The sequence below is a fragment of the Cyanistes caeruleus genome, chromosome 11 (genome assembly GCF_971803275.1).
Source record: "Cyanistes caeruleus chromosome 11, bCyaCae1.hap1.1, whole genome shotgun sequence".
NCBI classification, from domain to species: domain Eukaryota; kingdom Metazoa; phylum Chordata; class Aves; order Passeriformes; family Paridae; genus Cyanistes; species Cyanistes caeruleus.
The window spans coordinates 5,124,134-5,367,926 of NC_141711.1; the positions used below are offsets into that span (position 1 = coordinate 5,124,134).

Consider the following 243,793-nt stretch of genomic DNA (forward strand, 5'->3'; position numbering starts at 1 on the left):
TTCCAAAACAGGGGCCATTGCTAACCAGGTTTGTCACCAATTTCCTCAGCCCTTTGAACAGAGAGAACTGAAAGATGTTTTCATTGTTGATGGTGTAGCACTTGACAGCCAAACAGGGATGCACTAATCCACGTGGGCAGATGCAACCTTTTCCCCAGAGACCTTGCAAAACTACCCTCATCTGTGCCAGAGATCAAGAGTGTTGATGAGTTTCTCAAATTAATTCCTAGTTTAGACTTAGTTTTATTTTCTGGTCTGACGTAAAGATTTTGAAATTTCCTTTCTCCTCTTTTTTTTGACTGTGGTTACCCTCAGGAGCTACCCAGCACAACTCTAGGGCTCGACAGTGTTTTCTTACTTAAAATTCCCTTCCTGAACACCATTAAGGTGTGAGATTGATCCTTTCAGTGTTCATGGAGAGTTCAAATAAATATCTTTTCAGTTCTTCTCTACACATGGGGGTAGAGAAGAACTGAAAAGATATTTATTTAAGGACCCAGGCCAGTACTGAGGAATTTGATTCAGCTACAATGTCCAGCTGGATGTGAGGTAAAGTACACCAGTGAGTATATCTTGCTTTCCAGACCAGCTGTGAAGAACCACAGTGATGGGATTTCCTATAGGTAACTATTGCTGTACAACCTCCCCAACAGGTAACAGCATACCTTAAGGATTTTTGAATTGAATTTTGAAAATTAAAAGGTCATAAGACTGGAAATAATTATAGTACCCCCCCCCCCCCCAAAAAAAAAGGACTTGCTTCCATAACAAAATGGCCATTGAAATGTGCAGAGTCCTTCAATTTAGTGCTGAAGTTGTGTTAAATCTTACATTTAAAGATTTCCTGAGTTTCTTCTAATTTCCAAGAAAACTGGAGATGAAACAGCCACTATAAATCCTGTAAGCCCAAAAGTGCCAGGTGTACACCAGCAAGTAGTTTATCAGCTTCTGTTTATCTGGGTTTTCTTAAACCTTGTCAGATACAATGATGATCAGCCCTGATTTCAAACCAAACAGGTCAATAGAGGCTTCAGTCTCTGATCCAGATGCCAGATGAGCTGTCCACGAAGCATCCATTAGGACACAGACCTCAGGTGTAGGAAAACACAACAAACAATTACAGAGACTTCCTGAAATAAAAGAATTTAAACCATGATCACCTGCTTGCTCAGAAATAGCTGATGAAATTGGTGATATGATTTCTTGTGATGGCCTGCCTGTTTTGTGTCAGGAAGATGCACCTTTGTAATGTCTCTACAGGTGTTTTTAAGCCTGCAGCACTGAGGGAGAACTGTTTTAGCAAGAGTGTTGTGCCACCCTTGTCCAGGGAAGGAGTGAAATGCTGATGCCTGAGAGGTGCTGGCCAGGATGCCATGTGTGCACAGAAAGGAAGAATTTCTGTGGAGGAAATCTGCATCTGGTGCTCCTGGGCAGTGCAGAAGGTAAGGGGTGGTCCTCAAGGGTAATTGTAATATGTGCTGTGGGCTCAGGAGGTTTGGAGCAGCAGTGGGATAAGATAATTCTGTAGTCTGAAGCCACATTTGTCTGTTGAGTCATCTATTATGTTGTTAAAATGTGATAATTGGAATCCACACATTACCAAGCAAAAAGACAATAATTAAAGCCAAGGCACAAAAGGGAGTTAATGCTTCAAAATTATTTTGTGCAGAGTTATTTGATAAAGTAAGTCTTTCTGTTTCCTTATGAAAACCCCTGCTCTACAATGAATCTTTCTAACTCTCTGGAAAATAATCTAATTATAGTTAACACTATTATGTTCTTTAATGCTTTGAATGGAGCTGTGAGTAATATTGTGCTTACTCCAAAGCAAATATCTGCATGCTTCAGTCTGACATTTCATATTGATAGAAACAAAGACATTTTGTTAAAAACAATGGACAAGGGAAATAATTAATTTTAGTTTTAATAGATAATATAAGAGGGAAAAGCATCATCATGTTCTCAACAACAGCAGAAATATGCTTTATCAGCCAGTCTTCTAAAAATATATTTAATTATAACATTGTATTCTTCTTCTCTAGGAGAAAGCAGGTGAAACCTAACTTTCTCTTTCCTGAAATCTTCCCATATACTTTCCCAAACAAATGAGTATCTTAAGACTCAGGCATTGTGATCACTTGAAAGCTTATAACAGCACTGGAAAAAGAAAGATTAAATATGAAAGAATGGTATAAAGTCTGAAAATGTGCATTTAAATCTTCTAGTTCAATCTCAAACAGACAAGCCTCATCTTTATTTTTCTTTTTTGTTTAGTAAAGCCCCAACTGGAAGCCAATGAAATTGGAAATGTATTGACTTTGTTTCATTTCTGGTATAATTAGTCACCTATTGTTGAATACTGACGTTAGATGAACAATAATCACCCTCAGCCTCTCTACAGAAACGGAAATGCAATTGGAATTTGCTGCTGTCTTTGAAACGGGTTTTGTTGAACCAAATTTGTTTTCACAGCAACCCTGGGAGGTTAAGTAACCTGATGTAAGGGTAACCCATGTTCACGCAGGCATGGCTGCACAGAGAAATTTCTGGTAATCTGAGTCACAAACCCAACCATTTTTGCTGGTTATGGAATGAGAAATATCTCAGGAAGCTGGGCTAGGGATGCTCAAGGAGCTGCTGGTGTGGGAAACTCTTAACAATCCCTTTTTCCCTGTGGGACACCATGGAGATGGTATCAGGGGGAGGAACAAAGCTCTGCACTGAGGCATCCTGTGCAGTCCCTGCTGCTGCACAACCCCACCCAGGCAGCCTCGTGCGCGGCTCACTCGTGGTGAACCCATGGTGGACGAGCTCTTCCTGGGCCATGCTGCTAGCACAGACCTTATTTTGACTTGCAATCCTGTCCACTGTGCCCTGTCTGACCATTTGTACCAGGAGGATCTGCAAAAGGGCTTTTGGAGGTGTTTGCCCAGGGGCTGGGCCCACGTGCTGTGAAATGTGCAAAGGAGTCAAACCTGACTTTGCTGAAACAGTGTTGGAGTGGGAGCCTGCCTGTCCGCCCTCTGACTAGGGGACTGACACATTATATCTCCCTCTGTGAAACCAAATATTTTTTCTGTCAAAATACCTGTAATGCAATCCATTCTCACTCTTTCCTCGGTGTAGAAGCAAAAGCTTCTATGATTTTAATCAGCGCCGGATTTTGTGCTGCTGTTAGTATTAGAAATCCAAGAGCATACAAAGCTGTACTCCAAAGACAACTGGAGCTATTCTTTTTTAAGGTCAGAACAAATGTAATAATGCCAACAGCTCACAGTGCTCTTCATTAGGCTGTGTAACTTCCCAACACATCAATCACTCAGTGGAGGGTGTTTGCTTACTTTCTTTAACAGGATGAGTGTATTTTTAAATTGGTAACCTAGTTTAATTCTCCTTTATGAGACAGATGTGTCTGACCCTGTTGCTGTGGGAACTCAGTGATGCAGGACACAGAGGCAGAGTAGGGATTTCCCTACTCCTGAGAGGTAAAGCCAGACAGGTACCCAGAGCATTCCATCCCTTCCATCACGTGGCTCAGCACTGGGTGGATGATAATTGAATATGTGGAATTTGCACTTGAAAATGCCTTCTCCTGTGTGTGCAGGTCAGCTGTATACCGAGCCTCAGCTGTACCCCAGGAGCTCCCGAAACTTTGGAAAGAAGGTTTTGATCTGTTGCAAACCCTGATTTGGTATGGCATTTACCTCTGGGCTGGGTAAAACCTCTGAGGAAGTTAGCAGAAAGTCACTCAAACTGGTGACATGGAGATGCCAGTGAGGATGAGCACTGGGTGTTGCTGCTCCAGGCTCTGTCTCCTGAGTGTTCTCTGGTTGGATGCCTTCTCTGGCCCCAAACAGCTGCTCCTGCAGCTCTCCCTGTCTCCTGGCTGAGAGCAGGGGACACTCTTGCTTCCCAGAGACTGCCCAACTTCCAGGTTCCTTGGCATGCAGCACTTTGGATTGCATGTGCTTTAGTATTATTTAATCAGAAATTCGGGCTCAGGGGCTCCTTTTGGGTTTGTTTGCCCTTGTTTTCTAAATATTACTAGAGAGCTCCTGGGAGCTGCTGTGGACAGCCACACTGATATCTCTGGGCTTTGGTGTGGTCCTGGTGCTTACTGAGGCTCGCTGCTCACTCTTTCCTTAATTGAAGGTCAGGATGAGGATGAGGCTTGGCTCACACTCCTTGTGAGACCTCACACATGCAGAGAGCTGTGCTTGATGGGAAAGCAAAAAGAGCAGGATCTTTCCTGAGTCTTGGCTTTTTTCCCCAACCCCTCCTTGGGAAGCAGGGAAGATGTAAAGGTACTCTATGAGCAGCAGGAGGGGAGACCTTGCTGCTTCCCAGTGTAGGGATTATGTATTAATACATCAGGCTTCAATGGCTTCTGGTTACACAAAAACACACAGAGAGCAGCAGAGGGACTGGGAAAAACATCGAGTCTCAAAAGCTCTGTGATCCTCTGGCAGCACAGGCACACATCCCTGCTTCCATGTGTGGAAGACTCAGAGAGGCAGACTCAGGGACAAGGAGGAAGAAGAGAGGAAACCAAACCCCTCAGCTCCAAGTCATGGCAACCAGAGCCACCAGCACTGGTGCTGCAATCCAAGCAGCATCCCTTCCTGCTGGATCCATATAAGAGGACAGGCAGGAGCAATGCAAGGGGAAACATCTGGAGAATACAGTGGGTTCAAGGCACAGCTGCCCCACCAGTGTGTGTGGTTAAGCAGACAAAGCACTGCTGGTGCTGGACAGTGTCCCTGAGAGGCAGCACCGTGACTGGAAGGGTTCTAGCCTGCTCTGTAACCACAGCAGATGTGTGAGGTCTCAGTAGATGTGTTACACTGAATTAGTGTGCATGAAGTCAGGCTACAGTGTCTTATTTTGGTTTGAGTTGGTCACATTGGAAGACAGACAAATTACTGCAGGGCTGCTCCCAACCCCTTCCTGCCCCAGCCTGTAGTGACACAGACACAGGACCTTGCTCCTGGCCTTGTTGAGCCTCTTGAGATCCACATGGGCCCACTCCTTGAGCTCATCCAGGTCCCTCTGGATGGCACCCCACCCCTCAGGCGTGTCACCCACAGCACCCAGCTGGGAGTCACGCACAGACTGGCAGAGCTGATAACAAAAGGAGATGTGTGTTGTGCAGACCTGCTCTGCAGAGCTCTGTTTAATGCACCACCACCCGTGGGTGTGTGGGTGGGCTCTGAACTGCTCCCATACCACATCTATTGTCTGACAAGTGTGGCAGCGCCTCTGGAGCAGCTGGGCAAGCAAAGAGAAGAGCAATTTTCTGAATAGCTTGTTCTGAGAGGATGAGGACTACAATACAGCACAAGCACTCCATCTGCCTGAAGTGCAGACCTACTGCTGCCGGTGGATTAGCCCTAATGCCCTCGGAACGCTTAATTCAAATAAGCAACCTTGTTTCTGCCTGTATACCTGGAAACATCTCTTTGTGGTAGAAATCTCTTTTTGTGGAGATTCAGCTTGTGAGTGCCAGGAGGTACTTGGCACTAAGTGCCTCATGCATTTGTATCCCTGCATAATCCACGCATTGCCTGAAGATGGTCTTTAGCTGTAAGATTCAGATCCCCATCTTAAAACACTTTGCTATCTTGACATTCTCAGTTCCAGAAGTTTAGGTTTATCTGCTCAGTGTTTCTCCACCGTGGGAATTTGGTTTGGGACTAGCTGTTAATAAATTAAATAGCACTTTTTATTTTTTTTTTTTTTTTTGGTAATTCTTTTGCAACAAAGGCCCATCAGGGACTATGGAGATAATCAGCTTGAAGAAAATCCTGAGAAATCTGTCTACACCTCTCCAAATAGGTCACCCACCAGGCAACATCCCTGAAAATTGAATGGGGTGCCTCTGAGATAGCCTCCAGATTATTTATGGTGTTATAATTCAATTAAGTGGTGACAGGGGATCAGTGAGGGTGGCTGTGAGATCCTCATGTGCTAGATATTTTTGGACCCTACAGAGGAAGAAATGAGAGTATTTAGGATTGAGTAATTACAGTGGTTAGAATTTAACAGGGAATTTTTACTGCAGTCTGTGGACATTAGTCTGATGGGTTACTTCATATGCAGGCATAGGAACAAAAGCACTTGTCAAACAGGTAGCTGGGATGCTGCCTATAGATCAGAAAATGATCTATGGGAAAAGAGAGTGGATATGCTTGGACAATGTTTTATGACCTTCCCTAAATTATGGAGATAGATGCTCTAAAATGGGACTCTGCCTTACAGGCAGGAGAATTTTAGGTCAGTAAAGCAGAAAAAGGTTATGGGTTAAAGCCTGACAGATTTCTTTTTGCAAGATACTGAGAGCAGATCTTCCTTGAGTCATTTAAAGGAAATGGGGAAAAATTGTGTAGCTGAGAGAGTAACAAGGTGCTTTAGTGTAAGGCACTGAAATGCTGGCAAGACACTTTTGTTGGGAGAGAGCATGAACTGTCAGGGTCAGAATAGTCCCACTGGAGGTGCAGATGAATCTTGACTGAGCTGAGAAAACAAGCAGAATGTTGCCTCAGTTCAGCTAAAACAGAAAAATAGTGAAACACTTGTAAAATTGGATCTCTTACACTTTGGCCAAGTTGAAGACACCTCTTTCAGAGGTCTTACAGGTCTTTCAAATCTTCATCCCAGTGCAAGCCACCTTAGAGTTATAATAAATAATCCTAATTTTCTTAAATCATGAGGTTTCACTACTGAGGGCTTTTTAACTGGTTTGTGAGAACTCTGCCTGCCTTTCCTCATAAGCAGTCAAAAAGCTATGGCTCTGTAGAATGCTAGAGTCTTATCCTCACCTTCACCAAGTGAGCAGAAAGTGTTTCCATTTGTTAAATCTGCTTGATTTAACAAATCTCTGAGGTGAGAGGGATGGCATGGATGGCCCCTCTGTGTTGGGCTGCAGTGGGATTTCTGTATGTGGCTGTAGGGGATATTGATGACACCACTGAGTGCTCTAGAATTGAATTGTGATTTGTCAAACTCTCAAGTCCCACACAAGAGTGGCTGTGTGCCTTCAGTCAGAATTATGTCTGAGCAGACACAACTTCCCTGTGCTGTTTGGGATGCCCTGCTCCATGCTCAGCAGCCCAGGGTGTGCTGCTCCTCTGACAAGTGATTCTGTTTGCCTTCCCTGCAAAGGTACTGCCATCATCTCTTTCCCATTTAAATTCAAGGGTAATGCTTTGATCAGTTGAATGCAATCATGGAGGTGAGGGATGGCTTACTGTCCTGCCAGGACTCTGCAGCCATAGTATCTGTTATTCTGTGTGAGAAACCCACATTTCTAAGCCCCATTTCTAAGCCATCATTAGTGACCAGAAAATTTAATATATATCTTGGAAAGCTGTGAGCAGACACCTTTTGGATTGGAAAGTGGTAAATGCTAAATTGGCATTTGGAGCCCTGCACTAAGATGTAGCTGATTTGGGTTCAGTTCCTGCCTCTTCCTCAGGTGTCCTGCAGCCAGGGCAGGATCCAGAACCAGGATGAAACCCCCAAGGATGAGACTGCAGAATTATTTGAGACACTTCATTGTGGTGTTCACTGAGGTACAATGCAGTTGTGAAGCACACTGGTTTCCAAGGCAGGTTGCAGGAAAGGGGTGGGGAAGATCTCTCATGGATAATTCAATGGGTAATTCAATGGTAATTGATGGGTAATTCAAAATCTGATTTTGAATTATCATGAGCAGAAAAGAAAAAAAACAACAAATGTATACCTGGACCCAAATCTCCTAATATCCAATAGCATATCTGGATTTCTCCAGTGGTGATAACTTCTGTATCAAAATAAGGAACTAGAAGAATAACAGGTTCCTGGTACAAACCAGGAAATTTTTCTTGTTTAATGCTCCCTGTGGCAGGGGCATATAGCTCTGCCATGCTTCACACACCAAGAGAAGTCACTCCTGCTTCTCATTTCCTCCTGTCTCTGGTCACTATTAATCATTAGGCAATTACATTCTTTAAGATAAATCACCACAAGTTTCTCTTCTGTAAACAGAGAAACAGCTTTTCTCTGTAAAGATTGATTTAGTTGCCCTGCAATTTCCTGTTTAATTAAACAGGATCAGTCTGACAAATGCAGGTTTTTAAGCACTTTGTTTCTGTCTTTTTTCTTCCTTCTTCCAGGAATATACAAAGGATGGAATTATTTTTCATGGCACTGAGAGGGCAGCTAGGTTAATACCAGTCACTTTGCCCTTGGGCAGGGATTATTATCAGCTATGCAAGATAATCTCTTGCTGGAAACTCCAAGAGTGATTCTCCACCATCCTTCATGGCCTTCAGCTGATATCAAGTGAGTGCCAGCCCTTCCTGGGGCAGCAGATGTCTTCTGTCCAGATGTGGGGCATCTTTGCTCTCCTCTCCTCAGCCACACTGAGCCCTGCTCAAAGGAGTGGAAGATTTGTTCATCCATATCACAAACCTGCATGCTGGGTAGGTAAAGACCAGGTGCTGAAGTGCTTTCTTGAGGGAAATCAAAGCCAAGTCCTCAGATGGATTTTGGGCTAGTAACATAGAAATAATATATCCCTAGAGACAGCAACAAATGGAAGGGTTGGGCTGGGAGCTTGTGGATTTGAGGGAAGAAGTTTGAGGAACACCTGGATGTGGGTAACCAAATGTGAGAGTGGGAGATTCAGCTGCTCCTGTCCTCCAAAATCAGGACTATGGCTACCTTGTGAATGAGGCTGAATTTTAAAGGGAATTTATTTGCACACAGGACAATGAGGTGCTGGCACCTCCCAGTGTGGGAGCTCTGGGAACGGATGGACAGGTCCAGAAAAGGACCAGCCAAATTGATGATCCTCATGGGGACAATGGGGAGAGTGGGAGGAAGAGGCTAGGGTGATGCAACCAAAGCCTTGGGTGCCATTCCCTGTGGGATCTGCACGGGGCTGGAAGAGCAGTGGCAGCCGTGCCACGCTGTGCTGAGTGGCAGATGTGCCCTCCTGCATCCACTTGTCTGAGCTGAAAACACTCATCTAGGTGATGTTTTACAGCCTGGGAAAACAGGAGACAGGCACATTTTTATTGGCTTTCAGATAAATGTTCCCTGCCATTGGAGCCATCTGCAGGTTTAGTCCTGACACTCCTTTCATTCATGCCTCTGTTTATATGATTTCTTGAGAAATACAAAGAATTGTTTTTCCCCTTTCAACCTCTGCCTTTGCAGCCACCTGGGAATATCACTGATCACCCAATGAACAATTAACACTCAGCCTTGCCATACTCTCAGTACCATTATTGCACCAAAAAGGCAAAGGTGTCATGCTCCTGCTGCTTCCTCCTGAGATGGTAACAAGAGCAGGGATGTTTTCTTAAGGACTCCCTTTGGGGATTTCAAATGATACTCCTTAGCTGTTGTGACATGGGCTAACCCTAACTTTTGTTGAAAACTGCTTGTCTTTTGTTGTTAGCTCTCTTCTAGAGTAAATAGTTGGAAATGTCCTACTGGTTCATCTTAATGTCAGGTTTCACATTTGGGGCTGTGGTTAGAAGCTGTGCCAGAGTAAGTCCTGACAGGTGTAAGTCTTGATATAGAATAAAGGGTGTTTTGATGCTTTTAGGAGAAAGGAGGAGTAAAATTTCTTTCAGAGTTGGAGGCTGTGCTCTCCCAGTTGTCTTTTACCCTTTTGTGATGCAAAAACAAAAGCCAAAACGTGTGTGAAGGTCCTGCAAAGACTCATGTGGGATGGGAACAAAGCAGGAATGATAGACTGGCACATCTGTGGCATCACTTCCAGCAGCAGTTCTGATCAAAAAAACCATAGCCCCACCAGCCTGTAGTGCCCTCTCCTTGCTTCCTGCAGGGAACTTAGCCCTGCCAACATATGAGCAGTCCAGCTCTGTGTCACACAAACAGTGGCAGCAGGTCAGGGCTGTCCTGGCACGGAGCTGGTGAGAAGGTGCAGTCACATCCTCTCCTGGCACAGGGGGTGTGTGGGACCCCTGAGCACAGAGCAGTGCTAACAAAAGTGACTCCCGTGCTCCCAAGGGCTCAAGCTCTGTCCATGAATGCAGAAGTGAAGAGGTGACACGGCAGGAGCTCTTGGGCTGGGTGGGAATTCTGCAGGCTGTGGAGAGCTGGCCTCCAACGTCGCTGCAGCTGGAGCTCAATGGGAGTGACACCCGTCTCTTTGAGGGTTTCCTTGCTGCTCACCCTGCTGAAACATCCTCTCCCTCAGGCTAAGTGGTTCATGGCTCTTGGCTTATTGCTATTACAAGACATTTATGTTTCGTGGCAGATGGTCTACTGCACAACTTGTTGTTTTACTTTTTTTATTTAACCAAGGTAGACCAGCAGGCAGCGGTTCAGTCTCAGGCAGTTCTGGGTTGAGATATCAGTTTTATCCCACATTTCTTTAAAGCAAATGAAAGAAGAATAAAAAATAAGGTTGGGAGAGAAATATTTTCACAGTCACAAGATTTGTCAGTGTTATAGTATATTTGGCACTTATTTTGTGATGGCCAAAGTAGGATGTCCCAAGCACCTTTAGAAAACTGTTAAGGTACAAAATAATGAGTGAACAGTACAAAGGTTTGTGACAATGCATGAAAATGCACTGGCTTTAAGCTAAGCTGAATGGAATTTGACCTTGGCACAAATGATGGTGCTTCTCCACCTCCTTTCTGACCTGTGCCTTCTCAGATTTAATTTACAATGCATTTCCACATACAGAGGAAAAGTGCTACAACTTTATCTGTCCATGGAGTCCCAGTAGTCTCAGCTCACCAGATGTTCCTTACTCATTTAAACAGCGCATTGAGCTTTGCTTAGTGTGATAATTTTGAAATGCAATGAGTATGGGGACACATAATGAGGAGTTAGAGGTAGTGGCTGTAAGGGCAAAAAGTTTCAAGGAAAAGATCAATTGCCTTGTGTCCAGCTGCATTACCATAACTGTGGGTATTAATTGCTGTGCAAACACCTACAGGTCGCTCTGAGCATAAATTATGTCTTGATTTCTTTTCTTAAGGCCAGAAACTTGATCAATAACCTTCATTTAAAAACAGGACCTCACTGCAAGCGAAGTCTTTAACTCAAAACCTTGTGATTACCAGGTTGGGTTTGCTGCAGCAGGGATTGTCCCTGGCTCTGGGGTGAGGAGGAGTGTAAAGGACATTTGTTTCAGCCATGCCTTCCTACAGCCAGGAGCTGAAGTGTTTTTCCAGGGACTGAGTCCTTTTGCAGCACTGCCTCCAGGAGCTTTGTCAGGGGCTCTCTCACTCAGTCCTTTTCCCACTGAGGGGGTGGAGGTCCCACAGACCCTGGCAGTGAGAAAGCAGAGGGAGAATATTCACAGTTACCCTGCAGAGACTTCACTGTGAGGTTCCACTCCAAGTCCATGCAATAAAATGGAGAGAGATATTTATGTCTAGGACAACAGACTGTGTGACAGGACCCTCCAAAGGACTTGGAGATATTAAGGGACACCAAGGGTACAGCAACCATGGCTGCTGAGGGTGATTCTTACAAGTGGAATGAGCCTCGTGTCACTGCCAGGTGTGTGCCTTCCCTGAGCAAGCTTCACCTTGGATGATGGATGGCAAGGTAAGTGTATAGCCAGCCCCTGGCCAGACTTCTTGAAAAAGAAAAACTCAGTGAAAAAAAAAAAAAAAAATTAATTTTCACCCAGTACAGATTAAAAAAAAAAGAAATAAAAAGAAAAAAAAATCAGCATTTTCACCAGCTGAAAGGCAAACCAAGAGTTCATGTTTCCTAAGGAAGTTGAAATCTAAGAATCCACATAGTTACATGAATATTTTCCCCTTAAGGAATATTGGGGTTTTGTTTTTTAGAGCTTAAAATAATTTCACCTCCCCTCCAATATCTTGCTGAAATAGTAAAAAGTTCTCAATCTCACTCAAGCTGGAAATAAATTATTTTTGCCCTATATTTACAGCAAGGTCAATTTTTTCTCCCTGGATTTCTTGCATATAATTCATTTGAATGGGGTGGCTTCTATGTCATCTTTAATCTTCTAAATGTATCTTAAGTCCAAATTACAAATCCTAGAAATGAGTGACCCATAATGAATTCTTAACCACAACTTTATGGCAGAACAAATATACTTCTCAAATATGCAAACTGTTAAATGTTTTCTTATCATACTAAAAGTGTGAATTAAATTATAATACGATGAAAAAGTAGCAGTTTGCAGTAATTCCAAATGTGGCAAATCTTCAGTAGCGCATAAAATTATTCAGTGAACTGTGGAAAACATCAGAGCAATTCTAGCCTTAAAGCTTTTCTTCCAACAACCAAAAAGTGCCAAAAACAAGCAAGCATAGCTAAGCATTTCATCTTGGAAGCAGCTTATTGAATTAATAAGACAAGTCAATTAATGTAATGCTCTGTTGCTTCAGGATAAAACATGAAAAGGAAAAATATGGAGCTGTTTACTGTAGTGAGATCAAGCAACCATGAAGTCTGTAAAGTTAAAGTTGTTCATTTCTCTAAAACCTAAGGAAATGATCAGAGCCATTGTATAGACTCACTTTAGACGTGAGTCTTGAGTGAGATGTGGATTTTCTGCTGCCCAGACAGGGGTTTAATACCAATTTGCTCTGGCAAGGAGTCTGGTTTGTCTCTCTAGTGCACAAACTAGAAACTGAATTGGTGATATCATTCACACTGGGTAAACACTGGCACAGCCTGCCAGGGAATTGGTGGAATCACCAGCCCTGGAAGTGCTCAGAAAGGTGTGGGTGTGACACTCAGGGACAAGGTTTAGTGGTGGATCTGGCAGTGTTGGGTTAATGGTTGGACTTGGTGATCCTGGAGGCCTTTTCCTACCCTAATGTGATTCTCTGTAGGTTATGTTTGATGGGCTGCCCTGTGCCTGAGGGTGTTTCAGTGCTAACTGCTGAGGAAAGTTACCTCAGGGGTGTGCAGGGTGCTTTCAACAGGTTACATTTAACCTCTGCATTGTAGAGCAGTGAAGAAAATCAAGGGCTGCAAGTAGAAACTCTCTGTATTTCAGCAGAGCAGCCTGTGTTTAAATCATGGCAAGGTCCTGATAAATTGAAAGTTAAGGTTGGTAATCTTTGCTTTCAGGTCAGTTCCTCAATTTTCATTTAACTTAATGCTAGGCTTGTATGTGCTCAGAAATCCTGATTCCAGGTGTCTGTGAAAAAGTGTCTGAGAAGGATGGAGTCAATTAATGGTGAACAGCTGGTTTTCTTGTGTAATAGACCTTATCTTCCCAGAAATCCTCATTATGCAAACTTTGGGTTTGATTTGAAAAAAATTATAATAATCCTGATCAAGAACTTTACCAGTTGTGAAATCCCATTTTTTCAAATCTTCTTCCCAAATTACCACCTTTGATTGCAAGGGACTAATTAGATCAGTTTAAACAGGGCTGCTGGGGTTGAGGAGGACTACAGAAATGCCTGGCTGTTAGCAGGGATCAGTGCCTCATTATTCAGCACAAGATGACTTTCATGTCTGACAGCAAATTGGGAAGAACCACTTCCTCATGTCTATTCTGGTAAAACTCTGCTGGGTGTGAAGGGCAGCAGGTGAAAGGGAGAAGCAACACACTGACCAGGCCTACTCTCATTTCTGTGAGGTTGGTTTTTTGGGGCTCCTTTTCAATTGTCAAGGCTTCAAATGGTAGAGCTACAGAAAGTGATAAAAGGTGGAGCTGCTGTAGTCTCCAAGAAGATATTAAAGGAAGATCATGAGGACTAGAAATCAATGACAACTCAGTGTTAAATCTGTTTTAGTTTTGGGGCTAAACCATTCTAGCAGCTTTAGGCTGCTCTTCCTAATTTTGCCACCAGGTCTTCAACAGCACAGTAAGAAAGCTTTTCACTCTTATTTTCCTTTGCAGCTTTTTTCCAAGGTAGAAAAAGGGATGCATTGTGGTCCCACTGTAAGTATTTTTGTAGATTGCTGCTAGATGCACAGTGAGATGATATTGTTGAGAAAAGCCATTCACTTTTCAAAACCAAAGTGACACTTCTGAGAGCTTCTGAGGGACAACTTCAACTCTAGGATCTCACAGATCACGTGCAACGAGAAGCCAAAAAAGTCAAAATTAAATTAATATTGAGGGGAAAAATATTTTTAAGTCAGCAGTGGGGCTGCAAAGCAGCATTATGAACCAGCAAATACTGTGGGTCAAATGCAGTGATGAGAGAAACTGAGATACCTGCAGAAAGCAGGTATTGACCCTTACTATCCAGTCTTTTGGGGTGAATTCAGAAACTTCAGCCCAGAAAATCTTCCTAGGCAGCAGGTACAATGTGTGTGGGTAACTCTCTCCTGCTCTGATCCTGTCCCAGTTGTTCTCCCTGCCTTGCTGGCCACTGGTGAAGTTTTTGCCATGTTCTCCTTCAGTGCCTAAAGGATAAAGACTGACAAAAATATGAAACAATCTAACATGAGTTTTAATTTGTCTAATATATGAATACCTGGATCATTTCAGAGCAGGCTGTTTCAATTTTTTGTTGCCCAAGGCTGGTGTTGACTGTAACAAGGCGCTGTTGGAAAGAGCATTGTGAGGTGGAAGTCACAGATTAGACGGATACAACATCTGTAGGGGAAAATGGTAGGATTAGGCCCACTGTTTTGAAAACTGCATTCAGTTCTGCTCAAATCAGAGAAATAGACACAGGTTACAAGAGCTAGGGCTGTAAACAAATCAAAGTAGTCTGATGATAGTAAAAAGAAAAATTGATATAAAAAAAAGTGTTTCAGTTATGGGAGTAGATTTGAAAACTGTTTATAATCCAACAACGAAGCAAATGATGAGATGAGTTTTGCTGAATAAAACCAACAGGCTCTTATCCCCTGTCTTGTTTTGTGTGCCAAATAAAAGAATAGGCTTTTGTGTAAGCAGAATATAATTTTTTCCACCTCAGACAAAGACAGAGTGGAGATGAGCTGAAAGGGAGATAGGCTACAATAACATCTAGAAATCAGGTGCTGAGAGAGTATAAAAGCTGAGAACGTGATAGTCTTATAATAATCACATCTCAGCACAGATGAGCAGAAAATATCACTTCAGGCTTGTGTCTTACAGCTTTGGGTGCCAGAATTTCCCTGTCCTTGTGTTTATGAGCCTTCCCTCTCTCCTGTTCCAGAGGAAGAGAAAGCTGTTCTAGGACATACCAACAACTGCAATGATTTGTTTTGCTTTGTTTTCCATCCAGTCACTGTTCTCTTTTGAGACCGTAAGTTTTTGGGAGTCAAAGAAGAAAATGAAGCCAGATGAGTGAAGTGCTCATGGAAGCTGCCTCTGGCAGGTGCACATCCAGACTGTGAGACTTCTCCACTGCACTGGCTGTTGCTGCTTAGCTGATGTGACTGTGAGAGTCTGGTGGCCAAACAGAATGGGGAGATACAGCCAAGCTGCTGAGGAAAAACACTGCAGCCTGGTTGTTCCTCTTGAGCAGCTTCAAACACATATGCCACCAAACTCTGCTCAAAGAGCAGGTAATTCAGCTGAGGTGGAAATGCCTTCCTCAGCAGGAAAGCTTTATTTGGACTGTTGTGCTGTGTTGTGAAGACATAAGTGCTGCTATCACACATACTCATCAGTCACCAGACTAGACTAAGAACAGGGAAAGCTGATGGAATACAAATCTGCTTTCTGTGGATCCAGGGCTAAATGATAAACTTGCCCATGGCAGAATTAAAGAGGAGCTGTAGAGTGCCTGGGGGTGGCACTGCAAGGCAGTGACGTCTTTGTGACAGGTCTCCTTCCCTGCTTACGTTCATTACTAAGATTTGAGTGGGTCTCAATGTGACCTATCAGTTCCTATTCGAGAAGTAAAGCTGGTGGAAGATTTGCCTAAGGGCTTGACATCAAGAGCCAAGTGCATTTTTCATTAAAAGACATTTTTAGCTGATCTTCAGCATTAATTCAGTACTGAGGTTCTTCAGGTTGCAGAATGCTTGAAAGGCTGTTTAATTTCAAAAATACTTTCAGGGAGTATTCTCAAGCAGGGAAGGACACAGATACCATTGTCTTTAGCCTGTAACATTTCCTGTTGCTCTGCTCTATTATCAGTGTCTGTGAGACACCAGGAGGGCTTTAGGGACTTGGGGTCAGATCTTTAAAAACTGGACTGTTCTACATGGGTCCACTAGTCTAGATAGCAGAGTCTTTCAGAGAGAAAATGTAATTGAAAGAGCACCAGGGGAAAAAAAAACTCAGAAAAAAAGCACTGGAACAGACTTCCCAGAGAAGTGGTGGAATCTCTATCCCTGGAAGTGTTCAAAAACCACGCAGATGTGATGCTCAGAGACACGGTTTAGTGCTGGAGTTGACAGTGCTGGGTTAATGACTGGACCTGATGATCTTAGAGGTCTTTTCCAATCTAAATTATTCCCTGTCTGTGCTTGGATCCCACACTGCATTTCACAGCAGCTTGGCTAGTTCTTTGCTTTTTATTTCAAGTCCAAAACAAGCCTGATCAAATCAATAGTGATAAATTTTCCTCCTGCAGAGGCTTAAGCTGATGGCAAGCCCCCAATAGCTGGTGTGCTGAGTTCTCAGGTCTGGTCAAGGCAGAGGAGACCTTTGGAAAAGCAACAAACAGAGCAGTTCAGGGAAGGTGAGGAGCTGACACTTAACTCCTCTGCTGCAAATCAAGGAGCAGCAGCACCTGCTTTGTACCCAGGACACACCTGAGGGGGACCCTGTGGCCCTGAGCTGGGGATTGCTGCTCTGGGCAGTGAAATACAGGCAGCTGCTGGCACAGATTGGCATCTCACCTTCCAAAGGACACAGGAAAAAGGAAAAGAGAGAAGATCACATAAATCACTGTTGTTGTGGGGGACAGCTCCCTGAAAAGGGTCTCTTCTTTAGTCTGTGGGGCAGCAGTGGTGATAAAAGGCTAATAGAGATGGATGAATGCAATTGAGTGGTGTGAAAGAGAGGGGATGAGATGAAATGAAAGTGAAATGAAACAGGAAATGAAGAGGAATGGCAGGTGGGAGGGAGAAATTACATATTCCCCTGAGCAATATTTTAGGTTATGGGTAGTTTGCTACATGTTTAGGTGGGCCTCTAACCCTCATTTCTAACTGAATTAAGGACAGTAATCTGATAAATAAAACAGATGAGAGCTAATGGTAAACTAATAGGTTAGTGGTAATCTAAGAGGTTAGTTACCTGATGCTCAAAGATGCATTTTGTTTCTCATCAGACAAATTTGATCATCTTGCTTCAGGGTGGGAAAATAAAAATAATCCAGCCATGAGTATTGGATGAAAGGGTGCCACATTCAGGTGTGTTATGTAGGAAAGATCTCTGCACATTTCTGAACTGCACACAGGAATTAGAGGTATGCATCAAACAGCAATAAAAGGTTTAGCAAAGATCTGCCAAATGCACCCACATAGGACTATTTGTCAAAAATATATTTTTTTCCCCATGACTTAATTGCTCTGCATAGTATCCTCTCCCATGGCAGTTGTGCTCACACTTTCAGGTGAGACCAAGTTATTTATGCTCATCATTGGCTAGTTCACCATTTTTCTGGTGGAAGACAATGTGAGCTTTCTCTCCTTGAAGTCAGCTTTTATATGAAAATCATTCTCTCAGATGGATGTCTCTAAAAAATCCCAACCTCCAAAAAACCATCTGTTGGTCATTCTTTTCATCCTGCCAGGGTTAAGCATGGCCATTTTCTATCTCTGCTCTCATCTCTGAAAGGCCCAGAGCAGCTTCTACCGTGGAATCATGGAACCAGACTAAGGCAGGACAGTGTCCCTGTGGGAGCAAAAGATGTTGGAGTAGAGCTGGTGGTGATCTTCCAAGCATCAGTGGTTTGAAAATCCCAGCTGAAGGGATATCCAGGTCAGTTTGTGCTTGCACATGATTGTCCACACTTGACTGTAGGGCCCCTAATTCTGCTCTCTGTGACTCAAGCTCAAAGCCAGGGTCTGCTCTCAGTGAAATTTCACTGATGTGAATCACAGATGAACCTTCCTCAGCGATGACCTGAAATCCAGGAGCCCTCAGTCCTACTGCTGGGTCTGCTGAAGGTTTTAGCATCACCTTGGGCAGGTCTCAGGTCTTATGAGTTTCAGTTTCCTGCCTGGAAAGCAGAGGATTCAGTTTCTTTCCTCAGAGCAGCATGGCTTTATAAAGTACAAATATTTGTGAAGTTAAGTGCTTTGACTGTGTGAGCCTCTGAGAGAAGAAACCATAAATATGTGTCAGGCCTATGATCTGAATTCAAACCAGTGAACTAGAAAAAGTGTTGACAGCCTGAAACCAACTGCCCTGTACACACATCTCCTTCTGTCTACCTGAAGGATTATTTGTGGAATGTGTTTCTATTTTTCTCTGACAAAAAAATAGAATACCAAGCAAAGAAGCATGACCCATTTCTTTGTCAGGCAAGCTCTAAACCCTGCTTACTGGGATGTGACTGAGCTATTGATAAAAAAGCAGCTCATTTTAGGCCACAATATTCATCCTGCCCTTGAAGAAGAAACAAAGCCTGCCACATTCAGATGAAATGGATGTGCTTTCTGAGCCAAAGTACGTTTATCTCCTCCACAAGTTCTCCATGATCTGTAATTACATTTGGACCAGCCAGTGAAACAGGTAAGTGGCAAATGAGGAGAGTTAGGAATGTAACTAATCATTTTATAATAGGAAAACATCCAAGCAGTACAGCACTGACAGTACCTGCAAACTCTGCTAATAGTCAATCAATAGGTCTGATAAGAGCATCACTCGTCATAAACTGCTTCACCTTCAGCAATTTTTCACGGTCCTTTCTCTGTAGTGTGAGTTCACATCGTGCTCTTCCTGATGTTGCCATAGGAGCCGACTCCCTTCATGGTTTGGTTTTTTTTTTATATAGCATATAGTATATTCAAAACAATATCAAGTCATACCACACTGAGCTTTTTATTACCAGAGATTTTTGGACAGAAGCACATAATCTAAATTTTCTGAATTAATAGGCAGATGGTAGCTACTTTTTTTTTTTTTTTTTTGGTATTTTTTTTCCAACTTGTACATTTTAGATTTACAGAACTTGATTTCACACATCTGAAGAAACACTGACATAAATCTAAATTTATCTTTGATGCATTTACAAATATTCTTTTTCTTCTTCTTTTTTTTTTTTTTTTCATTTCCTAAAGTGTCTCTGTCTAGACTTCTGCCAAAAAGCAGGAACTTTCATTTTCTCCTCTGTTAACATAAATACCTTTTAACATTATGCAGAGAATGGCATAACTTGTCGCTTTCCCATGAGGACATGAAGACCATTCACTCCACCACTGAAACACATCTGCTTTCCATGGGCCAGGGTAAGTAACTCTGACATATTCCTGCTACACACTGTGCTCGTGTGAATATCCCTGAAATGCAGAATATTTGTGACTCTAGGCTTGTTGAATTCCTTTTCATTATTGTTTTCAATTTAGTTCCCTGAAACAATGAAGGTTAGTTGCATTCGACTCTTAATTGGACTTCACGTTCTATTAGTCATTATTTTTGCAAAGGCCTTAATTCCCCTCTAAAACATTTTAATTAAAACAGCAATTTCTCGGTGCCTCACTTCTCGAGCAGATTTTTTGCAGCAACTTCAAAGAGACGCAGATGTTTACTGAATTTGGTGGGGTGGTATTTGAGGCTGCCTACTGGCAAAGAAAAAATTCATAAACATCTCAATGAAACTTTCCTGTGGTAATGACAACATTTCCTTCTGATAATTTAGCAAGTCTAATATTTCCCAACCTCGACAGGCCTGTTTCATGGGCACAGCACAAGCAGCGTTATCTACTCAGAATGAGCCACAGCTGCTCTGCTGTGGGGTAAAAACCTCCCAGTGGTGATACCTTGGGCTTTGGCAAAGGGTACAAGAGGCCACACATTTGTTTGTGGGGCTCCTCTAACAGAATATCAGTAGACTGGGAATAAAGAAACCAAAGTTCAATTTCTGCTGGATTTTCCACAGCTCCCCAGGGTGATTGTGGGAGGCCATTTAGCTTCGTGTGCCTCAGTTCCAGCTGGTAAAAGGCTGATAACTGCTGATAACTGATGGCTTGGAATGGACTTACCTGCTGGTCTATCTCCTAGTGCACCAAGGGGTGCTTGAGGGGGTCTTGGGCTTTATAAAGTGCTGTTTGAATAAAATTCAGGAATGCTAGGGGATTATTTTGGAGGAGTTTCTCTTTACTAGTGGCAGCAGAGCCTGGAGCTGATCTTAGAATCCATTTGGGGGTAACTGGGCAGGCAGTGCTCCCCTCTGAACTGAGATGATGGTACTGGGGACACATGGCCATGGCAGACTACATCTAAAATATAGAGTAGGGTCCAGGTATCTTCTGTGGTTTGGGCAGGTGTCTGTCCCCAGAAAAGACTGGGCCTGTCCAGCTGAGCCACCAGGGAGGGTGGTCTCCTTGTGCAAGGATCACCATCTCTCATGAGTGATGGTGAGGCTCAGGCTCCTTTCTGTGACAGAACCAGAATTCCTAATGCTGGAAATGACCTGTAAAACCATCAAGTCCAACTGTTAACCTCACACTGCCATCTTTACCACTAAACCATGTCCCCAAGTGCCACATTGAGACCTTTTCTTGAACATTCCAGGGATAGTGACAGTACCACTTTCTGGGTAGTCTGTTTCTTCCCTGGGTACTCTTCTCTCATATTTTTGAAGGGAGATAATAGAAGTACCTGGAAACAGCTTATCCATTCCCACTGCGAGCACTGGGAAAAGACCAGCAAGGAAAGCCAGCATGGAAAATGGCGTGACACGTCATGTAGCTGCTTTAATCTACACTGTAATTACAGTGACAATTTCTGCCTCTTGAAGCATCAGGATTGAAGTGGTTACCCTGAAGGAGAAAGAAACTTAGTGGGAGAATTTTAACCAAATCTATGATGGGAACTGCAGCACTTCCTCTGCATTGGATTAAAAGTGATCAGCATGGCCAAAGGCATCCTGTGAGAGACAGGTAAGCAGCCTGAAAGGAAATTTGAAATATTAAAGGAATGAAGCTGGACTGGACAGAACTAGTTTTACAGTTCCCTATTCCTCTTTGATTTGGTAGCATTAGGCAGACTGAAGGGTAGATTATACCCTTTGCAGACTTATGCGTGACAGCAAGATACTTTTCCACACCAATAAACCCCCTGAAATTAATTGGACCTCTCACAAAAGTGCCTGGGAATGTGAACTAGGCTTGCACATTTCAGCCCTCAGATTTAATCTTTCTTCAGCAATGCCAGGGCCAGACTGCCTGGTGAACAGCTAGAGCTCAGCCAGAAATGGGAGTTCAGAGTGCTCTCAGTGACTGGGTCAAGGTCTCTGTGGACACATCCTTGCTGAGGAGCATCTCAGCTCAGCTGAATTCACCATAGCAAGAAACAGATCGCAAATGAACCAAAGGAAACTATTCTGAAGCGAAAGCAGGGATCAGCCACAAGTTTGTGCTCACCACAAACTGTTGTGCATTTGCTGTGAGGTGGAATTGCTTATGTGTATGCTTTTAGCTGGTGGCAAATGCTCTCAATGAGAATTAGCCTGGCCTGCAAAGAGGGAAACTTAATTTTAGGTAGTTCTGTGATAAGAGCACACAGCTAGGTGTCCACAGAGGCATGCTTAAGCTGAGGTGCCTGTGTACCAACTGCAAATGGGCTCCTGAAAAACCAAACCATATGAAAAATTCCCCTCACGTGCTGGTCTGGAAAGAAATAGCTTTGTTGTTGTTTCAAAGAATTAGTGAGCCAACAACTCAAAGCTTTGGGGGTGGTTACTGGGTTTTTACTGGAGTCTCTATGAGCTATACAAAGTCTGAAGACATTGTACGTACAGTACATCTTTTAATAAGAAGGGAGCTCACAGTCTACCAAACTCTGCCAAATAAACTTTTAATACATACTGTACTTCACTCAGTAGTTGTCCATCTCTTCTTCATGGAATATCTAACAGCTCTAAAAATATTTTCTTGGAGGAGGATAGAATTATCATTGTTATATATCAATCAAGTATGGTTAATGAAGCAAAGCCAGCATGCTAGTATTGCACAAGGGGAAAAGCCTCCAGAACACAAAGTGGAACAACAAATGCCCTCAAAATTCTGCCGAAGGGAACAGGAAGCTCTGGATGCTGCACCGGTAGGATTCGTGTAGCTCTTAGGCGTCCTTGTACCACAGCAGGTTTGCTTTGCCTCTTCACTGCCACATTTCTCTCTCAAACAGGTAGGGAACTTCCAGACCATTGCAAAAAAGGAAAAAAAAAATAAAAAAAATACAGCAGCTGCAGCAAAGTGTGGTACTATTCAATTTCTTGAAGAGTGAGGCTTTTATTTCAAAATATCATATATTAATATATATATATTTCTATATATATATATACTTTAACTGGTATAAAGTAAATTGTAGATCCAAACTTATACTGTTGCTTGTACTTCATAATCTCAGAAACTTTACCAAAGGAACCACTTTCTTCATTTTTTATTTTCAGTTGTCAAAAATCAGGGCCATTATTTTCACCGAATCCTTTCTCTCATACAGTAAAGCCACTGTTGTTTTCTGGTAAACAGTCAAAGTGCAAATAAGAAATCCATTTGGCTTGTAAATGCTGAGATGGTTTTAAACTTTCAATACTTTGTCCTCATAAATCAGCAGGGCTTTCACTGTCTCCATGCAGACGTGGGCACTCTGTTAAGTCCTTGGGTGGATCTGCAGTGAGAAAATGGGAAAGAGTTATGCATAATATGTTATTTTTAAAATACAGTCTTTTGGAAAAGAAAGACCCAGGCTCTGTGGGATGGAGCTGATTGATATAGCTCAGTTTAAATGCAATACTAGAAGGGTGTGTGTCTTTTAGTGCAGCAGGGGTGTAAAAATATGCAAGAGACATATCCTGAGCAAGATCCTACCTCTGCCTTGGGAGATACTGGATGTGCATTAACCACCTGGGCTGGTGGTGCTGGACATCACAGAATCACAGAATCTCTTGGTTTGGCAGAGACACCTTCCACTACCCCAGGCTGTTCTGAGCTCCTTCCAGCTCATCCCTTCTAGGGATGGAGCAGCCACAGCTTCTCTGGGCACCCTCTGCCAGGGCCTCACCACCCTCACAGGGAAGAATTCCTTCCTAATATCCAATCTAAACCTGCTGTGTCTGTCAGTCTGAAGCTGTTCTCCCTTGTGCTGTGCCACAATGCCCTTGTAAAGAGTCTCCCCCCACCTTCCTTGTAGGAGCCCTTCGAGTAAGAAGGACATGCCAGGACAGCTTTGGGTCTGGGGCTGTGCTCACCCCAGCCTTCTGCCCTCCCCTCCCCAGAGTGACTCCAGTGACTTCTGCTGGACAAGGCAGGCAGGAGCACCCACCTTTCAGGTCTGGAACCCCACCAGCTACTGACTGGCCATAGCAGCTACTCCATCTACTCACCAGATTTGTGTGAGATAACACACCCTGCAACAGACCAAAACCCATCCCTCTTTGTGACTACCACCAAAATTGATCTGAGTGCTGCACTAATGCTGCAAGAGGAAACATCAGGAGCTTTTTTAGGATGCTGAAATAAAAACAACTGACTGACAGCAAAAATAGTGCTCTCAAGGAAATGCTTTTGTTTTACTTTTGTTTCTTCCCTGTACTGGTACAACCTGATGAATGCCACGAGGGGTTCAGGCCTTTGCCAGGCTCCTGGGTCAGCAATGAAACTCACATTGACTTGAATATGATCAGGCTTGGCCATTAAATCAGGGCTACAGGTTATGATCTAAGCACGAGGTGATTAAATGCAGCAGTAAATATTAGAGCAAGAGAGATTGACATGAGATCCGGTTCAAATTGAATGAAACCGAATCCCACCAGTTAAAACTCAAACAAATGGTTTAATCCAGATTAAACCAGTCAAAAGCAGTCCAAACCAGATTAAGCTGGTCAAAACAGGATAAATGTGATAAAATCAGTTTAAACCACTTCAAACCAAATCAAACCTAACAGAACAAGTTCAAACTGGCTCAAACTAGTCAGAACCAGTTCAGATGGGGCAGAACTGGTTCATACTGGTTCAAACTGGTTCAACTTGATCAAACCTGGCTGTAACACAAGGCCCAGGCTCAGGAACTGGAGAGGGGCTTTGAGCTGAGCTCCTCTGCCCATTCCTAGCTGATCAACACATTAATTTCCATGCTCCAGAATATCAGCAGCATCCAGCCCGAGATGCTGCTCCTCTATTTCAACACAGCTGTAGTGCTGGAAGTGGTGATGTGACCTCCAGCAGGTCCTACCACAGCTCCAAGGGCCCCACATTTTTAAGGAAAACATTAAAAGTTCTTAAATAAATTATTAAAAAAAAAAGTGACAAGGGATTAAAGAAGCATTGAAACTGCTCCAAAAATTAAATGACAAAATTATTTCATTCCTGTGTTTGTGACCTGCGTGACCATCAATAGAAAACTAATCAATTTAAGGAAGCTGTAAGCTTTATAACTTTGGCTTTAAAAACCTAATTAGAGAGTTATGCTAAAGGGCAAAACACAGAAATAAATGCATGAAAAGGAAGGAATGAAGAATGTGCTGGCAAAGACTTCACTGAGTCTGTTGTCCACCTCCTTCTGACACTAATCAGTATTAATCACATCTGAGAGTCAACCATGAAGTTATGTACTACCCTAGAAAATTATTTATACTGTGTATATCCATATATCTATGTATTTATATATATTTATATATATATATGCATGTATGTATTTATGTATGTACATATGTACACATGCTTATATGTGATTTACTGTGGGCCTGGGAGAATGTACTAATGGGTATCTTAATCCTGAGAATCATAAATGTGAAGGTTTTCCTTGTCAGGACAGCAGCTGCCTAATGTAAATGTACTTAGTGTGAGGAAAAGCTTTCATTAAAACAGTTTAAAGTTTACAGCCTATGGAGACTTTCTGTAGCTTTCTGCCTAATCACCACAGAGAGAGCTGGGATGTTGACTGATTTGTTGTGTTTCTTCTGCTTTCTTAACTTTCTTAACTACTCAAATTGGACACACATGGCCTGGGACTGTGGTCAGGGCAGATTACATTGTAATCTCATTCTCTGCTGCTCTCTGAAATGGCAAAACAAAGGGAAAAAAAAACCAAAATAACAACCTGTTTCAAGATCTGATTGCTTCCATATTTTTACATTTATGTTGCTAGACTTGACACAGTGCTACGGATTCGAGCAAAGTTTCAGGGACTAAGAATTAGAATTTTTCCTTAGAAAATGCAAGAGACAGTTGCTGAGTGCATCATGTCATGTTGCCTTTGTCAATTGGGTTCTGTAATGATATTTTAAAGCAACAAAGCAAAATTCTACTGGAAGCAGCACCATAAGGTACTCCCCTCACAAGCTAATTAAAATAACTCCTGTGGGTAAATGAAGAAATATTTTTTCAGTTATGAGCACTCATTCTGCAAGTATTTAATTCAAATGAAATACAATAATGCATACTGAATAGATTGGACCATACATCTGCATATTAATGAAGCTGCTAAATTTCTAGCAATCACTTCTATCGCCTAAAACTAGTTTATATGATGAGAACTGGGGGAGTTAAGAGAAGGACAGCTTCACTGAAGAAAGAAAATGCAATTCCTCAATTATATAACCTGAAGACAGACTGCAGAAGGGCTGAATTATTGTATAAGATACTTCATGTTTCTTCTTAGCTCTTCTACATCACTTTCTTCTATTTTAACTCCCCACTTTCCTCACTGGAAAAGACATATAGCGAGTTTGTGGTCTGGGAGTTTTTAATTTCACTGTAAGGCACATTCAGTAACAAACAGCCTTCCAGTGGTGCTGCAGTGGGAAGAGATCAGCTGTGGGCACACAGAGATTTGCAGCAGAAAGAAACTGAGTCAAGGAATCCCAGTTCCCTCCATCCTTCCTCCTTTTCTCTGGGAGGTGACAAAGAGATCACTTGGATCTTGTTTTTGGGGGCCACTTACTGCTTCCTACAAAGAAAACCTCCTAAGTCAGTAGGTCTCCTGATAATTTAATGTGTTGGCAGAAGGCTCTGCTCCAGAAATGAGGGTTGCAGTACAAATCATTCATCCTGGAGTAGGTCCTATGGAGGGAAAGAAAAGGATTCAGGTGGCATGGAGATCAATTAGGGTAAATTCTCCTCCTTCAACAGAAGGCCTAGAAGATATAGAAAATGACTGGAGTTAGGATTGAAGAGAAAGGAAGAAGTCAGGAAATCACAACACTGTGCTGCGTACTCCTGTGAATTAGCAGCTGGGCATGTATGTAGAATTTTTTATCAAACAGGGAAAAAAAATCTTGAAAATTTGCTCTTTTTCATTTAGCAGGTTTCAAAAGCCATTTTCCAGTTCACAGAAAATGAAAATTTATATATTTATAAAAGCATTTTGAGTTGACAACCATGTAATTTTCTTGGAAAAAAAAAATCAATTATGGTATGAAAATGAGTTAATTAAAATTGTTGAATACAGGTAGAAGTGACAGTTTTAAGACAATGGTTGTGAAACAGTTGCACAACACAAAAGAAAAGCTAGAATCTACTTCTGAAAAACACTTTTATTCCCAAGGTAATCTCATCGTGGGAGTTTAGGCAGCTCATTCACACCCTCTCTTTGCAGTGCTCTGCCTTTTCCTGGCATGGTGTGGTGAAAGCTGTCGTCACCTGTTGGCCTGTGCTACCTGAACCTGCAGCATCTCAAGAGTTTGTCACTAATGAGTTCGTGGGGCTGGAGCTGCTCTGGAGTGAGACCTGCAGTGCAAACATGGAGCTGAGTCCTCTGCTACAAAGCAGAGCTTTTAGAGTACAGCTGCTAATCCAGATGTGGCCTGGAACCACCAAGGAATGGATGCAGGACCCAGAAATTCCCTCGAGCTAATATTCTCCCTTTAGCCACCAGGAAGGGACTCAGTGATGTGCATTAAGGGTATTTTGAGTAACAATGTCTGTAAGAAGGTGACCTGGCAATTCAGCAGCTCCAGCCTGCTGGTTGGAGCCTGGACCCAGCTGACCAGCCTGATCTGTGTGAATTTTCACCAAATTATGGCCAGAAGCACTGGGTGATCATGACAGTGGTCTTTAAGACTTTTACAGCAGGCATGATGATGGAAAAGACATGGGTGAGCAGTCATTAGTGATTCCCTCTCCTGTTAAGACCTTCTGGGTGCAGACAGAAAGAAAACTTACTCTGGTGGTCTTGATTTTATTGCCAGTCGCACACATCCATCCAGAATTATCCGGCAATGTCTTACATTCCTCTCCTTCTAGGCAGGGCTCCATCTCACACCACCATTTCCCAATCACTATAGAAGCTAAAAGAGAAAAGACAATGTTCACAACTATGTTACAATGACCAAATCTAATTAAATAATATCTCAAGGGTCTAACACTGCAGATAAAAGGCAGAGTGTCCCTTCAACCGGAGTTTAGTGATAAGGATTTCGTATTTAATTACTTGTTTGGCATCCTTTATTGCCTAAGACAGTGCACTGCTTGCCACAGCCTCCTCACACAGGAGATATTTCATTTTCCCATGCTGTGGCTGCAGGGAATGCTGTGATGGCAGCAGTTCTGCTGCAGACCAAAGGACTGTCCAGCCCAACAGCCCCTGCCCCTGAGTGCCAATCTCATCTTCATGGATGTGTACAAGAACAAGTCTGAGGAGATTTTCCTCAGAATATTCTCCATGTCTTCAGGACTTCTGGTTCAGTGTACTCCACATAAAACTATGTCTGCTTTGCTTTCAGGACTTACAGGTGGATTTTTTTTACCACAAATCTGTCCAGAATTATTTGAACCCATGGAGACTTTTAGCTTTCCCAATACGGCATCACAGGGAGCACCACAACTAGAAACAGAGGGTAAGGTGACAATGAACAGCAGCAGAAGCTGTTTGTTGAAACACAGTTATGAATTTTATAGGAACCATATTATCTCTAAAAGTAACTTTTAATTTCCAAATATTTAACATTGTAAATAACGGCAGTGTTTGGATCCAGTTGTTTGACTTTAATTGGCACATGTGTTTACAACCTTGAATGTACCTTAATGAAGTTTCTTGCCTGGGAATTGGTATCTTATTATATCCTTAACTGTATCTTAATGACATTTTTTGTCTGGGGATTTTGATAAACTTTAGCTAACCTTGCAACTGTGACGAGTTGGCTCATGAGTGGCTCTTTCTCTGGCAAGAATTAATTTCATGGTTGCACTCAGGAAGCCTGTCAAAGCTTTCTGCACAGTCACTCAAAGAGAGATGCTTAACCCATTTATATCATCCCTCATGGTTGCTTCAAGCCCACAAAATACCTTTGAAGCAGCTGCCTACCTAATACATATATATTAATATATATACACACCAGCTGACTGCCATTCAGCTCTGGAAAATGCCCTGTTGTGCATGCATTGATTTAAGGGCATTACAGAGCTTATAATTAAATTCTTGAATAAAAAATTGGATAGAATAGTTCAGTTTGAGGTGCCTTACAATGATCATAGAGCTCTCAGTGTTGTCTTTCCTGTTTTTTCCCACAGCTTGTGTCTGATTTTTATTATAAAATGTATCATTTCTCTATAAATACAAGACACAAAAAGAGCCCTTTACACCTGTGCTGGCAAGGCAGTTTAATGATGCTATTCACACACCTTTTTCAGAAGGGAATCATTAATGCTGCTAACAGCAGAGAAAAAAGATCTCTCTTTGCAATGCATGAAAAGGCGTGAGGGCTGAATCCGTGCTCTAATAATAGATTGTGCAGTGAGCAAACTGAAAAACCATATCCTGCTAAATACTGGCCTTCACAGCAATCATCAGAGCAGAGCATCCTCAGGATGCGTGAGAAGAATCCCGTGACACGGAATCAAAAGTGGTGATCATCATTATTTACTGGGAGCAGCGCTGCAACATTAAATAACCGCGGAGAAGGATCCTGCCGTGCCAGGTACTAAAACCCACAAACCTGAACGCCCTGGCCTGGGGAGCTGACGGTGTAAAACAGAGAGATGAGGTGAGTACAGACTGACAGGCAGCGTGGAGGAGCAGTGCTGCTCACAGAAATACAAATGATCTCACTGCTTCTTAATGCTGTTAAATACAGCCCAAATATTCAGATCTTGGCCTTGAAAAATAATCAAATGCAAAGTCAGGGCTGAACCTTAATGGCAACTGACTCATGTAGTGGTGTCTAGTACACCACTTTTAGTATATATAATATGTTTTAGTATATACATATATATTTTTATTGATTTATGATTCCAGTGCAATCACACCCAAGTGTCCATCAGTGAGCATCCTCACCTGGGCTGAAGATCAGGCTCCTTCTATAATTGGAGAAAGTAATGGGGGAAATTTGCAGATGAAAAGCTCCTCTTTGTCTCTAATATGTAATCAGGCAAAATCCTTTGTAAGTCTGAAGCACTACAAAGCTCACTGTGGTCTAGTCCTCAGGTGCATACCATGGCAGGGACATCCAAAACCCAAAGAAAATTACTTTCTTTGAATCTTGTGTTTATAGGTTTTCTCTTCTATTAAAAGCCTTTTAATCTTTAGGACCAGTTGTCTTTCTTGGGAACTGCTGATCCTTTGAGTTCTACTTGATTTCAAAGTTTTACACCTCCAGCTCTGTTCAAAGAGGAAGGAAAAGGCTTTAAAATGAATCACAGTTTGCAGCACCTGAGATTGGGCCCACCTGTGGGAGGAGAGGAGAAACCTTCCCCAGGGAAATGATGCAGCTTCTCTGTGTTTAGGTTCTGTCACTTTGAGATGAGCTGAAGCAGTTGGGTGGGAGAGGGAATTGCCCAAATTAAGATGCTCCCCTCAGTGTGGTTTTTATTCAAGACCTCCCAGATCCCGATGAACCTGAGTCTCAGTGACCCAAACCACTCATCCTGGGTGAGAATTAGAGATTCCTGTTAATCACCAGGCAGCACAGGCTGTGAGTGCTCACATCATGCTGAATTAGACACCTGGAGCATTCTGGAGTGCGTCTCATCGTGCTTTTCTCACTGCCTGGGGAGTACATGAAGAACAAGGGTTTCTTCATGCAAGGGTGAATGGACTGAGACAGATCCCTCTGCCATGGGGAAAGGAAAAGGACATGGAACAGAAGAGCTTTGACTACTCCTGCTTTGCTTAAGTTTGGTTTCAGTGCTTTATTTTTGTCTTTTTTCCCCCATCACCTTCTAGGTTAAATAAGGGATTGTTTATATCTGAACTATTTTCAAGAAAATGCCTCTTTTATAAGAATATTTTACTCCTAACATATCACCAATGGAGATGGGGAAAAAAATAACTTTCTTCAATAAATTCTCGAGGTTTCTTTTTCATCCCAATTGACACTTTCTAAAAATCTTTGTTTGCAAAGCCATAGAATAATTTTGATGAAAATATTTAACTTTTGATGTATTTAGTCTGCATGGATTAACACACACAAAAAGCATTTGGTTGAAATGGCATTTGCAAATCATGGGCTCCAGACAAACTACAAATAAGAAATCTGAAGATCAGATAGAATACAGGGAAAAAGTAATAGAATAGCTTATATTTTCTCATGTTTACACAATTCTATTGCATTTTAAAATACATTTGTTCCCAAACATAATGCCCAAAGCCTTAGGGGACTGCAGGGAGCTGCCAGTTTAGCTTGGATTCAGTGGGATTCAGCCTTCAAAGTTCATGAGACCCTTTGGAGGCTGCACAAAGGTAGTGACCATGCTTTGATTTGCTCTTGTGCATCATCTGGAGCACAAAGTTGTGATGCATGAGGACAGCTGGCTGGGGAAAAGCTTTCCCCTTGAATTTCAGTGTCAAAGTATTCTATTAAGGGGAAGTAGAAATGCACTGAACACCTTCATACATCTACACCTAAAAGATCAAATCATCACACAAACACTAATTGTTCAATCATCTTCTTCGAGTACAACAAAGTTTGGAAAAAATACACAATCCATTTGATTAAAGCTTCCTGTTGAAACTCCTGAATTTATTATATTTCACATTTCTCAGTCTTCAAGTTCTTGCATTAAACTGAAGGTAGTCAGTTCCTGAAAGCCATTTTACAGGTGATTAACAGGACATGGACAGAGGAAATGTGCACACACAGCCCAGACACTCACAGAAAATTGCTTCTGTCATTTTTGCTACTCCTGCCTGTAGAGAAAATGCAAATTTTTTGGTTTTGTTTTGCAGATAAAATCCTCCTTAACTTTTCTGCATTTGCATTTAGGAAACTGCTTTAACAATATGACAGTCTATATGGCAATAAGTATAAAGACATTATATTTAACAATGTAACAATGAGACCATCCTCACAAAGTAATAGATAACTTTAATTCATGTTTATGGAAACTTGAAATATGAAAACAGAGCAAAGTATCATCATGCATTTTTCAACAGTTTAGAAGGAACAAGCTATGTATTAAAATGTTCCAAGATGCTTCTGCTGTTGCCATTATAAAGCCACAGCAGCTCTCTTTCTGCCTGTGATAAAGTGCACACATTTTGTTTATATAGAAATAGAATACAACGGAATGGAGATATTAGATTGTGGTTCCTCCAGATCATAGGTATTGTGTTACTGCAAGGAATAAGAAGCTCATTTTCAAAACCAGTATGACACTCATGGCAGGAAGGGAAAGTTTTCCCTGTAAGTACAGAGCATTCCGTTTTAATCGTGTTTCTACCAGCCAAGATTGATATAAATAAAATTTAAATAGAGAACACATTTCACAGATGTCAGAAGTGAAAAAGACTTTGTCAGCTTAATGAAAAGATATCAATTTTCTTCTCTTTATTCAATATATTGTGAGTCATTTTCTAAATGGATTAGATTAAAGGAAAGTTCAAACTCCCTATGAGAGATTCTTGTGCTGATGGAGATTTTGGCAATAGCAACAGCACAGAGGTGGGTAAAATCTTTCAAGCAGTTTGTAATTTTTTTTATTTTTTTTTTTTTAAAAAAAAAAAGATATAAACTAGAATGGGAAAAACTGTAACCCTGTGTTCACCTATACAACAAAATCTCAGAGAATTGAATGAGACATGCAGTTTCTCTTAGTTTATTGGGATGTCATGGGGAGCAGAATGAGTTACAGGGGTGGGAACACACTTTCTGGGAGGATGAGAAAACTGGACTGAAAGGAAGTGTCATCTGAAGGGTTATGTATTTCATAATCAGACAGAGATAGCAGCCACTCTGGGAGCTGTAGAGGAGCAATCTGATGAGTTAAAGAATACAAATCCAAAACAAAAGATTTCAGGTTGAATATTGCTATCTGGGAGAAATGCAGGATGTTTCCTACAGGGAGTCCAAACTATCAAACTCTGCTTTAATTCAATCTTACTCAATTTTAGAAGTATCAGTCTAATGCTCCTGCAGTGCAATGCTTCACAGACTTTGATAACAGACCTCTCATAGCTCTGGGAAATGGACATTTCTCCCATTAAAAATACAAGCACAGTGCAATCAGTCTGGCAAGTGGTGTCTCATACATCTAATTGCCTCAAATTCAGTCTTGCTGAGTTAATTTAATATTTTTTAATTGTAGTAAACATTAAAAAGACATCAGCAAACTAAACTTTTTTTTTTAACACTCTGATCTTTGTGATATTCTCCAGGGTTTTTTTTTTTTTTAATGTCTTATTAATTCACTGACCAAATTAAAAGAATTGAAGATTTAATTTTTTTTTTCCATTCAGAATTCCTGATTCTCCATTACAAAATATTCAGCAGCTAGAGTAAGGTATTTTTAAGACTGTGTTACATGTCTGAACAACACTGTGGGCTGCACCATTAAATAGGAAAAGGCAGATTAGATGCAAAGAATCCATGTACAATTTCCTTTTAAGATCCACATAAACCAGCAAAAAAGGGTGCTAATTCAACAGCATGGGAAGAGTCACTAGTGAAAAAACACTTACATTGCCATTTCCTAGCAGCCAACATACTGTTAGGTAAATTAGGAAAAATGACATAAACACATTTTGTGCTTCCCTCCTAACAATGTGACCAATAGAGGTGGTGGTGGCCTGGGAAGCAGAAATTCTCAATGCTTGTTTAATCCCAGCTCTGCTTCTCACTTTCTCTGTTACTACAGGTAAATCATCTCCTTGGTATACCAGCTTGCCATTTGCAATTTTATTTACTTAGAGGATGAGTTATTCTTGCTGTATTTCCTTGTATGTTTCTCTCTGTCTCTTCTGCCCTGCTGAACTTTAACACTGAATTACAGGAGGTTGGGACTGACATTTTTTTTTCTCCAGTTGTACAGCCTGAAGAATGGGTTTCTCAGGCACTATGAAAATAAATTATAACATTAAAATGATGTGAAGTGCTGCCAGAAGGCCCTTAAGCGCACTCCTACCTTTGAGCTGGATGGAGATGGTCCATTAAAGAACAGATTTCCCACAAAAAAAAAAGCTTAGATTTTGCCAAGGAATTTCTGTCCCTCAATGCAGACTGGGAGACATCAAGTGCTGCAGCTTTGTCATTTTTCCATGTCCCTTTCTTTGCACCTCTGGAAACAGCTGCTCCTTAGGGATGTGGCTGAAGTAGGAGCAGGATTCCTCATGAGTGAATGTCACTGGCAGCGACAGAACCCAGGTGTGTGAGCACCTCTAAGGCATGCCCAGATGTTCAGAGGTAAAGCACAAGGATTTGTCAGGTCTGCTGGTTTTTGGCACACAGGTAAAGCACCCAGAGCTCAAGGAGAGCTGTAGAATTTGCACAGCCATTTTCTGAGTCGGGAAGATCGCAGCAGCAATGACCAGGAAAAGAAATTAAAATGTTTCTTAGCCCCTCACAGTTCAACTTGTGAGATCTTTTCAAAGTCTGGGTTTTTAGGAAATACGAAAATGAAGCCAGCAAGAAGCTGTCAGGCTGGGAGGCCTCTTGTGGCACTCCTTCAGGAGATGCCAGTGGCTCCCAATTGTGCTGGCAGCTGGCTCTCAACCCTGTTCTCATTTGATAATCCTGCACTCAAAAAGCGTGGCAGTTTTTTTTGAGCTGTAATTATTCCACATTGCACTGAACTCAGACATGACTAAAGCCTGACACTTTTTCTCTGAAAGTCATGGATCACAGCTGATATTCTAACAGAGCCCTCAGCGCATTATCTATCAGGAAACTCGATTTCTGCAAAGGAAAGGCAGAGCAAGCCTCGACAAAACAGATTTTTGCAGATATCTGTGGCAGAGAGAAAGGACATGAAATGATAAAATAAATCATGTATGATAAACTTGTCTCCCCAAAAGTGCACAGTGTATTCCATGACCTTCCAGAGTGCTAGAACACAGTCTTATATTTTTTCTTGGAATTTCCTGAACTCTTGCACAGCAACAGATATCCAAAGCAAGCATCAAGCTGCCAACTTTATTTATAGTTTTATGTGTGTGGGTTTATTGGTGGCTGACATAACCTCTCTGCAAAGAGAGTGGGGAATTTGAGAGCAACCTGCTGGCACTAATGAGGGCTAATGAGGCTGATGAGGACATGAAATCCAACATTCAGGGAGCTGATGTGAATGCAGGTGACTGAGGATGCCCTCCCAACCTGTCTGGGCTTCTTTTGAAGGTTAGGGAAACCCATTGCTGCTATTTATTACTGAAGTTTGGAACTGAATCCACCCTTCCCTGCAGAACAAGGCTGAGAGGAGGCTGCTAAAATATTTGTGCAATGAAGCAATGTGATTTACAGCCTCTTTGAATGGCTTCAGATAACCCAGTGAGAGCTTAATCTTATTGTTATATATTTAATGAAATGCAACATATTTGGAAAGACAATAGGAAACTACTTATAAATATTCACAGGCATGTTTCAGACCAGAGTTGAGGACTGGTGTTTCATCAAAGAATTGTATCTTCATGCAATAATAATTTAATAATAAAGTAAATTAATGAGTTAAAATGCAGAGGGAGATGTGCCAGGCTGTGAGATGAAGAGATGAAGATTAGGGGTTTGTGGGTGGCCTTGCAATGTTACTCCTCCAATGGCTGCTGGGACCCTAAATCATATATATATATATGTATGTATGTGTGTGTGTGTATATATATATATATATATAAACCAACTATCTGTGTTTAGCGTGTGATCCAACAGTTACTGGAGAAACAGGGAAAAAAACCCAAAACCTCAGTTTTTACAGACTTTAGACCAAATCTGGTGTCTATAAAAGCTGCCATTTGCTCAAACATGAGCTCCTGTGCTGCTGGTGTTGGGTTTGGGGATGTGGAAGGGAAAAGCTGTGAAATGGGCTCGGAAGGGTGAAAGTCTATCATGAAATTTTGACTGAATGAGGTGCCAGAATCACAGCCTAGCAGCAAAGCACTATGAAAGAACACTGGAAATGAATAAATTATATAACTGTAATGCATTTATAAGGCATAACAAAGCATGCATAATATATTAGAGGGTTATCAGTTATGAAATTAAAATCTGGTGTACCACTTGGGTAAAAATTGTGTAGTGTTTCTCTCATTACCAGAAAAAACTCTTGTTAACAGAGAAGATTCCTTCAAATAAATATACATAGAAAATTCTTGCATTGAATCTACAGAAATAAATGATATAATGTGGTTATGTGTCATTAGTCAATGAAAAACACCTTTTTTTTTTTTTTAATTTGTGTATGCTTTTCCAGTGACAAATGGTTTTTGCTTTGGCTTTCTTTTTGAAGTGCAAGCTATTATACTTTCCCTCTCTTCCTCTGCGAAAAATACTAAGTTCTCTGTCCTTTACAGACCTGTGGCTGGAACTCCAAACTGAGAAAATATTGAAATATGTGGCTGAGATTCCAAGTGTCTCTGCAAGAGTAGGGGCGATCAGATGGGTACCTGCTGCTGGAGAAAGCAAGAGAGGGCAGGAAAGGTGGCAAAAGAACTGAAAACATGAAAGAACCTGAGCAGTAAAAGGGTGAAAGAGAGCAGGTTTAAGTTAGATATTGAGAAGAAATGCTTCCCTGTGAAGGTGGGGAGGCCCTGGCACAGAGAAGCTGTGGTTGTTCCATCCCTGGAAGTGTCCAAGGCCAGGTTGGACAGGACTTGGAGAAGCCTGGGAGAGTGGGAGGTGTCCCTGCCCATGGCAGAGGGTGGGACTGGATGGGCTTTAAGGTCACTTCCAACCCAAACCATTCTGGGATTCAATGATTCTATATTTCTCCTAAAAGCTGGATGTTAAGGAGTTTTTGGGAAAAGAGACTGCTAAGAGGTGTGAAATACATGAAGCCATCTGCTATTCTCTCCTTAAAAAGGATGGCAAAAGGATAATAATCAGACCTGGAAGATTCCTGCAGCAAAATCCCAGGGAAGGGTGGGAGCTTTTGCTGCTGTCTGTACCCACCAGATCATTTCAGTCCAGCTACAGAAACTTGTTCATTCAGACCTCCACCAACCCAAACCCACCCTGCACGGGGTCAGGGGCACTGTGCTCTCATTGCAGGGACAATTCCATGTGAAAGGAAAACAAAGGGAGGTTTTATTGTTCTAATTATGGCACTCTGAACTTGCAGGTGGTGCTTGCTGCTTTCTGCACAGTGGTACCAAAAGGCAGAGCCTGCACATTTCTTGAGGAGCTGGTTTAGTTAACTCGCAGTTATCTCTGCTGGGAAAAGACAAAAAGGTCCAAATTCTCTTCCATGAACTGGGAACTGCTGTGGCATAAATAACACACCTTTAGAGCACTCATATCTCCACAGTCCAGGAGAGCACATTTCAAAATCTGTGTGGAAGAAGCTGTTTTCAAAGGTCAAGTTAAATAATCCAACTGGCACTACACAAGGTAATTACTGATTTATTAAAAGTGTTGTATTCATTCAGCTATCTTTGTTCTGTGATGTAAGACAAGTCTAATTTTGTTTCAAAGATTAAAGGAACATTTGTTTTTTGTAAACAAATCCCTAGCTGCTATTACAAATTACATCATGCATAATCTTGACATGATAGATTGGGAGATATTTCAGTGCAACAATACCAGTGCAATTGGAACAAGAACTGCGAGACTGAACAAAAATTGATGAATTGAGCACACCATATTTTGTATTTCATATCATAGCTTAATTACTGCTTCAATATGCATGGAATAAGAGAAGTAACTCAATTATAAAAGCTTATCAGCAAGACTTACAAACAGTGAAATTCATGTGTGGATATTAAACTGACCTTAACTGACAAGCTTTCTTTTGAAATTATGTTTTCCTTCAGTGCTCATAATGCTTATTTACTCTGAGACCTTTTACAGAGCTGAGAAGTCTTTTAATGGGCACTTGAAATTTCATGGCCACGCTGCTATTGGCACAGCTCATGTCTTTTTGCCTCTGTTCAATTTAACTCTGAGTTGTACCATTTTAAAAGATCAAAATTCTACGATTCACAGTGATGTTTTTCCTCCTTTTTTTTTCTGCCTTGGAAGAGGCCCTGGGTTTAATTTCTTCTAGGTAACTCTTTGCTAGTAATAATTTATACAATGACCTTACCCTGTTGTCCTTGGAGTGAATAATCCTGAATTTATACAAAGATCATTATTTCCATTGTAATGCACAAGATGCGCTCTTGAAAAAATAAGAAGGTGGAAGGAGCTGAGAGCCTCAGACTCCAGGTACTCCAGGAATCTCGTGGCCACTCTGCTCAGGTGATTCTCAGCTCTGTTCTCATCACTACAAAAGGGACTTTGTTTTCCACAAACATCTGTCCTTGTTCTACTTGATCTCATTACTGCTCATACAAAATGAATGTACGTGGAGCCTGAGCGTGCCCAGCACAAGCTCTTTACAATTATGAGCATGAATTAGTGGAAAAGGTTTTGCAGAATGAGTTCAGCTCTGCCAGTTGCAAAATGTATGCAAACAGGAGCCCTGAAAAGACAAATAGCTAAACAAAGACATTGGGAATTGCTCTAGTTACCAGAAAATCAAACAGAAAGCTTTAGATGGAATTTTGTGATTTTATATATTTTTTTTTATTTTTACAATACTCCCTCCATCATTTTAAAGCACTTAAGAACAGAAAAAAAGGTTGAAATAGGTGGATTTTCTTTCTAGATATTAATCTTCAAAAATACTTGCTAAAATAGGAAAATAATTACCTAGTGAGCCCACTAATTCTGGGCATTATGTTGCAGTCCTTAGACTTCATATTTCTGATTTTCTGCTTTAATAGTGATCACCAATAGAAGAGAAGGTGGATGAACAAGAGAAGCAGGTCGATGGGAAAGCGCTGGGAAAGCTGTAAAGAGTGGCTGTGTGCAGCTGATCTGAGCTGTCATTGCTCAGAGAGCTGAGCCCATCTCTGCAAGTGCCCTGCTTTCATCCCATCACTTGGGTCACACTGAGGCTTCACAGCAGGACCACTCCTGCTCCATCCTGCATGACCACAAACTGACTTCACCAAATTGTCGTGGGATCCATGTGTCCACCTCACGAGGCTCCTTGAACACAGGACAATTAAGAAAGAAGCACAGGGTGAAGGGGTTCCTCTCCTGATATCTTTTTCTATTTAAGCAATTTAATTATCCATTACCCAAATTCTGCAGAACCCCTTCTGTCCTGACTGGCACCTGCCATTTATAATGTGCAATGCACAGAGAATGGGACCCAAAAGGTGGGAATGTCCACAAAGGGACTCTTACCCACCAACACTGCAAAACTGAGGGCTCTAATAGGAAGCTCTCTTCCATCCAGAAGAGAATTTCCAGAGAAGTTTATCCAGAGAAGTTTTTGCTATTCTAGCGCTGCCATTTTTTATATAGTTCTGTTTTTTCCATTTAATTTCATATAAGAAATCCCCTAGCACTGCTCAGGCTGATCTGCCATGGACTCTCAGGGTTGATATTCTTTCCAGCACCACTTACAGTATCTGACTTCTCATTCGATCAATCGACCTGTGTGAGTGATTTCTCCTTTCATTTGCTTCAGGCCTCTCCTCAGCACCAATCCTTTCCCTTTATTCAGTAATTCAGTCCCCACTCTTGTGATCCCAAAGCTGAGGCTGCAAACTGGTGGCTCCCCCATAAGACACGGAGCACAGCCAAAGGAATGGTCCCACTCTTGACTGTGTCACATTTAGCACAAACACTCTAAGATACAAATGTTCTTTGACCTTTAGGTGCTGATTTTTATGTTTTTTGCTGTTACTTAGACAAATTTCTCCTGTCCCAGACCTTGTGATGACAGGCAGCTGAAAAGGCTTTCTCACAGAAGGCAATAATCAGAGTTCTTTAATTTAGCTTTCAACGAAGGTGGGATATAATAATTTATTATGAGCGCCTTTTGCATGGGCTTCCTCAAATATTTATAAATTCATTTAAATAATTAATACAGGAGTTTTAATAAACTGTTTATATTCACAAAAGGAATGTAATTTGCAGAAAGGACAGTTCAGGTGCTAGGAAACATGGGTAGACCACATGAATTAAAAATAATGGCTTGCATCAAAAGTTTATATGACCTTTTTACAAATTGTCTAAGGTTGTGTTCCTGGGGTGAAAAAATGCTTCTATTGATCTGGATAAGCTGTGCACTACACAGGATATTTCAGGGAGGGAAAAAGAACAACTTTCTATTAACTTGGGGATTGTCAAGATCAAAGTTATCCAAAGAAATAAAATATATTAAATATGTCAGCATAAGTCTCCTTTTCTCCCCTTTCATATTTTTTTTTTTGAGAAGTTGTTGTTACACACTATTTTCAGGAAAGAGAAATAAGTTTTTTATCCATTGGAACATGTTTGCATTTATTACAACAGCAGTCCATTATTTAATCAAGCATAAGCTATCTAAAACCCGCCCATGATCATCCTAATAAGGATAATAACAATAAAATCCTATTAACAAAAGCAATTAATTCACAGGAATGCAGCCAGTTAGAGCTTTCCCAGCCTTCCTGGTCATCACTGATTTCCTCTCTCCACCTCTGGAGCTGAGTTGAGCACACAGCTCTTGTAGGATGTCAGATTCCAGTCCCTGAGTGTTGAAGGGGAGAAACTCTCTCTCCATCTGTTTTCTCCCTAGATCCTGTTCCATTGGGATGTGGGTGTTTATCTCGTGCTGAGCTGAAGAGTCCCTGAGCTGAGCAGGTATCCTGGCATGGCAGGGCTGTAAGGCTGCAGGGAAAAACTTCCCTCTGCCTTCTCCTCCTGAGAAATCAGCCTGGACCTGACACTTGACTTCTGCCCCAAGACCTTACAGCACCACCAAAATAGAAAAAAGGGATTATTACATTCCATCCTTTAGCTGATAAGTAATTGATATTGCTGGCCCAAGGCAGGTCTCTCAATATGTGTGTGGGAAAGGCTGTCTTTCATCCTGGTATAATTTATCCTCTTCAAGGTCACCTCTAAACTTTGCATGAAGCACCTGAGCACAAGTAGCTGGACTCAGCTCCATGAGCTCCTCCTGTGCTGGCTCTCCCTCATTCCAGCTGCCATCCCGCTGAGATGCCAACTCCTTCCACTGCTCCAGGCAGCACCAACTCAAAGTCATATGAACACAAACTTTTCACACAGAAATAGGAGGAGGACTTTTCCCCCCTCACCTCATTTATGTAAGCACTAAAACCACCCCACACCATCACATTTAGAAAGGCAATCACAGCTATTTCAAATACCAAACAAACCCAAGCTTATCTTGTAACTTCTTCTGCTATCTTAAAACTCAGGGGTGCTATGTTCTGCAAACACCTCCTCTTTGCATAAAGCACCAGCAATCTCCAGCACCAACCCCGGGGAGAGCACTGGCAACTAAACCAAGGCAGGTAGCAGGGAAGGAGAGCAAAGTATGCAAATTTCACTGGGCACACTATAATTACTAATTCATAGCAGAACTGATCACAGTATTTCACGCTTATCCCATGTAATTCAGTCACAGCAGTATTCATTTTACTATTAATTTTAATAGAATAATTACCTTTATAAAGAAGAAAGAAACTACTGTTAGAGGGTCAGATCCTCAGGTGGGGAAGATATGGTGATTTATGCTAGCTTGATGAATTTTGTAATCTTCCTTTTCCCTTCCTTTGAAAGGAATTCAGTAATTGACTAGTTGCCAGACTTACTGAGATAATCTATGCTAAATGAAGCAAAATAAGAAGAAATGGGGAAGCAAAGAGGTGCAAACACTTAATGGTAAAATTTACATATCTGCATTTGAATGTTTATGCCTGCCTGGCAGACACACACACACAGACACACACGTGCCTAAACAGCCAGTTCATTCCCAAAGCTGTCTGGCAGCAGAAACAGTTCCCATAGTGACACACACTGCTGAATTCATAATGCTCTGTGTCCAGATTCTGCTCTGCAAAATGGCAAAGAGGTTGGGATTCCAAGAACATCCTGTTTCAATATTAGCAGACAGAAGGGTTTAGAGTATGAGCTGTATTAATGACCTACAAAATAAGGAGCTGGCAGCTATATTATTATCTCAAAAACCCAGAGAGATATGCCAATCACTTAAAATTTTTGCTCTTGGTCACCAGAAAGTTTTGATAGGAAAACTTCACAACCTGCAGCTGCCACAGCTCATGTATTTTTGAGAATAAGTTTAGACCTCAACCCCCTGCCACTTGCTGCCCTCACAGCAATTCTATCTTTTCTCCTGTTTTTCCTGACATTTTTGTTTCCTTGTCCTTTTTCTTCCTTCTCCTGGCTCATAGGAGCAGATCTGCCTTTTGTCTGGAATGGTGTGTCAGAGAGGAGGCAGAAGAACTTAGAACTTGCCACCAGGAGCTGCTGGGCAGCTTCTTCATCTGCCTCTGGCCATTAAACATCTTCAGCTGCTGTAATTTACACACTTCAAGGTGCTGCATTATATTATAATGAATTGCTTTGTGAATTACTACTGAGATTAATTGAATTTATGGCTCCATCCTGGAGTATGTGCCCTCTTGTTGTGATTAAGATAAAGCATTGCTTGAAACAGAAGTTAAAATGCATGTCAATTTTGGCAGTCACCAGTGCTGTCATTGAAGGTTTTTACCTCCAAAAAAAATAAGAAAGGATTTCAAGATAATTGTTTCCTTTCTCTCTGCTAGGGCTTTAAATTCGAGTATTTTATTTCAGGGTTCTGTTAAAATGGAAACTACTGCAGCATTGTATGCAAAGAGAAACCAATCTCAGAGGGGGGAAAAAAGAAGAACCAAATATAGATTAAAAAGCTGCCTCTCCAAAGGTTTTGAAATATGAGAAGCCTGGCTCTGCATGTAAGATTAATGACAGCTACGTGTGTGATGAATAGTTCAGCTCAAATCAGGGGAAAGTTTTACCCTAAGTATCTGCTGCTCCAAATGTTTGAGCCCTGATATCAACCAGCCCTGCAGCAGGAGCACTCCCTGTCCTGATTGTCCTGCTCTGCACAGACAAGTGAACAACAGAGGAAAATAATACCTATGCTTATAATCAACCCACATCACTTCATGACAAAAACATAATTTCTCTCCCTGGATATCTCTTTTTCATTATTTTTACACGTGGTAATGTATCAGCTTTGTTGGCTCCTTATTAAGAAATGCATATACGGCACCGGTGGCAGAAGCTTTGCTCACATCGTGGCTCGTGAATGGAGCTATTCTTGTACTTTAAATTGTAACTATTTTTCTAAAGAATGGACAAAATGAATATTCAGTTACTATGCATTCAGGGCCTCAATTTGTGGCTGGGGAGCATTCAAGGCTGCAATTCTGTGTTAGGAGCTCATGGGGAAACCTTCCAGCTCTTCCCTTCTTGCAGGGAGCAGCAGCCCTGGCCAGGGAAATGCAGAAGGGCTTCTGCAAGGAATACTCTTTAGTGGCTGATGTGCTTCAAGATTTTGTATTGTCATATAAATGAATAATTCAAACACTATCAGATTTTTTTTCTATTAAAAAGCAGTGAGAAATAGTCAAATTAGGACAGCTTTTGACCTCCAAAGGTTTCTGCAGTAATGGGGAGGCTCATGCTGCAGCCAAGTTGGTGTCTCACCACACCAGAGCAGTTTCCTGTGCCTTTTCAACACTTCTACTGCAAGGATCTCAAAGCAATTTTCAGGCCCTACCTTGACATTGTAAAATCCTGCCAGGAGAGAAAGCATATTCTTGTCTTTGGATCACTGTGGATTGTACAAGCTGCTCTGCAGAACATGGGGAAAAATGGCAAAAAAATCCCTGATCCTTCAGTGAAAATATTGGATTGCATTTGTGTTCTCTGCCAGAGTAAGAAGCAGAGGAAATCCTTTCCATTTTCTGTGGGCAGTGGAATAGAAAGGAGCTCATGAGTTCCTTAAGAATGGCTGTAAGATTTTATCTCTCTAAATAAGAATAATACTAAAAAAAAAAATCTGACCCCAGAGAAATCTCTTACTGTACACATGTAGATTTCTTATTGCTGTTTGGCAGGAAATTTTTTCAAAAGCTAACAAGTTATGTTAGTTTTTACACTCATTGTATTTGGTCTTAATTTCAAATAGATTAAATATGATTAAATTAATTGTATAGGCAGTGCTTTTTGTTTTAAATTGTAAATTTTAATTTAGAAAACCACTGAGGACAAGTAGTTTAGGTGCCCAAACATAAAATTTAGGTAACTCACTGGAAACCCTCTGTCTTTGAAGGTGAGTTCTAGAATAGCATTTTGCACTAAGGGGACAGAGGGAAGAGCAGGCTGTGTCTGCAGCTTCAGCAGTGCAGCAGAGGTGTGTTTGTGCTCTTCAGCAGCCTGCAGCACCCACCAAAACATCACTCAGCATGATGCCAAATGGCTCCCCTGAGATGTAGACCTGAAAAAACTTCACAGCATGGGAAAGAAAACCATCTAGACAAGGCTGTGAAGTGGATTACACACCAACATATATCTATATCTACGTATCTAATTCTGTGTTTTCTTTTTTTCCAGGGCCCTGAAAGAGATGGGCAGCAGGGACACACCTTTGCAGCATCTTCCCCCCACGCAGAGATGCTGGGAGATATCACAATGAAGCCAAATCCCAGCAGCATTTCAGCAAGAGCCTGCTAAACTCTGGTGAAGCAAAAGGGAGTCAGATCAGCACAAAGACAATAGAAATGTCTATTTAATATCCCTAAAGGGTTGCCTGGGACTGGTCTCTCAGCAGAGCACATTACATTTGTGCATTACACATGTATGCACATTACAGTGCATTACATTTGTGCTCTGCAAGGGGACAGTAACAAATGGAACTATCAGAAAGGGCCACGGACACCTCCTCTGTCATTTTGAAGAAAACTGGATTTGTAAGGAGTCAGCCACACAGTATGCAAAGGAGGGTCTAAATGTACTGAGGTAAGATTGAAGGGTTGACATTTAAATTGCAAGGCTGACATTTTTATGCGTTTTTGCATGCATGCTCTCATGGCTATGTGGGTAGATGGAGGGTAGGAATGAGGAGGTGATGCCATCACCTCCTGATGATGGCTTGCAAAGGCAAAAAGAGAAATTGTTATGGCAGTGCAGAACATATCTTTATAAAATGCACTTGCTTGTCATACAGGACAAAGATGTAGAAATCTCCTTGTTTGGCTGAAACTCTTGGGAAATATGTGCAAATCCATGGCAAGGTTTCACACATATTTCCAGTGATGCCATATAAAGTCCTTTCCACTGTCAGCCTGTTACACAGTTTTCTGCAGCCATCATTTGTTAGTTCTGCTGGCCATGAAACTAATGGCAAAGCTTCTTCCAGAAACTGAAGCTTCCCTTCAGCTCCCCTTCAGCAGAGTCCAAAGGTCTTACACCTGCCAGTACCAATCTTCTGAGAAACTCCAAAGTGCCACCAAAACACTCTTTAGACTGAATGACCAAACAGAGCTGAAAACAGAGTTTATGCATAGAGACAATGCACCCAGTTTGAACAGTTATGCAAAGAAAATAATATTGCCTGAAACTCCCAAAACTACTTCACAAAACCTCTGAAGAGCTGTATCTTTTTGGCAGGCTACTTTTTTCTTTCTTTTGGATTTTCAGGCTTTGCTGTGGTTGTGTGGAGGTTTTGGATCACAACTAGAGTTACTGCCTGGTATAATTTCTTAGTACTGCAAACAGCATGTACAAAAAATCCCACCTTCCAAAGTGTCTTGTCTGACTATTTCTCAGGAAAGCAAGAGGTGAGCAGTGGATAACTTTCTGAGGATAAAAATGGTGCAAATACACTTCTGGATTTAAGGATCAGAAGAAAACCTCACAGCTTCAATCCTGATCCTTTTACAAACACAACAGAGAACAGACGGAGCAGCAACAATTGCAGTGCCCAGCCTAACCATGATGTGAATTGTATAATACCACAGGCAAACTTCTGCCAAGGATAAGCTATAAAACCTCCAGCACTCGTAGAAAAACAAAAACTCACTGCCTTGATTCAACTAGAAGGTGATGACTGCAAATATGCGTTACAAATGTGCATGACAAATAAGGGCAGAATTGAACTTAAAATCCACCAGCATTTCATAACCCAGGACATCTTCCCAATGAGAAATGCAATCTGTTATCTCACTAATTTTGATCCTGTCTTTTTCCATCTTCTTTGTTTTAGTGGTGAGTAGATTTGATTGGGAATTAATTTGCTCCATTTAATCCTAATTCATGTGTGTCTCTGAGACTTCCTACCTTGTCTGCCTGTCCTGCTGTGGGTACCTAAAATGCAATAATCTATGGTTCACAAAGTTTGTATGATGATAGCAAGTCAGAGAAGGAGCTTCAACTGCACCAAACTATCCCTGTGATCAACCTTAACATAAATGTTGTCTTATTATGCACCTCTCTTCTCCAGCAGGGCAGAGTTGTTTCTGCAGAGATTTCCATGGCTTCCTGTAGAGATTTTCCAGCCTAACACATGTGTTAGCTTTCATCTGTACCAGCAGATCATGGAAGAAGAAACCCAGATAATGTGTTAGTCTGGAAGCAATGCATGAGGGATACCACAGACAGATTAATCTGGCGCCTCAAAGACAGCATAATTCATTTGGACGAAAAGGGGATTCTCCTCAGTGAGACAGAGAAAAATCTCCTTTTATCTTTTTCTTGGCACAAGAGTGAAACACGAGGAGAAGCTCTTCATGGGAAATGGGAATGCCATTCCAGCTGCTGACACCCTCCTGGGCAGGGACACTCAATTAGCCCCATGTCCAATTTCCTGTCTTGCCATCTCCAAGGGCACTTGGGCTTTGTGGTTCAGTCCCCTAAACACACGAGAGGCAACCATCACCTCTTCTGTCTCTTCCCAGTATAAAGGCCAGTGAAACAGCCAAAACAGGGGAATTTCAGCCTCTCTGGGGAGCTGGGACTGTGAACCTTCCACAATTCCTGCTGGTCTGTAACATGGACAAACAAGTCTTCCCACTGCAAAGGGAAGTCCAGGCCAACAATGGTCACAGGACATCCCTGCAGGTGGCACAGTTTCAGCACTGTCAAACTCTGCCCTCCAGCCTTCTCCTGGAAAATATATTATTGTAAGCACAGGTAATTTCTTGTAACTGTCAAGAGGCTTTATTTTTGCCTTCTCTACTGTGATGAATTCCCTGTTAACCAGAATAATGTGACAAGGAGTAATTGTCAAAGAGGTAAATTCATACACAGCTCTTTTGATGATTTGGCAGTTTTTGAATTTGCACAGGCAGCAAGCAACGTTTTCTTTTTAATATATAGGACTTGAATAAAAACAAATGTGCTCCCAGTAAAATACCCATTATACACATTTTATAATGGTAAGAGTTGTGGACAGATGTAGGTCAAGATACCAGAGCAAGGATCAGTCATTGTCACTCTATTTTGAGGTGGGTAACTTGCCACTCCCTGAAGATACTTGGTTTTCAGAGCAAGTATAGATCAACTCTCTTAGAAAATGAGACTTCTGTGAAGGTCTGTTCATTTGGTGCATCATTATGCTCCACTTCATAAAACCTCAAGTAGACTCTTCTCAACTCTAACTGCTATTTCTGCTGTGAAGATGAGCAAAAGCGGCTATACTCATTTCTCATCAGGAACCTGAATCAACACTCCTGGAAAACTCCCATTAGCTTGAATGTGAATTGCCTCATGCCAATATAAAGTTATAAATATGGAGCAGCACCACTGGCACAGAACTGACACAGTTGTAAAATACTGAGGTATTATTACCTTGGCCTGTTTTATTCTGCGTGCTGCTTCAGTAATAGGGTTTCTGAGGCCCACCAAAATTTGCAGTAATTCCCCAATTTGCATCAGATGTCTGTCCTCCATTCAATGGCTGTTTAATGTCCCTGTAATTCCACAGGGCAGTGACATTGGGCACACGGCTTTGGCATGGGGCCACCTGAAACATGGTGTACCCTCTGCAGCATTTTATTAGCAAAAGACCAGGTAATGGAAAGAGTGCTCAAAGAGGTGTAAAAATAATAATAGCACTGAGATATTGATTTATAAGGGGCTGGGTTTAGATTACAGCAGGATAAGCAATACTGAAATTCAAAGCAAGTTAAAAAGGGTATCTAAAATATTACTGTAGAGGGAAATGTGAGACAGAGGGAGTAACAAACTGAGGATGGAGAGAACAAAATGTGTCATCAGCACAGGGAGTCCAGAAAGAAAGTGCAACACTTCAGCTTGACACCAGCCTTTGGCAAAGGCAATTGCTTTCTTTGGTGTTTTTCAGGCAGGAAAATAAGAGGAAAGAGCAACCTGCCCAAAAAAGCTGAGAAAAGAACCAAGAAGAAAAGCCAAGGCTATGGTTTCATTTCCACTGGCTGTAGCACAGCATTTCCCTGGAAAAGGAAATTGAGAACCCTCCCCTGGAAGCACTCAGGGCGTGCACGGCTGGAGATGGGAAGAGAGACCAGAGAGACCCTCCAGGGAAACAGAGACCAAAGGGGCAGCTAAGCAAACACAGACTGTGTCACTAAATCACCTTTCTTTCTTGGAGGGATGAAGATTAATCAAGACAGAACTCAAAGTGAGTCTTTGATAAAATGTTTAAGTGGCCACACTCAAACTACAAATTATTTGCATCAACTAGAAGATGAAACATTAGTTTTCCATTATGCTGCAGGAAACAGCAGCTTGCTAAATAACTCTTTTAACTTTCCTCTGGCACCTATTGATTATATCCAATAGAAATTAAGAGTAGAAGGCAATTAAGTTCAAAATTTAATGGTGTTCTGCTGCTGTTAATTTACTGCCTGACCTGATCAATACATTACACTGGATAACAATCTATTCCAGCGAGGTTTGGTTTCTCCAATGTCCTTTCCACTAAAATTACAGTAATGACAAACAACTAAATTTTCAGCAAATAATACTCAACCCCCCCAAAAAAAGCATAAAAAATAATTAAAAATTGGATTATTCACTGTAGTGGTGAGAACAACAGCTTAAAACTAAATTGACTTTTATAGCACAGAGCTTGAACTTTGTCAAAATATTAGATAAGCTACAACCTCAGCCAGCAGAACCCTCTGGAAATTGAAATCTCAAGCAAGTTTTAAACATCTCACATACACAGCAGTACAAAAAACACCCCCTTAATCTAGAAAGCAAAATTGAAGTGGGAAATTAAAGATCAATGGTAGTGAAAGCAGCAATATTGTGCTGTTGTTGTTCTTTTTCCTACATAATAGTTTAGGTCTCCAGGTGAATACACACAGCACAGACTTTATGTATAACCAGCTCCATCAAAATCTACAACCACAGAGTTAATTTGCATTAGGTTGCAGGTTTTTTTGGTCCTTCCTCCAAAATCTTGTAAGCACTTTTTAAATAACTAAGCTCTTTCCTAAAGGAAACAAGGACATGGTGACATTTCTCACCTCCTTCTATTCCCAGAGGTGGCATGTGCTGGGTGCCTCAGTGCCACACAAACCTTGCGTGGTCCTGGAAACCACAGAGATGCTCCTGCAATCCTGTCCTGCAGGCTGAATCCCTGGGGAGGACAATCCAGGAGGCCAGCATGGATGTCCAGTGGTGGAGCATTTCTCTGGAGAGGCATCTCCTAGCAGAGAATCCCCGTGGGACTGACTCTCCTGGCTGTGTCTGAGTGCTCACACTCTTGCCTGTACAACTGGCTGAATTGCATCACTTGTTTTTGGCCACAATTCAACGTGTCAGCATAAAGTCAAAACAAAATATGATGAAGTTTTCTGGAAATATCCTCTTTGCTGATCAGCTGTATCCCTACTGGCATTTACTGTGTAGCCAGTACACCATTAATCACTATGGAACATTTTCATTTATTTTGACACCAAAGAGAAATTGGAAGGAAGGGTATTTTTAGATGGGAATGAAAAGCAGACTGTAGGAATATCTGCTTTCACCTTAGAACTTCCCCAAACTGACTGTCAGCCACCACCCTGTGGAACTTCCCCCCATGATATGTTCTTATCCTTCACAGGTACAGTAACACTGATCTGAACCTCGCACGTCTTTAATCTATTTCTTGTACATTCTTTCAGGTTTCAAAAACAAGGAAAAAAAAATCCAAATATCTGAGGTTATTTACTGCATCCAGTATTACCTACACAGCAAGTCTGCTGACACTCTGCCGTGTGGCTTCTCTTCACTCCTGTCTTGCCCACAGCCCAATTTTTCTTCTCACTACGTGAAGCCTGTGCTCCTGCCCTTGCTGGATGTCTGCCTTGTTTTGCAGCATAAAATAGCAGATTGTATTTTTTTGCTACATTTCAGTGTGCAAATACAGCCCCCTTGGTCTCTGCAAAACTCCTGGGAAGAACATCTCAGCATTTGTGACGTTTTCTTAGTGAAAAAAACCCCAAACCAAAATAATACGGTAATAATTCCAGGCACCTGTCATTTTTAGCTGAAAAATTATATAGGAAGCAGCAGCATCTACATTCTTTGACATATTGTAGCATGCCATGAAGTGAGCAAATACAAGGGTAGACATAACCAAAATATGTTGTACAAGCAGGACACTACACCAACACGGCTGATTTGTATTCTACAGAAAGCTGCGTGGAGCAAGACCTAATATTTCAGGAGAAGCTGGCAGAACAAGTGCACGATCCATACCCTGAGCACAGGGATACTGCAGTAAGCCTTGCCCATAATTCTGCCCAAAACCTGTGGACTCAGCAGAGCCAGGAAGGGCTCTGGCTGGCCCTTCTGCTGCTTCTGATCTGCCAGCACCGCTGATGTCCCTGGCTACACATTTCCTCTGGGTTTCTCACTACCAGACACTCAGGAAGGGAAAGCAAGAAAGTAAGAACACCAGAAGAAAAATGTAGCAAAATAATACCAATACTTGCTAAAATGGCACAGGTTCCCAGCAAAAGCACAGAGCTGCACTCAGAGTGGTGGTGAGGATGCAGGTCATTAAGATGCAGGTGATCCTTACAGGGTTTCTCTCTCTACTAATGATGCTATATTGAAATTGAAAGAGCACATTTATCACTTTGCATTTTTAGCAGCATTTAGTAATAGAGACCAGTGCGTTATATTTGCTTCTTATCTCATACTATGCAAAGCAGAGCCTAGCAAATGCTTCACAGTTAGCAATTTATTTGATTTAGGACTGTATTTTGTGTCCATGAACAATCTGCTACTTGAATGTGGTGATTACACTTTGGTTATTTTAGAACTATTTGGTGAAAAAAAGAAGTGAAACAGGGGACAGTTTGCTCTCCAGCTACTGCAGTAACATTTCAGTCATGCACCAATGTGTTTATTAGCTGGGTTGAAACCCTCCATTCTAAACCAGCAAATTTATTCCTGGAACTCTGCTTCCTCACAGGTCACCACTGGTAAGGATTAGACCTGAGACCTGGAGGTTGTTTATAGAAATTAATTTATATGCCTGTTTCTATTAGTTTAATAGTAGCCCAATAATAAATTCTTCTAACCCTATTTTTCTTTTAGAATGCCAGACTATTTTTCTTCACAAACATAGACAGGAAAGGAAAAAAAACCATAAAAACCCAACAAATTAAAAAAACCCTGAAAAAAACCTAACTAATTAAAGGATGTTAAATCAGCAGGGCAAAGTTCCTCACAAGGTTTAATATATAAAAGTACTCACAGACAATTTTTTTTCTATACCAAATATGCTGATTTGAACAGTTAGCCTGCAATATGTTTGGCATTTCTGCCCCAGACTTCAACATTGAGTCAGAGCAGCATTTTCACTCCGCCTCTACTGACCCTTATGGGCTTCCCTTCCCTCTGATGACCAGGAAAAGCCACGCTCAGTGCAGGTTCCTGCGAGCAGGGAAGGGCAGCCTGGCAATTCCTCCAGGCTCTGCTCAGCCCAAAGGTGCCAGAACAGCTGCAGGAGCAGGGCTGGGCTCGTGCCCCAGCAGAGCCACTCGTTTTGGGAGCCAGTGCAGAGCAGGGGGAAGCTGCCAACACTAACTTCCTAAAGGTTAATACTTACAACTACGTTTTGGCTGATATTTCCAAAGCTGCCTACAGGGAATGGATGCCCAGTGCCCATTAATTTTAATAGGAGCTGGGCAGGCACAGTCCTTATGAGGACAGGACTATTTCAGCCTGTTACTGGTGGTGACATGAGGTTTGATATTGCAGGAGCCTGATTACCTGCTGGGAGCACTGAAGCTAATGCAGCTCCTATATTTTGGCTTGAAAATTGAATATGCAAAATGCATGAAGAGTGTGGCTATGCTTACCATAAATAATGAGTTTAAAATGAAAGTGGTTCAGATGGAAAGGGTCTAACCTAAAGCTAGCTACAAATTAGTGCTCCTGATGGTTTCAGAAATACACTGACAGGATTCAGCACACACTTGCAGGAGGTTTCACTGAAGACCTGTGAATAAGGGCTGTTACCCTTACTCTGAGAGCTTAAGCTTCTAACCTGGTTTGTCAATTTATTCCTTCTATTAGGAAGTTGTATCAGCTTTCAAAAGGTGCCATGAAACAGCAAAACACAGGCCTGGGTGATCTGCAATTAATTTTGAATTTCAGAAATTTCAAAACCTCCCCTATTAATTCTATTCATCCAACCTGGCTCCACAAAATGCATTTAGACCATGTCTATTGTAATCACAGATCATTTCTGATCACAGTTTCCATCTGGCCATGTGTTAATGAGCAACTCAGCTGGGAAACCTGTAAACTCAAATGGATACACTTTGCTAGAATCCCCACTTGTGGGCACCAGGGGTCATTGGTAGAGTGCAAGGCAGGCAGCAAAACTATAATTTACTTAATTTGTGTTTGCAAATGCTGTGGGGTCTTTTTCTGCAATGAACACACAGAATTTACAAGGGCTGTTTCAGAGGAGTACTGGAAAAGGATTCTACAGTGCTGCCTCATTATTGCTCATCCAGGGAAGTCCAGGACTGCCTTCTCTGACAAACAGAATAGATTAAAAATATCTAAGTCAATATTTACAATGGAGAATTAATTGGTTCCACTGCTAAAGCTGATTTATCAGCAGGTTATTGCAAATAAATGAATTAAAAAAAAGATACCAGTGTTGGTCAACCAAACAATAAAAAATGATTGTATCAAATAAAGCCAAACTGTAACTAAAGACTTCAAGAGGGCTTTTTTTTTTTGGGCCTCTAACATAAAAATGAATTTTATGAGTCTGCTGTACAGCATTTTGTCTTGGCTTTTATGTCTGTGATCCACCCATTGCTCACCAGTATGCTGCAGTGTTATTTGATCAAATAATACCAATTACTTTGCATTCTGTGGGTGAGACAAAAGACACTGGAAGTCTTCAAAACCAGCTGTCATCCCTGGTGGGAAGCTGTTGCCAACCCCCTTAGAGACAGTAGTACTCTTCTAATTTCCAAGCAACATTTAATGGGGAGTTTATATCAATTAAACCCCCACTGTTTTCTTAGCTCTTCTCCATCCCTGGTCTGACAGCAGATTCCTGCTCATCCATCCTTTGCTCTGCTGCCCTGCAACTCTTCTCTCTCAACAGAGGCTGCCTGCTCTCCTGAGCAGCCAAAGCCTCTCTCCACACCTGGCCCCATGAGTTAATTCACCCCATTTTTTGGGGCAGAGTGGCTGGAATTGCACATCCATCCCAGGAAAGGAGCAGTCCTGATGTTGGAGGGAAGAACTTCACTTCTCCAGCTCTGCCACAAACACCTCACCTGCTCCCTGCCTGACATTCAGATCAACCAAATTCATCAGACAAACAAGGGAATTGAATAGCACCAGTGCAATGCTGAGGCTGGGCCTCTCTTTCTGAGCTGAATCCCAGAGGAAACACAACCTGTCCAAAACTACACCGATTTTCTCCTCTGCTGCTCTGGCCCTGTGCTCTGTGGTGTAAAACACTGGTCACTGTCCTGTCCCCCATCCTGCTCAGAGCAAAGGGTTCCTGTGTCCTTGGGTAATCAGTGTGATACAGGTGTGCACTGCACTTCTGAGCTTCAGGTTTGATCTATAACAGGGATTACAGGTGCTCTTGTTTTTAAAAGTGTTCATCCGGTTGGCAATTTTCAAGAGGAGGAAAGGAAACTTCTAAAGGAAATGGGTTTCATTTGTTATTTGCATAACTATATTACACACAACCATATTTGATGGTATTTTGTGGAGGGGTCTAGAGAAAAAGGAGAGGGCATTTTGTAATAAGAAAACCAATAGAGAGAGATGTTTTCTACTCTCATTTGAGCTAATGGGAGATTTGCCTTTGTCCTCAGTTAAGACAGTGTCATTTGCTTCTCCATTTCATTTCTGAGTGATGGTTTGTGCTGATGTTTCACCTTGCTGTTCCTGAGTTCTGGGCACATTTGTAAGATAAAAAAAAAATGTACTGACCATGCACACGCTTCTTGAAAACTCTGCTGTATGGATCCTGCCTAGGAATTGTAATCACAAGGAAACGATTACACAAATGCATATATTAAAAGCAATCCATCTGCCTGCAGAACAGTTTTTATGTACTAATGACATAGGGCAGAATGCTTAAACTGTGGAGCACAGCTCCTTCCCCCACCACTGTCTTTTGCATGATGGTTTCAAAAGGGAGAGGAAGCACTTTTTAAATAATATTAAAATTTGCCATCCTCCATCTTGCTTAACCTTGAGCAGTTATTGTGACAAACTGAATGGCCCATGAAAACAGCTCCCAAAGTGAAATAATACTTTCTTTGATATACAGGATTAGTAAACTGCTTTTCAACACCTACATATGGAGACCTGGTCCAAATTCTGAAGGCTGTTTACATGTTCAGCAGCCCTAAACTTACAATGATTCTGCAATATTAATGCATAAAAATCTCCCAAAGCAACACTACAAATTGCTGAGCGGCTTGGGTCCTACAGTGACTTGGTTATATCCTGAGAGGAGGAACTGTAAATGTGTCTGTGATCAATTGTATGGATAATTGATCCTCTGAAATCAATTAAACACTTGTTGACTTGCCTGTTTCCAGTTGCAGTTGCCAGATTAATTCCCATAGTTCAACACAACAGACACTCAGTGCTAAATTAGTGACTCCTATTTGAACTCTCTTCATCAGTAAAAGGATAAACGATGTGTTTGTTTCCTTCAAAGATTTGGTCACTGCCTCTTTAAAATTTCAGTGTGTAATACCTTCAGGTTCTCTTTTATTAATTCAAAGAGAGTTCACTGTGGAGGAGCATTTTTCATTCTTACTTAATCATCCACTTTTGTGTTCAAGCCCTAATCCTACAAACAACATTCAAGCCTTGTGAACTAGCTCCATGTTTATAGATGGAAGGTAGCTTTGAAAGAAAAGGAAAAAAAGACTTCCTGCTCTGCAATACTCCAATCATGTATTTTTTACAGTGTATTGGAGACACCTGTAGGCACACAGCATTTCACATGCACCAAAACCACAGCATCTGATGCAGAAAAGATGTGTGGCATGAGTTTATGCAGAATTAGCCACTTCCTAATCTGGTTTTCCCTGGGATGAGCTATCTTCAGAATTCCTGGCAGGATTTGGTGTGAGAGGATAGAGCACAGATGCTAATGTGACCCTAATGTTTCCCTAAGCTCCCCTTGGCCATGGATTAGCTGGACACTGGTCCCACACATTCCCTGAGGACTGTGAGCAAGGATTAATCGCCAGTCACCATCCTGTTCATTTTCCTAACTCTACAAACCGTGCCCTCATTTGGCACAAGCTAGCAAGTCTCTCAGGGTGTCAGGAGCCAGTTTACACCAGCTGAAAATCTGGGTGGTGTCAACAACTGCTTGCTGAGAGTGTTCTGCATGCTGCACTCGGGCTGTGCTTGTGTGCTCTGCCACACAAGGAAAAGATGAACCCAGAGCTTGTTTAAAGGCAGGGTGTAAAGGTTTAACCCTCTTGCTCCTAAGATAGCACACGACCTCCATCAGCTGGATCACCTCTCCACGCTGATGCAGTAAATGGCAGCAAACCTCTTTCTCCTGATGCCATGCAGGGCAGATACACACTAGGCTGGACCTTCCTGATGTTTGAAAATCTCTCCCACAGCATTTCTGGGTGAAGGGCTGCTGAAGCCTTCCTTAGCATTGCTGTAGCTCTTTTTGCCCCTAGATCTATCATCTGTGTGTTTGCACATGGGTCACAGGGGCTGAGTCTGCTGTTCTGGGCTCACCACAGCAGATCTGTGTCTGCAGAGCAGTGAAACCCCTTGTCCTGGATTTCTCTGGGCTTTCCAGGCAGTCTGACCAGTCCTTAACCTGAACCCATGCTCCTGCCTGTGGCTTCATCCCTGCAAGGGAATTTTCTCTAGGCTCTCTTTTCCCTTCCAGCTCATGTTTCTTTTTCCCTCTGTGCCTGGCACACTGGCGTGGCCAGCTGCCCTCCCTGCCTCCAAGCCCTCTTCCCAGGCTCTTTCCAGTGCTGTGATTAACACTTAATGCTACCTATCAGAGGAGAAATCTCCTACTGTTTTTCCATTTAGCCTCTAGCAGGTTTATTGCAAGTATTTGAGTGAAAGGTTACTTTCCTCTGTACGGAGGTGAAGTAATTATATGTTCCTGTGTGTCTTCACACTGCTCCAGAGCCATGCCATTCCTTATTTCACTGTAGGGATGCTGTTTGTGCACCTTGGTTGGCTGTGAGGGCTCTGCTCCCTCTGTGTCAGCACTGAAATCTGCCAGCTGGAGCCTGGAAAAGCGACCACCCCTCACACAGATGGAGACAGTGCCATGACTTTTTTTTACCCCTCTTAAGTAGAATAAGAAAATGGTTTTCCTGCAGAAACTGGGATTTAAGCGAGCTCTCTGCACTTCATCAGGGGTGGATTAGTCAGCTGTTCTATGAGCTTGATATTAAAAAGGGCGGTTGCTTTGCTGTGCAGGAAACCACAATGTCACTGGGAAAAAGAAAGAAATATAAAACATAGGTGGGGAGACAAATTCTAGCCATGATGGAGAGGTACTTGTACAGACCCACAGTTAGACACTCGTTAGCTGCACCATCCTCACAGCAGAAAGGCAGGAACAGGCATTTCCCTGTCCCCAGGGCCTGGGGATGTTTGCATGCAGCAGGAATGGCACAGCCCTCGCTGGGAGATGGGGAGCACCTGCCTGGGAAGCCCTCTCTGCAGACTGGCTCAGGTGAGCTGCAGGTTTGCTCCTGCAATGTCCTGCCTGTGTGTACCTGAATCACAGAAAAAAACACATCTCTGTGTGTGTGAGCAGCTCTGGGTGCTGCAAGGCACCTCCCGTGGCAGGGTGGCTCTGCAGGGTGTGCACAGAAATACAAACACACACACACACATATATATATATATATATATATATATATATATATATATATGTGTGTGTGTGTGTGTGCATAGATACAGATCCATATGCCCACACAGAGATTTGTTTGCACATCCACCTGCTCAGGGAGAAGCACAGCCTCTCTGCTCTCCCCAGGCTGCTCACTGATGCTCTGGGTTCAGGAGAAGCTGTGCTCTGACATGAAATCTCAGCCAGCACTGGCAGGGTGAGGCACACGCTTCCCCTCTGCTCCCTTCAGCCTCTGCCCTGCAATGGGAAGGAAAACTGGTAATGGGAGCTTCTGTGCCTGGGTAAATGAATTAATTACTCTGCATGGCCACTGCCAGCTTTGCTTTTGCTGCCTCTGAAGTCAGCACCTCTCAGGATCTGGCTGTGATTTCAGGGTGGCTGCAAGGGCGTTTCAAGAAGACGTGATCTGGACAAAACAGAAGCCTAAAATATTTCAGTCAAGTTAGACTTCTCTCCCTCTTTTAGTTTTTTACTAGCACATGTGATATTTGGTGACTTTTTCTGAGCTTACTAAATGGATGTCAATAGGGAGGAGAGGCATTTTTTCCTCCTTACAAATGAAGTCATCTGAATTCACCAAATAAAAATAAATATGAGCTTACTGCTTGGTTCCAGTGGTGCTGCAGAAGGACAGGGCTATAGATTTTCCCAGGAGTGTGGAATAATTCACCAAGGCTGCTCGTTATTCATATAGACAGCGAATTAATAATATGGGACCCTGAGATCTCTTCTTATCTAGGCCGAAGCACAGCTAGAGGGATGAGAAGCTGACTCCTTGGATTTCAAAAAGCATTTTTCCCCCTTTCTTCAAGAAATAAGAATTGATTGAAAGTATTTTCACAGTGGGAAAAAAAAAAAGGGCTTTCTGGTGATACCACCTAAAGTACACATTAGATAAATAGAAGACTATTGGCTTTGTGACTGTGAACTGTTTTCACTTGATGTAAGTGCTGATAGATACAGGATTATCTCTAACAAAGCATTTACTAAGGACCTGACCCAAAGTCAATAGGAGTCTTTCATTTGACTCTACAAGGCTTGAATCCTGCTTTCACTCCAGGGAGAGCCAGGAAGGGTCTGTGCATCCCATGCCCAGCCCTCAGCTGGTGCAAGCTGGGGTGGCACCAGTGCTGTGGGAGGATGCTGAGGACCAGCACCAGTTCCTTCTGACCTGAAGGAACACTCCTGAATTATGGATGCTTGCTCCACAGCCAGTATCTTACCCATAATTTAAAAATAAAAATAAATGAACTGATGTCAACAGTGTGGCTGCACTTACTGTCTGCCTGAGGAGTGTCAGATCTGATGGGACCTTGTGGTTTGTGGGTCCTGGGTGAGGGAAAAGATCATCAAATGGAATGTGAACTGTGAATGTCCTCCCTCTGCTCCAGCTATTGCACGTGGCAAAATAAGGATGAGCAGCACCCATCACTCAGTAGCATGACTGGAGAGGTGTGAGCTGCTGGCCCAGAGAGGCATTAAAAGTGTTCCCACTGGTCAGTGAGACTCATGTTTGGTTTGGTAGTGCTGCCCTGAAGAAGTGTGATGTAAATTCACAGGACCACATGGTGGCTAGTGATCCTCAGACTAATAGAAATCTGAAGTATTTACATGTATGCTAATATATCATACGTTTTGGAATGATCTGGAACTTCAGGTGATCCGAAATCAATCTGTGAAAAACAAAAATATTGGCTTGATTTGATTTTTCTGTATCAGTGAATGATTTCCCTTTCCCACGATGCATGACTGGTATAAAACAGAACAAGACCAAACCACGGAGACTAAACCACTAATCCTGCTGCCTGAGAGTTAATGCTTCAAATCCTGTGCTGCAGAAAACATGGAATGGGATCACCTCACGTGTCTGCAGAAGCCTTTCTTACAGGTACAGTTTAGAGGGAGAGATACTGCTAAGCATTTTACTAGCACCTTCCTTTTTCTTTATTGGTTTTCACCAGTGTTAAACCCACCTCATTTCCTATAAGCACTGGCACTACACACAACCTGCAGGAAAGTCCCTTTGTGGCTGATTTCAAAAGTCAGTGCAGGTGCTTTTCTGTTGTTCCATGTTCTGTGGTCCAACAAATTTCACAGATAATTATACAAGAAATATGAGGTTGCCTGTGAAAGAGTTTAAAATAGCCTGGAAGAAGATTGAAGGGAAGGGAACAGGAAAATGAAACATTAAAACAAAAATGTGTGTCTGAGAGCATTGAATGTAACATAGTAAACTCCAGTATAGATGAACAAATTATATATTATTCACAAGCCTTGAAGAACACACAGACATAACCACTACTGACTCTCCAGGATGGTTCAATACCATTTTAAAGGATATGGGTCAAAACACAATATTCCCAGTATAAAAGTGACAGTATTAAAATTTTAAGTATCTTTTTTTTATAGTAATGATGTGACAAAGGAATAAAACCTCACCCCACAGGAGAAATTGCTGCACCAGTGACAGCAATTTCTGCTGAGGCACCTGAGGGCCTTCATGAGCCCACTGGAAATGCTGGACTTTGCTTTCCCCAGAAAAAGGGATCCTGTAACACATAATGAAGTGAATCCACCTGGGACTTGCTCTGGAGAGGTATCTGGGCAAAAGAAGAAATTAATAATATCCATGGCAGAAAGCTGAGCAGCCTGATGCCCGTGGTATATGCTGTAGCCAAGTGGCAGGCAAGATAAATTGTAGAGAGGGAAAGGGAACATTTCAAACCATCCTTCAAACAAAAAGGACCTTGAAGTAGCGAAGGGAATCATGAAAGTAAATGTGCAGCAGAAAAGGCAAAGAAACAGAAACTGGTGTCTGTGTTTCATGGCAAGGTTTGGCTTTTGCTTTGCTCCCACTGCTGCTACTGCATAATTCACTGGTGAGGGAGGCAGCTTTTAGGACTGAATGAGCCACAAGGAATCATTTGTGACTTTTGAGGCTGCCACAGCCTGGCCTTACTATACTTTATTAAGATGAAACCCCAAAGAAAAGGTTTGCTGGACTTGGCAGGAAGTGATACTTGGGAATACACATCAGCTTCATGCCCTTCATAGTACAAACAACCTCAGCCTGAATTTCAGCCCGTGCAGGAGGAGGACTGCCTGCCAAGCCCTGAGTACTGGGATGGTCAGATCTCAACAAAAGGGACCAAAGCACCATTCATCACCCCTGATACTTATTTCATGTTAAGATGACTCCTACATATAATTGTATTCTCTGAAAGAGAAAACAAAGCCAGCTCTCCCCAGCCCAGTTGTGTCCCAGAGCAATCACTGGTAGGAGTGAAAGGCAATACAATCTCTCCTCTGCAACTCGGCATCAAACTGGCAAAGCAGCAGCCTTGAGGTGCTGTTTTCTGATGAAATTGGACTGGGAAACACCAAAAGCTTGATCCCAATACCACTAAGTCACAGTTTGGCAGGGCAATACTCCGGTTCAGCCTGTTTTATGCACACTAGTACATAGGCATGGGGTGGAGCTGGCTCGAGGTGATAACCAACAGGCAAACTGCTCACAGGGGTCTCCCAGTCCTTGTCACCTCTCAGAGGTGATGTCTCTGTTTGGGTGTGAGTATATTGCTGCACTTCAACACCTCTGGATATTTAATTAGGACCCAAGCAAGATTTCTTAATGACACATTATGGCTTGAAATTATATATATTAACACACCCTAAATAAAACCTAGTGTGAGATTAACTGGTCTTAATCCTTTCAATATGGTGGATAAAGAAAGTAAAAAGTTGCAGGTGACCTTTTGAAATGTTCTCATATACAAAATAAACAGCAAATCCCAAATCTTTTTGTGAGTTAAAGCACTGACATCAATGGGTCTCCATTGGGAAGCTTTGGGAGTTTGTCTTAACCAGAACCACCAAATTGGAAAAAGTTCTGACTTAAACCAGGTCAGTATGTCAAAAGTCACAAAGCAAAGTCTGGGATAAAACAAAGGCCAAAGCAAATGTCCCTTGGATTAATTTTTACCAGCAGCATATTGGGCTTTTGAACCGTTCTCCAGCCATCTACAAAAGCAGCTATGGGCTGACTACAACAACTAAACTTGAAAGGGGAAGACATTCCTTTGTAGTTCACGTCTGCTGGCTTTGAAGCCACAGCGAGTCTTACCAGCGACTTCAATGCCTTACACTTTCATATTAGCCATTGTTTTATCCTAACTCCTTTCAAAATTCCAGACAATAACATTTCTCTTTATTGTAATCCTGACAGAGCAATTAGGCTCCAGTCCACACCTGCACCCGACTTTTTTCTTAGCACAGCACTCTTTGAGCTTCTCTTCTCTGAACAGAGTTATGAGAGCTGAATTAATGGTGTCTCTGCTCTATCTGCTGCCTCTGTGTTTCATGACCTGATGAAGAACATGAAATTCTTCAAGGCTTGTACAGCTGATCTCTGGTTACAGCCAGCTGTATTTTTCACCTACCGTTTTATGAGTGCTTAGCAGAAAAAGAAAAGCTTCTTTTTATCAGGGTAATTAAGCAATAACAGAATTACAGGATGTGGACTAAAGTAATCACTCACAGGTGCATTCAATAGCCTGGTTTTAATCATGAGTTCAGAAGCTGAATTGTATTCCCAGTGTAACAAGCTATGAAACACTGCTTCATAATTTAAAAATTTGAGTGCCTTTTTAAAATAATATTTCCTTTTGTATCTTTAATATATAAATCAGATATCCACATGCCAGAAATACCTGCTGAGAAAACATGAGGTTCTGATTCCTCTAAGGCAGTCACTCTCTCAATTTTTTGGTGTCAAATCTGCAAGAATGATCTTTATCTGCACAATTCTCCATTCCACAACACCTGCCAATATTCCTGTCTAACTACAACACCTGCCTGAGCTACACTGGACCACTCCCTGTTCCTTTCTAATCCCTTGGCAGCCTGGGATTGAGGAAAGGTACCCAGAAGAGAACATTTTTCCCAATATTTGCTTGTAAAGCTCCCCACTCTTGCTCAGGGTGAAGCTGAGTGCCAAACACAGACCAGAAGAGGAAACTTTGGGTGTTTCCAAAACTGGCAGAGACACCTTCACCCATGGGATTCCACCATGGAGAGAATGAGGAGAGCCCAGCACAGAGCCTACAGTGCCAAAACCAACCCGTGGCTCTCTGAAGCACCTGTGGGTTGGTACAAACAACCTTCACCAGAAAAAGCAGCGAGGGATTTTTACAAGATACTCCATTCCACAAAGCTGCTGCACTGAGGGATTCTGCAGCACAGAGCAGCTTCTTTGGGAAGGGTAACTAATGGGATTAGTACCACTTACTTCCCATCTTCTTATGTGATTTATATTTTGCTAAGAACTTCCCAGCCATGAGGGAAGCTGTGTGGTTTCACCTTGCAAGGCTGGCAGGGGAGCCCCAGAGAGGAAAACACCCTGTGGAGCTAAACCTGATATGAAGCCCAGACACAAATAACATGGTGCTTTTTCTTCAGGAAAAAAACAAAACAAAAAACCCCAAATCCCTGTGACAAGTAACAGCAGCAGTGATTTCAAAAGGCAAAGATTTCTTATCCAGCTTTCTGTAATGTTCGTTTCAGGACCAGAATACAAGATTCATTTATTTATGTTGCCACGGACTCTCCAAATGACTAATTAAATCAAAATGAATGGCAGTTGTCCTTTGAAATATTTATGAATCAAAACTAACGTGGCACCACAGGGGCTCCGTGAAGTGACTCAAGGGATAATTTTGTCCAGCTATTTATCAATAATAAATCATTTATACTCATCAAAGCATCCATACTGGGCAATATTCTCACAGTTTGCAGGTAAACCTTAACATAACCCACATGCACAGAATTATGCACTAAAGTGGCAAGAAAGAGATTTAAATATATACTTATTTTTATGGATGTTTCTATTTTTTTTTTTGTTAAATAAAGAACACAACACAATTCCTACACAAAATCTGTAGACTTACAGCTTTCTACTGGTACACAAACAGAAACATATACACAGGAGGAGCTACTTGCCATCAACACAGGAAGGTCTGTTTCTTGTAGTCCCAGCCACTTTCCCAGGTAGACAGGAGCATTTTACTGTTTGTGATCTTTCCTCAATTCGATTCTTATTACAGCATCTGTGTGCTGCTATAACTTCACACGTTCCTCCTTCTGGCAAAAAAAAAAAAAAAAAAAAAAAAAGAAGAAAAGAAAAGAAAAAGAAAAAAGAGAATATTGACACTCTGATTAGGAAGAGCAGCAGTGGCTAATCAAAGCACCCTGGCGTGCTCCTGTCTGTGCCTCTGCCCAGCTTCTCTACAGGTGGGATTACAGTTTTATTTCTAAATAAATTTTTTTTGGGTGTGCTCCCAAATAAGCCAGGTACTGCTATACTAGAATTTTTAATAGACAATATAGATAAGTGTCCCTTGCCTTTCTTATAGTAGAAGTTTCTATGACATCCACATAAATTTTGACCTAAAAATAATGTTGTCGGTATCTGGGCCCGAAGAAACGTAGCTAAAATACTACAGAAAATGTGCAACTACTGTTGGCAGGTTTTATGCTTGTAATATGACAGGCCTCTTCCCCAAACATTTTCTCATACAAGGACAGAGCCTAAGAGAATCCATCCAGAAATAAGATTTTTCTCCAAATATTTGATTCTGTGCTAGTTCTCAGCCCTCAGGGAATGACAATGAGTCTCTCCAGGTTACAGGGTGGCCCAACAGCACCTCCCTTTGCTCCCCCTCTCACTAAATTGGCAGTTTTAAGGCAGGAAACATTCCCATTGTGTGTGAGATCACCAGGTTTAATTAGTCTTCTCCCTGATTGTTCTTTATGACCATTTGCAATATTTTATTAGACGGGGAGCACAGAGGAGAGCTCAGCAGATACTCTGTGCCTTTGGGCTGGTGAATGCTTGGTGCTTGTGCCATATGCTGAGCACAGAAATGCAGTGCCAGGTGTGCCATTCCCCTTCACCCCAGCTCTGCCGTGCAAGGAGACACCACCACAGTGGGCTAATGCCCTGCCCAGGTCATTTCTGCACTCCTCAGACTGCATTTAGCTCGTAATCACTGAGTGTTTAATGGTGTCAGGCTGTTCCCCACAGATATTTGGCTGCTTTCTGAAATTGCGGCATAAATTTGGCAGGGTTTGTTTCAGCTTAGTACAAAACCCCATGTGCTGCCCACTAAAGGGCAGGATGTGCAAGATATTCTAGAAGATCTTCATTTCTTCATGCCATTAAGAACTGCTAAGTGCACAGTGCTTTTACTACAGCATAAACCACATTACTCATATCTTTGGCTTTCATTCTTTTAGAGAGAATATTGACAGCTTTTGACACTGTGTGCTACGTGGCCAGGTAGGAGGATAAGTGTGCAGATGCTGATCCACCTCTGGCTGTGAACAAGGAGTTTTGGTAGAGGTTTGGGAGTCATCCCCTACCAGGAGTGAGTCCTGGTACCTGTGGTTTCTACAAATGTGGCATTTTTAGTGAAGCACTGGGCAGGGAGGGTTCTGCCTGGTCTGATGTTGCTCATATGATGGTGTCACAAGGTGGAGTTTGCAAGCATGAGATTAATTCAGTAGTAAATATTGAAGTCATCTGGAGAGATGTGCTGCTGCACCTCTTAGTTATTAGGTGCATTTGGGCTGCTGACACAAGCTTTTTGAAAGCCAAAAGGTGTCAAAAAAGAGAGATCCCAACAATTCAGAGAGCCACCCTCTAACAAACAGGCTGTGAAGTGTCTCTGAGGAGTAAGAGGAATTGTGATAATCATCTCAACCCCAAATGCTTGTATTTTCTATGAAGTAATCCTTCACACAAACTCCCTGTTCCCCTATCCAAATCATATTGAAAGCAATGAAAAGATTCTCATTGGTTTAATCCATCTTATGGTCATGCCCTAGGAGAAGAGAGATTTGTGATTTTATTGATTGGAACTTCAACAATAAAGATAATGTACACAGTAATAAGCATTTCTAATTTTAGACTACATAGACTGTGTGGTAAATATCTGTGAATAACCTAAATGCTTAATTTTCTCTATAAATTTGCCGTATGAGAACAAAGAACCACATGACCACATCTTGCTTATTTGGTTATTTATTCAGAATAATGGGTTGTGGTGGAAGAGCTTTATAACACCTTTAATTGTTATGTGGAAGCTCAAGTTGCTGGAGCAGTAAAGAATTTAGCTCAAAGTGTGTAGTTGTTTAGGAGGGGAAAAACATAATGAAGCTATAAAAGCAGTGAAAAACTGCTAGACAGTTAAACACATTAACTGGAAGTTTTATCTATATAGACTATAAAAATATGCAAATATTAATAATTACAATAATACAAAGACCCCTTCCAGTGCTGACAGAGAAGAAAAAAATCCACTTCACATGGAGAAAATTCTTCATGTTATACAGCCTGTTTTCCTGAAAAATCTGCTAAGTGGGCTCAGATATTTCCATTAGAGGATGTTTAGCCTATGGATTCTCACTGAGTAGCATTACAAGCAATGTATTCTGCTGGTATGAATTTTACCAGCCATGCATGTACACAGGAGACTTTTACAAAGATGAATACAAAATGGGAATAGAGACAAATATAAATGGACACAGTGAGAATAGGAAAAAAAACCTCATTGAAAGAGCATGCTCTTTACTACATCATTCACAGAAACATATATACCAGAAATATACTGAGGGTGGGAGGTTCTATTTAAATCTACTTCAGCTGCATAAATGAGGAAATTAATTGTGTGGGGAGAGGAACAAGAATCCATCTTCAGTTTCCACTGAAAACCACTCATCGTATTCAGACAGATAGGAGAAATAACTTTGTACTCTGTGATTTTTATTTTTTATATACATCTTTCTTCTTTTGGGGCAGGGGGCTGGAGAGCACCAAGAAATGCTCTCATTCAATATCTGATGACTTTCCTGAGTAATTTTTTTTTTTCTCAATGATTCTGGATTATAGGAAGACCTGGCAAAGTTATTAAATGGTTGGGAGTCCTGAAATACAAAGTGAATTATTGACCCGATAGACTGTGAGTGCAGCAAAAGTTTGAATCCTTGTCATAAACCCCACAAATGTCTCTGTTTTTGGATGTTTATGGTCTCTTGAGCTACAGTAGCTTCTGGCTTTGATTCCATGATAATAGCCTCATCCAACTCATTCAAGTCAATAGGGGATTTGCCATTGAATTTAAAAGGAGAGGAAAGGAGCCTAAAAATCCTCGAAGTAAGTGTCTTCTGAATGTAATGTTGACAGTTACATTTCATGAAGTGGCTGTTTTATCCACCTGGCATTTTTTCCCTTTTAATAATTCCCTTCTGACTCAAGAAAATCAGATTAGGAATGGAATTGCAACTTGCAGATCAGGAAGAGCATTGATCTTCCTTCAAGAATGTTCAGAGATTAATGAAAATGTCCTGTCTTGACTTATATCTTCTTCACACCAAACATTAGCAGGACTTGATAGTGAGAACAGCTGATCCTTTCTGAGCACTCAGTTCACAGGAGATCCTCAGCTTTGCACAAAGGAAATGTGGCCAAAGCAAGAGGGACAGAACTGCCTGCCAGGAGGATTCTGGACTCTTGAAGATGGCATCTGTGTCATTGCAACTCTGCTCATATTTCCTAGCCTTCCAGAAATCCTTTATCTGCACAGATTTAAAATAGAAAACTGTAGAAATAATAGATCATTCTTCCTGTAAAACAGGGACAGCTGTTTGTTACTCCTGCAAATGCTTTAGTTCTAATTGGAGGACACTAAACTCCTGAAATAATGCTCATTTTTGTCTCTCTTATAAAGCCACCTTGAGTTTACACACCACAGAGTGAAATATTTTATCATAAGCATGAGTCTGTTGTGGGAGGCTGTGATTTAAAATAGCTAATCACCTATAAGGTCTGAGTGCATGCCTGGCAGAAGCCAAAAAGCCATCTTCTAGTCATCTCTGTTTTTTATACCTCTAGCTAGGAGGTAATAATAAAAGCATATTTTGCACTTCAAAATTATAACTTACCTCTGCATTCCAGCCAAGCCTGAACTTATCAGTAAACAAACATAAAAAAGGCAAACAGCACTACTGATTTGTGTTATACATTGTGGAAGTCATTAACTATGACTCAGGTAGCAAAACTTATATGTTCTCTCTTTGACAGTGATGACAATTTAATAGTATTTGACTCTGCTGAGTTACATGGAGCGTCCTGCAGCAATGAGAGAGGTTGTTTATCAAAATGATAAACATGTTTTCATTTCCTCCTTGGCTGCATGTATGTGATCAGAAGTCTAAGGCCATCAAGAATTCACTTACTCTGGCCACCAGACAGACATTAAGCTATTCAGGACCATCTGTGCTTGAAATGAGTTCTACTTAATGGACCTTCCTAGGGCAGGTCAATCATAATGAATGCATGTGTGCATGAATGCATGAGCAGAGCAGAGCTTTGGTGAGACTTCTTGGGCTGTTTGGCGCTGGCACAGACGGCTGACAGATAAGATGTGCCTTTCTTCTCGGGGTCATACACCCAGCCATTTTAGAATTCAGATCCTCTGTTGCATTTGCTTCTAGCTCATTGCAAATGCACCTCACAGCCTAATCCAGATGAAGGTTGTTGTAAGAACCTGTTTGCGCTACTTGCAAAAAAAAATAGTGGTGCCCAAACCACATCATGGGCTTTCCTGGCCAAATTCTGCTTCTGTTACACCACTGGTAATTCACTATGGGAATACAAGCAAAAGAAATAGTATGGACCAATTTTATCAACATTTCCAAAGAGTTCATTAGGTCTATAGCTGGTTTGTGATATCTCTATTTATTTATACAGCTTCAAGTAGCCAGTCTAAGTGCCAGTGCTATCCCCCTGCTAAGGTCACAGACCCATATGTTATTCTGAAAATGCTTGAGCGTATGCAGATGCTACTGCTACACCTAGGAGAACAGAGAAAATTTATAAGAGAATTTAAGTTATAGAGACTCCAAGCAAATGTTTAACAATGTGACAGCAAAAATTCTTCAGACACTTCTCGACTTGCTGAAAAAGTGTTCACAGAAACTAATGGATAAAAGAACTTGCACCCTTGCCACCCCATGTCTTTATAAAACATCCAAGAGAAAGGAAAAACAGCCCTGTGACAGCCATTTTATTTCACATTTACTATAAAGAATTCAGGTTTGGGGGCTGCAGTTTAAAGAGTTTTCAGTTTGAATAAGCTTTGGAAACTTCCCAGGTGTAATTAATACATTCATAAGCTTTAATCAAAATGTTTATGCCAGCTAATGTGCCAGAACTACAGACTACACAGCACACAGGGGAAAATACTATACTTTACTTTAAGAAATAATAAACCACTACTATGGAACTTACCAAGCAACATTTTTGCTTCTGACAGGAATATGTAACAGATGGAAAAAAAAAAAAAGTCTCATGCTACACCACAAGCCACTTCACAAGTGAACAAATAAAAGATTTCTCATAGCCTCAGTGCAATTACACTCCAATTTTTCTTTTGCATATAATCCAGTGACATTGTGTGTCTATTCCAGAAGGAAAAGAATCAAGCTTACAGGATGCATTTTCAGAGCAATCAGAGAGGGCTTAGGGTTTTCACTCATTTTCAAGGTTAGGGTTAACTGCCATCAATGAAGTCACAAAACAGCTGAACTTGGCTCATAAACCTGATGTAACACAAAGGCACCATCAAAAAATTGACCTAAGTATAACCCATCAGCATTACTCCTTATTTATTTTCCATTATGATAACTGATACAAATAAACTGATCAGCTATTCTTTATATGTGGAATTCCCGTTACCATGGGAATTTGGAATGCTCCACACATGATCTGCAAGTCCCCTGATATATAGTGGATTTTTTTTTTTTTTTAGCCCAGTGAATCAGAATAGACTGCAGTGGTCTGTTTCCTAAATTTCTATTTATATTTTCATTAATAGTCAGTGTTTTGTTGTTCATTATTCAAGATTTGTGTTATTATTTTCATTTTGGGAAGACTCTATGCAACAGCAGCAACATTAGTGACTCCCACTGTGGGTCATTAAGTTTTGGTTGGGATATTATTTCTTTGACTGCTGTTGCTCTGAAAGGGTTCTGGAGGCACAGGGTACCCCCTTAAAGAAACTGCTGCTCCTCTACCAAAGCCCAGAACAAGAGAACCATGGCTAGTGAAATTTGTTTTCCCTTGGAAATGCACCTTGTGCTAAACTTTAAAACCCCACTGAGGTTTTTCTGATGTCCAGGTCACTTTAAAGAGCACTCCTGGAGGTCCCAGCTCTGAGAGCCCAACAGGTTGAGCCCCAGCTCCTGTGTCACAGCACATTTGAGTAAGAGAGATAATGAGATTGTCTTGCTTTGTGCTGGCCCTTGGTCAGAGTCTGGAGAAGAGTTGCTGGATGAGGCAGGTCAGTTACCTGTGAAAATTCATTTCACACTCAGCCAAAGTTCTGATAGATTCTGGAGTGAGAATTCCTGGGCTAAGAGGATTCTAATGTGCATTCTCACAGGCATCTCTGGTTATTTACCTTAGAAACTCTTAAGTTTCTAAGACTAATCTTGACTAAAAAGGCCATTTTTATGAAATCAAACTTTTCTGCAAAAATGAATAACAAAAGAACTTCTAGAGGAAACCTATATCTTTAAAGTATTTTGTTCAGCAGAATGTTAATATTTCAATTTAATATTAACTTCTTTTTTTCCATTTGCATTGTATTTCCCATTCAGTATAACAGGAGAAGCAGGGATCTGCAAAGCTCTAATTAGCACAAGGATTTGTAGTCTTTTACAGTTTTCTACTAATGCTATCTTCCATCAGCCACAGGAGGCTTTTTATCTGAGAGATTTACAGATTCTTATACTTACACCCAGAATATAATAGACTCTGATCCTCACAAACTGGAAAAATTAAAAATATGTGTTTTCTGTAAAGGAGAAATGGTATGGATTCTACTCTTGAATTCACAAGGAAAACCCAGAGCACACCAGCATGTGAACCGTGCTCAGATCTTGGGCTGGCTTATGGATTTCCATATCAAACCAATATACACACCAGAGAATAGGTTTTTCTACTAAAGAGCCTTGCAAATTGATCTCCTGAGAAATTTTCACAGGACCTTATTCTTATGCATATTAAAAAAAATAAAAAAATAATAAAAAATCTCTTACAGATGAATCAAGGGGAAAATGGTCTCCAGAACAACAAGGCAGCCTTCCAGCAGCTCCTGCCTCTGGCACAGTGCAGCTCCAAAGGCAGAGGAATAACCAGCAAGGCTGAGGAGGGAGAGGGGGCGACAGGGCAAGGGTGGCTGGAGAGGAATGCTGATGAGGAATCTGCTCCCAGCACTTATTTAAGCAAGGTTATGAGTCGTTTTAATTAGGATTTTGCATGCTTGTGTGCAATATACCCCCCAAATGACAGAATCTATTAAAAAATCCCACCTCTTGTGGGTGGAGCTGTCCCTTTCCAGGGCCATGCCCCCTCCCCACAGGACTGATGGCTTTTTTGTCACAGGGAATATGGCAAGGGAATTGTGATGGGGACTATCAGCACTCTTGTTCTGATGAACTACAAGACCCAGACATGTAACTCATGAGGCAGGCAAGAATCCAATGTTCTCTTAGTGGGGATCCTCCGTCTTTTAATGAGATTTTTTTTACTTCAAAGGGAGGCCAACTTACAGCAACTTTGAGAAATGGAGGTTAGAAATTAGAAGTCTTGGTGGGATTTACAGCTCTGGAATGCCATTAAGAGATGTGTGTGAAGAGGCAGGACTTAATTCAGAAAGAGAAGAATGTTACTTTTGAGAAATAACTGAAGTTCCATATCAAAAAGTAATAAGCATTATGACTCTAAATTTCACTGACTTTCAGTGAGATATGACACTCCTAGAGGTCTATATCACTTGTAAATAGGATGTCTTGGTCTAAATGATGTATGCCAGGAAGGCTGAGCATAAAATCTTGTAAGTACCTTTAAAAAAAATCATGCTCTTAGTCACTTGGGTGGTTTGGAAAATTTAATATTTGATATGTCAGGGAGGATAAAAAAAAACTGAGTTTGGACAAAATAGATGTAATATGCCTGCATTGACTGCACTCCTCCTATAACTTAAACTGCAGGCTGCAGTATAAACTAGAGATTAAAAAGACCTGCTGTGCTATTCTGATCATTGCTTTGCAGCTGCACAATTCTCACCCAGAACAAATTTTCTAGGTATCAAAGCTGTGGAGAAATGTACATTTCTGCTGCTTAACAGAAAGGAACATTTGCAGTATTGACATCTCTAGTTCCTTGCCAGAGAACAGTGAAAATCCAAAGTGGAATTAGGCCTGAAAATACTCTCACAATAAAATTTGAGTGAACCATGGAATATTGTTCTTGGAACCTCAAAACGTTGTTCTGAATGCTGCCAGCAAAAGTGTCCAAAGAATCAGTGTTAAGTTTCAGGAAAAACACACAATGAAAGAAAGACGGGACTTCTCTCTTTTTGGATGGAATAATTAAGTTTATAAGAAATAAGTGATTCAGTCACAGCTCCTGATGAGAAATGAATATAAAAATGTGCATGAGGAGAGGTTACTAAGAAAGGATTTAGAAATTATTCTATGTCAACTATGCAAGCACAGCTTGGTCCTGACAGAGTCTCACTTATGCCCAACAGGCTTTCCCCCAAGCACCAGATCTCTAAAAGTGCTTAATACATTTATTGAATACCTTCATTTCCAGACTACTCCAAACTGGAAAACCATATTAATTTTCCCTCCAGCCTTAAAAGAGACTCAAAATTTCTTACTATGCTCATGATGTAGCTTTTGCATTTTTCATATGGTACATGAAAATGTCACACTTTCAGGATTTTTAAAAAATATTTATAAAATAATCCACTGATTACAAGGCAACTCCACAAAAGCCAACTTTCAAATCCAGGCTCTGAGTCATCACTAAATGATTCAGGGATCTTAAATTCTCGTGGAAAAGCAAAACAATGTTGCTCTATACAGTTCATCATTTGATATGATGGTTGCAGATAAAGTCATCCCCAGATAATTTTATCCACTAAGGTGATTAGCCTATGGAGAGCCTATCATGTGTTTACTGAGCACAGTAGCACAGTTTATGGTAATGCTCTTGTCATGCTTTATAAATGTGTGAGGTGCTTTTATGAAGTAGTTAGATAAGGAGTGGTGAAAGTAATGTGATCCATAAAGAATGCACAGTGATGGAGAGCTGGGATTGCAGAGATACCACAGACAGACTGATGGAGAGAATTATAACCAGTGCAGAGGCTGCATTAATCTTCCAACGAATGGCAATAAATAAAATAACAGGAAGGAAGGATTCTAAACAAATTTGGCCACTGTGTAAAACTGAGATGTCAGGGTGGGATCAAAGTGGAGATGTTTTTAATGGGATCTCTTACAGATGAGTTAACTTGCTATATGTCAATAACATTTTCATGGATGGGGTTGACCACGTCCTACAAAATCCATGAGAAGGAAAACAAAGACTGCAAGTTACAGCACGTGCAAGCAAAAGTCAGTGTAAGGTGTGATGAGCAGCAGCAGTAAATCCTGTCCTCTGCAGCAGCTGAGCAATGCCAAGCAATCACTTCCCAGGCACTTTTCAGTGGACAAGTGTGCCCATTATCCCACCCCATATATTTCTAGAATTATTCATACTGTGACCGCCAGCAGCTGGTCCTGTGTTTGAGCAGAAAACGATTCCTGTGCCAGGAACTGGCTGCACAATGGTGCAGAAGGACAGAGGGTGGGACCAAAGGCTCAGAAGCAATCAGTTGTTTTTGCATGGAAAGCATTTTACATTGCATTCATTATCCATAGCAGAAGAACCTGGTAGTCTCCAGCCTAAGGAATTTATAGCACATTCATTTCTGAACCTTATTTAGCGTCAAGCACAGTCAAGCACTTCAGTAAATGTTAGGGACTGGGTATGTGAGCAGCAATATTTTAACTTTCAGGCTGCTATACCTCAGTTATGAATTAACAAGTCAAGGAATTCTCTCTCAAAAGAATCTATTTTAACTTTAAGGCTTACGCTACTGTGATTATGAATTAGCAAGTTAAAAAATCCCCCTCAAAATGATCTATTCCCTCCAGACATGATTGAGCTGTTTTACTTCTGGTCAGGACCAAACCATGGCTGAGGAAGAGGGGGAAGCAGAGGATGAAGTGAGACTCAGACCATATTGTTCTCAAAATTTACTCATCAGTGCAGCCACTTCTGTGGGAAGCCTCAGTGGGAGGGTGGTTGCCTCCTCCTCACTGAAATTTTAAGTAAGGGGACAGTGGCAATATTTAATTTCATTATAACTTTTGGCACCTCTTATTTTCTTCTTTTGCTTTTGTTCTGGTGACATTCATCTCAAACAAAGTAAGTCTGACTGATTTTCTTTTTTCCATATTACTTTAATCACTTACCAAACCTCTCTTCTCCTACATTTTTCCACAGTCACTATCCTGAGCTGCTTTTTTTTTTTCTTTTTGCATGAATTTCCATGTTTTGATGTCTTTCTCCTCCCTATTTCTGTTGATGAGCAATATTTTATTTCCTGACACCTTGATTTGCTCTGTCTTTCCGCACCAGCTCTCTGCATACAATTGTAACCCTGATTTATTCTGGTTCCCCAATCTCTCTCTCTCCCCCTTTACCTTTTTTTCCCAACTGCATTGAATGTTTCTCTCTCTGACAATTTCTTTCTCTTCTCTCTGTAATTCTCCTGATGAACAACACAATGCAGTACTGCCTCCTAATAATTGATCACCTGGCTGCTGTTCAGATTTGTGCTGCTCCTTTGAATACATGTGCAATTCAGTTCACTCTGTTCCTTTATAATGTGAATAAAAAGGGCTGCATACTTGAGCAGAAATACAGGAAGTCTAGTGAGCAAATAATTTCCTATTTTGAAAGCAACATGTGACACATTACAACATTGGCTTAAAATTCATATTAATTTTTTTCTTTATTAGTTAAACAGTAGCTGGGGAGCTCTGCAGTTAGCAGAACCTAAGAGGCTGGACAGAAAATATTTCTTTTTCTCTTCTCTGTTTATTGTTGGTGATGATCAGTATTCATCCAAACGCTATCTAAGAGAATTTGGAATCTGATTTTTCAATTAAGAGTTGTTTTTTTATACAGATTTCTTTAAAAACTAAAATATTTTTAACGAAAAATATTGACATTTCACTGGCCAATGTCAAAAAATTTCAATTCAAGATAAAATCCCTGTCTCAGTGTGTGTTGTAATTCACATAACTACTTTTAACAAATGATTCCCAGTTTCCTATATAGTACTACAGCCAATAAACTACACCATGCTCACATCATCACCAGAAAGGGGAAAGTAAGAAATTATTTAAGCTACGTCTCTTATGGTCACAAAGAAACCATTTTACATTAAAATAAAAATAAATTCAGCTTTTGTTCCAAAATAATCCAAGTGATCTAATCCAGGGAAATTATGCAAAAATAAAAAAGATACATGCACGTGTTCTGTGCATGTCCTGCAGCTTGCTGAGGAGAAGCAGCGTCTCTGATGTGCTGCAGATTCTGTGCTAATTCCAGCACTGCCTCCAAAGGGTCCTTCCCTCGCCTCTTAGACTTGTCCTGATTCATGTCCAGCTTAGTCTCTTTTGTCCACCTGGACAAACCCCATTTCACTCAGACCCCAAGGTTTTGCTTCAGAGAGCTCAGGTTTAAGTGCCATCCCACAGGGTTCATGAGGATCCAGCTCCAGGTGAGCCCCACCAGAGAAACGACCCCGATGCTCTGATCCCTGCCTGCATTTCCAGCCTTAAAAGATTCGGATAATGTTGGCTATAAACTGGGCTCTCATTAGAAATAAAAAAAAATTGAGAAAAGCCTGTAAACTAGAAGTAGGACAGCTCTACTAACTCTCCTTAATGGTGTGCTGGGAATTAGAAGCAGAAGAGGTCATCTTGCCCAATTCTTTCCCAGTGTCAAAAATGTTTCCCTCCACGCACTCACGAGCATCTTGCTCAGTTTATTTTCACATTATTTAAGCAATTGGACTTCTGCTGGTGCAACAGGGGATCCTTTGAAGATGCCATTCTGGTGTTTAATGGGATCCACCATTGGGCTGAACAGAAAAGGAATGTTCTGTTTTCTTTTGCTCAGTTTTTCTCATTAACACTAATTGTGATGCTATGACCAACTGAACACAACTATTCCCTGTTCCACATTTACAGATGTCAGATATGTTTCAGATGGTCATCACATCCCCCATCATCATTATCACCACTTAGACAAGCTGTGCATTTGCTGCTTCTCTTCATCTTTCTTCATGAGCCTGTCCCCATCAACTTACTGATGTCCACATCTCTTCTCAGCATCATTGACTTCACTGATGTTTTTAAAATTCCACTATATAACAATTTCATTATTATTAAAAGTGATAGAAATTCTGTGCTGTAAATTGGATGAGTATTATTATCTCCATTTAAGAGAGAAAATCTGCCCTATTTTCCCAATCCAGCATTTGTCTGTACTCAGCTCTTCAGTATTATTAACTAAAACATAGACAACCAGCACAACTTAATATAGTTTTGAGAATATTTGATCACCAGTGTATAAGCTACCAGATACATTGGTATTTATTACTGCCTGGGCACGTCAGCACTGTGGAGATGGTCAAGGAATAAAAAACAGGGTGTAGAAATAGAGACAGATGCTCTGTAATAGAAAATCCAGCCAACAGTCTGAGATGGAAGAGGAATGCCATATCTAATTGAAACGGTGCTCTGTGTTTCCCAGCAGTGTTCTCAACAAGGAAAGACACTAATACCTCCTGCTTTTGGAGAAAATGCCATCACTTTCCCATTTTTTCCATCCCCACTGTAGTAGCTGGCAATTTTCAGCATTAATGCCTGAATACTTCTTTTCCCCAGGTATATTATTTCATTTTTCTAGCTACAATCACATAATTTCCTGGGCCTTCAGATTTTTCTGATCCTTTTTATTATGAACCTTGAACTTAGTGACATGTGTTGTAACACATATTTTACTATCACTAGTAAATTGGCAGAGGCCCTGTTTCCTGTGAGCCACAGCCTGGATAAAGCCATCCCCAAATATTTCTTTTAAAACCTGAATGATGATTTTTTTGCTAGGCAGAAAACTAAACTAGCACTTGCAATAGCCATGGCCCTAAATGGAGTAAAAGGAACAGATTTTCAAGCCCAACCTACCAACTTACCCAGCACTGCAAATGTGGGTTTCCCTCTTGTTCCAGTGGGAGCCTTCTCCTATCAAACTGCACACTAACAAAGAAGGAGTTTAACCCTGCAGCCGGGAAAACTACTGACTTTCCACTGAACAAACAAAAATGTAATATCAGCAATACCTTTAAGGCAGCCTTGGTTGACAAACAGGTGCTCCCTCTGTAAGACAGTTTTCTTATTGATCTGTGCTAACATCTTGCAGAAGTGAACAATCTCATTGCCATGTCAAAGGCTAACCATCTGTGAACAAGTAATGCAGCCAGAAAATCCTTGTTGCTACAATAATAGCTTTAGGACGTGGGTTTGGTTTCAATCACCACAAAAAAGAAACCTTCAGGAAATGTCACAGATTTTTTTTTTTCTGATAAATTAATGTACCTAGAAAAATTCTTTTGCTTACACAAATTTAATCTAAATAAATTACAATAATTTCCACACTATCAAGTGAGTAAGGCTACTGAAATAATTGTAGAATTCATTTTTTCCGTTTTCTTCCTCTGATATTGCAATCACCTCACAGTCTCATGCGTCACAGTCCTTCTCTTATTTAAAAATCATAATTCTCTCTGTGGGGCAAATCACCTCTTCAATACCTGAATATATATATATGTTAATACTTTCAGGATCAGATATTATTGTTTTTTCACATTAATAAACAGTATTCAGCTACACTAGAGCCACAATTTTAGACTAAAAGACCATTCTAAGAGATGGATATGCAAGTACAGTGTCATACTGAGAGACAGAATAGTGAATTAATGATTCTGGAACAAAAATCTAATGGCAGGACTTTCCGAGACCAGGAGACAGTCTTGTGAGAAACTTTCTTTCAGTGAGATAGCATTAGGTCCTAAATAATTGTCATGTCAGATAATATTGAAGTCCCCTGGCAAACATTTTGACTAAGAAGTTTATAATCTGAGTGTTCCCTTAGAAACATGAACCAGGAGCTCCCTTATATCAAGGTAATGAATTATTATTATTACTATTTTTAGTGGTAGTATCATCATCATTATCATCATCACTAATTACTGTTTTTGGACATTGTTGAGTCTATATCTAAGCGTCAAGGGTATAGTTTTATCATTGAAAAAAAATCTGGGTTTCTGGCTAGATCTGGAAGGTCTTTGTCCTCCTGCTCACTGGTTATGCCCAGGGAACAGCCTCCTGGAATACCAGCAGCGTGGCATCCAGAAACAGCTCTGTTTCCCAAACCCTGATGAGATCCTGCAGGGAGCAAAGCTGAGCTCACGGTCTCTTGCACCCAGGCAAAATTGGTGAGAACTCTTGTGTGCCGATGTTTTGGTGGCACAGTTGGATACTGGGATATTTGGGGTGGCTAACAGCTACTGAAGCAGGGAGCAAAGCTGAGCTCACGGTCTCTTGCACCCAGGCAAAATTGGTGAGAACTCTTGTGTGCCGATGTTTTGGTGGCACAGTTGTATACTGGGATATTTGGGGTGGCTATCAGCTACTGAAGAGCAGATTCCTGCTCAGCTGGAACGAGGGTGTCAGTGCACAGGGCAGAAAGGAGGATGGGTTGTACCACTGGAGCTCCTGGTCAGGAGCTGCAGCAGAGCCAGAGTCAGGGAGGGACCCCAAGACTTGCACAGCACAAACTGGGCTGGGAAGAGGCACAACAGGACAGAGCTGCCACAGGTTTCCTATTCTCCTCTCCTGCTTTGTTCATTCCTGTTTTCACTGCAGCTGTCACCCCTGGCTGATGTAGGTAAGCTGTCAGAGGGGTCTGTTATCTTTGTGCATAAATATCCCACCTGGGCACCTGTGGGCTCCTCCCCACTATTCCTGTTTTGTTGACTTATTTCAGCTGAAAATTTGTACAAGTTGAAGTATTGTTTTCAATTATTTTAAAATTAGTTTGGATAAAGGAAGTATCAACAGAAAATAGAAACTACAACATTGTTGGTAATTCAGTAAAGTCATGGTTCTCTCTACCCAAAACATCAGAGACAACAAACTGGAACTTCTTGATTTATATTTGCATATTTGTTTACTTTTCAAACTAATTAGCTTTTAAAGTATTACTAGGGAGCTGAACAAATGTACCATATAGCTCCAAAAACAATACAAGAGAAACTGCTTGCATTTGGGTGAATTTACTTTGCTGGTACCATGGATGTGTCAGCCCAGTGAACACTTAATGTTGAACATTAATTATACAAACAAAAGAAATGGCACAGAGCTGTTGTCTCTGTTAGTTTTCTTCCAAGATTCAACCATGTTTACATTGCTGGTTTTGTGTCCTAAATAAATTCCCGACTGTGGCTGCTTCAAAGGGGATGATATTTCAGATGATTGAAAATATGCACTGATCAATGCCCAAGACAAACAAGCTCTCAGCTGTTGTTGCTCACTCCCTGACCCTCGCTCAGTAAGAAATTCTTTTTATCCTGCTGTGAATTTCATCAGCTGGTCGTCAGCATGATGGACTGGAGGTGGCTCTGCTCCCTCTGGCCAGTTTCTGACATTTGGCTTTCCAGACAACTGCTCTTGGGTTTGTGGCTTTGCTTCTGATCCTCAGGACAGGGAGAGAAAAGCACTTGGGCATCAGAACAAAGCAAAAAAAGAAAAAAAAAGAAGTGCAAAACTGCGCTGAAACTTCTTGGAGAAATTGAAATTCAAAGTGAATGTTTAGATTAAATTTAGGTTTAAGGTAACCACACCACCCCTCCCAATTGTTTTGGCTGTCATTTAAAAAAAACCAAAATAAAACCAATAATGAAACCAATAAATATCTGTTAACAGAACTCAGTAAAATAGCAATATAAAGTGAATAGAAGAGGACAAAAAAAGTCAGCTGCAACTCATTGACACCCAACAGTAAAAAATAAATTCATTCTAATATGGTAGAGAACTAATGTCAGTTAAGAACAAAATTTAAATGTTTCTAACCAACCTAAGAGTGATTTTCTGAAGAACAGTATTATTGGGAGTGATGAACAAGAGAGGTGGTTGCAGTGATGAGTAGTGAGGGTACTGAGAGACGTCAGGAAAATATGAATTTTCACTGTGTTTTCCAGTGTTAGATCTGGGAGCTAAGACAAAACATGAAGTTTCAAAATATAATGGCAAAATCTCACAAAAGACATGAAAGCTGAAAGTTTTGAGCTCACAAAGCACATAGAAAAGCAAATTCTTTTAGGGGTTATTTAACACAATCCCTGCATCACAAACTGCTGAAAACTGGAAAGGTCTAGAAGGAGATTTTCCTTGTTGGTTTATCACTCCTGTGCTCTGCCTTGGCGTGTGCTGCAACTGCTACTGGAAACAAGATTGGTTTCCTGACCTGACCCAGTATGGTTGTTTTTAAATTCCCAGAGATGGTCCCAACGTCCCAGAGGTCATTCTTCTAGTCATCTGAAAATAGTAACCCACTGTAAAGTATCACCAAGCTATTTAGGACACATATTCCTAACATAAATCATATATTGGGACTTTTATATCCCTTTGCAGGTCTTGCATTTCCATTTTTTCCTGCTCTTATCCAGGGCAAATCTCCATCTCCTGCATTCTCTTTATATTCAAATCACATCAGCTTTGACGTTCCTTCTCCAGCCCGTGCTATGAAATGCCATCACAAGTACACCCTAAACTTTTATTTATTTCCTCCCCATCTGACAGCCTGCCTTGCAGAGCCTTGTCCAGAGTCACTGCTACAGGACAGAACAAGGCAGGAAATGTCAAAGTTGTCATGCACATTCCCCAGTTCTTTGATTTCTGCTGCCAGCCACACCTTCTCCAAAACTTCTTTGTTCTTGGGCTTCAAGCTACGGATGAATCTCCCATGTGCCTGAGAAATCCTCAGATTTCCGAGCGTCCCAGATTCACTGCTAAATGGCCCTTAAACATTTACAAACCTGGAACACAAATACTGCCAAACTAGATCAGAACAATTGTCCATCATCTCTTCTGCACTCCCTGTGACAGATGAAACACAAAGGGCTTCAAAGGAACATTAAAAGAGCCCATAAATGGGACAACTGAAATATAGGTTGCCTACACACTTATTTTCTGCAGAATAGGAACTCCTATTCCTTTGGGAGTGTTTTTAATCCTACAGAAATTCACAATGTTCAAATGATCCAGAAGAATACACGTCTTATTATATGTCCCTGTTACTATTGGTGTGCCATACCTTTCACATACTTTATACACTGTATTAATAAATATTTTAAACCTGGTTCCCTGCATCAATTTTACAAATTTCTTGGGTATCTGCATTCATTCATCAAAAGAACTGCAAATATAGCTGCTATTCTGCATTCCATTTTGTGCCTCTTCAGGAGTTTTTCTCTATTGTGTATGGCCACCTACATGTCAATTTTTGCTCATATAAAGCTATTTCCTCATCTCTCAAACACATCATGTGGCTCCTATTTCAGATTTCACTGGTGCTTTAAAATTGATGATAAAAGAGGAAATGTGAATCTGTCAGTAGACACATCTTAAATACTCCTAATGACATTCAAGAGTTCAGTATTCAATACAGTACTTTCCATTTCTATCCTGATGTGCTGGAACAAGAATTTCAGTAGTCACCATTTTGGGCACAACTATTTCACCCTGACACTGTTTTTTTTCCCAATAACCAAAGTTTTTGTAATAAATCACCCTCTGCAGTTTCACCAGATGGGTGATTTTCCCTTGCCACTCCAAGGGCAGGAGGTGGCTCACCCCTGGGACTACTCCAGCTCTGCTTTCAAATCATTCTCCATTTTCTCCCTATCCTCTTGGGCCTGAGCTCCTTTCATGCTGCTCTGCAGTCTCTGCTCATCCCCAGAAACAATTCAGCACACGTTCCCCTGGGGGCTCTTGTCTCTCTACCGTTTACATCTTGACAACATCACCTTTCCTCGTTCTTCACTTACAAGATCCGTCCCAGATCCATTATTCATTTTCAGAGCACAATGTTGTGAACCGTGTCGCAGGTTCAATTCACAGTGTTGTGAACCAGATGTTCTGCTCAGGAGGAAGAATTGGGTCTTTGTATCCAGTGGTTAGGATTTAATTGGAGCCCTGTACTGAGGGACACCCACAAGGACTCCCTGTAGCCCAGACATCATCCTGTAAATCGCCCTTTAAATGCACATCTCACTCCATTGAATACAAAGGCAGAATGATGCACCAAGGCTAAAATTATCCTTTGTGATTTTCCTTCTGTGTAAACATTTGTTTTGTCTTTCCTGCTTTTATCAACTTTTTTTTCAGATCATCTACCTTTACACTACCCTTTCACCTAGTTTTTATCCAGTTTTCTTAATCTCTGTGAGAGTCTTTGGTACGTTCTCTGTCACCCAAGACTGTATCAGTCTAAGTCTTTACATGTGCTTCATAAAAATTTTTTATTCCTTACTTCTCCAGAGGTGTCAGATCATTGCCCAGACTTCTAGCAGGTCTAAGTTATGGTAAATATTATCTTTGTAGTAATTAATTAGCATTAAATATAAGATACAACTGTAACAAACATTTCTGCTCACCTTTGGAAGTGCTTTAAAAGACTGTTAGCACACTAAAGGTATTACTGATGGTAATTCCATTATATGCACACACATCCCCACATGTACACCCACTGTTACATGAGCATTATTTAAGTTTACTTTGTCTTGGCTCCCTAAAGATAAGGAGGTTTTAACTTTAATATTGCTTTGCATGCAGTGAGAGAGAATTTTAGATTACAGCAAGGGCCATGAACTACATGCACTTTTTAGTGATGGCTGTGCACATCAGCCTGTAAAAATTCTGGATGCACAGGGTGGGCAATTGTGCACATCTGCATCCATCCATGTCTGCAACTGGCTGTGCTGAGCATGCCAGACTTTGGTCTGTGTGCAGATACAAAGAGTTTTCCATGTTATAGGCACAGGGCCTATTACAGAAAATCATTCATTACCCATGAGCAGTACATTTTCCTGCATTTTTTCCAATCATTAAAATATGTTTCATGTATTTTTAGCTCAGTTCATTAAATGCACACACAAACTTGCCCACATATCTCTAATTCCACAAGGCTACTCTTAGCAGTTTTGTTCAGTAACATTAAACTCTGTTTACTGCAGATTTGTGTTTTACTACCACTGCCATGAGCTTTGCAAACTTAATTGCCAGAGTGACAGTATTTCAGACAGAGCTGTGAATTGAGGCTGCTGTTGGAAGGCTGTGTGTCACAGCTGAGGGCAGACACGAGATATCAGGTGGTTTGTGTGAAAGTGTTACAATTTTATTCAGGGAAAGCCAATTTTTGTGAATGCCAGCCGTGCCTGCAAGGTGTTGGAAGTCACTAAAGGATGTGTCAAGGTCTTTCTATCGCTCTGCCTGATCCTTGATGCCAATCACCAAAGAGCAACACGAGACAAGGCAAAACGCTCTCACCCTTGTGAACAGCTTTTTAAACTTACTTTAGACTGTGGATAAGAGATGTTGATTCCCTTTCCCAAATATAAGGTTAATAACCTTATACCTGGATTCTCTTCACAAACAAGCTTCTGTCCACTGTGATTTTTCCATGGGCTGTAGAGGGTCACACCCATGTCAGTTTAACTGAACAGCAACACCAATAAACACCTGCAGCCCAACTTTGGCTTCTCCATCTCAGGCTAAGGGTTGCAGATGAAGGGAAGAGGCATTTCTTCATCCTTAAACCCACTATTATCAAAATAATTATTGCATGTCTAAACATAATTCACAGGAAAAGCAAAGGGGAAGAGTTTTCTCTTTGATAATACGGTAGAATCAATAATAATAATTAACAAATGAGATGGTAATAACACAGAGAAGTGGAACTGATGATAAAAGTAAAGCTGAATTACAAACACTGGGGCATCAGGAATTTGAATTAAATAGACATTTCTGTCTCTGGCTCACTTTGAATTTCCACAGCTATTCTGAGCATATGTAACAAAATCCACTAAAGTACCTTTCTAAGAAGCTTCTCAGGAATTAACACAGCTGAAAAGAAACCTATCTCATAAGGACAGCTCAGAGTGCAAAAGCTGACAGATTTGGTCCCTGTATGCCACATAAAATCTCAAGGCAAAATCCTGGTCCCACAGTAGAAACTGGCAAATGTGGACAGGATTTCACTTTGTCTGCTTCATTATTCAAACTGAAAACTGCTTTGTTTATTGACGTGGACTTCATGAAATTGAGTTGTCTTCATTTTATCTGTGCAGCTGATCTCTAGCCTATGGTGAAGGATTCCAACATCTAAATAAAAGAGGGTAAGTGCAATTTTAAAGTTCATTTTGTAAAGTTCATCCTTTCCATGCTCTGGGCTGTAAATGGTTCAATTACTAGGACATCATCAAAAAATCTCTGAGGTTTATCCACCACAAACCCAGAAACCCAGGTGTTTCTTGAGTTAATTTTATCACACAGAAAGATCTTTCTTTATGTGTTAACCACCAGGGTTAGGTGGGTTTATTGTTTATATTTTCCAGGAAAATTGTTCAAAGAAGAGAAAAAAAGGATGAAATTATATGTTCAAAGGAACACAGCAACATCACATCACAAAAACCCTACTGTAATACAGACAGTGTTGCATGGTTTTCCTAAGAAAATTCATAGGCATCAGATATAAAATACTGAAACCTCCTGGTTCTACATGATCTATTTATATATTTGGACAAAATTATACAACTAGAATGCCAAAGGTCTTTTTGAGTAACATGTGAACACCAGAAACATTTCTCCTTAGACCCCATTCCATCTCATTTTCATTAGATACAATGTTATGTAAACATGAGTGTTTACATTATAGAATTGTACTCATCCCTACACAAAGAACTTCATCACATCTCCCAGGGCTACAGGTGGTGATAATTCCTTGGAAAAAAACACTTTTAGCAGTGTGGATACCACACTACCCCAACACTAACTGCTATATCACCTCTTCCTAGTGATCTATGGTGGACAAGACAGTGCCAAGAAACTCCCTGTTCTATGCTTAAATTCACTGTATTTTCTTCAAGGAGAGGGTCTTTGGCTGCCAGTTTTCTACCTGGGTGAGTTAATAAAAAATAGTGCATCAATTAACAATGGCTGGAAGTTACTTGTCAGCTTGTTTTGTTTTGGAAAGGAAACAGAGTTTCAGAAAGTATTTCATTCTTGGATTCCTGCACTTAGCTTGGGTGACAGATTTTCCCCTTTTTATTTTTAATACAAGAGTTGGGCAGTAATGCAAAATGTTTTAAAAACTGGATATTTTTTTTAGTTGTTCTCACTGCTTGCCAGATCTAGAAATTGACTTTTAAAGCTCATGTAGAACATGCCCAAAAATACTCTTTGTTAGAGTAAAGGCATCATTATATCGTAACTAAGAGTAACAAGAACCTCTTGCAGGGCTCATCCATTTATTTTCAGCCGGGATGAAGAGCTCTGCCTCATTAAAGGATGCCCTGCATCACCTGGAAGGTGTCCTACAAACTTCAAAGGTCTCTGCAGGACCTTTTCCTGCCAGGGTGGGACCTTTAGCTGTGTTTTCCATTAGGGCTGAGCTGCTTCTGAGCCAAGCAAGTCCTCTGCTTCCCAATCCCCAAAAACTCCCTGTGAGTACCTTCTGAAAAGGTCCAGGGGGGCAGGAGATGTTGCCTCTTCACCAAAATATAGAGATTCTTAATGGAAACATTGGCATAACTAATACAGTCCAATTGCCAGGAACTTCATCACATTGTCCTAATATCACCAATTAGGTATTTTTCATTCATCAGCATAATTGCCAGTGTATCAGCCACTGTAGAGCCTATTCACCAAATAAAATCACCATGAGCCCTTTTGTTTGTGGTTTTTTTTTTTTTCAGATGGACACAACATTTAGATATCACTCTTCCCATCATGGGTGACAATCCCATTTGCTGACTATGACTCTTATTATTTGCTGTTTTCTTGCTCTTCCTCTAATTCTTTTTCAATCTTTGCTCTGTTCTACAATTTCTCCTGATCTGGTGAATCTACAGTCTTTGTCCCTACAAAATCCAGAGAGTGCAACAAGTAGCCTCTAGAAATGAAAACTAAAATACCTATATAATAAATAAAATTAAAACTTATTTAAATAGTAACAAAAATCCCAGCTCAGCTGAAGCTGAGGAAACCCATTTCCAGTCACCAAACAGCAATGATTATTGTGACTTTCATGCAGCAGTATTATGTTTGCTCAAAAGACCAAGTAATAGATAATAAAAGGGTCATCAATTAATGTTAAATTATATTATCTATTTTCATCTATAAAATCAGAGACGGAGTGTTACTTCAGTCCTATAACATACTTTGAAAAAGGCAAATAAAGGAGAATGAGAGAAATGCTATGAACTGACTTTGAAGCAGAGCATATGCTGTATTTAAATGGAGATTATAATGTCAGTTAAGGATGTATTTGCACATACTCAGATTGAATATCACCAAAATCTCTGTGCATGTGTATGAGCACATACTCATTCTTAAACATATATACCCATAAAAGTTCAGCTCGCTCAGAATTTAAAATTCAGTTGTATTTTCCTCAGGAGTCTCTGACTATCTTGAAAGATACGTGCAGTTAGCAGATAGCTGGAGGTGCATTCCCACAACTGCTCTGCCTTTACCTGCTGCTATTTTCAGAATACAAGAGGAAAGTGAGTGATGTTTTCTACTCTCCATCTGAAAGCACCACAGGCACTCAGTAAGTGTTTTAAACCGTCTTTGCCTGAATAAGTTTCTTAATGTCATCTGGCATATTCTGACATTTACTAGCTATTTGCAAGTTAGGTTAAAAAAAAAAAAAATACACATAGAGATCATTTTCTACAATGAAATATCACATTTTGGTGATAACCCCAGTTCACCCAAGGAATCCTGATTTCACATACATCCAGACAGTAGAACTGATCTTTTGTGGTAATCAAATTTATCAGAGTAAATTACTGCATTATTTTTCTGTTTTCTACTCTATGAAAATACCAAAATTAGAATCCTGAAATGAAAACATAACTAATGTGGACCATCACAGCTATCATTGTTTGATCTGTCTACTTGATGTGGCTTTAAAGTTTTAAAATCTGGTTCCCAAAACTAACATTTCCATAAACTAAATGCATCCTCTCCTGATAAATGATTTCCTTTTCTAACACTTGCGTTTCTCTTATTTATTGGTGTCTTTTAGGCCTTTGTCTAACTGTGTCAATGTACGTAAAACTTATGCAGCTTATTTGGTTGTCACCAAAAGTGTGTTATCTACACAGCTTTATCAATATTTTTTGAGCATCTGCTGCCTGGCAGCAGTGTTCTGTGCATTAGATCATGCAAAGATTTTCACTGCAGGGGGATATTTGAGCTCAGGTGCAAACTTCTGAATGTTAACCTTCAAACCACTGTGAAATGAATCTCCCTTTCCTGGCCATAACAGGAATATATTTGTGCAAGTCTTAAATATCTAGACTGAATTATTCTTATTTTCCTGGTTTGGATGCCATGGGAAATTCAGACCAAGCACACATTAATACTTGAACCCTTGGAACAGGAAGTGATTTTTCTTTTCTCTGCTGCACAGTCCTGAGTCATGGTTGCTTATTCTTGGTCTTCAGTTCTCTTGTTTCTGTTTGATCAAAGCCCAACTGTGTCATCTACAAATTGGTCACAGCATTCACATGCAGGAAATAATGTTTTTCAAAGATATTTTGGATAGAGAAAGCAATCATTTTCAGTGATGCAAAGACTTTGTCTGCTTCAGTGTTTCAGTCTAATCTTTGATCTTGCTGCTCCATGTGTGTACTATTACACAATTACCAGCCACATGTCCCTGAATTCTCATGTATTTATACTAGTCCTCACTCTTCCCCCCAAGAAAACACATATTTGCTCAAGTTCCCTCTGCAGAAGCTGCACTGCTTTGTGCAGCTGCAGGAAGCAATCCCCCCCACCATCTCCTTTGATGTTTAGACGTGATCGATAGTAGAGAAATTGCATCCACCTCCTGCCTGCATGTCTGTGGCTAAGGAGCAGACACACACACAGCTCTCAGCCATACCAGCCTCATTATGCATCATTACAAAGCATATTTCCTTGTATTACAATAAATAAAGTGATCCATATTCATGTTTTTATGTTATCAGACAGGGTGGGTAAATTCCTGCAGCTCTGTTAAGATGATAAAGTCAATGGGCTTTCTACTCAGTAAAGAACTAAAAGAGATATGAAGAATTTGTCTGATATTATTAAGAGATTATTATTCTGGATTACAGATAAGGTGCATTATATTACCCACTGTTTGCAATCCCAGCATATTTTACATTTTGTCATGTTACACTGCAAGCTCTTTGGAAATTCCTATTTAGCAGCTCTCACCACTTTCAGATGGGAGCAATTGGATTAAAACTGTGTGAAAATCTTGGAAGTGTTATTAACGAAATAAAGAATTTGAGGGGTTATTGGAACAAATTAATTCCTTGTCTTTGCTTACCATACAAGCAAATGCTATCTTTTATTTTCATTTCCAGAGCCAGGGCTCCAGAAATGTATGAATTACTTAGGGATAAGAGAATACTTATGCCAGCCTTTGCATGTATTAGAACAGCAAATGAAAGAAGTGCCAAAGGAATCCCTTGCACACCCATGTACAGAGGTACACAGATGAAGATAAACAGAGACACTACTGCTTTGAATCTTCAGTTAGCTGGAAAATTCATCCTTCAGTCCTAAATCACCCCTGAAATCTGGAGACATCAGATTTCAGATGAATATTTTATATTACATCTTAAAGGCTCTTCACTACAAGAAGTAAAATAATTGTTATTAAATTCTCAGCAGATTACAAGGCATCTCCAGCACACAGTGCAAAGGAGGGATTGGGCCTTTGTGGTGCACAACTCACTGCGTGCTGGGGAAGTGGATTTTGCTTTTTGAAGGATATTTGCCTCCAGCATAATACCAATAATGGAAATAATATCACATCATATAAAGTTGAAGCTTTTATTCTCTATAGAACTGAGGAATGATGAGAGAAGTACTCTGGGAATTTTACCCTTTAGATTAAATATTTGAGTCATGAGTGTCTGAGACAATCAGTTTCAGTTCTGAAATTACCTTGCTATCTCAAGCATAGGAAAAATAAAAGATACTTTCTGTAGTACAATTAAGACATGGAAAATCTTATTTTAAACAAGATTTTATGCTTGAAACAAGAGAATAATTTCTTTTTTTAATAGTACTGAGTCTTGAAGCCAGCTTTTCCAGCATTATTAGTTCATGAGTTCATGGAATGGTCTGGTCCTCCCTGCAGCTCGTTCCATAGACAGTCCTCCCCAGACAGTCTCTATCCTAGAGAGTTTACCAAAGGTTTGGTCCCAGAAAATTATACAAATAAGCCAAGACCACCACACACACAAAGTAACACTTCCTTAACAAAGGGAAAATGTAAGTTAGAATTATCTCCACCTTGTAAATTTGATCTATAAAGCTTTAATGAAGTTTCTCTCCTCAGAAACTACTGTCTAAACTGAATTCATTACAGATGTGGAGATGACCATGAAGGAGGGATTACAGATGTTTGCAGAACTAACACTATTTGTTCTCAGGGACACTTTAGCAAATAGAGAAAGCAGCATAAGATAAATGTGTGTGAGCACATCTGTACTCAGAGGACTATGTCATATGTATTTTCTTCTCTATAAAGAAACCATTGGATCGCACTTCCAAAGAAGTGACATAATCTCTCGGTATTTAAATGCCTTTCTACATAAAAAGATTGGCATTTTGAGTAAAAATGGAACAGGACAGAAGGGATTTGACAGGTTGAGAGGGGCAGGCTCAGTTCATTTCTTCAGTTCACTGACTTCAGCCTCAATAAATATGCTTATTCAACAGAGTTTACAAGGCTCAGCACTGAAACAGCTGGATGAAATCCTGTGACCTTTGCTACACAAGAGAATGGAATTCTAGAGGCACTTTCTGACCTTAAAAATCTTTGAGACAATGGAATAACTATAAAAAAGGAGAAATTTCATACATGTTTGAAATGCTGAGTCTGTAGACTTTCAAAGAATTAATTGTATGTATTCCCTTTTTTATCTTATTTCCTTTTTTTTTCCCATTGCTCATCTACACTGGAGATAATATCTAGAATCCAATGTAATTATATTGCTACCTAATTCTCTGGGGCCAATGTATAAAGCAAAAAAAGACTTCAAAATACCATAAAATGAAATAGCAGAGACCACTTTTTATGAAAAATTGGAAAAGTCTTTGACACTGTTGGCACAGCTGGGAAAAAACCCTTTTTTTTCCCATAGTCACAACAGAGTTACATGTATGAAATGTTGGTGTAGGATGATGATTTCACAATTCAGTTCCAGGAACAACAGACTGAGTTTCTTTTGGCCTAAAAAGGGCAACAAAAATACTCCAAAGGCCTTCAGAGCCTCAAGAAGATGGTGTGGACTCATGGAAGGCACAATATCCATGGAGCTCTCCAAGGTGCTGCCTGCAGGGTCACACGGGGAAATCCACAGTCATGAAAAAATACAGAAACATGAATGTTATTTGTATAAATTATTCTTCATCAAAATAACTGTTTGCCTCACATCAGAGGTGTGGATGGGCTCGATGATGAAAGGGAAAAGGTTGTGAATAGAAAAAAGCAGAGAACTGCAGCCAGAGAAGCAGTAAGATATGTATCACTTGGGGGCTGGGCTGTTTTATGCTGATACTGAAGGTTCACCATTCTCCCCAGACTCTGCAAGAGGAACAAAATTCCACTTATACAATTAAACCCCAAGAAAGAGAACCTTAAATCTAGTGGAACCTGAACAGAGACTAATACAGCTTGACAGAAAAAATCTAAGTGATTAGAGGAGGAGCCAAGTGCTCTTTAGAGGCATAATGAGCTTAGATAGGAAGGCCAAAGACTTTCATGCAGCACTTTTCAACCACTGGTTGATTGGAATTATGCAAATAGAGCAATGTGTAGACTTGATTTATATATAGACCTCAAGTACTGAATAAATAAATTGGACCCATCCTAGTACAGTTAGTGGAAAGAAAATAAAGTTTCTAACTTTAAGCCAGCAATTTTTAATTAACTCTTTTTAACAGAAAGCAAGCTACAGGTAATAATTTCACTATTACTAGGTTTCAGTACATGGTTAAATTATTTTCCAGAACTAGCTACAGTCTAATTTGGAATTTAAGTAATTGTGAATCAAGAGAGATGGTGCCAAATTTGACCCAGATCTGTAGTATTAAGTGCTGCCAGGAGTTTTAAGAGATCTCTGGTTTGGAGTTCTGTCATTTTGCTAATAAAGGCTAATTACCAAACACTCTACAACTTTCACTGCTGGTGAGAAACACATATACAGCTTCCAAAGTTCTGTTGAGGAATAACAGTTTCTAGAACAGGACACATGTTACTGTTGTGCAGGGGAAATAGATCCCCAGAATATTCCAGCTTTTCCCACATTCTTTCTAAGTTTACTTTTCACATGTATTTATTCCCCAGAGAATAACTTGCATGAATTTCAGCTTTAAGCTCTTGGTACCTTACAGAACTTTCCCCTGTTATCCTGTGCCATTTTAATTCTTTTGCAGGTGCTGTATGACAGAGAACTGTTCAAACAAGTCCAACAATACAAAATCTGTTTTTCCAGACCATTTTCCTGCTATTAACTGCAATGTCTGTGCTACTGTAGATGTAGTTAAAAAGAGAGAAAAGTAACAGTTTTTTTGGTTTCCCTAAGATTTAATTATATTTCTGAATTGGATGAGAAGCAGGGAAATTATTAAGGATTTTTTTTTCTTTCAAGAATTTTCCATCTAGTTTTAGGACCAGTTATTCTCAAATGCATGCCACAGGCGAAAAAAAAAAAATAAAATGAGAGAAAGAAAAAAAGAAGAAAAGTAACTGAATGCTTTGCCCAAGTACAAACTACACAGGTCACTTATAGATGATTACAAGTTAATAAAAATTTGGATTTTGCAATGTTGAAAGTTATGGGTGTCTGAATTCACCTCACATGGGGCAGTGCTTGCTTATGCAGGATTAAACATTATTTAGTTCTATGACAATGGGAAGTGCTGCATTTAGCAGACAGAGTCAAGTATATATGCATAATATATGAGGACAGAGGAAATTCCACATCTCATTTTCATGGGAACAATTTAACTGAAATCATCAGCACAAATATAAAAGGGGAAAAAAAAATCACGAGCAATTCCTGTTGGATCTGATCTCCCACCCAACCAGAGAAAGGGAGAGAAGTGGGCAAGAGCTGCACAGAATAGCCTCACAACAGGTCCCTGACAAGCCCAAAAAAGCTGACAGCTCTCCCTGCTGTGTGGAAAGATCCACTTCTCTGGGAAAAGCAACTGAGTTTAGGAAGCAAAGATCAAACAGCCAAGCTTCATAAAATCATGTCAACCATGTCAGCAGCCCTGATTTAGCTAAACGGGGAAGCTCTGTACCATTGAGCTTCACCGTGTGTTAACACACAATGACATTTGGGCCTGATGTGGATATTTGAAAGAATCTCTTTCTGTCTGGATAGAGATAAATGTATCTCAGTGTTGAGCCAATTATTCACAAAGACACCAGGGGACTCACATCAACAACTAGTTAAGCTTCCAAGTTTGCAAGTGAAAGCGGAAGATGCACGTCAGCTGTTTGTCTACAAATATTCAGCAATTATCCAGATACCAAGACACCCAGTAGCACTCAGTAGTCATGGCAACCTGCTTGTGCCTTATTTGGAACTGAAGATCAAAGTGTTATTTGACTGGAGTAAAGTATGCCATTTTTAAATTCTTGATTGATTTAGGAGCATGATTTTAAACTTCTGTCCTATGTTGTGAAGATGCTGCCGTGAGTTTTCCATCCTGCCTGGACTGTTCCCACTTTGTTACTTTCAGTTCTCTATTTATATGTGATTTTCAATTTCACTGCCTCATTTTTCCTTTGGATCTGATGGAAATGTACTAATGAACTGAGCCCTTCAACTTGTCAATCCTCAGCATCAATCAACAACGACAGCCATCATTATTTAAATAATATTTTAACAGCTGGGTGTTGGGAAAAACACTGCACTGCTTTAAGTTTGGCTGAAACAAACACAACTCAGCATTATTCTGAATCCTGAGAATCCTTGGCCAGTATTGTACTGAATTATATTTTCAGGCTTGAAACAAGCCTGAAAATCTGGACAAAACCAAAGTGTTTAAGAGCAGTTGAAGTAGAGGAACCAGTCATCTTTTGTATCCTCACAGTCCCTGAGACTGCCAGGCTGCAAAGGTGGATACAGGCTAGCAGTGACTTTTCTGCATGCAAGAAGAAATAAAACAACTGTGAAGGAGTAGTTGCATAAACCTGCATGGCCATAAGCCAGATAGTTTTGCTAAGATCATTTCCAGGCAATGTTCCATTCCCAGTGGAGGTTTCTATTGATCAGTAGTTATTTTTGCTTGCAATCAGCCATAGACTTGGAAAAAAAAAAACTCAACCAACCTCTCCTGAACAGAGCATCATCATAAAGTGTATCAAAACTAGAAAGGGCCTTTGATTACAGTGTACATCCACTTGTTATTTTTATTTTCTCTATCTGCCTTCTGTTTGTTTATTGCTATTCTCTTTTTCCATCACTTAGAGTCAGCTCTGCCCCAATCAAATGCTTTATTTTTGGTATTTATAGCAGTGTGAGGGTGCAGGAAATGCTGCAGGCCCTGGAGTGTCTGTCCCTCAACATCCTGATGAAGGCAGTGGGACTCTGCACAGGGAGATCTGTGCCAGTGGACACTGCTGTGGATGAGGGTTTAGGGAGCTGGCTTTTCACCTCACTTTGTGCTAAAACAACACTTTGTGTACCTCTGTCTTCTGACAGCTTGGAGCAGCCTGGGAGTACTCACACCACTAGTAAAGGCAGAGTTTATTTTGTAGGAGACTCCACACCCAGCAAATGTTTGCATCTGTAGGTCCTTTTTTTGTGCTGTTGTGTTCCATTACAAGAATAATATTGTCTCTGTGAAACAAATATGTATTTGGCTTTAACCACCCTTAAATGTAGATCTTTGTGAGTGCTGGTTACTATAGTTACACTGGCATTGTGGGTAATTCTTTCATTATAACTGTTGCATGTTTGTATATAAACAGCTGAGCTGTATTTTTCTTGCTTTAATCTAAGAAGCCACAGGAAATGCTTTGATTTAAAATTTGCTGATCAAGCCTACAAAGTTAAAAATGTGAGATCAGGGTGAAATCAGCACAATTCAATGCATTATTACCTTAAAACCTAAGGAAAATCTACTTCAGAAAGCTGAAAAACTGTTAAAATGGTATATATGAGTGGGTCCACAATCCATTATGATTAAACATACACTTAACCATTTCACAGATTTCAATTTTAATGCCAAACAATAGGCTTGTTAAGCAGACCATGAATATAAAGGCTTGCTCTATGCCCAGGTTTCTGTGATACATCCAGCTCTATTAAAAAGGATATCTTCCTTCTCAAATTCAGCTTTTCAGGGTTATTTTGTTTGTATTTTTTTTTTTTCCCTTTTCACTCAGGAGATCAGGTCAGTCAAGCAGGACCTGCTTTTCCTAAACTCCTGCTGGCTGGGTCTGATCCCTGCTTGTCTCATGTGTGCTGTATGATGGCACTCAAGAGTGTGCTCTTAAAAGTGAGCTAGGAAAAGGAGGGTTGCAATAGCTCTTGTAGAATTAAGTATAAATGAACATATTGACTCTTCCCAGAGTGAAGTTCACTAAACAGGGGGACACGGCTCATTGTCCTTAAGCTCTACCTTCTGGGTTAATTAAAAATTAAAGCACTGTGGGTTTCTACCTCAGATTCCTGCACCTCAGTAATTGCTGCTAAGGAATAGAGTTAAGTGGAAGATAATTACAACTCAAGGTCTATCCCCAAGCCATCCAGAACAGCTCCTGCCCACCCGTTCCAAGATTTCACCTGGAGGATCAGCTCTGCCTATGTCAAGACCCAGCAAGATTTCCAGATGCTTTTTGAACTGCAATAAGCAAGGGAAGAGAAACCATGCTCTTCATCATCTGTGCTCACTTTTGCTGGACACATATGGACTAGTTTACACTCTCAAGCTTTTTTAGAGTTTTTGTCCTAAATCAACCCACCAGCCACTCAAAAGCTGAGCTCATGCTGCTTCTGATAGAGCCACCAAACTCATTGTCAGTGAGTGTGCAAAGGTTTAAATGAGCATCTTCAAAGCAAGGGGGGATAAAAAGTAGTGAAAATTTTTGTAGGATTTCACCCCTATCTTCCAGACATAGTTGTTCCTACTAATTCTGCCCTTTGCATCTTATGCCATCTTACACATTGCATTCATATCTCAAAATCTCCTTTAGTTTTCTTCTAATTTAGCTCTTTTACTCTCATTTCTGTCTTTTGCATTTATAGCCTCTGACTTTATTCATGGCAGGTAGGACTGCTTATTTAAAATAACACATTTTTAATATATGCATTAATGCTGTTTTAGGAACAGAATAGTCTCTACTTGGTCAGATTAGTGTATCTCTCATTTAATTACAACTCAAAAGGTTAGAAAGTTTTATCATGCACGCATATTCTCTGGGAATTATCTGACTCTAAAATATAATTAATCATCCTCTGTCATGCTTTTATTATACCCACTGCTCTCTGGAGTCATTCTTTTATTTCGTCTTCATTCATATTCCTCTGACCTTCTTCTCCACTCTGTTCCTACAGACCTCAGGTGAATTTTAGCCAACTACTCAGAAAGGAGTGGATATTGTTAAACCCATTTGTCAACCACATTATCAACTCACAAACATGAGATCTCTGCATATGCTTAGCATTTTCCATATATAGGAGCCCAGCTATTAATGTGGATGGCATCTGTCAATGTTGACTAAAATTAAATTTTGGAACTCCTGTAAATAATAAAGCAGTCATATAAAGATTATTTCTCTGGAGCATAAGCTACCAGTAAACATGATTTGCATACTGTGCTTACAGCTGTTTCAACATGAACTGTTTGCTGTGGTTCATTAAAATGATTTTATTTGTCAGATTCCAGGATAGTTGCAAGCCTACGTACACCAGGCTGGATGAATGTGGTGACAATTCAGGTTTTCAGAACTATGCACATGTGTACTGGATTAGTGAGCTGAATTGAATAATAAAGCTTAAAAAGAGATCATTAATCACATGTCTCTGACGAGAGAAATGAAAGAGGGAGGACCTCTGAGAGATGTTCCTAAGAAACAAAGAGTACAAATAGCAAAGCAATGTCCCCAGTGAAAAGAAAAGCACTTTTATAGACCTACATCTCACTTCCATTCAATGCACTGCAACCTTTTCTATTGACTTAGCAGAAGTTAAACAGGAATTTGGACACAAAACTTAAATGTATTTCCATATAATACTCTTGATCTAGATAATAACATCCATATATCTATGAAATGTTTTATTCTAACTTACAGTAAATTCACACAAATCTTTTTCTTTCCTCCCATGAAAATTATCTATTTCCTTCCCCCACAGCACCACAAAAGTCTAGATTTTTCTCTCCTCCCTTTTTCTCCCTATACTCACAATCCCAGCAGAGCACAAAAGGGCAGAATTTTGATTTTAGCTATGGAGCTGCCTCTTCCCAAACATAAAAAGGGCAAGATGGCACAAAGACTGAATTGAAAGGAATTCTGTGCTCTGAGGACACGAGAATGCCCAGGTAAGACTCACCACAAACACATCTGTGTATTTACAGCTGCATTTTAGAGTTCAGCTGTGCCAGAGAAGAGCAGCAGAGACAGCATCATTGACATCCCTTAGAGTTTTGGGGCTAATTTATGTTTCTACAATCAGATCTCTGGGTGTGAGCTGGATCCCAGGTGACTCCAGCTTCTGCTCATCTCTTCCCCCAGTGCACTCAGTCCCAGGTCAGGTGGGAAATTTAAAAGGCAAATGCTGTGAGGAATTAGGCCAGCAGCAGCTGCCTGCTTTTTAGTTATCCAGCGCAGCTCTTGCTCTCAGCCATTGTAAGAGCACCTTAAGAGGTGTCTGTAGATGTTCATTGTTTTATTTCTTCATTTTCAGAGCGTGCAAGTTACACAGAGCAAACACAGCAATGATGTGACAGCCACTTGAACAGCTGTGTCCTGAGCAAAACCATTCCACTCTGCCTTCTCTCCTCATCCAACTCCTTGCTCTTCACAGTCCTGAAGCATTTTCCAGCATTATTGAAAGAGCTACTAGAGTGAGAGATAAGATTACCATGGTGTGGCTCTTTATTTTTATAGGTTTGGAGATCTGTGAGAGCATCAGCACAGCTTTTAGGGTCCATTTTCCAACCAGGAGCCAACCGAGCTGGAAAAGACATGGATGGGATTGCAGGGATTCTGCAATCCTGTTTAACCAGTGCCAGCCTTTGGTGGTTTGCAAATGCACATAAATCAACTCCTGAGTCCTAATGCAAAGGATGTTTTCACTGCTCACAGGATACTACAGGAATTTTACTCCTATATTCACTGTGATAATCAAAGCTTTAAAAAAGTACACATGGAATAATTGCTCAGTGAGTGCATGTCCAAGGAAAGTGTTCTGCAAAGTATTTTGCAGCAAAAGTCTATCTCAGAGGGAACACATGGCAAAAATATTTTGGCAAAAGAAATTCTGTTTCTAATCACAGGTAAATAGATTTGCTTCCAGGAAAGCCTGTCCACACTCAAAAAGTCTGCCAAGGAAATGTAGGACTTCAAGAATGCTGGAACAGGGGGAAGGAGAGAGGAAAAATTAGCTTTTTCATTTTTCCAGCCAGTTCTGGACTTGAGAAGAAAATTGGTTTCAGTCAAAATATATATGATATTTCAACAACAGGGAAATCTCTGCATTTAGCATAGGCACAATCTAAAATGCTTCATTTAACCTAAAAAAAAAAAAAAAGTATTTTTTAATATTATGTGTTTGGTTTAACTCCTGCATAAAGTATTGTTTCAGTTTTTAGTATGTAGACCTTTTTTTCTTTTTTTTTTAATAAACTAAAAATGCTGATTTGAGGCAAAAAGTTCAGAAGTTGGATCATTAAAGCGCTGAAAAGAAACATTTTGGCATTCCTGTGAACTGGTTTTGAATTCTCTCCTGCTCCTATATTTTTCATCAGGAGCTATTTATAAGATTTGACCCAAATTCTTTTCTCCCCAGCTAGCTCATCTTTTTCAGACAATTTATTAGTTGTCCAGTAGAGTAGTGGCCAAGACCAAAAGGGAGCATCAGTTCAGTTAGTTAATGCAAGCAGTAAAAAAACCTCAATACCTCAAAAATAGGGAGCATGGAAAGAGAAGACTGTCCTTACTACACTTTTTCAAAATATTTCCATGAAGGGGCACACAGAACAGGCAAATTATATTTTGAATATGTAGTTTCTCTTATTTATGACAAATTACCCCTGTGTCTGCCTGCAGGGACAGTTTTTATGCCTCCTGCATGTGCTAAAGCCCAACTGTTTGTTAGTAAATCATATTATTGCTCCTGCTCTGCCCTCCTGCAGGCTCTGATGCTGGGATTTGGAGCTGTGCATCCTCCTTTGCAGCACAGGCAATGAATTCCCAGGAATTTTTGTGTGTTGAAGCAGCAGCTTCTCATGGGCTGGGTGAGGAGTTGGGAGGGCAGAATCATACTTAAATGGCAAAAGACACAGAGGTTTTGGAAAAAAAAACCCACAGAGCTTTCTCCTAGTATATATGATAACTGAACCAGATATTCCAGGTGCAAACTGGATTTTGGTCAAGAGTTGTACTAGGAACTGCAGAGTAGCTACTAAATTATGTTTGCTCAGGTTTCATATTATTTTCTATCCCTGCCATTTTTCCATCCTCATGTTCTGGTTCTCAATTCAAAACAATTTATGGGAGCCAAACTCTCACCCAGATGCTGACACCAAATAACACTCCAGAAGTCCCCACAAAGACTTCTTGTGGGCAGGTGCTAAACTGGCAGGAACAGGGTCTTTTATTTTAGCAAGCAGAAAGGTTTTGATATAGTTCAAATTATATAACCACATTTTCTTTCAGCAGAAGAAAGACCTTATTGAAGTGAGAATCAAAACTCCTTACTCCTTACAAATTTACTTAAAAGGGCCAAAAAGTTAAAAATCTAAAACTTTCAGAGCTTAAAAAGGAGAATCATAAGAGAACCAGCTGTCCCATTCATTTTCTAGGTTTCTCTGAAGAGTCTGGTCTGAGGAGCTTTTTTTATCTTCTAAAATTTTTGAGAAGATTGAAGAAAAGTAACTATCTGCAAAGAGGAAAAGCAAATGGACAACTCTTTTAATTCTATAGTGAAACAAAGGAAAAGTAATCTCAGTTTTAGGTGCAAGTTACAAAAAATCATTTTAATTTTTACTAACTAATTTTTACCCATTTATTACCAAAGATTGCTGTCTGCACCAGATTACTGATGGTGGCTTTGAGGCGGCTGTGAAAAATAATTCCCACTGAGATGGTTTCAGAATCACAGAATGAAGGCGTCACACTGCCAGTCAAGTAGGTAGAATAAGGGACTGTATTTTGTCCTGCTGCAGGAAAATATGCAAGGACCTTGACAGAGCACTGACTGCTGCAAACAGACAGCCACAAATCTCAGGTGTCTAAAATTCAGTCACAAATCAGGCTGGTAGCAGCTCATGAGCAGGCTGGCAATGACCTCAGCACTGTCACACACACTCTCATCTGCTAAATTGCCGTGTGCGACCTCACGTCATGTCCTTGACCACACTTTTACCAATGTTTCTGTCTTGCTTTCCAAAGAGCTGACAGTGGGGCTCCTGAGCACTGGAAGGATATGTTTTCATTATTATTTATTATGTATTTTTTATTTTGTATTTGTTGATGCAGTCCATTCCTCCTTATTGTTAAGAGTGTAAAGAGCTGAAGCAACCTTGGGGTATGGTACTCATTTATCCCATAAACAGCTACAGCTTTAATTAGCCAATGGAAAACAAGAATTTCCCATGGTAGTGCATGAAATGGGGCAGTTTCAAAGGATGCTCTAAGGAAGCCTGGTTTTCCAAAACGGAAGAATTTAAAACCCAATAGGAAACCTCAATATAAAACTTTGTCTTTTGTACCAAAGTTGTAGGACAGATTTGATATTTCAAAAACATTTTGACTATTCCTGCATGAAATAAATAGGACATTGCAGTGGGTTAGCTCAAAGACCTAAGACTGCAACTGGGGAAAATATGGTTTCCTAAATCTTCATTAAGGAACATCATTCAGATGTGTTTGGAAATCCCTAGGAAAAATCCACTATGCCAATGCATAATATGCTATGAAAATCTTTTTTAGTCCTTCCTCTCTATTGCAAGCCTCACTCCTCATCCCTCTATGGTTTTCTGGGAGAGAAATAATTGACTGCAACATTTGTCTCAATTTAGCATTTTCCCCCTTTCTGTTTGCATGTTCTACCCTGTCCTGCCTTTTCTGTTTATACAGCAAACTTCCTGAAGCAGAAATGTTCTCCTGTTCTGTCTCTACTGTCTCCAGCCACGGTGTCCCATCAATGCTCAGTCTGTTGGCACAACAATAATAGACTTGATAATTATTATTGGTCCATGCTATTAAAGTTACATCAGTGACATGAATGTGCAAAAACATCAAGCTGCTGGGACAAATATCTGCAAATTTCTTAGCAGATGTCATGTGTGTGTGAGAAGCTGAGGTAAGGAGCTAAACAAGTACAAATCTGTTTAAAAAATTATGAAAAAGCTCGGAAAGGATGGAATTAGTTGGCACAGCACAAAATGGAAGTATTGTGGTGCTAGACACTCACTTCACCTCTCCTTGTTTTACATCAGGGGTCATACTCCATTACCTTTTGCTCCAAGCTCCAAATCAAATTTGATTAGGGACTAATCTGATTCCACATAATGAGAATACTATTTAGGATGCATGCTTTAAATGTGGCTTTTAGTCCACAGTTTGTTAGGTTAATGAATTTAACAATTGAGATGATTTGTACGTTCCATGGATGATTTGGCACGGAAGACATTTGTAAAATGTGAAAAACTGGCTAAAATTGGCATTTCAAGAAACACAAGTGAATAATTACAGCTGATATTACAACTTGTATTTGTCCTTCAATGATACATAGGTGGCTAGCCTTTTTCATTTTTAAAATGTTTTTAAAAGTACTGCTAGAAAACATGAAAGGAGGAAAAATTTCTTGGACAGGCAAAATGCAAGAAAATATAAATATTTGAGCAGATCTAGTAAAGTAGTTTGGTGGTACTTCCACAGTGCCTCCAAATGAGTATGAAACATCTCAAGGTTGGAGCTCAGAGTACCTGAAATCACTTTTGTCCAATTATCCATCAGCAGATATGGGTCAGACTTAATCCTCACTTCCAAGTACCCTAATTCCTAACACTCTTCTATGGGAATGTCCCCACCAGGGCCCCCTCTGAACACACACATCCACAGCTTTTGTATCAGAACATGGGCTCCAATCAGTTATTTAACTTTTAATGCTAAAAAAAAGCTGAAATTGATGATGCTGGAGCTTTCCTCTTCATTGCACAGAGGTTTTGTAGCTAAAATCTTCAGTCAGCAAAGCAGAGACCCAGATGTGCTCATCACCTGGACAGTGAATCACAGGCAGAGCAGCCCAGTGCTGCTGGGCAGGGGAGAGAACAATAAATCTGATAACTGCCTCTGCAAAAGTGGAAGCCCTGGATTCAGGACCCGGCTTCCAGAAGTACTGGCACATTTTATCCAGTCACTTGAGGCATGCTGTTAAATCAAAGCATTTAGGCATTTCCAGAGCATGTAGCTGGATGAGATTTCAGAGCTGCAGTTCCAGGCACAGGAACCTGAGTTGCCCAAGCCTTACCCTGGTGCTCAAATCCTCCGTGGGATTTGTCTTGCTGGTTCCTACTCCAGGACCTGACAGCCAATTGTCAGAAGCACTGGAGCAGAGTGGTGGGAAGGTAAAGAAACTCAAATGACACTAGAAATCAAGAATAACTTCCCTTATATTAAAAGTTGGTTGTTGCACAAAGCTCTGCAAGCAGATGCTGCATTCATTATTGCTCTTTTAAAAAAAATTGTAGGCTGGGGATTCTGTTGGTGGACAGAGCACTGGGACATTTCATGCCAAGGAAGCTGTTCTAGGAGAAGGAAAGTTGTATATCCCAGAGCACCACCAGGTCCTTGAAATCAGAGGCAACAGTGGCAACATCCTAACAAAAAAATAAAATCATCCATTATGGTTACACTGCATCTCAGGGCTCACTCTGCTGGGTTTCCTTAGAGCTATACTCCAAAGATCACCTTGCTGCCAGCATCCTTGTGCTTCTCACAACAGCTACAGGAAACACAAAGTTCAATTTCCCTCTCATTGAGACAAAATTAAAACCTGTGGGGAGAAGTGGAGCTGCCTCCAGACAGAGAGGATGACAAGTTCATAAAAACCTGGAGGAGAAGCAACCCCTTGGTGAAGAGGTGCCTGGAAGGAGCTGCAAAAGGTGATGAGACACTCCCTTCTCTCTGGTTCTCACCCTCAAACACTCATGACACAGCATATGCCACCCACAGCCACCCGCCTTCAGTGGCACCCATTTACCTGTACAGTAGTTTAAATATAATTTACAATGACACAAGATGTCAGGTCAGCCCCTTGTGGGTTTTTGTGCTGCTCTGGGTCCCAGCTGGCCCTACTGTGCAAGGCTAAGAGGAGCTGTCCTCCAGCCACCCCTCCTGGGTGCACCGTGGACTTGCTGTGGCCACTGGAAATACAAAAAAAAATCAAACTCAAAGGGCCTCAGGTTCTATCACACAAACCCCACAAAAGCTCGGCACGATAATGCTCTGAAGCAGTGTTGTGTCATCCCACTTAAGGCAGGAGCATTACTGCTGGCTTTGCTCTCCTGCTGGAGCAGTCTCTCCTGTTAAGAGCACAGGGTGTATCACAGCATTCGCCTCGGGGCAGAGACTGCGGTCACTGCACTTCCCAGCTAATGAGCATCTGAGGAAAGGGTGTACAGGAAGACACAAAGAAGTAGCAGCAATGCTTTTAGCTAAATATCAGCCATTTGATCAGTCTTACTCCAGCTTGCTGCAGCCTGAGATGAACATGAACCCACTAAGATCCATGGTGTAGCTGTCTGGGCTTTGGGCAGCAGACACGATCTGGGGAGGATTGGGGAGGATTGTATCTCCCCCACTGACAACCCAGCATCTGTGGCTTCTGAACAACCTCCTCGAGCACCTGACAACCTGACAGGCATTTCATAACAGAGCCTTTAGCACAGGGTGCATCCTGACTGGCACAAACTCACCCAGCTGCTTTTTGCCAGCTGAGGATATTGCTTTGGAATGATGACAGGGGGCCAGGCTGGAGAAACACGGTGAGGAGTAAACAGTTGGTGTAAGTTCTGCTGTTTGTCTTGAAGTGCCTCAACCGAGTTTAATGGTGATTGTGCTCAGCACAGACAGCAATACCAGTCATAAAGTGCGAGAGCAAGTGAGCAGATGACAGGGAGAAAAAGGGATGAGCATTTCCCTTTTCCAGGGGATGTCACAGAAACCACAGTGTTAATTCTCCAAACTTCTGTCCTTTGAGACACCTCCCCCTACTGATCTGATGATACAAGGATGCTACCTATTCCAGCATCCATAGATGTAAGATGGCAAGACTGTACTAATATTGGCATTTAGGAGAATGTCCCTGGTTGAGTTAGCTTTGCACATTGTGTTGAAAAAGCACATGAGAGGGTCTTCAACAAAAATTAATCATTTCAAAGAGCACAATGCTGAAAGCAAGGCCTGTTGATTGCTGGATGCTGACCAATGCAACAACTCTGTGTTTTACATTGATATTTAAATGTTTCTATTGCTCTTATCTTCTTCATGGTCTGCTTAGTACTGACCTTCCAAATGCAGCTATCATAATAACCAAAGTAATTTGCCAAAGGTAACAACAGTAACAAGTAACAACACACTTAGGCATAGCTCCCATATTGCCACAACAATAATATAAAGGAATTAGCATCTGATGGCAGGGAAGATTTCCAGTCCCAGCACAGTGAGATAAATGTTACTAAATGTTAGACTACTGTGAAAGATTCAACAAAACATAATTACCATGATTATAGACTATAAAAAGTAACATTACAGAAAAGCTCACTTAATACAAAGGAGAGGAGGAACAAAAAATAGATTTCTGTCTAGAGGTCCGTTTTACACAATTACAGAACATTTCAGCAGTCGATACAAAAAGCCAGGTGGTTGTACCCAGAGAAGCAGAGAGAATTGGTTTTTCATTAAACCTGTGGTATCTGCTCTCTTCCCTCCCTCCACCTGCTCCATCCAGTTTTGTTCTGATGAGGGTCACTTTGATGGGCCATGACCAATTTGTCACCCCAGCAAGGCATTGAGGCTCCACGTTCCACACAAGGAGTTTCACACCATCCACAGGGGCACATTGAAGGAAAGAGACTTTGAATGGGTCCAAAGCAAACACAGAAAAAGTGGGAAAACCACATAAATATTAACTTGCTATGTACTATATATAAATATTCCTTCTTTTGGGAGGCATGGAGGTGACTTTCATTGGATTTTCTGTAACCAGACCAGTGGATTGGTCCCTCCATACATCACACACGTTGTACAGCACAGTAATGAGTGGATCTATACTCAGTTCCACTTTGGATAATATTCACCCCAGAATATGCACATACTGGTCTGTCACTTGAGTGACCCTCCCCTTTTTCCTCTCCACAGCGTTATCTGCTTTAGGTTTATATTTCAACATGTGACTCACTCATAAACGAATCTGGGGGACCTGGCACAAGCAAATGTTTACCAAAATCTCTCAGACTGCAAGGGATTCTCCTCCTGTTTTGTTGCACTGATATTTTCTTTCTCCTTCCAGTGGAAAAGCAAGAGCACAAAGGTATTTCTTACTAGCAAGGCAGCTTGTTAAAAATATTTTAATGACAGAGCCACAATGTCTTTTGTTTTTCGTTTTTTTTTCTCATCAGACATTCATATCAATTATATTTTTCTTCACTGAGCTGACTCTGCTTTGGTCAGAATTAAAAGCACAACCCAGAAAATCTTTGCAAAGAAAAAAATGAAAGCTAAAATAATTTCAAGTTTTAACTAATGATTCTTTTGAGTAACTTGTACTCAGGTCACCATATCCTTGTTCTGGGTAACTTGTCATTTTTCTGCTATGGAGAGATGGTTCTTAGCTAGATCAATAATGTTCTGCCCTGCCATTTTAAAAAACCTGAAGCATGAAAGAAAAGTTCTGAAAAACATTTTGAGCCCTCTTTTGTGTTTCAGAGACTTCAGATTTGCTTGTGTGCTGTAAGATCTGTGGTATTGCTCATGGACTGAGTGAGAGTGGTTTGAATTCAGTGGTGATCATTAAAGGAATGCATGCAAAGGACATGGTATTGTTGAAGGGAGAAGGTTTGTGTAAGAAATTGAGTCTGTTTTGTGCACTGTGAAAGGCAGAGGGGAAGGATGGAGTGGAACCTAAGGTACAGTCAGTACATGTGGGTTCATTGGAGCATCTGCTCTTGCCGGAGCCTTGATGGAGTGAGGCACAGAGTGATGCTCTCAGAAGCACTTGCCTGCATTTTTAGCTGCCTAAATAATGTAGGGAATCTTAGTCATCAACATCAAAATATCCCATTGTATTTACATGCACAGAGGGCAGCATTCCTATTAAATTCATGCCAGGTACTGAACAAAAGAGAAAAGCAGAAATGAAACCAGCGTTTACTATCCTTGCCTCCAGTACATTCCCTGAGGGATATTTACACAGAATGAGGAATGTCCCAAAAACAGCTCCATTAGTGGACTCCCACCTCCTCAGGCTGCAGTTTTAGGGGTGCCTTCAACTGGGACAGGCTCAGGGAGTGAGGAGGAGCAGAAAGCAGGAGCTTCTCGGTAACCCAGGGCTCTCCCATCCCTGGCTGAGCATCCCTGTGAGCCACCTCCTCCACAGGGGCTGCACAGCACTCCTGGCAGCATCTGCAGCATGTCCTTGTCCCTCTGGAAATAACTGAGCTCCTAGGAGCAGAACATCCCTGTTTTACCCTCTTCCACCTTCAGACCCACCCAGATTTCTCTCTTCGTGTCTGTGCTGAAGATGTAGTTACAGCAGCTTCCATATCACCTTCCCACTCTTCCTTCCAAACTGGCAAACCACCAGAACATCTCTGATTTTTTTAAATCTCTTCCCTAAATTATAGCCAGCAACAGGAAAAGCAGAAAGATGGCACTGGGTGCTGGGCAAGGCCAGTTTTGGTGGGGTCTGGGGAAGCTGAGCCAGCAGAGCTGTCTCCCCCTCCTTGGCCTGGGGAAGAAGCTGCTGATGAGAATAACCAGTACAGCCCTGGTGAGTTTATGGATGAGGAAGGGGGTGTTGCACTGCAGGCACGACTTGGTTCCCTCTGCTGTTGTCCAGGTGCCAGGTCTGCCCACTCTGCAGCCTTTTATTAAGGCTTAATTATTTATTGTTTTGTACCCAGCCACAAGCACTGAGACTTGGACTAGTGGGAATATTTTATGTGTACAGAAGCATTTGAATTTCAGCTTTGCTCAGGATCACTGTACATGATTTGCCAATCACTAAACATGACTAATGATCAAATGAGATGTAAATGTTTCATGGTAAAATTGATAAAAATCAATGGAGAAAGTCTTAGTCATTCCAATTATTTCCCAAATTCACTTCGTAGGTGACAAATTAATATTTAAGCATATTGGGGGAGAATGTGCCCTTTATTTAAACAGCAATATAGATATCAATTAAAGGACAAATTAGTTATACCTTTTGACTTATGTGCGAGGAAGAGAATTGCTATAGTATGAAAGAGTTTTTAACTAGTGGGTAGTTTGGTAATTAGGGAGCTGTCAGAGCTTGTTATGTTATCTTGCAGCAGTTGGTGTTCAAAATACTTCTTGCCACTCATGACCTGCGTGGGAAGCTGTTAATATGCAGCTAGAGTCTACCCGAGTTCAAAGGGTAGAATTTAATTACAATACTGTAAATTCTTAATTTTCAATTACTATGGCACTAGGGATCCGCCCTTGAGAAAGGGCAGAAAAAAGACATTTTGGCATTTACAAATGTATTAATAAATAGGAAGGCAAAGAGAAATAATATTTGCAGGATTGTTACATTTGCAAGTTCTCCAATTGTTTTTTTAATTTATTTTTGCTGTAGTAGATTGCAAAACAGTTTTCCCGTGTCAACAGTTACAATGCATCATTTGCAGATATTATCTCACTCCAGGCAGCAGTTTCAAGGCCAGCAGAAATAATACTTTGATCTGCAGTGTACTGTAAGCCCACGCACAGCTGATGGTCACAAGAGTTATGTACAGCAAATAACTGCCTATTCTAGGAAAAATCCTTGCTTAGAATCAAACACCCAGCTACCATGCAGGTCTCCTTTATTATTGAAATTCACAGGACCAACTTGGCCAGTGTTATGCAAATATTTGGGAGGGAGCTTTTCTCCGTTTTCTGGTTTTATCACCGTTCACCAGCAGCCTCACCACCAAACAGCAGGGCAGGAACAATCCTGAGCTCACCACCAAACAGCAGGGCAGGAACAATCCTCACCTCACCACCAAACAACAGGGCAGGAACAATCCTCACCTCACCACCAAACAGCAGGGCAGGAACAATCCTCACCTCACCACCAAACAGCAGGGCAGGAACAATCCTCACCTCACCACCAAACAGCAGGGAAGGAACAATCTGGCTCCACCAGCAGCTAAGTTCCACCCAGAGGCCGTGGACCATGCTGGAAATGATGGATCCCAGTATCCTGCTTTCCAACTGATGCTCCATTGCTAATGCAGTTGAGTCTCTAGATCCAACCCCAGCACATGTGAGCACTTTTGTATCAAAGATCACATGTTGATTAGAAGGGAAAATCCTGAAGTCAATATTAATGAGAGCAGAAAAGAAGAGGACAAATGGCTGCATAGGTAAAATAATCAAGTTTCAAAGGCAAGGAACTTTTGCCTCAACACTGAGCATTGGCCTCACATAGCCTCTCACACAGGACAGCATCATCCTTGATCTGTCCTGCACACATCACCCAGAACTGACCTTCCAAATCTGCTGCAGGGCTTCACTCCCGATATTCCTGCAGCTCTGACTACCAGAGATCAGAGTTTCATGGCTCCCAGTAAAGCTGAGTGAGATCAAACTCATGGAAAACTCTGTGTTCCTCTCTGTAGCTACAGTGGTTTTATTTTATGATGGTCTTCATGTCATGTTTCACAATTGCTCTCTGGGGTACTGCAGCAAAGATCACATTTGTGGGTGTTTGTTTCTCACCAAACTTGCAAAACAAGAATGAATGCTCCAAGAGCAAATATCTAAAGAAACCTTTTATTCAAGCTGCATAAATAATTGTAATTGAATCCCATGTAGCAGACTGTCATTGGTGAGGGAAGGGCTAAATAGCCATAACCAAAAGTTTACATAGCATGAGACACTGCAGTGGGAAACTGTGCTATTAAAGTATTTTTCCTGAAGTATCTTTAAAACATTTATAATTTATATAAAAGCACCAGGTGGTACCTTAGAAGTTATTTAGCATGAAAGTCCAATAAAAAGCTCCTTAGGTTTTAACAGCGTGATACAATAGCTCTCACAGTATGTATAGTTAGCCAGCTTGTATTCAGTAGGTAGGAAACAAAAGCACAATACTTAGTGCTCTCTGTCAAATCAAGAAAAAGTCATTTCACCACTTATGGTGATTTACATGCATAGCAGGTTGGCCCAAAACGCAGGTACTTTTTCCAAGAATGGAGAGGAAGCACAAAAGGTCAGAAACATCATCACAAGCACTTAATACAAAGCAGTTTCATTAGGTTTCCACAGATACGTGATGCTCAAGGAAATCCCAGCTGAAGCATGCCCTTCAAGTAACACACATGTAGCACTATCCTAATTTGCTCAGTTATTCAGCAGTGGAGATCATGTCAGGTTGTTAATTAGGCAATTAGCGTCTGAGACATCAACACAAAGAAGTAGGAAAACAACCTATTTTCAAGGTGTAGGTGCACAGAAATAATTTCTTTGGGGACTCAAATTTCCAATTCTGAGCTCTGACTAGTCCCTTGTCTAGTTTTTCTTTTTCAGAATGAAAAATAAAACCAAGGAAAAACCTCTGGTTTCAGGTCCCACTGTATAATCTCACTCCAAGTCAGTGGGAGTCTAGAGACACAGCCATGGGCAGATTTCATCTCTGTGCCTGTGATTAGTGATTGAGGACGTGAGAAAACAAAGAAAAGAGGAATAGAAACAGAACTCATTTGATGTAGGATTGCTCCTTTTTCATGCTCTAGGCCACTGCATACCATGGCTGTAACTTTGGCATGGACCAGTTTTGAAAAGGCACACAATAAATAGGAATCTTGACTACATCAGCACCCACAGGGCAGGCACATGTACATCTCAATATTCTAAGACTGGTCACAACAACAGCAGGAAACTCTCAGCCATTTCCCCCCTCCTACAAGCCCTGACATCTGCCTGTGGTGCAAGACCTGCACTTTTCAGAGCTCAGGGAGGGGATGTACTGTGACATTTTGGGTGACAACCTGCAGGCCTGTTGAAAACTGTTGGCATGTGGGAAAGAATGAACAGCATCCTACCAATGCAGGCTGTACAAACCAAGGCCCTGGCAGGGCCATGCATGCAGCTGGTGATATCACAGCATTATTCTGATTGTTTTGATCTGTGCAGTGCACAAACCCCAAATGTATTGCGTAGGGCTAGACCACCAAGTGGAGAAAACCACTTGTTTTCTCCATTCTGATAGCTTTTTCCTAAGCTGACTTCCACAAAAACATTTTAAGTGTTTCAAGGAGGTCTGTCAATAGCCTGAAGTGTTAATAGATTATTTGGTGGACTCCAACACTAATCCAGACAAGCATCATGAATTGGCTGAGGAGAAACCCAATGGCTGTCAATAAACAACTGAGCCATTACCATCCATTCCTTAAGCTTCACTAATGGGGAGGGCTCAAGTGAGAGTGTAATGGCAGTGTCTTTTTGATATAGAAGTTATTGTCACATTTATACTCATTGTCAAAGGAAATAAAAATAAAAATCACAGAACAAATGTTTAACCTTCTAGAACATAACTCTGCTTTGTGATCCAGAGGGGCACAAAGCTTGAATCTGCTCCCAGATCAGAGCAGAAAAAGCAGCCTTGGTCATCCTCAGCCATCAAACTCCTGCCCTGGTGCCTGTGTCATGGGCTGAGCAGTGCCACAAACCAGCTGTTTGCAAGCTCCTACCCTGGATAGATCTGCTGAGAGCACTTTGGCCAAACACTTTGGTTGAAATTGCTCAGAGCAAACTGGTCCTTGGTCCTTCTCAGGACCTTCCTGTGAAGGATGGCAGGAATCTGAGCAGGAGGGTTCCCAGCTCACCCCTGGCAATAACCTGCCAAGTTTAGGCACAGGTACCCGAGGCAATAACCTACAAGTGAGCAAGTGCAGTGTATCCACCTAAGGTACACACAGTGAACTGGTGTCAAACTGCAGGGAGTTTGCCAGAACTGCTCTTCTAAGGTTTGTGCTTTTGTGCTGACTCAGTCACTAGGAAAAAACCAAGTAATGACTCCAAGTGAGTGTGTTCAAAGAAAAAATGGGAGTTTTTTATTCTTTATTCCCAATGCTGCACCCCTACTTTGCTTTACAGGTAACAGCTGAGGATCTAAATGCATTATACTGTAAATACACCAAAATGGAAATGTTCCTCTGTAATGGAATAGTTCATCACCTAGGCCAGCTTCTCCATTGATTTACATTCCACGTAGCCTCAGGAGCACTGCAAGGGCTGTAAATCAGTGAAGAATAGCATCCTTTGAGTCTAAATCTCCCCAGCCATTCAGAAGTCATGTTAATATGTAGCTGGAGCTGTGGTGTACACGGAGGGACTGTCAGTGGGAGCAGTTCCAATCAATGGCATTGAAAGGGAGCGCTGTGGTTAACGCCTGCATCGATCACACTAAAGAGTGATAAACAATTACAGCCATCAGCCCAGGATCACTGCCTGGCACACTACATGAAAGATTCCCATGTCTTAAAGGCTGTGTTTTTTAGAGTTGACTGCATTGTTGTTCAAACTACCGAGTTTTATAAGCCTGTTTTTCTCCTTTCTGTAAGTGATGAAGCACTGGGATCTGGAGGACAAATATACTTTAGACCAATAGATTGAAGATGCACTTGGAAAGATGACTGTTAAAACATGCCTTGCCAAGTGGCAAATTTTCTTCTTCTCAGTATCTTTGACATCTTTGAGCTGGATGCTAGGTTAATTTTTTCTTTAACCTGTACAACAGTAGGATGGACACTACTGTGAGCTCATGCCTGGGACATGCCTGGTGACAGAGGGAAAAAGAACAGCTTCAGGGACTCAGGAAAATACATCCTCACACAACTTGACAAAATCAGGATTGAGGGTGAAACCAGCTCATTTCCATGGATGCTCTTGGTACACAACTTTGCCAGATTAGAACACATTTCAAAGTTTTACTGAGTGAAATAAATACAATTGCAAGTACCTATAAGAAACAGAGTCATTAAAAACGTACTTCATTTTCTCACAGACACACTTTCCATGCTAATTTACACCCCTGAGCAACTAGGATTTTCCACATCTTACCAAAATGCAGACAAAATCCACTTCAGAGTGGAGATGGAAAAATCGATGTTGATTTGTGTCAGTGTAGGCTTTATATCAACATGTATGAAGAGAAGAGAAAGGAATTTCCTCCCACTCTTTCTTTTATTTTTGCATTTCACATGGATAGCTCTGAAAATTTGGCTTTCCCAGTCCCTAAAAAACTGTCCACCAATATCTCAACTGATAACAGGATTGTCATGCAGGACCTGCTCATCCTGATTCCCTGTGCTGGTGTTCAGCTGTGCACACTGGATGCAGCTTTCAGATACTCCAGTTATGAGACGTTTTCCATTTCATCTTTTGAGAAGGAACAATTGGAGAAAAATGGCTTCCTCCCTTTAATGTGGGGTAAAGCCCAAACAACAAAACAAAACCAAACACCAAAAAATCCCCAAAATTAGCTGCTAGAAGGACAAATCAAATGGAGGGACCAGCAGAAGTGCTCAAGGTAATAAATCTAGAAATAAAAATGGGTATACCTGCCCCGAGAACAACTCTCCCACTAACAGCCATTTATGGTGTGTTCAAAACCTGTCCCTGGTTTAGTTTCACCCACAAGGTTATTCTGTAAAACACTTTAAACTAAATTCACAAAATCTCTTCCCTTTCTGAGCTGAGCATGGGGTAGCTGAGAGCCTTTTCATACTTTATTTCATGAATTAAATTAATTACGAGCACACCTGAATTTGTCTTCTGACCACATCTCCAGCCAGGTTAAAGGAAAGCAGACTCTGCTCTGCAATGTCTGTTACTTTAGTGATGTTTGTGGAGTCTCCTGAGCAAAACCATACCTGTAATCATTTTCCTGAGGGGTTTAAAAGCAGGTGCTCCTCCGTCAGTAATTATTTACATGTGATGCATGGGAGCTACTGCTGCCATAGTGAGGGTGGGAGAAAAGACTTTGGATTTTCAAAATGTGAGATCCTTTCCTTCCATAGTTATAATGGCACTGCTGAGTGAGTAAATAGGCACTGGGCCTCAGGCTCCTGCATTTAGAAGTGGCCATGTAATGTGTATATTTGCCCATTGTGGGGTAAGCACTGTGTGGGAGCCTTGTGCACAAATGGTGTTAAATAACTTGTGGGATGCACAGAAAAAGCCTGTGCTTGTCTTTAAATAAACTAGCATGAACATTTATTTACCATTTTCATTTTCTCTGTCAATCAGCTCTGGGGAAAGGGAAAAAAAAAAAAAGTAAATTGTGGGTATTCATAATGCCTCTGTACAGGAACTCTGAGTTATGGGGTTGTTGTCTCCAGCATGTTTCCATGCATTTTTTGATATGATTTGTTGGCTTATCCATTTATACAGCATTAAGGGTCTATTACATATGAATCAAATGCAATTTTTGACAAAAAAGGGTCCAAAATTCCTCTACACTGCAGTGTAGAAACCAACAAACAGAAGCACTAACACAAACAAAACCAATTTCTGGACCATTTCAGAAGGCAGGCTGATTTTCCTAAATTCATTAAAAGAATTCTGAATTAGGCATAAAATAGAAGATCCAAGATGAATTATCCAAGGAAAGGAGAGTCTCCATTCTCACAGCTGACTGATGTGATTTGAAGTGCTTTAAAAATAAAACTCTGCAGCACCCTCCCTCACCCCTATTTTAAAATAGTGCTTTCCAAGGCAATCAGGAATATCTCCTGGAAGAGCCAAATCAAACTACATCTTGTCCTTGAGAATATTAGCTGAGGAATGATTTTTGCAAGCTTCACTCTAAGGCACACATTGATCTGATGACAGTTTTGGAAGCTTTAGATAGAGTTGAAAAATAGTTGTTTTTTTTTTTTAATAATGCCAGCGTGCCTGTCTCCATGAAAGCCCACAGGGACACAATTCTTTTGGCCAAAACTAGAGAAATAAACTATGAATAATATTTTACTATTTCATTTTGCTATTTCCACTTCTCATGCAAGTTTGGGGGATTGCTCCTGATTTCTTTTTCCTGCCATGCTGTAAGCTAGCACATGATTTTAAAGAAAGAGATGTCAGTAATTAGGCTTATTGAGTTTTTCAAGCTGCTGGACTTTTAGTGATTTTTTTTTTTAAAAGGACATGAAAAATTTCCTTCATTTTTCTTATCCCAGGACAAACAACAGTATTTTATTCATGCTTTAGTGTGGGCACATAGACTGGTTCAAAACTCCATATTGAAGAGAATAAATGGAATTTACTGCCTAATTTATTTTCCTTTTCAAGATAAAGAAGGGTGAAATAGTTATGGGAAAAAAAGGTAAAAATCTTTTAGGGGCTGAACAGGGAAACTTCATGTTTTCCAGCCACTTGTGAGAACCAAGGCTGCTCTGAGCACCCCACTTGCCACTTCCATAGAGTTTATATCCTGTAACTGAGAACTTCTCCATAGCTCCTACATGGCTCCCAGCAGCTTCCACTGGCTGGGATTTCTCTATCTACAGAAGTCTAACAAGGCATTAAAAATAATAATTCACTAGTGGGAAATCAGTGGGATGCCAGCAAGAAGGCAAGATAAAATAACTCTTAAATATGTAGATAATTCCCAGGGAATGGAAAACTTCAGTGCTCGGCCCCTCCATCAAAGCCTACTGAAGTCAATTAGAAGACTTCACTTCGGCTGAGGTCTGTGCCTTAGCATGTGGGAAAGGCTCAAAGAAAATGGCTAAGTTGGCTAAAATCTGCTTTTTCTCTCATTCCCCAGCACCTTTGTAGTTCAGGTACAAAAATCAAAGAGATCTATGCTAAAAATACAGCCCAGGAGAAGGTGCTTCCTCAATCTTTGGGCAGATTCCACAGGACTTCACCAGTGAAATCCAGGAGGATGGAGCTGGAACACATACAGCACTGAGCTGAAAGTATATCTATGGCACAATTTCTCTTAAATACATCTCACCTCTGTCAAAGCCCACTGCAATCAATACTTTTATGACTGTAGCTGCAAGTTGCTGAAGAAACACAGCAGCTATCTTTTAAACTGATATCAGCAAGATATAATGGGATATCGGAATTAACGTTAGCTCAGTCAAGCATGACAGCTCGGTGTAATGACTAAGTGTCAGCTACTTTGAAAGTTTACATCTCTTTTAATTACCACGATTACCCAGCTGACTGGTTTTCAGCTCATACAGCTCCTGGAGGCTCCAAATGAGCAGCAAACTGCAAGGCATAGAAATGTCAGCAAAGTTTTCCACAGCATTGTAAGGATCAGATGTTGATCCTTATCAAACTGCTGTCCCCTGCTAAGAAGTACACTGCAGAACTCTCCACCACTGCCCAGGATGGAGAGATAGAGCCTATTTTTGTTCTCTCACTCAATAGAACAGCTTTTCTAGGAGGTGGCAGTTGTGGAAACCCAGTAGATCAAAGAGTTTTCTTATTACAAGGCCTCCTCTGTGTCCCACCAAGTACAGGGTGGCTGAAAACCTGCTTGTTTTATTTCTAATTAAGGCTTCCTTCTTTTGTCTCCAGGCAACTACAGCTCTTCAAACCAAACCCTGTGGGTTACACACTAGGCACAAGAACTGTTTTTCCCCTGTGTGCATGGCCAGGCTGGAAACACAAACCTGACTTTTAATGAGTCCTGTTTCCAGCTAAACCACCTTCACTTTGTCACCTCAAAACTCCCAAAAGAGAGCGTGTGAGGAGCACCAGGTGAGCACACACCTGCACAAAAGCCCTTTAATTGGTCACTCCTCTGCCAGGCCTGGATAACCAAACTGGGACCACTGGGACTCCTCCAAGTGCTGATTCCAGGGAGGACAAAGGAACATTCTGGCTGGCGAGTGCTGGATTAAACCTTTTCTGAGATGGCATTTTGCAGTGGAATTCAATCAGGGAGGGACATCTCTTCATCACCTCTGCTGCCCATAAATGTACTTTTGCACTCCTACCCTTCACCCCCCACATTCTGTGGACTGCATGACTGGTGTGTTCCCCCTTCATACATTTTAAAGCAAGTATTTTAAGAGATATGAGGAGATGTTTTCATAATGAGGGTAATTACCATTGCATTTTAACATACTGAAATACAGAGCCATGGTTCAGCAGCTTTACTTTACAGCAAGTGTTAAAATAGAGCTTTAGATCCATCACAAAACATTTGTGTAACTAACCTTTGGTGCCTCATGCCAGGATTTTCTCCTACTAAACACTAATAAGGTGTGCTCTGGCCTCCCTGCCACAAGTGAATGAGGCTCCTCTAATGAGTCTATAACTACAAAAAAAAAAAAAAAAGAAAAGGAAATAACTACCTAGTCACTTTGGCCTCATTTTATAAATAGTGCCATCTAATAATTCTAATTGTGACAGAACATTGCCTCCTAGAGATGGATATCACTACATTACAAAAAAACAATCAAATCAGAGTGCAACAAAAGCCAGGGGAGCTCAGAGAAAAAATAAGATTAGCCATAGATAGGGCCAACTATCAGAACCATAACATTGTTATAAATCCCATTCCTTTCAATATATCTGACATAGTATACACAGATAGAAAATAGCAGTAAAATACCACATTCAGGTTCATTATTTTCCTTGCCACACACTGCTTCTTGGACAGGTTTGTGGGAAGTGAAGGAAAGGGGAAGAGGTTGTTTAAGGGATGGTGAAGGAGCATGCACTCATCTTTTTTTCAATGAGAAAAGTGCTTATTTTGGACATGCACAGGAAGGCTCTCACAGGAGAGATGAAGCCACTGACAGAAGCCCTCAGGTACCACTGGCAGCTGTTCCAAAGCCTGTGGACTCAGCCAAGCCCTGAAAATCCTTCTCCAGGCTGTCAAGGCTCAGAGAAGGCAGCTGAGCCTTGTTAGCAAATCAGCCAGGCAGAATAGGTAAACTTCAGTTCTCCCAAAAAGTCTATGAAGAGGACTATGAAGGCCTGTTCAGCTGGTTGGTAACAGGAGGGAGATTGGCAGCCTTGGCCTGGGAGGCAGGGGCCAAGGTAGCCGGGATAATTACGAGGCTGGACGAGTACAGGATGCTCTTTGGGGCTCTGTTAGGAGCAGGCAGGCAAAAACAAGGTTTGGCTTGAATGATATTCAGCTCTGAAACACAAATGTTAATGAAAGAGAGGAGCTTAATAATCCTTTTAATAATCTGAATGCTAATTCAGGATGGGAATATATTAATGGGGCACTTCACATGAACACCAGGCTGAGCAGAGCTCTCCCCTGCAACCTCACCCAGACCCTGTGTGAGCATTGCTGCTTCTGCTGAGCTGGCCTGACCCTGCCAGCAGTCCTGCTCCTGGGGGAAACTGTGCCACAGAACCTCCTACTTCTGCCAAAAAGAAGATTTTCTGCATAAATAATGAAGTGAGGGGAATCTAGAACGGAACTTCCATGAGTGAGATGCAACTCTGAAGCAAAGCCTGTGAAAAGTCCCAATGGGAAGCAGTTTTTAACAATTGGCTTCAGAGCTGGTGGGGGCAACAAATGGAGCAAATGAGAGAAAGCAGCACAAGGTGTAAATTGTGAGGCCTGGGGTCAGTTGTAGGAGAGTGGGTAAGAAATCTACTTTATTCCAGCTCTCACCTCTTGTGATTTCCCCTGCAGGAAAAAAAAAAAAAAGAAAATAAAAGAGCTTCCCAAATGGAGAAGCCATCAATGCGAGCTGAATTTTATGCTGGCTACAAAAGAACTCTCTTATTAACCTTCCAACTGAGAATCACCATCAGGTTCTTCCTGCACAGTGTCACATCTCTCCCAAACAAGAAGGTCTCTTCTTTCATAAAAAATCACACTGCTGTTCAGTGGCATTTTCCAAAGCATGAACCTGGCAGCCTCCTTTGTTTCCCACAGGAGCCCCAACCTCACCTCAATCCATCACTTTCCTAAGAAAACTTTCCTATTCCTCCATGTCTCAAGCCAGCTAGAGCTGGCTGCTGTGGGGAAGGCATGGGCACAAGAAACCTGTAAAAAAAGAGCTTTACAACTAGGAAATGTTAAGCATTATTAATGCATTGGAGAGCCAACACAGTGGCTGTTGTTGCTGTCAAATGCTTTAGTAATACACTAATCTCAGCATCCACATAATTCTGAGTGACTCCCCAGAGAAACCAGGATTACTGCATTGGCCATATAAAGGTAAATGTTGCTTTTCCCATTATGATTCTGCCCACAACTTCCAGCACTGCCTGATTAAAATAACTTGGCCCTGACTTTCACAGTATTTTGAAGGTGACAACATTTTTAGACATGACATCCTTCTCCAACAGAGAGTGCAGTTACAGGAGCTTTTTAATGGCTTTTGCAAAGCAATAACTCTGCAACTCGAAGAGAAAAAAACAAAAGACAACCTAAATATGAAAAGGCTGGTTTTATTAAGATCCTCTCTTTCATTAACATTTGTGTTTTAGAGCTGAATATCATTCTGTGAATATAGATGGTAGAGAACTGGGTACTGTGGCACTGAAAGCTTCCTTTCCTAGTGATTTATTTTACAATAAGTACCCTTCTTTTATTTTATTTAAGATTATTAAAAAGGAAAAAAGAGAAAAAGACCATTTTGATGTGTGTTTTTTTTTTCCCCATGCTCAGATGTGAGATGTCTCTGGCAAGGATAATCTGTCAGTATTTAGAGACAGAATAAACTCCATCAGAAACCTGGATGTTCTTTGATGTGTTGGGGAATTCCACCAAGAGACCTGGGAGCCCTATCCAAAAGCAGATTTCTGGAGATCAGAAGGAGATGTTTGTTTGGAAGTTTCCCTGCTCCCAAAGCTGCTCTTTGTGCAGCTTGTGCAGGGACCCTCTTGAGCAGAGCCACCAGAGCTGACAAAGCTCCCCAGTGGCCTCCTGCACCTTCCTCAGTGTTCTGCTGTGATTTTGTTTTGTTAAACTAGATCAAAGATTTGGAGGTCCTCACAAGTCATAACAACATAAACACAGTCACAATAAAAGTACTCACCAGCTAGCTCAGAAATGGTGGACATCAAGCTCAAGGACTTATTTTTCCTTACATCTATGAAACTTTCTTCTTAAGTAGCCTGGGACTACAATTTACAAAGGATTTCTGATTAAATTCCTTTTAACTCCAGGTTTGTCCTTGACTCTTCCAGCAAGAATATTTTCTTCTCATAATTTTAAAATTTCAAATCACCAGCCCTGCCTCCAGGGCTGCTCAAGTGCAGCCCTTCTTTTGGCCAGAATCCTTCACAGGTGAAGATTTTTGTTTCAAATGTCAGCAAATGAGCTGCAAAGGGGCATCCTACTTTATTTCACTTAAGTGAGGACAACAATTTCTCTCTCTCTTTTATTTTTTTTTTATCTAGTATAGTATTTGCAGATTTCAGCTTTATTTATTATTATAAATATTATAAATAAGTTATTTAGAACTGCCCTGTGGCTAATTTTTATAAACATTTATTCAATAAATGCATCTTCCTGAATTCCCAAGGTTAGTATTTGTCTCCCCAACACTGCAACTCAAATATTTTTTTGACAGAAATATTTACAGCTGAACTTAAGCTTTTGACAGAAATCTTCCAAGAATATCAAGCACATCAAGGTTCTCCATTTGAATTTAATGAAGCTACCACTTTTTTTACTCTCTGCTTCATATGAAAAGATTCCTTTAGAATATCCTGAGGAAACTTTTGCAGTATCGTGACTAAATTTTCATACAATTTGTAACTACTTAATTGTAATGAAGTCTGGGGAGAGCAGTACCCACTCACATAAATGAGGCTGCTGGGGATTAGCAGATATTGCTGAGAGGAGACAGATGCACTGGTGAAGCGAGATTTATCTTTAAAGGACCACAGCTTCTTCCCAACTCATCCCAGCCACTAAGAGAGCACATCTGGATGGGATATGGTCCTGGCTGAGGACAATGTGTGTAAAGGGAAGAAATCTCCATTTTCCCAGTTCCCAGCCAGCTGGGAGTCTGTGAGGCCACAGAGGAACTGGGGGCAACCTGGAGCCGCCCCCTCAGCTGCTGCAGCTGAAGTCAGGGCAGGAGCAGATGGGTTTGTGTGGCTGAGACCTGTAATGGGTTCCCTGGTGCCTCTCCTCTGCACTGAGCAGATCTTGAACCTAGGCCAATGTACACTGAGCTCAGAAGGGTGCTTGAAGTAGCTTAATTAGGGGGAAGCTTTGCAAAAGCTGCTCTTGTACAAAATAACTCGTTTACTAGCATAGAGTATAGAAACAATTCAATTGCTTTCTACATTTCCACGTCCAACATGCTCTGTAGAGCGAAGGAGTTCCCTCATAGCTTCTTAAAAAATAATAACAATGGAAATTATTTAAAAAGAGCCTGAGACACCAAAAAACCGGCAATTAAAAGCACCTAATATCATATTCATGCTTTCATGTATCAGATGCTCCCAAACTCTTCTTGCTGCATGCCTGTATTCATTACAATATGTAAAACTGGGAGTGACAGTCGTGGTCTTAAGTCAAATTATCCCACATCAAAAATCGGTCTCTGCTCTTCTACCTCAATCTTGTCACGCTTCTGTGGCTCCAAACTTGGCCACATCCCTTAATATAATCCTTATCTTTAATGCTTCCCTCCCTTCACCCTCCCTGCACTTAAAAATTGCTTTGTACTGCAAAATTCAGCAAGGGATTTTTAGGAAGAAGGGGAAAACCTCCCTGCAGTAATCTCTCCTCATATCCAGCTGCCAATTTAGAGACTCAAGGTGTCAAAACCCTCCCAGGTGGCGTTTTTCTCCCATATCTTTTTAAATGTTCCCTCCCCAGAGGTGACCCTTCTGGGATGCCACATCCCTGGTGGGAGCACTCCACCTCAATCCATCTGCTGGGAGCTGAAACTTTAATTAGCCAGGGGGAGAGGGGCCAGGCACCCACCCTGCTGATGGAACAGTGGGGAACGAGGCCAAAGTCTCTGTCCAGGGGTGACCCAGCACCTTTCTCATCTCAGCTGCTGCAAACAGAAACCACCAGGATTTCCCTCATATGCTTTGGGAATGCCAAGTGGCAGAAGAAGAAATCATCCAAGCTAATTACTGAAAGAGTGGGATAAGTAAATGAGTCACAGCAACAGAAATCTCAGCAAATCCTTGTCCTTTCACCACATTAAAACCTATATTTCTCTTGGGAAAAATCAAAATAATTTCCCTTCCTTTAATATTAATAAAAATCATGTCAGAAACACCAGCACAGGCTGACAGAAATGTGACTAAATTTTAGATATGTGGCTTCTTTGGAAAGCTATTCAAACATGCTAAATAATCTTTAATCAATGGAATGCTTTGCACTTGATTTTTTGCACGAAGTGTTTTAAGATAAGAGAGGCTTTTAAAGCAACTTTCAGGTTCTTTCCAGTCCTATGATACCTCTTCAAAGTTCAGAGCCATGGCTATGCATTCGAGTGCTGCATTACTGAGAAATGTACATCAGCTGGAAAATCAAAATATTATCACATGGGCATAAGGACATTATCTGGAAATGAAGATCAAGTCAAAAATTTCAACACGTACAATAAATATTAGGGGAGGATATTATTGTAAATGAACTGGAGAGTTAAATAGCAGTATCACAGTAGAGAGAAAGAAACTTATTTTTATTCCAAGAAAGAATAGGTGGAATTTCTAGGCAGTGGGTAGGCTGAGATCCTTCCCATTGCATTTGATAACAAACTGCAAGAGGTGCAAACTCAGAGCAAAACAATTACTACTTTGAAAAACAGTAGGTTTCCTGCCTTGAGAGTTAAAAATCCAAATCTCTCAGCAATCATTTCGCTGTGGAAATTCTTGGAAGTTTGGGGTATTGTGCTTTTGCCTGCACATGTAGGAGTCTGCATCTCTGAAATCAAGAGATGGTTTTGGTGCCAAAATTAAGTCAAGTGAGATTTATCAATGTGCAAATGTCTGCTCCTGGAGGAAGGATGGGCTGTGCACTTTTTGGGATAATTTTGGTCCTTGCAGAGGATGGATGCATTGTTTAAGCACTTTGCTCAGGCACCCAAATGACTCCTGAGCTTCCCCTCAAGGTGGAAGGAAACTGGCATTTCTGGGAGGTGGTTCAGAGATCAGGATCCTACTCAGGGCATTCAAATTGGCTGCCTAAATTTTTGCATGGTAGTTTCTTACTGCCCTAACAGGATGTGCTGACCACTATCAAAAACCCAGGAGTTTTTACCAAGGGCAGGTAGTGCCCAAACAAGTGTTTTGATACTCTCACAGCTGCAGAAACAATGAGTAAACGATGTAATAGGCATTGAGTAATTATACAGATCACATCAAGAGGCTCTGTTGTCTATCAGGCTGACTTATTATTCCACAATATATGACAAATTTCTACTCAGATGAAAAAAGTAAAGTTTTTCAGTAGAACTGTAGCAAGCCATTAAACCCTGCATCTGTGATGGTTTGCAATGTGTCTAACACACAATACCAAGGGTATTGCAGGTCTCACTTCATGTCACATCAAGCCATTATTTTTTTTTATTGATGCATTACATTCTTGGGTTTGGGACGACAGAAGTTGCAGGGAGGTCTCTGAGGTGCAGGTCTGGGTAAAACAGAGCATCAGGTCATGAGATATTTATCAAGTAATAATGGGAACGACCAAAAAAGAGATGAGGTGGGGACAAAGGCTTCTCCAGCTGGGAAGTTATCGAACACTTGGAGCCCAGAACAGATAGCTCAGTGGCAGCTGGCTGCCCTGACTCCTTGAAAAATTAATCACTGCAGATAAATGCATAAAAAGACACCACCTCAATCTGTTTTCCACTGAAGCTGGTGGCTAAATTCCCATGTCTTGTTCCTATCCACCCTCCAGCCTGTGCCCCAAGGCCCAGATGTGCTCACAGCAGTCCTGTTGCTGTGACAGAATAACACCAGAGGATTTGTGAGTGGTGCCTGTGGGGAAAATCCACAGGACCTTGTCCCACCACTGTGTACTCTCCTCCTGTTCCTTCTGCACCGTGCAGAAGGAGCTTCCAGTTTTTGAGCCTTTGCAGTGTCAAAATTCCAGGTTTGGCCCCTCACAGAAAACTCAGATTGAGGATTTTACTTCTATTCCTCCAGATACAAAACCTGATTTATGTTATATCACTAAAGGTGGTGGAGTTCTGACTACACAAAAAGCTTTACCATCAGCATTTCCTGGTGTTCAGCAGATACATTTGGAGCCCCCAGACTCTTCTAATATTGGAGCAACATTTCTCACTAATCTGCCACTGTTTTCAGTGGGCATTTTTAAAAACAATGATTTCTTACACACAATGCAAGAGCACTTCATGATTTCAGAATAAGTACATGAGCAAGTACCAGAGTCGACCTTGCAAATATGTCTTGGTCTAGAAACAGTTATCCTATGAATATTTTAATTGATAAAACCATATTGTAGAAATGTTCATAGAAAATTAACACAAGTGGAGCACAGAATAGCCAAAGGAAATTAATTTACAAATGTGATGGTATGAGAACTCCCAGGAGACACAGAGCAATTGAACTAACCCTAGTTATATGAGCTCTCTCTGTGCTTTCAACACCAGCATTACACTTGGAAGGGAAATTCTTCTACCTGCAGCAGAGCAGCAGATGCATGAAGGGCTGATAATGAGGCCCAGTTAGAAATCTTTCTGTGCTGCCTTGCACTTGCAGCATAAGTACCAGACCTGTGGGAAACTGCAGCAAGTTCCCACTCAAGGATGGGTTCACATCACAAAGTACCTGCTATAAGTACCTTTACAGTTTAAATAGGACAATGCCTCTTATATTGTGAAAAAAGAACATTTAACAGTGTGCAGCTATGTAATTATGGGCTGCCAGCAGCTGATACTGTGCTGGCATAACTACTGTGGAGACTCCACATTTATTGGGCTAGCTTTTTGGTTTAAGAAAATTGGTTGTAAAGATAACACCTGACAGAAGCATGGGGATGCCTGGGGAACAGCTCTGGGGAAAAGCAGGGGGGGATGTTACAACTGATAGGGCTGTGCTGAAGGTTTTCCTAACTCTTGCCCTGATCTCTCCACAGCCCCAGCAGCTCCTCCATGCCAAACACAGGTAACATTCATGAGCAAGAAGGATTTCTGGATGTGCAGCCACACTGCAAAGGCAGCTGCCCTACAGCACCAACGAGCTCTTTGGAGGCACAAGTTTTATGGAGACCTTTTCTCATGAAGAATATTGTTAAGGAGGTGAATATTCTTTTGTGCTAATAGGAGTAAAATGGGTTGAATTAACCTGGAAGATAGCCACTATATTTAATATTTAATTATCAGATAAAAAATCTGAGTTCTGGAGGCACAATTGTAGATGTAGCAGCACCTTGTGAAGTCAGGGAGGCTTTGCCACTGGCTCAACAAGCTAGGGTTCTCCTCTGTGTATACACAAGACCATAAACATTTTATAAATGATTGCAATCAAATCCAAATAAATATATTTAATAGACCAATCTTATCAAGATTGATTCTGAAGAAGCTCTGTAAAATGATACGTGCCTGTACATATAAAACATGGTGAAAAAGGGCCCTTTTCCCTTATGTTTTAAATTACTGAATACTCCAGACTGGTTCCTTTGATTTTAATCTAAAAGGCTGAATTTTCAGATTGCCTAAAGATAAATGAATATTCGTCATCTGTCCCACTAACATTTTTCTAAGATATTGCTTCTCCTTTTGGCAAACCTGCTAAGATTTGCTTCTCATTTTTATCTTCTGTTGTAAAACCAAATTTGTTTTGAATGACAAATAATTCATTACAGAATTAATTTTTTAACTTTTCTTGCCTGAGATATCTTTTTGATGCTTTCAGGGCATTGTTCTAGCCAAAGTATCAAATCCACTCTTCTATTTATTCCACGGTGCAGATTTGTGTTTTGCTCTGGCAAGCTTCCAGCTGAATTAATTTGACATTCCCTGATCAATCAAACTGTCTCATTACTACCTTCTGCCCGCCTTGTCATCATGGTCCACTGTTGACAGGAGTAAGGAATGAGCATCCACAGGGTCACCTTCAGAAAATCTTTTATTTAATTGTCGTAGACCTACTGCCAAGCCCTGAGGTTATATGCAGTGTTCCTGTGGGTCTCTCTTTTTCTCTTTACAAGTGTAGTGAATAATTTTACGTGGGCTCATGCCGTTCACAGATGGAGCCACTCCAGCAGAGTTATTTAGGCAGTGGCCTCAGTAATTACCCTGAGTGCTTGCATGAGGAGGGTTGTTTTATTTCAAAAGCCACATGAATGGCAGGCCAAGTAGACAATTCAGAGGAAAGTGTTCAGAAAGTGGTAATGAGAAAGATGGACAAAACTCTCACTATGGTATTGTTTATATTCATTACGCAAGAAAGCCACTTGTTTCCTTCTTATATAGTACATTATTCTGATTAATTACTATTTATATTTGTATTTTTATTATGATTTATAAGTGCCAAGTAGTATGCCCAAGACAGTGTGCTCACCAGAACAGGTACTCTGCCAGAGGATCTGCAATTTCTGCTTTTGTTTCTCTGAACTGGCACCTGTAGCATTGTTATGAACTTCTTGTGAAATTTAAACCTAGGGGTCCTGTGGAGGACTTAGACCATTTGGAAGATGCTACCTGCTTTTGTGTGGTTTTGTTTTGTTTTGTTTTTTGTTTGTTTTCCTTAATGGGTTTAAGTTTCCCATAGGAAGAAACAAGTTTAAATAAAATATCTGTGATATTTTTTCACGGGGATATTTTGTCTCACGTTTTACATGGATGACCAGTGCATTCCTCCACACTGCTGGAAAGGGAACTGAAATCCTTTTTATTCTCCTGAGACCTTTATAGCACAGGTTTGGTTTTCTTTAGTTACATATATTCATGGATTCTTTTGGCTTAAGAACATCCTGTCATCCATTGCTAGCCTGGATCACATAACACTGATCTTTATATACCATTAGGTTTCCTAGGCAGCACAATTCTACCAGATTATGAATCTGATATTTCAGATTGCTTTTGTCTGGAAAACACATAATATTCCTCAGGCTTATTGTAAGATTTGGGCCTGCTGTGGTGGAAAAGAAAGCATGATCTGATAGACAGGATTCATTTACTTCAATACATCCTATTTTATGTTGAATAACTCACCCTCTTTTCCTCCTATTTCTTACAATTTTTCAATGAGAAAGTAATTTCCATGATGCATATAAAGATTTTTTTCCTTAATAAAACTTTTCTCTGAGTTAGGTGTACGTGTTTGGAATTCTGTGTGTGTCCACACAGCAGCAAACACATCTCAACATTGCAGACGTGCAAATTGTTAATAAATAATGACACAACCAAAAGCATTACACAGAAACCCCATCACTGTCACAAACTAGACAAGGATGCTTCAATATGAGAGAAGCTGTGCAAGGAATGGGGTGGATGTTTCAACAAGTCAAAGCCATAAGACACCTTGGGACCAATTTACTGCGTACTTAGAAACCAAAGGGTGTCATTAACTTTAAGAGGAAAGCTCACTCTGCAGTAAAACAGAAGCCATCAAACTGGAGATGGGAGAGTTAAAGGAGTTATTAAAAGGATGGGAAGTCCTTTGGCAGGAAGGCTCCTGGTGCATTCCCTGAATGCCAAGGGGAGTTGAGGTTTTGCTGCTCCAGCCCCAGAGAGGATGCTGACCCACCAAGAACTTGTGGGAACATATGGCTAGGTCTGCACAAGGGGTGTCTGAAGTAGAAATAATAATCTGCAAAACCATGAGACTAGCAGAGACAAAGCTGGGAGAAACAGAAAAGTCAGGCCAACAAAAGGTAATTTTGTAAAGATTTATAACCCTGATAAAACATTATTAATTCAACCCTGAATAAATGCATTAAGGTCTGCCTTATGACATTCAGCTGGGAAAAGAAAAAACCAAACTTTGTTTTTTGTCATTCTGCCTGATAAAACAAATGTTTTCTATGCTTCTGGAACTAGAAGAGGGTTTAAAGGAGGTATTTTGAGTAAAGAAGGCATTTTGTCTTATTTGAAATGAGCAAATGTTTGGTTTTCTACCTGTCACACAATCACTCCCTGAACTCCCTGTCCCTATGTTTGCAAATCCATAAAAAGTTTCAAAAAATTGCCAAAATAACCTGCTGAATTCATCACAGGAGACATCTACCAACCCAATATTAATGTCACAGCCTAAGCAAGGGCCACCCACCAAACCCTTTCCAGCACACTCAGTCCCACACACACCACAGAGCAGCCCCATGTGCTGCTGCCAGACAGCAGGGGATGCCCTAGGAAACAGAACCAGCGTGGAGAGGAGGAAATCACATCTCTATACACCACTTTTAATAACATTTAATGTCATTTTTAATCAGTTTATGTAAATCTGGAGGCTTGAAGCTTTTCTGTGCAATTTCCTCTTGGCCAACTGATCAGGCCTTTGCCAGAACAGAAAAAGCTTGTGAGAATATCAGTCCCACAGGACATGGAAATAAACTTGTGAATCACTTGCTAAAAAATCAAAGAAAAGGGGTCATGGGATACTTAAAATAGGCTCACACATTAAGGAAAAGAGGACTTGAGCATCTTTTCATTATTCTCATGGTACTTTTTTGAAAATAGGCTGTAGCTTTGAGAAGCAGTGATTCTCATTTCTTTTAACTGGCATCAGTGTGGATGAACTTTGCTGTCACATCTCCTGGGTTAGAGCCATAGGATAGGCAGTTATGTAGGCACGGTAGAGAAAGGAGAGTGTGCCAGAGATTTTACATTAAAATATGATTCAGGACCTTGTTCTGATGCAATTTCTTAGGAAAGTGCAGAAGATTTCTCCTAGCTTTGGTAGCGTAAAAAGACATCCCATTTCCAAATAAGAAGTCATGGTCTTAATGCAGCTGATGAGAAATTACTGATTTGTTCTAAGGACTCTTTAATCACCAATGTAAAGGGACATTTCATAGAACCAAAAAATGCTTTGGGTTGGAAGGGAACTTAAAGTTCCAACCCCCAATTTGCTGCCTCCACCTCCATAATTTTTATTGCATATTTTTCTAGCTGCTGCCACTCCTGTCAGGGGATGTTGTGTCTTTTGCCAAAGGTATTTCAAAGGTCTGTTTGCCCACAGCAAAATCTTGCCAGCCCTGAATTGCAGGTTCCAGGACTCCAGCTCTCAGCCCTGCGCCCTGAACACCAAGCCCAAACTCATTAATTCAAGCAGAAGTGCAGAAGTACAATCCTGTTTCCACTGGATGCCAAGAAAGATATTTGTTGACATCAGGGGAATGCTTGAATTTTGTTTTCTACAGTTAAAGCTATAATAAACTGAGAATCCTTTTATTTTCCTTCTTATTTACAGTACAGAGTTGCAAGACAGATGGTAAGAACCCATCTAGCATAAAGAACAGGGTAGCTTTAATTGGCATTTCTGTTAAAAGGATTACTGTTTGATAAAGGCTTGTATTTTCCCCTGCTAAAGGGAGAAAATTAGATCTTTGATGGAGGCTTAGAATTGTGACTGAAGAAAGTATATATATAATTTTTGGGATGGATGGTTTATTTACAGCTGGGTCTGTAGCATTAGCTTATCAATTACCTCTCAAAATGTGATTTACCTATCTGGAAAAAAAAAACAAACATTGTTTTTATTGTCTCTAATGATCAGTTCTCACAGTTCTTATTATTCCCAGCTGCAATAAAGTAGTTCTAATGACAGAAGTTTCAATGTATTCTGCCAAACTTTCACTGCTGTCAGCATAGAGTCAGCACACATCTCTCCATCCTTCATTTTGTGTGATACTTCTTTCAGAGTGCACTTATATTCATTATGATGAGAGAAATGTTGGGGTTTTTTCCCAACTGGTTAATCTACATGGCTTTAAAAATGTATATGTTTATATAAAAACCAAACAAACACCAAGGAACTGTCAGGAGGACTGAATATGTCTCACTGAAATTGAAGACAATCTGTCATCCAAAGCTCATACAGGAAAAATCCACAAAACGCCCATTAGACAGACAAGAGGATACAAAACAGATCCCAAACACTTTCTATCACTGAAACCTCTAAAGGATTCAGAAATCTCTCAGAAGCAACTGTTTATGCACAAATCTCCCACAATGCCTGAAATCTTTCCACTGTGTGACTTTAAGAGGATCAAATCTGGTCTCAACCCACCACATTTCCTTCCCTTTTCTCACCAAAGCCCTGAACTCAAACCCACAGCTCTAAGACCAGCAATAAGCAATGTCACTTACTGAAGGACACATATTCCCACATACCTATGTTAAACAGAAATATACTTTTAGGGAATTTCCTCCATTGTCTTTGGTGACAACCCCAACTCCACAGAGGAGAAGGCTGGATCTAACTTTTTGCACTGTCTTTGTGGTAATTTGAATTTTTATTTGTGGGGAAACAGCTGGGAGTGTTCTGGATGAACCTAAAATATTAGATTTCAACACACTGATGCCACAAGAATAAACATTTACCATGAAGAGAAGAGTGAGCAAGGTTTTGCTCTGATCAGTGACAAATCCAAATGGAAATAGCAACATCTTGGCACAGTATCAGTAGGCATCACTAAGTGTGGCCATTTCAGTAACCTTTGAAGTTTAAAACTTTTTACTTGGGAGTGACTCCTTATTGTCTTCCCTATTTTCCCTTTCTTCAGCTGCTTACTGTTCCAGTGTTGGTAAGTGAAGTCCTTCATACAGCAAAGGTTGTAAGCATGTGATTAACATTAAAATGGCCTGTCAGCAGTCTCTGAGTGGATTTCATCTTGGGGCTACTGAGGTGCTTAATGTTCAGCATGAATTAATTGCTCTGCCAGTTTAGAAGGTCTGTTTGCCATGTTGTGCTTATATTACTGCTGTAAGTTAAATTACCATAGTCTATAAAACACCTTGTAGTCCATTTCTTCTGGATGAAAGGAGCTATGAAGAATAAATTGCAGTTTCTGAAACACAAACACCCACCTGAAATGATTATAGGAAAATGGTTGTGGACATATTTCTGTTCCACTTCAGTGTTGCGAAATTTGCTGCATTCTCTTTGTATCAGATAATTCCATCTTGCTAATTTTCAAGTTTCACAATCATCAATTACAAAGAAAATGTCAAAATAACAGGAAGATAAGGCACCAGGGGTATCATTTGCCTATCAATAGGCTGTCTCTTTTCATAACTAAATTTAAAATACAGCTCAGATACTGCATGTCAGAAATCAAGGTAAAATTTTTCAAACAAGCACATTCTTACTCTATGAGAAACCTGATTCAGACTAATTTTAGAACACATTAGCTATACATTTGAAAAAAGGGATGGAGCAAATATGTTTGTGCTAATATGGTCTTCAATCCCACATTTCAAAGGGCATAAAAGCATGTCAAGCTCTCCCATCCTCTTTTGGCTCACCTACAAGGAAATTGCATTAGTAAGTGGCATAAAATCATTCCATTTTGAGCAGTAACCTGACTCTTTGTTTTCAGTGGTGTCAGAACTGAGAGCTCAAAGGGACAATGGGAAAAGATGGCACCCTAGAGACAGATAGATCACACATTTTTCCTATCAATCAAATCGTCTTTGTGCTCAGGTGGACTGGACTAAAGAGTGTGGCTTGAATTAGACATGCTGTCATAAATTTAGCCTGTTTGATGCAGCAATTACACCTGAATGCCAGAATTAAGGCTTTCCCTGTGACGTGGTGAATGCAATATGTTGCTCTTTGGATCATCCAAAACAGCTTAGAATTAAGCAGAAAAATTTGACTTTGACCTTGCAGTCTGGTTACTGATGTGCTCTGAGGTACTCTTAGGTGATATATATATATATATATATAAATAAATCCCATAATATGTTGTAACCTTGCTCAGAAATAATGCAGGTGGAGCTGTACATGTGCATGAAGGTCCTGGGCAGTCCAGACAGTGACACCCCTAGAAGGAAAGGCTGAGATGCTCAGCCATAAGTGGCATCTGAATATATTTAGAGACTAGTGTTTAACTGATGCCATCCTGCAATCAATTAAACTGACATCATCACTTTTGCTTGGCAATTTGAGAGAAATTATGTGGAAACTACTTGCTGTCTGTAATTCAGGACAACCAAGGGAATTGGCTGAAAATGCAGTTTTCTTTCAATGTACCTAAAGGAAACACCCAAATAACTGAAAAGTCATGTGTGACACAGAGCTGGCAGTGATGCTGACAGGACCCACAGTGCTGAGCTCCCCACCAGACAGTGGCTGGAGTTAACAGGATCCTCAGCAAGACAAAGCATTGTAGATCACTGAATAATGAGATGTTCCAGCACTGGAATGGGCAGTCCAGGGAAGTGGAGTCACTGTCCTTGGGAGTGTTAAAAAAATGTGTGGATGTGGCACTCGAGGACATGGTTCAATGGTGAACAGGGTGGTGGTGATGAGCTGATGGCTGGAATTAACAGCCTTTGAGCTCTTTTCCAACCCAAATGATCTCCTCAGTGTCTGTGGTCCACCCCTTGTACCCCATATCTGCTATTGCAACTTGCCTCCCAAAGCGCAGTCCACAGGTAAAGACTCCAACTGCAAAATTAACACTGAAAATGTGGCTGCAGAGGGGTGAGAAATGAAGAGTTATGGGCAAGGGGAAGATATTTATGGCTGGTATTTGAAAATGGAGACTTATTAGAGATACATGCACAGGTTCCTCCTGAGGGCTGAGAATGCAAAAGGGATGAAACTCAAACCTCAGCAGCTGTGTTAGGTTGGGAACTGGGAAGAAGTTTCTGGTAAAATCAAGAGATGAGCCCATGAGAAGGTTTGCAAATCTTAATCTGCTGGAAACTGTCATAGACAGTTACTGGATATTCAGTTTTTTGGGCTGTGTTGTCTGATCCATTTCCCTGAGCAACAAACTGAGCAGAGATAAAATGAGATGACATTCAACGTGCAGTGACATGCCTCATGATGGGTAGGTGGGAATTTGTCATTAATTTCTCCTTTTGCTTATATATAATAAAGAATATATATATGTAAAATGCAGCTAGATAGATACATAAAGTCTTTGCACCTGGTCCGTGGGAGCATTGCAAACTTGTAAATATCATTTAGTGATATTTAACAAACCAGCCAGGGTTTGACAAAAATAAACAGCACCAGTGTGAAAGAAAGCAAGAATTTTCATTAAACAACATCTTACAAAATGAGTTATATTTAACTTCTTTAAACCACCAAAACTCCAGTGCCTTGGCACACAAACTGTGGTATTTTTCTTGGCACACTCTATAGGTTATGTCTTGTGCAAAGAGGAAAAACTTTGGTTCTTCATTTAAGAATTAATGATTTAGCACAAATTGAATTTTTCAATATACAATTAAATATATAATGTATAAACACAAATATCGATCTGTGATTACATAAATATATACTAAAAAAGCTTTAGAATACACATACACACATTTCAAATGTGCACATCTATATGCACATATGAGGATAAGCTTGATTTTCAAGCCTGTTCCCTAGCTACCTCAGAAAAAGAATTCTGCTATTCAAAGCAGGGCCTCCTGTCACAAGCTTTTCCCTTGAAGTCTTGTAAAAAGTAATAATTTCAAAGCATAGGGACTAGGTTTTCAGTCTTTAGCTGGAGAAAATCAGCATAGCCTTGTATTCACCACAATATGGAAAGTCACAAGCAGGTTGGCCAATGAATTTAAACCCTTCAGAAATAGCTTTACCACACACCAGCCCATGCAGGGTGATATTTCTGAAGAATCCCTAGTTACTGACCTGGAGAGGGCTCTGGCATTGCCCCTGTTTTTGCTACAGGTGAAAAGGAACAACTTAGAAGTGCTGCTGACTTAGCTGGTGACAAAAGCCATCTACACCACAGATGCTGTAGCACTGCTTCTGGGCATCCTGATAAGTCTGTTAATGTGTGTATATATATATATATATATATATATATATATATATATATATATGTATCTCACCTGTGTCAAGACAAGTGTCCTCAGCAAAATAAAACAGACAAAAGCCATAACCATGTTCATCCAGACAAAGTCAGACAGTAAGAAGGTGAAGTGCTCAAACTAAGAAGCCAGGCAGGCATCTCCCAAGTGTCCTGCTCAGTCTCAATAGCAATAGCCCCTCACTTGAAATAATCCCTTCTCTAGTCCTTCTCCTATTTCCACTATCAGTCTAGAGATTCAGGAAATTAGATTTAATTCCTTGGTTGGAAAACTCCCATTCCATGCAGACACTGGGTTGGAAGGCAAGTCAAACTTCCCTGCTGCTTTTTTTCTCTCCAGAGGTGCTGGGTTATTGTCATTATTCTAATGAAGTCTGCTCAGGTTGTAGGAATACTCTCCTATTTTTTTCCATAAAACACCTAACAAAGAAATAAATTTCAACAGTGATTGATTGACAGCTGTCAAGTAAGACACAAGGCAGTTCAGGTACCAGGAACTGCTGCTGTTTGTCTGGGCACCATAACAACCTATTGCAAAAGCTGATGTTTTTTGAAATGATCTTCTGAAGCAAGAGCCTGATAAAAAGTCATTTTTGTAATTTCATTCACTTTCCCCTGGTCTCCACATGCAAGTTAAGGTTAGCAAGGCAGTGCTGCTCTGATCTGAGATTTAGGTAAAGAAAAGGTAATACCAGCCTGGAGTGTTGGGTGATTTTCTTGAGCAAAACCTTCATGCTAAGCAGCCATTTCCAGGGTCTTACCAACAAACAAACACTGTGCTATGCAATATTCTCGTGACTCTTGAAGTATTTAATAAATTTTGACACAGCTCTATATATGGCAAGAATCAACACTTCAAATCACTTCATAGTAGTGAACAATCTGCCCTAAATAAAACATCTTATTTTCCCTCTTTGTGAATCATACACAAGCAGGTTATAATTTAAACAAGTATAATTTTTGTGCACAAGTATTTACCATATAGTTTCTGTAAATAGTTAGTGCTCTTAATTTTATTTGCAAGTGATCAGATAGAAGTTTAGAACAGAAATTGGAGTGGGGTATGGTTGGCACATGCTCAGTGGGAGCTAGATAAATTTCATGCCAGGGTTATGGAAACTCCTGTCCTGTTCTTCCACTACCTTCTATTATTTATTAAAATTTTATTAAGTCGTTATAGTTTCAGTTATGAATTTGATTACGAAATAAATAAAATATGCCCATATATAGATGAATCTGAAACCCAAGCAATATTTCATTAAAATGGATTGTTTATGTAAAAAAGCTCCTCAATTAACACTTTAAAACGTCAATCTAAATTAAATATTAAATGAATTAGGATCTCAGCTAACCAAAGCAAAGATAACAGGAGCTTGGTCAGAGCAGGAATTCTGATTTACTCCAGTTCAGCCTCTTCCTAATGATTCAGAGCTGTTGAACGTGACACTCCCACACCCTTTACTTGTCAAAAGCTGTGATCCAGAAAACATTTTGAGGACAGAAAGTAGAGAGAGGACTCCCAGCCATGCTGGGGATCTGCCAAGGCAAGCAGTAGTGGTGTACAGCTGGGCAGACCACGCTAAATAGATTTAGAATTTGTTAGTCACATTTCAGACTTCTAAGAAATGGATAGTGTAAAGTTATTTTTGGTGTATGCATTCTAATGATGCCACACAAAGTTGGTACCATAGGCTCAGACACAGAATTTTAAATGAACCGGAAGAAAAACACGGTGTTACTTATTTGTACAGCCTCAAAAACGAGTTTGGTGATTGCTTCTGCTCTTTACAAGTCTTTTGTTCTGTATCATGAGAGAGCAGCTAACAAAATAAACATGCTGAAAGATATTTTTGCATTTCCTACTTAATAAAAACTTCCACTGCAGTTCAAGCATAGGAAGTCATCTCTGCTCCCTCTGATCTCTGTTCTTGAAAGATGCCAAGGTCATTAGGTGCCAAAAGACACATTTAAATGCCTACAGAGGTTGAGCTCCCTGGGAATTGGATGCCTGGCTTAATTAATTACTTAGTCTTGAAAATTGCTATCTCTATCTTAAGCTGCTTTTATAACCTTGAAAATTTGGCCTTAAACTACTCCTGAAAATAAGATTTAGAGTCATAACATACTGTTGGCATTTTATCTGGGATCTCAATACCAAAGAATAGGCTCTTATTATTGAATAATTAAGGAAAAAACATAAATTATTCAGGGGAGCTGTGTTTTCCTTCCCAAAGGAAGCTGTTATATCCCAAACCTGAGCCTGCAGACAAACAAGCTTCTGTCCTGCTGAGTTACAGCCGCCCCAAGCTGTATGACAGGAACTGCTGCAACTGCTCCATCTCCCCCTGGGCACCCACCTCACCATGTGCAGAGGCAGCAGCTCCAGGAGGGTAACTCTGGGAGAGGCTGTAACCAAGAAAAGGGGTTTCTGTTCAGTTGAGCCTCTCTCCTGAATTGCCCTCTGAATGAACCTTTCCCTCCTCAATGTCCAGACCACCTAGAGGGGCTTAAAATCCCTTACCTGGGGTTAATTCTGCCTGAAATGACCCTCACTCTGTTGGATAACCTGACACCAAGCCCTGCATGGGACTGTCCCCAAAACTCATTCCAGCTGCAGTCCTTCTGATGTGGTTTTAGTTTCTAAAAAGTCATTTCAGCTGTTCAGCAGATTCATCATGGACATCAAGCACACCAAGGTGAGAGCAGCCACATGAACTCCTGCAGGATGGGTGCTGAAGGAGAGTCCAAAGTTATCATAGATTCATGGAATGGTTTGGGTTGGAAGTGACCTTAAAGCCCATCTCATTCCACCCCCCTGCCATGGGCAGGGACACCTTCTACTATCCCAGGTTTCTCCAAGCCCTGTCCAACCTGGCCTTGGACATTCCAGGGATTGCACAGCCACAGCTTCTCTGGGCACCCTGTACCAGGGCCTCACCACCCTCACAGAGAATTCCCTCCCAAAGTCCCATCTAACCCTGTCCTCTGGCAGTTTGAAGCCACTCCCTGTTGTCCTGTCACTCCAGACCCTTGTCCCAGTCTCTCTCCAGCTCTCCTGGACCCTCTTTAGGCACCAAAGGGGTCTCTAAACTCTCCCTGAAGCTTTCTTTATTTCAGCCCCAACACCTGGTTCTGCTCACATCTCCCTCACCTCAGCTGCACCAGGTCTTGTCTGAACAGCAAGGCAAAGCACTTTTCCCACTCCTTTCCTCTGGCAAAGGCAAATATGAAGGTCCTAGGCCATGCTCCAAAATAGCAGCTTTTTCCTCTCCTCACCTACAGGCTTGATGACTTGTGCTGATATCTAATTAATTAATTAGGGTTAGTTGAGGTCAGGGCCTGGAATCTGAGCAATTAAACTGTTTGCTCCCCTGCTAAAACAAACCCCTTGCAGGAGGCGAGCTGCCAAGGTTGGAATTTGTGAAATTTGACTCAGGAAAGGAGGTGCCCTGAGCCTGTCCCTTAGGGCTGCCCAGGGCTGTGCCATGAGCTCAGGGATGGCACAGAAGAGGTAGAAAGAAGTCCTGCTAACTTTTGTCTTAAGGATGACTTTTCCTGTCCTTATCATCAACTTGAATATCTGGTATTTTAATTTTAAAGCCCAGCTCTTGAAATGGAGTGATTAGACATAATATCTCACCTTTGACAAGAGAGACTTTGTGGGTTCAAAGATGAGCTTGGAAATGAAAACTGATTAAAGCCTGAAGGGTCAAAGCCAAGGATGGAAATGAGAGTTACCTGACACGGATTTCTCTTCAAAGATCACAGGCATTTAATCCTGTTGCATGATTCCTGACTTATATAATTTAGTGGTGCAGAAGCAGAACAAGCAGTTTGTGGAGGGACAGAGGTGACCAGGGCTGGGCGAGGAGGGGAGCAGGGATGGAGGTGCCGGCTGAGGCGAGCTGCCCCCACAGCCCCCAGACATTTATCACTGCCATAAACACAGAAACAGACAGATCACTTGGGCTGTAAACAGCAGAGAGCCACCAGCTGTGAGGATTGTACTCATACCTTTAAAAATTAATAGATTTTTTTAGATTTTTTGGGGTTTTTTTGCAAAACTTCTTCATACTCTTCAGGAAAATGAAGAAGAGCTGGAGAACAACCTAAATGCTGCTATAAACAGAAAATGAGCATGCAGCTCATGGACATCATATGGTCACAGCTTGACAAAGCCCCTGGCACCTGGATCTGGGTGGGTCATGCTGATTACTGCTTGGATTTTCTGCCATTCCCAGGAACCTCTGTATTTTGCACTTGTTGTTAATTAATCCAAATTTGTTCTTAAGTGATCTAGAAGTTTTAGAAAATCCATTCCTTCCAAAACACTGAGCTTTTCCCAAGGGTAATACTGGAAGTGGCTTGAAAGGTTATATGCACAGGATTTCATTCCTGTGAAAGCCTTCTAGACATTCTAAGGTGTAATAGATTAAAGGTCATTTAAATAATTGTAGTTGATATAAAATTGAAATTGCCTTGATGGTACCTCCCCAGACACACAATTTGAAATAAACTTTTTAGAATAAAAAGCCCAGAGTTATTTGCTCTAAAAGATTTATGTGACCCACTAACCCATGCAGTGTCGTGTATCTTAACTAATTAACTCTGCTTTTTATTGATCAGAAAAAAACCCTACCACAACAAAACAAACAACAGAAAAAAAAACAACCCACAGGATTTGCCTAAATAAAACAATTATTTATAAAATGGTTTTGATCAGTTTACAAGAAGAGCATGCAGAGCCTCAGTGAACCTGGAGCCCAGGGGTACACCATGGGAATCTTCCTCCTGGGCAAAACAAAGACTTGGAAAAACACAGAAACTCAGAGTTTCTGCCTCCTATTTTAAGGGCTTCTGCTCCAATCTGAAACTCCTCTGCTTTGACAGTAATCCAGCCTTCCTTTTCTCAGCTCTCTGGGTGGAATGTGGGCAGAAAGAGGTCGCTGAAGACACAGGGCTCTTCACACCTTGTGAGGACAATTTTAGAGGGAGAAGAAAGGAGATGTATTTCTTCCTTCCTTCATCTGACAAACAATGAAAGAAATCTGATCATCAGGAAGCATTTTTGGAAACAAAATCTGCTTTTGCTTGGATTTCAGCTCTTTCATACCTGATGATAATCTCTAAGGCTAACACTTCCTCCTGCAATTTCCTCCAGCCCATTTCCTTCCAGGTTTGACTCCCATTCCCCAGCTTTTGATAAAGGTAGAAAGTGAAGACATGACAGGTCAGGGACAGGTCTCCACATAAATCCTGCTTGTGAACAGTCTGCCTTGGTGTCATGGATGTGCAGAAAGCTGCATCTGTAAAACCTGGTTACCCTCCCTCTAGGGAGGAGGATCACAACAACCTTAAGACAAGCAAACCCACTTAGCAAAGCCATTAAATAAACTCAGAGATTTGGTTCCCTCTTGTCTTCCTGCCCACCTGAGTTTTCACCCCAAAAGTCCTTTACAATCTCTGTGCCCAGAGAAAAATGCAGGGCAGAATTGCTTTTTACCTGCAGAGCTTCTTGGGTCTAGCAAAGGTCTGATGCCCCTAATTCCTTCTTTGCTCATCCTCTATACACAAAAAGAGAGGCCCTGATACAGAAAAACACTTGAGGGGCTGCTTGATTTATTGAGGCACGTTCTTGTAGTCCTGAGTGAATAACTGAGCAGACCTGGAATTAAGAATATATTTAAGTATGGGACCAGAATGAGGAATGCAGCTGCAGCAAAACACAGTGAAAACATGGCTAAAACTGTATGGCAGATATCTTACAAACCAGGAAAGCACGATGGCCAAGCTGTCATCTGTACAGATGGTTTTCCTCAGCCAGAAATCTGCTTTATTCTGACACATAAAAAATTAAAACACCTTGCTAAAGAATCCTCTGGTTTACAAGACAAGCTGTTCTGGAGTGAATATAAATGTGTTGGCTGCTTCATTGGCAGTCTATGCTTCAGATTTATTTTTTTAAGATATAATGTCTGAAGCCATATTTCCCTGGTGATAAAAATCCCGTTAGTAATCCTGACAAAATCCTAAAGGGCTAAAAAGCAACGAAGAAGATTTCTAATCGTAAGTTATAAATCCTTTTAGAGAATATCTTGCTTTAAAATAATTCAGGGGGAAAAAAAAAAGAGAATCTTAGGAAGGAGGTAGTTCTGCTTAAAAATCCTGTGGTGAGATGAAGGGCACTTAGGAGAAATGCCACTTCCTAAGGCAAGGAGCAGCAGCTCTGGATGCTCACTTGGCCAGAGGGGCACCCCATATCTGAGGTGGGGTAACAGGAGGAGAGATCATTTGTGCAGTGCTGTTTGTAATCCCATCTTCCAGAAAAAATATTGAGTTCTCCCTATTAGAGCTATAAGAAGGTAAATCAAGATCATGAGAGCAAGTGATGTGTGCAGCTACAGGAAATGGGAACTGCAAAACAAACAGGGATGTTGGAATGGAATCAAATAGCAGAATGCATTTGGCTGATTTCTCCTGTAACATGGGCAAGGCTTCTATTGGTTTAAATTGGTTTAAACTAATTTTTTTTTTGTGTTGTGTTGTGTTGTGTTGTGGATGATTTCCACTTACTGTCCCACACACTGGTCAAGACCAAATTTTCTGGATTTTTTTCCCACTGATAATTTGTGTCGCATAAATATCTGATCCATAATTTTGATGATTATTTTAATCCATAATTTGGAGGTGGATGAATGCACATCTTTACACAAAATGATAGAACACACATAGTGAAACTTGCACTTGTGGAATACAAGAGGGTTTTTTTCTGAGATAAGTATGTATGTTTCAAAAAACCCTGAAATAACTTCAGGAAGTCTCAGAGATTGCAAATACATAGTTCACTCTAAAAACTAAAAGGACAAACAGTATATCTAATATTATTCCACCGCTAGATTTATAAAAGACCTGAATTTGGTGTGGAAACTGCTCATTGAAAGAAATGGGGGTGGCAAGAAATTAATTGGGGTCTCTGCACCTTGTGTCACCAAATGCTGAACAAGAGCCATGATTAAGAATTCATTACATTCAATTACTGATTTATCAAAGAGGCTGCATTCTTAACTCACCTGGGTTTTCACTGGGATGAAATCAATTGGATTCCACAGGAATTGATAAAACTGCTACATTTAAATAAATAATTATACACCTTTGAAGATTTTTAAGCTCATTTATAGCCTTCCAGGGCAGAAGTGCACCACTGGTTATATTCTGCAGGCTGCAAAGGAATGGTTACTGTGCTTTATCAGTGGCAATGGTGCTGCTTTTTACACAGTGAGTAATTAGAGAAGAGATCCCACTGCTGAACATGCAGCTGACAAGAGGCTGGGAAGTCTCTCAGGGACAGACTTAGGAAAGGGATCTCGATAAATTGGAGAAACAGACTGAAATAGAGAAAATGGAACTCATGGAAGGCAAATGCAAAGCGCTGAGGCGTGGAAGGGAGATCAGATGTGCCAACACCAAGCTGGGACACAACTGGAGGCACAGGGCAATGCAAAGTGGACAGGAGGAGAGGCTGATGTGGGGTTTGTGGGTACCTGTGTGTGCAGAGTAGCAGCAGGAGCTGGGGGAGTGTGGGCTGAAGGATGCTCCCCTGGGAGCCTGCACAGTGGGACAGCCCCTGCCCTCCTCCTTCTCTTTTCCTCATGTGCTGATAGCCCAAGCACACAATTGGATTTAGCCTGAAATACTTTATTCAGCAGATTTGATTTTAACTCTCGGCGAGGAGTTTGGGGATGGCTCCATCCCCAGCGTGTGAATAACTTAATCCCTCCAAAAAGAATTTCCCTGGCCCTAAATCTAATCTCAACCTGGAACACTCCTGTGCAAGCCATGGAAGCCCTTTCCAGGTGGAAAGCCACAAGCAAGGTGTGTTGCAGGAAGCAGGACAAAACTAAATATGTTGCAGGGAGAAATCAGGGGGTAAGGGAAGACCTCTGAGTGACTTTACTGTGGGGTCCAGCCTGAGAGAAATCAAATCAAATGTGCAGAGACCTCCTTGGGCCAGTGAACCAGTATCTAAACAGCATGGTCAGCCTCTCCTGTGCAGCATCATAGGCGGGATTTTCATCTAAAAGTTTTATTTATCCTCTTTTTAACAGTAGCAACTCCTTGTCAGACATTCCTCATACAACAATATATGGCACAATGTGTTTTAGAAATGGTTCTCAGTCACACCTTTGCTAATTCAAAATGAGAATGTAATGGTATGGAAAATTAATACTGTTTCTCTGCTATGTCACATAAAACTTGCTCCATATTCATGTAATAGCTCATTACTGATATGATAAAATAATATGGACACTGAAAAGCCATTTGTTTCAGAAGCACTACGAACATTAAACCTTCCAATAGTGACTACTAGAACACACAGCAACACTTATAAAAACCTTGTCGATTCAGCAATCGGCTGCTGAATAGATTGTGTATTAAATAAAAATGATATCTAGCAAAATAAAATGCTTTGTGATGAAGTGGAAAGGCCTTTTAACTGCTCATGGATAGCATGTATCAAAGCAAATTAATTAATCAAATAAGTCACCCACTTAAAAATGGTTCAGGACTCATGGATCTCAGAACACATCCTAAGAAGGCAGAATCATTTATGTGTTCTTCCACCTCACCTGGGGAGGTTTGTCCTGACAGAGCCCTGCTGGGAGTATTCTCCCTGCCCAGGAGAAAACAATGACTTCAAGGGCTGTGAAGAGCAGCTCAGGAGGCATCTCTCACTTCATTTGGCTTTGGACTGGGTTAGGCTTTGGATCCTATATGAACCAGCCTTTCTTTTAACCTTTCGTTGCCTGTTATCCACAGACAAACAGAAGGAGTCACTGATACATGAGGATAACTCCAGAGTCACTGATCTGAACACATATCAGACCAAAATTAGAGCCAATTTTATTCTGGAAAGCAAAAACCTGGTTCCTATGGGATTGCAAACAGTCTCCACATTTCTGAAGGAGCTACTAGCAAGGTGAGGCTACAAGACCATGGAGCTCATGTTTATATCACAGTGGGAACAGGTACATCTTTATGACACAGACCTGTCTGTAGCCCAGGCAGACACAGCACACTCATCCTGCTGTTATAGTTAATCAAAAGAAGGGGTAGCCCCACCCTGCACTTGAAATCTTAAATCATATGGTGCAATATTTGGCCAGAATTTTACTAAAGTCTCTGTCTGTAAAGCTTCTCACAGCATATGAAAATATTGCAGAAGGCAACAAGAAAATCTACTACTCACAGGAGTTTGTATTGGAAGATGTGGGGGACTTGTGGTTGTTGGCTAATAAAGGCTCAGGGGAAAACCATTCATAAATACACAGCCTATTTCAAAGCATCACAAAATGAAGAGTCTGAGACATTTTAGCAAACCTCCAAACTACATTTTGAACTCTCCAGTTATGAAACAAATTGTTCCACATTGAGTCACTACTGAGAGAAAACTACCTTTAATGCTAGCAGAAAGTGTATTGCAGAAATTCCTCACATCTGCAAAGCACCTCACTTAAATGATAATTATGTTCCATAAAGTGCTGTTACTCTTAGTCACTATTTACTTTATCTATTCTGAGTCATATTAAGTGTGGTGTCTCAGCTGCAGAGAATTTCATTACACCATTTGTTAAAGCATCTTTAATAGGCCAATTTCAGCATCCGTCTACTGTATCTCACTAAATGGTTTTTATTTGCTAAATGATACAGTTTAGATGAAACACACTTCAACAAGAAATGCAGTTTTACTACTACAGATGTCACATGAACACCCAGAAGACTTTCTCTGAGATTACTGTGACTACCAGGGAAGTGAGGTTGCAATCAGTTTGAATCCTTACACTCATGAAGCTTCAACTAGACTGCTTGGGACTAGAACCAAAACTTGAAATTAAGCCAGAGTTTGGAGGTTTATTCAGAAGAAATAAAAATATTCATTTGATGTTTTAATTTGTAAACTGTAATGGATTAAAAATATGCAGATTAAAAGGTGAAATAAATACTTCAATGACCTTATTGGTGGTTTAGTTTCAGCCAAGTATTTCAGTCATACTTTGTATGGGAGTGAGACATTCAATTAAAACAAATTCACCATTAATTGCAAATGAAACAGAGTACAGCAAGTCTTGTCAGTGTGGTTACCTGCTCTAATTCTCAACAGGTCTCTCTATCTACTTGTCTGCAATCAAGCCAATATTTTCAAAATTACATACTTCAAATATTGTTGGAGGAAAAACTATCAAGTGCAGGTCACACTGGAGCATTTTAGTTTTGTATATCTGTAGTTAAGCAGTGTCACAGCACAGGTAAAGGTCCCAGCTTCAGCCCTGGGGTTATTTTACAGTATTCCTTCAGACTCATTCCTGCTTTAGCCTAGACTAGACAGGTCTGCTAAGAGCAGGCTCCAACCCTGTGTGACTGATCTTTAAATTACACTGTGCTGATTTTGTCCTGGGTTTGATTCCCGCATCTTATCTTCCTTTTCCTTCCTAAACACCCCATACTTTCACACAACTAAATCCAGAACTTCAGAGCCCTTTCAGTCTCTATTAGGTGAAGGAAAGAGAAATATCACTCCAGCTGACACCACTCAAGTGATGCTATCAGTTACATTAATGCCTGGAAAGGGTATCTCCACTGAGACCTGCCAGCAAGAAAACATGCCTTGAATTCAACAAGAACCTTCAGACACTAAGGACAGATAGTTTGGCCAACTTGGCTGCTTGCAGTTTAATTCCCTAATTTAACACTGCCCATTCTCTTCTACTCAAGCAAACACCTCCCCATCCTTCTGCAGGAGTCTCTGCACAGGAGCAGAGCAGTGACAGGTCCCTTGCCTCTTTAAATTTGTGTAACTTTTATGTATCCCAGGCAGATTCCTATGTCCAGATCATCACAAAATATCACAGAAGTTTCCAGGAAAACAATATGTAAATACAGAGTACCTTTTGTGATTAAAAATCCGTCGATTTTTCCTGTAAATCAGAGAAAAATTTACAAAGCCACCTGCATTTGCGTGGTGCACCCCTCTCTTGAGTGACATGCTTGCCCAAGGTGAAAACCAGACATTTACAGCTGAAGGCAAGACAGACAGACAGACTGCTGCCATGGCTTTTTGTGACTGGCATCTGGCAAGATCTGATAAGGAGTGGTCAAGATAAACTCCCACCATGTCTCTCACCCAGCTTGAGCCTTTCCATCTCTCTGGGAAGGAAGCAGCTCGAGGGGCAGAGACCCTGTGTCAGAGAAGTCAGCCACGCCTGAGTCCGTTCCTAGAATCATGGAACCTCCTGATCTGGGCTCTCCTGAGCCCACAAGAATCACTGTGCTGACCCTTGGCCATGCCAACAATCCCACCCTGTGCCCAGGAGCATGTCTAAATGCTCCTGGAGCTCTGGCAGCCTTGGGGCTGTGCCCGTTCCCTGGGGAACCTGGGCAGTGCCCGACCACCTCCCGCTAATGGAAGTGGAAATTCTGTTGGCTTGCGGCTAATGTGAAGCAAAGGTGCTGCTCTCTGTTAATCACTTGCCCTGGATTAATCACTGGAATGGCAGCTCAGGTGAACAGCACACGAGGTTGCAGCACCCCGAGTTCCATGCCAGTGTGTGCAGTGGTTTCCCAGGGTGAGGTCAGCAGCAGCTAACGATGGCAGTCCTGGATAAAAACAGCCAAAGCAGCAGGTGAGCTGCAAAGCAGATACCTGCAATTAACAACCCAGTGGACTTTGGGTTTATGGTGGGCTTTCTTCCTCATTAATTAATTCCCTCAGGTAGTTAAAAGGAATATGAACCCTCTGCCCAGTTTGAAGCAGTCAGGAAAAGTTTCCTTTTTTCCCCCTAATATTTCAGTGCATCACAGCATGTTTTGTAGTTGTCAGCCAAGGACTGACAGTTGCTTTTCATGAAGCACACTGCTTTGCTGACTTTTGATGCTGAACTAAATTATTGGCTATTGCTTTGTAGTGTTCCCTCCTGTATGCATTTTCACTTTAATTAAAGTTGTTGGAGGTCATTGCATGTTGCTGAAATCTCCGCAGGGGAAAGACTCTTCCTCTGTTTTGGTGCAGTTTGGGTCTATGATTCCTTTCTTATTCTGAGTGAATTAATGTTTTCTTAAGGGACAGAACTATGAAATGGGAGTTAAGGTGCAAATGAGGGCAGTTTTTGTCAGTATCTTTGCTAAAATAGGGTATCCTCTTTGTGGTTCAACCCTGCCAAGCACTTAAGCACATGTTTATCTTAAATAGCTCCACTGAAATCAGTGAAACTCACATGACAGCAAGACACTGATCAGGGGTTACTCCAATAGATGCTTTATGTCTTATGATTAAAAATAATTCCTGCTTGGGAGCTGGGAAAGCATTTGCTCAAGCCTGCTGTTTACTGGTTTCTTCCCTGAATATCCTCTTGATTAGCACACAAGCTCCATATGAAATATTTGGAGCATATATATTTTCTAGGTATCCAAGCAGTGCTTTTCTCTTAAATTGGATGTGAATGCCAAGGCAACTTTATGCTCCTTTTCTACTCAAATGCTCTGCTGCCACATGTCAATACTGCTCTCTGGCAGGCTTTATAAGAGCTGGAAGTATAAAGTACACCTGCTGTGGCCGTCTCTGTTTTCTTTTCAGTTTTTCTTGTGGTTGAAACACAGTTTCCTGATGCCTGCTCTCAATGAACTTCATCTTCCTGAACTGATTTGCTGGATTTTCAACTGCATTCAGCTCTTTGCCCAACAGCCTAATCTCAGCAATATTTATTGTTCTCTTTGTTTAGCTCTGCCTCTTTATCACACATTCTCCTCCATTGTCATGTCTGTTTTTCAGGTAATAAGCTGCAAAAAATAATGTAACTTTTTTGGTGCAGATTCAGAGGAAAAGGTCTCTAATTATCAAGGCTGTGCTCAAGACTGCTCATTTTGCACAAGGATTTCTGCTGTCTCCACTGCCACGAGCAGGAGGCAGAGACAGCCAGGGCTCAGTTCTTCTTTGGCACATTCAGGAACAAAACCCACTGGGTTTCACTGGAGCACCAGGGCAAGCTCAGGCTGTGCTGGTCTTTTGGCAGAGCTCCTCAGGGTCAAACTGCTCGAGAGATGAGTCTGGAATGATTAATTTTAACTATATGTTTTTATAATTCCAAGATTTCTTTTTCAGAACACTGTTATGACAAATTTGTTACTCAATTTCCCAGACAGGTTTTTAAGCCACCTCCAGGCTGCAAAGCTGAAGAATAGCTCACATTTAGAAAATTACAATAATAAAATCCACATACAAGGACTGACTCTATAATAAGACTTTTTCATGTTATTTTGCTGCTGAGTGAGACAATCTGCCAAAACTCCTCCAATAATCAAAGAGGAGGTTTTCTGTCTGTGAGGAGAAGATGCAAATCCTGATTCTATTCTTTGGTGGTGCTGAGAGCATGAGCCCAGCTCGTGTTTTGTATGAATTCAGTTAGTCTTTTATGACATTGTAATATGCAACTCAAAAGAACTCATCAACTTGATCTAATCTAAGCTTCTCTACAGAAAACTCAAATAAGCCTGAATTCTTGGATTAGTCAATGTTTGCAGCCACTTGAATTACATTTCATATATACATAAAGTGAGCATATGAATCTCAGCAGTTAAGTACTCTGCTGTCAATTTCCATTTTTTTCCTTAAGAAAAGAGTAAAATATATTTAAACTCATCACGCTGAGAAGTAGTATCTGGCTGTAATCAGATACAATCAACCAAAAGAAAAGAAAAGAAATAGCCATATTTGCATCCATAATCTTTTTTATCTTGACACTGAAGGCTAATTGTCATATCAGGAAATGCAGAATGATATACAGTATATGTGCCTGAAGGTACCATGTTTGCAAAATTGCTCAACAGCAGCTACTACTTGCTGTTTTGACAAAGATATACTCTTGCTGTCTGATAGCACATTTCTGTAGGAAATAATTTTGAGTAGGCCCTGTCAAATAAAGTTAGATTTAATGCAGCCACAATGTTAGTAATAAAGAGGAAGCATTGACATTTTCTTCATAATTAGATGTTGCCACTGATATCCAGCTAGAAGACACTGCTGTCCTGAATTGTGATTGTTGCTGGAATGCTCATTGCATTCCCTGAAATCTGCACCGTCCCTGCGGGTGCTGAGCACATGCACATGAGTGTTGTCCTTCTGATTGAACTGTCATAAATCCATCAGAATGTGATAGAACTCCACCAGATGAACCCTACCTGAACATACAGCAAATAAACCCCTCGCTGCCACTGGCTGTTTGTATTATATTTCACATTTTAGGGACAATAGGAATGTGTTGTTCTCTAGGAAAGTGCCTTTTAACGGCCTAAAAATTAATAGGAGCCGAGATTTGCTTTCATACACCACACATGCCTGGGGGTTTTTGGTTTTGTTTTCATCTTCTTCAGGTAATCATTTATATGAATGAGGTTATCAAGTGATGCAATGGAAAATAGACAAGTTATTATAAAAGTGCTGTGGCAGCCTGACGAGGAGCAGGGTCCCACTGCGTTATCAAGCACAGAACCACAGGGTGGTTTGAGTTGGAAGGGACATTAATGCCCATCCTGTCCCACCCCCTGCCATGGCAGGGACACCTTCCACTATCCCAGGCTGTCCCAAGCCCCATCCAGCCTGGCCTTGGACATTTCCAGGGATCCAGGGGCAGCCACAGCTTCTCTGGGCACCCTGTGCCAGGGCCTCCCCACCCTCCCAGGGAAGAATTTCTTCCCCATATCCCATCCAGCCCTGCCCTCTGGTAGTTTGAAGCCATTCCCCCCTGTCCTGCCTCTCCAGGCCAGTGTAAATCATCCCTCTCCAGGTTTCTTGTGGGCTCCTCAGGGGCCCAAAGGAATGAGCACTTCCAGAGAGGGGAGGACTCCTTGGCCACTGCTGTGACAAAGAATCCCCACAGTTCCCATTTAGCCCCGGGACCTGTCCTTATAAAGAGAAAATAAGGAATAAAGATAGATGCACGACTCTGGTAGTGAGGGGGACCACTGGAGCCTTCCCATGGCAGGTGCATCTCCAGGTTTGGCCCTTGATCCAGTTTGGGGTGTGACAATCAGCTCACACAATCCCGTGTAAATACAGCAAACGAGAGAGGTGGAAACAAAGGCGGGCGGAACCAGAATAGAAAATGCACCTATAAATATTATAAATCCTGCAGCAGCCAGACAGTTCTTTTTATCCCAAAAGGTAGAGAGATGGAACTGATTAGTTCTCACTGAGGAAAGGATATTGATGTTTAATACCCTTTTGAGGCTGTTGAGCTCACTTATTGGATTCAAAGCAGGATACCTGATGGTGCAGACAGCAGCATATAACTCTGTTTCCTTCCCTAACAACTGCAAGCCCACAAGAAAATTACCAGTTGCAGCTCGGAAATGAAGGTGGCCTTTTGCTGGCTGAAAATCCTTTATTTATGAAACAATTTAAAATTATTTGCCATTTGCAATGCCAGGAAGAAACAGCACATTTGTTCAGCAAAAGTACTGTTATCTCTGCAGTGAGGTTTAGAGTGGTCCTACTGTTTGTCATCTTCTAGGTTGAATTTTTATTGGTTTTGCAAATGTTAACTCATACTGTTAAGCAAGATTTAGCACAAGCAGAGAATGTTATGAGAGAATATGGTTAGGTTTTCCCCTAAAAAAGCTACAAAATCTTTGAAGGGGAAAAGAAAAAAAATCATGAAAAACTAATGACCTGAGAAATGAATAATTAAAAAGCGAGTAGTTTACATATACAATATTGTCTGTCTGGGGTGACATTCATGAAGACTTTTGGGCTCAAAGGTGTTTATTTTTCAAAATTTGGTGTCTATTTTTTAAAAAAAAGGGTTTATTTTTCAAAACTTTAAGTGTTCATTCAATATTTTCAAAGTGAAACATTTTGATTTTTTTGTTGTTGTTTTTGATTTTTTCTAATATTAAAATCTGGTTTAGTCATTGTAAAAAAGCCAGAATATTAACATTCAAAATTGAATATAGAAAGAAACTTAAAATCCTTAGAAATATGAACCATCATTTTTTTGTTCAAACCGGTAACCTAATTTGACACTTAATTTTTTTTCTGCTGATAAAAAATACTTTCTTCTAGCAGGATTAAAATTTAAAAAAGAAGCCAAAAAAAATCCATCCTAAAACCCACCAAAAGCCAAAAACCCAACAAAACCCCAAACAGACCTATCAATTAGTTACATAGCTCTGTGAAGAGCTTCTTGAAAGCTCTTTACTACACCTTTAATTCAGAGAATATGATTTCTAGCTAGCAGATATTTTACCTGGCTCCTGCTTTAAATAAGAGGACAAAGTGATTATATAAAGGACAGCTCCTAAAAGTGGCAAAATGCAGCTGATGCAGAATGTGAAACTTTGGCTAACAGAAATATAAATGCCAGTAGTTGCAATATACCAAAAAATACATTTTGGATACAGTATATTTTGGCCATGCAATGCCCTTCTAACTTCTCCAGGATCTTACAGGCATTTTTGCTAAAAGCCAGTGCATAAGCAGACTTTTTGACATAAGAAATAGCAGCACAATCATTTTCTGTTCATGGCCTCCAATCCTCCAAAGGGAAACTGAAAATAATATAGCCTAATTACAACTCTGAATAAAACAGTTTTATTACTGAATGAACGACTTTAATTCTTTGTTTGCTCTCAAATGATACGTGAAAATTAATATGTGGCAAATTAACACCATAAAATTCGTGAGTAGAGGATTTTTTTTTTTTTTGGTTTGCCTTGCCCTACTTGCAGCGAGGGAATACAATTTCTCTTCTGGATCACAGGCAATAAAGAACACCAGATCTTAGTAATGATAGAAGTTATAAAGCACTGGGCTTGCCTTACAGCATAATTCAGTCATTCAGAAGTCTTCATACTTACAAATGTATTTTAAATAGGTCTCAAAACTGAAATGTTGCTGTTTTGGTTTGCACCAAGCTTTACACCTGGGTGGGGACAAGGCAGGGAACCACAAGCTGTCATGAAGTGTTAGAGAGCATGACAGAGCCTGGCTTCTGCTCCATCACATCCTCACTTCAGGACATTGCTCCTCAGTGCCACGACACAGTCAGGCCCCTGAGGTGCTCTACTGCCCCATAATGAAGTCAAATTAAGATTAATTAACCTCTGGCCTCCTTCACTTATTTGATGGACAGTGAGCATGTCAGGGAAAAAGCTGAAAGGTGAACTCGCATGAGCTCAGTTCAGCAGATGACATTTGGAGGAGTTAAAGACACCTTAGGTGATAATTTACATCTGAAGCATCAAGGCATGTTGGCATATTGATTGATAAATTGAAACATTATACGTGATGGTCATGCTGGCTGAACATTTAGGGTGATTTATGCTGTAACATTTGCTTTTTATATGTGTACCATTTTTTAATGTTAACAATAAAGTGCTGTAAATGCTACATTAGTAATAAAATATGCACTGGCTATGTGCTTTATTGGCTTTATTTGTGTGTGAATAAATATCACCACATTCACACAAAAATGATATGGAAATAATATACCTTGAGTAGGCACAGTGACAACCTGTAACTATCCTAAGGTAAAATTGATGTTAAAATCAAGAATGGAAGTCTGCACAAACTGTGATTCATGTCAGGAGGTACATCTTACCACTATGCTTAAGGAGAAATGTGTCAAAAAGAAAAAAAAAAAAATAGAAAGGATGTATCAGAGTTCTTAGGAAAGCAGAGCAGATGACTGTGTGGAAGGGACAACACTTAACTGATTTATACCAGTGCTCAGAAACAGTTCAGACTTTTGATGTTCCTTTGAGATTAATGACACCATCGCTCTCTATTACAGACCCACACATGCAGAATGACTCTGCTGCAATATGAGACACAGCAGCAAGGCAATTACAGAAATGTCAGAGTTTTTTCTTTCCCCCCAACAATGAACACTTTATCACCTCCCTCTGACCAGTCCACTTTCAAATAGGGCTGATTTTCCTTCAGGAATTACCTCTCTATAATATTGGGCCAGCGTGGGGGATCCCCACTGCTGTGGAACCACATGAAATATGCTCCAAGCAAGATTTCCTGGAAGACCAAGCATCCTGCTCTGCAACCATCAGCCTGTGCATTTCTTGCATAGGCACAGATGCCCCTGGGAGGCATCACTCCTAATGTGGATGTACAACACAGATGCTCTGTGCATGTGCAGTACACCCAGCTCTTTCATACATGACTGACTTTCCAGACATGCAAAGTAAATACAAATATTTCATGAAGTCCAGGGCTTGCTTTATGGTTTAGCAATAAATATACAGAGCATACAGCATATTGTCAACGTTTAAAGGGTTAGTTTGACTTACTGCCTACCTGCAGTGCCCTGTCCTTGACACGTGTCAGTAGGACACACAGGAATTCTAGATGTAAATATTACTATCTAGTTCTATAAAACATTTACTTAGAAAAAATTGTAGGATTAAAAAGAAAAATAAGCAGGGAAAACTGACATGGAGTACCCAGAAATATGCACACAGGAGCTGGGATAGGTAGGAGAATTTGTAAATTCCCAATAGCAGCAGTACCGATTTAGCAGCAGTGTGCTGTGACTTTTTGCAAGAATTTTGAACAACTTTACCTCACACAGATTATCTGGCTCAGGCACAGCCCAATGCTAATAACTTCTCCTGAGCCAGCTAAGGACTCAGGATTCATGGAAAGAAGAATGGAAGTGGGGGAGTGGAAGTGCTGTGGCATTAGTGCAGCACATGAGGCTCTTACTGTACTGAGTGTGAAGTGTCAGCTCAGATGCAGCTGTCAATAGAACATAAATTATCACAGCATCAAAGGTATGGGAAGATACTGCTCTATCCTGAAATTCAGCTAACTTCCTCTGGGATAACAAAGCCCTGACACCATAGGGAAGCCCTATTTTGTTGACAAAAATAGCCCCCTTTGAGGGGCCAGAAGAGACACAGAGCCTCCTCTGGTGCAAAGGAGAGCAGTGTTTTCATGCTGGTGGCTTTCCTAAGGCCCTGGCCACCCCCTCAAGGCAGCCTTCACCATTCCCTCCCTGAGCAAATTACAGAAGGCAGCAGAAACAGCAGGCACCTTTTATAATCAAAGATCTCAATAGTTACAGAACACCATGTAAAAGCCATTTCCTCAGTTCAGCAAGGACTAAGTGGCAACAAGGGAGAGGATGAAGCAGGGACAGTGGCAATTAAAAGCAAAAAGGATATAAAAATATTCCCAAAAGCCTCAAAAGTAGTGGGAAGAGAAGACCATTTCAGTCTCAGCTAGCATTAACCTCTTTACATGGAAACTGAGTCTAGAGGTAGAAATGGCAGTACCCAGGATTTTGTTATTCACAGCATCCAGTGGTGATGTGGATTTGGGGAGGAAGGGGATCTCACAGCACTCAGAGATAACAATTACCCCCATACACACAGCCACATGCACATTTATCTCAGACACACACAAACAAGCCTGTTGGCACATATAATGTACTCCACAAACCCAATTTGTTCTCACTTCATTATTTTCAAATACATAGGGAGAGTTCTGGGAATGCAGGTTGTTGCTATGCCAAATTCTGCAGAATGCAAGTTTTTTTTGGTATTAACAGGAGTCTTTATACCATTTTCTCTCTAATTTCTACTACAGCACTGCCAAACACCATTTAGCTTTGCACACAAAGTTGAAGCTTTTATAGGCAAAGCCCCAGAAACACTTCTCTCTTTTTTTTTCCCTTTACTCCTGTGAGCAGCCACATAAATCCCAGATGTTCTCTATTCTGCAGGAAGTAAATATTGAAATTGTGCTAGGAGATATTCAAATAGAGCTGACAGAGATGTGAGCCTGAGCTCCAAAGTGTGCTGAACCTGAAGCAGTTCTGTCAGCACTTGCCCACTCTGACAGTGCTGCATATCTCCTGTCTGCAATCAGTACCAAGGGCCATAGATCTTCCTAATCACCTTTCTCTCCAGTGACAAATATGAGCAAGCTAAAGCTAAGGTCAAATGAAAGGACTAAACACCTTCCATACATCAGGAAAGTTACCCTCACTCAAAATATGAAGCTCAGCATCTGGTGAGCTTGAGTGATGTAAAGCACTTTTGGCAGAAAAGCAGCATCAAAGAACCTGATGCAAAACTCCTTGAGGGTTGTTGAAAGCTGGGGAAGATGGTTTGTTCCACCAAAGCACAACCTGTGAGCACACAGCTCTACATGTCACACTCAGCCACCATGCAAAAGCCATTTGTTGCTATTTTTAATTGTTTTTTGAAAAGGAAACAGAGCTGCAGCCCCATGGGCTTGTATGAAGCTTTTACACGTGTAAAAGTTGGGGTTTTTCTGCCATCAGTGAGATGGAGCCCAGCCTGGAGGGATCCTTCCTCCAGTGAGCCCAGCAGAGAGGATCCCCCAGCTGGGCCACCACAGCTCTGACTGCCAGCAAAGGTGTGTGACAGGGAATGTCCTGCTCTGGGGCAGCTGCTGGGACTTGGAGGGTTCCCCTATGAAGAGAGCTATGGGTGTTCTCCACCCCTGCCTCACCTGGGTGCAAGGGACATCCTAATTCCTGAGGAAAGCTGGGAAAGGCAGTTGTAAGCAGACCTCAGTTCTTTGTGTTTCACCCTGGAGCACAAGGGTGTTAAACACTCACACCCTGATGACCTGGAGGTAGGTGACTGCTTCCTTCCTTTCAGGAAAAAAATCAAGGTTTTACTAACTATCCTCAGAAAAAGAAGCAAGATGGGAAGAAAATCCCAAATCACCAGAAAAGCCTGGAACTTAATCCCCTATCTGAGCATCTCAACCAGATGACAGAATGACTTAAACTTGGAGCAAATGGGCTGGATGTAAAAAAATACAACTTTTCCCAGGTACAGCAAGCAGGAACAGGCACAGAGGTATCTGAATGAAAGTTCAAACCCGAACTTTGTGCAAGGCACTGTGAGTAGTCAGTAATTATTTATAGCTACAGGCCTGTGCCTTCTGAGCATAGGAGAAGCACTAAGCAAGATACCTTTCACCATGAAAGAGGCTCTGGGAATATTTCAGGAGGTTATGGGAAGAATATCTGTTGAGGGGTCATGGCTCAGGGCAGGAGACCGCCTGCTACAGTCTGAATTATATTATTTTACTCTGCAACCCCAGAATGTTCTATTTCATCTGTCACAAAACCTGTCAGTCAGTTCTTTAAGTAAGGCCTAAGTCTAAGTTTATTTGAATTATTATACGAAGGAAAAATGGCTTTTCCTTTCCCCAGATGAAGCCCCTAAACTCAGTGTTTCCACAACACAGATTCTAAATTCAAGGAAACTTTATCCAAAAGTGAGAAGACCAGCCCCAAACCCATCAGAGCACTACAGAACCCAAGGCACTTTTTTGTTCCAAGCAGCTCCTGTGAGCCCTTGGGCTGGGGGGTCTTTGCTGTGCACTCCACCACTCCTCTCCTCATCCTTCTTGTGCTCCATTGCCTTTCCAAAGCTGTTTCAGATTTTTAGCTCCTCATGACAAGCAGACTCTCCCACTAAACTCTTCCTATAAACCCCACAAAATGATATCATGACTGATACATTGGTGGCTCCAATTTGTACTGGTAGCATCCTTTTCCATACAGGAAATGTAGAAATTAGCCAAGAACAGAATCTCTTCCTTCTCTTATCCTATTCCTCTCACCTGAGATAAAAAGAAAAGAAGAGATCTAGTCTTAAAATTACCACATTGGCTAAATCAGCAAACCCAGATCTTCCCATGGGACTGAGCATTGTACAGCAATTATGGGGAATTCCACCTGCTCCAAGTGCCCCCTCATCCAAAATGGAGAGTACTCACAGGGATATTCCTGGCTGCACAGAAAATCCATTTGCTCACCCATGACACGAGAGATGGATTTGGTATCAGCCTGAGGGCTGTGTCCCAGCACAGTGCTCAGCTATCCCAGCCTGCCAGCAGGTCATTCACAGGGGTCCAAGTGGCCACACAGCCCTGGCACATCCCACACATGGCACTGTGTGCAATCACCCCTCTCCCACACGTTCATCCACAAAAACACACCTTCTATGGAGGTCACAGCAAAACTAATTTAGCCTGGAGTTATATTTCCATTGTAATTCCAGTTCAGGGCAGTTTCAGAATGCTTTCTAGGAAAGTGCTGGTGACATGTCTGCAGGGTGTTCAGCGCTGAGGATATCCTGGCCGTAGCTGGGACTGCCAGGAAAGCCAGGATCCAACCTCCAGTGTCACAGGGACACGTGCTAGGGACATTTGCCACTTGCTGAATGACACATCAAAGGGAACAAATGCAAGGGGCAGGCAGCAGCTCTGCCCTGGCCTGCTGGGGATCTGAGAGCCCCAGTGCCAGGCACTGTGAGCAGAGCAGCCCCAGGAAAAGCCACGTTCCCACAGGCAGGCTCAGGTTTTGTCAATGAATTATATCCCTTTCCCCAGATGCAAAGAAGACCAAAAGCACCCCGTTGTGTTACAGGGTAATATAAATGTTGTTTTTGGACTTTGGTGCTCCAGTGCTCGTTTGCCAATTACGTGAGGCTCAATTGTTCAGACGAGAATTCCGTGTTGACTAATTGGCAAAAACATATACACAGCTAAGTAGCACACTGTGTCCTACTTCGATGAAATGTGCTACCATTCCATCCTAATTAGAAATACTCATTTGCTCTTTTAATTGCATACCTTTGCATATTTACAGCAATTAATAAATTGCAAAAGTGGAACACACTAAGTCGGTCTAATATTTGCATTTCTGCTTGTTGAGTGCGTTAAGGCGTCTCTTCCACATTAGACTTTAATTATGTGAGGAATGCAGAACACCTGATGCCATGCTGGAACCCAGAATGATTTTCTTTGGACTCCTCTACCTGGTCACTAACCAAAGCAGTGCTTTCCCCACAAAAACTGGCTAAAGATTTACTTCCTGAGGAATTAATGCTGTAATTGCTTGTGTTTTTCTAGCTGGCTATTATGCCCTTGAAATACTGATACAATCTTAATTACAGAAGTACAAACAATACCATTTTTGTGAACTGCTTTCTATTTTGTGCCAATTATGCAAGTAATAACCCATATTCAGTAAAAAAAATAACACCTTTTAGCAGTGCCCAAGTATTTTCTATATTTTTAACAATTTTGGGAGCTGCTTATTTTTACCGCCTGAAAATATCCTGCCACAATTGTACAGTAAAAGGAATAAACAGTTTATTTCTGAAGCTTTCCTGTTAAACATGCTGCATTTTTAGTTGGTTGTGGTCTGAACTGCTCTTTTGGTTTCACTGAGCCTATATCAGTTTACATCAGCTGGGATCTGGCTCACCTTAGAATTTTACAGGATCTGATCCCATTTGGTCTGGAAATTCAGGAGGGGTTCTTTTACCTTAAGAAATTATTTACCCCAAATGTAGGTAATTAGGGTTTTTTAAAGTATTTGCTGTACATTCACACAGATGTAGAGGTAAAACATACTTTCTATCTTAGACTGTGATTTGTGTTACAAAGCAGATAAGAGCAGGGAGGTTTTACAGACAACAAGCTCAGCACAAGAAATTATGATTTTTTTTTTTCTTACATGCTCCCTGCTTTCTAAAATCTCACTAAATCCACTCATGTCACTCTTGTGAGATTGCAGCTTTGAGATTACTCAAGTCCTCATTTCAGAAAACAAAAGGCAGCTGACATTCCTGCCTGAAACATCTGGCTTTACACCTGACTCTGGATCAAGGTTTTATCTGGTGGCATTTGACGGGGCTGCACCGGTGCCAGCAGAGCTCATCTGCTGAGCTGAGCCAAAAGCCTTTCCCGTGCTGCAGCCTTTACCCTTTCTGGACACAGAGAGAGCAGTCCTTAATACAACAGGTCCAGCTCACAGGATTTTTGGATGCTGTTCATAGCCCTGGCAAAATAAAGGGCATGGCAGGAAAAGAGAGCAAATGCAGAGCTGTGTCACCGTAACAGTTTCACAGGGATTCTCCCAGCCTGCAGATCACTCCATGGCAGGGAAGAGGGGACACGGACCAAGGGTAAACGTTTATGGCTTCCTTATCCATTTTATACTGGCATGCTGAGATCAGCCCTGGTGCTGGCATAATTCCCAGCAGAGTGCTCTGGTGGGGTGTGCAGGGGGCTTTCCCAAACTGGGAGAACCTCTGGGAGAGGCAGCAGACACCTGCAGCTCATGTGACAGATGCTGGCAGGACCTGGGTGGGACTGGGAGCAGCGGCAGCCAAACCCCCCCCACACCTACAAAAGCAGCCCTTGGGAAGAAGCAGGTGGAGACCAGGAATGCTGTCACCAGGAGATGGCACAGAAGGGCCCTGCAGCTCCACTGGGAGCTTTGGTGCCCACCCTGTGCGAAGCCAGGCGCTGTGTGAGCGCCGTGCCCAGCACGGCTGCCAGAGCTGCCCGGGCACAGCTTGGGGGAACACGGTGCCCACCCAGGGCCAGCTGCAGCCTGGGCCCTGCTCTTGCTCCAGTCCATCCAGTGGGCACAGATCTCCTGGTGGAGGAAATCCTCCCCTTGGTGCCAGAGCTGCAGGAGGAGGTGAGGAGGTTTAGGAATACCAGTGGCTGTGAGAGACCCTGGAATCGCACCCTGCCTACCCTGAGACAAACCCAAGAGGCAGAAGGATGTGTGTTACAGAGGATTCCTCCTCCCTGGGAGGGTCTGAGGTCAGGCTGGAGGGCTTGGAGCAACCTGTCTCTGCTCATGGCAGAGGAAATGGACTGGATGGTCTTTCAGGTCCCTTCCAACACAAACCATTCCAGGATTCTTTGATTCCCTGTCCTCCCTTCACCTGAACACAGTGACAGGAGCAATGGGATGAATTAAAAGACAGGGGGCAATGGAAATAGATTCCAGCCCAGTGCAACCAGTGCATCCCCTCCATGACTGCCCCACCACCCCAGCCAGGTTCTTGTCACAAAGGGTGTGGAACTGAAAAATAGCACACACTGCTGGCTGCTTGGTCAGTGGTTTCAGAAGCTGTAAGGCCATTTTCTATTTATTTCATAGCAGAAAGTCAAGTTTCCTACTTAAACCAAAATCACTGCCATTCTCTGAAAGCTATTTTTTGCCCACTTCTCCACATCTCACAGAGTTATAAACACTTGAGCCACAGTAACACCTTTAGTACTTTGGCAGAGAGCAGGATTTGATTAACAAACTCTTCAGCTGTTGTATTTTGCAGGTAGTATTCAAAACACCAGGTCTAGGTAGAGCAGAAATGAATCTTGCACAATTCCCTCCACCCAAAGGGTGTCAACCCTAATTCCATCATTTCAGATGCCTTTATGGCACATATTTAGCTCTGCAGTTATATTTGCATGCATTCATTCATTTAATACTAAGCCTGACATTTGTAAAAAAAACATACAGCTGGTGAATGAGAGAGTTGTCTTATTCTTCAGAAGTAGAAATTTCAGATTTTAATGTCAAAAGATAAAAATAACTGTTAGGGTTTTGTTTGTTTGGTTTTTTCCCTTCACTGGAGGGAGAATTTTTATAAGAGGAGATTTACAATTTCAAACTAAACAAGCAAATTGTGTTTGCACTGCAACTTTCTTCCTTAACTGATTTCAGTTGTTTCCAGAGAAAAAGGGGAGGAGAAGGCTACATGAAGATGAAAGGGAAATTTACCCCAATGGTGAGCTTTCAAAAGCTGAAGAGTACAAAGAAAACCTGATCAAAAACTTATTACCAGAAACTGGAATGACTATATGTGTCTGGGGAGGGGGAGAAATGCAATATCACAGCAAAGAAAATTCAAATACAATAGAAAATGGTGCTGGGTGTCCACTGGGAGATGGAATGATTTCCTCAGAGCTCATGGGAAATTACTGTATGGATATCTGAACAATGGGTCATATCTGGTGGTGAAACCAAGCAGACATTTACTGTGTTACATTCAGATACAGGCAGAGCTTAGTTTATAAACAAACATCAGCAAACTAAGTGACAGACTTACTGCTAGAGACACAAAACCAAAAAAAGACAAACCCCACCAACACAATTGTGCAGGTATCTGCATTTTTTTTTTTAATGTGAAATAATTTAGAAATGTAAGACCAACTAAAAAGAAAAATTTAATTTAAATTTATGCCCTACAGGAAAACATACATTAAGCATTTGATAGTGAACACAAAATGGATTCATGCTCTCAGTCCTCAGCATTGTTTAGTGAGCCCATCAGAAGTGCAGAGCTGCAAGAACAGGGCCAGGAATGGTCTTAGAGGATACTGAGGCACAGCCTGGCATCAGCCTGAACGTTTGATGTGGTTCCCAAGAGACACAGAGCACTCCCTGCCATGCCCAGAGGAGACAAATGGCTCCTTACATTAACTACACCAGTGCAAAATTGGAGAGGGGATGTGGGTGATACAGAAGGAAACATGCAGGATAAGGGAAATCTGTTTGTTTAAATAAGTTTTACTACTTGTTGTTTAATTTTCCTCTGAAACTTTTCTGATCCTCTGCAAAGTTCCCAGAGGTGAGATCAGAGAAATTTTTTGAGGTTTCTGTAGGGAGGTGCTCTGCAGAGCCAATATTCCTGGGGCTGAAGATAGCAGAAGAGTCCACAGGAGCACATCCCCTGCAGGTGGGAGATCTCTCCTTTCATGGGAGATGCAAGAACACAGCCAAGATGAGGATAGTTTAGAAAACATAGTCAAAAAATTCCCCTGTTTAGGCTGATGCAATAAAAACACATATCACCACAATTACAGACACGATTTTGCCAATTTGGTACAAACAACTCCTTCATATTATGTGATTTCTTATTGATAAAATATTCCTAGTAACACTAGAAAAATCTCTTAGACACTGAACATCAAGGCTATGATTGACTGTCTGCACAGAAATGAGTTATAATGGGATTTGGCACCTCTGAGCTGGGAGGACACAGGGTGCCAGCAATTGTTTGTGTTTCTGGAGGGGTTATCCAGCTTCAGAAGTGTTCAGTGGCATGTTTCAATCAACAGCAGGAAAGTACAGCTATCTCCACTTTGAAGAAGTTTAATCTATGGCTGCGATCCAAAAAGACCAAGTGTCCTCTGAATTCAAAGGCAGCCAATCTTCATAGACTTGAGAAGAGATTATCTAGAGATTATGTTGGTAATTAACTGAGGAAATGGAAAGTTGGTCTAAACCCTGTGGATCTGCCTCAAAGTGACATTGCTCTTTTCTTCCCATAAAGGATGTGTTGGAGGCTATGGACAGAATTTACAGAGAAGCACAGTGAAATATGGGTAAAGCAGCCAGGGGAGCCTGGATTCAGGTGTCTTAACTAGCTGTCTTTGCACTGAACTGGACAACTGGGTGGCTGACAATAGGTAATTTCTATGTGAAATTAAAATGAAAACTACCAACTGCACACCAATACCCAGCAATCATTACACTGGTGTTAATACGTGTTCCTCATTAATAGCATTTATTCTAACTGGTTTTATTACACCTCTTGGTTACTGCAATTACTCCCAATTAGACAGAGACTGTAGACACTGGCTTTTATGTGCTGTCACATGCCAGATGAGCTGAAGGACCCCTCTGCTGCAACACTGTTCAATAGAGAGACTTCATTTTCTCTTACTCTAGAGACCTTCTCAAGACAAATGCTTCATTCTTACCACATCGTATTTTTTCCTCTTATTTGCATGACAGCGCTTCAGAGCTCTCCTAAATCTTCGATTACTTAATAACTACTTTTCTTTCTCATCTGATAACTGCAGGGAGTGGAACAAAAGAGTGCTGCATAGTTACAGGCACACAACAGCCCTGCTATTTAGCATTTAGATGGTGCCACAGAAAGAGGGACGATGTACCAGGGAGGCAGAGGGGAGGTGGATGTGAGCAGTGCCAGTTGGCTGGACAGAATGCCCCCTCTCATCTCTCTCGCTGTGGTCCTTGCCAAAACCATTATGCTGTTTGAGGCAGACAGAGGAAACGTGCCTGCTTTCCACCAGTCTGCTCCCATCAGCGCATCCCACTCTGCGGACATTTCCCAGGCTTCAAGGGATGGCTGCTCTGCAGAGTGAAGAACAGCTTGAGACAGCTCCAGCAGGGCAACAGAACCCCACGCAGCAGGCAGATCCCCCTGTGCAGGCTGAGTGTGCAGAATAGATGTGAACATGGACACCCCACAGTTCACCTTCACATAACCCCAAACAAATACCAAATCCCCCAGCACGGGCTTAGCCCCTTAACCCAGGATATTCACAGATGTCTGGGAAGTTCTGGAATCAGTGCTCCATTTAAATGATCCTTTCACTCCTTCCCACATGAATTATTGTTATTTGCATTAACAAATATACTCTATGCCAAATTTCCCACAGGCCTCTTTTTGAATTAGCCATCTGCAGCCGTGTGAAGCTTTACATGAACACAAAGTATATGAAAGGCTATCCAAATCCTATCAGCCCTAACAGGTACTTATCCACCTCTTAACACATTGCATACACTGGCTGTGGAAGGTAAAAGCAGCATGGATATGAACTGTGGAACAACATCCAAGCAAACCACATGCACAGCCACACATTCCCAGAAATCCTTCTCCAGTCACCAGTTTCAGTGAGGAGATGGCTACATAACAAGAGACAGCTCTTAATTTGAAACATCCTTCCTACTTTAACAACAAGGTGGTGTTTTTCCATTATTTGCTCCTTAACAACAAAACACTGAAGGTCTTTACTGCCTACTGCAGAGTGTTAATTTTTAATGGGAGAAGCTACACGCTGCTTGATTTCTTTAGTGCATGAAGCAGCCAACCAATCGTGCATCACCTCTAACTCCAGAACAGCAGTTTCAGCAAGGAGCCTTTACAGCTCAGAGCATCCTTGAGGGCTAAAGATGTCAAGCAGTTTAAATGCCAATGAAATCAAGAAGACACCAGGCTCAGATATGTTAGGAAAAAAGGACAGGAAAATGGAGACCTCCACTGAGACCAAAAACTTTTTCTCTGCTCTAAGAAATAAGGGCCCACTTAAGGCACCTGCGAAGCGCCTGCCTCGTGAATGGGGAGAGGCATAAGTAGCACTAATGACAAAGCATAGAGCCAATTTTATCATGAAAAGTGTGTGAAAAATGGTCTGGAGGACACTTGAGCGAGTCCAACTCTCGCTCTCACTCTGTACCTGAGACATACCCTGCTTAGCCTGTCCAGAAGGAGCTCTGATGATAGAGAACCTACAACGACCTTAAGGAATTTGTTCCAAGTCTAAACAGAATGTTTTTTTCCCCAGTAATCCTCCAGAACACAACCTCAGTACCACTGTGCCCATTGCCAAAGCTGCCAGGCATTCATGTGATACAGGACTTCTCACCCCTCAAAGCTGAAATTGCTAAAATTCCCAGTTCACACTGTTTTCAGGACATGCTGTGTTTGGGCATCGCCCCTATCTGTAAAGCCCTGCCTTGATGGGACATGGCCCAGCTAAGGAGGAGCACGTGTCCTGCTCAAAGGACATCTGCATCTCAGCAGCTCCCTCTGAAACTGGAGAACAACCCTCAAAATGTACCAGATCACATTCAACAGACCAAGATTTCAGTGGACAATTCAAGCTATATTGCTGCAAAGGCTTTATGGGGTTTTTCTTTCCCTTTCAGCAGTAATTTTCAGCAGTTTTTTCAACTTTCCAGTATGCTGTGCAGCAGGATTGAAAGTTAATATCCATTTAAGCCATTACCGGAACAGGAATATTTCTGCTCTTGTATCTTTAAAAATATCTTGTGGAGTGAAACGATGGATGCCAAGTTTCAAGGTTGAATGAATTTTTATAGTGAAATTATAAATCCCTGAAAATGAAGGATAAAATGGGGAGTATTTAATAAGCCGGAACTGAAACAGTGCTATCAGATGTCGCTTTAATAATTTTGATAGGAAAATCTGAGGGAAGATCCATTTCTATCTATGAGTACAGCATTCAGCACTGCCATCATTCTGCTGGTGGCCAGTGTTTAAAGGCAGAATATTTGGATTACACCAGAGAGTGCCTGAGACTAAGAAATGGCAAATTGGCTCTTCCAGGCAGAAAGGTGACAAAAAACAAGTTGGGCTGATGAATTTTCTTCAAACCCACTTCCACACCATTGTGGCTGCTGTGAACTCAGCACTGCCTTGGGAGACAAATCTCTTCCTGCAGCTAGGTGGGTGTTGGATGCTGTACACAAGAATCCATGGCCAAGACTCCTGCAGCCTTGGTGCTGATGCTGCACCCAGGTTCCAGCTAAGAGAAGAGGGTACTAACATTGGTATTAAGCAGGTAAGCTCTGAGTAGCACCCTGGGAGGAGGAGGAGGAGAGTTTAACCTTGTCATGTGCACTTTAATCTCTTTTAAGTGACATTCTTGCCTAGAGGAAATGAAATCATGAAATTCTTCCAAAATCATGAGAGATGTGTTTTGTAGTTTTCCACACTGACATCAGAAGGTTGGATACAGTCCACATCCTCACCAGAATTTACAGGGACACAAGTTAGTTTTATAATGACACCATCACACTGTGCACATGTGAATTCCTGGACTTCAAAGGTGACATAACATGTCTTGATGGTCAGAAGTATTGAAAAAGACCAGCAACTGGTACAGATCAAGGGCTTCAGCCCAAGTAAGCCCTTGCAGAAGCCATAATACATTTTCTCCTAAACATGTCTCTTGCTGCTACTCGACCTGCAGTTATTTCAAAGATTGGTCCTTCTCTCAGGTGCCTGGGAATGCCATCAGATAGCAGTCAAGAACTATTGAGAGGTATCAGTTTACCACTCCTATTGTGCACAAAGACATCTTCCCTGCAGAGGGATCAACCTTTCTGAATTTTTGGCCCTTCTTCTCATTTTTCTACACTTGGTCAACCTGTATTTTTTTAGTGCTCTGATTTGGCTGAGCTTGCTCACACCAGTTTTCCTGTATGTCCTCTCTGCTCAAACCAGCTTCAGATCAGTCATTCCCAATCCCACAGACATGATATGCTTATTTGAGGAAAAAAAACTCTACCTTTTTTTGGTCTGTCCCCACTTTAGCTTTGGGCCATGAGCAAGTGAAAGCATATCCTGACAGCAATGTAATATGTAAGACAGAACAACTTCAGCCAAGACTCCTTAATGGAAATGGCAACTGCTATTGATTTCCTAAACACAGAGGTTGTGCCCCTCACCTCCATGACAAATCAGTTAGTAAAGACTGGGGACTCAGGGGAAACTCCTCAGTATGTAAACATGAACTTGTGGTTTATATTAACACAATATATTCTCTAACTTCTTCCATGGTGAAGTCTGGGAAAATACAGGAGGAGTCTGCAAGTGGCAACCAAAGATATTCACAGCAAAAAAATAAATCACTAATACAAGTGCAATTGAACTCAACAGGCAAAGGGAAGAGCAGGCACATAAGAGTACAGAGAAACTATGGAAATCTTTGGATTATCACTAAATGTATAATCAAAATGAAAAAAAGAAAGACAAAACCAAACAGATTGATTCTTAGTTGCAATATAATACATATTTAATAAATATTGCAACACAATACACATTTAATAAAAATAACTGTTATTTATCCTCTGATAACAGTAAATTGTCCTTAATACAATTAAAATTGGTGTTAAGAAATCAGTCTGACAAGGACATCTTTATCCTTAATGGCTGTCATGGTAGAAGAGACAAATATTTTCCCAAACAATAAAATAAGGCTAAGAAGCTCCTCATATTTGATAATACAGTTTATATTTTGAATCCAAGAAATCTCGCATTTAGGAGGAGAGCAACACGCCCCTGAAGCACAGTTCCTCCATAATCAGTGTTTTCCCAGCCATTACCAAGGACAAGGAATACAGACATCATCAAACTTCTCTCACTGCTAACAGTAAAAGCAGTATAAATAAACTCACTCACTGGCCAGGCTGCAGCAGCAGAAAGATCAGACAGACAGCTGAGATGAATAACACTGAGAATAGAATAACTTATTTCGTCCTTGAAGCAAAAGCAACTTCCTTACACCCCTTAAGTTAATAACGCTTTATTTTGTCCCCAGCTGTTAAGTTTATAGAAATTAAAAGTCATGACTATTTGTCTTTTGCCAGCATGAATTTAAAAGTGCCTTTAAAAAATCTCATTATCATTGTGGCTTTTTTTTTTTTTCCAAGCAGATTCAATACAAAGCAGATTACATCCTGCCTGCACTAGTAAAGTGCACATAAATTTTTCACAAACCAATTTATCTTAAAAATTTTTCTTTCCTCATTTTGATTCTGGACACAGTGCAGAGTAGAAAGGCACTCCAAGTATTTTTTAGATAACACAATTCTAGCCATAGTGCATTAGTGTTTCTGAGGTATTTCTGTTCTATAACATTATTTCCAGACCATCAGAACACACCTTTTATGAAGTGGAATGATCTCATATGAAACAATTACATTACCATGACGTTTTAGTCTGATGTTCAACCTGAATTTGGAGATTAGAAATACAGGATTCATTCACAGGTAACAGAAGAGGATAAAAATAATTTCCTTGGGTAAGGAAACTTGGAAATATCTATCAAATAACTTGGAAAGGGGCAGCATGTGTCCCCTGTACAATCATCTGGGAAACCAGTAGTCCTGCAAGAACCACATGTGGGACCACCAATGGTACCCCACACCTGTACCAGCAACAATCTACAGTGCAGTTACTCCATTCCAGATGTGCAAACCATTCTTTCTGAGACACTAGGAGAGGAGGGGGACCATAACTCTCACCATAAGTTTTTTGGGAGTGTTGGGAAGAGACACAAACCTTCCAGGTCTGTGGGAAAGTGTTCCCATGGAGAGCAGCCCTTCCTCTGCAGAGCCTTATCAATGCTTGGGGACACTCAGGAGACACCTGATTGAGCAAACACTCCCAGTGAAAAACTACACTCTACTTGGAGCCAGCAGAGATATTTATAGCCAGGTTTGTTTGAATGGCCGTAATAGCTGAGCTACAGCTTTTATTCTCCAGACAGCTCCAAAAAAAATTCAAGTCAATGACACTGGTGGAGCAGGAAAAGTTCCACTGTCGCTTTTCATGCAGCATTTGTCTCTCCCTGGCACTGATGACAGCCTTTTCACAAGTACCCCAGGTGCCTTACAGAAAAAACAAGACATGACTATGTCATGGCATGAGTGCAAAAAAACAGGAATAGAAGTTACCTTATACAAGTCTGAGTCACTTACTGTTAAGACAGAACAAAATCCTGAATCTCTCCTGTTCTTTCTTTTGCTTTCACTCCTGCCTAAGGAAGGGTTTTGATCACACTTTCATTTTAGCTAATAAAGTGTTCACAAGTAATGTATTTACAAGAAATAGTAACACTGCTCCTTTGAGAGAGACAGCACTGACTGTCTAGGAACAGACCGTGAATAATCAGGCCCAGAAATGGGAAAGAAGAAATCTCTTGGGGTTTTGGGTGGATTCTAAACATGCAATCTTATTCCTGCATGTTTGCTAGACTTGGAGCAGAAGTGATCAGAAGCAAGAGGATGTGAGAGGCTTTTGCAAAAATCTCAGAAAAGACTGAATCAAGAAACAGCCCCAGCCAGAAAACAACACAGAGGAATGAGTTCTTCACCCACAGCAGCTCCTGCTGCAGTAACCTTGACACTCCTGCTTGTGCTGAACTAGGAAAAAGGCTGTGGCAGCCTGGTGGTAACAGAGCAACCCATAACACCTTCAGAGCAAAGCTGTCCAGCAGACTTTTCTCTTTTGGCTTAGCTGGTCAGAAAATGTAAGGAAAAAGAAGTTAAGAAAATCACTCTATAAAGAAACATAATTCCATCTGCTTCCCAGTAAGAGTTTCTAAGAAAAACAAACAAACAACAACAAACATTAAAAAAACCCCAAAACCCCCCTCCATCTAGGCATGGCTGAAATTGCTGCCTTGGGGAAAATTGCATGTTCCCTTCCTTCCAGCAGACAGGCAGTGAAGGCAACATTACAGTCCTTCAGGACTGCCTGCAGGGATACACCAGAGAAAACTTCCAATATTCTTTTCCACATTAATTTGCATTAAGCTGACGTTTTTAGTGATGGGCACTTTGCAGACTTGTGAAGAAATATATTTTTCTTTGGAAAGTCATTTGTGAGAAAATTTCTACCACCTCAACAATTTCAGAGTCCTCCTTTGTCTTTGGAAGTGCTGCCTTTTGAAATGCAGGCACAAGAAGGCACTTATGACAACTCTGCAGGCACACAGGCTTTACTACAATCACATTCCTGTGCATTATAGCACATTCTTTAGAAAACAACCAGTTGGAAAGAGCGGATATAAATCTCAGCTTCAGGATGTTAAACCATTCTTTAACACCTCAGGGATAGGACAGTGTCTAGAAGGAATGAAAGGCTGAGATAATTGAGGTGTTCAGCCTGGAAAAGAGAAGGCTTTGGGGTGACCTAATTGTGGCTTTCCAGTACCTGAAGAGAGATGGAGAGGAACTGTTCACAAGGGCCTGGAGTGACAGGACAAGGGGGAATGGCAGACAGTAGGTTTAGATTAGATATTAGGAAGAAACAGTTTATTGTGAGGGTGGTGAGGGCCTGGCACAGGCTGCCCAGAGAAGCTGTGGCTGCCCCACCCCTGGAAGTGTCCAAGGCCAGATTGGATGGAACTTTGAGCGACCTGAGGTAGTGGAAGGTGTCCCTGCAGGGGCTCTGGTGAGATGGGCTTTAAGGTCCTTTCCAACCCAAACCATTCTATGAGCTAAAACCCAAAGCAGCTCCTTATACCTTCACTTCAGACTGGATGCAATCAGCCCCTCCCTCCCAGCAATATTTTGGTGAGGATCCACTCTTCTGCATCTCCGCGCTCTCAGCCAGGAGCGAGCGTCCCACGAGAGCCCCGGGAGGCCACCTGACTCAGAGACACATCTCTGAATCACCAGCACCTACTCCCCGTGGGAGGGAAAGGGTTCTGAGCTACTGCTGGCCTGGAGCAGGACTGAGTTATTGCCTCCCAGCATGCAGGTGCTGGCTCAGATATTTTGACCCAGCTGGTGGGAGGGCTGAGCCAAGGTGTTACCCAGCCCTGGGAGCTGCCCACCCTCTCCTGGTCTCTCGCAGGGAGCGGAGGCTCAGGCAAGCTGCAGCACGGAGGCAGGTTTATATCCCCTCTTCCCACCTTCTCTAGACACATGAAGCCACAAACCAATTAAACTATAAACTATCCCACACTTCCTTTCAAATAAAAGCTGTGTTTAATACACAGCCATTGTGTGCTTTCCACCGTGGGCTCTGCTCTCAGAGCCTTTCAGAAATCAGCAGCGGAGACTAGGCAGCTGAGAATTAGCAAAAGGCACGACTTCTAACATCCTGAAATTGCCAATATTGTTAAAAACAGAAAAGATTATTTTATTTTTGTACCCCTTGGACTTTTATTGTTGCCAAAAATAATCGTATTTCTGTCCTTACTAAAGACAAACCAAGTTTAGGATAATTGCCTTTAATATGAACTGCAGGAAACCAAACACTGACTGACTTGTATTATGTATGGAGCAATTCCACAGTCTGGATAAGCCTTCATCAGTGAAGTGTTTGAGTGGAGTTCAGCCATAAAAGACATGAGGTATAAGGATAAATGTTCAATGTAGCAAGAACTAATTATACAAACAAGGATTAAGGTTATAAACTTAAGTTCATTAATTTAGTATGCTTAGAAATCAGCAGCAAAAGTAAATGACAATGCTACACAGCAAGAGCAATGATGAGCATAAACAGGAGTGTTTTAATGGCAGCAAACTCCAGAAACAGACACCTGTTCCTGAGCCAAGAAAACTCAATTTCCACTTGGCACAAAAGAATCAATTAGATATGGCACTTACTGGTCAGCTGAGAGTTGGATACACCTCTCCTCTCTTCTAACACTTCACTCTGTACAAATCAATGATCAAAGCAAATGCAGCCATACAACTTTGTGAGTTTGTAATAAAGCCATTTATTTCTGAAGCCTGTTTCTGTGGGGGGAATTTTCTTATAAAGATAGGTGCTGTCATAACCAGCATCCATTTCTTGGCAGAGGGAAAAGGAGCAGAAAATCAATGCGTTTGCGAACTCAGAACTAATTGAGCCATTCCAAACACTGCATGAAATGCAGCAAGACAAGGACCCATTTAATGACTGAGATGTTTTATCTCAAATCCAGGTACCTGTGTGCCTTGGAAGAGCCTCCCATTTAAAGGAAACTTCAAGTGAAGAGTGTAGGCAGAGATGAAGGTTAAATCTTATTTCCTCACACAGTGAAGTGGGTAAGATTTCAGTAGTGCCAAGAACTCCAAAGTCCAGTGAAAGCTAAACTTTGGAGGAGGTGTTACCTGAGTCTAAGAAAGAAAATAATCCTTATTGGAGCTGGCTAAAGTGCAAGGCCTGGTAAATGAACCAGCTTCTGGGACTAGGGCACCTCATTTTCCTCACAAATCCTGTTATTACACAGAAGAAGGGCTTTGAAATGCCTCAACCAAGACATGAATTTAATGGAATTATGCTTCATCTGTTCTGTACTTCCTTGGAAAGCACAGCTTGAACAAAGTGATTGCAAAATGTTGCCTACTGTTAACATTTTCCTGCATTTCAATTGTTCTTTAATAGAATAGAATCACAAAACAGCCAAGCTGCCACGTTAACTCATGTTTCTGAACAGAATTCCTTATAATTAAGGCCATCCCCAATCTGATGTACAGGAAACCCCTATCCACTTTTCCTCATCTCTCAGCCCTCTCCCCAAAAATGGCAGTTCATTTTTCATTTCCCTTTACTTGCTCCTTCAGTTGTCTGCAATGTTCTTAATGGGCATAACAAAGAAAGAGAATAAAAATGCAATCAACTTTTTAATCTGTTTTTAGACTCCAGCATAAGAAGAGCACACGAGTACTTTGATTGTTCCCATGAAAATGTTCCTGCCTTTGAACATTTCAACACTTGCACAGATGTCAGAACAGGCATAATCGGATTATTCTTCCCCGTGTTTTGGGGTTTTTTTTGTTTTGTTTTTTTTTTTTTCAAGTTATTTACAACATAAATCTTTAATTCCTTCTAATTGAAGGCATCTGTCCTGATATCTGCCTCTTCCATCTGAGAAGCCCATGTCATCTTATGCAAGTCCTGCTATTCAGGTTCCAATTCATCTTCTTGCTTGACATTTTCCTAGCTGGAAACTGTGTCTGTAAAGCACCTCCAGAAATGGAGGTGTGATGCTTGGTAGAACTTAATATCCTAGATAGGCTGAAGAATATTTAGCCTGCTCTTACAATAACCATCACTGCGCTGTTAAATGATGCCAAGCCACAAAGTACCTCATCTGAACGATGAGATTAGTCCATTTTGTGACAAATATTGTAACTGCAAAAGCATCTATCACAAAATCACATAAGGCCAGGAAATATTTCCTGACATAATGTCATCATACACAGATCACAGAAACTTCTGAAAAGCGGAACTAACACCCTTCCCCCCTCTCAACCTGCAATAGAAACTTTACACATTCTTGAAAATGTCAAGATGTATGGAAAGGATTCACTCTATTTTTGTCCCAGGACCTATATTACAGGGCAGAGGAACAACTTTCTGTCAGGCAGGAAGAGTATTCCAATAAGCTAGAGACTGGAAAACTTTCCTGACCAAAAAACAATTAATTGAAAAGAGAATACACAAGTTAAAGTTGTTTCCAGGAATGATCCTCAATCCACCAACAGGTTCTTTAAGGAAAAGAGATTTTTCTCAAGAAATACAATACCTTGGATTCAGGGATGGGAACTACAACATTTGTAAGCTCAGGTAAGTGTCTTTCCTGGACTCAGTAACCTTATTCTGTTGAGTTACTATGCTATTTAACTTCAGTGGTGAGGCTTCTTTTATAGAGTGTTATTAAATGGGAATAACCCTTGGAGGAAAAGTAGAGGGGACAAGGGAAACAAAACTCTGTTCAAGGAGAAAGTAACGACAGGAGGAAGGTTCCTGACTGTGGTACTTTGTCAGAGACAAGAGGCAGCTGATGGAGAGAGCAGGAGCAGGCTGAGCCCAGCACTGAGAGGAGATCAGAGCACGTCTGCTGTGCTGATGGAAAGGTTTGTGTTTCCCTAAGCAGCTCACAGCTAATGGGCTCATCACTCTTCCCAGTGTGCTCCCATACAGACAGAAGCCACAGAGCAGCATTCCCAGGGATGCAGACAGCAACTGAAGCTCTCTGTCACCTCCTTTTCCATCCTTATCCTCTGCAAAGTCAGGATGATTCCCTATGGACCCAGAGATTGCCCAGACCTGCTGAAGGCACAAGATTCTGCCATAAAAACATTTTCCACCTGATTATAATAGGCCAAATTTGAAATGCTGAAGGAAGGGAAAAATCAAATTTGGGGTAGGGTTTGATTCTCATCGCTCTCCTTGCACATTCTCCAAAATCCACTGAACCAAGGACTGGTTCCATGGCTAATAAATCTACTTGGTTTTTGCTTTAATCCAAATGAAAGGAATATCCAGCAGCAGCAGAGAAGGAACAGGCTGTGAATATTAAACACACATTTGTGCAAAATAAAATTCCTATTTCATAAACGTGTTCCCAAATCTGAAGATAACATCTCCAAGAGATTGGACTGGAAGTTAAAAGGTAAAGGTACTGTATTCGGGCTGAGCTGAACAACATCCATCACCACTGGAGCATGGAAATACAGAGTAAGGGCTTCAGCAGCTCACATCCCTGGAATCAGTTATCTAATGATTCATCTTTGCCACAATAACTGCTGCAAAAATCGATTCTACAGCTTTCCTCCAGTCTTGGGCTTTGCATGGAAAAGCAATTGTTTAAATTAATTATTTAGCGAGTACTTTCAGAAGTTAAAAATGTAACACCTAGCTATGCTTTCTGTTTATTTCACTATAATTTAATTTTTTTTTTTTTAATATCAGCATCTCAGATACACAGATATGTGATTAAAAACAAACAGTTGTAGGGAATGTCAATATAAATAGTAGGCAATGAAAGACAGTGTTTCAGTTCATTAATATCTGTATCTTAGGTGACTGCAGGTGCACCTTAATGAATTACATGACTAGTAAAATACAATTAAATGCAGCTGCATATGTTTACAAAACTGCAGAGCCAAATTACAGGTATCAGTAGCACCCATAATTCATCCATAATTGACAATTTTCATATTACTGGAATAAGGAATCAAGTCATGCAGATGATTACTGCATTTGCCTTTGAGCACTATAGACCCAGGTTCATTTCCTATGCAGGACCATAAATGAAATAAATTACATACTTGCAGGTTAAGGCAGACCTGAAAGCAAATGCCCCCCAAATGACAGCCAAGCTCAAATCATTCAGGTTCTATTTAGCTGTCAATAAAAGTTCATGAATGGCTGATAGGTGACATAACTTAAACATATTATTAATAAAGTATTATTCTTTACAGAGTAATCATATGTCTGCTGCAGAACTGGGTTCTGACCCCAGTTATCCATGGGGTGGATTTCCAGGCCTCAAGGACATGACAAGAACATAACAAAGAATGGAATTTGTGCCGAAGATTTTGCTTTTTTTTTTGGTTTACACTTGTGGCATAGTGATCATCCCTCTGTTTTTTTGCCAGGATCTTTTCTATGGCAATAACTCCTGTCTACATTTCAATTTCATTTCACCCACAATCCTTGTTAGGAGCTCATGCTGACTGTGTCATTGAGACCTTGCCTAGAGAGGCTCCAGAGCAGCCTGCTCTGAGCAGGAATTTAACCAGGAGGTGCCCAGAGGCAGCACACTCAGGCTGGATGGGGCTGTCCAGTTGACAAGAGCTCATGGTTCCCATCCCTGCTTCTCTAATTGATTCTAACACCCTCACATCATTGTTTGTAACACCCTCACAGCATTGTTTTAAATGCTGTAAATTATCCAGTCAGCAGCCAGAGAGATAATGAGCAGCTGGATTCCAGCATTGATCTCCTTAGCTGTATGAAGAGACACTGGGGGAGAAAATATCTCTGTGTGTATGGACTAGTGTTCAGTTTTGGGGACAAAGATTTCCTGCAATCCCCCACCAGTCTGTACCCTGAAAATGGCCAGAGAAACAAACACAGGCACCAGCAACCTGCTAAGGCAGAGTTTTGTTGGGCTGCATCAAGTTATTGCATTGAAGACTGAAAATAAAACAACACCAAAACAAACCATAAATACCAGAAAACAATTATTAAAACTGCAGATCATCAGCTTAGCTTGATCCTATCGTGTGTACACAAACAACAACCCTCCTGACAAATGCCTCATGAAAAAGTCCAATTTAAGGGCCCATGTTGATACTGAAGTAAAACCAGACACATTTTCTTCTCTTTTTTTAAAACACATTCATTGTAGACAATACTTCTGGAATGTAAAAAAAAATGAAAATTAATTACGTGCAGCAGTCTCTATTGTTGGTTCCATTTTGCTTTAAAATTGTTGATTTTAAATGGCTGGCCAGTTCATGTTTTCAAAAGCAAGGAAGAAGAGAACTTGAGTGGGGAATTTTCTCACAAGTAGTGTGACAAGCATAGATGCCAAACATGAAGTAACCACTGCAGTCAATCCAACTACTCTGCATGACTCTGTAAAACAAGAGTCCAAACATGGAAGAATGAAAGGAGAAGGAAGAGTAAAAGAAATAATAAAGAAGAGACAAGCTACCACATGGAAGATACATCAACTGTATCTTCCAGCTAGGGACTTAACTGATTGACAATTTATTCTTTAAGGAATACTTGACTTCACATCAAAAGAGTTTTTCATTTGATGACTCTTTCAATATTTATCTTACCAACTGGAAAATTTTAGGTGGCTGCTCTGCCTGCAGGAACAGGACCCAGAAAAACACTACTATGATTTCCCTCTGCAAAATTATTGTGGAGGAAATACAGCAAGTCTAAATTTCCAAAGACAAAGATAAAAAACAATTTCCTCAGTTCATCTGTTGGAAAGTCTCTTTGTTGCCTTTAAAGTATAAGCTATCAGTAGGATTTTATTTTAAAAAGAACGGAAGGACAATTTTACAAATTTATACTGACAAGTAGGTGTTTGTTATCACTTAGATTTTGTAAAATGCCATAGTTTTATTTTTGGTTGTTTTATGGGTTCTATTACTGAAAGAAGTCATGGCCATTTCTTGACATGACCAAATGGATGATCTCCTCTGTTTTGTAGAGGGGGAACTTGAGATCATTTACCTTCTGTAAAGGTACTCAACTCTTTAAGCTCTTTTGTTACAATTTGAGATGAGGAATAAGGGGCTGAGGAACATGCAAATTGCAGTTCAAGATACTTGGAGAGCTTCCATAATGTTGAACTAACTGTGCTCATTTGGTATCTGAGCATGCCCTACTGATTCTGAACATAGGGCAAGGCTATTGCAATGTAATTAGCAAAAATTACTTCTCTCTAAACCCACTTTTTTTTTTTTAAGCTAGCAGACATGAATATCTTTCCAATCTAACACATCTCCAAATACTTTCAACACTCACAGATGTGAAGACTGGAGGTTTCCACTCTTGGCTCAACCAGGATTTCTGCAATGCTTTTGCCAAAACAGCAGTTTGTAGCACATCTCACTGCGCAGAGATGCTGTGTGATGCCACCAACATCCCTTTATTGCCTACTCATGGCTGAAAAGCTGCCCCTGGTGTGGGCAGGTGCCCCTGGCCCTGTGTGCTGCCATGGTTTCAGTCCCAGCAGTGCCCAAATGGTGGCAAGGTCACCGTGGTCACTTGCTAACAGCAGTGTTCATCTGAGCTTGTCATCCTGGGAGTCAGGGAATCAAAGCAACACAAAAGATCATCCACTTTCAGCCCCACTGTCATAAGCAGGGATACCTTCCACTAGACCAGGGTGCTCCAAACCCCATCCAACCCAGCCTAGGAAATCCCAGAACACCAATTTAAATAATATTGAAGATTAGGAGAAGAAAAGATTATGACTGGGCACGAAGAAGCCCACCGTGACCAAACCTCCTCATTACATTGTCCTAAAGGTGGTGACATTACACTGTGCCCATCTTTAGGACAGTGTAGGGCTGAGGAGATGTTCTGAGGGGTTTCTGCAGTCATGCCCCCAGAGCAGATCTGGGCCACATGACAGCCTGGTATTACCACTCACACAGACTCCCTCTGAGGTCAGAGCTAGTGTCCTCTTGACATCCCCAGGTCAGACTGGTTTGCAAGTGCCTCACAGAGAGCAAGAAGAGTCCAGACCTGTCCTCTGTGGGACCCAGAGGAAGGAGCTTGGCGTAGAAGTTGCCCCAGAAGATCCACACCAGCGTTTCAAGACTTGGTGGGGAGGTGATTGAAAGCTATTGTGAGCCTCAATCCACACAATCCTCCCACTGCTCTGCCCCCCGAAGAAAGACAGCCCCGTAATCCATCCCAGCCTTAGCAGGAGCTACTTATATCCTGTAGTAGGAGGCTTTACCAGCTTCTCTGAGTTTCCAAGTGATATAACACAAATCTGTCACCACAGATGGTCTCGCCGATAGCATCTGTGGCTGAAGTGCCGAGAAAGGAAGCCATGCTTCTTACCACGGTGTATAAAAAGAAAACTCTCCTGCAGTAATATTTCACTGCTGACAGCATAGCATCTCTGTTAAAAAAAGAAATGCTCATGTATCCTAATATTCTGCATTTCTAAATAATAAAATCAATCTCCATGTTAGCAGCCTGTCTAGTCGATATTTCCTCTATAAAGCTAGCTTATATTCCATTTCTATGTCCAGGATAATCTTTAATGGGAGCATAATGAACACATTACAGGTTCCTGATTTTCTGTGTGTTACAAAAATTCCTATGTCTTCATTAACTACAAAGGGGGCAGCTCACAGGACTATTTTTCAACTCTGGCTTCACAGCATACACTAATCCTTTCACTGTTATTTTGTCAAGATTTATTTTGCACACACAGATACATGCAGAATTCACATCATGGATTTCTCTTCCATATCTATAATCACAACCATCTGATTTAGCCCACATCCACAACTACATACCCTGCCTGCTAATGCATTTCCCTGGGATTTATTTCAATGCACCAACAGGACTGTATCTCTTCCTCAGCATGTTCAAATGGTCAATTCTAGGAAGGAGAGAAGTCCCTAAAGTTATCAAAACACTGTATTTCCATTTGCAGTAAATGTGGAATGCCTCTTTACCAATTAATTTTATCTAAACCACAGGAGTGGCTGGGCATTGCTCTTGGTCAGTAAAAGCTTTTCTGGAAGTACAAACGTCTCAGTGTAAAAGTCCATTACCTCACATCCCTTGTAAGATATAAGCAAAGGCTCTCTCCTTCAGAAAAGTCTGCACAAGCATAAATTCAGCATGACCTGAAACTCCAGTCCAGCAAATCAAATTTCTTTACATTTATATCTCAAAAGCATGAGTCTGCAAGATAAATGCCATGACTCCTTTTGCATTCTAATAGATCCTGAAAATTAGGATCAGTTTTAACTGCTTAATATGTGACAGAATTTAACTTCTGTGCTACCTAAATCTCAGCACGGGATACAAATATAAAAAATAAAAAGCCATATATAGACAGCAGACTTTACATAGGTGCATTGTGATGGAGTTTAAACAAATATACCTTGAGAAAAACATCGAGCTGTACATACACCTTCCAGAAATGGAATTTGACAGGAACACGTGTTAACTTTACCACATTTGGGAGGTATTTTTAAATTTAGAGGATATTAACACTCATAAAGCTCTACTTTCCTCTTTTCTTAGTCTATTTCTTTTAAAGACTTAAAATTACAGGCTGGACTCCTGAGATTTTCCCATCTAGTCGAGTGCCCTGGTGTCATTAATTTGTAATAAGAGCAGCAAGAGGAGACACCTAATACCTGGTTTGCTACATGGTAATTGTGACAACAAGATGACCTGGTATGGTACAAAAACAGCTTTAGCCATTTCATACTTTATGATATCCCTTGCTGTTGAACAGCAGACAGAGACACATGTACCATATTATGACAAGATGACCTTTAAAGGTCCCTTCCAACACCAACTACTCTGCCATTCTCTGATATTATCTTAATACCACCTTTCAGGTAGATGTATGTTTCAAATATGAACAGCTTAGAGAGGAGAGCAGGGGAAACTAACCAGAAACCTGGAGAACAGGTGGTGTATATTGTTATCTGAGAGACAGGTAAGGTTATCTGAGAGAAAGGTTCCTTTCTTGCCCTCTCTCTGGCCATGGATATTATGCCCTGTTCTCCTTCTCCCTTGTGCCCTATTCTGATCTGATGCACAATCCTTTCTTCAACATTTGGACACCCACACCTTGGTGTCAGCTGAAATCAGGAAGAATAATTCCCATAATACAGTGGGACATCAGGTCCAGTTTGGATGGAAAAGGTTTTGATGAGCAGGATTTATGTTAGCAAAGTTGCTGGAAGGTGTCTGAAGACATTTTTTCATTAATAAAAGGCCTGCGAGGAGTGCTAAATCTGCAAAGTCAAAAAAAGCCTTAGAAAGCACTATCCAAGCTGCTGTCAGGTATAAACATCTGGCATTAATCCTGTGCACAAGTTGTCCATAATTCCATGTCCCCTGTTCCTCAGGACCCTGCCCAGATCAGTTTAGGTCACCAGTGATGCAGAGTGTGCCACACTTACCCTTCCCTTCAGCGCTCATGTGCGGCCCCTCTGCCTCACGCTTCGCTCAAAATCCAAATGCAGCAATAAATGAAACAATAAACTTGCTGAATTCCCCACAAAAGAATACTTTATTCACCATCCTACTTACACAGGCAAAGAGATGGGTGTCCTGAGGAAAATACAAGCACTGAGGAGCCCTGCCTCAGGGAGAGCAGCAGGCTCAGGAGACTCATGGAGAAGATGTCACTTTGTCTAAAATCTGCATGGGACAGACAAACAGGATAAATGGGTGTTTTAAGACTTAGCTGTAATGAAAAACAGCACCATCAATCATTTTATTGCTGTTGCAGAAAGATTTCTCTCTTTGCAGTGCGGGAAAGCTGATTTTTGCTGAAATGCGTTGCCCATGGAAATTTGGCATTGGCAGGACCAGCATTCCATGGAACACAAGGATCCCACCAGCAAAGATCCCATGTGCTGTCCCACCTGTCCCTGGAGGTCCACAAGACACCAATATTCATTTCCCTTTGGTCCACAGAACCACATTAAGCCATTAAGGTTTGCATTCTGTTTATGATTATTAAAAGCTTAACAATAAGGTGAATATTACAGGGAATGCTCTGTAATTTTGGGTTGTTTTAACCAAAGGACTTGTACAACCATTGAAGAGTTTTACCAAATCACACCCATTTTTACCCATAGATTTAACATATGAAATCGCTAAACAGAGAGTGGTTGGAGAATTTAGATACTTCTCAATTAAAAAGTCAAATTTTATGTGATATATATAAACTATTGTTTATTTTTTAACCTCCCTGTGGAGTGATATCTATCATTTTCAGCAGGAAGCCAAGGCTATTTGTTTTTCAAAGATAGCTCTTTGGAATTAATTACTCTGGTATTAGACTAAGTGACAAAACAGGTAGTGCAGAACTGAGGGTAACAAGAAGTTTTGTCTTGCAGCTTTTTAGAGTAAAATTATTCTCCTAACCTGACTGACAGCATACCATTAATCACTATTTAACAATTATTACAGCCAAGACATATTAAAAAACAACCCTAGATTTCTCACTGCTAGTTATGCTTATTTCATTTTCTAATTGCTGGCTTAATTTTTTAAATGTCAACAAAAGACAATTAAATCCTTGTTGTAACTGTTCAAGCCAAACATATATAATGAAAACTTAATGGATGCATGGTGTTTAAGATTCTGTTGGCATTTCTTCCTTCTGATGGCACTGTATCAAACATGACAGCTCTCCAGTGCCCAATGTCCAGCCCACCTGAGGTGCCTCTGCTCCATCCAGTGAGTTTGGGTGTTGTTTTGGTGTTCCTCAGAACTGGCAGACACTTAAAATCTCCATTGCAACATTAATTATTGAGCTGCTTCCCAAGATGTGAGAGCCAGGATGGCAATTGCAAAATGGCTGTCAACATTTTGACTGAAAAACACTGGTTTAGCTTTATTAACCAGCCTCTCTGCTGTGATTGTCACAAAACAGCACCAGGCAATGTTTTATGGTGCACCAGAGGACTTGGGAATGCTGCCTGATGAGTCCTCAACACAGAGAGTTGCAAAGGAAAGAACAAAACTGAGCAGCACCTGCTGACTTGCACGAGTGTTGTGGCTCAGGGTACAGTGATAAATCAGGTTAAATGAGAAAGCTGGTTTATTATGTTCTCATCCTCCAGAAAACCCTTCCTAGCTTCTGTCATCTTAGTTCTGCAGATAAAACTCTTTATTGGGTCATAATATAGACTGGATCTCTAAAAGCAACTTGCTTTGCCAGGAGGGTGGGAGAAGCTCATAACCACAGGGTGAGCAGGTACAGAAGGTAAAACTCTGTTAGTCACAAAATAATTAAGGTGGAAGAGACCTCTAAGGTCACCTAAGTCCAACTGTTCACTGAGCACTGTTCACCCCCAAACCCTATCCCTAAGCACCAAATTCACACAGCTTTTGAACCAGTCATCCTGGTTTTGTAAACATAAAAAAATCATCAGTAGTTGACGATCATCACAAGAGCAGTGATTTTAAAATCAGATATAACCTGTAAAAACTTTCAGAGACAGCCTTAGAAATGATAAAACAGCTCTCACAGTGGTGTAACCCTGCTGAAGCCAATTAGATGACATATTCTGTGTGCCATATCATGTGGGATTTCAGGTGAAATACAGATAACATGGCTGTATATGTATATATATATATAATATATGTGTGTGTCTAGTTTAAGAAAGCCATGGGTGAAAACCTGCCAGCAAGACTATCAGTCAGGACTGTGACAAAAATCATATCACCAGGGCAGGTAAATTTCCATATTCATGAGGTCAGCACAAAGGAGAGTGACCCCATTTTGCCCTTTTAAAATCTGTCACCGCATAAGGAGCTGAACACAAAATACAACATCCAGCATACAACAATAACTCCACATTTGGAAATGTGGATCAGTCAAGGGAAAGAGCCTTTCTGAAGGATGTGTTGTTTCAGAAGACAGTGACCTCCAAAAGTAGAAAACTAGAAAGAGATATTCCCTTGCTCCTGGAGTTTTATTAGAGAGGACTGTTGCTATACAAAAATGAAAATAGAAAATAAGTTTAAAGTAAATGGATGCTTTTTCCTGACAATAGATGTGTTTTCTAGTCTCTGGCAAAACAGAGAATTTCCTGTTTTAGGAGTAGAACTGCACACAGAGACACAACCAATGACCCAGCTGCATCCAGGAGAGAATTCCCAGCCACAGAATATTTTGCCCCCTTTGCTTTATAGGAAGAGGCTACAAACCAATAGGTCCTGACCTTCAGCTGAGCTTTCTGACAAGAATACAGCTGTGGGACTGGAGCAGGGGTACAATTAGCTGCCAGACTGAAAGCAGACTGTGGCTGGAAAACAGAGGGAAGTAGAAAGTTTGTGTTAAGAAACTGCCAGGGTGGATGTGGGATGATTGATCAAGTCAGCGTCATAAAGTCTCAGAGGCTCAGGAAGGGGAGGGGGAAAGGCTGGCTAGTGAATTTATTTTTAATTGCTATAAGTTTGTGTTTTTTTTTTTTTTTCTTTTTCACCCCTAGGACAGAGAAAAGGTGGGGATGTGCATGGAAGAAAGGGCTTTTTGGGCGAAACTGCATATGTTTCTGCTTGTGTCTGATTCTTTTTCTGTTTCTCTTTTTAGGGTGAAAAAATTTAAAACATACATCTTAATAAGTCCTTTTTTAAAAATAGGTGAAGATACAAGACTTCCTTGAAGCAGTTGCCATGGAGAAGCTGTTCAAGTAAAGAATAATTACTAGGGCAAAATCACATACAATATGGGGACTGATCCCTCAGATTTTACCCATGCAGAACTCCCACAGAAGTCAACTTGTTATCACATATTTTTAGCAAGCCAGGAAAAGGAAAAGAACTCATACTTCACTACTTCTAAATGGAAAAAAAAAAAAAAAAATCATTTGTTTGCATAACACAGCAGAGAGAATAGGCTTTTTCAGCAAAAGTCTTTTTTCTAAAGACTCTGCAAGCCACCTTGTAGCACAGGTGGGCTGTTTTCACTTTTAGGATCAAAGAAGTTAATTACTGAGCAGTAATTTGTAAGTGCATGGTGTGCTCTTTCCCACAGTATCAGAAATATTGCAGAATGTGTACTTAAAACAAAATGAGGTCCCTCTTTTTTATTTAATCAACTCCAAAGAGAAACATTTTTATACAAGTTCCAGCTGGCTATTGATGCTGACTTGCAGAAAGAACCAACATTTCTTTGTCCTGAACACACATAACTCCAAAATTAGAGATTTGTCTCTTCAAACAACAGTGGTTACACAAGGACTCCTAATGCTTCAAACTGCACCTTGCACAGAATTTCCAGCAAATTAATTCCCCCCTCACCTGCATTGCCTCCTCTACTCTTCTCCTCAGCCAGCCTCAAAGCAAAGCTCTGGGGCTGGGAGTGTTTCCCTGGCAGCCCTGAAAGGCACTGCTCACTGGGGATGTGCTTCTTGCATCCCTCACAAGAGTCCCATGCGACCCCTTTGAGGTGGTTTGATGCTGCCCTGCAATATCATCCTGCTGAAAGCACATGGTGCTCTTTTCAGAATCTGCGCTACCAAAAAAAGACACGTCCCTGCTAGATAGCTCCTTTCCTGCAGGATATTCCTGCAGAATAGAGGGATAATTCTACTGAATTCAGAGCTGGCTGAAGCACAGCCTGTGGACAAAATAATCCCACTGGGCCATGCAATACAGCCCTCATCGTTTTACCACGGTGCTGGGACATAAATCTGCACGGCTGTGGGGACAGCAGAGGATGGAAAACCTCTGAGCACAGCCTGAGCTCCACTGCTCTGCTAGGAGAGATCATCCCATGGAAGCATGCTAAACAGAAGGAAAGGAACCCTCATTCTGGGGAACACGGGGTGTTTATGCTGGTACAATTAGAGGTGTCTCATTGCACAGGTGTAATTACACCAGTTAACTTGTCCAGGTAGAAAGGCCCTGAAGCCTTTGGCTCCAGTCACTGCCACATATCCACAAACTCTCAATGGCCCTTCCCCAAAACAGCAATTGCCATTCATGGAATATCTCAGGAAAATGGGGACAATACTTAGGAGTATGATAATCATCAAATGGATCTTTCTGTTGTATTTTCATCTGCTAAGCAAACTAAAAAGTTTGTTTTGTGGTGCACACCCTGTGAGCATAACACACCTGATGGGCCTATTTTCTCTTGTGCAACATCCATTTCAGAGGAATAATAAAGTAATTACAAATTTGGATCAGGCTAACAAGATCTGTGGTCCTCATGGTGCAATTTAATCCTAAAAGGATTGTGAGTGTATGGGTCCCAGCAGTGGACTGAGGTTCAGCATTTGCAGCTGCAGGGCTGTTAGGACCTGACCCACATCACCCAGGATTCCCAGCATCTTTCCTGTGCTGTATTTGGCAGAAGTCTTAAGCAATTTAGTGTTTCAAGTATTATACTGAAAAAAATCTTAAAGAAATAAACAAAGACCACAACCCAGTAATAAGAACAAGACAATTTTTTTTTCTTGAATTATCCCAATTAAGTCACCAGTTATCACCTCCTTCAGCAGTAAAAACAGAATACAATTAGAAAATTTAATTAATTAAGCTGAAGGCAACAATATCTATTTTAAAGCCACTAATGCAGTAAGATCAGCAGACCAGATCAGTGAAGCAGTGAGGGTTTAGGGCTGAAGGAGGCATCGAGCCTATCCATGAGGTTCTGCAAGCAGAGGCCTGGCTGGGGTGATCCATCCCTCTCCAAACCAGCACCCAGAGGTGCCTCCCATGCTCTCCTCACAACCAGAACTAAAGACAAAACAATGGTTCCTCTGTGTCAGACTGAGGGATGGGAGAAAAAAACATCACCTTCTCGAGCTACAAAAAACCAAAGGTGATCTGGAGGTACAAATGGATTATAAATAAATGCATTGTGTTCCATTGACACTCATAAATATCAGGAAAATCAGACTGATAAAAAGGGTAAGGACCTGGTCCTTGACAGAGTCAAGCCCTCAGCAGTTTCCAGAAACTCAGGAAGATTCTATTAGAGCAGTTTTTAAGCTAAAGTTAAAAAAATAACCAGTAAATGGTATCTAAACTGAAAACTAAGTGATAAGAGCTAAAAAAAAATAAAATAACTACAGCCTTAATGAGCTATGCTTAAAATACAGGCAATGAGAGCCCAGCAAGGAGGAACTAACAGAATTATTCACTGCTATTTTCATAAGATGTTGTAATGTTTGCACAGATACTAAGGAAGCCAGCCCATCTCAGGCATACAATTTGAAGAGGAAAAGATGGGTCAGGAGAGGTGCTGAGAAGGGTGACCCAATTAACATCCATGAGGAGACTGCTCTGCTGATTCCACGCTCTTTCTAAAAGAGGGAAATTGTGAGAAAACCAAGCTGAAAATCCATCATTTACAACTTCTGTCCACTCAGAGGGAGAAGGTCCAAATGGTGCAAACTCCATTTAGAGACAGAAGAGAAAAAGTGTGGTGAGACCAGAGCAGATGCCTGGGGTGGAAGGGAAGTGCCTCTTTCACCTGAAAACAGCCTGGGGCTGAAGAGGTGGATAAGGGAGAGGCTGTGGGTTGAAACACAGACCTCAGATCCTTTCCACAACCTCCCACATCTCCTTATCCAGAAACCAGCAGGGATCAGTCAGCAAAACACCTTGGGTGGCTTCTTCAACATGGTAAGGAAAAATAAAAGTTCTTTTCTGTGCTGCTTCACCAAGGCAGAGTGTAAGAGCAGTTTGGATGTAAACTGAAATAAGCTGCTAGGAACAAAAATAACTGCACATTCATTTTATCAGGTTTGGGTAAATTGGTGTAAACCTGTTTGCCAGCCACAGCCCTGGAAAGAAACTGGAGTGCAGGAAAAAGGAGGAGATGAGAAGGGTGGCTATCAGCAACCTGCAGGACAGAGGGAGAGCCAGGGTGGGTGAAACACGAGGATTTGCCTTTGAGAGGGCAGGAAGAGATGTGAAAAGGGGAGAAATAACAGCAAGGTGTGAGAAATGAAATATTTTTAAAGAGCAAGATAAATGAGACAAAGGAGGGGGGAATAAGAAAAAGCAAAAAGGGAAGAACAAAGCCTGGTTCAGCTCTTGGTGTGCCCTGAGGTGTGATTTTTGGGGGTATCAGCAGAAGAGAGGAGGCAATTTGAGGGTTTTACAGTGCAGGGATGGGCTCCTGACATGCAGAGGACAGGCAAAGCTCTCACAGATCTGGGGGGAAAAGCCCAGTGCAGGAATAAGGCAGGAAACAGTAGCCTATGACTTAATTTTTGGAAATGGCAGCAGCAAATACTCTCACTGGCATAATTAGAGTGCCAGAGACATGACATTAGAATTCTGGCAAGAATTTAGAGAAACACTTTTCTATTGATAACATAATTTTCCAATAAATAAACACAATGAAAATAAAGCAGATACATGTATTTAGTGCTGTAGAAATAAGATTGCAAAATACCCATGGAAGTGAACTGATGATTTACACACAATTAGAGATTTTCTGATTTTCCCTCTCCCATGATTTTTTGCTGATAAATCTATAAAAACAATAGACAAACAAACTTGAAATACTGCTGATGAATTCCCAGAAGCCCAAAGAGCACATTTTTCAGAGCTTGTATCTAACAAATAGAAAGAGAAAACCAATTAAATACCAAAAAAAAAAAAAAAAAGAAAGAAAGCAACTCATTCCTCAAATGACTAATTTCTCACTTAAAAGGAGTTTCTTCCCTCTGCCTCCACTGCCCTTTAATAGCTCCTTCATGCCAACACCACTTCAGGTCACGAAAGGATAACAAGTCCTAGCTCTTTTCAGGATCATTTCCTGCCTGTTATCCCATGCAGGGAGCTTGGTGTCACCTTTTGCTGTACAAAGCTGATTCCTCATCCAACCTGAGCTTTTGATTGCCTTCCCTACCCAGGGACTATTTTTGACATCTTTTATCCAGGATTTTGTCTATCAAAGAGCACTTGTTGACACTCCTGCCTAACAGCTCATCCATTAGAGCACAGAGCCATCTCGGGTTAATTTGCAGATGGCCACTTGGTTTTTTGGGAAAGCCAAGGTTCCCAAGGCTCTGCAGTGGGATAGCTTCCCAATTTGGCATTTTCTGTGCCTAAAACATGATTGCTGTACTTGCTGTGCCTAATGCACACAGCAGCATTTGGCTTTGTGCTTATGCCTCCCCAAGGAGCGGTAATGCTTCAGAGATAATTAACCTAGGGACCTTTTGACATTATTTGCAGCAGAAATGGGTTTTAGACATCCACATGGGCATAACAGGTGAGAGATGGCCCATTCTTGTTGCTGATGGACATAGAAGAATAAGTTTCCATGGCTGCTTCCCCACAACAGCCCCTTGCAGTGATGGTGAAGAGCTGAGGCTCCCACAACAGAGCTTGAGGACTTTGTTTCAGATCCTATTTGGAAACACATTTCCAAGTCCCACTGTTACTGCATAAAGGAACATTCCATTGCCCCTGGGCACAGTGATCTTTTTCTTTGGATATCTGGAAGCAGAGGGATTATGGATGCCTGTTCCTGGAAGGGTAAAAAAATCAGGGGAATAGAAACTTCAGTTTTCCCATTTAGATGAGGCATCTCCATCATTGGTAAAATTGTCTTATGTGCTGATCACAGGGCAGAGAGAGGAAAACATTGTAAAATGCTGATTTTACTGTTCTTCCAGAAAACACAATAAGAAGAATAACTCAGATGTCAATCTGTACTCTCCCTCTTTTCATTCCAGGACAATGTGTTACTAAGAACTGGCACAAGCAAGCAATTTAGTGCTTAATAAGTACCTAAGAGAATTAGGATCCTAATGACTACAACTGAGCTATTCAACAGTCCCTAAAATCCAATGAAAGAGTGGTAATAAACTGAAAGAGAAACTGGATTATGTGCTTCAAAACTCTCCCCCTTTTTTCTTTTAAATTGGGTTAAAAAACCTGCTTTGTTGATTACTTATATACCCATGTTTTTGAAAAACAAGTTGAACCTTGCCCCTGGCTTTCTGCCAAGCATGGAATTTTGGTTAGCTGGTTTTAATGGCCAATGTAACAAATTGTGTAAGAGATTTGGGGGGGGTTTATTGTTGTTACTATTGTTTTGGGCTGGGTTTTCTTGAGCTTTTCAGCACTGAATAGCTGTCCTTCACTTATCTTCTTGTTCAGGTGTCAGAACAGTGTAATAGGGGCTACTCCTAGGGGGCTGCAGGGCTGGGGGCCACAGCCAAGGACAGGGACCACTCTGAACTCCTGTCCATCCCTGCATTCCTCAAAGTGCTTTAGGATCTGCCAGTTACAGCAAACAGGAATTTTCTGTCCCAAAGGCTTTCTCAAATAGCTAAACACTAACGTTGTCAATATATATTTCACCAAGATAATTACAATTACCTGGTTTTCTGAAACTCTCCTCCCAGCCCCTGCAGTATTTAAATAATTTATATGAGGTGTTGTGAAATTAAGAGATTTAAACCTGAATATTCTTTCATAACAAAGTATTGTAGCCCACAGCACTGAGAATAAAATTAGGCATATAGATACATATATCTAATCAATTTAATACATGGTCTCCATGTCAGTACAGTGCTGCAAAACTGCAAAATATGATTATTGTGAGTAAAAGAAGGGGTTTTTCTTATTTTTTTCCCCTGAAAAAGAGTATAATGGAACTCACATGTATGTGGACTTATTTCATTAGTACTTTGTCCTCAGTTTATCAAGATCTTACTGAATCCTGTTGCACTGGCTGTTAAGGAGAATTCTTGAGTTTTCACTAAATACAGTCAGGTTCACCTTCAGCTATGGGCTCCATGAAAAAACTGCCCAAGGCCTCTTGGAACTCCAGGCTGCACATGCAAACCCATCCTGTTAGTGTGACATGATTGAACTAATGGAAAGCAAAAAAAAAAATAAAATGGCATTTTCTAGTTCAAAAAAAATAAAACCAGATTAATGTCTTAATAAATAAGTAACGATTACATGAAATGGAAATGAAAGTAAAGAAAGGATTCCTGGAGCCCTGTTACTCTGCAGGTGTGATTTCTTTCCTGGGGAATTTTGAGGAGCACAGAGTGACAATCACCTGCTGGACCCCAGATCCCTAAGCAGACAAGGGATACAGCACTGTGCATGTTGGGAAGCATTTTAAATGGTCTAAAATCAGCTGTGTGAGAAAACCCATAGCAGATACGATCACAGGACTGTGAGAGAGTGGCCTCAGAGGAGGATTTTGGCCCTCATCTCACACAGTTGTGGTTTTGAAGTAGTTTGGGATTTATTCAAAAGGAGAGGAGGATGACAAAGAAGATTCCATATCTTCCCAACCAGGCAGGCTTCAAAGACAAAAATTTCTTCTCTGTATTTGATGCCAAAAGGCAAGTGGGTTCCCTGGCTTTTGTATCCCCACAAATACCCCTCAAAATCAAGAATGAGCAGAAATTATCTTACTGAGAAAATACTTATTGCATTTTCAAGTGAAAACTAAAAAAAAAGAAATAAACTTATTGAGATCCAAAGGCCATTATATAGTAGCAAAGTACCAGGAAAGCTGAAGTCAAATGTTCCACAGACCCAAGCAGTAAGTGCTGATCTAATTAAATACACAACCAGACTCTCACAGCTATCAAAAGCTGCTTATTAAATTAAATAAACAAAAGCTGATTAATAAGACACTTGGTGTTAAATGGTTAGCCTCCTGCTTGCTCTGCAATGTTCATTCTAGAACAATAAATGAAAAATCATCATGCCTAAGCATGTCTAAATCTGGGCTATAAGGATTCTTAATAAATTCCTGCAGTGAGGCAGACCAAATAAAGAATAACTGGCATGAAAGAATGATACAGCATATAGTAAAAAAGGAAAATTTGAAGCACTGTCACAATTAATAACAGGTCTATTTGACTCTCAGTGAGGAAATAATAAAATTGGTTGGACCAACTTCCTTTGTGACCAAAATGAAATAGGATTCACAGGTCCTGCTGTCTGCAAAAGAGTTCCATGGTATTACAGACTCAAGAAATCCAAGGCTACAAGTGTCTGCACACACAAAGGTTTCTCCCTGTCCCCTCAGTGATGATGACTTTAGCTCAAACCTTGTCAGGTCTGCACATGGTGCAAAGGTCCTGGGCAGCAAGATCTGTTCAGAGATCTGTTCCAGCCTGGACAGAAATCTGAAATAAAGCCTTTAGCTTCCACTCTAAGTAAATCAGGTTAATCTTTGGTTTTCTAACACCAATAGATTCAAACTGCTTCTTAAATCCCAAGTGACCACCTGCCTCAGGGTGGAAGCTGCAAAGCCCAGTGCCCACCAGCCCAATTAAACTAGAGTGTAAATGCCTTTATCAGTATGGTCCTATGACTCTTTCCTCCAAATGACTGGAATAAACAGTAGAATGGTTCCCTGGCACAGCTGTGGAGCCTTGGAGAGCCCACCCAGCAGGCAGTAACAGCCCAGCACTGCTCTCTCCCAGCACATCGCAGCTCCACCATTCCTACAACCCACCTGAGGCTGAGCTGTCTGCAGATTACAGCCTGTCTTTGAGGATTTCATTGTTTGGGAAAAAAAAAATAATTCTAGGGAATATTAGGCTCACATAGGGGGATGCTGAGCTTCTTCAGTTTGACACGGGAATTACAGACCCTTCAACATCTCCTTTTCAAAACCATTCACTTGAGTGGAACAAACTCAGGGAAATGTTTCTATTCCATGAGTCAACCAAAAAAAAGCACCTGGGAACACTACAGCTCACACTTCCCTTTCCAAGGAGGAGCAGGTGAGAAATAAAGCACACACCAGATATTAACTGTGCTGTGTAATACACACTGAAAAGTGTTCAGGTGCAGTGTGAATTTGTGGCTACAAAGGCTTGTAGAGAACAGGGAGAACAAGGTGGATGCAGTCAGCCCTGAGACCAGGTCTTTGCTTGTTGGATAATTAAATGAAGTTTCCAGGACCTTCAGCTGAAAAATAATTGTTTTAGAGCATTTTGCTTGCAGAAAAATTACTGAGAAGCAAATTATTAATGTAGCCTTGCTTAGTTACTTTATAAAAACTCCATGAGAACATCCAGGGCACAGAAAGCATAGGGCAGAATATTAAACTTGATAAATCATAAAAACAAAGGCAGAAAATCAACTGGTGTTAGGGTTTTCAGATAGAACAACAAGGGGTAAAAAGAGCAGTGAGATTCTGAACAGCAAAACACTCCCATCAGTGTTAAATAATGAGGCTGTGGTAGTGACTTAGTTATTGGAATGAAAGATTTAAATAGCCAGGTAGTGTGCTTATCATTTCTGAAAAAAAGTAAAAAGTACAAGACAAAGGCCAAGTTGTGGGGCTTTTTTCTTCTTTCCAAGCAGTGCTTTAATTCAAATTGGTTCTTGTTATGCCCAGTGAAGAGATGTTCTAAATGTTAGTTTTTATAAGCCATTACTTGTCTGGTTAATAAGAGGGAAGAAGAAAAAAAAAAAAAAACCAAACCAGAAAAATCTGCTTTCTAAGAAAGAGTAACAATTACCCAAGAGTTATTTGACAAACATTCTGTGCCAATTACAGCTGGTGGTGGTCAGTGTTTTGCCTGCCCAGTAACAGTGCAGGATGCAAAGAGGAGTCTCCTAAAAGCTTCTGCCTTGGCACTGAAGCAAAACAAACCCAAAACATGGTATAGTTAAAGCCACTAAATAGAGCAACTGCACAGGAGTGAGTCACAAATTCATGACCCCATTCCCCAGTGGATGGTGCCAAGACCTCCACGCTGCACTAATGAGGGAGGTTAACGAGCTCATGCAGAGGTGAAATGGACAGCACAGCCAGTAAGGGGAAAAATTGGCTCTGATGAAAAGGGAATTGAGAGCCAGTCAGTTTTTCATTCTTCACATGCACTGAACAGAGGAATCACCAGGTGGATCTGCTCATTCCTGGGAACAAACATGGCAAAATACTCCTGTCCTGAGGGGGAAGTTTTCTGTAAAAAATACCACCAGCAACATCACAGGACTGATGTGCTGAGCCCTGTGTGAGATGCCACATGCAGCCTGTGTCCTCCACATGCCAGCTGTGAATCCTGCAGTCAGGAAACATCTCTACTGGATGATGGCTGCATGCTCTGGATTGGTACTGCTCATATAAAACTACTTTTTCATTTTTTCCACATGAATACAACACCAAAAGAGGTGTCCTTCCTTCATTAAAAGTAGTTCACATCCAATTAATAATTGGTCCTCTAAGGAAGTTTCAAATCAGGGCTTGGACTTGATTTGATATCCCAGGCACTATATCAAGAGGCTGAGGAACAACTTGTTCTCATTCTGTGTGAGTCACATCCTCTCGGCATCCATGCACTCAGGCATTCCTCTAAAGAGGAAAAAACCCTATGCTAATTTCCAGGCATATGATCCTCCTCTGGGGTTTTTTTTGCTCTGTTTAAGATTAAGCTTTTAGAGTTATAATGGATATTGCATCATCAGGCAAGCTTTAATATGTAAAAGAAAGGCTAATTATATGCTGTTTGGTGGTGGTAGCAAAAATATAAAAATCAAAGCAGTTTTCTTTATCTTGCTTTTCCTTTGAATCCTCGTGGCTCAGGGAAAGCAAGAAGCTGAAAGCCTTGGGCTATGAAGAAAGGCAGGGTGAAATTGGCCCCTGTGCAGACCACAGGCAATAGGATTGTGCACAACTTTCTCAGGATTGATACGCTCCTGCAAGTTTAATTTTCATCCTTTGAAAGCAGACAAGGGCTGCAGAGACAACAGAACCCAACTTTCCCTGCCAGGGAGAGCAGCTCAGCCCAGCCCTCACTGCTTGCCTTGCAAGTGCCTGCACAATGCTGAGCAGAAGCAGCTGATGTTGGAAATGTTTGAAAACTCCACTTGCCCTGGGGCAGAGGGCTGTGCCCTGACCACTGCTCCTCTTTTTGGGAAGAAAATGTGGACAGCTCAGAGCCTGGGATCTGCTCAGCACAAGAAGGCATCTGACACATCTTCAAAGCCTGGTTCTGGTTGAGACACCATGAAGGTATGGACTGGAAAAGCTCTTGCAACCCAAGAGGCTTTGTCACAGTCTGGAAAGCAAAAGGATTTGACAAAAGGTTTTGTTCCAATAGATTAAAAGCTAGTGCCCATTATTTTTCATGTTTTCCTGAGTTCCAAAGAAATTTCAAGGCTCTGCCAGCGTCCTGGGGGTTTTATTTAGAGTGCTAAGGAATCAAACTGGGCAGGCAGTAGGACTTCAGCACTGTGGGGGAAACTGCTCTCATCTCCATGCCAATGTTTTCTAAACCAGAGCCAAAGAGAGCACTTAGCTGTGCATCCACCAAACAGCACTGAATCGAAATATTTATCCTCTAGTTAATCACTAACGCAGCAGATCTGGATGTTCCTAATTCTAACGTAATGATTGAGTAGGTAAATCATCCTGGCTGGATGGGGACTGCATCTCCACCCAGCACTGTGTCCATCCATACAGAATCCATACAGAATTCCCTTCATCAAAATATTCTCTGTATTTCCAAAGTACCCATATAAATGCACCACACAGTTTGTATACTACAAAAACTGGAATCTATATTTAAGATTTAGCTGGATGAAGGAAATAACACAGCTCCATCACATTTATGCATAAACTCACACCTCAGTAGCTTCAGCATCCTTTCCTATGTTTGATATGATGGATAAATAAAGAGTCATAGGGAAAATAAAAGTGAACAATGCAAAAAATAAATCTTTCTTAGATAAGGAACACAAACACACATTGTTTTGGCAGCGGTCTCTCTAAATGTAGTTTGTGTTTGTTTTGTATATTGATTTTGTAATTCCCTTACAATTCTCTATCCTAAGGTAGACAGCAAAAGTTACTTTATAAGAAAGATTTAAATGAATGAATGGAGTTGCTGGGGAAACAGAGGGATCACGCAGTTCCCCAGCAAGTGCTTGCAAGCAAAGACAGGCTGAGGGAGATCAGCAGCTTTTGCTTTGCCATAAAGTAAAGGTACAGACAAACCTCCTCGGAGCTGAACTAAACTACCCCCACAAAAAATGATTCCAGCCTCCCAGGGGAGCAAGACATAACCACAGCAAACGTCCTAAGTGCCTATTCGTGTAAAAGGATGACATAGCAGGGCTGTGTAAATCCTGCTCACCTGCTTGCTTCTCATTTAGCTGGTGATTTACTGGAGCAAACTGCGCTGTGACTACCTGAGTTCTCCGTGAGGATGGGTGTTTAATGTCCCTGTGCCAGCCTGGGGTCAGCTTTGTCATTCCCATCGGGCACCCAGGCTAATTCAGGTGCATCCCACATCCTCCCCGAGGCACTCATTTGCCTCCTTCCACCATGTGAATGCTTTATGCACCGCAAACTAATTATTCTGCTGTCTATCTGCCTCTCCCCAGCCCTCTAAATCGCCCAGGACTGTAAAGAGGGAACAAACAACCTCATTTCAAAGCACTGAAAAAAAAAATAAAAATCAAAGTTACTCTTGTTCTGAGCTTCCATCAAGTTAGTGACTGCCAGGCAGTTTGAGAAACTTCACAAATTCAAACCCCAGAAACTCAAATTCTGAGTTGAAATACACCCCGAGTGTTTGACTTCTCTTATAGCATCAGGATTAAATTGATTGCCCTTCCTAATATCCCTGTAATCCTGTCTGCTCCAGGCACGCTTGTTTGGAGTGATTAGACTGTGAGAAGCATTTCTGCCCTGTTCCTGAGGGTTGTACAGGAAAGGACAGGTCTGGCTTTGAGCTGCAAAAACTGATTTTGTGACCAACTTCAGCAAATGCAGCCCAGAATTCATCCCAGGAGTAGAAATGCTGTGTCACTCTTCCATTGCAATTTTTTTTTTCCCAAAAACTATTCCCTTTTTTTAATTAAACAAAGCTTCCAGAAGCTTTTAACATCAGATCCTTGTTGCACATTTTTAAAGTAAATATTCAGAAACTGTACAAGCAACAGATTTTATTGCTTTTTAGAGATCAGATGATTCAGGAAACTGTGCTGTTAATGTACACACACCTAGTCAGGAGGCATTTTTGTGGTGTTGGCTTTGTGAATGAAGAAAAGGTAGAGGTTGACTGAAACTGCCAGATACAAGGAAAAAGAATGTAGTTTAACTCATCATTTGACTGACTGGAAGCAAATTAGCAGGAGGTTAAGATGGAAGCTTTGATATTGTCTTCTAGCAAGAAAAGAAGCATGAAAAGGCAGGTTTCCCAACCAAAGACTTCAAACATTGATGTCAGCAGCTGACATATTTCTAAACAGCACCGTCAGGAGGAGTTTTTTTAATGCCAGTGCACATAATCTGCATTACTCTGAGAGAACCAAGTGATGAACTGCACAGGAATGAAATTCATTGAGCTTTAGCATGGTTGGCTCTTACAGAGAGCCCAGCTCTGCCTTTGCACACCCTGGGCACAGCACAGATTTCACCTGGGCAGCACAGCAACAACAATGCACAGCCACAAGCAGAGGAGGCAGAATGGGAATTTCTGCTCTGCCTTCCCCACATCAGCTCAAAGTCTCCAAAAGCTCAGCAGCCACGATTGCAGCTTTCCAAAACCACAAACACACACCAAAGAAACCTGACTTCCCCCCACCCTCCCACCAAAAGATTCAGTCCTTTATTCAACAGAGGAAATTTTCACTCATACCTCACTGTATTTACTATATTGCTTCCAGTTATTTCCCTCCATCCCTTCTCAGACAAAAGAAACCCAAACAAACCACAAACAGAAAAAAACCCCAACTCTGCATTCTGAAGGGACAAGTAGCCTCAGCCCTGAGTTACTACAGGGGAAGTATTTGAAGGTGTTCATGCCACAGCTTTCCTTTTCAGGAAAATGTGTTTTTCTTTCTGTTTCTCCTTTTCCATACTAACACTGGCCTTCCTTGAAGCCTCATTTCTATTTCTTGGCCTAGTCAGTAGGGGTATTCCAGGTGCAATACTTTATAGCAATTTAATTCCAGTTCTTGTGCCCCTGCTTGTAGGGTGTTATGTCTTCTTTTCTCTGTGTGTTAGTTTGATTCATTTTGCTTTTTTCCCCCACTGATTCTTTTAGCCTTTTCTCAGGCACATCCTGTTCCTCTACCACTCTTTCCATACCCCATGCCCACTTAGGGTGCACTTGTCTGGGCAGTGCAGAGGGACCCGAGCTCTCCCACTGTGGACCAGTTCTTACCTGGCCCATAGAACCAGAGGAACTAACAGCTGCTTAAATATATGAATTATTAAACCAGCAATAATACATGACAAAATCTTGAAACTTATCAGTGCTCAGCCAAATAAATGCAAATTGATTCTATTCAACCTGAACAAAGTTTACACAGCAGCACAATGAACACACACTTACACATTTTAATTACTGCCACCAGTCACGTTCATTCATCACTTTTCTTGCCACCAAACTTTTTCAGTGTGCAGAATACATTCATTTCAAGATATTGGGTTGAAATGAAACAAATTCTACACGAGTAATGCATTTTATATTCAACACACTGGTGCCAATTACAGTGAGTTCATCTGACATTTGTTTGAAAATTTCCGGATGTTTAGTTTTGACAAGAGGCATTTCAAAGAGAAGCTGTGTTTTATTAAGCTGTACCCTTTAAACACAAGAATAACTGCAACTTTAAAGAAAGATCATTTTCACTACACATTAACTATGAATCCAAAGTGAGAAGAAACTATGAAAGGACACATCACTTAATAGCCTTAAAGTCACTTTTTACACCTTGCAATATTTTTGTTTGAACATGACTGGTGAGCCACTGGTGGTTGCCTAAATTCACATCCTACACTGACACAATCAGTGAATGAATGTCCTCAGTCCTCCTCCAACTGTTAGTTGTTTGAAATACCACTTGTTCTGCTCACCATTTTTTGTGCTTATATCTGAATTAGCAAATAGCTGTGGAGAGAATGAAACACCTGCAGACAAATTCTGGGATGTTAATGGTGAGCACTGTATCTATGCAATAGTTTGTGGTGGTGTAAATATTTAATGGCACTCACTGGGCATGTCTCCAGTGCTGACAGGAAACTCCCAAGGAACTTGTGAATGTCATCCAAATGTCTGCAGACTCCTTGGAGTGCTTAATCCACATTAATACCTCAACATGACAAAAGTTTTGTATGTTTAAAGTTAACTGTGGTAATTTTCTCTTTTGCTTCAACTAAATACCTGCTCTAACTTACTACCAGGGGTATATTGGTGCTCTCTTGAAAAATATCATAACATGATTTTGCACTAAACTTCCTGTACACCAGGGGTTTATTTTAAGGGTAGGTGTCATGGACTCTTTGGGGCTTAATGGAATGAATTCTCATTCTGGAAAAGCAGAAACCTGTTTCCATCTGCTAATCCAGCAGAGGTACTGGATGCTGCACCTCAGCCCTCCAATAGATCCAAGAGTGAATCCAGAAGCATCTGATCTTGCACCTCTGGTCAGACTGTTCCCAGCCACTGCTCTGTACTGACAGAGGCACCAGAGAACCTTTCCTGGCTACCTGGATCTGAAAATGCCAGCTTGGCTAAAAGAGCTCAGACCACCCAGCATTATGGCACAAGAAATAACTTTGTGTACAGACTGAGAGGTGACCAAAATCCTGCTTTGTGGTACCATGCATTAATTGGTATTGCAAATTCTGCAGAAATATGCTTTTATACACAACTAAAACCCACGGAAATATTGCTGCATCAGATTAAAGAGGTAGCTCTACCTATCAAATTTACATATACATACATTTTGGGTTATATCCATACCCAGATATCACATTATCAACATGTTACTGTAATTGAAACAAAGATTAGAATCACTGAGTAATATAAATGAAAATTAATCTTCAAGCAAGTGCTAGAGGAGCTCTAGCCATCTTTGTGGTTTCATTCCCACATCAGCCAATTGTGAGTTCAGTAGGCATGAAGGGGACACTTGTTAGATTTCCAGCACGTAAAAGTACAAAGGCACTAAGAAACCACAATTTGAGAGCATGTAAAAGCTTTCATGAGATTTTTAATTCCAGATAGTAGGCATGAAAAGCTGTTGTTATTAACCATTTTTCATTATTAAAGGTCTCTTCATCCCTGAGTGAGCAAGTGGCCCTGACAGTTGTGCATTAGTCTCAAATGACAACAAGCCCCATCAATCTTTCAGGGCTCCAAAGAGAACACCTCAGAGCCAGTAGGAAAGAATTCATAGAAGGAAAAATAATAATTGAATCAAATAAATAAATAGAACAACAACAACAACAACAACAACAACAACAACAACAACAACAACAATAATAATAATAATAATAATAATAATAATAATAATAATAATAATAATTTTCAAAGGGGAAAACACAACTCAAAAATTTAACTCAGAAAACTACCACAAAACCAGATCATTTACCAATAGAGTGACACATCCAGTGACATTCTGGTTAGCACCTTGCTGTATCTTTATGTACCCACATATATGTCTGTAGGTGTGACCCTGCTTCCAGTTTCCTCAGAAGATGGAGAAGTTAGGCTGGTGCTGAAGGAGAGTTGTGGTGCTGAGATTATCATCTCAGTCATGATTTTTAGCCTCTCTCCATGAGAGAGATTTTACACCTAAAATGAGCCTTAATATATACTTATGCCACCTTTAGTGCAAGTCCTCTAAAGCACTGAACATAACATGTGACATGCTCAGCATTTTCAGCTCCCAGGAGAAAAAGGTAATTATCCTTTCCTAAAAAAAAAACCAACAAAATAATGCTTGCAAAATGGGGTTCTTCATCAGTTACCTGATAACTGCATTGTGGGAGACTCAGCTCAAAGCCAGCAGGATTGGTCTTTGTGACCTGCTCTTCCCTCTGGAGTCCATCTAATACAGAATATGCCAGCCAAGATGTGGTTTTAATGTTCTCACAAAACACTGCCAAGCATTCATCTCTCACCTGATACAGCAAATCCAGACAAAAACAAAAACAGACCCTCTGGAAATGGACAGAATCAGGAGTCTCCACCAGCCTCAAACTAAAGGACTGGATTCTTTGAACAAAATGGGATTGTTTTGAGGAGTTTGTTTCACAGGTTGTGATTCAGCCTTTGTGTAATTCTGATTCAAGCCTTGCAGCACAACAGGTACCCAGGAGTAACCAGGCAGTGCCATTTGCAGAGCACATCAATATTTCATACTTAAATCCACAAGTGCCAAACTGGAGCTTCTGTGCCAGCAGCAGAGAATTCCACCTCTAAGGCAGGGAATGCAGCCTTGGCATTTAGGGGCTATCCTGTCAAGATCCTTCTCATTCTGCAGGGTGCAGCTAAAATTCCTGACAGCCCCACAAGTGGGGTTCAACCACATCGAATTTTAACCTGTGTTCTCCTTGAGTATAGAGCTGGTGTTCCCATGTCATTTGAAATAAGAAGCTCCAAAAGGCATCAGAGATGTCTTCTGTACCAACAGGCTCCTGTTGTACACACTTTTCATTTTGGGGTGACAAAGTGTTTGGTTTAACTCCTCCTTTTTGGAATTGACCTGAGAGATTAAACTAATATGGGAATATCGGTTACACACTTGGAGGCTTCTGTGAGCCTGAAGTAGGAGCTGCCACTGTCATCATCAGCTTTTTAAAGAACAACCTAACAGCATCACTTCAGTCATTCTTACAGCTCCAGAGGACAAAATAAAGGTCAGTGGTTCAAAAAAACCTGATGGAGAAAGGTGGAAATCAGTCTGAAAGATCAATATAAATTGAGCTGAAAAGACTGGCTTGGATACAAAGCAAATGTTGGTAAATATCAGCCAGTATTTGCTTAGGAATAGGCTTAATACATTATGCATGCATTCATCATGATAGTATTACACCCTAAAACCTGCATTCCTTGCAGAAAGGACATAGGAATACCAGGAGAAACTGCAAGCTGAGAAGATTAATCTTTTATATTGGATAATCTGAGATTAAGTGGCTCTGGAAACAAACTAAACCTGTTGCAAGCCAATCTCAAAGGTATTTGTCCATATCACTGAAATTTCCTTCAGCTCTTCAGAAGTAACAATCTGGCTGTGGTGACAACCAGAGCTGATCTGTGTGGTTGTTGGCATGGGAGTAAACAACCTGTAAACCTACAACCCTTCCCTGGCAGCTCTCAAGAATACAAAACAACATGGGAATAAGGTACGACACAAAAGATGAGTTTCCGAAATATTGAATCACCACTTGTAGAAAATTATTACAAAGTTGAAAAATAGAATATAAAAAATAAACCCCCTGAAACCTCACATTTTAGCCAGCTCAAACTCTGGTATAATTTTGTAATAGTGTCCCACTTTCCAGGACACAGCCAAATTTTCAGGCTAAATCACCAACTGGTGTAAGCTTTGATTCCTTTAACCTGCTCAAAACACTCAGGGCAACTACAGAAGAGAAAATAAAAGACAAACAATGCACCACGTTACAGAGGAATTGGTATTTCTGCAGACAGTCTTACAGCAGTGAAGGAAATTTTGCTGGTTCCCTCTCTTATGCTATAACAGCACCACTGGCAGACCTTGCCAAGAGGATCGTGAGGGGCATCAGAGTGGAACTTGCAACAAATATTGCAAATGGAACAACAGCAAACACGTTGTAGCAGCAGGAAAAAAGTGAGCAGGACTGTTTCACTCGGAGATGAAGTAAAACAAGCCATTTATCTGGTGTTTGGAGTGTGACCTGCACTTTGCTTGCAGGAGTGCAAGGGATGCTGAACTGGAAAATAAAACTGAATGCTCAGTTTGGTTCTCTCCCCTCCAGCTAGAAACTGTAGAAAATGGAGGAAAACTGCAGGGAAGGAGAATAAATTTTAGAAGATGTTACCTGCTCTCTACTGAGCTATTGATAAAGGAGATCACCCCAATTGTGGAAAAACACTGGCGAAATTTTGCATGTTGTACATTTTTTGTCAAATGGAAGTCCAACAACACTGAGGGAACAAAGAGGCAGCCAGGATAAATGTTCTCCTGGCTGCTGGGGGTGGAAGGCATGCACACTTCATGTGCTTTGGGGAGATACAGATGATGTGATATGCGCTCATTCTCTCCTAGCAAAGGGCAGGAAAACCAAGGTAAAGTCATCTTGCAGTCCCTGGCAGGGCATTCAGCAAGAAAATGCATCTAGGAAATAGCAGTGGGGCTGATGATACATTTATGGGGTTCAGGCCCTGCCTGGGATAGTTTATTTCCACATCTCTTAGTCTAAGTAGAATTTGTGGCTTAAAATTGTTCAGATCTTTTTGTTGGCCTATAAATACCATATTGTTTAAAAAATATTAAAGCATGACTGCTGCCAGAGAACCAATAATAGTGTCTCTTGAGATTTATGTGATACTAAAACACCAAAAAAATCCCAGACAAAATCCCAAGTCCCATCTCTTACTGAAGAAACACGTACAGGAGGAAATTATTCCTTTCCTGACAGAAACAGGACATGAACTGGACTACCCTGTTACAAAGATGACCTTCTGGTAAGAAGGTTACCTAACGTGTTTAGTATTTTTATTGTGATACTAAGGTGTGTTTAAAACTCCCATTTGCAGCCCACAACACTACAGAGTTGTTCTTCCATCCACGTGGCCCCAAACTGCATTGTAAATTATGGTCATCCCTTCTCCCTGCTACCAAAATTAATTATCTGATAAATAGAGTTAATACACATGGCTGCTCTGCAACAATCTCTTTGATGGATTTGTGTTTGGGGCAGTGCAGATGGCCTTGCCAAGACACAGACACCATAAACATTTTGATTCTGTGACGGGATGAGTCACTGCAGAGAAATCCCTTCGCAAGGGGCAGGAGCAGAAGGGCTCTCCACCACTCGTGCTGGGTCTGAGGAGGGACAGCCTCGGGTCTCCAAGCCATGAAGCAAACTGACAGTGCAGCTCCACATGTAAATACCAGCTCCAGCAGCCAAAATATTGCCTTCCAACAGCACTAGAGCCAAAGGTGTCAGAAAGAAATGTGCATGTGCATCAGTGCACAGCCACTTTCCCTCTTTAATGGGCTGGCACACAGGCGGCTGCTTCCAGATGCTTTGGATGGCAGAGGACAGAAGGAAAAAAAGGTGTGTGTTTTCCCCACTAAATTAGCGTGTGAGGAAAAAGCAACAGCAATCAATAAGAGAGCCAGTAGCCCAAAATAAAGTGTCTGAACTACCACGAGTTTTCTCAGCATCTCAAATTATGCCAAGTAATTAATGCTGAAAACAGCCTCTGGTGGGCTCTTCTCATTTCAAAAAAGGAATGAGAAGCAAAAAGGTAGAACAAGTGAGAGTTCAATGCTAGAGAGAGACCAAATTCAGGTAGCAAGGCTTCTGTTCTCAACAAGAAAAGACTGGCCCGTGATGTGTTTATAGCTAAAATAACAACCAAAAAAGAGATTTATTTTTTCTCTCCCTCCATTTAAGTGTTGTGCTGGTCTGTGGAAATGGAGATACTCAGTACAAAGCACAAGTCTGAGTGGAGAAAACAAAGTGACATTGTGATTGCCAGTTCCTGCAGACAGACCCCAAATGATAAAACCACAGCTTGTTCCTTCACCATGGCCAGGGAACAGAGCTGCGCCTTGTCTCACAAAAACAACCAAAGCCAAAACTTCACCCCTTTAAATTCCTGCTCCCACTCTGCTTTTCCCCTGAGGAACTACCCCCACTTGTTACAACCTGAAGCTGCTCCTCAGGAAGCTGAAAATGTAAATGCAGCCCTGAAGCAGCAAAGACAAGCAGCAGAAGGAGCCCAGGTGCCATCCCAGCGCTCCCCGTGCGCGCTCTGGAGTCCGGGCACATCCAGCACCGCCTGACAGCCTCCAGCACCTGACAGAGGCACAGATCCCTTATCTGCCAGCAGGAAATGAACAGTGCCCCCAATAACTCCAGGTGCCTCTTTCAGCAGATGACAGTGACAATTTAGCAGTTTGTTATGGCAAGTCTTGCAACATTTAATTGCATTTAGACAGACAAATTGGAGGAGCTTCCTCACTGCACTGAGCAGCGTTTCTTACGGAATACAGTTAACAACTCCCTGTTTATTTGCAAATAGGTTTTGCTTCAAGCAGCTGGAAGAAAGTAAAACCTTTTCTGAGGCAGTCAGGGCTGTGGGTTTATCTGCAGATCTAATGGAATTAGGATATAACAATGCAGAGAGACAAAACGCTGCTGTTCATTGTGTAAAAGAAATAAAATCATTCCAAGGTATTTGACTCTCCAACCTTTGGGAAAAAAAAAATCTGAGTAAGCAATACAGATCAGAGCCTCTCCAATCCAAAATAACCATATAAGCCAAGAGTTAATTATTCACAATTCCTTTCAGTCAGTAGGCCAAGTTACAGTCACCCTTCAGGTGTTTGAAGAAACAAAAGGACACAAGAGCGAGAGTGCTCTGCATTTGGAGGATTTAGGAGCACAGGAGACATAAAATCGCTCTTGCTGCAAAATAGCCGGGAGCCTGACTGACATTTCTGCCATCCCCAGACCCATGGGTGATGTGCAATATCTTCTGCATCTCAGACTTCTGACCTTTTGTCACAGATCAAAGCCATTCAAGATATTTTCTTTTGAATTCAGCCCACTGGCAGTTAACCCAGCAGCTCCACGTTCACCAACAAACCACACCCTCAAGTGCAACATCCATACATTTTATTCCAGGGATGGTGACCCTACCACTTCACTTGGCAGCACATTCCAGTGCTTGTCAACCCTTACAGTGAGGAAAGTTTTCCTAATATTCAATCTAAATGTCCCCTGGCACAAACTTAGGCCATTTTCTCTGTTCCTGCCACTTGTTATTCGGGAGAAGAGACCCAGCCCCACCTGGTTACAACCTCCCTTTAGGAGCTCTCTGAGGTCCCCTGAGCCTCCTTTTCTCCAGGCTAAACACCCCCAGCCACTCCTCTCATGATTTGTGCTTCAGTCCCTTCATCAGCTTTGTTACTCTTCTATAGAAACAGTCTTTTATTGTTTCCTATGAAGTTCATAGAAAAAAATAAATACACACATCTGGGTTTTGGGAGCACTGAAAGGTCACCTGCAGTTGAAGTGACTGACATGAAATTTTGTGTTATTACTTTACTCCTCCAGCTGTACAGTAGAGGGCAAATGCTATGATGGCACCTGCATAATGCAGACACACATGTCACAGTGAATCAAAAGCCTTAAAGGAAACCTCTTTTTTCAGGGTCACATGTGTTTGAGTATCTCTAATGTAGAACAGAAGAATGTAAACAGGCATGAACTGCTATATTTCTGATGGGTTTTTTCATTCAGTTCTCTTTGCATTGTGGGCATCAATCCCAGAACAGAAAAAATAACTAGAACAAGGGAAAAAATAGCCAAATAAAAATAGGGAGCTTCAAAGGGATGATATGCTTCACACTCAGCTGTAAAATACATTACCATTGGCAGATCAGTATTACCAGTTTCCATCTTAGACAAAGGGAACTCTTCTAACAACTGCCCTTAAGAAGAAAGTCAAACATACAACCCTGCAACATTCAGATCATTGCAATATTAAGACAAAAAGTGAGTGATACCCAGTGCTCATTTAGGCAATGGCAGGATGACACACAAGAATCCTCAGCATTCCTGCACTCATTTGATAGCTGGGATGACATGGAACATAATGCCACCATTCAGATACAAACTTGTCTTTCTCTTTTGTCCAAAATCCCCCCTATTCTTGGTTTGTGTTTTTAACTTGCTGGGGGAGAAAACAGACTCCCCATCCTCATCAATCACATTATGACCACAGTTTGTAGAAGTTTGGGCACTTTGAAGAGCTGAGATAGACAATCATAACCTCAAAACTGAAAATATAGACCCAAATGTTTTTACTGTTGGTTGAACTGAAAAGGTTATGGGTAATTTATAATTAAATAAGTATTTAGGGTTTTATAAAACAATAGCCATAAATCTCAAACCTTAAACACTGACCTCACACCTCGGGGATGAGCTGACTGACAATCTGTGAAGCAGTTTTTAGCTCCCCGTCTCTACATTGCATCTGAGAGTTGTGCCAAGCAGCCATGAATAACAAAACTGAGTCAGGAGCTCTTTCCAGGAAAAGCACACACAACTCGAGTACAAAAGCAAATCCAAAATGCCGGAGTTCAGCTGGTGCTTGGAAACTACCAGGCCTCTGTCCCTGAGCACCGTGTCTGCTGTGTCCCCCTCCTTCTCAGAAGCTCATAAGGAAATACCAGATGTCAAGCAGGATTTATTACAGACTCTCTTATATGATTAAGTTCCTTCCCAGCTTCAGGCAAGGCAAAATTAATTTGACTAAAACAAAGCAAATGTTAGTCTAATATGTGCATGTTTTCTGCTCTTTCCTTAGAGAGCAGAGCCTGTATTTCACAAGCAGCTGAGATTCCTTCTGAAACCAATAGGCATTGATTGATTAATCACCAAGGATTTATTGCTCAGTGAACAAATGATGACATATTATCTAAAAGAAATGGAGCAAGTGGTGCCTGTAGAGATGTATCTGATGGCCAAACAGCAAAGAACTTACATTCCTGAAAATGGGTACCTATTATTTTAGTGATATTATTTATACAGGGATTCAAACAGAAGAAAATCTGTTTTCATTTGATTGTTTTTAATGTTTTGGAGTTTTGTAAGTGTAATCAAACTTATTATTTCAGACCAAGGAAACACAGCTCTATTCAAATTTTTGGTAAGCAGTGCCCAGAAATAGAAATGTTTGAAAAGACACAGCAAAAATGGCCAGTTCTTAATCACTGTGAACTCAAGGAATTAGCTCATTGGATTTTTGTGCTGCATTGATCATGTTACCCTAATTACAACCTTGATTTAGAACTTCAGTTCTTGGTTATATGAGTTAGCAGCTAATTATTATTTAAGTGTTAATTATCCTAAGCCTATACACATTTGCTAAAGTCATCAGGCTCTCTTCCTGTAGCTCTAAAGAAAGTATTTTTTCCTGAAGTGTTACCTCTCTGTTTTAGCTGTACTTTGCCATCCATTTCAGATGGGAAGTCGGAGCTCAGATCCTCATAAAGGAGGCATCACATGTCCCTGGGAAAGGTGAGGACAGGGTCCCACTCAAAGACTGACCCCCCTGCAGCAGGGATAAACACAAGGATGTTTTGCAACATTAAAAAGGGGGAAACATGAAATACAGAGTGAATGAGGCAGCAGCAGCTGGAGGGCCCAAGCTGGTGTCTGGGTGGGATTGGCCTCAGCTGAGAGCTGCTTCCAGCACTGCCCTTTGGCACTGCCACACTGCAAATAAACACAGCAGGACAGCACGGGGTGGTCCAGTGAGCAATGACAGCTCCACAAACCCTCCCTAGCCCTAATTAGCCCAGGTGATCATGTTAGGACAGGAATTCATCAATTTATTACACAACTTGAGAAAAAAATTGAAACACCTCCACTCATCCTTATTACAGTAATATTTCTAATAACAAATAATTTTAATGACAAGATTATATAATAGTCTCAACTGCAACACTTTTCAGCTATTAAACTATAAAGCAATGAAATGTTTTCTGCAGCATTAATGGGCTTTCTTGGACAACTTATGTTTCAATGAAATATTAATTCTTGATCATTTGTCATGTGTTAATTAGGAGAGTAAGCTGTAGGAAGTCTAGATTACCATGCAAATGTTAATTAGGTCATAATTTATGTTAAGCATTTCTAAGTATAGGAGCACCAGAATCACATATAGCAGCAGATGAACTTTAGAGAAAAAATTACATTTCCAAGAGTTATTTTACTATTTAAATATGAGATTTACTATGCTTGAATAAACACCAAAGAACTTGTATTTATTTAATTGTCCAAAGTCTCCTCTCCCCTTTCTACCCAGAGTCACACCTGTCTCTGGCCAGGTATGATGAGAACCTGGGAGCAGATGGTGAGGTCGCTCTGCAATACTACAACTCAAGAGACATGGAAATTCTGGAAAAGACAGCAGTTTTAATTTATATTGGAGCCAAAACACACAGCCCTGCAAAAGCAGGAATTCTGGTTCATCAGGGATGCTGGAGCTCTCCCCTCAACAACAACAACACCACTCCTGGAGTCACCTCTTGTTTTTACAAGTGACTCACTGTGGCGCTTCCCCAGCGAGAGGGAGAAGGCAGCTGAGAAATCCAGGGGAATCCTTCCCAGCATTTGTCCCACTGCTCCCTTCAGAAATGGAGACACAGGGAAAAAAAATGTTTACAGGATGTGGCTTTTCAAATCTGAGAGGAAAGAGCACCCTCCAACCTCAAGCTCCTCCCCAGTGTGTTTTCACTTTTTTGCAGGGCACAGGCAGCAGGATTTGGTTTTCTGCTGCAGAAGCAGGACCTGCCTCTGTCAGAAGCACATGGGCAGCACTCAGGCTCCTTGTTCCTTGCTTGCCCATCACCTGAAAACACCCCAGTGCTGCAGCCAGTTTGAGGCAGCAGAGAAAACAGCTCTGCTCTGGCATTTTCTGTGGAACAACCACTGAAATAAACAGCTGCAATGACACAGTGTAGTGGGATGAAGATAAATTTATTTTGCTGTTTCCACACTCCCACAATTTTTACACCTCCCCACACAAATCTGCCCAAGCTGCTTCCACTTTGTTGGTATTATCAAAGGGAAAAAAAATAGCACTAGGCTCTGGAGGGAATACCAGCATTAACTCCCCCTGCTTCACTTTGAAGGCCAACATTAACTGTTATTTTCATTTGTTGAACTGCATTTCAATTGATTTTTTTGGAGTTGTTTTTGTGGTTTGATTTTTTCTTTTTAAAGGGGAAAAATCATTAAATGATATAAAAGTTAACAAAACAGATGCAATTCCACTTGAAGTCATATGTCAGCTCTACCTTCTCCAAGCAATTTCTAAAGTAAACAATGTCAGGTTGGAAAAAAAAAAATGACAGTTCAGTCATAACATCTGACACCTTGGGAGCTAGAAACATAATAGTTTTGAAAAAAATAGTACAGAAGGAATATATTTAAGTTTTGCTCTTTTTTAGTATGATGTAAGATACTCACCCTAAAAAAGACAAAGAGCGAAAAAGAGACCAGCAAAAGTAGAAAGGGGACTTAAGGGCATTTAACCAATCTAAACACTAAATTTCCAGCAGGGACAAATAATAGGGAGGGACACAGGAAAGAACAAACATTATCAGATGACATGGAAAGACCAAACACTTATTTACCATTCTTCATAATGCAAAACTGGTGAAAAGCATTAAAGACATCACATGTCAAATTGATTCAGATTAGCAATTTTTGGATTGGTATAATTGCTGTATGGCACAATTACTGGCATTTTACACCAGTAAGTATATGTACTTTAATGCACAGCAATTACTTGGTTCCAGGTCACTACACAAGCTTGAGCTGTGTTGGAAAACTAGAGGGGAAGCAGGACCCTGTATCCTGGAGCTGTAGAGGAAATAACTCATGGTGTGGCCTCTGAATAGAGCAGCAGGTCCCAGAGCCATGGCAGCAGCAGGGTCTGAGCCCCAGAAGTGCTGGCTCTGTCACCTGGGCTGTGAGCAGAGAGAAGGAACAGCCTGGGAGCACACTCTGTGTACAAACCAGCAGCTGAGCTGCTCAAGTGGAGACAGAAAACTTCTGGCCCTGCCCAGGAGAGCCCAACAGTCCCACCCTGTGCCCGAGTGGTGTCCAAGCTCTCCTGGAGCTCTGGCAGCCCTGGGGCTGTGCCCATTCCCTGGGGAGCCTGGGCAGTGCCCAGCACCCTCTGGGGGAAGAGCCTTTCCCTGATCTCCAACCTAAAGCTCCCCTGGCACAGACGCCAGCCATCCCCTGGACCCTGTCCCTGGTCACAGAGAGCAGAGTACAGTGCCTGACCCTCCACTTTTTATCTTGTGAGGAAGTTTTAGACAGCTTTGAGGTGTCCCCTCAATGTCCTCTTCTCCAGGCTGAAAAAGCCCAGTGACCTCAGTTGCTGCTCTTAACTGATGGCATAACATGTGCTATTCACTGGAGCAATTTAAGCCCTTCAGCTCTGAGGAAAATCCCTATTTCACATTTATTTCCTTAAAAACAGAGCACAGTTAAATAATTATTTCAGTGGAGATGAGTACAGTACCTTGCCCTCTGTTTGGAATATCACATTTAAATCACCCTGTACACAGTGATGGTGTTGATCTCACAGCCCCTCAGGCTAAAATAGCTTTATTTCACACTGCCTATGTATTTTTCAGGGCAGAGATGCAATCAATACACACAAAGGAGTCCAAGGAACCCAAGAGGAGCAAGAATAGTTTTTGTGGAATTGATGTCACCATGCTAATGGATATTAACCCCACTCAGTAATTAGCAAATTAAAAATGTCTCATTGCTCCCCTGTACTGAAGGTCACCCTTGAGGCCCTAAAGTTGGGTTTAGAGGCTAATTAAGAGTTTGCTGACTGCTGCCAGGGCATGGGCTACAAACACCAGCAGAAATCCTGTTCTAAGTCCCTGAATTATTATAAACAAATGCATGTCCTTCTCTGTAGGGGATATTTTCAGGAGTACCAAAGCCTCAGGTTTATCACCACAGTTTGTAGGGCAATAGCCTGGCTGTACACATATATTTCACTTTAATAACATCTTCCTTCTTTCAGAGAGTAAAATTTGGTTCAGATTAATAAACCAGGGCACTCCATATTATGCATACCCACAGGCAAAAGTGAGTCAATCAATATCAAATTTTAGCTACACCTTCTAACAATTTTTGCTGATAATTTAGTCCATTAACAAAATCTGAGAAACACAGCATGAACACAAATGTGTGCAATTAAGATAATGTTTAAAATACTGAATTTTGGTCTTATGAGCCCCTAGGATGATATAATAGCTTAAAAATAGGCTATTCTGAACACCTGAGTGCGGAAAGCAGATTTGCAATCAACACATGTGATACTGAAGCACCACAAAGTACCCAGCCTGGGACGCAGGGTACCAAATTAACACAGTGAGTGTGTCCTGATGCACCTGTGCTGGCTCTGGAGCTGCTGCAGGCTCCAGCAAGGACACCTCTGAGCTCCCTTGCACTTGTGGACATGCCTAGAATCATTTTATGAGTAGGGGATATTCAGAGAATTAAGATCCAGTGAAATGAAACCCTGGCACAATTTTTAAACTAAATGCCTGAAAACTCATGGCTGAAATCCACAGAAAGCACAAACCTGCAGATGGGTACCTAAACCACTCTGTCCCAGGAGATGTCTTTGGAGATCAGAAAAAGTCACCTGAGTTTAAAAATCATTTATCTGTTATCCTAAGTACAGGCTTTTGAAGATAGACTTTCTTTAGATAATCTTTCTGCAGTAACAGATAAATTATTACAGAATATCAGACCAATTGCTACACCTAATCCCTTATCCCAACAGCAGATGCCAAAGGGGCTTGGTGCTTGGCAAGGGTACAGAAAGTACTGAGGGAATCAGCAACATGAAAACCTGGCCAGTGCAAGGTGCACAGGAAAACAAGTGCAACACAACAAACAGGAAATAAATCTGCTGGGAACAGACAAAAAAATACTATAAAAAATCAAAACAGGTAGTTGACAACTGATGCAATAGCAAAGGGGATACCAGGAAAGAGGGAAGACAAGGTACAGGCTATAAGGACAGACACCAGCAGAGTGTAAAAAAACTTATGAAGAACAAAAGAAGGTGGAAATAATCAGAGCATGAAACAAGAACTTCTGGCTTCATATATAAACTTCAGCAGCTGCACCTCAGATGGCTCGTGCAGCATGATTCAGACACAGCCAGGATGACACAAGCTGAAGATGATACTCAAGTTACAGGCAGGGTGAAATTATTTAAGATAATTTATTAATTATTTAAGGTATTCAGCCCTCTTTATTTAAGATCACTGCATCCTTCTTCCCTTTTGACCATCCAAACACCTCTTTGCCACCTGCAGACCCAGTCACACACCACACTCCCTCTTGAGGACCTGAACAAAAGCTGCCATGACCAATTTTCTACCTCAGTGGAAGAGATTCGTTTTGCCCTGGTTAGGATGAAGTGTCCTGATTAAACCTTCATCTGATGGGTCACTTGACTCATCTGAAATCCCTCACATGAGCCAACAGTGAGTTTTATTTGGTCTAAAGCTGCTTTTCTATAGAACCCTGGAACAGTTTTCTACTGCCCAGAGTCTTTTGGGCAGTGCTGGTAAAATGCCACTTGACAAAATGATGTGGTCTTACGTGGTGCTTACACTGTGCTGATGGAGTAAAAGGAGGATGAAAGCTCAACTGAGAGCCAATTGCTTGTTTTGGAGAGATTTTCTCCTATACAAGACAAACAACTTCTTCCATCCCCTTTTTCTTGGCAGTTTTGGTGTCTGAGTTACAGTATTTGTACCAGCTCATCTTTCACCATGAGCTTCTAAAAACACTTCATGGTTTCCTTGGGTCATATTTTCATACTGATAGCACAGGTTCTGAGACTCAAACAGAGAAAACCTACAAGAAACACTAATAATTGTATGCTAAAAAATTACAGAGAAAAATGGAGATGATGGTCAAACCCACTCAAAAAAAAAATAAGGGTCACAGTATTTCATTTGAAAAATTTCAATTAAAATTAATTATCTGAGTAAGTACTTTTTATTTTCATTTTCTGTAAGTATTTTAAGTACTTTTTTTTTCCTCAAACAGAAGTCTAACAAGGCAAGTCTGAACTGATTTAAGAAGATGTGCTTTCATTAGCAGGTGATTTACTACAGCCGAATGTGTGTTAGATCCTGCAGTAAAAGCAAATTAATTGAACCAAAAATACTTTAGGAAGAAGCAATCTGAGTTATCAGGTGTTAGTAATCAAAAAAGATTAATACAGGGATATTCATGACCTCTACTTGTAAATAAACATCAAGAAAACTTTTCTCCCTTCAGAAAACGAATTCAAGAGAGCCTCGGAAACTGTAATTAGCATTAATTTAGCTGATTGTACACTTAGATAAGAGGTGCATAAAATGGTTTCAGACTTTAGGGGAAACAGACAGTTACAATACAGCAATTAACAGATTTTTAAAAGACCTAGAGATAAGTAATTAATTAGAGGAACTCAGACAATAAAGAGGTTCTGAGAAACTGGTGGCTCTGCAGACAGGAGCCAAGGAATCATTGGGAAGAGGTTGAGGAATGGCAGGAGAGGGGAAGATCCTCCCTGTGCCAGCTCCAAGAGCAGCAGGGACCAGCTCACCCTCACTGATTGAGCACAGGCACAGAGGTGATCAGGACTTTCCTGTGGGAATGATTTTGTAACCTGGTAGCACACATCCCATCCAGCTGAAATCTTCTGAAGAGGAGCCACCTGGGATTATGATGGGAAAGAGTTGTTTTGATGGGAAAGAGATGGGAACAAGGCTTTGGTCAAAGGCACAGAGAGAGCAGAACCCCTCATCAGGGCACTGCCCAACAGCAGCAGAGAAAATCTCTTCCCCTCCTTAATTCAGGCCAGGACATAACTGTGAATTCCCCATGCCCAACTTCACTGCACCACCTCCACTCCCCAACCTCGAGGCCCTAAAACAATAGGTGGATCTTTACTTTGCTCCGTTCTCCAACAAAACCTCTGAAAGCTGCCTTTCATCTTGCTTTGAAGTAGATATTTTTAATGAACTGTTTACCAGCCAAGTCTAATTGTGCAGCATAACTAGTGCAGTTTGAAAAAGCACTCAGAGCTGCTCTAGAGATGGGAAATGACTACAAGCCAAAAGTTGCAAGCGGGAGCAAATGAAAAAGTTCTTTTTAAAAAGGCTCCTGATGTCAGTGAATCTGTCATTCCTCCTACTTTACAAAGCTTATCCTTGTTCCTGATGAAATTTCTTTGCATTTACCAGCCCCGAACAGCTTTGCTTTCTATTCAGCCAAAGACCTGTCTGGGCTGCAGTTACCAAGGGGTGTCATAATGACACAAAAATGTAAGGTAACAGTTGTAACAAAACCAAATCTAAGGAATGGCAGGGCTTTAATATTTTAATAAGGTTAAAGCAGGAGTGTTAAATTATTTAGGTTCAGGAATAAGATATAAGCACTAGAGCAATATCACATCCATACTCATATATCTTTACACATGTAGAGGTGATATCTATGTGATAAATTGCTGGAGTGTGAGGTAAATTAATTTACTATGCACTTTGATCACAATAGCCTCTCCTGGCCTACTAATCCATTTCCCAGCAGACTTGCTCTAACATCCCAAATCACAGAACACTTTCATTGCTGCCATTAAGAACTATGTTTCATAGTCTACTTCTCTTTTTCTCTTCACAGATGGGGGTTTCCCTCCTTGAAAAATTAAGAAATATAAATTATGGGAAAGCATACAGCTGAAGCCTTTATATCCCCCCTCTTTCATATTGTGTAAGAGACTTATAAGGAGGAAATATCTTCATATTCTGACAGCTGGGCAAGATGCTGTGTTGTTGGCATGATTCTGGTGGAAGGGGAAAAATTAATAAAATCCAGATATTTAACTTTTCAACTATAATGATTTAATATTAAAAATAAAGAAATAATATATATCTATAGACAGAAGAGCACTAAAAGTTAAACCTAGTCTACAGATGTGCTCACAATTTGTTATTTTAGGACTACAGACTATTACATGATAAAAATGATAATTACTGTATCTATCACTGCCAGAAGTGTGATGGAAGCAAAATGTTTGGCAAGTAAAGAAAGCCTGCTACTTCCTTAAATCCCAGTCACAGCTACCAGGAGCAAGGAATCACTGGAGCATCCTCTCCCTGCCAGGCTCTGAGCATCACACACAGGTGAGGTGCTGCCAGGCTGGAGGCTCCCAAGGGGAGCAGATTTACCTCTCTGCCCAGCAGGCTGGCAAACAGCTCTAAATTCAAATTATGATCCATCACAAAGCTGAACAAACCATAAACTCAGGTGTTATTTACTGGAAGATCACCCACCAGATTGATTTAATGGATTTCCAGCTTCTGAATCCTGCCACACATACAGGAGGGTGTAGTGCTTGAAACCCCCATGGAAGTAATCCATATGGATGTGGGGAATGCAAAGCAAGAAGTTTGCAGAAAGAAAGAAGCTGGGTTTCAGTAAAGCTATGGATGCAAAGCTGTGCTATGGACAAATGAGCATTACCTTCCCCCAGTTTGCCATGGCTTTGTTTACAGCATAAGTTGCACTTACCCAAATATGAAATATTGACAGAAAGAGTCATAGCAGACTTAATGACACTTTGAGCATTCTCCGCACTTGAGTCAATAGATATGCTTTAGAATTTGTTACAGGAATCATAATTCAAAATGCAATAATAAAAATATTTCTAGAGAAGAACAAAGACAGGGTAATTGATACTGGTTTCAGGTTTCATACATTTATCCTTTATTATTTTAAGTACTTCATTTAGAAGACCTATCCTTGTGAGCACTGAGGTCTGCCCAGCTGTGGCCACCAGAACACAGAATGTAAAATAAAAATTTTAGAATTATATCTTCTTTTTTGGGGTGGGGGTGGAGAGATAACAAAACAAGGAATGAAAAACCAGGGAATTTGAGTGAGTGACTTGACCTAAAGAATGGCAGAAGCTCTGTGCCTGCAGTGGCACCTTTTTAACCCCCAGGTCAGCTCAGACTTTGCCTTGTGGGGGCAGGAGAGCCGGACAATACCTGCCCCACTGGGGTCACAGCTCCACTGCCAGCCCTCAGAGCTGCACCCCAGGAAAGACAAAGCCAGGCTGCCCTGGAGGCACAGGGAAAAGGAACATGGAAAATCAGCGTGTGCTGAGCTCCTGCAGTGCTGCCAGGGCAGCTCTGACACCCCCTGTCCCTGCAGAGAGAAACCCAGGGCAGCAGAAATTCTCTCAGGAGTGGGGCACTGAGCAAGGCAGCATCCATTTCCCAGTGCAGCACTGGGATTTTCTGCTGGTCCTGCTGTTTTGGCCCAGGACAAGCAGTGCCCCCAGAGGACACATCTTGTTCCAGACTGGCCCTTGGACAGCAAGGAAAGATGCTCTCAGCAACAGCAGGACTGAAAACATTTCAGTCTTCATCAGAACCAGCAGGAATGCAGTCAGACCCCAAACCCTTGGGAGTGTTTGAATAACAGAGGGCCTGTTATTCAAAAAGACCTGTTCAGTCAAAGGGAAACTTTTAGCACTGAGTTAGCCATGAGAGAGTCTAGAACCCTGCTGTGAACATCCCTCTCTGGATTATACTGAGAGGACAAGAAATTAGGGAAGAACAAAGGACAATTATGTGAAGATTCCAGCTCTGCCCATTAAAAATGTGTCTCTGCACTACAAGATGAGGTAACATACAGGAGCCAGCAGTGAATATTCCTGTGCCACAGAGAACAAAAAGTTAGACAAGCCTGGCCATGTGAATATCCACACTTTTTCACTTTGGGAGATGCTGCTTTGCCCCTTTCCTCTATCCTCCTCAAGAAGTAAAGAAGGGAAATACACAAAATAAAAGCAGCCATAAATAAGGAGTCTTTGCTGCAGAACAGAATTAAGCCTCCTTTTCTTATAACATCTTTCCCAAGCTTCCCATTTACAGAAGGAGGATTTACAGACAAAGGAGGGTGTCAAAAACACTGAGGATTTTTGTAATTTTGATGTTTAAATAAATGAGAGGTAGGCAGAGTGTTATATAATTCAACATAAAACTTCTCAATTTTATGTTAAAAAAGAAAGAAACTAGCACTTTTGCTTCAAGGTTTAGTGTCCTGGAAATGTTTAGCAGCTTTTTTTTATAGAACAGCATCATTATCTTGTGCAGTTATAATACACAGGACGTTTTTCAAAATTGTATCACAAAGTGCTTGTGCATTCACACTATCCAGTAACTGTCTCTATAATTTATGAGCACCATCCTATGCAAATCACTGGAAAGAAAATGACAGATCTCTGGGCCTGTTTGTTGTTTAATCTCACTTTGTCATGATTCAAAAAAGAACTATGTGAAAATACAAGAAATGTCATCCATAATGGTAAAAAAAGATTCTTGGACATTCTTGGTTGTTTTCTCAGATACAAAAATAATCAGCTCTTTGTCAGCTATTACATGAATCTACATTTTCTATTCCACATGAAAGGCCATCAGAATCTTAAGTGTTTTACACCTTATTCTTTTTCTGCTGGCAGAAAGTTGGGGCTCTAAGATTTCACAGCAAGAGATCATCCACTGAGCTGGGAAACAGCACGAAAGATGTCACAAAACTGGGCTGGGACTTCAACAGGCATCACAAGGCTTTGGAAAGAGATTTATGCTGCTAAAAAAAAAACCAACCCAAACCCTTGGTGAGGTGGGGGGAGCCTGGCTGGTGCCAGGTACCCACCAAAGCTCTTCTTTCCCTGCTCTCCTCAGCTGGACAGGGGAGAGAAAATGAAAAGCAGGGCAGGGAGAGGCCATTCCCCAGCTACTGTCAGAGGCAAGAGACTTCACTTGGGGAATCACTTTAATCTATTACCAAACCACAGCAGAATGATGAGAAACAAAAATGAGTCTCAAAAACACCTTCCCTTCCATACCTCCCCCTCTTCCCAGGCTGTTTCAGTCCCAAATTCCCTCCCTCCTCCCCAAACCACCATGTTATTGTTGATGCCTCCTTCTCTGATGGGCTTGGCCTTGGCCAGCAGAGCCATCCTGGCACAGGCTCTGTCAGACATGGGGGAAGCCACTCCTGTTGTCCCCTTCCTGCCACCAAACCTGGCCAAACCCAATACATCAGATCTCAATCTCTCTTTCAAATTTACCCAAATTTGGATCCTGCTGAAAGTGGTATGTTCCTACCAGAAGTATGTGAGTTTTTGTTTTTTTCCACAAGACTATATTTCCCTAAATGTCTCTTGGCACCCAGGACCTGACCCCAAACTCATTTACTGCCAGTCCTACTACTTTAAAACAAGTATGTCCACAAAGGAACACCACCACAATCCCCTCCACCCTCCCTGCAATGAAAAAGGCAGAATTAGGTGCAGTTTTCACAGCTGCTGGTTTCAGTGACTGCTATTAGGTCACACAGAGCTCCACTGCTGAGAGGTGATGCTGCTTTCTCTGGAAGAGGAGAACAGAGGTGCTGTGCAAGACTGAATTTACATAAAAATGACAAAAGCAGGTATTATTACTGAAATAAAGAAACACGTTTCTAATACTAAGGCTTTGTTAAAAAAAAAGACCCAAAACAACAAAAAATAAAACCCTGAAAGCATCTCTCAAAGTAGTATTTCCTCAAGGACAGCAGAATAACTGCTGCAGATGTGTTAAAGGAGGAATATTGGTGTCTGACATGGATAACTGTCACACTGATGAGTGAAATGTGCTCATTAAATTAACAGAGGCCTTGAGATGACTGAAGTCAGCAAAACACAACAGCACTGCAGACAATCAGGGCTTTGTCAAAGCTTTGCCTTCCCTCCCTCTGGGCTCCTGCTTCTTCCAGAAGGGCTGAGCAGAGGCCACGGGCAGGGCTGGTGCAGCTTTGGCCTCACCCAAAACTCAGAGAGAAGCTAAAGGTCAAGCCCAGGGTTCAAGCACAGCAGAATAGCAGAAAGCCTTTGTCTTTCACACTGCCCCGAGAGTTAGGGGACAGGGATTCCACTTTCTTCTCAAAGAAAAATCTGCCAAAGTGTTCCCTGTCCAGAGGGTCAACTTTGGAACAAGCTGCTTTTGTGATAAGCATGTGATGCTTTTGTGATAAGCATCCTTTGTTAGTTAAAACCTCCTTTTCACATATATTAAGTTCTGAATGACCAGCAACTGCTGGTCAGAGTAGAACCATGCACTCAGCATCAGTGGCAGAGATTTTAAACCTGTCTTGTCCATCTCTCCCTTTCTGGCAGGGTTAGGGGCTGTCTCAAAGCCCTTCCAGCCTTCCACAGAACCCTGCCTTACCCATGGAGACTGAGAGCTATGGACTGGGGGTTTCTGCTGTGAGACAGAAAAATCCCAATGTCTCATCTCTGCTCTCTTATTTATTCAAGATGTAAAATTGAAGAGCTATTGGAAGGCATTCTCCCTTCCAGCCATATTTTAACACCACAGATCTCCTTCAGGGAGAAAGATGAAGAGCCAGCCCCTAAAGCAGAGCACAATTTCTGATTAGAGATACTCTGAATTAAATCTATTTAAGGAAAGAAGCAGTACCATCCCTAGTCTTCTTTATTTATCTGGCCATTTGCCCACTCTCCTTTCTGTGTCTAGAAATTTTTCAAATTGTTTCAGGTTTTGTTTTCTCTTTTTTCTTTTCCACTTAGTCAGAAAAACAATCCAGTGGTTCTAAACTAATTTCAAAATGTAAATACTGCACCAAACCAACACTTGATATTGTGCTTTGGCTGTCATATAAAAAAAAATTCAATTATTTACACTGTTTTAGTCACACAACAAAAGCAACGTTGCTTTTCAAAATGTAGACTATTACCCTGTATTCCCTCAAACTAAAAAATAAACAATTGTCACAACAGAAAATTTGCTACAATTACTCAAGCACGTGAAAGCTCATCACCACAAGAGACTCAATGAGTATTCTTCACATTAATTCATCAGAAGAGAGGGAATCAAGTCTTAATTTGATGCTGAAGGCCTAATGAGAGCCTCCAGATACTTTCTGCAAGCCAGGCTGAGGGCAGCAGCTGGTGCTCAGTCACCTTTTCATTGCATGAGAGGAGAAGGATCCTCTGGAAAAGGATCCCTTGCCAGGTGATTCCACTCTGAAGTGGGACACCCAATTCATTCTATGACAGCAAAAAGAATCAAAAGCCTTGACATGGAACAAAAATGCTGATAAATATCTATAGAACCTCTGAGCTTTCATGTTGCCGAAACAGAGATAAATCATGAAGAGGCTTTCTCCAGCCTGGAGGTTTTCTAGGTTCCTACAAGTGAGAAGCAAAACTTCTGCAGTCAACCTCAACAGCCACAGCCCAAAAATGGCCATCAGTGGGGAAGGAGATGCAGGACCTTAACAGCACCCTGGCCCTAGCAAGTGTGTGTGTGCCCTTGGCTGGGCCAAACAAGACAACACTCACAGGTTATTTTCCACCCAGGATTCCCAGAGCACAGTCCTCTTTTGGAACACAGCTTCTAGGGCTTTCTCCACAGCAATCTGTGTTTTTAGAATCAATCATGAGATTAAGGGTTGTTTTTTATCCATTTATAGCAAAATAAATAATCTGGGGTTTTTTTAACTCTTCATAAGATGACTTTTATCTTGACACAAGTTTCCATGTTGCTGGAGCTGGCCTGCAGGAATTTACTATTGAGTAACAGTGGGCAGGTAATATTTGCAAGTCAGACATATTTCAAAAAAATACACCAGGTTATACAGAGTCCATTTTAGACTGCCTGGGAAAGGCTGGAAGCACGGCACTAAACTCAGGTGTGAAGTGTAGGTTTCAAGTGAGAAACATGATTAAAGAGGAAGCCTTTCTGTCCTAAGACAAGCCCAGTATTCTCAGCTCTCTAAGGAAGCAGTTGAGTAGAGGGTGGGAAGCTCCACACTTGAAGCAAAGCTGGCACTGCCTGTCTGCAGCTCAGCCTGGACATTCCCCAGACAGGGAAACATTCCTGGATGGGGAAACATTCCCTGACCCAGCACAACTTGTTTGTCCATGGAGCTCCAGCAGCAGGAGGGCTCTCAGCTGGGGCATTGTAGCCTCAGTCTGAGCCATTACAGCTGAACCACCATGGAAGTTTAAGCCAGTTTGAAGCTGGCTTACAGCAAAGCACTTGATGCCATGGAAAGAGGGAGCTGAGAGGCTCCCTGAGCCAGCACCCAGCCCAGAGCAGCACTTGCCAAGCCATGCCAAGGACAGAGCTCTGGGTACCAGCTGCAGGACGGTGTCTGGGAGCTGCCAGAGTAACAAAACCTCACTTGTTTCCATCCCAGCTCCCAGCAGTGTGCTCCTGGGGCAGAGCTGCTTCCTCTGGTGGCCTGTTCCACTGCTGGATGCTGCACAGGCTGTCCCAGGGCTGCTCATAAAGAGAAAGACCCAAACATGCAGTGGTTGCCAGAGTGCCTGTAAAACTGGGCTGCCTTTATAGCAAATGAGGTTCTGAGACACATGTGCTATCAAAATATGGAATAATCCCTCCTGACAAGCATGTCTGAGTTTTGTTCATATCTTTTCCTACTATATGAAATCTGGACATTAAAGCACTTGGAAAGCAGACAGGACACAGCACAGAGTAAGATATGTGAAATTTAATATACTAATTTATATAATGCATGATACAGAGAAAATTATTTTACTATAGTTACATTTAAAATCAGGTTTGCATTTTAAGCTCTGCATGAATTTCTGCTCCAGATTTTGATTCATAGATTCTGTCAGGACTAAGGATAATCTCACCTGTTAAAGAGCACAGCCCCTCAGATCAAGGCAGCAGCATACTAAAGACACAATCCTCAGCAGAAGGACTTCAGTAAAAATCTGATACTACTTTGTAGCTTGTTTCCACCTCTAGACACTAAAGATTACCCCTTTTCCTTTGATAGGCTGAAATACAAGAAAGGAACGTAAGAAATAATTAATTTCACCTAAGAGCAGGGTTTGGAGGGGGACTTGCACAGCCTGAACCTCAGAGGATTGGCTGGTACAAAGAACTGCTCAATAGCACACTCCTTGTAGAAGGTACCAATCAAAACACGTGTGGGGTGTGTAAACACCAGAAAACACTATGAAACCTTTCCCACTGGAAGATTCTGATCAAACAGAAAAATGGTTTTTCCTATGGGTAAATGAGGTTATGATTTATATTTTTCCCAGTTTTTCTTAGAAAACACTTCATCTATCTTACCAATACCAGGAAGTAGGAAATTCTAACATTTCAAGTTTTTTTATCAAATAGCTTTGTTTTGATGCTTTTTAAATAGAACTGTTTGAAACTATTTAGTTTATTAAGATATAGCTGGTGTTCAAACTGGGAAGAAATCAAATGGAATTTTGTTGCTCAAACACCACATGAAGGTGCATTAATTAAGAGGAGGAAATTCAGAAAGCCTTTGCCAAAAGTGAGAGCCATAGGAGCTTACATAAAGGAAGATTTAGAGAAAATAAAGGAAACTGATTTAGAGGAAGGGAGAGGAAAACTAAAGTGAGAGGGAAAAGACTGAAACAAGATAAAACCCTACAGAAAGCAGATGGTAATCTGCCTACACTGTGGGCCTTGCACTAAATAACAGCCTCTGTGTCTGGTGATGTCCCAGGGTGGTTTTGGAGGGATAGAAATGCATTGTGCCCTGGATGCTCATTGCCCACAGCCTGCTCCCAGTCAGGGCATCTCAAAATTCCCCTTCCTACAGCTGAGTTCCAGCTCTTCCTCCCACCATCCTTTGGGTGGGGAACTCCAGAGCTCAAATTTCCCTCCTAGGACTCAGAGGAAACCAACCAGGCACACCATGGAACTGGAGTAACCATGACAGGCATGAGATAAATATCTAATAACCACTCAACTCATTCAGTTCAGCGTGGTGTTATCAACAGTAGGAATCAGCATTAAACAATTAACGTAAAAGAAGGAAATGCAAAATATTTCCAAAGAAGTCATTGAGGAGGATACATTCAACCTGAACAGAATTCACTGTGTCCTGCCTGGCAGCTCTCCTGGCTTCCAGTGTGCTGGGGAAAATTGGGATACACAAGGTTGGAGGATCATTAATGTTTTTTCTCTACTTTTTGCCCACCTGTGAGCCCCATCCTCCACCTCTGCTGGGGATGGATTTAATGGATAGAGGGAAGGTCCTGATGTGTCCATATCCCTGGGAAAGACAGGATCTGCCACTGACACTTCCTCACTCCACAGGCTTCACTGTGAATTTCCCTAATGTATTAAGATTTCAGTAGAGCACAAATGTCAAGGGAGGGCACAGAAGGGTTGCCCTGCTCTTAGGCATTGAATAATCTCATTTAGGGACAGCTATCAGTGCTGCTTTGGCCGTGTTAATTTTCTCTTCCTAAGTCAGCCTTCAGACACACAGCTTTTGTCTGCTGCTGTTATCAAGGCATTTGCATGCACTAATCCATGACAAATGGTTTCTTTGATGCACATCTGATTTCCTTGCTTGCCAACTAGAAAGAGATAATAGAAATAGCAAGAGAAACTAAATTAGAACTAAAGGAGTCATCTATTTGTTGGAGAAACTCAAAACAAGGTTAGGATAAACACCACCCAGGCAGCTGGCTTAATGGAGAAAGCCCTGAGATTTCAGCTGAGGAAACACAGTTTCTGATTACCTGGAGGGGGGAAAAAAAGCTGCATTTTAAAGCCTCACAAAGAGATATTGGTGGGAGCTGGCTTAGACACAGTCATTCTCTGTCAGATCCTGCCCCAGCACACTGAAAACAATTACAAACTCAAAACCCTCTGTGACCATCAACTCATCCCTTGGGGTTTTCTGTTTAACACAGCAGTGACTTCTGGCTGGCTGACCACCCAAATTTGAAAGTACTCCATGCAAGGAACCAAGAGGAGGAATTTAATGTGTTAATGAAAGTCACAGTAAATTGTGTTAGCTTAGATGTGAGAGCTTATGATTAAAGCACGATTTTCCCCCAGATCTCTGCTGTTTAATGAAAAATGTATCCTCCTATTAAAAAAGGGCAACTTCTGATAACAGCAGACCCACTTTAATTTCAGTGCTGCTCTAAACCAAAACAAGAGCTCGTACCAGAAGGACACACAAGACCCTCCTCATGTACTGAATTTGACCTTCTTGGTCTTGATTCCTCTTGGAAAAGAGTCTGACCTGAATTTATGTTTCCAGAGAGGATTTATGCCTTTATCAGGATGATGGCTTCTTTTGGGTAGCTGCTGATACCTACACAGATAATTATTTCTCCCCAAAAATTACCAAGGCAGGAATAAAGAAGTCACAAAGAACCATTTTTTAAAGTTTCAACTTAGGAGAGTGATTCTTAAAAACAAACAAAACCCATAAATATTAAGTCCTCAGAATTTCCTACTCAGTTCCAATTTTGGCTTTAAAACATGAAATAAGCTGATGTTCAAAGGTTTCTGAACTGTAAAATTAGCCAATTTTTAAGCACATGATAGAAAGCATAGGAATTACTATATCGTAGAAATAAAATAATGTCATTTTTAATGAATATACTTATCTAGTCATATTTCACTGTATTTTACCATACCTCACTTATCCTCAGCACCTTTAGCCAGTCCAGAAATGAAGCTAAGGCCTTGTCTAAAATGTGTTTTTTTCAAAATGCAGTGTTCAGAACATGACCTTAATGATAGTTTCAGTGTTATTTGATCTCATTTCTGTCTGGTTTTTGGTTTTATTTAAGATCAGAATGATTCAGAATGTGAACACTTACTTTTTAATATGTTTATATAGGCAAATATATGAACTAGAGATACTTTTATACTCTTGAACACTGTCAAAGTCACCAGTATATGATTGTGATTCCTGGACAGGGTGTAGGAAAGAGGTGCTGACCAATAGGTTCCCTTCATTTCTGCATGTTCTTTTAAGAAACAAACATATAAATCAATGAAACCAATTTTCCAAATAAAATGTCCTTGCTTGCTCTCAACCACTTAATTAAACACCATTAACTCTAGTTTGTTTTGGCAACTAATTAATGTCATGATCAAATATAAATAGACTCTGCAAGAAAAGATTATAATTAATAAATCCTGAACAACACAGTACAATTGCACTGAAGCCTTGCTTGCCAGAAATATTTAGCAGCAGTTTTGGAGAGCATTAATGAGGACAGCAAAAATAAAGTTTTATCAGGATGTGCAGTTTAGATCCTGAGGCTCTTGCCTGCACCCAGGCTGATCTGCAGAGCCTTTGATTGCTGACATTATTTACAATACAGAAAAATCACAGTCCCAGGTTCCTCACTTTCCAGCAAACTGATATGTACATTCATAGCAGTTTTTAATCAAGTTCTCCACAGATGTAACTTTCACTTGTGCACAGTTTAATTGACAGCATATTTTGCTCCCTGTTTTTTTGGTAGGTTCAAAATGAGGGTTCTTGATTCAGATTTGTTAACTACAGAAAACTCAATTAATCCAGTAGGATCTTTGGATCATGCAAGAGGATGGATTAAATGCATTCTTTAATCTGAACCAACAGCTCTCCTGATAATCAAGAGACAAGGATCACCATTTAAGCTGATTTTTAATTGCCTATTCATTTAGTAAGAGTTAAGGTACTTAGTATAGAAATAAAACTTAACTGTTCATGGAAGAAATACTTGTACCCAATTCCAAAAATCTCCCAGCACATGTGGCTGGGTGGGGGCTGCACATGGAGAGCAGGTTATTCCCTGGGTTACTTGGAACTCAGAGACACTGCACCACATTGAGGGCACCCATCCCAGACAACAGATTGCTTATGTACTCTACTTCACTTGCTGATTCTCAAGGAATCACTTTCACATCATCCAAAAACCAGCAAAATTTTCCATTCCTGCCATCAATTCAGTTCCCAAGCCAAGCTGTTTTCTCAAAATTAGGATTACAGTGGAATAGTAGGACACAGTTATTGATTGTCATGATAGCAACAGTGATCCTGAACCCTGCTGTCACTGGAGGGACCTTTCAGGAAGGGCAGGAGTGTTTTCTTTACCCACTGTGAAGGAAAACAGGAAAACTATTATTCCAAAAGAAATACAGAAGGCAAGGGAGATGTCAAAAAACAATCTAAATAGAGCGTAGAAACATGAGTCACAGAAACATTGGGCTTTGTAACTTCATTCAGCTTAATTTACACCCCCGATTCCCCATTGTGCATCACTGCCTGAGTCTCATAAATTTAGACTCCAACTGTGCTGCAGTCCTCGTGGTCCCTACCCAGGGCACGATGAACAGAAAGCTCCAGCATCACTCCCATGCAAACGAATAAGTTCAGCTGGAGAAATCTGTTCTGCACAGGGCATATGAAAACAGTGAAAAAATGCTGAGTTCCACCAGGAAAAATAATCTTGCTCACAGCAAAGGTTGGTTTCACAGAGTGGAAAGAAAAACATTCAAAAGGAAATTATAGACAGTGCAGGATAAAATAATATCAAACTTAAGGGAAAAACACATCAATCTTATGAAGCAATGCACTTGAATATTACTTTTTAAAATATAAATGAGCCTTGGACTAAAGCAGGCTAATCATTAAGGGCATGCTTCTGATGTTATCAGCAGAAATACTTCAGTGCAGAGCGATGTATAGTTTGCCATTGGGGTTTATATTTGTAGGTGCCAAATTTTCCTTGGGACTTAACCACTACAGAATGAGTTCTCCTAGTCTTTAACACCACCACAGCGAGCTACAAATAGTGGTGTGCACTGAAAGGTCCCTGCATGAGTCACCAGGGCCCCAAGGCTGCACTTGGAGAGGGAGGCTCAGACGTGGGAGCAGGAGATGCTGCTGGGGCCAACAACAGCAAGAGGAGCTCTCTGGTCCCAGTTTCCCCAGGGCAGCTCCTGCCATGACAGGAGGGATTTGCTTTGCACCGAGCATCTGCCTGCAGAGAGGCCTGAGGGAGAGCTGCAGAGGCACAGGATGGGGACGGGAGTGTGGCCAGCAGGAAGGGCAGAGCTGGGGGACTAAAGCAGAGTGCAGAGAGCATCAGTGCAGAGCACTGACAGCATCCCACTGTCCCTCTGTGAGCTCCTTGCCACTGCTGCTCAGCACCAGGGGTGCAGTGAGGGTGACCCCAGGAGTGCCCTCCCAGGGAAGTCACCCTCCCAGGGAATGCAGCCGTGCTTCCAGCAGCTCCTGGGAGCCTCCCTGGGCACTGTGGGCTGCTCAGGGCTCCTCTGCACACCTGGGCTGCTCTTCACAGTCCATCGAGCTGCAACACCGCTGTCCCACAGCTTGCTCCATCTCCCTGGATCTCCAGCAACAAGGCATCACGTTCAGCAGTGTGCCTGTGACAGCTCTCCTCACCTGCACCAAGCTGTGAGGATCTCAGCTGCCCTTCTCCTCCTGCCACTGGCCAGCCAGATCCCTGGCAATGCCAACCTATCCCTTCCCCTTTATCTCCCTGTGCCTCAGGCAGCAGCTTACAGACCCCAAAAACCCCCACGGCAAACCCTGTCTGCAAGCACGCCCCGGAGCCATGCTGGTTTTGTTTCAGAGGTTTGATTTTTTCAGGAAAAAAATAAATCAAAAAATCAAAATCACAAGGTGCAATACTTCTGATCAAGTCTGCTGCTGTAAACAAGTGCATCACACAAGCACAGCAGGCAGCTCATTGCCATCATGCTGCTAGAAACCCTACCTCATGCTTAAGTGTTGATTTTGTCACATCACTTCTCTTCCTAAACAAAAACGTGTCCACATACATCCAAATGTATTTTGTATGTGACCAGGAACACAGTAGGTACTTACAACCTGGATTTCTTCACTTAGCAGTTGGTAATTTCACATTTTCAAGAGCAGCCTGTGAAGGCCAGGTGTGTATAACAAAGGTATCACAAGGGAGATCTTTCCAGTGAGTGACTGGAATGGCTTGTTGTGAGCAGGATTTTCTGATTGTGAATAAACCAGGGCACTGTGGTGCTTCCTATGCATTTGCTGGTATAAATGAAAATGGAATCAGACCTTAGAACTTAAAAATTTGCTCCTTTTAATTAACACAGCAAGAAACAATAGCTGTCACCTTTCATGGCCATGGCTGGCTGTGTTCCTGCCTGGCAATTTGAACATTGTATACTGAAGGCAACAGTTTGAATTCACACCGTGTGATTAATGAAACACAATTCTTGCTAATCATAGAAACTTTTTATATATTAACTACCTGGTGCCACACTTGCTTCTGTCAACACCAAGAGCAAAAATCCTGCTGAACTCACCTTCCAAATCTCAATTGTTCTACAAAGTAGAGAGGCATTTTATTTACACTTTCCTGAGGAATTAGATTCAAAATCCTGTCTGTTCTGAACTGAATAGCCACATATATGAGGCATATGAAAATAGAAGACCTTTTGAAATGTGAAAATATGCAGTTTACCCCAAGGCTATAAAAAAATCAGTGGGAAGGCCAAGATCAGAACTAAGACATTTTTTGCTCACAGCCACAGACTACAGTTTCTGCAAAATGCTGTCTACTGAGAAACATGCTCAGAGCATCCTTAGGTTGATGTTCCTTGTTAGTTGGTGCAGAATTGCTTTGAGACTGATTTTTCCATCTCATAATGTGTAGCACAGAGAATCACTTCTTGAGAAGATTTTTAATAGGCACATCATTAACTACTGTCACAATAAAAGGTACTTCGTGTTTAGCATCATAAAATTCCAGCCTTGATTCAGTCCATGATTTCTTCCTCTGAACAGGCCTATTTTTAATTAACATATTTGCAAATGTCAGCAGTGCTACAGAGGGTACTTTCTTCTGCTTGTGTCTGCCTTACATCTTCACACTGCACACAGGACTAACTTGGTGTGTATCTAATCCTTTTGCATAAACTTATAGGTGAATCCTGTATCCTTCCAAGTAACACATATTCAGTGTTGTCACCTGTGATTAGCTGAAAGATCCAATACTTTGTCACAGAACAAAGTCAAAATTTTGCAAAGAATTACATGATTGAAAGGGTGATGGCTGTTTTTGTGGTTTTTTAACTTGAATCTTGTACTTTGCTAATATCTTGTTGTGTCACCAAATCCCAGCATCTGCTTCCTACTGCTGGGAGGGTCAATCCTGTCAATCAGATGATCAATGAACTATCACAGGCACTCAGATAACTCTGCAAATCACATGTCCACTCTAACCCCTCAGGCCAATTCAACAGCCCTACAACCGTGTGTATCTTAAAGACTAAAACAACCAGCGTGGAATTCTTTCCATTACTGCTGTTTCTTCTTAAATCACACAGAAATGACAAGCTTGCAAAGAAGATGGAGATTTGTTTCCACATAAAGTTATTTCCTGTGAATGCTTTCACACATCCTTTGCCTAACATGATTTTCGTAAAAATGAAATATAGTCATAAAAACCCTGCAGAAAGCCATGAGTATTGCCCAAGGGGAATAACACTGCAATGGGGTTCTGCAGGTTTACTCCCAGGTCTCCTCCTCCTCACCCATCCAAGCCAAAAGGAGCAGGCACCAATACTTAAAGGCACTAAAAAGCAGCACTCAAACTTCCCACTAATGAGACAAGAAGGAATTAATGAACAGGCACAAATAATACAGCATCATTCATCTTACAAGCAAGCAGTATTTACTATGGCCTTCCTACCTGTGCTCGCCTGTCAACATTTCACAGAAAATAAAGCTACAGTCAATCACAAATATTGTCATGTAGGGCATTTTATCACATTTGTTTCCAGGTTTATACCTTCTGCTAAGTCATCTAACTGAATAAAGTAGTACTGAATTATAAAAATGAAAAATTATACTGCACTGGAAAGTGGCTCTAAGCTTTTGTGATTGCACAGAGTGTAAAAACCTATTTTAGCCCATTCAAACACTTGCTTAAGAAAGTTTCAGGGAGGAAACAAAAAAAAACCAAAAAAAAAGATCAAGCTCAGAAATCTCTGATGATAAACTGACCTTTTAATATATTGCCCTTGATTTCCAGGGTTTCAAAACTGGATTAAGTGCCACGGTCCAGATGGAGATATTCACTGTGCTAATCCACTGTGTTCAGTTCAAGTTTATTATGCTAAATACACTCCAAGAGGATTTTATCTTTTACCTGCACCTTCCTGTGCTCAGTGAGACTCTTCTATTCATCAAGCATGAGAAGCACAAGATGGGGTGGAACCTGCCTTTTTAATTATCTTGTACCAAAGTGGCCCCATGATGGAGATGAACTGCTCAAATTCTCTTATTTTAGAGCAGCTCATTATCTATGGAAGATCACAAACTGAAGGAAAAGGTATGCTGAGCATGCTATTGATTACAGCTCTATTTGTCATGATTCAGTAAGTTGAAATTTCATATACCAAATATTAAATTACTGAAATTATGCTTTGGCTCATCTGCATCCATTTTTTATTCACTTTTATTTGGCTGAACATTTTAATCTTACTTACACAGTTTCCAACTAAAAGTAAACTACGCATTCCTAATAATATAAATATGAAAAATAGGGTGTGCTCAGGGACTGCAGTTGAATACATTAAAATCACTCAATTTGCTAGTTAACATATTTCCATCCCTTTTATGTACAACCTTTCACATTTAGTTGGCAGACTGCAAATTCACGGCCTTATAAAAAAAAAAAAACACTGTCTTGATTTTCTGTTGTGACAGCAGAAATTGTCCAAAATATTTAAGAGTTTCCCTAAAGGACACTCACTGGCTGGTTCTTCCCAGGTGCAGCACAATCTGAATTCGAGGTGAACATCATGTCAAATTCCACTCATCTGTCAATGTAGTGGATTATTTCTTGAGAGACTGAAATTGGCTGCCTGGGATCAGAACACCATCAATCTTGTTCATGTAGGGTGCAGAGAAGCTGCCTGAGCCAGGCTCGCAGGAGGGAAAGCTTGGCTGCTTCTAAGTAGGTGATGAGGCAGCTGTAAAACCTTCACTCTATCTGTAGCACATCCCTGAGTGAAAGATTTTGTCATTTTTCACATTTCCCCAACATTTGGTATGCATTCAGTGTCTTGCTGTTCTTGCTTCATAAAAAAGGTGATTTTTCAAGCTTAGGCAAATGTTGCAGAGCTCTGGTTCTGCCCAGCCCTCATTTTTTCTCATAATGTCACTTGTTTCAACCGATTCCATAAAATGATATTACATTTTCCTTTTACATATCTGCTTAGCTGGGCTGTTTTTTCCCCTTTCCTTCACTAGGGACACACTCAAATAACCAGCAGCATTACTAATAACTGCATTATAATAAATCTCTGCAAGTCCCACATAAGTCCCTCACCCCTCAAACTTCAAGCACTCCCAAATATCCAGTACCAGGGGGTAAAGGTAACACCCTTGATTAATCTGATGCTCTAACATGGGCACTGAGACCTGGCCAAGCAAGGATTTTGGTCTATTCCTCTATTTAAGTTTTATTACAACAAACCAAGACAATGCCAATACCTGTGACTTCTGGGCAAGAAATGTACTTGGGAAAACTTTGAGTTTTAAAGTTGCTAAACTTTTGCTACCTGTCAAGACCATCTGTGTTTGAAGGGATGTCATTTGTTCAAAAACCATTAAAATATTAATTACCACGCTGTAAAATGACTCATCACTGTGAGTTAACACTTTCCATCTTTCATTTCTACAACTCTTAAAGCCTCTCCCACCTTTTTCTTTGGATTCAAATTTGGTTAAGTGACCTTCTTGGCCCATTTTAAGCAGATGAAAATACTGTGCTAGAAAATGCCACCACCTCAATTTTTAGCATAGCACATCCTTCAAAGTGCAATTAGCAGTCGAAGGAGTTATGTGATACATTTCTATTAATAAAAACACAATAAAACCACAGCTGTGCTGTCCCTGCAGATGCAGCAGTCCAAGTGAGCTGTGTTCTCCTCTGCTAACCTGTGGCATTGATTCTGCCTTTACAGGCACTGCACTCTATTCACAGTCCCAAATTCTCCTCCAGGCCACACTTTTGCAGCCCCATCAATTTTCAGAGGTAAACTTGAGGCCCTCAGAATAAATGTGTCTCCTTTAGCTCCTCTAAGGCAAACACCCGACCTCCAGCACACACCCATGACCGAGGGAGGTTTGGTGCCAGTGGTTTAAGGAACAAACCCAAACCCAGTTTGGGTCAGATAAGTACAAAGTTCCACAAAGCTGTGTTTTCTGTCACAAAGTCCAAGTTCTACTGAAATTCCAAAACTTCACCATATGGGGAGGAGGGGAGAGAAAAACAAGGACTCAGAAACTGAACCATTACCCACAACAGGATTCTTAGGCTGGGAAATTGTTAGAAAATGACATTAAAGGATGACTGTCCCCACATTGGATTGGCAAAGCACAACACACATTAGACTCACCAAAAAACAGATGCTGTGCAATACAAAGGCAAGCAACTCATAAAACTTAAATGATAAAAAGAATTTTGATTAGTCAATCATTTGTCAAGACAGACACGAGCACGGGCAGAGAGTCTGCAAGCCCAGAGCTGAGCTCAGTCCTACCTGGTCTGTGCAGGTGATGCTGCTGGAAAGTGTGATGGAGGGACCCCTGACAGAGCAGCATTGCACAGGCACTTATCCACAAATACAGGACCCAGGACATTGCAGAGACCACTGCCATTCTCTAAACAAAATATTAGACACACATTATTATCTGATGCCTTACAGCACACACAATAAGTCAGCTTCCATTACAACAGTGTTTTTAATATTTTTTTCTTTTTCACTCCTTTTGCTAAATGTCTTTTGATTATATTATCCCCTGCAGGATGCAATTGTTGTACAACAAAGGTCATGCCCAAAAAGGACAGCTGAGGTAAAGAGACATCAACACAGAAGCCTGGATAACTTTAATAATTCAGTGGTAAAAATCAAACTGTAATAATCTGAGGACTAAAAAAAACCCACAATATAAATAGAAGCTGGAAAATATTCTTGCACTGATCCATAGCTCAACTTACAGGAGAGTTAAAAATATAAACCAAATTATAAAAAATCACAACACCAGCTGGAAAAAACCAACATGATGTCCAGACAGTATCAAAGCTGCTCTAAACTCATTGCAGAAAGGCATAAAACATCCTCAGATATCCAAGACATAGTGCCAAAATACTCCATCCCCAAAACTAAAAGGACTATTACTGACCCAGAAGGTAACAGTGCATTGTTTGGTTTTTTGTTTTTGCAAGCATTAAATATTAATCGTGCTTCTGTCTACCAAATAAAGTAATTGTTTCTCAGAATTATATTCTAATCCCCAGATGAAATCAGCTTCCTTTTGTTAGACCTGTACATGTACAAGGACTGGAGTATGGCCAGACTGAATTTCAGATGTATTCTACAGAAGATTTGATGTTTTCACAAAGCAGATTGTGTCAAAATTTTAAAAATGTTCCCTTTTCAAAATGAAAAGGCAATTTCTTTGTCTGCTGGTGCACTTGGCCATCCAGTGTAGACAACTGTGTTTTTTCATACTTGTGTTCATGCTGTACTTGGGTTCATGCCTGAATTTCCCTCTGACTTGGTAACTTCAGCAGCTTTTCCTCAGTTGCCTGCAAGGATCAGGAGCTTTGCAAGGCTCAGCTACGCTACACATCGTCCAGTTCCCTTAACAGCACCTTCTGCTGCATTTCAGATGGCCAAATTAATCAAACTTCAGGCACTCTCCTCACTCAGCCAATGACGGGATGCTGCTCTCTATCTAATAATCCAATCAGCTGAACATCATTTTCACAGAGCAAGAAAGACTTTGAAAGATTAAATCTCTCACATGGAAAAAAATCATGTCTTTACAAAAAAAAAATAAATCTGCATGCAATATCAGGGGATTTCTACAGTAGAAGACGAACAATATTTAAATAGCGAAATGCTGTGGTAATGAAATATATGCATATAAATCCTTTTTTCGCCCTGATTTGAAAGCAGCAGAGTCTTTGGAAAGCTTTTTAAGTCTAATTAGTTGAAATGAACCACATAAACTGACAAGTATAATTAATAGAGAATACCAAAACATTATTTTGATCAGCATGAGGCTCTTCCTTTCTCTGTACCGAGTGCTTGATGCACTGCTTGGTGTACAATTAATTTCATTTCCAACTGTTTGCTTTGCAGTATACTATGCACTTTTTCTCCTCTCTTTTTAGACCCATTTATCTTGCAAAATAGATTCAACCTCCTCAGATCAGGGAGCTCCCGGGAGGCTTCCCGTGTCTTCAGGAATTAACACCTTCTTGTCATAATTGGTGCTCCCGTGCTTTTTATACCACAAGGCAAAGGGAAAGGTGAGCCTCACTCAGAGGAATTTCAGGTATTCAGGTTATTTAAACTGAACTTTAAAAATCCCAGTCAAAGAGCAAAACTTCCACAACCTGCTAAATATGCTCCTGTGTCTTTCCTCAGGCATCGTGTTCTTGCACATGGACAGCAGACTTACTTTTACCCACTCAGGCTTTATTATCAGCTTTTTGTGGGTTTTTAAAAACACAAAAACCTCTCTCAAACTGCGCTATTTCAAACTACCTTTGCTCAAACCCGGTAATTCTTACACACATTTCTTCATGCACTCGTTCGTCAGCAAACTGTCACACACACAGTTTTACCCAGAGATCATCTTATCATTAGTATAGAAACACAGCAGTGAATATTTTCCACTTATTATCTGGTGAGTTCCAGATCTGCTTTCTGAATCTTAAATCCTGAGGATGCTCCTTACCTGAGTAATCCAACCAAGAGCAGAGCACTCTAGTAGTGTTCATCGGAAAGATCTAATACTTTTTTAAATCCATCTGTACCACAATAAGGGATTTCTTTTACAGCTTCCCAATAATCTTCTTTATCAGGATTAAAAGTAGAAAAAAAAATTAAAAAAAAAAAATCTCTTTTTCGTTACAAATCCTGTTTCCAGAGTAAAGAAGACATCTGAGCTCTGAGACTGCCGTCAGAAAAGTGGCCAAGGTTTGAGGGGTGGAAACCTTCTCATTTTCACCTTTAAATCATTTCCTAGCATCCCCTTGTGCTTGGCGAGCCCTTTGAAGTGGTGTTGCGCTGGTTTGCAGCTCGCAGGACAGCGGAGGAGCAGCGCAGCCCCGGCTCCGCACGGCCGCCAGGGAGGCACCGGAGCCGATTTCAGCACATCCCTGCTCGGGAGAGCATCGCTGCTGCCTTAAAGCCACACAGCCCTCGCCCAGCAGCCCCAGGCAGCGGCTGGAGCCGCGTTTAAATAGCGGCAGCAGAGGCTGCAGGGCGCAGGGGAGCGGCCGCTCGGGCTGCGGGAGGCAGGTGGGGATGGGCAGGAGGCAGCGCCGGGGGAGGCGAGGGGCTGGGCAGCCGAGGAGAGAGCTGGGGATGCGCTAATTCCGCCAACAGAGCACGGATCCCCCCGCCTTCTTCTGCCTCTTATTCAGCGGGGGAGAGCGGGACGGGAGGCTCGGTTCCCCTGGCTCGCACGGGGAGCAGCACATGGCTGGGGACGGGGAAGGTGCTGCAGGGAAAGGGGAACGAGACTCACGGGAGAGCAGGAGGCTCCCACACGCTCCCAGGGGCTTCCCGACACCTTGCCACAACTCGCAGAGCAATCCTGCCTTCCAACCCCATTTCCGAGGCATCTCTGCAGACAATGGGGAAAGAGCTCTGATTTACTCCCAAACGCTAAAGCTCGGCTATGCCAGATTATTTATTGCAGTTATTTATTCTCCACGTCTTAAGTGGCCATTTACAGGAATGGAGTGGTTTCCTCTCCCTCTTGGACCATATGCAATTATTTTTTTTAAAGAGCCATTGTATAGACTTAGTACGTACCATTCACTTGGTATTACAGCTCTTATGTCTGCGTACAAAAGAAAAAGGGCTTGGAGACAAAACAGAAACTTCCATTTTAAGAGCTCAGGATGTATATAACAGGATGCTAGAATGCAAAGTGGGATTATTTTTTTCCCCCCTGGATAACCTGTGGTAGAAGAGTGTGCCACCTTCACTGCTCACCAGCACAAGACACCAAACAATCATAAATAACAGCAGCACTAAGTAGCCTTACACTCAAGTACCTCCATCTGAGCACCTGAGGACATCTATCTCAGTGGAGACTCACTGAGAGCTGCAATGAGTTTACCTGACAGATCACATGCTCCTTTGGAGCTGCTGTATTTTTTTTTGACAATTCATAGCAAGTACCTGGCCCTGCAGACCAACAGGAATGTTGTGCTGGTCTCTGGCACAATGCTCAGAGCAGGTCTTTGTTACAGCCCTGACACAGTGAAGCAACTGGTGGCAGGTGGATGTGGCAAAGTGACACAGGAGATCACTGGCCATGGACCCTCCCCACAGGTCACACAGCAGAGAGCTCCCATCAGGTCCCTGAGCAGAGCTGGGGACAAGAGAGTGGCTCAGGCCAAGCCTGATGTGACCAGAGACTCTCTCAAGAGGTCAACATTCTCTTTTCAGGTGCTTTGTTTGAAAACACTTGGAAGAATTATGGGTGGGGATATAATATAAACTATTTAATAAGGGTTTTCTTGTTTTCCTGAGGAATTTCCTTAGACACCTAAAGACAGCAAAGAACTGAGGTAGTTATTACTTTCTAGCCCCAGAAGGCTCAAGAAAAGCAGATGAGAGGCAACAAAATACCATGAAATACTGAGGAACAAGGCAGGAACCTTGTAGCTACCCAGGATCAGGCACAGCCCAGAGCTTGAGTCAGCAGGAGGAGGCTGCTGGGGTTTGCTGCCAAAGCCACAGGGACGTTCAAGGAATTCAATTCCATAGGAATACAGGGAGATTTCTGCAGCTCCTGTGAGAGGCAGGTGATGGGAATTTGAAAATAAGCACCTGTTTAAGATATGTCCCTTTTTGGACTTTGTGGGAAGGATACAAGTGAAAGGGTGTGGAGGGAGGGATGTGAAGAAAGATGAAGGAGAAGAGTTTCAAGCAAATATAATCTTCTAAGAAACTCAAAGCCCTTGTGGACAGCAGGAAGAATGAGACAAATTGTGACCACACACCTTGGCAGAGTAGGCAGAGACAGATTTATGCAAGATACAGATTTATGTAAGGTACAGCAGAACTGTCACTCTGCCAAGCACTGCTAACTCCCAGCTCCATGAGGCTAATGCCACCATAACCCCTGACAGATGCTGCTATTGCTCAGGACAAGCTCTGCAGAAACAGGGGACATGTTGCTTCTGCAGGGTAGGGGGGAGATCAGAGGGACAGAGAGAATATTAAACAGGCTGTGCTTGCAGCCTCTCCCTGCCCTGGCTCCCAGCATCAGACAGGAACACAGGAGACCTTGGCAAATCTTGCAGTAGCATCCTCACACCTGCTTTGATGTCTTTGCTGCCAATTTTAACTTTCAGTGGACCAACAAGACATCAAGCATTTTCCTCTTGCCCTCTTTGCTAAGCACAGTGTCATATTCACCTGATGGTTTGGGGCTTTACTTCAGCCTCCTCATTTGGCTTTGCCAGGGAGGGAATGATGCTTTACAAGCACCCCTGGGCCCATGTTGAATGCTGGGCTACTGACACACTGGAAAGAGAAAATAGGAAGGAAAAAAGGACATGAGTGAGCAGTCTGCACATTTCAAAATAATTTCTCATGAAAAGGGAAAGCTGAAAGTAATTTGTCTCTAGGCAAAAGGGAGATGGCACAAAAAGTGGTGTCCTGTGGAATGGCAGCTCCTGGCAGTGCTGGGGCATGATGAAGCCATGCCCTGCAGAGGGGCAGAACACCCTTTGGGCTACATGTGTGTGAGGAGGTGAAGTGTCAGGAGGAGGTCCATCCACCCCCACTCTGATACCAGAGGAGAGGACAGAGACCAGCACCTGAGCTATCCCTGTCAGAGAGCATGGAAGCTGCCTATCCACAGCTCTGACTGAAGAACTCCACAGGGTTGCTGGCACAGCTGCCACGAGCAGACCATTACACTGGATGATATTTCCAAGGTGACAGTAGGTTGTGAGGGGTCAGCAGGAATCCAGCTGTCTTTGAGAATCTGCCCCCCACCCAGGGCTGCATGCACAAGGAGAACAGCCTTTCCCTCCTGCTTCCACCATTCATCTAGAGATGCCAAGTGAGTGACAAAAATAGGCAAATAAAAATAAATGCTCTTCCCTGCCTGGACCTCTATTTATCACAATTTTCTGGGCACACAGAAAAGGAGAGCATATGCAACTCAGGCAGGCTCACACAGACGGCAGATTGGTGCTTGCACCCAAACAGGGGCCTCTGGCCTCTGCTTTCTGCCTCCTCTGCCTCTCTCGCCCCCCACACTTGCCTTTTCCCCATGAAGAGGTTTTACAGGACACATCCCAGGCTCATATTTCACAGGGGCTGGGGAAGGCTCACCACCTTGGAAATGCAAAGCTCCCCAGTTCTAGTGTTCCTGGGACAATGAAGCTTCACTTTTCACAGATTGCTTTCTCCACCCTTCCCAGCTGCTTCCACCCACCCTACAAAGCTCCTTCCCATACCCCAGGCTCTGCCTTGGCTGCTGCCTGGGCAACAGGCACTGCACACTGCAGCTCCTCCCTACCTAAATGCTCCTACCCAGGTGAGCCAAGTGTAGTCTCACAGCAAGTTTTACCTCAATTCCACCAAAAGCCAGATTTCTGACACTCATCCTAGGTTCACAACATTTGTGGAAGATTTTTCAAAAATCTGGCAGAGCAGTTTTCCTTGGCCCCCTCACCTCCCCACAGAGTTTTTCCTCCGTTGGGAACCATCCCAGAAGGACAACCAGCAGCTGAGCATGTGAAGATTGAGCTGCCTACATGTGATTGCTTGCACAGGAATGCTATGAAGCCCAGAGTAAAACCAGCCAAGAAATCCTCATCCAGAGCCATGAGCCTCCCGGTGTTTCTTGCTCTTGGTTGTTTTCCTTTCCCCTGGTGGAACAGGAAACACAAAGAGGATTCCTTTGGTACAGAGAGAGCACAAGTTTACCAGATCCCTGGGCACAGCTTGGCCCAGACAAACACTCAGAACCCACCTTCAAAGCATTAGTGCAGCAATGTTTGATGCTGTGTGTGCACATCCCCTCTGCTCAGCCAGCTGCTCAACTTCACGTCTAGAACTTCTGATATATTCCCAGCAAAACCTTCCTTTTCCTGAGACTTGCTTTTCTCAGTCCTCACCACTTTTATCCCTCTCTTGCAGGAGATCTGATCCAACCTCAATGACCAAACTGAATCTATTTCCTTTCTTGCTTTTCCTCTGTCTTCAATAACAGCATGAAATCCTTCTGTCTATTGTCAGGTTTTCTTCTCCTATAGCTTTTTCCCATGACAAGAGAAGATGCAGTGTTTTTCCTGGAGGCAAACAAGAAAAGCTTAGCTAGAAAGGTCCAGCAGTTTTCATTAAGGGAATAAACAGCAAAGATTTGTCTGGCTGTGACCACAGCCTCCACTGACCAGCACAAAGACCATGCACACCAAGAGCCTGAAAAAGCAGATCTGAACAACATGTGCAGGGAAGCCACCTCCCCTGGGAGCCAGGGGCTGGTGCAGACAGTTTTTGTCCCACTTCAAGCACAGGATGTTGGGAGATTTGCTCTGTTTCCAGCACAGGTGCAGACATATGGATGTGGAGGATCAGCCAAGCAGCAGCACAGCACACTCAGAGGAGATGCTCCACCTGCTGCTCTTGGCACCCAGAGCTGGTGGCTCCTTTCCACCCTCTTATCTCAAGGCACATCACTGCTCTGCCTCTCTCCCTGTGCCTCAGCCACACCAAACTTGCTTGGCAGAAACAGCAGTTTTGTCAACATCCCCAAGTACACAGAGAAGATCCAACCAGGAAGATGACATAACCACAGGAAAAAAAAAAACAACCAAAAAAATCCCCAGCCAAATAAAACTCCACAACAACCACAGCAGCACAATAAGTAGCTTGTACTGGAAAACAACAATGAATTAACAACAAGTCTGAATGTTGACAAAAGCAGGGAGAAGTGAGAACAGAACACAAAATGAAGGATTTTCACAACTGTTCCTTCCAGCCTACCTTAAACTTGCAGCTACTCCTTGTCAAAGGGATGTCTGGTCTTCACAATTACTGTGTTTGGGAAGCAGTGATTCTGCTTTTTACAGTTTCCCAAAGCCTAAGAGGGGAGAGAAAGAAAAAAGAACACATCTATATTTGTCAGGGAAGTTTATATCACAAAAGTTTGTGTCCTAGTTATTTTTAAAGTATGTAGGACAACGCACACAAAAAGTCTCAACCCTTATCTAGAGCTCTCCATTAGCTGACAAGATCATCACTCACTAAGGATTAACAAAATGAATTGTCTGTGCAGTACATTATCACCATGCAAAAAAAATTCAATAGCACTCAATACATTTAAAATATAACCAGCAAAACACAAGTCAGGATATCATGGCAGACAAACATAACCATCGTGTGACAGGGATGAGTTGTCCATTTATTTTCAGTTCCAAAAAGTAAAGAAATCCAAGCTAAAACAACCCATGAACTGATAGGAGTTCATGGCTTCTTGTGATCATTTATCTCTGGAGAGATCATCCTGATCTGAAAATCCAGAATCTTTTCATGGATTCCCAAACTGGCCCCAGCACAAACTCAGTGCATTCAGCTGATTCTCAGAAGAGCCAGGTTGAACCCATTACGAAAAATGCTATTGGAATATTCCCAGTTTGAAAACAAACTATTACTTTTGTCAGGTTGCAGCTGCTTTTCCAGACCAGATAAAACCACATGAGAGACAAGATCCACCTACTGTGGACAAATCATGGGTCAGAAGCTGCATGAACTGAAAATTAGTATATCTACAGCCAGAGGGGACACTTGGCATTTGATATATCACTTTCATTATGTCAAATATCAGTCCTCAAACACAGGTTTAGCACCTACTTTTGCTACTGAAAAGTCAGATTTTACTTGAAGGTGCAGGTGTTTTTAATATTTACAACATAAATAAAATAAATCCAAGAAAAGCAAAGGCATTCAGAAACTTTGGGATGCAAATTCCCTATGCTGAGCTCAGATATGGTCACTGGGTTATATTCATTCCTTCTACACTTGCTCTGTTCCTAAATTGCAGTTAAATTTAATTAAAAAATAGGTCTCTATTATTATTTCAGCAGCTTTAGAAGCAGGGTTGAACTAGATGATCTTCAGAGGCCCTTTCTAACCCCAGCCATTCTGTGATTCTGTCATTATCCTGAAGTAATAAAAAAGGAGGCTTCAAGAGCAGTTAAAAGAAACCTCCTCTGTCAAATTTGACATATTTCAGACATCAGCATAGAAACAAGACTATCTAGGAAACAAATTTCCCCCTAAAACATTGCAGCAAGTCAGCTCCAGCTTGGTAGCCCCTCTCTCTCTCTCTCTCTGTGTCAGACTCCCCCAGCCCAGCCAGCCTTCCACCTTCTCCTGGCATAGGGATAATTATCAGAAAAGCAGCCAAATCCACACAAAAAGTTTTTACCCAGAATAAAGCTCAAAAATACATCAACTTTTTCCAGTCCCCAACACTGTCAGAAGCAAAAATTTCCCAAACAAACCATGAAAGTCAAAGCCCAAACCATGAACACAACCAGGAAAGCAAAACACAGACACAAACCACAAAATTCTATTTCCCAAAGACTGACCTTAAAAAAACCAAACCAAAACACAGGTCTGAAGTCAGAGGCAGGTTTAGTTCCCATTTCTGTTTTCCTCTACCTTAGACTGTTTTTTTTTATTTGTTTCTGTTTGTTTTCTCTAAGGCCTCTTGGCTGATTCCCCAGCTTCAGAGGCAACAAAACACATCACCCTCCTCTTCCTCTCTTTGTCTTCCCCCTTCTGGGAGCTTTTATAAACTCAAACCATCTGAGCACAGGGAGGAGCTGATTTGAAGGCTCAGAACAGCACCAGGGCAAAGTGTTATTTCAGTTAGAGTAAATCCCCATGCTCAGGCACACCCAGGCTGATGTGGGAAAGGTGCCAGGGTGGTTCTGTGCCAGGAGCTCTGCTGGGAGCTCAGGGCCTCTCCTGGCTGTGAAATGTTTCCAGACACCCAGGTCTGCCCGGGTGCTCCACTGCACATCAAATGCACATCCTGGCATAGCCCAGTGCTTCTTTTGGAAAGGAAATTTTGGCTGGTGCCAAAGGAAAATGCAAGAGGCCAGATCAGCTCTGCAGTGTTGCACTTCTCTCTTTAAGTCCAGGTGCTACCCTGAAAATAGCACTTTAAAGTCTTCTAGCTCTGCCTTGGCCTCAGCTGCAGAGCAAATCTCAGCTCTTACATTACACCAGGGGACTGACCAAACAGCTGATTTGCAAACCCATGTATTTGCTTCCACTTCATCATAAATACAGACAGCGATGGGAAAAAAAAAAACCATTATCAAATTGAGAGGTTTCTGTGCTACTGGTCCCCTGCAGTGTGGACTCTTATAATGGAATCACTCTATGATATTAAATTATTCTTCAGTTTATTACTTCTGAAATGCCCTGGATTGTGCAGGGGCACAGTGTGGCTTCCACACACCTGTTTTAGCATGCTTGGACATCCTCAGACTAGAGGTGCTACATGAGGAAATGTAGTTATGGATGAAATACGCTGCTGTGCAATACTGTAGCCTAGGGTTCGTAGGAAAAGCGTTGAAAAGATAAAGCAAGCAGACAGCAACAATTTTTGCCTTCAGTTATGTTTATGAAAAAACCACCCCAAACCAACTAACCAAAAAAAAAAATCATAAGGCAACACAAAAGACACCCTGAAAGAGGATGGAAATGAGAGTTTGGGGGAAAGATCTCCTGCTGGAACAAGAAAAGTGAGAATTATTATGAATATGTGGCTTACAGCAGCCAATATTCCCTGATGCCATTGCTTAAATAATTAAGATTTAATTCATTGTCACACCAATGGGCTCTGTCATTATTTAAGAGAACCACTCTGAGCACTCTCTTCCACACCTCTTCTCCCTGTTTGCTAGGCCAGGCAGGGATCTGCAGCCAGAGCCCAGAGTGCTGTGCTGGTGCTGGAAATGGTGAATTTGAGTAGGGAATTAGTGCATGAAATGAGCAGGAAAAAAAAAAATCATATACTCTTCTGCCTTTGCTTCAAAACAGGTTGGCTGATTGACAGCAAACCCTATATAATAGTTCCTTCCAGGCAGATGGCAAGATCATGATTTGCTCTTCAGTCACAATTTTCTGCTGCCTCTCACAACCCAACCCATCTCCACCATCTACCAATAAAGAGGGGCCTGGGCTGCTTTGTGTGTGTTTTACAAGACTCACATCAAAGCTCAGGGATTAATATTGTGACTAGTTATCCTATTCCATTTTGTAAAAATTTGCTTCGAATGTGCCTCCAACATCTCCTGGCTGATTGTCTGTAGATAATAGCTGCAGAAATCCACACAAAAGCACCTGGTGAATTCCTGAGCCACCCCTGACAGACAATACTCTTCAGAACGCTTGTGTAGGTGTTGAAAATCTTGCCATACATCTCGAGCTCTCTCAGCACATATTGTTTTTAGGCTGCCATCTGCTAATGCACAGTCCCACCCTAAGAGAGATGCAGGAATGAATGCTCCAGTCTCCAGGCTGTTCTGATTTCAGGTTTTTATTTCTTCCAATTCCCAACACTCAGACCCTGTCATTCTTAACCCCGAGTGTAGCTGCAAAGTTCAGCAGACCTGCTCACACCACTGCTAATTTTCAGTGATAAAGAGCATTTATTGAGCACTGCTCAGGCTCTGCTTTAATGAACCAAAGCAATGCTTCAGACAATGTGTCCCTGCAAGCAGATTCATTTGTCTTCGTGTCAGCTGCACGGAGAGAGGTGCTGGGACAATCAGGAGCTCTGGAAACACTCATTTCCCATGCATGTGTGTTAAAAGGATGTGTATTGAGTTGGTGGCAGGGGAAGAGAACAGCTCCTAAAGACACAAAATGGGTAACATCTTGAACAAAGCAAGCCATGCCCATCACAGTACAGAATGTCAGGATCAAATTATCCCAGTAAATAAGGAATGATGAACATTTCAGTTGATTGATTTTCTTCCTCACTGAAATTGTCAGCAGTATTCTTTTTTCTTACTGCTGATTCTGCTTCGCTACCAAGCACATTAGCAAAATTTATAAGATGATATTTAATTTCTTTTTCTTGTTAGAAAGCAAATTTATAATAGCTAATTTACATTAAGTTTCCTATGCAGAATCCATCACTAAAATACATTGGAAGCTACAAATTTAATGCTAGGAAACTGAAGAGTACATTATCACTTGCCAACTGAAATTTATCTGTTTTGATCCTTTTTTTATATTCCTCTTCTCCCACACATCCCTTTTACTACCCCACCTTCTTCTCAGGTTTTCAAAGATTTTGTTGTCATTTAGTCCTGAATAAAATCCAAGAATCCACTGCAGTCTCTGTACATCACATTGTTGTTCATGTCACACCCTGACTTCTGTGCACCAAGAAGGGAAGTCAGAGTAAAGGATCATCCACAATACATTAGAATTCCTCCCTGTATTTCTTGAAAATAAAAAGGTGAATAAAAGAGGACCAAGAACACAAAATAAGGATGGGGAAATGAAACTATGAAGGGCTGTGTGTTTAAAGGAGATACAACTGGTGGTTTTGCTTTCTTCCCCAGCTTGTACAGCAATCCTCTCTTTCATTCCCTAAATAGTACAAAAATGGTTTGATAGACTGAAGTTATGCTTTCCTTGATTTCAGTAATCAAGGCAAGTCAGGACAATCTTTGCCATTGAAAACAGAATTTTTTTACATCTAAGCAACAGTAGCAGTTTTTGTTTCATCTACCTCTGCTCCAGCAGAAGATTGCAGCTGCCTTTTTGTAAGCTTTTAGTTGCTAGAGATATAAACACCATCTCCAGAGCATGGCAGATGAATTCTCCTGCAATGAAATAGAATACCTTTCAGAGAGCTTGAAAACAACTAATAGATTTTCAGGAAAATGCTGAAAATTGGCTTAATGTTGTATAAATAAAGATATTAATGCAACCTGGAATGCAACTGTACCACAAGCAGAAGGCTGGGCCCTACTTATGATACCAAATCCTTCTTTTGCTAGTTTGCACAGATCTTTAATGGACATGGGGTCATTTGCTGCCCTTCTGATCCTCCCCTGATAACAGTAATCACTGTTAAATTTTAAATATGAATCATTTTCCAGGCAATATCCAGTTGGCTCCTCCTTCCGTTTTCCCACAGGGGACTGAAAGATGTTAAACTGCTCTCTTCACAATTAAATTCATGAAACACTTAAATTCTATGGCAGTCAGACACCAAGGAACAGGAAAATCATTTCATCTCATAATGTTTTAGAGCCCCTAGGCAAATGTAAACACTGTATGTGATAGAGGAAGGATTTATTGCTGCTGCTGAACAGAGAATCTGCAGATTTATTTGTATATCCAGTAGATTTTTGAGGATAATTTATTTATTACAAAATTTTGGTAAAATGATTACTTAGGAGGTTTGAACACACCACTCATTTGTGTGGAGATGCATTTTAAACAAAAAGACAGAACCAAATCAATCTGTATTGAACACTGGCCTGTAATAGTGAATCATTGCTGCACTCACTCTCCTGCCAGATCATAAAAGGCTTTGAGGTCTCACATATCCCAAGTTCTGGAGACCAAGAGACATTTGATAAGTGACCACTGCAAGTGCTGCTGGAGACACATTAAACTTATGCAGGGAAGTATCTAAGTCGTTCTTATAGTCTTGTAAATATTTTACCCAATAAGAGTTTAATTAATTTTGCAGAGAAAAACATCAATAAACTGCTTCCAAATGTTGGAAACCATTCATTTTTATATAGCTCAGAATGCCAAAGGGCATCACTCTGAGTCAGTACATCTCTGTTAGGATATCAAATTCATAGAAACATTGGTAAAAATAGGACTTTATGTCCTGCCACTTGCTTTTACAGTAAGCACTTGGCTGTACTGGAGCCCCCTCTGCCTCAGCAGTACGAGGCAGCCTTGGGAAGTGCTTGGGAAACTAAAGGAGGATAATTCCAGTGTCATGGCAGAGGTTGAGATATGAGTTTCCAACGCCAGCCAGCAGTGGACTGTGCTGGTAGGAACAGCCACCCACACACTCACGTCTGTCCCTGTGGATGTCCCTGCTCCAGCCCTGCTTGCTCGTCCTGGCCCTGCCCAACACTCTGACTCTCATGGAAATATCTGGGGAGAAGCCACCTCCTCCTTCACAGCTCCATCCATGGGATCCAGCAGAGCTGTCTGAACTCTGCCTGCAGCCTGTGGCCATCCAGCACAGCAAGAGAGAGAGAGCCTGACCCTGAGCATCACCTGTCTGACACCTCATCCCACGTCCCTGCTGAAGGGTGCCTGTGTAGTACCAAGGAATTAAAAATCCTTTCTGTTCTCTTCTTACCTTTTGTGCTTATTTAGTAGAACCAAGAGGAGACAGAAGATTTCTTTAAACAAAAGCATAATTTCTGAATTTCTCTTCAAAGATGCCACAGAAATCACTCTGGAATATGTGTCAAGCTGGCATTCCCCAGAGAGTGCTTTAGTTCTTTGCTTTGGCTAACTTGAAGCGAGAACTTGAACCATATCTCAGATAACTGCTGTAGAGAATCAATTTTCAATTTCCTGCTGAACTTCAGATATATATTTAAATACTCAGTACTTCTGGCATCTGGAAAGAAACCAACAATAAAATCAAATGGTCAAGCTACTCATCCAGTAAGGGGAAAATCTGCAATGAATCAAACCAACGGGAGACTCAGACAGGGGCCTGAAGGGGAAATTTTCTCAGGATCAGTGTAAAATCTGTGTCATGATCTTAAAGACTTTTTAAAGAAAAATACCCAGTTACTCAATGGCAAATTTGTCTAAACCAGAATATTTCTGTAGAATTCACAGTTCATTTTAAAGCAGTCTAATTTTTAGTGGAGGGGAAAAAATAGATGAAGTTCACTGTGAGGTTGAAATCAGTGACTTAATTAGAAACAAGATTTAGCCAAAGAAGGAGAGCCTCTGTTCTCAACAGAGAGACACTGGAGGAATGCTGATCTTCCTGAAGGCAATGAGTGTTTTGTCACTTTTCATGATCAGACTTTTATCCTAATCACAGTCTCTACACCTCACTGTATGCTGTGATTAGGATATGGGTCTCTCAGCTCAGCAGTCTGCAGCTTTGCTTTTATTTTTCTCAATCTTCAATGTCCTTAATAATAAGCAAATAAGTTAACACAACAGCCCTGAAGAAAATTCATGCTTCAAACAAGGCCATTGGAAAGATTAATATAAAAAGCCCTACAGCACTTTTGGCTGAGGTTTTATTTGAACAAAATTTTAACAAATGGACCGATGTTTCCCAAGAACATTAAAGTGTTATCAAGTGGGAAACAATGTTCCCTGGCTCAGCTTCCAGACAGACTAGCAAATGCAACTTTTTACACTCAGAGGGCAAAATGTTAACTGTGATCACGGAAAATCACAGTTGTGAGGATGTATTAAACTGGAATATACAAGCTAGCAAGGGAGATAGCAAAAAAACTCCCAGCACCTATAATTGTCCTGCAGTTGCTGCTCTAAGGGAATCAGAGCAATAAAATACCTCCCTCCCCTTTTCCAGTTGTTGCAAGGCTGTTTCAGAGAGTACCTGATGGGAAGATGGTAAAAATACTTTTCTCTACAAAGCTCTGAAGGTAGGAAGGAACTTGCAAAACGCTTCTTTGAAGTCAGAGTGATTGCAAACTGCAGAGGGAAAGCCATGCAAACAGTATTAAACCAGCATCTCTAGGAGGTTTTATTTCCAGTTATGCTGCTCCCTCAGTTTGTCCAGCCAGCTGATGTGCTGGGATCCTTCCCTGGTCTGCAGCCACCCATCAGCACCTTGCAAACAGAAAACCAAGGGAAATTACAGCAAGGTATCAAGAACAAGCTTATCTTGATGCCCTTCTTTGGGAGAGAATCAGGAAACAAAATAATAGGCATAATAGGCAGGCTGGTGACAACTTCAGAATTTCTTGGGTTTCAGAGGTGTGAGAGAAGAATTGGGAAAAATTAATTGGGTTCCAATTCTACCCTCACTCTGTGAAAATGCCTGAGCAATTATGGGCAAAAATGCCAATAGTAGTAATAGTAATTGTAATAATAAATATGACAGGAATTGGCTGAAAAATATTAATTTGCAAGTTAGAGCTTTCAAAACTCCTATTGTGAGAGATGTTCAGAGGCTGTTTCTTGCAGAATGGCAGAACATCCATTTTAGAAGGATTTAGATGGAACCTCCTGCGTGGTACCCCTGCATGGCAGCAGAGCAAGGCTCCATCCTGCTGTGGATCTGGGGGAATGATGAGCTGTGTCCAAGGAAAAGCACTCTCCGTGCTGTAGTTCCTTCCCTCCAGCTCTGTGAACCTTCCCCTGACACTTCAGGTGGTGTCAGTGTAAATACAAGGAAAGGAGTGAGATAAAAAGGAGGAAGCCCACCAGTGCTACAGCTCAGCACAGTTTAACCCTCATGGCATCTTGGCCAGGTTGAACTGGCCTTTGAGCAGCCTGCTCTAGTGGAAGGTGTCCCTGCCCATTCCAGGATTAGAACAAGATGAGGTTTAAGGCTCCTTCCAATCCAACCTCTTCTATGACTCAGTGATCCCCAAATCTTGAAATACAGTCTGCATGTTTTGCACAGAAGGGTCTTGGAAAGCTGTACGCTGATTCTACTCTGATGGAAATCAATAATAAATTTCCCACTGTTTCAAAGAGCTGGATCTACA

General features: G+C 41.3%; 1 protein-coding gene across 2 annotated transcripts; it reads right to left on the reverse strand.

Moving 5' to 3' along the window:
* Positions 1 to 18,886: 18,886 nt before the first annotated feature.
* TAFA1 (TAFA chemokine like family member 1) lies at positions 18,887 to 237,187 on the reverse strand. 2 transcript variants are annotated; one of them, XM_086845647.1, is made up of 8 exons: positions 236,666 to 237,187; positions 235,059 to 235,155; positions 234,046 to 234,364; positions 233,828 to 233,941; positions 227,565 to 227,685; positions 62,638 to 62,778; positions 27,193 to 27,317; positions 18,887 to 22,699 (listed from the first exon to the last, which is right to left on the reverse strand). In XM_086845647.1, the coding sequence occupies exons 3-8, from the start codon at positions 234,088 to 234,090 to the stop codon at positions 22,682 to 22,684; spliced, it is 564 nt and encodes a 187-aa protein (XP_086701773.1). In that variant the 5' UTR covers positions 234,091 to 234,364; positions 235,059 to 235,155; positions 236,666 to 237,187; the 3' UTR covers positions 18,887 to 22,681. The 2 variants fall into 2 exon arrangements, with proteins under 2 accessions (XP_086701773.1, XP_023790929.1); XM_023935161.2 differs by lacking the exons at positions 234,046 to 234,364; positions 235,059 to 235,155; positions 236,666 to 237,187 and having other exon boundaries at positions 229,774 to 233,843.
* Between the last annotated feature and the right edge of the window lie 6,606 nt (positions 237,188 to 243,793).

Excerpts from the sequence above, each read along its gene's own strand:
- TAFA1 (XM_086845647.1), bottom strand. The coding sequence starts at position 234,090 with ATGTGCACACACAGCATCAAACATTGCTGCACTAATGCTTTGAAG. Across the intron at positions 233,942-234,045 it reads GCTGCACTAATGCTTTGAAG|GGGAAAGGAAAACAACCAAG; the intron begins GTGGGTTCTGAG and ends CTGTTCCACCAG. Across the intron at positions 227,686-233,827 it reads TCCTGTGCAAGCAATCACAT|AGAATGGCAGTGGTCTCTGC; the intron begins GTAGGCAGCTCA and ends TATTTTGTTTAG.